General features: G+C 36.8%; 1 protein-coding gene across 2 annotated transcripts; it reads left to right on the plus strand.

The window, feature by feature from the left end:
• The first annotated feature begins 1,491 nt into the window (after nucleotides 1-1,491).
• On the plus strand, nucleotides 1,492-138,065 carry LOC133224842 (calcium-activated potassium channel subunit alpha-1-like). Of its 2 annotated transcripts, none has more exons than XM_061376667.1 (3): nucleotides 1,492-2,153; nucleotides 132,546-132,710; nucleotides 137,570-138,065. In XM_061376667.1, the coding sequence occupies exons 1-3, from the start codon at nucleotides 1,845-1,847 to the stop codon at nucleotides 137,573-137,575; spliced, it is 480 nt and encodes a 159-aa protein (XP_061232651.1). In that variant the 5' UTR covers nucleotides 1,492-1,844; the 3' UTR covers nucleotides 137,576-138,065. The 2 variants fall into 2 exon arrangements, with proteins under 2 accessions (XP_061232651.1, XP_061232650.1); XM_061376666.1 differs by lacking the exon at nucleotides 137,570-138,065 and adding an exon at nucleotides 132,885-133,150.
• The last annotated feature ends 64,232 nt before the right edge of the window (nucleotides 138,066-202,297 follow it).

Raw genomic sequence — 202,297 nt, forward strand, 5'->3', positions numbered from 1 at the left:
TTTTAACTTGCTATTTATATTTCTAAGGGTTAATTTCAGGAATGTTCTTCGGATGTGCAGCAGTTTGCTGTGCGTTTGTAGAGCGTTTTCAGCATTTCCCCGCGTCAATTAAAGACAAACCAAGAATGCCTGGAGCGGAAAGACCCACGCCACGGTTCTCCCATATTTATTTCACCCTTCCTCACTGTATTTCCAAACCAGGCTCTCCTCCCCATCCCTCCTCCCTCTTCCCTCCCCCCCCCCCCCCCCCCCCCCCCCCCCCGCATCCCCAGGCACCTGCTGCTGCAACTCAGCCGCCTCCTGCAAGCCCCGAGCGCGTTCCCCTTTCCTCTCTCCCTCCTTCCCATCTGCCCCCCATCTACGAGTCCCGGTCCAGCCCGGTCGCCCACGAAGGTGCCCCCACGGTCCCGGCGCCGGCACCCCCCCCCCGGTTCACATCCTCCCTATCCCGCGGTGTGGGTGACGGATAGGGAAGATGCGCACCGGGGGGGAAGCGCCGGGGCGGCGGGGGCCGGGGCCGTGACAGCGGCGTGCGTTAGCCGCTGCGTCATGACATCCGCCAAACCAGCCGCGCGTACGGCCGTGCACGGGGGGGTGGGGGAGACCGCTGCATCCTGCTCCCGCCCCACCGCGGCTGCGGGAGAGCGCTGCGCGGCTGCGATGGACCCGCCTGGGCCGGCGGGACTTGTTGGACCGACAGCTCCCCGGCGCGGCCGGGCACCGCCTCGCCGCCACCTGTGAAGCGCCTCGGCATCCCCCCTCCCCTTCACGTAATCCCCCTTGCCGACCATCCGGAGCCGTCGCTCGGTGCCTCGGCGGCACAGCGAGCGGAGTCGGGCGGCCGCGGGGCGGGGAAGCGCAGAGGCGCCGCACGGGGTTGCCCATGGGGGGCCGGGAGCCCGCCTGAGCCGGCGCCCCCCCACCCACAGCGGTGGCAGCGGCGTCCCGGGCCGGGCCAGCACCCCATCTCCGCGGAGCTCTTCAGTACCCCTGGCAAGGCCGAGACTGCGGGGCCGTGGCGTCTCCCGGTGGCAGATAGGGAGGGGCGGGAACCGGCGGCAGCGGCGCCTCTGCGCGTGTGGGAGCAACAGCCTGAGCGACAGCCTGGGCCCTGGAGGGAGCTCCCGAAGGATGGGCGAGGAGGCGGCGGCAGCGGCAGCGCACGCACAGATGGGGCAGCGGAGGATGAATTAGGAGCCACAGGAGGCTGCTGCCGGCATCGAGGGGGGAAGAAGAGAGGAAGAGGCTGGACTTGGAAGAGGAGGAGGAGGAGGGTGCGCGCGGGGGGGGGACACTGAGTATCGCTAATAACAAGTTAAAGACTAATAACAATAATAACAGATCACCTCCGGGAAGGTCCGCGGCGGAGGCTGAGAGATCCCCGCGGAGGCCAGCGGGGTTGCAGCGCTGGGTATCTTGGAGAGACGCTCCGAGGCATCATCAGTTTGTGGTGGTGGTGGATGATCTTTTTTAGGGGTGGGCGGGGTGGGGGCTGTGTATGCGGGAGAAGGAAGGGGTGGGAATCTGAGGAGGAGACTACCTTTTTATAATTAATTTTTTTAAACATTATTTTCGCCGTGCAAGGAGGACGCTCGGAATTCACCGGCCTGGCTGCTCCCGAGGGGGACCCGGGGGTTGTGCGGGCGCTTTTCTTCCTTTTTTGTTTGTTTGTTTGTTTGGTTTGTTTGTTTTGATTTGGGGCTTCTCATTTCTATTACAATTATTTTTCTTTTTCCGCTGAGCAGCGGCGGCAGCAGCAATATGGCTGGTGATGGGTTTTTTGGGGGGCGCTGGCGGCGGGAGGAGCTCTCGGAAGCCCCTGCGCGCCCGGCTCGCTGTTAGCTATGGCAAATGGCAGCGGCGGCGGCTCCTACCCGGGCGGCAGCGGCGGCGGCATTAGAATGAGTAACAATATCAACGCCAACAATCTCAACACAGACTCGTCCTCCTCCCCCGTCAATGTGCCCAAGATGGATGCGCTCATCATCCCGGTGACCATGGAGGTGCCCTGCGATAGCCGCGGACAGCGCATGTGGTGGGCTTTCCTCGCCTCATCCATGGTCACTTTCTTTGGGGGACTGTTTATCATCCTGCTCTGGAGGACCCTCAAGTACCTGTGGACTGTCTGCTGCCACTGCGGGGTCAAAAACAAGGTAAATCCCCCTTCAATTCCCCTCCTGCTGCCCGTGATGGTTTGGTGCGGTGATGGTGATGGTGGTGGAGTAGTTGAAGCCCAGGCTGGTAAACCAGGACACCTGGGAGAGGTAGCACTAGAAGAGACACTGTGAGCTCCTGTTGGGTGGTGGTGTGCTGTCTGCTGTTGTGGTAGGATCGCCATGGGCTGTTGGGAGCCGCAATTGGGGGAGCGTGGCTGGAGGAGTGAGGTGTTGGGTGCAGCCTTGAGACTGCCTCCCTGTCGTCGTCGCCCCCCCCCCCCCCCCCCGAGGGGACACACTCATTTTCATCTGGTGGCGTGAAAGTTACACCTAGTGTCGGCTTGCCCCGGCAGAGAGGCACATGCTGGCATGGTGGGAGAGTGTGGTTCAGAAGTTGATAGGTACCCCCAGGACTGTGGCTATTTGCTGATTGAAACTCTCAATTCTCTTGTGGAATGACAAACTTTGGCAAAATTGAGAAGCTAAACTTCTCCAGTAAATCTTTTTAAAGCTAGTTTAACTCCCTGAGAATCTCTGACACTTCTGTTTGATAAATTAAATGTAGAGACCTAGAAATATTCAGTGCATTGGAAAGTAGCACACTAGAGAATTCCTTTAACCTAAGTGCAAAATCTTTGTGTCAACCTCTTTGCCCCTTTGGTTTTTGTGTGTTGCCAGCTGGAAGAAAGTGTAGTATGTGAAATAAGGTCAGCTCTTGGTTTGAAGAGTCACTTTTCAAACCAAAGGTAAGAACTTGCCCAGGTCCAGACTTCATTTTTGTTTGAGACAAATGGGATAGAAAGTGTTAAGACTCTGTATTTATGAAAGTAGGTTTTGACAGACCCCAAAATAGACCAGCAGCTGGAGTTTCTCCCCTTCCCTTTTCACATTTTTTGGATTACAAATGGAATAATATCTGCTTCAGTTATTCCTGGCACACAGACACCCACAAAAACACACACACCTTTTAATATATGGTTGCTAGGTTGCTGGCTTGCTTTGACGTACAGTGAGCTGTCTTCCCCTTTCTCCTGTCCCCTCCCCCTAAACACACTTGATACAGCGCATAACCCAGCTGTATGAAGGGTCAAACACTTATAGAAAACCAGAAACAAAAGTTGGAGTATGAAAAGTTATGGTACTTGTTTGCTTGTGTATTTGGGTTCCGCAAGGTAGGCGTCCAGTTCGGACTGCCTGAATGAATCTCCACATTCCAGTTGGGAGTAGGACAGTTGCAGTGAACTTGGCCTATCTATGGAAGAAGTGATTGATAGAGGAATAAATAAAAGCTTTTAACTCAAACTTAAGCTTTAGGAAACCTGCCAGGCAGGATCACTTCTCTACAGGCACTTTTATTTTGTTCAAAACCCAAGCCTGAACTTTTCTAAAGAGATGTTAGGCAGGTATGGTGACAAAGCTCAAATTAATTTGTGATAATAAGCAAGCATGTCTTGTAAAGTACCATTTCCTACAACAGTAAAAGGCAATTTTCAAGAATGGGTGGATAGTTAAGACTTACCTTCAGTTTCTTCTGTGTGTATTTTGCATTTTCTTCTCTACACAATGAGACAAATCTGCAAGGGATCTTGATGAAAAAAGAAAATCCCACAGGTTAATCACCTCGTGCTTCTTTTTGAGAATGAAAAGTTAGAGACTTGCACACAGACTACATATGCATGCTGTCTTGGTGGCTATTGTTGGTTTGATAGTCCGTTATTGGAACATAGTTAAATCATTCATTTCTTAACTAATACAGAAAAGTCGATCCAAATTGTCTTTTAAACCTCTTTGGCTAAGTGTATGAGTCTGCTAAATAGCAGGTATCATTGAGGGGTTGCAACATTTCCAGTCTGAATGATTTGCCATACTGCAGCTATGTCGGATTGTAAGATACGAGTTTATTTCATGTTTGAGAGCTGAAGTAGCTGTGTCCATGAATCTGATTCCCTGGGGCAGGAGGATAAAGGCCTCTGCAGGTAGGGGGAGGTATACATCTTCTTTTAGGTTGTATTTGTTCCACTTGTAAGGCGTTTCAAGGCTCTGGTGAAGAACTTTCAAGGGCTGATCCTGTGTTCCTTACATGCTAAAACAGGGAATTTGAGGGAATTCTGTGTGTGTAAGGAGTAATTAGTTACTGTAAAACACTTGTCTAGAATTTAGGGTGTAAAGGCTAACTGAAGTAAGAACTGGAAATGTCTTAAACTTTGCTCTTAACCAAACACATGCTTTGAGCTGCATGGTAACTTGGGAAGGGTAGTCGAAGCTGCAGGTGGAAAATGTGAATGCATATATACGCTATGTTGACTATATTGGACCTCATAGCAAAAGCAATTTTACAAGAAGTAGATCCTCCTATTGTGGGACTGGTTAAGTTTTCCGCATGTTAGGATCCTTATGCTGCCTCTTCTGCTGCTCCACAGGTTGTAGCAGTTGTGTTATCCAATATTGTCTCACTATTTACATGTTTCATCACCCCCCCATGTCACTGAATTTAAGGTTTGAATTGGAAAACATGATATAAACAGTTTAACACTTCTAAAATGTCACTTTTTTTCTTTTTCTGTGGAGATAAGAAAGTCAAGATACTATAAGTCAAGAATATGAAAACTTCTGGTAACAGAATGATAAACATTGCTCCTTAAAATTCCATATCCAATTTATGTCACTGTATATGAATAGAACATGAGTTTGAATAATGTATCCGAAATGATTGCTGTAGTTTTAGGATTTTTATGCTCCATGCTTGCTTTGTGAGATGACATTTAAAAAAATCTGTCAAAAAGAAATACGTAAGTCTTGACCTGTGTTGTCAGTCTTTCATGTAACGTAAGAGTCATTACAATTGAAGCCCTTGTATTCCTTTATTTAATATGGTATGCAATTTTAGATGCACATCTTCCAAAATTAGCTACAGTCATATCGCAGAGACTTAACAAATGCTGTTTTTCTCTTCATTGTTTGCATCTACCTATTTAGGAATCGTTAAAGAACTTGTCTTCTCTTTGTTTTTCATTTGTCCCTTGACCAACTCATTTCTCTTGGTGCATGAAAAGTGGAATGTGAGACTGAAATTCAGTAGGCTGGACTCTGACACCATTAGTTGTTCTTCTTTCTGGAAATAACAGAAAAAATAGAACAAATATGCATGGTGAAGTACACAGTACACATAGTGGCCAAATGTATATTTTACAGTCTGCAATGCTTTTGTTTGTATGGATTTGCTGCTGCATTTTCTATGCTCCTAAAGGTAATTTTCTACAGATATTATCTGATACATGTTTTGGGTTTGAACTCTTAGACATAGAATGGTTTAGGTTTGAAGGGACCTTAAAGATCATCTAGTTCCAATGCCCTGCCGTGGGCAGCAGCACCTTCCACTAGACCAGGTTGTTCAAAGCCCCATCTAACCTGGCCTTGAAGCAGCAAAATGGGAGAGAGCAAGTCTGGGGCACAGCTGGCTGCTGAAGCTGGCTGGTGCCGAATGAAGTAAAATCAGTATGAAGAATGTGATACTACACCATATATCACTTCTTGGTTCCCAAACAGTAGTACCTCTGTGTACCTTATGCTTTCAGGGCTCTAGCAGGTAGAATGTGTCTTTATCACTGTGCTCCTGTTGGAATGTTTTAAGTGTTTTGAACAGCTCCCCACAACTCATATATGTATAAAATGAAATTACATTATGATTATAGATAGCAGTTGGCAGCATGAAATTACAAGCCATTACAAGTCTTTCTTTGATGTTGGACTGCGTATTTGGGAAGTTTAATAAATTATACGCTGCTAGATTTGGTCAGTGGAAACCAAGCAAAATTCCCATTTGTTTTTAATAGAATTATTATTATTTTTTTACTGGAAGGACAGCATTTGCAGACTCCTTCTTTCAAAAGTTAAGAATTGTCACTCAGATCTCAAAGTCCTGAGAAAATTTGTAAGTGGAAAAATTTAAATTTTCCCTAAAAGGAGCATTTCTACCAAACTGGCTCTTGCATAACTAGGTTTGTTGTTTTCCTAGCAATACCTGTGTAAACATCCTCTCCAAATAAAACTAAAGAAACAAAAGAAAGGCACCGCTTATTGAAAAAAAATCCAGAAGAGTACATTGGAAGGCATGCGTGGACACATAACACAGGAGACCCTTTCATTTAAATGTGTTATGTGACAACCTCACCTTGACTCTCTAGAAGATGTACCAAGCAGAAGCGTATGAACAACTGGAAAGCTCAAGGGATTAGCAGTGGACTGCAATGCATTTTGCTTGTTAGTCACATGTGCAGCCTGGCTCAAGGCACTGAATCGTTCCTGTCTCATGGCTATCAGGTGGTCTGTGCATAATTACTCCGTGAGCTTCCCACTGGAGAGGTTGCCAGTTGAGACATGGACAAGGTGGAGAGGTCAAGGACTGAAAGAAAAGGTCCTCGTAGCTCTTTGTGGATGGTGCTTCTGCAAGCAGAAAAAGGCATGGTGTGGAGAGGTGTGTGCTGCTGTTTCCCATGCTGTGAGAAGGAAGACACTTTCTGCTGTCTGGAGCTCATAATGGATTTCACATTTTATAAACACATGATGAAACTGGTTATGCATGCAGAAAAGAAAATATATGGACAAGGATTTAAGCTGTAAACCAAAATGTTATTTTGATACAGTATCATAGACGCTTTCAAGGCTTTGCAGCACATACATTTAAGGAGAAAATCTGCACTCAGAAAGAATTTGCAACTCTCACACGTTTGCAAACCTGTAAATGCTGGTTGGAAATCATTAGATTTCACAATATTTTGCAGTTTAACTCAACAGAAGAAATGTCTGTAATAGGGAACACAAGGCTTTTAAATAACAATGATAGATGTGCTCAGTTTTGATATGGTGGGATTTCTGAATAATTTACAGCCCCAGAGATTTGAAACACTGAAAATTTAGAGCATGCTAGTCCTAAATATAATCTCTGCAGGGACAGGATCTCATGATTATAATTAAAAAAGCAATGATGGTCAATTTCTATTCAATTATGGTCTTGTACTACTGCAAGAAAGTAGATTGCAAATCTTAGTCACTGAGCATCCTTCCTGGGACAAATGCTAAAAAGAAGCAGTAATCTCTCGTTAGCAGGCAAGTTACAGAGAAATGGTCAGTGTTTGTTCAGTGTTGACCCTACTATTCTATGGATTCCAACTCAGAATTACAAAAGTTTATGTGAATTTCAGGGTTGGCTGGTAATAATTGCTTGAAAAGATGAGGCTGTAGTTGAGCAGCAGTAAGGCATTCTGTAGTGTGAAATTGTAGGGCACCAGTTCCACAGAACCTGGTGAGACATAAACGTTAACTCCAGGTAAAATTAGGGGATGGGGTATCCTTTCAGTTCTCTTGAACATCCCTAGTCACATTGCATAAAATTATGTATTTTGCATGTATGAAAATTTGTGAATTATCGGAAGTCTGAGAAGGACACAGTGAATACACCTTATGGAGGTTTTCTAAGGGCAAGATTGCTGAAACATTATGTGTGGGTGTTAATGGTTAAGAAATATTTTTTTTTCCCCACATAGCATTTCAGTGACAAAAGGAAGGGGATTACATTTTAAAAAGCTGTCATAAAATGTGTGTTTCTTGTAATGAGTTCAAAGCTAATGGTTGAAGGCTTAGAAGCATGGAATCATAGACTGTCTCAAGTTGGGAGGGACCCATGAGAATCAACGCGTTCATCTACCTGCTCCTAGCAGGAGCCTGACTCTTCCCCTCAGCCTATGAAGTGAATGCAAAACTCTGTTGGATCACAAGGCTAGACTGGAGTTTATGCCACGTTAGACCTCTTGGTTTGTAAGTGTGAGCACTTTCTCTAAGGCAATTAGGTCACCTTAGATGGCAGTGGAAGGTGGAAATGCAGCAGAAGTTTATTAGCACTTCTATCAGTAATACAGCTGGATGAATAAATGTGAAAGGAAGATCTTCCATGCCTCTCAAAGATGCGTTGGTCAGAAAGGGCCCATTTTAAATCCTGATGGTATTTATAGCCTGAGAATACATCGGGTTTGCATCTTTCAGAGGAACACTTTATTCCCATATATAGTATGCGTGGTTCTGTTTAAATGAATGTGCTGCCACTTGAAATGTGTTGAGTTCAGTTTGCTTTGAGATGATATATTGCATGTATTTGTCTGTTTGAGAGTTACAGAAATGGAGAGCGTTATCCAGAGCCTGTTGAAATAGAGGGAAGCAGGTTTTGGACTCAGGCCTAGATATTCAGAGTGTTCTAGATGAATCAGATATTAAAAAAAAAAAGATTCTTATGTTAACATTTTGAGCTTTTAAAAGCTTTTTTTCTTTTATTATATTGACTTGGCTTGTGGCCATTATGTCTGGGATTTCAGCATTATAAGCATAATATTTAAAAACCACACAAGGTATGTTTCCATTCCAGTCAAGACTTGCACCTTCTGCCAGGCCCCCCTTGGAAATCAAAATCTTAGTGCTCGAAATGCTGATAATAAATACCCTATCATGGCATCTCTCCTGCAAGCTGATGTGTAGTGGTAAATATTGGCTCTTTTTATAGAACTGCAGTAAGTGCACATTTAGTGGAACTGGCAAAGGTCCCTTGCTACATGGATCACCTGCAGGACAGAGGCGCGTATGCAGCCCTAAGTCCTGGAAATCCTTTTTCATGTCCTTAGCTTCACTCACTGCCTAATTTAAATATTGTAACTGCTAACATCTAATGGAGAAAAAAACCCTAAATCTCATCACCAGACCGGAAGAGTATTGGGAAGTACTGTAACATCATCAACAACTGTAGCATAACACAACAGCGCCAGAATTTGAGTGGCTTGTCACTGTAACTCTTAGACACGGGTAATACTGTGTTGCATTTTTTTTTGCACTTTATATACCTACATTAATAATACAGTTTTGTTCCCTTTTGTCCAAGCAAATGTCGAGTAAATATTTGGCATTTTCTTTCTTGTTACATTTAATTCATTTTTCATTATATCTTTTACATTTTTATGTGATGGTTTAGCTCTTATTTGTTAGACTAAAAAGGTGACTCACTTTAAATTTGATGTTATTAATGAGATTGGCACTACTGGTGTTGGATTAATTTCCTATTTTAAGTATAGGGGAAACTTTTTTATTTTTTCTATTATTCCAGATAATGGCTTTTTAAAAAAGCTGTTTGCAAATGGTGACCTCAGTATTGCAAAAATAAAGTGAAATGTATTGGAGTGTTTCTTTGTTTAAGGATCTTACCATTTTTTCTAGTATAAGCTCTGTTAAACTCACTTTAGTTGTGATTATATATGGGTATTCTCCTGGGCAGAAATTATTTGAAAGAGGTTATTAGCTTCTTCAATCTATAATGGTCATAGCTGGTGTGTAGCACTTCACATGCTTTCAGATATAGTGAATCCTCTTGCTACAAGTGATTTGACATTACTTTTTTGAAAGTGAGTTTGCTGATCAAGAGGCACATGTTGGGTGATGTTTTTACAGTTTCTAGGTTATTGCACTGTAAATATTGTTTCCTAAGAAAGCTGATAAACCCTGCTTGGGTCTTAAGAACTGAAGGAAAACCCCCTCCTTTTTCCTTTTCCTTTTAGTTACAAGAGCAGCCTAGTTAGGACAAAATATCCCAGGGTCTGTCCCCTGAGGGTTTTTTTAAAATGCTTTGTTTATATATATACACTTCTTATAAATTGATTTTGTTATGTGGGAAGTTTTTCCAACTTTTTATGTTAGTTTTCTTCATTCCCGATACATTTATAGCCAAAGGCTGCTAATTGCTTTAGCATTAGAAACAGCGGACTGCTGTTTTTATGTTTGCATCATTTTCATATCACTTAAGGCTCTCAGCTATAATGCATACTCATTTCCTTGCATCCTTTACGGTAATGTTATTTTTCCGCTGTCTGCAGAATAAGTTTATCATCACCATTTGCTAATGTTGTGCTTTTTCTACAGAGACATGGATTACATGCTTAAGGAATGATGTCTTCTTTTGAGAGAGGGTCTGGTTTTTGGTTTAAAGCCATACAAAATTTTAGCTCACTAAAGGCTGGTTTTCCTCCTCTGGCCCTGTCTGATATGTGCAAGTTACAGTGTTGGCTTTTCATGAATCAGAAGAGGAGATCTGTTGTTCCTAAAAGAAAACGATACTAAAAACTTCACAGATTTGATATTTGCAAAAATAATTTTAGTTGCTTTGCTGGAATGTGTCCCACGTTTATAATAAAGTTTTAATGTACTAAAAGTGGAAAATGCTGTCCAAAGTGTGGAGCTTTGACTCTACCTGTAAGATTTAAGTGATAAAATTTTAATGTCAACTTAAATGTTATGTACTGTAGGAAAACCTTGGTATTCAGTTGCCAACTGAATGATAAGATGTGATTCCAGGAACGGAAGAAAAAACATCAGATTTTTTTTTTTTATTATTATTTCCAATTGATGGCATTATGTTTTTATGAAGTTATGCATAATATTTAAAGAAAACTCACATAGTTTAAGTTAATGAACAGTGAACAGCTAAAATCCAGAACCTATTACTCTTTTTTAATGTTGACCTTACACATCATACTCTGGACTTGAGTAGGGTTTACCTAATCCCCTGGCTTCTCTTCTCTGTGTATATAAACATAGGAGAAGGTACTTAAGTGTTTGGAAAATTACATACCATTTTAAAGGTCTTTAAAGCAGCAGTGTCTCTTGCAGTGAATATTCTAATTTTCCTTTACCTAAAAGATTGACCCCCCCCACCCCTCCAATCGAAGTATGTATTTCGAGCTGATTGCTCTTAGAAATAACTTTAATAAAAATAAATTCTTCATGCTCCCATATTAAAATTGTGGGGTAATCAGAATATGTTACAATTTCTACAGCTACAGTTGCTCTAATAAAGCTGTATATAAACTTTTGTTTCCATTGACTGTCCATGCGATTATTTGTCTGTATGTTCTTTAAAGTGAGAAGTGCTAATGGCTTACAGTTAATAAATCTTAATCTTGCTTCTATACCAGCTGTGTACAAAAGTAAAATGTATTCTTACAATTGATTACAGAGACTATATTTAGAAACTTTCCTGTCTTATTAAAGAGTGGTTGAATGGGAGAACAGATATTCATAATCTGTAGAGGGGGAAAATAGGTCAACTTCTAGAGTCAAATGTTAACTTACATTTTTGACTATTTCATAGGCTTGTCTGTTTGCTTTTTGTACACAAAAAAAACAGAATACTCAGTTTTGAAACAGCAGTGTTTCTGCCTGCAATGGCTCAAGGCTACTGCAGGGAAGACTTGACAGACTTGCATCGGGCACAGTAAGACAGTAAACCTGCTGTGTTACTAATTGTTAAAATCCTTCACTAATGATCAGCCAGGGTATGGCTTAGTTTCTTAAGGAGGTGGGTCACATCACACAGTGAGTTGACTTATGGGGTGTGGGTGGGTGTGTTGGAGGGGGTTGGTGTATAGAGCACAAAGCTCCAGGCTGCCATTCAGTACTTACGTAGCTGCACCTGTGTGCAGGGGAATACCGGTTTGGTTTAGAACATACCTGACTGCATGATTATGTCTGAGACAGTCTGAGCCACATTATGTGGTATTTATGTCTACTTTATGACTTGGTATGAAGTGAAGGTGATGTAAACCATACCTGATCTGACCAGATGCCTGTTGAAGCTAGTTTACATCACTTAACCACGTTTTAAAAATCAAGTTTTATCTATCAGAGCAAGTTAAGTGTTTTGAGGCAGCAGTAATTTTCCTTAGTCTTCAAAGGCTGGACATCACCCTGAGGTGATGGTTTGACAGTACTAATAAATCCAAACTTTGAAGTCTGAGAGGTGACTTACAATGAGGTTATCTGAGCTGTGTTGAGACAGCCTGTGACTGACAGGTGCTAGTCTTTTCAGACCATGAACCATTAGAAGTGTTTTTAAGCATTTTTACTGAGCAGAGAAGTTTTCAGAGGTAAAGGTTGAATACTGAAAAGTTTTTAAAATGAGTGTCTTTTGTTATGTCATTAGGTGAATACGGCTTTGTTCGCTTCATCGTTTTAGCTGGATGATGAATACACTGTTTAAAGTAAGCTCTAGCTTTTCCAGAGTGTTAAGTGGATTCCCTTCAGGTGTAACTATGTAGGAAGAGGAGCTCCAGGAGCACACCTGATCTACTCCACCAGTTAATGGGCATACAATTGCCACAGCTGGGCTAGATTAGTCTTGAGGGTATAAATGCGGAAGTACAGAACACTTGAAGCTTTTATGCCGTTGTATTGTATCTCACTCCTTGTAAATGTGAAGTTAACTATGTTTTCAGGGAGGAATCTTGGATGTTTTTTGGTAAGCTTCTGGCTTGTTTGTTTGTTTTTGCAGCCATTGTACAATGTATGTACAGCTTCCTGTAACTGCCCTTCCAGAGAGCTCTTTCTTTTATTGTGCTATAACTCTGACTTCAGTGTTAAGCTTGTGCTTGTAGGCTTTCTCTTTGTGCCCTTGGCAGGTTGCCTTGGGTGGGCTGGCTGGCCTGGCCTGGCTGGCTGGATGCTGAGGATGCATGGTGACCCAGCAGGCTGGCAAGGATGATGGTAGGGTTGTAACTGTGGATGACATCTTACTGCCTTAACATGTCACAGGTGTGGGGCTGTGATAGAAGTATTGATTAATTTCAGTGTAACCAATGCAAAATGATCTTTTTTTTTTATTATTTATTGATTTTCTGAGAATCTTGGCAAGTGTCTGAATGTTTATGTGGATAAAGGTATTATTACTTGTCTCAGTTGAAAGGGAGGAAAATGGGTTTAGGATAGGTTGTTTAAAAAGTTGTTTCCTATGTGATTTGGCCTGACTTAACAGGTGCCCAGGTTGTTTCCAGGGTGCTATCATAGAGAACTTGAGCTCTGGAGCTTTTTATTTTCAAAGCATTTATTAGAAGTAAGGACAAAAGTAATGATAACTTCAATTAAAGGCAAAAGTTCTAGAAAAACTTCTGGCAATAAAATAAAATTCTAAGGATTTCGTCATGGGTTGTTATATTCTCTTAGCTCGATAAAAAATGTTTATGATCAGGAAGCAGAGGAACCATTTTAAGTGGGAGCTTTTTTCATAACTGTGTTTCTCAGATTGAATTGTCTTTTTCTTGGGAAAAAGTTTTCATTGTGGAAGCGGGTTGTTTTTAACAGTACATGTAAGATTGTAGCTTCTGCTGGTTTGTAAAATACTCTTCAGGTTCTAAGTGGTATGTAAATGTAGGCTACTGTGTAACTCCAGTAGCAAAAATGTAAACCCTTTGACTTTTAAAATTGAGGCTTCAAACAGTTATAGGCAAATGCGCATGTGCTATGAGAGCTGAAGGGAATGATGGTTCACTTAATCTCAGAACAAATTATGTGTCTTAATACCATAGCAGTGTTTTGCCTGTTAATATCAGTGAAAGTAGAGTGCTCTGTAATTAAACTGGTATTGGCTCCTGGATATTTTTTTTTAACACAGTCAACTTAATTTGACTTAATTAGGCTTGTTTCTAACAATTTAAAAGAATAATCAGCAGAACTGAAGTATTAGATCATACTTTTCTTAAAGAAAAAAGATTTTAAATTAAAATACTGGTTTAAATCAGTGCAGACCTTGTAGAAGATGCTGCACTGATGTAAAGTTTTTTTTTAAAAAATAATTAGATTCTTCTGATCTTAATTAGAACTTAATTATAGGTTGCTTCTATTAGTCTTCTGGCTTCAGGTTTCTGACTGGGATACGTAGTCTTGAGCTGACACTTGTTAACTGTTTCACCAGACTTCTAAAGGCGAAAACCTGAGATTCTCGTGTACTTGAATGACACATGGAGCTAAAACTTTGAGAATGTTTTAATAGTAAGAGAAATGCTGTGTACCTGATATGGAAACAAGCTTTAGAGAGGTGGCAGCGCTCATTGTTAATCTGTTTTGTGTTTCATATTGATATGTTTAAAGTAAAATTCATTCCTGTACTGTGTCAGTGCTTCTGCACCATTTAAGTTCCATTTTGAGGGATGAAAGTCTTGTGGGCTTTGTAGTGTTTTCTGCAAGTAGGAGAATTCATTACTATGAATATATGTGATACTGTTTTAAAAGTGTTCTGCTGTATGCAGGGAGCATTGTGTATTCAAAATTGGACTTAGCAACTTAAAAGGTCTATCTGCACTATTTTTATTATTGTTGTATTCAGAGGCCAGACGGTTTTGCAGGCTTAGTTATGCCAGATCCTATTACCGGCTTTGACAAAGGGGTGATTCTCTGCCTCATGTCTTATGATCTGAAAGCAGATAATAAGGAAGAATCCAGGAGAGGGGAAGTGTTGTGAAAGAACTGGTTTGCCCCAGTCCGTATAAAGAAACCTAGTGATCAAGATAAGCAGGTGATTTCATTAATGTACATGCACTCACACCATTTGTTAAATTTATGAAGAGAACATGGTTTGTGAGTCCATTAGAGCAGTTACTATTTTTAAAGAACTACAGGTGGTTAAAACTTGTTGTGCCATACCAAGTTCCCTCCTTAAAGATTTATTTTTTTACACAAGCAGAAAATAGAAGGAACAACAAGAAAAATTTTAATTTTGGATGAAATGAAATATTAGTTGTAGTATGTTGAGGAATTTGTAAGAATAGAAAAATAGAGTGGTAGAAGGAATGAAGACTGATGACAAGGTCATCTATCTAGTTCAGTAGGCAGTGTACAGGATTTACTTCATATGCTTGCTCCGTTGCCATTTAAAAAAAAACACATCAGTTTGAATACACATATCCAAACTGGATTTAAAGAATATTGTTACTTTAATCTAGGAAAGTTACCAGTTAAATATATGCTTGTTGATTGTACTATTTTTAGCTTCTTTGAACAACACGTGTCTGCCCTAGATACTTATTTGTGAAAGTTGTATTCTGTTCTTAAAAGGAAAATCTCTCTGTGTCTAGATTCTTTTTCTGTATCCAAGAAAGGAAAGAATCAGGGTTCTCATCAGGGCTTTACTACTTTGAAATCCTAGGAGATGAGGGTATATTAATTAAACCTAAAATGGACCCATCTGGTAGTGCTAGCAGTGCCAGGGGAGAACAGGTGAAAGAACCTGAGCCAGAATAAACATATAGTGCGTTATATGGCATCTGGTGTACTTTGTAACACCTCAGAAGACTAATCCTGGAGTTAGGCTATTTACTATTTGTATAATGTTGTTTTTTAAGTCGGAAGGTTAATGGGGTAGTTTGAAATGCTTTTTCCTGGTGCACTCCTAAAAAGCTAAATTTATTTACTTTTTTTTTCCAGTGTTAACAAGACAAATGTGTTTAATCCATCCTTTAAACAATATAATTTCCTATATGGGTTTATTTGAGAATAAATGGGTTGACACTGGTGAAACAAAATGAAAACAAGTCACTATGAAAAATAGAATACCTGTTTAAAATTTGGAAAGCTATTATCCAAACTGTGATAGGTATGCTGCCAGGTCTATTTTTGCCCCCAAATTATGTTTGTGTAAGAGGAATATAAGATCTCTATGCAGGTTTTGTTTTTTTTTTTTTGTTGCCAGAATTGCCTCCTTCTTTTAAGTTTTCTGTAATACTTGCAATGTAGTCATGGCATCACTGGGAATAGGAATGTAAAAATTGACTGTAAAAATTGAATTGTATTACCTGATTTGGGAGGCATGCAGAAAGTAAACAATATAAATGCTGGGAAGAAGTGAATTAAATTAGAAAAGAAATGGCAATGAAGAGATTAAAAGACGGTGCCTGTGTGCAGTGCAGGGTTTATAGTTTGGCAGGGCCCCTTAGCACACATTCTCTTTTTATTATGGTAACAGACATGATTTCTGTGTCATTGTCTATGTTACAGAGCATTTGTCTGATAGAAGACTTCTAAAGCTCGATTTCTGGGGAAATATAGTTCATGACGGCAGGGCAGATGCCTGGACCTTTTGGCATGACTTTAAAATAAGTGTAGAAAGTAGGCCATAGAGCTTTTTGTGAATTTAGGAGCTTAGTAGTTAGATCTTTATTCAGCTTAAAAAAATAAAAAATAAAAATCAATCTCATTATCTTCCTTGAAGTCAAATTCCATTGTCATCTATCAGTGTTTTCATCATCCTCTGTGCTTTTACTTGTAGTTTAAAAAAAGGCCAACAAACCAAACAAACCATGACAAGAATATGTTATATAAAGATTGGAAGGAGCTACTCTCATGTCTCACTTGAATCTCCACATCTCAAGTGAAAGATTCTTGGTGATTTGTAAGATTGCATAAATGTTGTTTGAGGATTGAATTCTGTTTTTAATAAATAATTTTCAGGAAAATGTAGCTCTGCCAAAATTGGAATGCTAACAAAACTGTCAGTGTAACTGGGTTTTATTTACCTGGGGAAGTGATAACATGATTCTGAAACTTCCTTTATTTTTCTTTTTTTGACAGGAAATCAAATGCTTGAATTTAGTCTCATATTTTATTTCATATTGTAAAGTCAAAACCAAAGGCGGTTAATAGCTTGACTCATATTCTTTCAGGAATATTATTTTAACAAGTCTTTATAGTTTTTGGGAGTTCTCCATATTAGAACTTAATTTGTTGATCTTAAATTTCTGTGCATCAATTCTCAGCTCTGCCCAGCTGTATTCTCTGAATGTTTCTGGTCCTAGGGTATGGCTATATAAATATGTACGTGTAAAATATATGTTTTTATACATACAAATGTGACCAAATCTTTTATGAACAATTACATGAAAGTTAGATGTTTTTAAAATGTGTTGTTCTTTTAGACTATGTGTGTTATGCTCCTTTTAATGCCGTAATAGGTGGTGGAAAGTGTGCAGGAATAGGCAATTAAACATGTTCCTATTTGGTAGGGATAGGATAAATTCTACAAACCACCTCAAATCAATGTATTAGATGACAATAGGGAAGGATTTAGCACCTCAGGGACTATAAATGCTGTGGTCAGCCATCTAATATGTTGCATTGGCTTTTAATAATTCTTCTGTTTTCAAATAACTGTAGATCTGTTAAGAATTTTATGTGGTTTACTTGTATATTGTGGATTAGTTAAGAATTTTATGTGGCTTACTTGTTGAAATAGCTATTATAGCAGAGATGCATAAGTACATTCTAACAAGCATACTTACTGAATGATGAGCCTCTGGGAAATATAGCAGAGGATTTTGAGACTGGAATGAAAGAAAGTGTCAAGGTGGGAGCAATATACATCACAGAAGTAGCTGGTCTGTAAGAAGACAGTGAAAATAAAATGTTGAATATTACATAGGGGTGGGCTTTTTTTTTGTTTTCTTCTTTTTTTCTCCTTTTTTCCCCCCTCCTTTTTTTTCCTTCCCAACTGCTTGGTGCATTCATGTTTTTCTAGGCCACTCCTACACTTGCCTTCAGTGCATTGTTTTTGGACTTAGATGAAAGAAAACAGCATTAAAGAAGCTGATTTCTATTCCGTCAACACAGAATGAGGTATACATGGCAGTAAATTACATGAGACTATCCTTGCATGTTTGGAAATTCCTATATTTTTTTTTTCCCCAAAGGTGAACGTTAGAACGTGAAAGTGTGTTGCTATATTGAGTGTAATTTGTAGTTCCTGGTTAGTGGCAGAATCTTGTCAAGACGGAGTGCCAGAAGTCAGAGAAGGTTTGATGCTGTTTCTGTATGCTTACATGAGAGATAAATTGATGATATCCCAGGCTATTCTACTTTGCAAAGAGAGCTCTTAAGTAGTTATTTGCAATATCTATGGCAGGGTAATGGTTAATGTTACTCAAAACTTTGCTACTCCATGGTGTTGGTCAGTTGATTTGGAAAAGGCATGGTACATGAAGTTGTGCTATGATGTAGCAGTCTTATTTTAACGATAGGTGCCTTCAGGTTTTGTGTCCACAAAAAATGGGAAATATCTCACTTTCTTCCTTTGTTGCCTTCTTTATAAGCCTCATGAGTACTTCACAGAAGTAGGTCTGAGCTAGACTAGAAATGGATTTAGGCCAAGAAGGAGGCTTCCAGGTTGGATCTGGTTGATCAGTGTAGCAGAAATTGGCAGTGCCCTGTGGTTTAAAGGAACTTGGAAGTCTCTGACTTCTAAGAGTGCTGAGATGCCTGCAGTCTGACTTCAGCTGGAGCTGTGAATGCTAGCTTTTAGTGAGAAATTACATCTTACCTGTTTTTTAGTTTATCCAGATGGCTTTCTGATTACCTTGGTGCTGTACGTGATCTTTTTATCCTGTTTGAAAGGTAGTGTAGAACTTAAGTAAACATTCATTGTATAGGTACTTAAAATATAGTTCAGGGACCGGATAATGGTTAAAACCAGAAGTTTTCTATATTAACCTTTTCTGGTAAAAAATTGAGGCTAACCAAGTTCCTAAAATAAATGTTACACACTGATAGTGACAGCAGGGGTTAAAAAACCCTAATGCTTTCTCTCTCAGTGCAGTTACTGGTAGAAATTGATTTTAAAAGTTATCAACTAATAGATTTTGGTGATTTGAAATAAAGCAGTAATATCATTTCTTAACTTTTCCATATGGTTGCATGGAAGAAAAAGCAGTGTACTATTTTATCACAACCCACTAATGATACTACTTAAAGAGGAACTGTGTAAGTGCTTCTTGGAAATGGCTGTTTCTGTCAATCCAGAGTGAAATTTAACGAAATACCTACATAGTCAAGTGCTGGTGACAAACACAACTTTTGATAGCATTACCTGGAATGACTTTTATTCTTGGGCACTTACTGAGATTTTAGTCCTCAGTGCCTAGTACTGTCTTAGTTGGGATCTTTGTGTGTGGCATTTGCACAAACATAACTGGAAAATTTACAGTCAAAACCATTCAGAGGGTTTTATTAATGCAGATCTAGCATTTGCTTTTAGTTTGCTTTTATCCTTCATCTAAATTACAGTACTGTGGTATAGTACAGTGAGATGCATGGTATAAAAAGCTGTGCTGTATTGATTGTGTTTGCCACTTCCTAGTATTTTTATTTTTCTGTTGCAGTGGCTAAACGCTTCTTTCTTTGTCTAAGTAATTTTCCAATGACATATTTATTTCATCATAGACTTAAAATCCCCACTACTTGTACAGCCAAATATCAATTTGGTTACCCACCCTTTTCCTCTCTTCACCCTCTGCTCTCTTCCTTTTGCAAATAAGAGCCATTCTGTGGCTTTGTACAATTCCCTTCTTCTAGTATGTTGTTTTTGGATTATACTGAATGATTATCACACAAAGCTGTGCATTCTTGAAGCTATATACTCTCCCTGGGGACATTCAGGGCCAAGTTGAATGTGGTTCTGAGCAACCTGGTCAAGTGAAAGGAACCCCCCTTCCTGTGGCAGTGGAGTTGGACTAGCTGACCTTTGAGGATCCCGTCCAAACCAAACTATTCTGTGATTCTGTAATATGCTGCTTAGTGCCAGCACGTGCTTGTGTACAAGTCCCTCTGGTATTCTTCTGATGGTGTTGGTATCCTATGGGTAAATGATAAGTTCCAGGTAATGCATGCAGTGTATAGGAATTGAAATAAAGGGATGTCTGCCTGCAGGACATAAGGGTTTGGCTATGGAGATCTATTTAGCCTTGGGTGCATCCTCCTTGGCAGCCTGTGTATTACTTTGTCTAGAGAGTTGTAGGGTTTCTAATTTTTTTTAATTTCTTCAATCATAACTTACTAATCTGACAGTTTGGTATGAAGTCTTATTGTAATGGTGACTTAAGTCTCATTACTGTAATAGTAACTTCCCCAACAGTTCTCAGGTGGAAGTTCATCTTTGTGTAGGCTTCAGTAGAGGAGTCTTGCAGAGACCCTCTATGTTGTGCTGACTGTCTGAAGGTCTTTCTTGGGAACGGGAGATGGTAAAGAGGTATCTTCCTTGTTCCTGAAGAGAAATAACTTCCTCTAGGTTTGGAAGTGCTATGTTCCCTTTTTTTTTTTTTTTTTTTTTACTGCATCGAACAAGTACTCTTAGTCAAATCAAACTGAAGCTGTACTGATTAGGACTGAAACACTTGCTCTGTGACGTTCTAATAACTTTCAGTTCATATTGAAGACACTGTCAGTTGAGGTTCTTAAATCAGTATGAAATTCTTAACTATGTAATTTATTACCGTTAGGGATACAAATAGGTCAGTGCCGAAGCCTGAAATCCAAATACAGGGTTTTAGAATCCAGTCCAAGTATTCAATGTAAATTCAGCAAATCCTTGGCCAGAAGTGGAAGCTTTCCAGCACTCAAATCCAAAGCCATTCATTGTCATTGGTGGCATTCCAGCATTTGAAAATGTTAGATGTTTAGATTTAAGTATTGAAAGTCCTCTGGTAACAGTTGTAAGGAGGTTAAAGAGCTTAAAGGCCCAAGAATGGCAGGGATTTTGTGATCTTCTGAGTAGACTGTTTCCAGAGATGAAATCTTCTCTTGATTTTAAAAGAGAATCTTGGGCAAATAGAAATTTTCCACAGAGATGGATAATGAAGGAAGGAAAAAAAAAAGCAAAAAAAAGAAAACAAACCCCAAAAACCAACCTCCAAACAAAATCGAAACCAAACCACAAACAGTAGTCCTAAATATGCCTTACAGGAACTGGCATTCTAGTAGTACCAGCAATACTGTAACTCAGTATTTTATTTTTAGCTACGTACAGATCCTGGAGGGTAACGAAGATGTATATGATGCTGGAATAATTGTTTGGTTGGGGGTGGGTGTGTGTGTGTTGTTTATTGATTTATTTTGTGGTGTTGTTGAGTTTGGGTTTTTTTTTTTTTTATCTCTAACTTTTTTTTTTTTTAACCCATTTTCCTTTAACAGTCTTAGTGAAACAGGAAAATGGGTCCCATAAGCTTAGGAGAGATTTCTCAAATTTTGAGTAGCTATATTTTTAGTCTTTTTTTTTTTTTTTTTTTTTTTCAGTTTGAGGGAGTCCCTACTAAATAATTTCAAACAGAACATGTTTAATTAGTTCTAGGATCACTATAAAATACAGATTTAAACCACCCACATGTAATGCAACAGCAGCTGCCAAAACTTCAGTGTGTTACATAGGAAGAGGAAGTTAGAGCTGGGCAACAATAGACTTGCTGTCAATTTTGTGTAAGAGGGTGAAATGTGTAAAAGGGTGAAAAACATCAGTCATCAGTTAAGTGGAGCATAGCAGCTGTCTAAGAACACATGAAGCCCTACAGGAAAGAAAGAACAGTAAGGAATATTATAGTTAACACAAATTTCGCTTCAGGTGTTCAAGGGTGTTTACCCAAAATGAAATTTGTCAAGAAGCTCAAAATTAAAATAATCTCATACATACATGCACACACTTTTAGAGTTGTAAATGAAACCTAGAAAGTAAGGCATTTTGGTATTTTGATGAGAAGTTGAGTTTGGATAGTAAACTGGAGAGAAATGTCAGGTCATGTAAGAGCCTACAAAACATTCTTTGCTTCTCCACCCTGTATCTATTTCTCACCCTCTTTGTATCCCATACACTCTGCCCCTTCAGCTTCTCTGGGGGCTTCCTTTGTCCATATTACACAAGTAAGATCACATTTCTTTACTCTTCCTGTGTCTGCTCTTCCGAATGTGCACAAGAGGAGCAAGAACAGCAAAAACTTGCTTACAGAAAACTGAGAACCAGGGGTTGCGCTTTAGCAGCAGGGTATGAAAGTCATCCAGGCAAATGTGCTCCTATCCAGCATCCGAGAAAATGGAGGAAAACAGCAGTTGTGTAGGGGGGTGGAGAATGCTGTAGCTTTGAAAGGGACAAGGAATGGCCTGAAAATATTCTTCAGGATTCAGTAAATGCAAAAATATCAGAAGTACTAGTCACAGGTCTGATTGATAGAAAGATAAACTGCAATATACAGAGAAATTCAGCATCTTTTTTTTTTTTTCCTGTGAGAATGACATCAAAACTTCAGTAGGAAAGTAGTGAAGAACAGCTATAAACCTTGATGGGGTGGAGTGTTTTCATTAAAGGAGTTTGTCCTAAAGGAAGAGGAGTGAAGAGGGGAAAAAACCTAGCAGGTACCACATCATTCAGGATGATTAATTGCATTAAAGAGGGTGGGAGTCTTGGATAGACTGTAGGAAACTTGTTGGTAGAAAAAAAGAACTCTTTTTAAATTTGCTCGGTCAGTGTCCAGTGCCCTGTTTTTATCCAGTGTAAATAGGAAAAGATTGTGGTATGACACTGTTGGTCTTGGTTTATCATCCAAACACTTCTTTCACTGACTTGAGTGGTAATTTTGCGTTCTATCCAAAGTCCAAATACTTTTCTCTGGTGTTAGAAAAACAGTTCCTTAAATAGATTGCCATTTATGTTTCCTTAGAGCATTTGAAGGCTAGCAGACTGCTGTGAAAGTTCCTCTTTTTAAGACAGGCCTGGAATACTAAAGGAAACAAGTATTATATGTAGTAAAATGAGGGTAATTCAAGACCACCAAAGGAACCAGAAGTTTACTTCATAAAAATGGAAGCTGAAATAATGTAATCATTGTATGTCCCTTGGAAACACAGCTTTTTAAATGACACTTTTATAGCCTTTGAAAGGCCAGCAGTACAAGGAGGATATTTTTTCAGTTTGTTTTCCAGGCTTTCTAAATACAAATGACCTATGTAAATTCAGGATAAAAGCATGAAGAAAATTGCTCATTTTTCTTCAAGCTTTAGGAAAGAATGTAAGAATATAGTATATAATGGAAAAAAGAGAAGCCTGTAGAATGCCAGTGTACATCGATGCTTCTACTTGCAGCTATCTCAACTTTAGTAGTTGATTTGAGTTCTGTTAGGAAAAGCTTGGCACAGCTGTGATTCCCCACTGAAATATAAGTATCACAGTATCTTTTTTCTTTATTAATCATAAATGTCAGTGCCTTACTTGCTTTTACTTTGAAGTAAGGTAATTAGGAAGTCTGGTGTGCCTTTTGATTCAAATATCGCATTTTCTGGCATTGGTATGTTGGAGAGCTGCATAAAAGACTATTCCATCTGAGATTTCCATCTTAGTCTGTGAGCTTACCACCAGTATCATTTAGACAAAATAAACCCAGAGTGAATGAAAATCAAGCCTTTGCTCCTATGTAGGCACAGGCCTTAAGTCTTTAAAGCATTGTGGTCTAAGAGATGAAAGGTAGATGATACAGTAAAATAAAGCAAATAAAACAACCCCAAACAAACAAAAACACACACAAAGAAATCCTTATTCACAAACAAACCTCACTCTGATGCCATGGGGAAATCTTAAGTAAAAGAGTGGCAATTACAAATCCTGCCTTACCATATGGAAGTTCTTGGGTCACAATGCCGAGGCAGGTGCTGCAGCTGTAGAAGGATGTAAGGTATACAGATGAGATTTACACTGTAATATAGAGCACTTTTTCCTGAGTGAATCACAGGTGGCAGAAGCACTCCCAGCTCCATGTAAGGCCTCGAGCATGGAAATTGAAGCTTTAACTGTAGATCCACAAGTGTCCTTAGCATTTAGGAACCAGGCTATTCAGTATACCTATGCAACCAAAACAGCTGACTAATGCAATTCCTCCCGTTTCTCATAGGAATACTTCTGGTGTGGTGGCATCTGCTGTTTTGTGGAGACGAAAAGATAAATTACTGGTGCTTCTATCATCTGTAGCCCCATGTAACAAAGTTTTTGTGTGTACAAAAGGACATGAAAATGTGTGCTCCCATGAAGATCTTTAACAGTGCTACATGTGTTCATGGATGAACAGTTACAGTTGTTGGCACTAGTTTTAGTGGGACAATAAAATGGCATTATTGTTTCATATATTGAGGTATTATCAGCTTTTAAGTTTATAGTTGTTATTTCTAATAGTTCATTTATTGAATCATACAAAGCCCACACCCAAGTCTGAGGCAGAGTTGTTGCACTTGTATGATTCAAGCTATATAGAAAATTTCAGATAGGGTTTTCTGCATTCAGTCAGGCTGAGATGATAGCGCAGTGCAAAACTAAAGTTGCTTAAGTGGGGGAAAAGTGCAGTCTTAATTAAAGAATGTGTAGGGTATTAGGTAGCTGCATATGATCAAATTGAGAAGTTGTTTTGAGACATTTGCCCATTCCCCCACACCTGTCTCCTGACTTAATGAGTGGACAAGGAGTTAATTTAAATGAGTGAAGCTCACACTCATACTGAGAAAACAAGAAATCTGAGGTCTGAGTACCTGGACTGGTCTTTAATTTGTTCAAAATTCAATTGTCTCAAATATGAGTTAGGCTCAGTATGGTAAGCACTGATTGACCACAATCTGCTACTGCGCAACATTCATCATTGCAGGAAATTTCCACTCTGCAAGAATATCTTAATAATAAAAAGCCTAAACGTAGAGGTAGGGGGGTGGTGGTGTTTTTTCACTCCCTCTGTAAATGCATTGTGTTGAGCAGCAGGTTCTGCCATAGCTGTGTCCAGCTCAGGGAGTTGTTCTGTAATGGTGCCTGTGTGACAGCTGGCACTGCCTAAATGAAATTTGATGACTACTGTAATGATCCCACATGGTCCAGCATGGGTGAAAGGAAAACAGCTTGGACCCATAGCTGGGCAAGTGTAGTCTTGGTGTTCAAGGTTTTCAGGATGTAGATGCAGCTATAATGCAGAAATTCTTGGATTATCTGGTTTATTTTGCACAAGGATGCTTGGGAATCTAAGTCATTGCCAAAATTTAAATCTACTTGGGACTGTATTTGATGATGTAAGATAAGCATGGATCTTATGGTTTACTGGTCATATTTTGAATTCTTTCTGGTTTTGAAATAGAATCCAAACAATGCTGATGTTAAAATTGCCATTGTGTTTATTTTGTCTTCTCTTAATTTTTTTTTTTAGTAATTTTCTAACTTCCTCAGAGTTTCTATTTCCTGAGGAAGGTGTCTAAAAGTTCTACAAAATTCCACAAAATATGTTAAACATTGTCATTTTATTTTGGTAAACTTGGCTATAAAGGAGAGCTTCTTTCTGGCTTTCAAAAGACATAGAAGTGTAACCTTTCACAAACATTAAAAAACAAGTTTTGCAGAGTATGATCTCTTACTGGTATTGTTGATTATTCCTTGCTTTATTTTTAATAGCAAATTAATTGGGCTTTTTGCCAGCTTTATGTAGGAATATAACAATTTATGACAGATAATGTTCAACACTGTCCCACACGACATCCTTGTCTCTAAATTGGAGAGACATCAATGTGATGGATGGACCACTCGGTGGATAAAGAACTGGCTGGATGGCCACACGCAAAGAGTTGTGGTCAATGGCTCAATGTCCAGCTGGAGACCAGTAACGAGTGGTGTCCCTAAGGGATCAGTGTTGGGACTGCTCTTTTTTAACATATTTGTTGCTGATGTGGACAGTGGGATTGAGTGTGCCCTCAGCAAGTTTGCTGCTGACACCAAGCTGTGTGGTTCGGTTGATACGCTGGAGGGAAGGATTGCCATCCAGAGGGACCTTGACACACTTGTGAGGTGGGCTGATGCCAACCTCATGAAGTTTAACCATGCCAAGTACAAGGTCCTACACCTGGGTCGGAGCAATCCCAGGCACAGCTACAGGCTGGGCAGAGAAGAGATTCAGAGCAGTCCTGCAGAGAAGGTCTTGCGGGTGCTGATCAATGAGAAAGTGAACATGAGCCGGCTTCAGTGTGCGCTTGCAGCCCAGAAAGCCAACCGTATCCTGGGCTGCATCAAAAGGAGCGTGACCAGCAGGTCGAAGGAGGTGATCCTGCCCCTTTATTCTGCTCTTGTGAGACCTCACCTGGAGTATTGTGTGCAGTTCTGGTGTCCTCAACATAAAAAGGACATGGATCTGTTGGAACAAGTCCAGAGGAGGGCCACGAGAATGATCAGGGGACTGGAGCACCTCCCATATGAAGACAGGCTGAGAAAGTTGGGGCTGTTCAGCCTGGAGAAGAGAAGGCTGCGTGGAGACCTCATAGCAGCCTTCCAGTATCTGAAGGGGGCCTATAGGGATGCTGGGGATGGACTCTTCATTAGGGACTGTAGTGACAGGACAAGGGGTAATGGGTTAAAACTTAAACAGGGGAAGTTTAGATTGGATATAAGGAGGAAATTCTTTCCTGTTAGGGTGGTGAGGCACTGGAATGGGTTGCCTAAGGAGGTTGTGAATGCTTCATCCCTGGCAGTGTTCAAGGCCAGGTTGGACAAGGCCTTGGGTGATACGGTTTAGAGCGAGGCGTCCCTGCCCATGGCAGGGGGTTGGAACTAGATGATCTTAAGGACCTTTCCAACCCTAAGTATTCTATGATTCTATGTCAGTAAATGAACGGTTTTGCTGGTGCTGTTTCTTAGCTTTTATAGTAGCAGAAACCCAAGCTGATAACTTCCCTGCAGAAACTTAGAAGGATGTTCTTTGGCTCTGAACCATGTGCACATTCTCTACTCGCCATAACTAGTAACAGGGATGAAGTGCAATTGGTGAATGTCAAGAGGGTATGTGAAAAGCTGGCTTGTTTGTGGTTTGCCATTTTGACATAATGGCTTGCATTGTGTTTTAAGTTCATACCAATTCCAGTATGAAACACTTGCAACCTGGAGGCTCATGACTTATATGTTCTATGCATACTTGTCTAATAAGTTTTACTTAGAGGGAAGTGAAAACTCAGCTTTACAGATTTTGTTGGCTAAATTTTCCAAGTCTTAAAGCTGCCTCTGCTGGCCTTTAGCAAATGAGTTATATTTTTTTGGAAGGTCTATCCAGCACTGGGACATAGCTCACAAAGTGTATGTTTACCAAGTTTTCTTGAAAAAACTTACTTTAAATGAGTAAAATACCCCCTTTCCATTTATTTTAATCTTATGTACTTGTATAGTGTCACTGTGAAGAGATGGCTTTGCTACTGTTCAGAGAGAAACTGCTGTTGTACATGTTGACTGCATAATTGACTGTGCTATGTGAACATTCTTCTTTAGTATTTTTTTCCATTTAAGGTTTTATCCTTTCACCCAGATGTTTTGTATGTTATTTAGTATTAATTAAGCAGATTGAAAGTGACTGTTACAGAGGTGTTTCAGAGAAATTAAAATTGACCAAGTACAACAGATGGGCAAGTTTAAGGATTACTGTAGTTCTCACTATCTCTTATGTTCAAGAAAGATGCTTATGACCATAGAGGCTCAGTCTTTAGGGCACGTGCACTAAATATTTATATTGCCTAGTAGGGCTGAAATTAGTTAATTGGTGCAATATAAAAGTAAATACTAAACTACGTTTTCTCTGGCATACAATACATCTTGAGGTTCCAACATATTTTTTTTTTTTTTAAGTTATTTTAGAGGAAAAAAATGTGTAATATGGCAAAAGAGTAACTCAAAGAATAAGAAAGATAAGTCTAATGGCATGGAAAGAAGAGAATCCATATATTTTTCTTGAGGAGAGTGCAATTCTTGCAGGCTAACACATTAAGTGTGCATGTTTCTTTTGGAAGAGAACCCTTTGTCCTTGCACTCTACGATGGTGTTGGATATACATGCATCCATGTAAAGATCTCAGTTTTCTAGGTAGCAAAGTGTATTGGACCACCTTTGAAAAATCTTAGGATAAACTCTTGGTTTTGCTTGGTTTTTGTCATAGCAGCAGGGAAAGGAGATCACGATTTTCACCTTTGGTTTGATTCCTTGCTGCCCTGCTCCTCAGGCAGCTGTTGAAACTGCGGAAGAGCACTGAGTCAGAGGTTTGCACTGACTAGTCTGCTGTCGATAAAATTTCACATTAACTTTGCAGAAGTGTCAGCTAAGAGAGAGTGGCATTTCCTGTTGGAGTGATCAGAAGAAGGGCAGGAGGCAGGATTTCAGCAGCTGCCTAATGAATGTTCTAAAACATTTTAAGTTATTTTAAACTGTGGCTCTGAAATTCCCCATTTAGCTTATGCACTTGAGGAAGTAAATATAACAGCCTGCAGTGCAGGTTAAACAATACTGAAAGCTGTGTCTCTCAGTTGAATTAGCATGTTACCCTCTGAGCCTCTGCCTAAAGGGAGTGGTTCCTGTCCTTACCCTGTCCCTTTTTTTAGTTACACATTGTTTTCTACTCTAAAACTCTTCCCATTTTATCTTTCACCTTTTGAAAAAAAAAAATTCTTTTGATAAATCCCAAACTCAGAAAAGATACTATCACTGGTTTCACTCTGTCATGAGAGGGTATATGTGATGTTGTTGCCAGTTCTTTTAATAACTCTTCATGACTTAAGCTACCCAACAGATAAGGGCAGTTGCAGGGGGAGCAACCTGTGTGAAGGCAATGTATGGATATATAATATGGGGAGTGTGATCAACCCCAGACTTCTGCCAGTGCAGGAAAAGACAGTTTTTGGTGACACAGGTTAGATTTGATGATGGAAGGCAGATCTGAGAAGTTTGGTAGCTGAAACAAGAATGATATTAAGGATGCAGACTAGCACTGGTAATACTGAAGAGGAAAGTGTTGGACGGATGTGAGCTTGGTTCTGAGGGAAGGGAGGAAAACATAAATAATAGTGCCACATATGGATCTTCAGAGTTTGCCAGTGTAGCAGGACATGTGTGAATGGATGTATGCAAAAGGCAAACAGGACTTTAATGCTAAGCAGGGGGAAGAGGGCTGAGTAATGGAGTGAGTTTGCAGCTGTCATAACAACAGATATGCTGGGTAAAGCTATGAAAACATAGTAATGGGTGATACAGGGCTGCCTTTATAGCCTTTTTCTACATGTACTAAGTGGTAAAGTCTCGTATGCTTCATGGAGGTTCTTGTGTAATTTAGACTAAGGAATTCTAGCCTAAAATATTTCCCTAGGTGCAAAATATGAAATAATTAGGTTGAATAAAAGTAATTTAGAAATATTTACGTTTTATTCAGGGGAAGGGACATTTACAGAGCATGTAAGTGCCCAAGCTTTTGTGATTATGTAGTTAGGAAAAAGGTCAAAATTGTCTAGAACCTTAATTTATATACACTAAACCATGAGTAATAGTATTTGTCTACATTTGATTATTAATGCATGAAAACAGTTAATATTTCCTTGAATATGTTCTTACTTGTATCTCATTTTTGCTTTCAGAATGTAATGTTATAAAAGTTACAGAAGCAAAGGTTTTCATACATGATGTATGACCGAAAGTTGAGTAATTGAGTAGAAGGTTTAAAAAGGCAAAGCATGCTGTATAACCTTGGACTTGTTGCTTTGTAGGATGTGTGTGCCACAGTATATAGTTATGTCTGTCTTAATTTTTTTCTGTGAGTATACACGTATTACAGGCAGAATTTTTTTTTTGTCTTTTTCTGTAGATATTTGGCAGTAGAACGTGTGCTGGTGAAGCACAGCTTACTTAGTCCCATCTAGGAAGAAATTCATGGTGTTTTAAGGGTGCTCTTGTTTTTCCGTTATGTTTTTGCATTTGATTATATGCTGTGTTACACATATTTTACTTACAGACCCCTAGATGTTTTGATGATCAGGTAGTGGTTGCATGCTGGAAATTGTAACCTGCAGCATCTAAAATGGTGCTAACATCCAGGGTTCAGGTGTGCTGTTGGTGTTACCACTGGGTTGTGAGTACTCACCCTTGTGTCAGAAGGCTCCACTCACTTGCTGTGGATTAAGTATGCCTGCTAGCTGCAGAAGGGTGGGAGTTCTTTCAAGAGGCTTGAAGGTAAAGCCACGCTGCTTCTAACTCTGTGTTACATTGTCACAAATGTTTTCTGTATTAATGCAGCCTCTTGAGTCTTACTCCTTGAGTCCAAATGGAAAAAAAAAATGTATTTGCATAGGACAGACTAAAAGCGTTGTGGGTTTTATTCATCTATGCAATGGGAAAACCACATCCAGTTTGGCATGAGTTTGGAGAGGCTGTGGGCTCACATCCGGGTGAGGTTTGAGTAATTGATCAAGAATTCATAGCCTGCTTCCTTATTACGCTTGAGGTGGGTACTGCTTTTATTCATGCTTTTCCATTAGATACCAGTTTGAGTCAGAGGGTGTGCACAGAATGCTGGCTATGATGATACTTTTTTTTTTTTATTGAGACACTGGGCTGCACAAATTCTTGATTGATTTCCTATGGACTATTTATTTTAGCATATTTTTCCAGTTGTAACCTGTGTAGCTTCCTATGTAGTTTTGTAGTTAGAGGGGTGTGTGAGGTGTTTCCCCCCACTCCAGTAGCTACACTGCTGACAACTCTTTTACTGCCTGCAGTCACTGATACATTTACCCTCCAAGGTGTAGTGGCTGGTTCTAGTGATTTGGAAGAGCAACTTGTTTACAGGGATGCAAGTCTCTAGATATAAGGCTTTATACACATTAGAAATTAGTATAATCACAACACACAAAACATGTAAGACCACACACACAGAAGCCCTCTCTTTCTATATGCCTATGCATTTCCCTGTTTCAAATTGACGTTCATTTGCAGAATACAGCATAATCATTTATGTTGCTATGGTTCTTTTTTTGCCTCCCTGACAGATCAGCAATCTTGAATATATAGGTGCAAACTTAATGAGAAAATAAATTACCAGTAATAGGAAAAGTGCAAACTACTCCTAAATAAATTACCTTTCCTGAAGTCAATAAAGTAACAGATACTGGAATTTTTTCAGGCAGCATGCATTTGTATCTGCTGTTGTAGGCTGGTCTACTTTTTGGAAACAAACTAAAAGTTTTTGAGAGTTGTAGCATTTCAGAGTTGTAGAGGAAATCTCTTTATACATATGTGTGTAGAAGTAATTGATAATCTAAGCTATGAGCAATTGGAAGATGATGGAAAAGACACAAGTATTAAGTTACTTAAATAGCACCGATTTCTCACTAAGGGACATAAGGAGGACCACAGCCAAGGTGATATGATACAACTATTATTTTTGATTTTTATTAAATTCATACCTGGGCATGAACAGCAGTAGAAGATGTGCTACCTGATTAGGCTGAATGAGCAAGGAGAGCACTGATGACTGATGAGGTTGAAATCTCAAGTATGGCAGAATTAAAATAGGGTGTTAAAGATTTGATCTGTAGTTTCACTTTTGCAACTGAGATTAAAAACAAGAGTATATCATAGATAATAATAAACAAAAGCATTTTTTAAAGACTTGCATAATTAATAGCTAAGTGTTTAACTTATTTATTTTATATAAAGGCCCTTTTTCATATTCTATATGCAACACAGGGCAAGGGGTAAGCTTGTGACAGGATACTGGGGGAAAGTGATCTCTGCTAATAATTTGGAGTCCAGAAAATCTTTCCTGTACATATAAAGAAATGGCTACCGGCCTATTTTTCCTTTCCTTTCTGGAGTATTCAGCACCTTTTATATCTTCAGTTGATTGGCTAAAATAAGAAATATTACAAATCTTCTATCTTGGGTTACAAAGTGGAGTAGTAAGGAACATCTGTAACAGCAGCAATATTGGCTACAAACAGCATAATTCTTGTTATATATATGATGTAGTTTATGGGCAGCACTTTCTGGATTTTAATGTTTTCAAGTGTTCTGTAGTTGTGTCCTTTGCTTCTGCCTCTTGAGTTACTCCTGGTTTTCTTCCAGGATGTTTTTCTGCATAACTTCTTAGGAGTTTTTTTGTCTGTGGAGTGTGTGTAGGTTGTGTTTGTGTGTGTGTGTGTGTGTGTGTGTGTGTGTGTGTGTTTGTGTGTGTGTGTGTTGGGGTATGGTTGTGTTTGGTTTTTTTCATTTGTTTGTTTTGATGGTGTGTTTGTTTTGTTGTTTGGGTGTGTTTTTTTGTTGTGTTTTGCTTTTTGTGTGTGTGTGTGTGTGTGTTTGTTTCTTTCAAAATTGTGGCCCATAAATCAAGTTTCTTTCCTATTGTATAACAGTAATTATTCCTGAATAGACAACTATGAATAATCTGTGCTAGGAATAAGTCTCTTGTCACAGAGTCCAAACTGTACTGCTGAACTTCTGCTTAGCATCATTAACTTTGTAATGTTATAGCTAAAATAATCTGTTCTGGGATTCAGCCTAATGGGCTGTCTAAAAGTGGCTTCACAGAACTCTTAAGTTTTCTGGTGTTCATTTTGTTAGTAGCCTGTATTTACCTGATGATATGGAAAGTGAGGAATTGAATACCAAGGAAAGGTGTTTCCTTGGCCCCCAGAAAATAGTAGGACAAGGCAAAACTAGGAAGGAATCAACTCATGGCAATAGTAATGGAACAGCTTTGTCTTCAGAGCTTTATATACTAGAGATACAAACTCGTGTGGAAGAGCACTTCCATTCAGCAAGCAGAAGTAAGCATATAGTCATCTGGCAAACTGCTTAAGATGGGCATTAATGAATCACCAACACTCCACCAAGGGACAATGATGATGGGGAAGAAAGTGAGTTGGAGGTGAGTCACAAGAGCCCCACCAGCAAGCATTTCTGAGTGGAAAGTGTGTATGTGGTGATGAATCACCAAGAACTCCACCAGAAGTCTGTGTGTGCCTGTCTGAATGTCTGTGGAATGATAAGTATTGGTAATGAAAACCTCAGCTAGTAAAAATAAACACCTCTATAGAAGAGACTGTGAGGTTCTGGGCCAGTGTTTGATACTTGAATAGCTTGTTCTGTCTGGCTGCAAGAAAATGTAAGAGGCAAAGTGGTTTGCTCTTTAATTCTTAAACTCTATTTTTTATTTTTTTTTTAAGAGATGTAGTAACTATCTGGCTAGGTTCCTGCCTATAGAAGGCTTTTCTGCAAGATGGATGATACTTGAAGTTTGTAAAGAATTTGAGATTTCTGGTGTGCAAGGTGCTGTGGAAATGTAAGAGGTTTAGTTAACTTTTTTTGAAGAGGAGACAAAAAAGAAGTGCCATGTTCTATGTTCTGTTTATTCAGTGGAGTAAATCAAAATGATATCTAGATTTTTGGTCTAGAGATTGTGAAAAATATATAAATGCTGATAAATATAAAGGGTGATGTAACACGCTTATGAATCTGTATCAAATTAAAAACCAGACTTGGGTACAAGAATTTCCTAAGCAAAGAGAGAATTGGTCAGATAAATACATGCCTCCAATGTCCTCATTTGTCCTTTCTACTTCATAGGGCAGCACTGTTGCTTCTCTAATAATGCTGTTTCTCTGTTGAGTGGGAATCTTTGTTCTTCACAAGGGCTGGATCTGTAGGAGGATTGCTTTCTGGCTCTGTACAATCTTGATACATGTTGTTTTCCAAATTCTTAATTTGTAGACATATCTAAAAACTATAGTGCCATTCACATGAGACACTTCTAGAAGAGCTGTCTGAAGAGTGTGTTGGACTTGCCTCTTAATGAGTGGCGATATTGATGGGTTTTTTTTCAGTTGTCCAATGAGCTTTCCTATAGCTTGTTAAATGGGATGCTGGTGGAAGTTAGCCCCTTTGGGTCAAAGAAACAGTGTTTTGTTTTTTCCTTATGGTGAGATAGAAGGTCTTGGATGTGTGAAATATCAACTATGTCTATTAATTATTGCTAAAATTCAGTAGGCCTTATTAAATTAAATTATATGATTAGGAATTATTACAAAAATTGTGCATGCTATACAATATTTGTTTCATGAAGAGGTACTGTCCTTAATATAAAGATTTTTTTCTTAACTAACAGACCTTTTCCAGCAAAACATGAATTCAAATAAAGTTATGCTTTATGTCTACTGTTCTTTAATTAAAAACAAAACCAACCAAAGAAGAAAAGGAACAGCTGCAACATGACCTGAATGAATCTCCTTTCAAGAGCAATGTGCTCATTATGGAAGATAATTTTTTTTTATCTTGGAAATTTTGGGGTTCTTGGAGCACAGTGGGGGATGCAAGGATTTATTAGTATCTAGAAAACCAAGAAGGAAGGATTATGAAGTAGAAGACTCACCAATGTGCATTTTAAGACATGTGACTCTGCTAGTGAGGATGCTGTTTTTACACAGAAGGGTTTCTGATAATCTTAGGGGTTTTGTAGTGTGATGTTTAGACAATTAGAGCTATGTCATGCCCTGTTCAAAGGGAAGTTCAGTGTGATGATCTTTGAGCTTTTCTGTGAAGGCTGTCATGAGTGCAGGCTGTTGAATTTTTAGGTGTGGGGAACTGAGAAGTTGCATTCACAAAGTGTGCTACATTTTAGCTAGACATGTAGCCTATGTTCTAATAAAAGTGATCTCAAAATCTAGCGGACAGTGGTGGTGTTTCTCTTGTGTGTGTGTGCAATGCGCCAAATACTGCTTTGCATCACTTGCATGGAAGCCTCCTTCATCTTAACAGTCACCTGTTTCAGAGACAGGTGGATAATGCTTCCAGCTCTGTCAGCGTCTATGAGCTTGTGTAAACTGATTCTGGTTTGAACATTTAGCCAAACTAATTAGTAGACAGTTTCTGGCTCTTCTCATGTTTGGCAAGTGGATTATAGTTTAGAACAAGTGGACCTGCTCTCCTGTCACAACAATTGTTTGTAGCAAAATGAGGGAATGGGAGATGAACAGAATTCTTTTACAGGACACCTCCTTAAGGTGATCCTGCAAATGTGGAACTTTTGTTTCAGCTGCTCTTAATATTTGAGTAATGATCCTTAGGTGTGTTTCTGAGCATGGGGATATGAGCATAGCTGCACCACCCCTCACCCCTCCCCCCCTCAACTTATATTCATGTATATATGCTGACTTTATATATATATATAAAATGCGTATGTGCAAGTTATATATATATATATATACTGTACTTATATAATGTGTGGGGTATTCATTTCTATAAAGATGAGCTAATCCTACTAGCTATCTTAGTTTCTTCTGAAGTGGGGCTTTGTGACACCATGCTTAAATGTCTTTGAAAGTTTTTGGGAAGAGGAAGCTGAAGAAAAAGATGTTTTCTATTTGCTTTTTTAAAGCATAACTGTACAGAGTAAAGACAATTTCTTTCTTTCTTTAAAAAGAGAAGTCAAACCGAACCCAACAAGCAAAAGAGCAAAGTGACAGAGACTTCTGTTTGATCCTGTTTTCCAATGATCACAGCTCAACTTTTTTTGAATTAAAAAAAAAAAAAAGGAAAAAATTTAAAAGATTGCTGCCTTTTTGAATGACTGGCATTGTACATTCCTGACTTTATGTACCAGGATGATTTATTTTCTGGAAATAGAAGAAAAAACAACATGGGGTGGTGTGAGTATGTGAGAGATCACCTTCTCTTTCTGTCACCTATACATACGTATTGTTGGAGAGGAAGTATTATTTCTAATTAAACTTTATTTGAGAACAGACAAGATAGAGTCAAATAATGGAGGTGATTTCTTTACACTTTCAATTGACACACAGAGCACTAAATTTCTAGTGATTTCCGTCCCCTCTACTTTGCAGTAAATTGTGAGTAAATAATAGTCTTCTAGTTTTTTTTTTTTCTGTGTCCAGGTAAGATAATAGGAAAGCTTTTTTGAAAGCTAGTGCAGGCGGAAACTCATCATGACCAACTGGTGAGTTCACATTTGCATTCTTATTAAATAAACTAGTTAAAACCCACAAACTATGACACACGTTTTTATATCTATGCACATGCATACAAAGCTTTCTTGGGCTTCAACACAGGTACTAGACCAGAGTACTGGAAGACAAAAGGTATCACCATTTCTGATGCATTTGCTTTGTGGATACATTTTCCTTTAAGACCACAATAGAACCACTGGTGTCTATCACAGGCTACTAAGTGGCAGATGCCAGATAATAATTTTCACTTGCTGTTACTAGATTTAAACTGATAGTTTAAAGTGATCACATTTAGGAAGTGCCAAATCACATTTTTATAGAGCATGAGTGCTCTTCCATTAGTGCTGCAGATCTGGAAAGAAGTGAGTGATAAAAGAGGTGGGAAGGATTTTATGAATTCAGAAGAATAAATTTACCTAACACTTTCAGGTAAAATGTAGAGTCTAATGTTGATTTGAAATTTATCTCAATCAGCAATTTTTATTTTTATCCTTTTAATAGTTTAGTTTTATTCAAAATGCAACTTAACTGATTATATTCCCTGTATCCTAACTGAAGATGCTAAAAATGTTTGAAACCAGTGCAAATACTATCTCTCTTTTTCACCCCATTAACTTAGTTCTTGAGGGTACAGTGTAAGTTGGGACACAGGAGCTTCTCTGTACTCACAGGTACTTTTTGTTTCCTGCCAGTGACAGATGGAATTGGTGATTCTAAAGTTATCCTTAAGTCTTAGTGAAAGCACTTTGCAAAAAAAAAAAAAAGCCCCTTTAAAAAGACACTGCTCTTAAATAGTTCAGCATGGAAGTCTGGAAGAGGTGAATAAACAGATGAGTTGCTCTAATTTCACTGGGTTTTTTTAGGTTATTCTGAGCCCATGTATCAGATCAAACTGGTTGCCCTCTGGATACTGCTTTGGTGTTAGAGAAGTCTGTGTAACGGGGCCCTTACTTTTTCACTTGTGATGCTGTTTTTCTTGGTACATCTTGGCACTGGACTGCAAGTCAAGAATCTAACTTCATTTACCAATGCTTCTGTGATATCTCTTCATCCTTAGCTGTAATGTACTTATTTCAACTACCTCAAGAATGCTTTTGGAGATATTTGTGAAGGTCACTGGTGTTAGTCCAGCTAACATTTCAGCATGAAGTCTAATAAAAACAGTGAAAAAAGAATGAAATAATGATTCAGAATGAGTAAACCCCTCACTAATCCAACAAAATAACCCCACAAAGTAAAGTTAATAGCCACACCGGCATGTGGCTCTGTTTAAGGAGGAGGAAATTGCACAGTGTAACAGTCATGCATATAATAGGTCCTTTAAAGATCTAAAGAATTAATAGATCTAAGAAGTTGTCTGGATTGAATGCACTTAAAACAATATAAAGAGCACAATGCAACAGGCTGTATCCCTGTTGTCAAGAGCATGTATTGTAGTAGACTTGTAATATTGTGAAGTAAAAAATACACAAACAATTGTACTTGTGGGATGCCTATGAAAAACCAGGTGTGAATGTGAGAAAAAGTAATGAGGATTTGTAAACCAGTCTTGATCAGGGTTTCACCACCTCAAAAAAAAAAAAAATTTTAATCAGAAATAAGCAGGTTACACCTTCAGAGAAAATGAAGTGCTGATGGTCCAATGGCTGTGCTGTCAAAGAACTGGTCATGGATGAGGGTAGTGCTGAATGCTTGTAGCCCTGCTCACTGTCAGCCTTTGAAAAGAGGGCTCTAAAACTTACTGGTTAATTTATTTCAACCTTTGGATTGGGTTTTGTTAATATTACTTGACTGACTTGTGGCAGGTTACCTTGGGAAGAAGCATAGTTTGGAAATGCTGACAGCTCCTTTTCCAAAATATGTTTTAGTTTTTTGGTTAATATTTCATGTGTTAAAGCCTTTTAGGCTTTTTTTCCTGAAGACATAAATATTGATTGATTTATTTAAACTAGAGATTCATGTAATCGTGACTTTTTAAGGAAGTTGAAGAAAATTTACCCAAGTATGACCAATGCAGCAAGGTGACATGGCCAGACTGGATGCTCTAGATCATTAAGCCTCTCTAGATTGTAATGCTTCAGTATAAAAAACAAAGCGCTGCCTCACAGCTTCTGACTTTCTCCAGTTACTGCAAAGTAGTATTAAGTCTCGTATCGCTAATGGAGGGGCTGTGGAAGTGAAGTTACTCTCTAGCATAGCGGCTATAGAAGAATCTTTGTGCTGTTCTGGTTGCCTTCAATTTGTTCTTAAGAATATAGCTTTTCTTTTATGATTACTCTGAAAGTGGATATCTCTGATCAGCAAAAGGCTAACTAGGTAGTTTCTGAAAGACTATGCCTTAGCAACAAACACGAGAGGTATATTGTGATCTTCTGAATTGTTATTGTGGGTTATTTGTAAAGCATTTCATTTTATCGAGAATAGGACAGGTGATCTCTCTGAAGCTTCTCTTCTGTATTACTGTTGATAGCAGACATATTTTGACAATGGATTTTGCCCAGCTCTTGCATTGATGAGAAGATCACAATTGATTAAAGAGCAGTAATTGATGCTTGCTCTGTGCTCAGTTCCCTCATATAGCTGTCTGCCAGCTGAAAGCTGCTTTGGCAGCCTTTGCTCTTTCCTGATCAGGCACCATTAAGCAATTAACCTAGCATTATCAATCCTGCATATAATGTATGACAGGACAGAAACACACAGGTAGTCTGAAATGATATTGTTACAGAAATGTACTTCATCAATAAAAAAGTGTTAGAGCAATACTCTGGGCTTGATTTTGGCTGATACATTGTAGTGGGAGTGTTTGAAATAACAAAGACTTGTCAAAAAAGTGGAGCCAGCTTTAGCATAAGCCTTTTATAGCAGCAGTGCCAGCCTTTACTGACAACCACCAGCAATCTCTAGCACGAGAACACTTAAATAAATGTTAATGCCTGAATATCAGGACACTATTAATGACATTAGAAAGAATAGTCTTCAAGATTATGTCCGTTGGCCTGTTCCTAATGCATTTTAGGAAGCATCAGCACTTTATCTCAAAGGTTAGATCATCTTTATGGGAAAATGGGAAAAGTTGGTCAGTGAATAAAGAAAAGAGCATAATTTAGAAAACCAAAATTGCTGCTATTCAGAAAATAGGCTTAAAAAAATTTCTACTTATATTGTCTCATTCCAGTTAAGGTAAAATAAATATGCATATATGTATACGAATACTTATATAAAATCTAGTAGCAGCAGCATTTTTGTGGGAATTATGAAGTGATAATCTAATCGGTGCACAAATCCTTCATGTTATATGTCAGTCTGTCTCAAGTGGTTTATAGACCAATTGGAATAGGCAAGCACAGAATAAAGGAAAAGATCAGAGGAATGGAGAATGGTATTGCAGGCAAGTGGTCTGTTACTGCCACTTTGAGTTTTGGGGCAAACTTTTTTAGAAGAGTATAATCTAAAGGGCAAGAAGAAAGAAAGAATAAAAGTAAAAGGTCTGAGACACCAGGCTGAGGAAGAGAGGCAATACCTGAATGCTGGCACTCTGATGTTGTGGTTGAGCTATCCCAGGGATGAAAGGCCAGAGATGGGCCAGGGCTTGGTGGTTTGAGCTGGGGACTAGGAGAGGAAAGAGGTGGAAAAGGTCCGTGAGAGTGGGCTAGCACTGCTGTTGCTGGCAGAAGAGCAGGGTTAAGCAGTGGCTCCTGTGTCTTGGCTCTTCTCAGCAATATCTGCTGTTCTCTGTACTTGAACCTCTGTCACAGTAACAGATGGCAGTAGCAGCCTGGTTTTACAGGGTCAAGCAGTCAGTCATGACTGTTTCCCTTTTGTGTGTGTGATGTTCAGTGCAGTTTGTCTGCATTGTCGCTGTCTAGAATTGACTCCCTGTTGGAGGAGGTTGATGCCCAAACTAACTTAGAGACTACCAGAAGCTCACTGATGATACAAGGTTGTGATCTGTTTGAAAGAGTAGTGACACTCTGTTTTTAGAAGCCGTAAACCAATAAAACTTGGAAATCTTTTGCTTGCAAAAACTGATGGCAATGTTCAGTGTGGCTGATGTGTAGTTGCTGCTGCTGGAATTTGAGCGTAGAGTGCTGATGACAGTGTGACTAAAAAGACATGAATATTTAAAAAGCATTAAGAAAGATTAAGAATGTGATTTGTAAGTGCAGATGTCTTGAAGTCAATGTCAAAGGTATTGTAAGAGGCAGAAATGGGATTGCTTGGATATCAAACTCTCTGATACTGTGCCACTTTCAGACATCCTTGACAAGCTAGAAAATTCTCTTGAGGCAACACTAGAATATCCAGGCTTGGTGAGTGAAAAGCAGTAATTTATTTCTTGCCATCTTAAGACCTGCTTTGTGATACTGAGTGTGACATAGTGAACTTGAGCTGAGAATGTGGTGACTGCACCTTCTTTTACTTGAATTTGTATGAGATTCTGGATAAGAGGTTGTATTGCATTTTCTGCTCCCGGTTTCTCAGCTGCATCACGTGTACCTGTTGAGGAAGAAGTGCCCTTGACTAAAAAGGTAAGAATGCACATTGTACTGCAAACTTACTGCAGTGATTACTTGATAATTTCTTGTGCACATCCATCTCTAAGGATTTAGTACCTTTATGTAGATCACCTGAAAAAAGAATATTGCCTTCTGGCAGGAGACCAGCTTAGCCAATGAAATGCATCACTGGATACTTACATAATGCTGCCCATGTAATAGCTAGGGGTTTCTTCTTCTTATCTGACCTAGCTTCTTGCATGGCATATAGATTAATTTTATCTGCACTGTGTGAAATTAAAAGTAACAAAACCTGAAATAAAAAGTAGCTTATCAGCTGCTGTTCTGCAGAGGCAGAAATAAAAACTGTGTAAATATTGGCTATGTTTCAACATCCCTTATTACAAGCCATGTATTACAAGTATGTACAGGGAAAATGAATAGGGGCTTATAGAAAAGGACTAAGTGAAGAGGCACGGCACTGCAAGAGTACCAGCTGGGAGGTGCAGCCATCCCCACTAGTGCAACATGGTGCCTGCTCTTCAGCGTGTACCATCTGTGCTGTATGGTTTTTATGCAGATTCCAAAGTTTCTATGATCAGTGGGTTCAGCTCTGTGTTTTCAGCAATAATTCTCCCCTCACTTTCTAAAAGTATTGTCATCCTCCTATAGAGAGTGTGATTATTTGCCATAAAGAAGCTTGTAAGGAGGACTTGTGCTTACGCATAGCTGTTGGATCAGAGATGAAATTACTGGTCAGTGAACTGGGAAGTTAGTATTTCAGCAGTGTCCTTGCCTCTTATTTGGTTGTTCTAATAGATTTTGCAGTGTTGGGGATACCATTTCTGAACAGTGCTAGTTGCTGTCTGGGTCTCTACAGTCCAGGTGTTGCAGTGGTAGAGAAAGTGGTGCCTTTGAACACATGGATCTAACCAGTTCTGTGCCACTATGTACTTGTTTGTGAAGTGATTGCTAGTGATCTTTATCCTGAAGATTCAGTGTAAATTTAGGATAACTCAAAATAAGGAAAGTCCTTTAATATCATTAACACCTGCAGAAAAGGCAGCCCTGGGATAGTTTTCCATTGTAGAAGGTAGACAGCTAGCTTCTTTTGACCCTTAGGAATGAACTGCCTCACCCTGCTTTCGAAAAATAAAATCTGTCATGATTTCTAATTACATGTCATTCTTGAGTATCTCCTCCATAATTTGGAAGTAAGTTTGAGTATAGATCTGTCCCTCTCTTCAGTTTGACTATCATTCTTCTGCTTGCAAGCTGAAGTTAGCCAATTTACTTACTCCCTGGGATCTCATCATGCCACACCACTTCTATTTATACGTGCACACCATCTTTAGAAATTCAGTAGGGTGTTTTTAAGGAAATGACTGCTGCTTTGGCAGCTGGGTGGAGAGGAAAGGAGGAACTGAGCTGTGTGTTTCTGTAGATCTTGTGAAAATTACTCCTTGTGGGAGACCTGTGTGTTTTGAGTAATTAGACTGCGTGTCACCACAGCAGCCATAGGTGGGACTGGAATTAGTGGGGACAGTGTTGCTAACTTTAAACCAGAAAGTCTGAGTAATAACAGTGTAGCTATGGCAACACAGCTCTGCTTGGATTAGCCACTTATTTTAGGCAAGTTTTGGGGCCCATGTTGAACTCCAGGCTGTCACAGTTATGTTCCCATCAGTAGTTGGCAGAGATGATTTTAAACTAACTAGTTGCATATCCACCTGAGGGGTAGCTAAAACCTGAGGCAGGGAGCGAGGGATGATCTTCATACATTTGGGAGCAATTACGCTTGCTCAGAGAGAGGATCTACTAAGATGTATGCCATTTGGTCCATCTTGTTTTGCTTTCAAGAAAAGCTGCCATTCTGTCTCAAAGGTTGGACTAATTTCAGATCTCATCCTACTGATCTTCACTTAAATATTTTCTTGTAATAGTAATGTCATCTGCAAGGTTGCTCTAGTATTACACAAGAAATGCAAAGGAGCAGCAATTTTTGAAATACTAATTTCCACTGTATACAGCAAAATGGGAAATCACTAGCTTATAACATTTTTTATTGTGTTGTCTCAAGGGGCATATGCATATTTTGTTTTACTTTTCCTAGCCAACTGGGAAAAGAAACTCTCATTACTTATTCAGTTAAATTAGTTTCTATACATTAATCAGGAATAATTGTGTTTTTGTGGGCCAAAACTTCCTCAAGAGGACATTAAATGGCAGGTGATTTAAAAGATATTTATTTAGAAATCAATGGTAGTGATTTGAAGCTACTCATTGAGATAAATGTGGATGGCAGTAGTGCAGCACTGTCAGATCTATTACAAAAGTTGCAATAAATCAAATGTTATTAATCTAGTTTAACAAAGAACAAGCAAATAACAAGAGTGGTAGGTCTAATAAACTACAGTATTGACTCTTGCTGAAACTAATGAAATACAGATATGATATTTGCATTAAAACATACATGAGTGGCTTGTTTGCCTTCTGGGACACAGAGCATGCAGTCCAAATTCAGATCACAGCTGGTGTCACAGGAATCCCAAACCCATACTTATATCTGGTTTCTGTGGCAGTTCCTAGTAGTGTAGTAGTCCTGTTAGATGAGTGTTTTTATGAAGGACCTAAAGCACACTTAAAGGAGTCAATTTTGTCGTATAACAATACGATAAATGCAGCTTAATGTCCTAGGTTCAGGGAATTGAGTTGTATCTGGTACCTTCTATTTTGCCTCTCCCTTTTACTGGACAAGTTGCTCTTGTTCCATCTGGCCCTCATGTGTTTCTCTCTTATCCCTGCTATTTTTGCTGTCTGTCAATCACTCACACTGTTCTGCCTGGGTCTGTCATTTTGACTAGTGGGCCTCTCCTTTTAATAAATTGGTGGTTCTACGCAGTAAGTAAAACTAAACTTAGCTGAAGCCAAGTGAATTGGGTTATATTACTTACCTTATTCTTATGTACAATAAATACATGTTTTAAATTATATCCAGCACAGAACAGAAAATATAAAATAAAAAGCAAGAAACTACATTCTAATTTTTTTTTATCCCAAATATATGTAGTCCTTTGACTTTACCAGAGGTGCATAAGATCAGTGAGCTGTGTATTGGGAATTTGTCTGTGTTCCATTTCTTTTGATTATTGCCAGTTCATTAGGCTTAAAACATGAATTAGAGCCAACTTCAGCTTTTGGATTCATTCACGTGGCTCACACTGAAGTCTGTGAGAGGCACATGCATATTCACAAATCCAGAATTTGGCTGTTTGCCTGAGATTTCAGTAGACCAGTGTTCAGTGAAGGCTCTGAGATAGTAGATCATTTGTTATTTACAGCAGACAATGAAACATTACTCTGATTTTATTTGAAGCTTTGTTACAAACAGTCTATAAGTTGGTAGAGGAAAAAATACTCTCCCAATAAATTAAAAAATAAGTAAAAAAACTTTGTCTACTTTGTAAAGAAATTAAGATTGATTGATTGATTTAAGAGATGTATTAACTGTAAAAACAGGATGAAAAAAATGCTTGGAGTTGCATTGGACTCTGGCTGTATCTGTGTCTCAGGTTTAGTTGCTTTCCTCGCAGCAGCTGGCTGTTCCAGAAATGCCACTTGGAACTGGAAACTTTGAAAATATTTCACAGCTTTCTTCTGGCAAGAAGTGCATCTCTCATCACATGAACTTTTCAGATCACTGGGCTGAAGGATCTGACAGGAGTTTTCCTGTAAGGTGAAGCTGCCCTTACTGATACTAGAAGCAGCACCTAGCTTGCGTGGAGTGAGTGGTTTTGAACCCTGCTGGTGTTACCTGTCCCCTGCATACCTTTAGCTGTCTTTTACCCAGGCAGGGGGCTGTACACACCCCCATGGGAGAACCAAAAAGTGCCTGTATGCATAAGAGGACGTGTGGTGGGAGGCCAAATATTTCTTTTTCAATAAAACTCATTTTAAGTGTTTGAATTTTTCCAATTGTACTGCATTTCAGCAACTTTTTGAAAGTACAGATGATTGCAGGGAGAGCAGTAAGTGTTGAGCTGGGGAGGGAGAAAAGAGTGTACATTTTGCTGCCCCAGTATAGAGCCCCTTAATGATTACTTTAGAAAGAATTTGTTGATCAGTGAATGAAATCTGAGCAATTGTTCTCCATGGGTCAGCTCCAGTTTAAAGGAGAATTGATCTCCCTCCTGCCAGGAATGTTTGTGCCAAGTATGTTTTGAGTAATCTTGAAGAGGTAGTGCAGTATTTCATCACTCGGTACTGTGGCCATGTTATCTAAATAGGTGCTGAATCATGAATAATTACAGTTCAGCTTTCAATAGACGCCGTGCAACTGCAGCAGTAAAATTACATCATGATGTTCCTGTGTCAAATATAGCCAGTTATTTTCATGTGATGGGGATGTTTGTAAAAGCAGATGATTACTTCCAACTCTTATGTGGCAATTGAGTTATTTTTCAACAAAATGTATCATCTCCTCCTTGCTACAACCAGAAATCATTTTAATGCTAAATGGCTTTAGTCTTCACTAGGTTTTCATTTAAGGAATTTCTCCCTCCTTGCCTGCACACTAGATAGAGCAATGCCCTAGAAATTAAAAATAGTAGTGTCCTGAAGGCAGTGTCTGTCTGCCAGCAGTATGTATGACTTGTTTGGTGGCAAGTGTTTTAGAATTGTGAGCATGAACTCAATTGGAAAAATGTAAAACTGATCTCTTCTCCTAGCTTCAACACTGTCCTTCTTCCTTTATTTTTCATTCTTGTATTCTGCTCTATGAATTTTAATGGCTTTAATTCACATCCTGTGATAAGTGCATCTCTGGAGCTTCCTACCCAAAGTCGGGTTTTCTGCGGCAGATGTTGACAGACTTAGTGTTTTGCCCCATGGAGATGTGCATCCTGCTATGAATTTACATTACAATCCAAAGCATCCTTTTAGGATACTATTAGTGCAGCTTTAAATACCAGTTGGTTGTCTTGAGATCTGTGAAAATGGGGAGATCCCTAGTTTCCCTGGCCCCACCAGCACTGCCTCTGAAAATGGAAACATTGACACAGGTAAAGCTTGTGACAGATGGAAGGTGACCTGGAATGTGTGGCTTTTATTTTTAGGATGTTTCTCTTGGGGGGGAGGGGTGGTGGGAGGTGGGGAGGAGTGGGAAGAGGGAAGAATAAGTTTGTTTTTGTGTATACTGTGTCTTGTATGAAACTTACTTTAACCAATTTTTTTTTCATTTTAATTATGATAAACTTAAAAAAAATTAATAAAAAAATACCCCCAGCCCCCCCAAAAACACCAACAAAACCAACCCGAACAAACAACAAACAAAACACAAGCCAACCCACCAACAAAAAAAACCCAAATAACTTGAACACAATGCCATTTTGGGGGTCATCTGACTTGATATGGATGGAAAGCCAATAATGCTGCCCTCCAGGTATATGACAACCTCTGCATCCCTCATTAGACTAATAGCTGAGTCCAAACATTTGTAGAAAGTTGACAGCTGCTGAGAAACAGTGCAAGGTGATGGAAATGCTAGATGTCTTCTGTCTTTCTTCAGAGTTCCGTTTCAGGTCATGGCTGGACAGGGTAGGGAGGGACCCAAACCAAACAACAACCCATGGCAGGACTTTTAACAGAACCAGGCATGACAATCTACACTTATTTACTAAATGAAAATTTCCAAAGTTACAATTTGAGTAATGACAAATAAGCTAAAATTTTTAAAGAGGCAATAATGCTAGGCCAGGAGGCAGATTAATGCAAAAGGTTTCTTAAATGCAGTTGGTACCTTGTACCAAAAAGCACAAGAACACCTATATTCTTCCCTTTCATGCCATTTTTGTGTTTTCTTTTAAAATTTAATTTGATTTGAGTGTTAAAATATTAAATTATACCATGTTGTTATTTAACCGAAAGCAAGAATCCCCCTAAAACCCAGCTTTTTAAAGGAAATGCTATTCACTGAAATGCTCAGAGGGAATTTATAACCTTGAAATGAATCTTTTCTTTTTCAGATGTAATGTTTGCATAGAACAGGAGCTGACAAATAATTTAAATTGAAAGGTAGCTTTAGTTCTGTTAGTGCAGCTGAAATAACGCTTTTTAAAATAAAAAATTTAAAACTAAGACTTGTAAGACTGCTCCCTGCCCCACCTTTCCTTTTCTTATCTTAGAGTAAATTGAGAAGATCAATTATCAATTACAATTCGGGCTGTCAGTAGCTAATGCATTGTGTGTACGCTTACACTTCCATCTCCCAAAGAAATCTTGTATTAAAGAGATTTGTTTATATAGGAGATATAGACAGATGTGTTGACTTTCTCTTTTAATAGTACAATTTAGTGATTTCTTTCCAGTGATGTCTGTACCAAATAGTGAGGACAGAACAAAAATCTGTCCTAGGTTTCTTTTTTTATTAAAGATTGTGATTTTATTTTTTTTTTTTACCCTCCAGGGGAAAAAATATAGAATTCCTGAGAAATTTAAAATAAATACATGGCAACATGTGTCCATAATTGATGTACATAAGTATGTTAAGTCGGACAAATGAATGATTGTAGTGCACTAACAGAATAAGCACAAGAAAGAATTATTTACATGAAACAAAATACTATATGCTTGATATTTTATAACCTGCTATATCAGTTCCCAGCACTCTTCTGTTCTTTTGTTGTAGGCATCATTATGATACCATTCCTTTTGTGTTTTTTTTCAGGGACTTTATTGAAAAATAAAATACTGCTTCTGCATATCGGTTTTCAAAATTTGAGGTCACTGGGAAAGGCTTCACTAGCCTGAGTTATATTTGGTTACCAGGGTTTCAAAGTTAAGCCTGCTGAAGTGATGCTTTAAAAATAAACTTTCAAAATTTACCTGTACAGTGATAAATGAAATAAAAAGAAATTTTAATCTGAAGTTGGAGGCACAGAAATTTGTATACAACATTGTGTATACGTTGTATACCTAACAAGTGCATGTAAAGTTGAAAGCTTGCAAATACATGAATCTCCATATATATATATATAAAAATAGTTTTGAAACGAAAACCTAGAACTTCACATAAGCTGTTATGTGTATTAGTGCACTTTCACAGTGAACCTCTTAGTTTCTAGTGGAAGACTGGAAAAAGTCCATCTTGATACAGATTTTTCCCAGGCATCATTAAAATCTGTATTTGCTACGTGTGAAAAATAGTGGTCTGCAAGGGAATAACTGACAAACTAGAGTGCTAAAATGCAGGGGGTTTTGTTTTATTTGTCTGAAATGTTTCCTTTGGGCAGATCTGAACCATGAAACAAAAGGGAAGGCTTAGAGAAGATGAGATCTTGGCTACAGTTGACTGGCAAACAGCCTGCACGTTCAACCCCTGTTTATGGATTATTGATTGGAGAGGAGATGAAGTGCAGCTCCTATTCCCAAGCCAGGCAGACTGCCTTACAGAGAATGCAGCTTAACTTTCTTAATTAGGTAGAATATGTAATGTGTGTGGAAAAAAGGAGGCCTTAAGATCTTATTAACAGATCAGAAGTTAGGTTAGCCTCTGTATTGCCTGTCCAAATGAAGGTAAAGTCAGTGAAATGAACCTAGATTGTTTTTGCTTAGGGAAATGTATGTCATGAACTCCACATGTATCTATAATGTGTATATGGATATATTTTTAGTGTAGTACCTCAGGTTTAAAAAATGAGGGGTTTATTGCAGAAGTCTAAATTTGCTTCAACAGATAAGTTCAAAGCACTGAAATACTGTAAACAGAGTGGGTTCTGCAGAGAACAGACATTAATATCTGGTTAAAATAACACAAACACGCACAAAAACCCCCAAATAAAGCACAACACCCCCTCTCCCCCTAGCAAAACATAACAGAAAGCAGCCAAATGAGGTCTAAAAGTGATACTTTTGAATTTTATGAAAAGTAAATGATGAAGGGTTCATCTTGGGCAACAGTTTGAAATCATAACTGTTAAGGCAGTGTATTAACTAAATAGTTTTCACAAAGGGGACTAGTGTGATGTCCCTTCAACCCTTAAACCTAGTCTTACTACCGTCAAGCAAGTGCATGTCTATTGTTGCAACTTGAATGTGTTATACTCTACATACTTTTTTTTCCCCTCCCTATAATAGCCTATGGGATTTGAAAGTACTTAAATCAAATTTTCATATATAGTTGGCAAAGAATTTGTGCAGAAATGAAATTAGAGGGCTCTGCTGGCTTCTGCCTGTCTGCTGTAGAGCAAGAGCAGATGAAGGCAAGATTGATGATATGAAGATGATATGAAATGGTGGGGTTCCCCTTCTCTGGTAATGCCAGAATAGTGGGGTCACCCTTCTGGACAAGTACTGATTAATTTTTTTTCCCCCCTGTCATCCTGTGGAAGTATTACGATTTTTGATATTTGTTATCATGTTAAAAAGGCCTCTTTAGTTATGATCATTAAGATTTCAGAACCCAGTAGTTATCAGGTCGTGCAGCTTATAGAAAAGCTTAATTCTTGTATTGCAGTAAGGAAATTTTTTGAGCATGAGAAATAACATAAATCACTGGCTAAAGTGCCAGCTGGCAAAGGAAGGAGATAGAACACAACACCTTATATTTCAGGTGAGAAATATATGAGGGTTTACTTAGCAATGGTGTATTAAAAAAAAAAAGAAGACAAATTTAATATGAAAACATTTTTTTTCTCACAAAGCTGCAACAAGAGGGGGAGGATGAGGTCAACATAGGACATGAAGTGTATCACAGTACCACAGTATCACAGTATGTTAGAGATTGGAAGGGACCTCAAAAGATCATCTAGTCCAATCCCCCTGCCGGAGCAGGAACACCTAGATAAGGTTACACAGGAACGTGTCCAGGAGGGTTTTGAATGTCTCCAGAGAAGGAGACTCCACAACCTCCCTGGGCAGCCTGTTCCAGTGTTCCGTCACCCTCACTGAGAAGAAGTTTCTTCTCAAGTTTAAGTGGAACCTCTTGTGCTCCAATTTGTACCCATTACCCCTTGTCCTTTCATTGTTTGCCACTGAGAAGAGCCTGGCTCCATCCTCGTGACACTCCCCCTTTATATATTTATATACACTAATAAGGTCACCCCTTAATCTCCTCTTCTCCAAACTATAGAGACCCAGCTCCCTCAGTCTTTCCTCATAAGGGAGATGCTCCACTCCCTTAATCATCTTAGTTGCCCTGCGCTGGACTCTCTCCAGCAGGTCCCTGTCCTTCTTAAACTGAGGGGCCCAGAACTGGACACAATATTCCAGATGAGGTCTCACCAGGGCAGAGTAGAGGGGAAGGAGGACCTCTCTCGACCTACTAACCACCCCCCTTCTAATACACCCCAGGATGCCATTGGCCTTCTTGGCCACAAGGGCACAGTGTCGGCTCATGGTCACCCTGTCGTCCACCAGGACCCCCAGGTCCCTCTCCCCTACACTGCTCTCTAACAGGTCGTTCCCCAGCCTATACTGGAACCTGGGGTTGTTCCTGCCCAGATGCAGGACTCTACACTTTCCCTTGTTATATTTCATCAAGTTATTCCCCGCCCAGCTCTCCAGCCTGTCCAGGTCCCTCTGGATGGCAGCACAGCCTTCTGGCGTGTCGGCCACCCCTCCCAGCTTAGTGTCATCAGCAAACTTGCTGATAGTACACTCAATTCCCTCATCTAAATCGTTGATGAATATATTAAATAATACTGGTCCCAGTACCGACCCTTGAGGCACTCCACTAGATACAGGCCTCCAACTAGACTCTGCCCCATAGACTACAACTCTCTGGCTTCTCTCCTTCAGCCAGTTCACAGTCCACCTCACTACCCGATCATCCAGACCACACTTCCTCAATTTAGCCGCAAGGATGCTGTGGGAGACCGTGTCAAACGCTTTGCTGAAGTCAAGGTAGACCACATCCACCGCTCTGCCATCATCCATCCACCGTGTTATTTCCTCATAAAAGGCTACAAGATTGGTCAAGCACGACTTCCCCTTGGTGAAGCCATGTTGACTGCCCCTCATAACCCTCTTATCCTTGATATGCCTTAAGATGGCACTAAGGATAAGGTGTTCCATCACTTTCCCAGGAATGGAGGTGAGGCTAACCAGTCTATAGTTACCCGGGTCCTCCTTCTTGCCCTTTTTGAAGACAGGAGTGACATTTGCTTTCCTCCAGTCCTCAGGCACCTCTCCCGTTTCCCAAGACTTGGTAAAGATGATGGAGAGCGGTCTAGCAATGACCTCAGCCAGTTCCCTCAGCACCCGTGGGTGCATCAGGAAGGGAAATATTAAAGTATATAAAATACACTTTATAATAAAATATATTTAAATTTATTTAAAATACCTATTACTGTTTGTCACAGAATAAAATCTTGGCTGACAAAGGAGAAAAAAACTATTGGTCTGAAAAGTAAGAAAATTCCAGGGAGTCATCTTGAATTTATGGAAATCATTAGAAAATATATTTGCTTTATTTTGCAGCATCATGTTTTTAAATTGGTTAGTAATAACTTAAAATGATTTGACATCTGCAGGCCACTGCTGTAGGAAAATTGGTGGAAAAGCTGTCAGGGAGGTTTATTTGGTGTTTGGCAGACTTGACAAGGGCAGATACTTGGTTCTGGTTTAAGCCTTATTTTAGTGTAAAGTCAGGGATAATTTGCTGAAGCTGACTGATCTAGAGGAATGTAGAAGCATGGTAAACCTTACTTACATTTTTACCAATCCCCTCCCTCAAAAAAATCCCAGGGGTGATGGTGACTCCAATAGGAGTAATTGTGGTCTTCATGTAATAAGCAGTGTTTCTGTCAACCGACTAGCATGCACCGATTTTTCTGACTGTCTTGTACTGATTGCTAAAAGTAAACTCACATGACTGGTATTTCTGGACCTGAATAATCTATGTGCTAGCCCTACCCTTTGCAATTAATATGGTAGTTGGTTCTTTTTAAGCTACTTCAGATAGATCTTAACTTGATCAGAGCTCATCAGGAGTGCTCCAATGAGATGTTTTGACACAAGGCACCATTTTGTCAAAACTGAAATGTCTGTCTTGGCCAGCGTCCCCTGAAAGACAGGATGACTTCAGAAAACACATACCTTCTTCCTTGTCAGATTGTCAGGGCTCTGAAGATTTTGAATTTTCTAGCACCTGCAGCTCTGGGCTGAGAGCTGCAGCTTTAGGAACCCCATAATATGGCTCTAAGGTATGCTTCAAGGTATGCTTTCTAGCTTTGCATTAGCTTCTAGCCCACACTTGATATAAACCACAATCTCATTAAAAACCAAAACAAACCCAAAACAAAACTGTATGTAGAACCTTCCACAGAATCCAGTCTGAGTTTCAGATTGCTGCATATAGTAAGTTTTTTGTTGATGCAGAGTATGTAGTTTTTGAGGGAATTGCAATACACCAAGAGGCTGTATGTTTTGAAGAGTGTGTTTATGCCTGCTTTGAAGAGTTGATATTTTAGTTTGAATATTTTGCATTTAGGAACAATTTAAACAAATGGTTACCTAATGTGATTTAGTTGCTACAAAGGCAATACGTAGACATGGGAAGGAAAGCAAATCAAAATGCATCAGGACAGTTGGACAGTTGTTCCCTCTAGTGCAAGCTTTTGATGTTCCTGTATTGCACTGGTTATATAGGCATAGGTTATACAAGCATCAAGAAAACACAGATTTTTCTGTGAACATCTTGAAGCATAATGGTATTGAGATGACACCATACTGCAATGGGAAAAGATTTCCTATTTTCCACACAGTGTGTGACTGTTGTTGTTTATGTTCAGTATGTTTCTGCATTAAAAAAAAAAAGGCACACAAGAAAATTGTTAAGATAATTTAGGATAGCAGCTCATAAGAAGAGATCAGTAATGCAGATAATACCATTTAAATATGGAGTTGTTTTAATGATAGAGCTAAAGAATATATAGGTATTGAATTATTAATTAGTCTAATAACCTTTATAGAAAATTGAGGCCTGGAAGGATGCATTTCTAGCTTATGGGATCAGTTTTGCCTATACACTGTGTGAGCCACAGTCACTTTGGTTTTACCACCTTTTATGAGTCTATAATCACAATCAGTATGTCTAGAGCTGTACTGTCTCTGCTTGATTAATGCTGTGATAGTCAGAATAATACATTGTTTTGAAATCTCTTTTGTATGATTAAACTGTATCACTGACAAGGATTGACAGCTGCTGAGAATACAATAATAAGGATTTTGCTCCCACTGTCTGTGCAAATTTGTCACTGAAGTTTGTTTTCCTCATTTACCTGTGAAAGCATTAACCTCTGATGCTGATCCCCTTGTGGTGTACAGCTCTTGTTACTTCTTTTATCAAAATAAAATCAGCTTGCATAGTTTATATTAATATAAAAACATACAGCTTGAGCAAGAAATCATGGTTATAAGGTAGAAAGGCAAGGAGGCAATCCTTAAAAATAATTAGGATCGTGTTGCCTGTTCTGCAGTGTTTTCCATAGGTTGTTGAGACCTATGGAATGTGGTTTTAAAAAACCTGCTGAGCTTTGTGTGCCACTTGTGATTCACCATGTCAGCAGCAGACTTTTTTTTTGTTTTTGTTTTCCCCTCTCACTAATACACATGTTGCAGGGGCACATCAGTAACAGGGGTTGATAAACAGGAGGATTGTTCAAGTCTAAATCGTTTGGCTGATGTATGTAGACCAACTTGTAGCACTTTGCTAGGAAGTATTCCAGATGCATGTGTCTAGACTTCCAGCAGTATGAGTATGAATTTACTCTGTTTCAAGTGGCTTATAATTATAAGCTTTATGGAACCTTTCAGAGGCTCACAGTGCTACAAAGGTACAAACATTCCGAAGGTCAGTGCTGGTTTTCTTGGGAGGCTGTCATCCATGTGTTTTCTCATTTCCAGGTTGTTACTGCCGCTGCTCCCTTGACTACACAGTAATGTGCAAAGCAAGGCTTCCTTTTGTCTTCATGTGGTTTGGGCTGTTAATTTTAATAAAGAAGTTGCAGTGTACAACAGAGAAAATAGCTATTATTTTGCTGGAGTCATCTATCTTAACATAAAGCTTTGGATAGTCTACTTCTTTAGCACATACTATGAGAAGACTTTCGTCTCTGCCTAGAATCCTACTAATGCTGTATATGGCATTACCTAAAAAATCCCATAGTGCTAGAAACATGTGTGACTTATAATTGTGGGAAGTAGAGCAGAAACCATAACAATATATGCAGAATTCTAGAAAGGAGGAGACGAGCACACAGAGTAGCAAAGCCTTATTTAGCCCATAGACTAATCCAGGTAAATGAGTCATAAGGAGGAAAGAAAAATAGGAATCATAGTCAAAGGAAATTAGTCGTGGAAAGGGACCTGGAGTCATCTTAACTCTTGCTGAGCTGGACTTGCTGATTGGGCTTTTGTTTGGTTGGTTTTTTTAACGTTGGCAACATCTTAGTTTTGTTTTACGTTGTCATGTCATGAGGAAAAACTTATTTTTATTTCCAGTTTTGATCCTTAAACAAAGGAAAAATCCAGGGAACTCACCCTTCCTCCCAAATAATTAAATGTTAAAGCTTGTTAATGAAAGCTTATATAGGAAAAGTCAATATATATAATGCATAAAGAAAGTGTAGCTATGTGGTACAGTTTTTCTGAATCTTATAGCTAAGTTCAAAAGCCTAGAAAGATTTCTTTTAATCATAAACTAGTAACCATGCTGTTAAAGTGTTTTTTTCCTATTCTTTAGTCTTGATGACCTAAGAGAGAACTCTTTAATATTTTTTATTACTTTTCCCTGTTTGTTTTCTTGAGTGTGAAATCTTAGCTTTTACTTATATCAATTATGTCAATTTAAGCTAGTTTAGGTTAACATATTTGTTAGAAAGTATTCCAAGGCCTACTCAAAATCCTTTAAGCCCTACCAAAAATCAGATGGCCTGATCTGGAACATCTTTCGTAAACCAGCATGACTCATTATTGCTATGACTGCCTTACTCTGAAGAGCAGTAAGTGGGGAGATTCTGTTTTTTTTCTGTTTGATTAAATTATGTGCTTTAGCGATAGATTTGTAGTGATGCTTGGTTCTTTAAAAGTCTTTGGTTTTAGGCTTGATTGGTATTTGAAAGGTAGATTGGTGGGAGTAATGGTGCTGTGAGGAAAATTAATGCTGACTTTTCAAAAGATATTTTGTCTTATAGAATACTGAAACTTAAATTTGATCTTGACTATTGCCTGAATAATATTTTTTTCTGATGCTACACAAAGTTAGTATTTATGAAAGCAATAACATTGGATCACTTTTGTCTTAAATGCTGACATATTCCACTTCTATAAACAGTCAGCTTCCAGTTTCTTCCTGGGAGCAAAAGAATCGTGTCTTTAAACATGGTAAATAATAAAAATGGTCTCTGTAAAAAAAACTGTGATGGGGAACCCCAACAAAAAAACACAACCAAAAAACCCCAACAAGTCAATAAAATAAAATTGCAACTAAACTCCCAGAATTTCATTTGGGATTGTATGGTGGTTTAAGCCCAGTTGTAACTCAGAACCATGCAGCCACTCTCTGACTCCCCCCCTTCCTTCCCCTGCTCCTGGAGGGATGGGGAGGAGAATTGAAAGAATGTAACTCCCATGACTTGAGATAAGAAAAGTCCAGTAACTAAGGTATAACACCACTACTGCTACCACCGGTAATAATAATGATAAGGGAAATAACAAAGGAAGAAAATACAACTGCTCACTACCTGCAGACCGATACCCAGCGTGACCGAGCAGTGGTCAAACCCTTCCGGGTAACTGCCCCCAGTTTATATAGTGGACATGATGTGCTGTGGTATGGAATACCTCTTTGGTTAGTTTGGGTCAGGTGTCCTGTCTCTGCTTCCTCCCGGCTTCCACTCCTCCCTGGCAGAGCATGAGAATCAGAAAGTCCTTGGTCAGAGTAAACATTACTGAGCAGGAGCTAAAAACATCAGTGTTATCAGCACTGTTCCTAGGCTGAAAGTCAAAAACACAGCACTGCACCAGCTACTAAGAAGAAGAAAAAAATGACTGCTACTGCTGAACCCAGGACAGATTGGTAAGACATACTTCAAGGTTTTGAATAAACAGTTTTGCAGATGTGCCTTTTTTCACTTTGTGTATATATTACATACAAATGTATAATATTGTCCACGTGGATGCTGATGCTGCTTTCTCTGCGAATCTCTGGTTGGCTTCCATGGCATTACTTCAGCTTTTCATACCTGTTTGCAGAATACCAAATAACTTGTCCGTAGTGAATAAAAGGAATATGATATCAAGTGGTGGAAAATCCTTTGCACCTTCCGCTTCACAGTTACGGTCATCACTTCTTTCCTCTTGAAGTCACACCTCTACCTAGTAAGCCATCTTACTGGAGTACTTTCTTTCCTTGAAAAGCGTAAAGTGACTTGTAGCAGATTTAGAAATGCCACACAAAAATAGCATAAAAAATATTAGAAATTTAATTTCATATTCTTAGTTTCACTGAATGATACTTTTAATGCTTGTTAAGCTCTCATTAAGTCAAATTATGTTAAATGAAACTGTTTAGGGATGAAATATTACTTAGCATGGCTAAAGGTGGTACAATCTAGCCCAAATGCCAGTTTCCAATTTGTATCAGCTGAAGAATAAAAATGAAATAGCTTAATTGGTACTTTTGGGATTCGATGAAAATATGCTACAGAGGGGTGGATTGAACTGTATTCAAAATAGTAAGACAAATATCTGTGCTGACATATTTAAATTTGTTATGGTTGGAGTTGAGGGACTGCTTTTCCCCTTCTTTTTCCCTCCTCCTCTTGGCTTCTCCCTCTGAAACTGTATTTGGGTTCCAGTGGGAAGTATGTACTTTATGATGGTAAATACTGTTTAGTGTGACTTGACATTTTTTTCAGGGAGATAATGTACCCAGGAGTGTCTCTTCCTGGCCCAATGACTCAGAAAGCTCTGAAAATATACCACAGTGTGGGAAACTTCAGGAGCATTGCAGGAGGAATTGCTGGTGACTAATTCAGTGACAAAACAGTGGGCATAAGATGCATTTTGTGCAAGTTCATCCACACTTTAACTTATTAGATACTAACAGTATATTTCTGATGGACATCAGTGTGATTTGGAATACCTGCTACCCCTCTGTTCGTAACATCAAAGTATATATCTGATATTTACCCAATATTCATAATCTTTCTTTCATAATCTCTGTAATATCCTGTTGTATGTTTTCAAGAATCATACTGAAACTAACTTTTCTCTAATGTAAAATATTTTTTGTTGTCTTTTTTTGTTTTCCCCTGAGATTAGCAATTCCTTATGTTAAATTAAATGGGAATAAAGACTCTGCTGTTTAAAGTTCAAGATCTTAGTTGAAAAGAGAAGCAGTACCTCCTTTAGCAGCATGATCCAGTTCCATTTCCACTGAAGACTATAATTCGTGAATGCGAACTGAGGTGTAGGTTTGTATGAAGGGATGTAAAAACCCTCATTTAATCATTTTGTATAATTTACAAACCTGAGAACTGGATAAACTGATACAGTGGTAAGATGAGATCATCTTGTGAATTATGGCCCTGCTGTTTTGAAATATAAGAGCTCCATCTATCTGGCCAAGTTAACCATTTATGGATATTATAGACAAATTGGTAAAGATGATAGTTCCATCCCAGGCCTTTTTTTTTTGGTGCTTGATGAAAACATTTGCTGTTACACAGTCAGAAACTGTGGGTTCGTTTTATGTTTACTTAAGTATTTCTAAGAAACTTAATATTAGTTGAATTTTCTTTGATTCCAACTGTTGAACAGACTCTGGGAAAGAAGGATCTTTTGGACAATTGAAAGTCAGTGTTGCACGCATGTAAAGAAGAAAGGAATAAATATAATAATAGTAGTAACTTGATTGAAATAATGTTAGGAATGCAGTTCTGGTGATCACCAGTGAAACAATATTAAGATGGATTTTGCAAAAATGTTTATGCTAGGAAAAAGGCTAGAAACCACGAACTAGGTCTTCATCTTGGAGTGAAAATTTTTAATGGGATCTAAACCCATCTTTGTCTTTCAGGAAACCAAAATCATAGCCTTAAGCAATATGTCTTACCCTCTGAAGGTGTTAACTAAAAGGCTACTGGAAATGCTTGAGTCGTGGCAAAATGAAGTTAAAATGGAAATTCTGAAAATATATCCAAGTAGGTGGTTAACTATCATCTACAGTAATAAACCATTACTTTAGCTGCATAAAATCACAATGGTTTTGTAATTAACTTCACTCTTTCTGTGCTGCTTTAAGCATCTTGACAAAAGCAGTCTCTGTTAAGAAGTGGACAGTGAGACATATATTTCATAAGAAAAAATTTGTCTTGGAGAAATAAAATTGCACAAATGCATGTCTGGGTCAAGCAGCAAATCTTTGACTGCAGAGCTTATTTATGTTCAAATTTTTAAATCTGCTAGAGCAGTCTCCTGAACGTGGATAATGTTTTCTCTGTTCGCAGTTGTTGATTTCTGGAAGAGGCCTGCAAAGCTGGAGGAATTTAGCCTTTTATTTTGTCTGAACAAGTTGGTTAAAAAAAAAAAAAAAAATTGCTGTGTTAGTCTAGTAGCAGATCCTTTTTAAAAGACAGCATTCCCTTAACTGTGGGGAGCAACACTTGGACCTGTACAGTGAGTTAGCTCAGGGTTAGTGCTCCTGTTTGACTCTTTCATTGAAAAGTATTATGGAAACGTAGTTGAAATGAGGTCGAAAAACAAGGGCTGTCTTTACTATCAGTGGTGGTGCCAGACAGACAAACATTTATGTACCTAATTAAAAATGAGTAAATGTCATCAAGGAAAACTTACAAGAGGCAAATAATGTCAACTAAAGAAAACAAAAACTCATTCTGTTATAAATAAAGTTGTTAGAACTGAAAACACACACATTTGGAATCAAGAGCAGACTGTACATCAGATCATACCTCAGAGGTGTCTTGATGTTGATAATACTGAGTTTTCACTGCTGTGGCGGTTAGAGACAAGACCCTTCAGTACATGTTCTGTACCAGACTCTGGGAGCATTCCTAAAGGCTGTAGGGAGTTCAGCCTCAGTTCACAGTAGCTTTAGTGTAACCCACTGCAAAATGATGAGGGTATATAGTGTATTGTTTTGTTTTTACTTCTGAGGTGCTTGGAAAATACTAGTATGGAATCGAAAAAGCAAATATAAGAGAGGAGACTGTAAAGTTCACAGTGTGTTGCCAGTACAAAACCAAGTGGTTTGGTAGCTGTATCTCAATACTGTTGATGGGAAGGGTATGACCTGTGCTATTATTTGATCAGTGTTGAGAATGCGTGTTACAACTGCCAGATAACTTGCTCTGTCATCACTAGAATTGCACTAATTTACTAAAAGGAGGAAGTAGCAGTAATATGTCAGGAGTATAGAGAAAATTTTTAAAATATGGAAATTATGAAAGGTAAAAAGTGAAGATGTTCAGTAGAACAAATGTCCATGTTGACATGTCAAATTCTACAGAATTGACCTTACGTGGTTTTTCCTGAATCAAAGGTAAAAGGCAATAGAACTGGGATGAAGCTGAATACCTTGAGAGTCCCACTTCTACAGAGATTTCATTTCAAGCATTTTATAATTGATATTCTTATTCATCTTTGTTCCCAATCCTGATTTTTACAGTCCCTGTTTAGCAGAAGTCACTGTCTTTGTGTGGCTGGGATCCCAAATGTGCAAAGGAAGAAGAAATCTGATTTACAATGAAATAATTTGTCCCTCTTAAAGTCCTCCCTTTTGTTCCCCTCATATAGGGGAGTTTGGAGGTTAGCTGTAGAGGGCAGAAACCTCCCCCGTGTTTCTGGTAGATAAAGTCCTGAAGTGGCAGTAAACACAGCTTTTGCTCTAGCTCTTTAGTACATGATAAGGTTTCGTAGGTTTTAGAATGTGTTTTATTTTTTTATTGAAAAGCTCTAAAACACTATCAGGGTTTCTGTAGTGTAATCACAGAACAGCTACATACAAATTTCAGTGCACACATCACAAAACTGTTAACCCTTCAAAGATGACTTTTTCCTCAGAGGCAACATCATTTTATTGCATGTAATAGGATGCTGGCAATAAATATATACTGTTTCTTTATTGCATGGTGATCATTAAAATACATTATGCCCATAAAGTTTGGAGTATTTGTGGGGTGGTTTATAATAAGTAACAGTAAGTAGAACAGATACTTTACTTTTCTGTGAGAAGCCAGTTTTTTCTTGGAGAGATGATGATTTACTTCATCATAAGCACTATATGCATTTGTTGTCCTCAACACATTTGACTGGTGTTTTAAATGACATTTATTGGCTTGAGGAAAGGGTCCCAGGATGAATGGAAAAACCCCATCAAACTCCAAAACAAACAAACAAAACCCACCCAGCCCCTGCCCCCCCCTCCCCCAGAAAAAAAACCACAACCCAGCAGTGGAAAAAACCCACAAAATAGTAGGGAGGAGAAATGTGTCTAAAGTTCTTGCTGACAACAGCTATTATTCAGACCTGATAAATGTCAGACTTGAGTTTTGGTTAGTTTTAACCCTATTTTTGTGCATGCACATATATGTAAAGAAACAGTAGCTTGTCTGTATAACAGAACAGAATTGTCTTTGAGGCTTCCACATCTAAACAGTATACTTTCAAGGTTGGCGTTTCTGTCTAGATACCATTATTTTGTTAAGCAGAGTGATTGAAATCCAAAAAATGCCAACAACAAAACCCACCATCTCCTCAATAAACAAACTTCCGTCCAGAAATGCTTTGAAATTTCCATTTGAAAACAAATCGGTCCTGGGTTCAGCTGAGCCCAGGACAAAATCTAATGCATCTTCTGATTAGTGTTATAAACTTATGAAAATTGAAGCATTTATTATGCAAATGGAATACTAGTTTGAGTTCCATAAAAACAGAAGTGAGACATAAAATAGTGATTGATTGGGGTAGGTTGGTAAAATATACTGAATGTCTGTAAAAGGAAAAGAAGTTACTTTTAAAAATGATTATTTATATGGGTATATATGGAAATAGAGGCTCCAAAAGGGTTAAATTTTCTCTCTAGGCTCCTCTGTTTGAACAACACATCCTACAACTCCTGGGAAGCAGCAACGTTTTTCATTGGAACCTATTAATGTTAAACTTTTCATATGAATTTTTTAAGCAGATACAGGGAAAATGTTAGAAGTGATTTAAGAAATAGGAGTTATGCCTCCTTATTTCATTCCAAAGTATTTCTGTGAGAACTGCTGTGAAACCTTTGTGTTTCATTGTATCTCTTGGCAAAATGGAGATAAGGTTGACCTATTTCACAGAGTCATCTCCAGGTACAGAAGCTTAATTCTTAAAAAGTGGGAGTTTAAAGAAAAAACCCAACCAAATGAGCAGAAAAGGAAAAAAACTTGGAGGAAAAAGATTCCAATGTAATGCAGAACAGTATGTGTGGATTACAAGAGAGCTACAAATAAAAATATCAGTAATTCAGAATTCGTCTGTTGCAACCATATCAGCAGTTACACGTTTTTAAGATCTTGACAGATGTTGCGGTGGCAACAGAAGCCTGCATACTATGTAACTAACATTAGAAACCACAGAATAGCTTTTGTTTAAAATATCTGGGAAGGAATCCTACTATAATTAAATGTCATTATTCATCAGTGTTGTCAAAGACCCAGTTAAACTCGAGATTCTTCTGTAAATGTTGATCTGACTTTGAAGCTTCAATTAAAATAGTAGCAATGATTGGTCATAAAATGAAATTAGTAATTGCAATGGAATGTCATGATTGTGTCAAGAACTATGCTATTAACCAATGAGAGACACAAATAACATGCTATTTGGCAGACACAAAATGTTAATTATGTGTTTTTGCAATTATGTCAAATTTTTTTTTTTTTGGTGAGAAGATACAAAAAATTTAAAAGTTACAGCTACTTGGATTGCTATTATGCCATCTTAATGTATCATTTTAATAAAAAAATACTTATTTTTAGCAAAGCATTGATTTTAAAAGTTTTCTTAAAAGACCCAAGACAACACTATTTTTCTCTAGCATAAAACCGGATCTTTCAGAGATTTTTGATTTCTGCATTAAAAATGACAAGAAAAAGTTGTTGATAAATTGTTGATAGGCTTGTACTTCCCTTTCAGTTGCTACTATTCGGAGCCTTCTTGGGAAACCTGTTTTTCAATTGCATTTTTATTGCTATGGAAAAAAGCTTGTTTAGTAAATGCCAGCGTGCATGTATGTTAATGTAGACTTATGAGGACGTTATTTTGCTTCCTTTCGTTCTATCTCCAGTTTCTTACTGGGTATGCGCAGTTTTGAACGGTGTATTTTCAGTAAGCTCCCAATTAATAAGCAAGAAATTATTTTGAACCCCCTGTTGCTTTTACTACAGGAAAAATAGTGCTTAAATTTATCCCCATTAAATACATTTTTCTCTCAAAAAAAAAAGAAAACCCTTCCACTGTATAAAGAGCTGCTGAGCAATAGCTGGTGGTGTTTCTCCACAGGATTTTATGAGCTACTTTATCTTTCATGTAGTACTCCATTTTGGTGCTGCAAGTTCTGTTAAATGCTGATAGACTGAGTTTATTTTGTCCCTTTTAAAGTCAATTTATTACTTTGCCAATGGACAAATTTTGGCAGTCTTGGAGACCTGACTCTCCAGGTCTATTAAGTTGTAATCTTTCTTCATGTTCATGCATGTCTTTAAGCTCTTCAAAGTTTGTATTTTAATGTTCTGAACAATTTATGTGGTTATTCAAACTTGGGATTCTCTGAAGATGGCATTAATAAATGTTTCCACTTGTGATTGTAGTTCCAGCAGTATTTCACTTAATGATTCGGGGCAAAAGCTAATTTTGAACTGCTTTTGTTACCTGGTCTGGATATGTACTGCCCAGTTTCAGGGAACTGATTCTGAATTGTTTCTAAATCTTTGAGATAGCTTCATTCCTTAGTAGTCAGCAGAACAGTTGTTTTTGTTTGTTTTGTGGTCTGCATTTCAGTTGTTATGCTATGGCACATCACTTTTCATCTTTGATGTAGGTTTTATCTGTGTTTTTTCAGTCATTACTAAAACTTCCTAGCTAACTAGAAAGTTATTAAGAAAGGTTTTGTAGACTGAGCAATTTTAGATATAAGGCAAGTAGAGAAAGCATAGCTGTCCAGTAATGCCATTTGGGGAATACGAATGGTTTTGTCCTTTCAAACCAACTGGACACTTAGCATGCTCCTTTAGTAAATTACAGGTTTGCCACAGAAAAATAAACTTTGTCTCAGTTTGGCTCTCCTGCCAGATGTCTTTGTGTAGTAATGGACTGCATCAGAATAAGTTGAGCGGTACAGAAAAGGTTGGTAAAGAGTAAGTAAATAGAAATTGTTGGAATCTTGGTAAACAGCACTCAAAGTGCTTGGTGGGGTAGGTGCCACAAAGAATCACGAATCTCTCCTGCGGTAGCTATTTAATGTCAATTAAAAAAAGAAAATAAAAAAAATCTAAAGACTATCAGATTGGGCTGAGCTACACTCTTTCTGACTTCTTGGTTGATGTATACAGGTGGTAGAGGATGGCCTATTTTTAAATGCTAGATGAGCACTATCATCAAACCCTAAAAAAACTTTTTTTTTTTTTTTTCACATTGTAGGTCATTCTCATGTTTTCCATGCAACTTGTGTGTCTGTGTAGTGAAATTGTGAGATCTCCTGTCAAATGCCTGAATTTAAATGAATTTTCTTTTAAATACAGCACCTAATTTATTTTTGGGTGTATAGGTTACTAGACAAATTCTTGCAGAATCAATTTTTGTTTTGCTAAGTCTTATTCAACAGGTTTTATTGTTATCTGTTGTGTACTTTAAGATGTATTGCAGATATCTGCATGAAATAATATTTTGTGTTCTTCCCCCTCCTTTTTCTTTGGTCATACAGCTCAGAGACCAGGTTTAAGCGGCAAGTTAAGCAGTTCTAGATGTGTGGGCTCTATGTTAGAGGCATAAGTACACCTTAGTCCTTAATTACAGTAAAAATCATAGTTGTGTTTCAGTGAAACGTGCCATACATTAAATTATCATACTAAAATGCAGTTTTGCTGAGCAGGAAGGTGAGAAGGAGGAAGGGAAGAGACTGAAAAATACAACTGCTGTGTTGATCCTCCAAAATGTAAATTACTGAAAGGGAAAGGGGAAGATGTAGAAAGAAAGAAGAAATAGGATGGGGTGAAGAAAGGGATGAAAGAAATTGTAGGCAGGCCAGAATAGGGTGAAGTAAAGGGAATATATACAGAAAGGTCCTTTTTACTTGATGGAAACCCCTCAGCAAATCTAGAGTTCTTTGTTTGGTTTCCTATATGTAGATAAAAGCCTGCATTAAAAACAGGGGAGGACTATTTCAGTGCAATAAAGTAACTTGAGCCCTGGTTACTTAAAGTCTCTCCTCACCTTGGGCTGTATGACCATTTGGAGAATTTTCTGCTCTTTTGAGTTGTAAAGAGCACAATTAAGAAAAATCTATTAATAGCAAAGCTTAATGAAAGTCTTTGTGTTTACAGAACCTTTGATTTGTTGGCTAAGAGAGGAACTTTGTATGTTAATGTATGACTGACCTTCTTTGTATCCAGCAGTAGAAACTAACATTGTGAGATTTCTTGCTTTGTACTGTGTATCTGTATAAGCTCAGATTAATTCACAGCAATTAGGATTTCCAGTGGTTTTTATGAAGTTCTTTATTAAACTAATACTGAAAATAAAGTTTCTAAGAACAAGGATGAAATCCTTTTTAGCTTTCATATTTGAAAAATATTTGTTTCTCAGCTTCTAACCATGATGAACATTTTAATATGTATAATTACCACACTATATAGTTTCCTACACAGTGTCTGGTCTATCGGCAGCAGCTCCATCAGCTATTAACTATTTCTTTTTCTGAGGAAGCATTTTGCTTAACATTTTCAAGAATTCTGTACCTTGCTTGTCAATGTCTTGATGGAAGAAAAGGTTTCTTAATATGGTAAGTATGTATTATTTAATCACTTTTAATTGGTAAGAAGAAAAATCTAACTTGAATTTGTATTGTGTCTGCACAGCTTTAGCTAGTGTCTGATATTTTCCTCCCTCTCCTATACCTCTGGCAACAAGAGATGGCTACAGAAGGTACTGCTGATAAGATGTGATGCATGTTTAATGTGTAACAAAAGTACTCTCCAAAACTAAAGGATTTAGAAAATGTTTAAAGATACACAGATTGTGTGAGGGACAGCACTCAAGATGTTGGTAACTGGAAGTCCAGCATGATTTAGTATAACGAGGGCAGGCAGAGATTAGCTCAAAATAAAAAGGGGGAAAGCCATAATTTTTTCTTTCAAATTAGGCACTCTGCCGAGTGTTCAGAGAAAGGTGGAGAAAGGGCGGTTACAGATTTTAGAGTTGGGAGTCAAACCAGCATGGTCTAACAAAACTGTCAGTGCTTCTTGTGCAGAGGTGACCAGGTTTGTGGCTTGTGCCTTGTGTGAACAATTCAGCAGGGTGGATTGAATGAGAACTAGTGTCTGAGCTTAGTGCTCAGTGCTCTCTTTTCACTCTCTCCCAACTCCTTCAATGAAACGAACCTTGAGAGGGCAGAGTGGAGTTAACCTCATAGTCAAATACAGTTAGGTTGTTACTAAGAGGAGTCTTCAGTCTTGCTTATAGCTGTATCTTAATGTATCAAACTGCTCTAACCTAGAGTATTCCTAAATTTCACAGCAGGTTTCACCAAAATGCATGATAGCTTAAAGGGTAGTTTCCTGCCAGTAATGTATTTTACCTTAAATACATCAAGGTGGCTTATACAGATTGCAGAATTTTGTGTATACCCAAGGCCAGGAGTTGTCTTTTTGCCTGCTCTTGTGTATAGTAAGTATAGTAATTTGCTGAAATGTTCAGTTCCTTGCTAGTGCTTATTCTTTTGTTATTGTTATCAACAAAAAACATTTGTCAAAACCTTAGTCATTGACTAAGCCATCGTTCCTCACTTGGGTAATTCTGCTGAATTTAACTGGAACAGGAAACTCATCAAAATGTTGTATTTTACAGCAAAGTCCAATTAAGAAATGCTGAGCCATGGATTATTCACATAAGAGAGAGAACAGGCTATGGGCTGCACAAACAGGCTTTCTCAGGTTCATATTAATTTTAGACTGTATTTTGTTCCATAAAGTATAGGTGTCAACATTTTAATTTCTGTTTTATTCTGTAGCATGCTCTGAAACCCCTTTAAGAAATGATGAAGTATCATCTCCCTTTGGGCAATTAAGAATGTCAGTTATATCAGCTCTTACTGTTGGCCTTTCATTTTCTCCTGTAAATGGTAATCTCTTTTTGTTTCCTATGTAGTTAGTTCTTAACAGTTAGGAGGAATCTTTCCCTGTCCCCTTGTATTAATATTTCTCTTAAAAATTGTAAATAGGGTTTTCAGACTAGTTTCTTCTGGCTTCGAGACAAAGCACACCAGGCAACTATTTTTCTTTTGCTGTTTCTTGAGAATGCTGCTTATTTCCAGTTGGAATAGCTGTAATAGGATTTCTCACAAGTTGGTTTATCATGCACTATTTAATCCTTTACTTTGAAAGAACTCCTTAAGATTCAAACCTCTCCACAGGGTATTTCACATGTCCAAATGAATGATGTGGACTGCTGGGCTGCATAACTTTCATGCTGCTCAGAGATGTAAATTCTACTCTGATTTTTGCCTTATCTATTTCATCTCAGTTATTCTTCAAAGTAGCTTGAATACTGAAGCGTGTATGAACTACTGGTTTTTTTTTGATTTTTTTTTTGGGTTGGGGGTTGGTTGGTTTTTTTTTTCACTTAACACTGTCAATGTGGACTGCGGCTGACAGGGTTTTTTCATGGCATCTACTGTTTTTTCCTATTTTGTGTTTGCATTCCTTTTTGTGATGCAACAAAACTCTAAAACACCTATTAAGAATTTGAAAGGTCTAGGATAAGAGCCTGATTTTGATTTAAGAAGTGCGAGAAGTTCTCTTTCTATTCTGTTGAAGGAGGGATTTTTTCCTGGCTTGCCCCTTTGATCAGATAGAAGTGTATGAGATACTTCATGTTTCATCCTTTCCCTTATTTTGTATTCCCGCAGTGCAAAATATTTAGGATTATGACATCAATAATAAATGCAAAATTCCCTCCAAATCCATTTGATATTGCTTTTTCACCAAGCATTCTGGCTGCTCAGTGTGTTGTACACACCAGCTCCTGCAGATGGTGGCATATTTCTGCCTCCAGCAGTGGTTTTGCTGGCTTTAGGGAGAGTAGCACGAAAAAGTACTTCTCAATCTAGATCGCAAAACAGGACAGAGTAAAGGAATAACCTGTGTGTCTAGTATCTTGAATAGGCATAGACCTTGCCTGAGGATTTATTGAAATATTTAGTCAAGGGAAGGAAATAAACAGGGAGAAAAAAGTTATAAACTATTTTATTATCCCAGGTTTTATGGAAAAAAGTTTAATAGTGAAAGCTCTTTAGTTGTTGACTTTTTAACTATCTCAAAATAACTTGGTGTTTGCTCTGTGGCTGAGAATAGATGCCAATTATAAGCTGTCTGTGAGCACTGCAAACAGTAGTCATGGACAGTCATAAGCTTGCTTCAGCAATGAATTTCACTGTCTTGTTTTTATGACACCATAGTGCATATCTCTTGATGTTGAGTTACTGCCTCCCTATGCTATTATTTCTCTGACCTTTCTTTTTCTGTCTCCTTGTGTACTGTAGAACAAACTCCTCGGGGGATGCAGTGGGTGCAATAATGTACACTGATGACTTTACCTCATTCAGTGTAGGTTGTGATTAAAGAGACTGGAAAGAAAAACAAGAGGTCACTTTTAGCTCATTCTTAAATTTTAGGCTTGATGATCTGCATGAGCAGTTTTATGCAATATGCACACTAGCTGGAAAAAAGAGGAGTTGCTCTAATTTTGATCCCACAATTTTGTTTGTGTGTAAATTATCTGACAGTTTCTCTGTGGGGCAAGGGAAGCCAGACAAAAATATTTACTTTATTCTAACTTTGTTTCAAAGTTTCTTTTATTTGTGGTTGCTGGCTTTCAAGGCAGAAAAACAACAAACTAGGTCCATGTAGAATTTATGAGTGAATTACAGTTTATAGCTTGGCTTTAGGGAAGGCAGTCATGGACATGATGCCTTCTGGTATGATACTGCATGTTGCACAGCAAGACACATGAAATTTCAGCTTGGGACTCCTGGTTGCAATAAGTAGTTTTTCTTCTTACTTAGAGTTAGTGATTTAATTTGCTTATAAATGCAAAATACAGAGTCATTATAATATAAACATGTAAAACTCTGTTTTACAAGTGATAAATGTGAGCACCCCGATCAAAATATCCTTTTTTAAAGAGCTTTTTGTGCAAATTCCTTTCTGAATGTAGCTCTATAATTTTATCTTGCTTTTTTGTTTTCTTTGGTGACAAAATAGTGCTCAGTGACAACGGCCAGTATTATTATTATTCAGAATTATTCAGAATAAAAAGCTACTGAAATTGAAAGTGAGTAATGAGGAAAAATAGGATCTCTGAGCATCAAACTCCTCAGAAAAGTATAAACAGAAGAGAGTTCTGCTTTTTTTTTTTTCTTCTGCTGTTCTGAGTATTTGCTTGTCTTTAATGTAGGCAATACATTTTTAGTTGTTTGGAGTTGCTTTTCAGATCATAAATGTTAAAACCAATGTCTGTTAGAATTATTGAAAAGATGAAAAATGGTTAGAAGCAGTAATGATGGCTGGTAGACAGACTTTCAAAAGATAGCAAGTTGGTGTCATATAGTTGGGTTTTTTCTACTTCTGCTGTTGACAAGATGATTCTTCCTTTTTTATATTTCTATATATAGAGATGGTTCTTGAAATGTTTAATTCTTATAAGTACAGAAGTGTAAGCGCATTTCTTGATAATGAAGACTCACAGAGTTCAAGTTGTTAGAACTATAGCATTTCTAATCTGCCATGACTTTTCTCTCTGAAGCTTAAAATACTTCATGATGAGGTGGAAAGAAGGTAAAGGTGAAGTAAGCATGACAGTTCATGGTATCTGTTAGAAACTCTGCAGTTTCTAACATAGGTAACATGTTCCAGATAACGGTGGATTACTGTTTCCAGTCATAAAGCAACTGTTCAGAGCAACTGAGTTTTCTTTGCTGTATTTGTGTGTATGTATACATATACATGCTATATTATGTGTGTATGCATATATCTCTGTCCTATGTATGAAGTGAAATTCAAAATTCAGACTCGCAACTTGGACAAAAATCAGAGAGTTCAGATACACAATTCAGCAAACCTTTTCCTGTCACTGCTGAACATCATAGCCATGTGACAGCATTGGCAGTTAAGGGATGGAGATGGGTAATAGTGGAGGGTGATTTTGTCCAGTTTCAAGGAAGGCAAGCAGAATTTGTGAGCAAACCCATTCTTTTCTCTGAACCCACTGCTTTTTCCTTGGAGAAACAAGTGTTATTTTTGTAGTGTTAAGTGATAACTGTAGGAGAACTGCTTTTGCATTTGTACTAAATTTAGTTTGTTCTGTGTGGATATGTACCAGCCCCTTGATAGCATTTAACACGGGTAAACAGTGGTTTTGCACAAGTGAAGAGAGGAGACACGCAGCCATAGCTTAGGTTATCCTGAATTTTTTGAGAACACTGGGAAATTTGGTAGTGCTCCTATTAATGTATATCAGTATTTTGACAAGATCCGCAAGATGAGATTTCTGTATGTTAGGTCACATCTATAACAAAAATGCTGTAGCCTTATAGGATGTTGGTATGTTTTGCTGGCAAAGCAATCACAAAGCAGGTACAGTTGTACTGCACAGTACTGTGCTGTGTTCTGTGCTGACCACTGGCTATGCTGCCAAAGCTGCTTTACTGCTGTGCCTCAGCAGCAGAGGCTTCCCTGACACATTATGGTAGGGACTCTGCTTTTTCACATTACTCATCAATGTTGATTTTAGCTGTCAGAGGTCTGTAATATAGATCTTGCTGTTGTCTCAGCAGTGCATCCCAGGCCTCTGTTACACTGAGCTAGTTAAGTACTTTGGTGTTTCTGACCTGTGTAGCCACTGCAGTAACCTAGTGTGTTCCTCTGCTCAGTGCAATGGGAGTATTTTTCCTGGTTACTGTTAAAGATACCTGGTGTTTCTAGTTGGCTAGGCTAATGCTTCTGACTTTCTTTGGAAATGTAGGGAGTTAATAATGAAAAGGAAGGAAGGACAACGTTTATTAAAATGGTGCCAGTGAGGACACCAATAAATTCTGTTTCTCCAGCATAATATAACTTCAAACTTTTGGGGGATACTAAAGTTTATAAGTAGCAATGGAACCATATGCTAATGGTATCAAGTGTGGTTAGTAGCTTCTGTTTCCATATTGTCAGATGGCTACTTGAAAAATGTAGAAAGTTAGGCTGAAATATTTCATTCTACCACTTCCAGAAAATTGAACTTCCAGTTCAGATTTGTATATAGCATTTTCTGTTTTCCACAAAGACACATCCTACAGAAATAGTTACGTGGTAGAAAACTTGAAGTTATACCAGGTTTGGAGCAGTATTAGAGTCATACTTTGTCCTTGATGTCTGCAGAGAGCTCTTCTATGACTGGCTTGAAGACTGAGACAGGGGATAAGTGGCTTAATATGCAGGTTTTAAGAAGTGCTGCAGTGTCAGCAACACGTGAAGGATTTTGTTTGCAGTGAATGCATCTTCTGACTAGAGGCAGACACAGGTAGGTAAGCTGACTGTCTGTGGCAAAAGAGATCTAGAGTAGAGCTGCTGATGAAGCTGCAGGAGGTGGATACGCTGCAGCCAGTGCATTTCCCTGCCTGCAGAATGACTAAAGATGAGAATGGATAGATCTCTGCTGGCACCATCTGGGATTCACAGCCATTTCATGGCATGCTTATTGCAATGTGGGAGTATGCACAAGCTGGCAATTTTGTATGTAAAAGGGACTGCAATATGAGGGCTAATGCAGAACTTTTAGCCGGTTCAACTGCGTAACAACAAATGGTAGATATAATTTCTAGTTCTATTAGAAGAGAGTGGCTTTTGCCTTGTTCTTTGACATCTTCAATGTTTTAAATTTTTTAAACCAGAATATATTAATTGCAACATTTTGTTAGTTAAGAATGTAGTTAAGGGATTTTTATTTCAAGGTATCCCTCTGGATTTAACCCAATTTCTTTCTGTATACTTTTTCTTCCAATTTTTGATCATTTAGTGCTCTTGGCATTGTGACAATCTCCAGGTAGAAGCTCTTTGAAGTCTTATAGAACACTGTGGTGGTGGCCAGCCTGCATCTGTGTTGTCATTTACTATCTTGAGTTTCCAGTGGTCCACAACATACTTGATAGGTTATTCACTGTTAGTAAGCCCTCTCAGCCTTATATGTACATTTATTTCTTCATGGCATTACTAACAATATAGCTTCATGTTACAAAAATGGACCATCATAATTCAGAAAAAGAGCATTCTTATTTTCTTCATTTTGTATCGACATGAAATAGAGCATAGAATGTAATGTAGATGGAGAATTCCCAGTGACATTCTGCAGTGTTTGCTAATTTTATTTACATATTTATTTTGAGGGATGCTCATTCACCTTGTTTATTCAATATTGACCTCTGTCACAACAGTTGTCCCAGTTTGACTGTGGGATGATCTGGGTGATGTTTGGAACTAAGAACCTTCTGCACTGCTGAGCCCTTGTCAGGGGCTCTGTCTTCCCAGAAACCAGGAACTAGTGACGCAAAGCCTATAATTTGCTCTTGCAGCTTGGCATGAGGCATATGCCTCCTGAATTCTTAAAACCCAGTTTGAATTGTTGGTGCCCCAAGGTATTGCCCAACACCACACTTCAAACGGTTTTGTTATCACTTGGAAACATTGGTAGTGTGCTTTATATGCTGGCTTCGCTTAAGCCGCTCTCAGACGTGGTTAAAGGTAAATATGCAATTCTGCTTTAGTAAAGCAAAAGATTTAATTTGCAAAGTTGCATGCAGGGTGTATGAAGTAGAAAGCGGGATTACAGTAAAATGCACCCTCATGCTGTAGCTTGTCTCTGACTGTTTTTGTAACTGTCTGTTAGGAATCTTGGAAACTGATGGAATGACATGACAGCAAAATGCTACTTCTGAGAAGTAAATCTTTTGAACTGGATCAGAAAGAAATATATTTAAATTCCTTTTTCTTTATAAGGCATTTAAAAATGTTTTTAGGTGATTGAAGTAGTTTTGTATCTTAGATGTAGCTGTACATTGTCTTGGGTTCAGCTGCAAGTTGTTTTTTCTTCTTCCCAGTAGCTGGTACAGAGTTGTGTTTTGGCTTTAGTCTGGCAACAATACTAATAGTGCACCAATGTTCTAGTTGTTGCAAAGTAATGCTTACCCTGGTCAAGCACTTTGATCTCTTATGCTCTGTCAGTGAGGAGGAGCACAAGAAGCTGGGAGGAAGCAGAGACAGGACACTGACCCAGACTAGCCAAAGAGGTATTCCATACCACAGCACATCATGCCCAGTATACAAACTGTGGGAAGTCCCCTGGAAAGCCCCCATTGCCGCTAGGGTCAGGCTGGGTGTGATCAGCAGGTGGTGAGCAATGGTATTGTGCATCACTTGTATTTATTTTTGTTCTTTTATTCCCTTCCTTTTTAGTTTTATAATCCCTCCCCTTGATATTTCCCTTATGATTATTAGTGGTAGCGGTAGAAATTTCATGTTATAGTTACTGGACTGTTCTTACCTCAACCTATGGGTTTTACATTCTTTAGATTCTCCTCCCACTCCTACAGGGAGCAGAGGGGAAGAAGGGAGAAAGTGAGAGGGCGACTGCATGTTTCTGAGTTACTGGCTGGGCTTAAACAGTTGTACTTTTTCCCTATTCGGCATACAGTTGCTTTATCTTGAGTTATTCACAGAGACTGTACACAGCTCATTAATACCCCTAAGTTTATTACTTAGAGCACTTCATTGAAACTACTCCCTGCTTACTGATATATAGCTTCATAGAATCACATCTGGACAAATTACCGTCCTGTTCAGCTAGCCAGCAAACAGATAATTCTGCCTTCAATGGAAAATCTGTGAAGGACTTCTGAGTTCTTGAAGTGTGCGAAATGTACAAGTGGTCTTTGACTATATGGAAGAGAGTAGTTTATAACTTCTCTGAATGCTTTAGTGCCTGATAACAGGTATCAAAACCTACTAGATCACAGTTACAGAACTAGTCTTGACAATTTCGTAGACTTTTTATGGTATATGCTTAAAATGAATATGAAAGGATTGAACTGATAAGCTATGAAACATTTTGATCATTTTCTGCTGACTATTTAAGAATAATTTCCTTTTTATTCAATATGAGATATGCTAGTACAAAAAAAGTGATGAAGCTATACAACCCACACCGAAGCTGGATGATTTTGAATAAAGTATCTGGCAGAGATAATGGCCTTGACTTTAGTGGGGGGCTGCTTCCCCTAGATAGTAATTCAGACAGTTATTTCTGTCACTGCTAGCTGAATGGCAATATAATTTTCAGTGAAACTATTGTAATTCAAACAAGCTGTGTGTATTGAAGAATTCAAAATCAAAAATGTGTTATCTTTTTTTTTTTTTGATGTAAGGTCAAGTAAAAGATGGCAGAAACATGAGAAGAAGGGAATACTTCAGAAGACGTTAGGTGTTATAGAAAATGTAGTGAGCTGAGATGGTTTTAATTTTTCAGCTTCATGTAAGCACTAACTGCTGTGTTAAAGGAAGTAGGTAGTTTTCCCTAAAAACTATTAACAGATGATTTGAAGTAAAGTTGTCTATCTCTCTTGAGAATGTGTAGTTCTGTTTCTTCGAATTGAAAGTTCTATTCAAAAAGTGCTTCAAAAGTATTTTTCAATATCTTTCTCTATGCCTCAATTTTACTAACAAGCAGCTAATATTCCTCTTTCATACATTCCAGTCAATGGAAACACCCGGCCTGTGTTAAAGAGTTAGCCCAATTTCTTGAAATGGATTTAATGGAGGCATTGCTTGTCTTTTTGCTATATTTCCCATTACATTTACATCTCTTCATTCTTTACAGAGCATCTGTAGCATTTGTCTTATTTATTACCTTGCTTTGGGAAAGTGAACTCCTGTAAAATTAATTTTTGTTCCTTTCCTCATGTCTGTGGTCTGTATATTTCACAGCGAGTCAGGTCAGGATTTATTTTTATCCAAATTTCTGAACTAGTTCGCGTGTCTCGATTTATCCTTATATTGGCAGTGTTCTTTTCCCAGTTACCCAAATAGATTTGTGAATACTTAATTGCCTTTGACCCTAATATATAGCAGCCCTTTGAGAAATATGTAAGCATACTGTATGAAGCTAAGCATGTTCTATAACCTACAGTAAAATGAAGAAAAGGGGAAAAAAAATAAATGTTTCTCTCAAATCTTATGTAACTCCAGTAAGTGAAACTTAAATACAATAAGCAGCCAAGCTCTGGCCAGGATAAATACCAGGAAACAAAGTGTGTGCATAAAATAATTCACCAAACCTGTAGGCATGTAAACGTGGCCTGACTTTTGAGAGCATCACCTTCCTTGAAGTATGAGTGTCCATTATAGTGATGAACTCATCATGATGGCAGAGGAGTTAAACCTGTAAGTATTTCTCTGATTACCTATAAAGGCCTTATTGGGCAGAAAAGAGTGAGAGAAGAAAAAGAGAAGACTATGCTTACTGGGATATCAGGGATTTTTTATTTTTTTTTTCTGGAGCACTCCATTCAGTTGTAGGAATGCAAGAATATGGCCTGACTTAAAAATGTTAGTATCATTGTCATGGTTACCCTTGCTATTACACATGTAATTAGCAGGCCGCTGACATCAAGCTTCCTCTTATTTTTGAGGCATCTTTTTAGAAGCCAGTTGGGAAATATGATTTTTAATGCTGCAGTGATTGGTACGTATATTAGACTGGCAAAGTTTTCCATGTGGTTGAGTAACATAGAAGACTCTTAATGGTGTCCTTCTTTCTCTACCTTTATTTCTATGGTGATGGTAATATAGGCACATTATGTGCATAGTGAATTTTAAGCAGTGCCTGAATGTGAAAGATTTGGAAATGAAACATTTTGGGACAGGAGCACACATTACTGTTCCCTTGCAAGTGTTCTTGGAATAGCTGTCAAGGACAAAGCACAGCTCCTTCTGGTGTCTGGCTTCTGTGGGGAAAATTCAATTTCAAGCATTCAAGAGCATGCTGCTTTAGTGAACAGTTTGGATTTTTACTGATGGCATTATCATTTGGTATGCATAAGTGGGATGTTTTAAGTGGGATCACTGTTAAGTTTCCTTGCTGGCTCATGACCGGTTGTTGCTAAGAGATGTTCACACGTATTTGCTGTGTGAGGGAGTTCATCTCTGTTATGTAGATTTTGATAGCACGATCCAGAAAATATGAATATGCTAATGATTGAGCAGTACAGAGTGGGGAAAAAACATGAGGCTAAGAGCTCTGGGTTTTTTTAATAGATAATTTTATATTGTAATTGCAGCCATCTTCTTGAATGTTTCTTTGGTCTTCTGAAAGAGACCTTTCCAGACAACAGGTGAGGTGACACCGACAGATCGGAAATTATTTCTGTATGAGAAGGTGGCATCCAGAATGGCTGGTGCTGTGAGCCTTCAGCACTGGTGTGAACTGTACCTTCACAGCAAATAATAGTTCCGGAAACTATTAAGGTAGAATTGGAAGAAATTGTTGAGTAGTTGCAGTGACGGTAAGGTTTCTGTTATCTAGGGCACAGTGTTTATCAGTGGTAAAATCCATGTGAAACCCCCACAGCTTCAGTGACTGTAGCTTACTGAATTCTGTGTTACTGCATTACTTATCAGTGGGTAGCATTGGAAGGTGGTAGTATCTAACAAGGAAAATTAAGAAGTGCTGGAAAAAGCATAAACCTTAAATAGTGGCTGTTTAGTGTTATTTGAAATGGAAAGTGGATAAATAAGAGGGTGCATTTTTTTCCATACTTTTCACCTTAAAATACTGAAAAAAAAGTAAAGCTGTAATGGCTTTTCAAAAGGGTAAAATTTGTTTACTTTTCTAACTTGAGACCTGAATGTCATGCCACTGTCAAGAATTTCAACAGGGCTTTCTGTATTCCCATTCCATTTTCCTCAGCTCAAAGATGAGTTGAAATGGTTTATTTGAATTGGAACTAGCCTTCCTCAAACAAATGTTAATTGTGGCAATAATGGCAATACTTCATAGTAATTTTATCATAATGGATAATAATTTTAGTTCTGATTGTTGAGGTATGTAAATATTGCTGTCCAGGGGGTTAAAAAGAAGGTTGTCCAGCATTGACCTTGTCCAATTTATGCGTACCATTTCTTCTAGCATCTTTTCCTGAGTCATCAAAATATCTTCTCACTTCTGCTTTTCACTTAGAAATGCTTTCATGCTGGTTTTATCAATATAAATTCATTCAATTCCAGCAGTCAAGAAAAACACTATATTTTGTCTGTAGTTTCAGGTAGGGAGAACAACTTTTATTATTGGAGAAGCAGTTTTTTGTTTCAAGGTTGCAAGAAGCCATCACAAACTGTACAGATATTGTTCTAATTAGGAAAAATTACTTCAGCTGTGTCCTTAATTATTCTCAGAATGTCAGATAGGTAATGAACAATGCAATACAGGCACAAAAATAACTTTTTACATTTCAGTGGTTTGACTTTGAAATAATCCTGAAGTGCTTTGATTCTGGAAATCTTTTAAGTAAGAAAGGTCACTGTGGAGCTAGCCAATGAATAATATAGGATAACTTCAGAAGTAACAGGAAAAAGATGATGATTTACTTAGATAGGAAAGCATTCCAGTATAATTTAAGAGTTGGGTATGGTTTTTTTTTGTTTCCTTTTCTTTTTTTTGGGGGGGAGGGTGGGGGGGTGGGGTGTTAAAATTAGCTCTTTCTGTGCAGGTCCTGCTGAAATTCCAAAAAGATTTAGTGCAATTGTCTTATTTTCTTGTGAAATTCTGTTAGACTAGAATAGATTATGCCTGCTAAGTGGACAATAGACTCATCAGTTCTGTATCATTTAGATGTTGCTTACTCATGGGGATTATCCAGTAGGACTTTGACTTTAGTTTCAATAAAACTAACTGTAACAGTGATACAAAAAAAACACCTGAAGTGCTAGTTTTGTTTCCATTGAACTAAGGGATTTAAACATCAGTTTGAGTTTTGTTCTGAAAGATGGCTGTCTTACGCAGCTGAGGCATATGTTGGGCAATATACAGTTGCTATGGTTTTAAATCTAGGGTGATTATAGGGCATTTGGCTTTTACATTTTTACATTTTTCACCTAATAAGTACACAAATCCTTGTGAGCAGAGTTGGAGCAGGGCATGTGTGAATTTCAGTCCTGCAATCCTGTGGAAATAACCATGACATATTCACTTAAAGTGATTGTAATGTAATAGTGCACAGAGAAAGAGGGAGCATTTGATCTACTTCAGTCAATCATATTGATCCTAATCTTGTGGAAGATCTTCTAAACATCTGCTGTAGTTCTGGCTTAATTTTAATTTCAAGCAATTTAAGGACACAACTTAGCCTGAACAGTTGCCTTGGTTCCCCTGATATCTCAAGCTTCCGTTCTGTCCCCTGTGATACATAATTTGTGTTTGTAAGTGTCTACGCAAACTAATGTCCACCATTTATTCAGTTGCATGCATCAGAAATAGTGGTGCTTCAAACAGCATTCCTGAGATATGATGTGGTTTATTTGATAAATCAGTAAGCAGTACAGAGAACTGGGTCCTTGGGCTCCAGAATCTTGTCAGTGATGCAAGGTATCGTGTGAGTAGTGAACAGATATTTGAGAGCAGTTAAAGGCCCAAATTCAGAAGCTGTCAAAAGTTCTTCAATCTAGATTGCTAGTAGAAAATTTCCAGCATTCATCTTGGTGCATGTAGTAAGTTTTGAATGATGATCAGCATGGAATATCACATTAGACTGGATCAGAAGGTAGCATTCTTGTTCAGTAATTGAGGTCTGCCCAGGTCTACCAGCACAACAGAATGTTCCTCATACATGTGATTAAAGATGATATTAAAAAAAAAGTTGCCTTATTTTTTCCCTCCAAAGGTCTAAAGAAAAACCTGTTCTGTGAACCTTAAAAATATTTATTCAATGTTTTAATCTTCCAGTGATACCCTAAGAAGGGAGAAGCTATCAATGCAGTTCTGTTCTGACATGCAAAGTGTGCAATACTAGCTCCTCCAGTAGATTCCTAAGGCTGGAGTCTCCTTATTGTTTAGAAAATGATAAGCACAAGATGGCTTTATTCCTAATCTTAAATAAACTCTTACGGGTATTACTGTTTGATATTTTGCCAAGATTAACCACATATATCTAGATATTAGAAAAATAACAGTACAACTGAGAATGTTATTTAAGGCAGTTCAACATAAATGTGATAATTCAAGCAAATGCCTTTCCAAGGGCAACTTCATCTATGCTTAATACTACATTTGGAAGCTCAGTAACATTATGGTAAAAAAATCAATTTATGTCAATATGGAAAGATCTTACATTGAAAGGTCTGTGGACCAGCATTGTTTTTGTTTGTGCTTTTGAGGTGCCTTGCTGTACAGCCTTGTGTTTGTAGCCATTTTATTATCGTATTTGGTTGCCTTGTATAATTTCCCCGCCACCTCTCACTTTTTAGCTACACTATCACGAACAACTGTCAAAACTTGGTCCAGGGCTGTAACAATCCATCACCAAGAGGAAATTATGCACTTGATAAGATCAACTCCAAATCACCAGTGTGTGTATCTTCCTTAAAGCTAATCTTGAGTTTTCATATCTTTGCCACTGAATGTTACAAATGTCCCCTTCAAAGACTTACATCAAATATACCTCCTGATTTACTGTGTCACCAAGACTTCTTGTTTTCCTTCATAATAATTTATTTTCTTGTGTGTGTGTGTGTGTGTGTGTTTTTTCCTTACCTTCTTTCCTTTAAACAGATTGGAGGCATTAAAAGCAGCTTATGGCATTGTATGCATTTAAGCTGCTTTAACGCCTTGGATAATTTTACATTTGTCTTACCTCTTGTCCTGCAAAATTAAACATTGCCCTGACCCCAAAACCAAGAGCGCAGTTCGAAAGTGAAACACAAGCGTGAATGCTAATGGATACAGATACTGAGATGAGGTTCTTTCAGGGCTTTTTCAGAGTATTATTCTTTTTGTGAAGAACGCTCGCCTTGGTATTCTATTTAATTGTCCTGTGTTTATTTGCAACTTAAGATAGCATGGAAAAAATATAAGGAGTTCATTCATATTAGCAAACAAGTACTTTAATTGCTTTTTAAGAAACAGCTTAAAGCATCATAAGGCAGCTTTCTCTTGCACAAAGTTGGTGTTAAAAATGAAATCATTTAATGGTATTATGTGAGGGGAATCAACAAGTATGTACACTGGGAAAGTAGTTTGTACTTGCCTGATATATTGTTGAATGTAATCTCTGCCTTGTTTTGGAAGGAACTTGAAGGAAATTTCAACTTCAGGACTTGGGGAACAATCTTGGACTCTCTTGAGTTTTTGCCAATAGTGGAAAGCTTCTGTGTGGATCTGCATATCTAACAGAGTCAAATTAGATAGAAAGTGCAGAAATAAAGAAGAAAAGCCCAAGGACCTACTAAAGTCAGAGAAAGGGGTGTTGGGGTGAGAAGAAACTCAGCTAGAAAAGATGTAAAATTTCAGACTCTCCTAAGCTTTGCTGTATGAACAGCCATTACTGTGGGACTTTGGAAACAGTGAGAAGTGACTGCAGGCACAGCTCCACAAACCTTTTGAGAATCCTCTATAGTCTCACATGACAGTTAAGAAATAGCAAGAACTATTTATAGTATTCTGAGGTCTAGAAATAATATTTAGGTTCTGCTGAACTAAAGATACAAATCCTATTAGATCAAAATTGTGTCAGCAATTAACTTCATACTCTTTCACCAGGAGGAAGAAAGAATAGGTATGTGAGGGACAAACTAGAAATAGCTAATAGCTTAATTTCCTTGCCATATCCTTGAGGATGTCCAAAAATAAAAAAGGTGGAATGTGAGGCATTATGGATTGTGACTCTTATGCAGTTTTACATCACTTGAACATCCTTACAAAGAAAGCTATTTCTCAGTCGTGTTAAAGCTATACTCTGAGGACATGTTACCATTTCTTTCTTCAAAGCGTCATGTGAATAGAGAATTTGTGCTTGCTCATCAGAGATTTATGAACTTTTAGTTCAACAGGGTCAATCTTTGTTAAAAAAAAACCAAGAAAACAAGCAAACAACAGCAACACCTCCCCCCCCCAAAAAAAAAAACAACCCAAACCCCCAAAAGTGTTTTGTCTTTTAAAGTATAGAAGTTTACTAAAGGGCACCATGTCAGCCTCAAATGGAATTGAGAAATTCTTCATGTGTGGTTGCATGTTCATTTCTCTCTTCCATGTCGAATGAGAGACTGATGTCAAATAGCGGTATTTGTATTTTATTGTCCATGACTAAGAGGGTTTTCAGACCTCCTTACAGTATGGTTCTTAACCAAAGTGTCATTAGGATTTCAATCTGTTCTTGCATCTATGACTGGCATTCTAATTAGAGGTTTCAAAACTAAGGTGAAATTGCACACAGAATTTATAATTTGCTCATCACTAGAAAGCAATAGATGGAACATTTAAGTGCTGAAAAAATAAGGTAATCTGCTTGAGGCAAAAATATAATTCTAGTATTTCCAGAATGCTGTTCAACACATCTCAGCCTTCTGTGTGGCTGTCTTGTTGTATTTTAGGGTACATGTAAGATTGTTTATGTGGTAAGTTGATCAAATATGTAGAGACTGCCGCTTTCAAGTTTTCATATTAATACAGACAAAAACATTTTTGTAAGATACTGTATACAGCTGCTGGATCTTCTTAATCTTTGATAAGACAACTTCTAGTTCCAGTTTTATATTTGCTAATTTTTATAACCCATTAAGTAAATCAAAGTGGTTTTCTATTGAATAACAGCAAAGTCATTACTGTCATTTTGTGATATTAGGAATGCTTCTGTTAACATGTTCTTGTTTTTACTGTTTTCTGGAAGTTGAGGGCATTGTAAAATACAGCCGTATTCCTGTTGCAATGTAAGCTGATATGCTGCAGTTGAGCAACTGTTGTTGAGACATTTATTATGAATGAATGAATAAAAGACAGTGCGCTAAAGATAATTGCTTCAAAAAATTTGTTAAGGAAGATTACTGTGTAAAGCCCACAAGAATCAGGGCCAATAACTGAGTGGTGAAATCAGTCACTAAACTCTCAGTAAGTGGCCTAAATTTCTAATAGTTGCTATTCAGTTGAGCAGACCAATGGCAACTCTTAACTTGAAGGCTCAGTAAACTGTTATCCTCAATACATTATCCTCAATATGTTCAGCAGGACTGTTTCCAACCTTTTGTGGTTCAGATATATAAATATTCTGATTTTGAAATCCACCTTATGTCACAGGCATATAACTGAAAGTGATCCACAGGAAACTAACACTGTGAATTAGTTTTATCTGATCAGAATTGAAAGCAGTAGCAGTTTCTAAGGAAGCATTTGCACAGTCATGTTTATGTCTCTGATCTCTTTAACATATATGGACCCAAGTGAAATTTGGAACTTTGTCCATCTTGCCTGTCTACTCTACTCTTTGTGTGCTAGATCCATAAGCAAAGCTACTGTAATAATACCTAGCTTGTATCTTTTAAATGTTGGTATAATAATGAATACCAGGCCACTAAGTACTGATATTATGAAACTCTGGCTTTCATTTGTAATTGTGACAAGAACAGAACTGCCGCCATAAATTACTAGATTTCTTGGCTAGTGGTTCACTTTGTCTTCTGTGGTCATTTTTGACCTGAGAGTGTCTGCAGCGTTTTCCATTTCTGTGTGCTTTGGCACTGCCAGGGAGTACAGATGGATTTCTCTGGCACCTGTTGTTACACATTCTGCCTCAGCAGCGTCCAAAAGGACTGATGTAACCTACTTGAAAAACAGTAATGGGCTGTGTTTTTCATCACATCTATGCTACCCTTTCATTGCGACCCAAATGGGACTAAAGCTGTGGTACCAGTGTAACAGTGCCAGTGCAGGGAAGAGCCTTTCAGAGAAGGATGAACTTCCTCATGGTTGGGCAAACATACTCCTTAGTATGTAATGGAAGATTTCAAACTGTAGTTAGTACTAGGCACAAATACTGACTCAGAAAGGGATCTTTCATCTCAACCCCACATGCTATTTTGTCCTTCTGCTTTAAGCATTTCAGTAATAAATCCACTATATAATCATGATAGGCCTGAAGTTTTTCATATTTTCCCTGGATCAAAGAGACAGGAGCTGCATTGTTGCTGTCTGATCACATCATTTCAGTGCTAAATTTTTCTGTTATCTTCAGAAACATATAAGACTTTGCAGGCCCTGTTTGATACTGTATTATGGAAGAGGTTTTAATTCTTACAGTGATCTAGACTATAATAAATAACTCATTTACTACTCTTTTCTGTAGAGTAGTATTTTTTTTTTTTTCTGTCTTCTTCCTTTTCCTCACTTTTTCCATGGCAATTACTTGGTATCTGGCAACTTGCTCAGCACATTGCTGACTTGAGAGCCTGTATAGTGCTCCCTCTTGTCATTTTAATGTCATGAACATCAAAAACAATTACAGGCTTCTGTCTGTAAAGGATACCCTTTAACTCCAATTTCCTTATTCCCTTTCTCAGTTTCAAGTAAGATCCCACTTCTAGTGCATTTCCAGCCTAGCTATCCAGGATTCCTTCTCTAAGATACAGATGTCCTGCAAATAGAGGTTTGTTTTAGTGAGAGAAGTACCAGTGGTCTTTTTAAATAGCTGTTTGTATGAAAGTCATCAGTGTGATTTCTGAGTTTATTAGAGGATATTTGTGGTCAATCTTCACACTAGCACTGGACATAAAACCCATCCTGAATGAGTTTGCTGTCCTTCAGCTGTCTTTTATTTCAGAGACTTCTATCACATGCAGGACAGTAAAAATAACATAGTGGTTAATAGCCATCTCAAAATAACAGCCAGCAAAGTGTTTCGAAAAAAGGAAATGAGAACTAAAATTATATTTCTGCAAAGTGTCACTTAATTACTGATTCATTTTAACTTCTGGAATGATTTCTGCTTGGCTGCTTAAATTTGCTGTGTGTTAACCTACCTCTCTTTTAGCCTGAGGCAGTACATCTAAGACTGAGCATACATTTATCAGTTATATCTAGCTGACAGCAGAGAACCATAGCCTTACAAAATGTTGATCATGTTCTAGTTGTGACATCAGGCACTATTTTTCAGTGCGTAATATGCTTTTAGATTCCATTTAGAATATTTCTTCCATGCTGCTGTCATCTTTTTTTTATATATTTTTTATTTTTTTTTATTATTGTATGTCTGCAAATCATGGGAAAATTGAGGATTTAGTATGAGGCAACATTGTTCTGTGTGGTAAGAGAATGGTAAAACAACAACCCAGTTAAAAATCCAGTCTCCAGAGTTTGAATGGTGTGTAGTTCTAGCATGCTTTTCTTTAGAACATGTTGTTGCTTGAAAGGACCAACTGAAAAAAAAACCAATTTATAAATAGTAAAGACAGGCAATTTACCTGCAGCTGAAGAAGCTTCCATGAGAAAACAAGCTTTCCCTTCATTTGTAATTCTAACTATACTCTGAATCCCTAGGTTTTTGATGAGGTATCTTGCACAGGGCTCATGTTCTTTCATTTACTAACTGCCCTATAGTTTTTGGAGCTTCATCTGCTTTTTCACTTTGGAAAAAGTGGAAAAGTTTGGGTAAAGGAGAGAGTATTCTTAACTTGTTAAAACTCAAACTTTTTTCAAGAAGTCAGTAGTAGGGAGACTGGTGGAATACATGTGTCTTCAAAACGTGTATTGACTTTAATTGTATTTCATGGTTTTTAATGCATTGTATTTCAGCAAGCACTAAAGTTTTAAGACCTAAGGATTAATGTTGAGGTTATGGAGTTTTGTCATATGGTAAAACTTCCTCTTTTTGGATTTATTTTATCTCAAGGAGTAAAAATAGCTCTAGCATGTAAAGGTTTAAGCATGGTATTGTTACATATGGAGTCGTTAGAAGGATTATTTGATAGCCCTAATGCTGCTTTGATGTTTCTGTCAGTGGATCAAAGACAGGTAAGTTATAGTTGTCCCGTGTTCTGAGCCATATGTTTTGTTTTTAGTGTCCTTTTAATGAACCTTAAAGGAATTTAATCTGTTTCGGTTCTTGACTTTTAAACTGGTCAGTCTTTGTAGGGGGCAAAACCAGATAACTTCTCTCTGCCTTGAAAACAGGTCTCTGCAAAAGCACAAAATGATACACATTTAATGGTAACAATGCCCATTAATACGTGCTCTGATTTAAATAATTCTAATCCTAAATGGGGTTGCAGTGGATTAAAATCGCTACTGATATTTTCTCTGCAAGTAACACAGTAATATAATCAGAAAAATATTTCAGCCATCTGTGTGATTTCTCAGTCTTACAATTCTAAGCCCTTTTGCTGTATTCAGTTGATATTAAGTTCTGTGCAAAACACTAGCATTTATACTATGAAGTATTGGTAAGGGTTTTTAAAAAATAAGGATTTCTCAGCGGTATCTCTGCTAAGTCTCTCAAGGACTCATTACTGTCAATGGTCATCTGTCTTGCTGCATAGACTTTAATTTAAAAGTCACTCCTTGTACACATCACTTTTTCAGATTTGGTCATTTAATTAAAGAGGGTACATATTTAATTGAAATTAAGTGAAATGTGTTAAAATAGTGGAAGCTTTCATCATTTCGATTAATATTTCTAACTTAACTAGAAGAATGATAATCACGTACTGTTTTACTGAGTTTTTACTTCAGTGTATATCTAAGAAATTTTTGAGATCTGTGATGTTTAAAGACCTGTCTTGATTTAGTAAGAAACCCATCAAAATATAAGATTAAAACAAGTGAATTATTGAATTTGGTAAACCTGGATGGCTTTCAAATTTGGCAAATAGACCTGTTACTTTACCAGAAGAAGAATAAAGGTAATGTGGATGCTTGAATCGTTACCTACTTTCTAGTAATGGAAAGCATTTTAATGGAAATTTGCTTGTAACCTGATTGAGAATAGTTGCCTTTTTTTTTTTTTTTTTTTGAGAAATGTTTTTGTACAACAAACTTAGGAGCTTGCACACAGCCGGTGTGAAGGCAGATTATTACCTGTTTACTCAGTTTTCTTTTGGAGAAGAACATCTGAATATTGTGATCCAAAATCACTCTGAGAATCACCTAGGATACTGATCTCCAGAATTCTTAGATTATGCACCCCTATCAGTAGAAATCTTCTAATCATGCATCCCAAATACATACATACTGAGTTGATAAATTATATACATGTACTATTGAAGTGCTAATATTTTTCTTCCTACACTCCAGTGGATTGTCTTAGACACTCCACTTTGGAGACCACTGAGCCTACAGCATTTACTGTTGGATGTCCAACCTTCCTTCATGCAAGTTGCAAAAGACAGGTTCTTCACACTTTGAGTGAATGACCAGAGAAATGCTTTGTTTTGAGTTAAGAGTTTCAGAAGATTTTTTTGACTTGTTTTCCAGCAATTACTAATATTATGAAAAAAAAATAGTTTCATGTTTAGGAGTTCTGTTTATGCATGGGCATATCTGAAAATAAATTGGTATCTCTGTATCGCTATAGATCATAACCTGAGTAAGAATCAGAGAAGCATGAAATTCCTTAAACCCAATGCTGTTGGAGAAGCTGAATCAAAGATGTATATCAAAACTAGACATAGATTGTATGTGCTAAGATGTTGGTATGACGCACCACTCATTACGCAGTTCTTTTCCAGTAATCCATCTTTTACTTATTTGTTGTTCAAAATACACTGGCACTGCTCAGGGCTTTCAGAAACAGGATAGCGTAGTATGGCCCAGATTTGCCCAGCTTAAATGCCACCTAATTCTACCTAAGTCCTTTTGTCTAGTGTTTCCGACTGGCTACATGCCTTTGGAAGCCCAGAGCCAACCAATAAGAACCAACAGGCATGGCGCCTATTGTGGAATTATATGGGATTAAAACTGTGTAAATCTGAGCCACTGCTATGATCTGTTTTTTTTTTTTTTTTTATTCTGGATGTACCGGTCAGTATCAGCCTTATCTGGCACTGATATGTAAACCGCAGACTGTATCACTCCAGTGGAAATTCTACCAAGTTTTACTGTGTAATTTCAACCACAGTGCCAAGGCTTAACTGCTCCATCAGCACCTGAGGATGCTTTTTTAGTCCTACCTTGAGAGTATGGGGAAAGATTTGCTAGGATACTTTCAACGGATGCAGGCAGCATTAAGAAGGATGTTGTTTATATGTACACCTAGCTGTTGAAATATGCAAAAATACTGTGTATAGCAAATAGTAAGATTCCTTTACAGGATATCTTAAAAAAAACCAAACCACAACACCAAACAAGACCAAAATGAAGAAAAACCACCACCACCACCACCAAAAAAAAACCTGTTACAAGACATGTCTTCCTTCCTACTTTGTTGGGCAATGCAAGAATTTGCAGAAATAGCTGACCTGTGGCTGGTTTTGGTTTACAGCTAATGGAAATTAATTCCGCTATGTGTAAATATTGCCTTTTTGAAAGTTTGCACAAAAATGCATGAGATGCGTACTTGTATAATACAAGATAGGCTGAATCTTTTCTGAGAATGCTAGTTTCATGTGTAGTATTTTGCTGGTGATACTGAGGAACTAGCAATGCAGAAGTCACTCTTTAGTTGTCTATAGTAAAGATTTAATTTTATGTCTATTGAGTGTAGTCTGTCTATATTCAGATACAAATAATGCTCCAGTATGGCAGGCCTTATGTGTTGGGAACCAGCATGGTATGTCTCTATGGTACGGGGAAACTTGATGCAGTCCTGCATTGTTCAGATTCAGACATGTAAAATTCTTTGGTTCTTTTCCTTTAGTTTTATTATGGACTAAAAAAATAGAAAAACTAATTGCTAGTTTAATGAGGAGATTATGAGGAGGCTACATTTTAAATTCTGTTGACATCACAAGCCAATGAAATTCTGTTTTTCTTATCAAATACTAAAATGAATCCAGAGGTGTATGAACTGGAGATGTAAGTGGATACTCTTATTAGCTTTATGATTAATTGAAACAGTGTTCAGTTGTCTACTTCATAAAGCAGTCAGCACCTACTGCATAGTCTACTGCATAGTCTGCTGCATATTCTGATGAGTTTCTGGAGAAACAGAGAGGGAGCACCATCCAAGGATTCAGTATTTTCCTTGTTTAGAGTGGAAATTAGGAGGAGGTGACCTTCTGAAATGCCTGCCAGCCTGAATGATTCTGTGAAAGGTTTTGGAAGAGCTGGGACTTCAAAGATGCTTTTGGTGCATCATTAACACAGTGTTTAGTTTAAAACAATATAAAATGCAAATCTCTGCTATGTGAATTAAAAAAAAAAAAAGAACAAAAACCCAAAATGAACAAAAAAACCCAAACCCCAACAAACAAACAAGCAAAACCACGAAACCTCTCCCCCTAAAAACAAACAAACAAAACCCCCAAACCCCAAGCCAAAGAAAACAAAAAAAAAACCCAAAACCAAACAACCACAAACACCCCCCAAAAACAACTTTTTTATCATTTGGGCAAATTAATTAGATAAATGCTGAATGGAGACTAGTGAAACTGGAAGCTTGTCAGAAAAATCTGACACTTTTACCTCTGCTTCCTCTTCCTGACACCAAATAGGAAGTCTATTTTGGGAGTAGCTGCAGTAAATACCATATGGAAGAAAAGAAATTTGACTGAGTTGAGAGACTGCTTTTTATTTTTTTTTAGTTTTTATCAATATACAGTCCATCAGTAAAATTGCATTTTTGCATACCATATTAACTAACTTGTAATAAGTTAAAGCAGATTTGACTTTGTAGATGGTAGAGATTTGGTTGATAGGGCTACTGTGAGTCACAAACCTTGTAGCAGGTCCTTGTAGTAGGACCTCTTAGTTCTAATGCGGTTTGTGTGACCAAGGGTGTCTTAGGAGCAGACTCCGCAACTTTTTCAGGAGGTAAACAGCTGAAACAGTGAAATGCAAAGGTTAGATGTTTGTGTTGTGTCAAGTTCAGTAAATCCAAAGTAGTTTTTGTAAATGTTTAATCTTGATGGACTAAGCATTTCATGCAAAAATGTCTGACCGAAAATGTCTGTAAAAAGGTGTTCTTGTGATCTTCTGGGACTGTTTCTGGTAGGACTCTAGGTAAGAGATTAATTTTTTTGCATCTGGAATATATGAGAAATTTCAACCCTCAAAATTAAATCTGGATATACTGTTAAGAAGGTTTGATTCCTGGATTCCATTTTGTGGTTCTAATAAGAATACAGAATATGCCAGCAGACTACTTTGTAAGTACTTATGCTCAATCTGAAGTTTTGCCAATGTCCTGATATTCAGTATTATAAAGTAGCTGGTATTTCTTTTTTGCCACTGTTTAGGCCCTTCAGTCTGGCTCATGGCATGGAAACGGGGAAGACATAGGACAAGCAAGTGAAAGAGCTATTATACTGCAGGTCACTATGTTATGAAAAATTTAACTATAGCTTATCAAAAATTTAATTCAATCTGATGAATGAACTGTGAATATAAAATGAATTCTTTGCTTAGATTAAATAAAGTGGAGGGACTTAAGAATTCATTCCAGTACTGTGGAATTAAGTGCTTTTGGACTGTCATAACCTCAGAGCTCTCAATCTTTCTGTTGTAAGTGTACTGGGGACATGCGTGTTCTTCTCATTCTTAGATCAGATCCATCTGAAGTAGAGCTGAAATATTCTTGTTTTCAGTACTGTATTAAAAGGCAAAATGAAAAATGTTTACATTACTTGGGGAAAGTTATTGTAATTTAGGAGTATTTTAGTTTTGGAATGTATCCTGTTAAATTATTCAATACTTTGAAATCCTAGGTCCCATGATGTAGTTGTTTCTTAGACTGCTGCATGTGTATTTACTATTTCGTTAGCAAGCCACTGATTTAAGGGGAGGTCATTTCGTGACAGTGGTGCACTAATAGCTGTATCAAGTGCATAGTGAAGCCTTTAAAACTTTAAAGTGCCATGGAAAGATAAAGCTGATTATATGTACACTTTAAAAGGATAATTGCTTTATAATGAATTTAAACAGCTAAAAGTAAGTATTTTTAAAGTGTCGTTTTAAATGATTTCATTGTTAATTTTAATCTATCAGATATACCTTCAAAGAATATGTAACCTATCACGTGTTTTTGATATGACTGGTATGGAATGATTTGGTGCTGTCCAGTTGAGTTCATAGCGTATGAACTTCCACATTACAGCCAACAGAAGCACAACAACCCATTTTTTGTGTTCTCCCCAAAAGGTCACTAAAATGGGGTGAAGTAGAAGTTATTTTTTCTCTCTCCTTCTGTGTGTATTTTTCATATGCTAAGGTACATTGGAAAATTGCTGACCTAGGTTACCCATAGGCTTATTAGATAACTGTTCTGGAGATAATACTAAGAAAATAGACTAAAAGTTAGTGCTGGCTTTTTGGTATCAACATAAATTGGAACAAGATTATTACCATGTTGTCTGGCATGTTTTATCACTGAAGTTTCCTGCATCACAGAAGGGGTAAGAAGTAAAGGCTTAAGAGATCAAGGTAACATATACAATTGCTTTAAAAAGAGACAGCAGATGGTACTGAGATAGTAATGTTTTAGGGACAGGTGACACAGACCGTTGAAAGAACATGAAACGGGGGTCTTTGAAGCAGCCCGCTGTACCTTTTTCTACTGTCTGAAATTGTCATATACGTCTAGTTGTCAGTTCCTTCCACTTAACAGTTAAGTGAAATTATGATTGTTCCTGGGTTTTGGTTGGTGGTTTTCTAGGGTTTTGTTGTTGTTGTTTTTTGGCTTTTTTTTGTTGTTGTTGTTTTTTTGGGTTTTTATTTTTGTTTTGGTTGGTTTGTTCGTTTTTTTAGCCTTTTTTGATAAAGATCACAAAGAAACATACAAGTCCCCGGCTGTATTACCATCTCTGTCCATTCTGTTTTTCCTTTTCTAAATCTGAGAATTTCTGAATGCTTATTGCTTCTATTGAAACAAAAAGGAAGGAAAACATTCTTGTAGGACTATGTTGCCTTTCCATGCTGAACTGCAAAGCAGACTCTTAGAAGGATGATAGCTATTAATTGTCAATTTACTGTGTTTCACTCCACTTGAAACCAACAAGTTCAGTATTCTAGATTATCCCATTTTTGTCCTGCTATTAGCAGAACATTTTTTTCTTGTTTTGTCTTTTTTTGTGTGTTTTTTTCCTTTTTCTTTGTTTTTTGTCAATGGTAGCAAATAAGTTTCCCCACATTGCTGATGCGAACCCTGACATCCTAAAGTGATCTCTGGATTAGTAATATGCTACTGTGTTCAGGGGACAAAAGTAATTTTGTCAATAAATCACAGTAGATAACAGTAATGCTGGACCAAAAATGTATATCAGCACTTGCAATGGAATGGCAAGCAGGGCTTACAGAAGAAAAGCTTACTCCTGTGAAATAGCAGTGTCTGGGGAATGAAATGGAATCAACAAAATGTGAATCAGATGATTTCAGCAGTCTGGAGGCAAGGGTTTAGTATTATGGAGCAGACAAGCATTAGAAATCTAATGAGAAGTGTTTGCTGGATAGGAAATGCTGATGCCAACAGCTGAGTTTTAAAAATAGTAGTCAAATTACTTCTCTTTGTATTCATAATATGCATAATTTTTTCTACATATTGCTGTAACTTTTGATATGCGATTAAATGTGTAATTAAAAAAAGTTTTGATGTCAACTTCTGTGGACTGCAGTAAATACAGTGTACATGTCTAGTCTGCAAGGTCTGAGTGACATAAAACAGCTTTTCTGCGGAATATTGCTGGCAATAAGCTCTTGGTGTACCTTCAATACCTTTGATGTACTTCCAAGAGACCTTTCTGTAGAATGCAAAGTGTATTTATCCTGTAAGACTAACCTGTTGAGGAGCCTGCATGGCAGAAGAAGGATTTTGAACTAAATATCTGTGTTTAGAAAGACCAAGTCCAAGGTACTTTGGAAGCCCATTGTTTGATCTTGACCTGCCACTCTAAACAACAGTTCTGCTGTTGGTGATGCAAATTAAGAACTTGGAAACAATGAAGATAATTTTCTTAGGGTTTAGTCTTTTCTCTTTTGTTCCTGCCTGCATTCCTTTCTCACCTCTAAAACGCAATGCATTTTACATAGACCAGTGTGAAAGTTTGTCTTAATATGCTTGTTCTGGATACTTTGACAGCCCATAGGATCTGCATAAATTTCTCAGAGGTGGGAGACTCCAGATGTATAGCAATATTTAAACATAGGAAAAATGCAACCATAAGAACCTTGTAGGATTTAGTGTATACTGGATAGATATTTATTAAAAAATGAATAAATAAAAAATGTAAGATTTTTCAAAGTTTGTATAAGACAACTTATGACATACTGCCAAGTGCCATTTGACAACTACTTCAGTAGTTTGACTGTATCATGCTTTGCAATTTGCATGTGTCCACATACACAGAAGTTATTTGAATTCTGATTTTAGTAGAATCATTCCAGTTGTATCCCTTGCCAGAGACAAATTACTCCAACATGAGATGAGTTATTGTGCTTGCCAGCAGCTCACTTTGCCCCATACCTAAAGACATAATTTAAGACTTCTGATCCAAATTGAATTCTTAATAGCTTGTCAAGTTGCTATAAATATATTTCCTTAAAGGCCAGTGAATATAATTATTTTAATTAGCAAATAGTTTTAGTGTGATTGCACTCCCTTGTTCTATTAATTGCTTATCACTGGCAGAACTGACTCCATTTTTCCATAGTCCCTAATACTGTTATTTTCCTGCTTTTCTCTTCCCCCTCCATCTACATCAGCTACCTTCTCAGATGTTGCAGGCAAATGGAAATGATGCTTCTTGCCATGTTGCCTGCAGAGGTGAAGCAAACTTTCTCCTGTTGCCCCAGACCTGTATGTTACTTTGCTTCAGATAGTCCTGTCTTTTCCTTTGTAATTCTTGGTCATCCCAGGAGATCTGTAGGATGTGCTGCTATTCACTTTCTGCTTCAACAGCTGTGCCTAAAACCTAACAGCTTGTTTTCACAGTATCTTTTGTTCACTGTATACTATTGCCCTGTGTACTGTCAAACTATGCCCAAACAAAATATATCATCTAAATGTGTGGCGTGCTGCCTGGAATGTTTGTTGGTGTTTTAGAAGTGGCAACTGTGTAGTTATTACAGGTTGAGGAGGCAATGCTAGTTATTAGGCTGTGTCTTTCTGGGCTGAACAGCTACACTGCTGGTGTTCACCCTTGTTATAATATATGCACTTCAAGACAAGGACCATTTCAAAATCTACATCTACACAGGTAATTTATGCTGTTTTGTATACATGAAGTGTCACATTTCTGATGGAGATTGGGGTGCAGAATGGACCAAAAGAAAATTCCCTCCCATGGAAGTTAATGACAGTTGATATTGAAGCTTATTTTTGTCAAAGTTTATCAATAAAGAAGTTAGCAAGAAAGTAGTGAATATAGATAACAGTCAGCATTGTATTTTCCATCGTGGAAGTCCATATGGGTTTCTGTTTACTATTTAAGAAGAAAAGGCTTTTTCATTTTCTCCTCTGCTAGATTCTGATCCCCTGGATGTTTCCAGAAGCAGTCCTTTTCCTGGAATACATTTCCTCTTGCTCTGCTTATTTGAATTTTAAATTAAGGCAGTTAATTCTAATAAATGATGTATTTGGTGGGGGGGTGGGGAGGATGGGGGAGAGGAAGGTAGGGTGGGAAGTGAAGGTGACCCAGTTCTGGGTAGGGAGAATCTGCAAATAACCTTAAGGCTTTCAGAAGGAAAAGTTTAATCAGTTTTTATAATGAATGAATGTTCATGATGCTGCAGTATTTCCCATGGGGTACTAACAGTTCAGATTTCGGAGCTCTGTTTGCATCTTGTATGAGGGTGGTATGCTTGCTGTGTATTTTGTTTAATGACTATGAAAAAAAAACTTCAACACATTAAAAGATGTAGAAATATTTGGTGTGTGCTTGTATATATATGTTTGTATATAAATATATGTTTGTATATAAATATATGTAGAAGGTTGAAGGACAGAACGCAATTGGGTTCTGGATTGTATTTGGAAGAAGTTATTATCCTCAAACCCCTTGTGCTATGTAGTTTCTGCAGAGAAGTGCTAATAGAGCTCATTCATGGAACTCTCTGTTCTAGGGTTTCTCCTTGTAAGTGAATAATTGAGTAAAATTAGTAAAATTAATAAAAATACAGGAGGATGAAAGCTTAATTTATTGTTGTATTAGAAAAAAAATGCTGAAGACCTGCCCATAGGGATCTTAAAGGGTGAGGATGAGAGGTTTACCTGCAGGGAACTGAATTTTCAGAACAGCTTACTGCTGGTTGAGCTCAAAATGATGTCAGAAATAAAGCAGACATTAAATTCTGTATTTACTGAGTTAAACTAATTTCAAGTAGTTCTAGAATACTTATCCTGAATTACTTAAAAACCTTTGAGGCCATTGAGCAAAGAGGTAGAAATCAATGGAACAGCAGAATGAGGAAATTGAGTTATACTGATCAGCTTTTTCCCTGGAAAAAAGTCAGTGTCTGTATGCAACCTGCATATGGTTTGCCTGAAACATGACTACAGTATTTTCTGCTTGTTTTTTCCTACTTGCTAGACCTTGCAGAGTGGGCACACTTTAATAGTCTATGCAGTTTGAGAGGGAATTGTTTGAAATAGTCCCTGTTGCTTAATATCTCTGGAGTACAAAAGTATTCTTTTTACATAATCATCATATATCTCTATTACTTACACAGTTTAAGTGTTTATTCCTCATTTAGTATTTTTTAATTTTGTTCTTATTGAAAGCAAAATATGAAAGATGAGGGAAACCTCATACTTAGTGTAGTGTTGGACATGGGAGCCCTCAGAATCTCTGTTATGTCACAGGCTTCTGATTGATGCTGGGGAAATCTGTATGGGTCAGTGACTCATTTGCAATTGAGTGATACTATGATCTTCTTGCAGTTTTGTAAAAAAACATTGGTGAAGAACTGTAGAGTCGTACCATAATGGTGGCCTTCCTAATGCCCCAAGTGAGTAGGATTTGTATCAGATATTTGGACAAGTAATTGATAGTGGAAACATTGCTTCCAATTTGCTCCTGCAAATAGTTATCTGATAACAGCTCCTTAGAACAAGTTAATTTGCATATACTGTAGACTGCATGAATGGCATGTGTGCAGGAGAATTTTGATATCCTTGATGTGAAATGTAAACTTGAATAAAACTCTTTATCTACTTGTAACAGTAGGCTGTCCTCTGGAAATCTGTATGGAATGATTTTGGTAAGCTTACAAGATGTTAATTATCACCAAAAGGCCCCTTGAAGTAGACTTACCTCCCTGTGTGGTTTGTTTAGGTGGTTAGGTGTTTTTTCTTTCCTAGGTTCTTGTGTGTGTGTGCACGCACATGTAAAAGTTAAGTCACTGATAAGCCTTATCTAGGTTTCTCAAAGCCATGCTTTATCCCTATGCTTTCCTTGACAGGCAAGATTGATGGGAAAGATACCGATTGGCTGGCAGTAAGCATGTTATGATTGCTTTGGTTTTCAGAAGACAGAACTGAGGAAGGAACACAATTCACTCAGTGATTCACTGTGGCCAAACCTGGACAGAACTAAATGGACTTAAAAAAAAAATATAATAAAAAATTAGGGTGTATTTTGTTCCTAAGGAGCCTGAAAATAATGAAAATATTGTAAATAATATGTAGATTAAAGTTAGTTTATTTTCCTTGCATATTTTAATTCCTTTGCTGTAATCAAAACCAAGTATGATGAGTGTTTCTTAAATCCTCAAACGCAGAGAAGTTTCTGAAAACTTAGAGCCATGCTAGTAGGGGATAAATATTGATAATTTCATAGACAACAGAAATGAATAAAAAAATCTTAGGTTTGACATAAGAATTGAACCCCCAATTCTTATTTTATTCCTGGTAAATATGTCTGTCTTTACTAAAATACATAGACAGTGATAGTGTTTTTTTTCTATTACATAACCTGATTTTTTTGTTATCACACAGTTTTAATTAAGTGGTCCACAAGAGAACAAGTCCCTTACAAGAGGAATTGTCCCTCTTGTCCACAAGTGGACAAGTCCCACTTTATCCTCACTTATTTTGGGATGAAGTGACCCAATACCTAAAAGGTATCCCCAGATATCCCTCTGGACATTTTTTACATGAAAAACAGTGTTTAATGGGACATGGGCCAGTAGGAAAGATAAGCTGAACATGGCAATTTAAGGTTGCCACTGTAAGGCATTCTCGGTGCTTATCCTTCAAAACTTTTGATATGACTGAACTTTTTGAACAAGATTATTTACTTCCCTGTGCTTTTCATTTTGGTAATGGAAGTGGTTTCTGAACTCTTAAAGTAACCTTGGTTCCATTTACTTTGTATGATTTTTCTTCCTGCAATTCAAAATTGCCATTTAAGTTTATTTGGAGTTATTAAGCATCACTAGTCTTTAAGTGCAATTGTCTGAAAATATTGATTGTTGCTGGAGAACACTTTACCTTTCTTCTGGCCATAAATGACTCAACAGGAAAGATCTGAACATATACGTAATTAGAGGGGTTTGGATCTCTCTTGGAAGTTGTTTTAGAAACATGAGCTATAATGAGTAGTGTAACATTTCAGTTCCTGCTTGGAGATGCCATAAAATAAATCTCGTTTTAGATGCAAAGTGAGAGTGCTGTGGCAATGTAAATGACAATTATGAATGTAACAGTACTTATTTACAGTAGAATTAATTTCAAATAATGTTCCACTTAGAGAGACTCAGCATGGAGCTCATCCTGTTCCTATAGATACTTTATTTTGTTATTCTAGTTTATAACTTTCATTGCTTTCTTCAGTGCTCATAAAATGTACACTTATATGTTACCTCTGTGCTCACTGACTTAAAAAGTAATTTTTCAAAATTAATGCATAATTATTACTTTTCTGATTAGGTACAGCTGATCTGCATAAGTAAATGATGCAGATCATGCTAGCATTAATAGGACATGACATGAGAACCTGTTAAGCCTATTACTGTGAGTTTAATGCTTGCATTTGCCCCTTTCTCTAGTAATAAATTATTCCTACTACTAATTTAGTCAGATTTAGCAAGTATTTCTCAGTTCCATCTGAATTTTATTGAGTTGAAGAAATCAAAACACCTGTTCTCTTGTATGTAACCAATGCAATCATTCTAATGTTAAAAGTCTCCAAAAATATAACAGGCAAAGACAAGGTTTTTATGATTCCACAGGCAGCCATAGCACAGACAAGTAGTTCTGAAATATCCATAGAGTTATTCCCCTCATCACAAAGTAGTGCTTCCCAGTGTTCTGTATTTATCTACCTGTGCTTGCAACACAAGAAATGCCGGGGGGGGGAAGTCAAGTATGCATGATCCTAACCACCTTTCTAAGGCACAGAAAACTTTGGGCCTCATAGAAATCTGAAGGTTCTCAAGGGTCCATAGGACCTGGTGAGATGCACCTGAGAGTGCTGAGGGAAGTGATGGATATAGTTGCTAAGCCATTATCTATCATACTTGCAAAGTTTTGGCAGTCTGGTGAAGTTCCTGCTGACTGGAAAAGAAGGAACATAACCCCCATTTTAAAAAATGGAAACAAGAAAGACCAGGGAAACTACAGGCCAGTCGCTCATCTCAGTGCCCAGCATAATCATGGAGCAGATCCTCCTGGAAGCTGTGCACGTGATCAGTAAAGGGGTGATTAGTCAGCATGACTTCACTAAGGGCAAATCATGCTGGGTAAATTTGGCGGATGTCTACAATAGGGCCTTCTGGGTAAGGGAAGAGCAACAGGCATCATCTACCTGGATTTGTGCAAGGCATTTGACACTGGCCTGCATAGTATCCTTGTCTCTAAGTTGGAGAGGCATGGATTTGATGGATGGACCACTTGGTGGCTAAGGAATTGGATGGATGGTCACACTCGGAGAGTTGCAGTCAGTGGCTTGATGTCCAACTGGCAACCAGTGATAAGTATAATTCTGGGGTTGGTACTGGGACCAGTGCTGTTCAGTATCTTTGTTGGTGACATGGACAATGGATTGGGTGCACCCTCAGCAAGTCTGATGATGACACCAGCTGTGATTAGCAAGTGAAGCTAATTGTTATGCAGCCAGAAAATATACCACAGAAGCAGTCCATATTTGGCTAAGAATTACCTACAAATAGAACACCTGACTTGCTAATAAACTAAGGAACACAGAAAATGGATATAGTCCATGGGTATGTCTACATGGTATGCTCTGTGGAAAGCCAGTATTTCACATGGCTTTCCTTTCTTGTTTCTATGCAAGAAAGACAGGAGTCTTGCAAAAATATTTTTTCATTTAATTCCTAGATTAGGTGTTTAGGCTAAGGGGGCAGGGAAGGAGACAACACTCGGATTTTGAGCATTTGCCATTGGAGGTATTCAACATCTGAGTCTCTAAAAATTCACATTTCTGTCCTGTGCCCTAATTTGTCACTGCTGGATGTTTCCCAGTTTGGGTTTGATTCTCTAGAGCTTGCCAGTCATATCACCAGGTGTCTCTAATTGGATTAGATGATTCCACTCCTAGCCTTTTTCAGAGGAAGAGTTATTATTGCTGTCGTTTCAGAATATGATTTTGAACTGTTTTTATATTTAGTTAGGATGAAAGCTATGAGATACCTGAAAAATGGAAGGAGCTTTAATCCTGTCTCAATTGAAATATTTATGTGAAAGAAAAAATGTTTTTTAGAGCCTCTGAATCACAGAAGCCAAGATCTCAGTGGGATGCCAATTAAATCTGTCCTGACTGGCTTTCCTGTTTGCCATTTGCCCTTGTTTATATGGACAATACAGATACACATGCTGCTTGGTGAATAAGTGCTGTTATTTTATTTATTGTGGAACATATATAATTCATTCTGTAGTTAAAAGTATCAGAGTATGGAGACCAGAAATTAACTTTAATGCAATTTGTGATTGCATATACATTCTTACTGTTTCTAATAATTTCTTCTGTGACTTTTAATATATGAAATTAACCTACAATTCTGGGTTAATGCCCATGCTTAGAAATTCAGCTGTGCATTTCATTTATTATGATATAGGCTTGATAAAATTTTAGAAAGCTCAAGTACATTTCTAGCTATTTACCAGGTATAACAGGCACATTTATTCTGCAGCCTTGGATTTTCTTCTTTGTGCCATAGCCAAGAATAAGGTTTTCCATCTTCATCATCCTGCAAAAATGTACAAAGTTTCTTTCTGTATTTTGATTTTAACTTTTTTAACATTCTGTTGGGCTAGTTTTAAAAGACTAATTGCCACTCCATCACCAAGTGTATCACACTGTCACAAAGTCTGCCACAGTAGCTAGATGGCTATGCTGTCATTATTACTTTTGCCTTGTTACTTCTGTTTAGATAAGCAGCAGTCTTAAGATACTTGAGGCACCTACCTTGATCCGTCTTTAGTTAATCAACTACTAATACAAATATGCAGTTTTTAAATCTTGCTTCTTAAATAATTTTTAAGTATTTTTTTCCACCAATTGATGGTTTTGAATTTTTTTTTCCGAAGGTACTTTCTCTTTTGTCCCAGTGTAGGAAACACTCAAGAGAGGCAAAACATCTGAAACCTAAAAAGAAAAAGATGGAAAAGGCAGGCTTAAAAATAATTAACAGTTTTAAGATGCTTGACTCCTCTCTACCTTCCCCCAAAAGGTATATGCTTAGCTATTTCCATTTCTGAAAAACAAGGCCATTTAAAACATTACAGATTAAAACGTCAACTTTAGTGTACCGCTAATGGTTAGTACTTTGAAAATCGCAGCTAATAGTGGGGTTTGTTTTTTTGTGGGTTTTTGTTTGCTTTTTTTTCCCCATTGTAGGAGCAGAACTCTGTAAGTGTCCAAGTCTATCATCTTTGAAATAAGTCAGAGTTAGTTCTGCTATCCCCAAGTTTTAGCTGATAATAAGGTAATATTACTGAGCTAAAGAAAATGAAGTTTTACTTTCTTTTGAAAGTGACAAAGCACTAATGACACTGATTGTAATACACTTGACTGTATTTCATCCAGTGTTAGTACTGAGATTCTTGTAAGTTACATTAATGATTTACAAAGTGTCAGTTCTACTTGGCAGTAAAATAATTACACCTTTGAAGATCACTCTTCAATGCTATTCTGGAGAAAGTGGCTGTGAAATAGCCTACACCAGCTCCTTTTGTTGCAGCAATAAGTGTTGATTAGAAACTAGAAGACTCCTTAGACATAGTTTTGTTGTGAAAAAAGATGTATTCTTGACTTGTGTAAGCTGATGTGTTAACACATGTAGAGTGAAATTCTAATGAAGATAGTGCAGTTGATTGAATTTAATTGTGTTATAAGTTTAATGCCAAAGATTATGTTCAAGCTTTTCTTGGTAATTAATTGTAAAACTACAGAAGACATTGTTTGAGGAGGTTCTATTGATTATTAGAAATCTTGACGGAAGGATTTCTTTTTCATTCACTGGAGAAAATGTCTATGTTAGAAAAAATCAGAAGGAGGGGGGGGGGGGAACCCCATACCAAACCCAAAAGACTAATAAATAATGACCTCATGAAAGAATTGCTATAATACTCCATGTCTGTAATATTCTACAGTTTGCACTGGACTTCTGATCCAAAATGGAAAGTCTTCTACTAATTGTTTCTTGAAGTATTAAGAAAAACACGTGTCATGTTGATCATTTTGAGGAGGACAGTTGTTAAAATCAAAGGTATTCTAAATAAAATACTAGTCTGAGAGAACACGTAGTGGAAGCTGGGTGTGAGTGGTTTGTTTGTTAGGTTGGTGGTTTTTTTTGGTCAGTCTAGCATCAGCATTCAAACAGCTTTTAGAGGATTTTGTTTAGAAATCATTTCAGACAGCATCTTTTAAGCTACCAAATTTAAAAGCAATGAAATCTTCAATGCAGCTTTTATTTTTGTGGTGGAGGACCTATATAACATTGTGTGGTTTGTCTCTAGTTGTACTGTTTATTTGAGGATGAAATAAATATTAATTAGTTAAGCCTTGTGAAACAAGAGATTTGCATGCTACATTTCTGGATTGAGTGGTATTTAAATCTGTTTGAACTATGATTAAAAATGTTTTAGTTTCTGCTGTGTTCTGTAAAATAAGCTGCAGTTGCAGTGCTATGGACATAATAGTTTACATTTATTTCAGGATCTTTATTTGGTCAGTAGACAGAAATAATAGAAATAGAAGAACATGGGCAAAATAACTGTAAAAGATGATGCTGTGTTGTAACTCACCATTTTAGCAAAGTTTAGTAAATAAACAATAAGCACCAGTGTCTTTAGAAGTCAAGTGGAAAGTGTAGAGTCCTGCATATGGGCAGGAACAACCCCAAGTTCCAGTATAGATTGGGGAACGACCTGTTAGAGAGCAGTGTAGGGGAGAGGGACCTGGGGGTCCTGGTGGAGACGACATGGTGACCATGAGCCGACACTGTGCCCTTGTGGCCAAGAAGGCCAATCGCATCCTGGGTTGTATTAGAAGGGGGGTGGTTAGTAGGTCGAGAGAGGTCCTCCTTCCCCTCTACTCAGCCTCGGTGAGACCTCATCTGGAATATTGTGTCCAGTTCTGGGCCCCTCAGTTTAAGAAGGACAGGGACCTGCTGGAGAGAGTCCAGCGCAGGGCAACTAAGATGATTAAGGGAGTGGAGCATCTCCCTTATGAGGAAAGACTGAGGGAGCTGGGTCTCTATAGTTTGGAGAAGAGGAGACTGAGGGGTGACCTTATTAGTGTATATAAATATATAAAGGGGGAGTGTCACGAGGATGGAGCCAGGCTCTTCTCAGTGGCAAACAATGATAGGACAAGGGGAAATGGGTACAAACTGGAACACAAGAGGTTCCACTTAAACTTGAGAAGAAACTTCTTTCAGTGAGGGTGACAGAACACTGGAACAGGCTGCCCAGGGAGGTTGTGGAGTCTCCTTCTCTGGAGACATTCAAAACCCGCCTGGACACGTTCCTGTGTAACCTTATCTAGGTGTTCCTGCTCCGGCAGGGGGATTGGACTAGATGATCTTTTGAGGTCCCTTCCAATCTCTAACATACTGTGATACTGTGATAAGTTCCAACAAGTCTATAAATCTTCTGGCCTCAGTAATCTTAATTAAAAAAGTTAATCTCATAGTATCAATGATAAGGAGTAACTGCATCAGTTGTTGGGGGGTTGTGTTTGGTGGTTTCTAGTTGTTTGCTTGTTTGTTTCTTTGCTCTTTGCTTGTTTTACTCCTATTTTCTGATTTAGAATACTGTCCATTCCAGTCTAGCTAGGCAATAAAATGATAATTCTGCACTGTAATGTCAAAGAGTGTAAAGTCCCTGACATTAGTGCTGATATAGTCATATGTCATTCTTAAATCTGGCTATAAAAAGAACACAGATGTTCTTCAGTGAACTAACAGAGGACTATTTGATAAATCATGTCTTAAAAGTTAAAGCTTCAACATATAATAAACTGAGCAACATTATTTGAGTATTTAGTTTGATATCTTTAATAGAAAAAGAAAACAACAAATAACAAACAAGAAGAACATCTACACTCTACTGTAGTTTTTAAAAAAGCTGATACCTCAGTCATTCAAGCCTGTACAGTCCATGAAAACTAGGTCAGGCCATGTAATTTCATTCATGTAATTCTGTTTTTCTCTTTCCATTCAGTTTTCATTCTTTTGTGGCATCAGCCCAAGGAAACTTCAGGGAAGAAATCAGAATGATGCAGTCTGATATTTCTTTTTAAGTCTCTATGATTGGCTTGAGTACAAGCCAACTTAAGCTCAGCAGACACAAATTGTAGTAAATAGGGGTTTCTGAATGAGAATAAGAATAAAAATACAAGGTTCTACTTAGCATTCTCCCCATGGAAAAAGAAAGGAAGGATTCTAAGAGAGACTAGAGTACATGTCTCACCACTGTGCAGCTAACATTACAACAGCAGGGGCAAATTGCCACATCTTCATAGTCAAAACTTTTCATCAGGAGAACTTAGAATAAGATCTGTCGATAAGAGTTTTAGGATTTGCTCACTAATATGCCTTCAGTTTAGGGAAGAAAATCAAATACTGCCTCCTATATAGCATAGGGAATCTGTCTTGCATTTGTCAGATGAAATTCTAATTAGAATTTATTTGTCTATGTTTGTTTTGGCTCCTTGTCATAGTCTCTGAATTGTATTTCTATGTTTTTTTTTTTTAACGGGTGATATGTTACCTTAATACCCTTTATTTTAGAGAATGCTGTGTTAATATTTAGGAAAAGTACTGCTAGCACTGACCCACCACATTTGAGGACAAAAAAAAACTTTAAAAGAATCAAATTACAATCTCATTATTTGCTTCTATGTAGATTCATTGATTTTTCTAAGGAATTTTAATTTATTTCCCAGAGAATGACTGAACACAGAACGTGGTTCTTAGTTCTTCAGTGGTGTTTTCTATCAAACAGCATTTTCCTTTAACTGCCATAGAAGGAACTAAAATTCAGAAAGGATCAGCTGATAAAACCTATCTAGCCTTAATCTATTTCTGAGCTAAGCAAATTTACAGACTTTTATAGTATTTAAAATAGAAAAGTTCTGGAATTGGTCAGTTTTTATGTCATGCATACTTTGTACATGTTATAGTTAAGAAACAATTGCATCTGCCTTCTGATTTATCTACGAATATATGGAAATTACTTTCCAAGAAAAAGGAAAGTAATTATCCTTTTCCCTTTTACTTTTTACAAAAAGTTGTGAAATTAGTATTAGCCAACTTCTGATTTGATTTTGTGCAGTCTTCTAACCACCTACATTTTTGAAATGTAGCGTATCTTAAAGCTGTTAGATAGTTTCCAGTCCTGGAATCCAACAGCTAAAACTCAGTTACCTGAGATTGTGTCATTGGGAAGTGTCTGAACATTCCTGTGTTCCAGTTTCTTTGTTTTGAAAACAGGAATAATGCTTACCTGAGAGGAACCTCTGAATTTTGATTGTGTTCGTTTTCCTATTCGTAGCTGAAAACAGTATAGAAGATGGTTGTACACTGTAACCAAAGCATATTGTTTCATTGGGGAAGTGGTGAACTTGCCAGGAGAATGCTTTGCTGTAAGTTTCTGTATATTTCTTGCCTCTATGTATTTTTTGTGGAAAATCATTGGTAAAGGCTGTATTTTGGTTCATCTATCAGGGATTTCAGTCTTGTGCATTTTCAGGCTATTATAATGTCAACAGCTCTTACTGTTTATCATCATGAGAATTGCCATAGAGACATCTTTTTACCTTCTGGTGCTATGTGGATGCATCAGAATTTCATCTTTCATTTAAATATGTGTTCCTAGTAATTTTGATTCTGATTTAAAAAAAAAACACAAAACAACAACAAGAAAACAACCACGAGAACTGTTAAATCACTCCTGAGTTGATATGTGCAAGGAGATATGGAAGATTATCTTCAAGATACCACAAGCAATTTGAATATGCAGGACCAAGTTTTTAAATACATATCTCTCTTATCTTCCTTATATACTTGCAGGGATGTTATTCTCTTGTATCTAGTCTTTTCTTGTTGACAGAACCAGGTTTGGTTTGATAAAGCAATATATATGTTTTTTGGCTTTGAACTCCAATCTGCTCTTCCATCATGGTTGTGTTATAATTCTTGTTAAGGGAATTTCAGTTTCAGGTAACTGTGCAAAATCTCAGGATACTAGCATTCATTAATTTCTTCTAGCGAATTTTGTAATTAAAATGCAATACAAAAGTTTATAATGTGCAGTAAAATGTCTTTTATGTCCCAAACTGTACTGTTATGACTTAGCCCTTAAAATAAAAAAAGTTATGCTACACACCATAACAGCTTTAGCTGCACAGACCTCTTGTTATTGCATCAGAACCTACAGAAGGTTCTTAAAATAGGGAACATAAATTGCAGTAAACCATACCCATACATGGAATGAGAGGAGTGTTTGCTGAATAGTGTCCTTTTTTGTCACTTAGAATTTTCCTCAGACTTGCAGTTTATATGCTGAAATTTTCCTAACTTGGCTATGTGAAGGAATGATTTTTGGTTTTGAAAAGTTCGAATGTCAGGAGTATGGGAGGGACAAATGGGAGAAGATGAGATTTAAGAGATCTCCCCCATTCCCAAATCTCAGTAAAGACAGCTGAAATGTTGAATTATTATGGTTTGACATAAAAATAGCTCTGGTTGCTAGGCAATGATGATTTGCTCTATAGGAAACCAGATTTGTGTTGCCCAAGATCTAAAATTATCTGCCTTTTGTGTGTGTTTACTTTTATGTATGTAAATGCATATGTGTATTTATACATTTGATAAATCCACAAATAAGGGTAAACTTGAAAGTCTGCATAAACTAGGGCATTTTTTGCATTTCTTGGGTTTGATATGTGAGTATACCAAAGACTGACTTATTCCATGTCCTGTCATTCTTGACGTGTCTGGAGTACCTCAGTTCTAACTTTGTTCCTCATTTTCCATCTCTACCTCTTGTTTAACAAAATAAAAATTAAAGGGGAGGGGGTGCGGAGCAGAGTCATTGCACTTAAATTTAGGAATGCAGCAGTTATGAGTTCTTTCACAGCTAAAATATTATAGGTTATTACTGGTATATCTGTGGTGGGAGAACATATGACCTTGCTGTAGTGTCTCAGTTGAAATAAATATGTATTTGAGTTGGACCAGCAATATCTGTAGATATTCTTTTTTATTTTGTCCCATTTATTTTTGATTTCACAACCATTCATTTTTATTATCATTCTCATATGATCCCCTAGTGTGTAATTATCTTGGATTAGATAGATTTCAGTACTCTTCGTCTCCTTTTGGTTTTTTGAAAGGTGAGATTAGAAATGTTGCTCTCACTTCATGGTGTTCAGATAATTCTGGGACCAACCAAGCTTTATTTTTTTTCAGCCATCATCTTAGGCAGTTCTACAATACTATATCTTCATCTCAGTCCTTAGAGCCAGGTATGTCTGAATTAACTACAGTAGCAATACTTGCTGTTCCTAGACGGAATCTGAACATCTGTTTACTGGTGCACATGAAAAAGTATGATTTCTTAAGTGTTTATTTGTCCATCTGCAGAGAAATGTGCTGCTGTTCTTCCCTTGATTTTTTTTTTTTGTTTTTTTAAATGTACAGCAGTGTGTACCCCCACCTCAAACCTAAATCCCCTACAGACACAACTAATAAGAGGATTTCTATAAACAGGAAAATTAGAATTCCCTTTTGCTTACTGAATAAGCCAGGATGATACATAAATTTGGTTCAACAATGGCAAGAATAAGAGCTAAAATAGAGGACTTGTTTAGACTTCATAAAAGGGAAGCATAACAATAGGTGAGGAGTGTGTCAAACATTGCAAAGGGATGGAATACATATTTATCAGCCTATTTGAACGGGGTACTAGAGCTTCAATTTCATCTGCTGCTATAAAGAAGCAGTATCCAAGCATGAAATTAGCAGTCAAGTAATACATATGCTATAGCCAAAAGCAAAACAATTAGCTGCATGGAGCCACAGAGTTTATCTACTGATTCTATTGCATTTTCAGCTCCAGACTTGATGGTTTTTCACACACTGAGCAGTAAAGGCAGTAAACAACATTCATGTGCTGAAAAATAAGCACTATTCTAGCCTGCAGCAGCAACTCAGCCTTGTAAATTTAGTGGGCAATATGATGCATATAGCATCTGTAGTGAACGGTAAACATGTGGTGTTTGTATATTACAGACTGAAATACATTAACTCCTGTTAAAATCGGTTGGAACTTGTACTCCAACATGGATCTTCATTTGTGACTGTGTTAGAGAAAACCATTCAGAAATTTGGGTCTGTGTTTGAAACTAAAGCTCATGAGCGCTGTCTTGTGGTCTTCAGTTCCTTGGTGTGAACTGCATTTAGGTCAGGGTTGAATTTGCTCCTTTTTTAGATGTAGCGAAAGTATAGTGTATGATCATTTACACTGTGAACTATAAATATACTCTTCTTAAGCACTGTAGGATTTTATAAAGTATCAAAATATGTTAAAAGACCAGGTTTGATTCCATTCTCCTTCCTATGCCTCCTGCTAAAATTAAAGCAGTATAAAATTGCAGTGATGGGTAAAGAAAATGCTTACTTTTGATTGTAGAAACACTGCTATACAGTAATACTTGTGAAAAATAAATATATGATGGCCAGTGACATAAAAACTTCCTAAGAAATCATCCTATTGCTGCAATCTTATATATAAAGTAAGAAAATCCTAAGGCTTTTGGCGTTTTTCCAGTCATACTCATTTTGCTAGACTGTAATAAGGTGCACAGCATGCACTGTATCTCAGTTAACAACCATTTATGAAGATGTTCCCTGTAGCCATGTTTTTGTTATGTTTGTTTGCTCTTCTGGGCAGTTATACATTAACATCCACCATTGTGTGGGAACAGGCACATACGGAACACAAGTCTTAAGCTCGGGCTTTCAAATCCGCATGAATGGGGTTTTAATTCTGGGAATTTAACCTATAATCAGGGGTAGCAATATATTCCAAAGGAAAAGATCTTCATTTGGTATATGTTTATTACAGCAACAGCCAGCTGTCCCTCAATTACGGGATGACACTTTCTATTTCAGCCTTTCTGAAACAGAGTTAATTCGCATGTTTCCCCTAGTGTTTGTCTAAGGACAATTTTAAAAAGGAGCCTATGAAGAATGGCAAATAAACCAAGGCACCGGATTCAATGGAAATGTTTCACGTATTTCTTTTTTAAAGTAATCAGGCATAGATATTTCCATTCTGTAACTTTTATCCCAGGATGAACAACAAAGCGAATGTTAAGATAATGAAAACACAAATGTGTACATGCTAGATTTTGTTCATAGGCTTTAAGCCACTGGATTTCTTCAACATTTTGTCTGTCATCTTTTCTTTAGCTCTTTTGCTTCTACATGTAAGCTAGATAGCGAAATGAGCATATTCTTTGGCACACCCATGTGTATAACTTGCAGTTTTTGACACAATCCTTGTATGCGTGTTTTGTGGCGGTGACTGTAATCCTTTTAGCTTTGCTGATTCCTAGCCTTTAACTTCTTTATGGGGGTTTGTTCACCTTGCTTTCTTCGTTTAAAATTTAGCTAAACCAAACCAAAACATTTTTAGCTATCTAAGTAACTCCCTTTTATTGATTAAGAACATAACAAAAAGGTTTGTATCAAAGATCCACATAGCCAAATATTCTTTTTCAAATAATAACCAAAACTGGATGTCTACACAAGAAATTTACACAAGACTGGTAATCATTCCTTCTATTCCTCTCCAAGACTTCAGTTGTTTGCAACTTTAGTGATTTTTCTGAGTCTAATGAAGTTGCTGTACATTAAACAACTCATGGTTGATATATCTTCTATAAGTTTATTCAGTTTCTTATTGAATCTAAATAAATTCATAGCAACTACAGCATCAAGTTTCATTTTTATTTATTTTTTTTAATTGAATGGATTGCTGTGACCAAAAATACCTCCTGTGTGTAACTGATCTACTATGTTGGTGCAAAGTTTGATACAATTAAAAAAAAAAAATCAGGGCAAAGATAACTGGTATTAACATTCATGAACACAAAGTTTAAATGTTGAGAATTTAAGGTGGTTTAAACAAAATACATGTAATTTGTAGGTGATTAATAGACACTTGGATTTCCATGTGTGAGAGGAGATATTTTTGATTTTCTCTTTTTCAGGGTGCGGAGATGCATGAGATTTATCAGTGGTATGCAACTGTTTAAGACTTTAAGATCAGTATTTTCTTTACTACACAAACCAAATCCCCAAGGGTGCAATCAGACTAAGTAGGAAATTACTTTCTTCCTGCCCTTTTCTACACATGTATCTCTATGTAGTTATTACAGAACATCTGTTATCTACGCAAATTAAAACTGGATGGGCTGGTATTGCTTGATCAATAAAATCCAACTGCTCTAGTTTTGGGGGTTTTGCTCATCCTGTATGAAGAACTGTTTCAATATTTTCTTTATGTAAACCCAAATAAAATGAAATATGTTTCTTCCAGTAAATAGATACGTGTCAATGGATTTATCATGTCACTGTAGTATACTTTTCACTTAAAATTTCTATTTGTCAAGTGAAGCTTCCCATGACCATTAGCTTATCTTCCTTTTGATATGAATTCTGAGCATGCTTTGTTAGTAAAAATTAGAATTGCTCTGGTAAATTTTTAAGCACTTAGGTAAGTGATATCTTGACAACTATAACTACACTGTATTATATAGTAATCTGTCACAGTTGTTGGGAAAATTAAAAACTGTTAACAGAAATTTTATATGTACATATTTTTCCCTACAAATGTTCCTTGATGTGGAAATATATTCAGAAAGAAGGCAAGGTACAGCTAATTATAGACAAGGGAACTTTCAAGAATAGATGCACTTGGGTGGGGTTTATTTTGTTTGTTTCATAATAGGTCCCTGAGTTGCTCATCAGAGAGAAAATGAACTAGAATCACTGTCAGTGTTCTATCTACTTCATAGATTCCAAATAGGATTTTATTTTATTTTGTTTTATTTTATATTTTATATTTTATTTTATTTATTTTAAAATAAGGAAAAAAGAAGGGTAAAGGGTTAATATTCTATGATTTTTATGATCTAAGCCACATATTGTTGCCTTTATGGCTAATGAATACAGATGAATAGAAGTGTGTTTTGAAAATGCTAAAAGAACATAAATCTAGGAGAGTTCTCTATGCTTCGGAAGCCCGTAGCATTTCAAACATGTGTTTTGATTTCTATTAAAAAAAATGCATTGAAATGGCTCCTCAGTATTTTTCCCTATTAAGACATTCTTTATTGACTTCTCACAGACCCTAGTTTGTTTGTTTGTTTGTTTGTTTAGTTTTTACAAAGTAGCTATCATTAAGTGGAGCATCAATGGTAGCTGCTGGGGGGGGATGACAGACGGGGGGAACAAGCAACAAGCCCAACAATAAACTCACCCCAAATAAAATCCTTTTGTTCATTAACTTTCTACATGTTGAGTGCTGTTTGAGTTCAGTGAACCATATCTCAGCATCTGTGATTCAATCTGATGTAGATGCACTGTATTCCTGTATGCAGGAGTTTCTTAAGCATGAACATAAAGTAGCAGTTCTGTTTTTTTGGCTGAGAATACTTTTAGATACACTTATCCCCAGAATATATTACTTATGTGAAAATAGATCTTCTCGTAGCAAAGACAACTTTTTCTTGGGCTTACCAGTCTAGGATTAGTGTGTGTCATGGCTTTGAGCAGTTTTTGCTGTATCTGGGAGTTGTCCATCTGCTCTAATTTTATTATATTCAAAGATTGAAATGCTGTTAGCAGACACAAGAAATTAATCAAAGAATTAAATTGGTAATATGTTTTCTAAATGGCAAGTTTGCTGCAGGGATTCTTATGATGAGACAGTGTCTTACAAAAACACTGCCAAAACTTGGCTAGGAGTAGCTTGAATTTTATGATTTTATGACCTGTTCTCTTTAAGGAGGGGGGAGAAATGAGGACATGGGCTAAATTTACAGCCCAGGGAAGTACTATGTTTTCTAGCCGAGGGGAAACTAATTAGAATAGGAAATTGTCAAAGGACCCAAGCTATGAGAAATGCATTTTATGAATATATGAAGTAACATGAGGTTATTTAAAAAAGGTAGCCTCAAGGACACGAAAGATTTCTCAGAAGTAAGTTCAAGTTTATATATGGTTTATTTAGCAAAGAAAAGGATTCTGCTTACACATAACGTGTGAAAGACAAAGGTTAGTCCATTCATTAGTGCTCTAACTTAAAACACAGCACCTGATTTCAGATCTGTATTTTCTTACAGGCTTCTTGCATGTCTTTCAATTTCTCTGTACCTGCTTTCTTAAATTGGAAAGCTGGGTCAAATAGCATTTCCCTGCTTTTTTTTTTAAATAATCTGAAGGCAAATATTTCAAGGCTGTCAGTGTTCTGAGTAAATCCTGAAGTCTGTGAAGTCGACTAGCGTTAGTTTCAAGGTGGTGTGGTTAGTAACATTAAGGTACTTCTTTACTAAAAGTAATATGATGACATACATAGTAGCAAGAGTAAGAGATGTTTTTAAAAATCTAACACTATTGTTTCTTATATAATGCTATATTTTTGCTTTGTATGTACAAAGAAATTGTCAGTTTTATTTTTATTTATCTGTTAGTTTCAGTACTGTTTTCTGCTTTACAACATGATGTTATAATTTGGGGTTTTGTGCGTGTCAAGGAAATACTTACAATACATTTTTTTATTCCTGTGTAAGGGTGAAGTTGAATATATATGTTTTTATTTACCGAGAAAATAAAACCAGGCTCCAAAGTATTTTTCATGTTATCTTTTCTTGATTTTCCTTTATAGGATAAAAATATCTAAATTGTAGTGATACTTATTTTGTACAGCTATGTGACCTGTGATGGATTAACAAACCTCAGTAGTTTGACTTGATCTCCTGACAGAGACTGAATTCAACTTCCCACATGCAAAACCTAAATATTTAGTTGAAATGCAAGAGTATGTCTTTAAGCTTATTTTGTCTCCAGATATGTCTTGTCTTCTATTTTTAGAAAAGTGAGATTGAGTGCATACAAAGCTAGGCAGCTCAGAACAGAATAAACTGTCTTAAGAGGTTGAGGAAAGTAATCTGCACATTAGTTAAGATGTATTTTTTTCTGGATCCCAAGGCTACTTTCCCATTCCTGTTACCAAAATTACAGAATCCTCAGAATCCTGTGTTTTCTCATCCATTCTGCACAACAGATCATATTGCTTAGGCTGATGTGAGTTTGTTGTAACTGTTTCAAAAGTGTCAGTTTCTTGACAGCTTTTTACCCTGGACATAAAATCCTTCCCCGAATATTGATCATACATTAGCCGATGACACCAATTGTGGTTGGGTGAATGGTACTGTAACAGTGTATAGTATTGATCCACTGTTAGCATTTTCAAGTGTCTGTTGATGCTACCAGGAGAAAGCTGTGTTCTGAAAGAATAAGCTCTTTCCCATATTCCAAAATCTAACAAAAGATTAGGTCGTCACAATGAAGTGTCCAGTTGTTCTGGTTACCTGTTCCTGGCAAGTGAAGTGAGTTATACATAATACAGAGTGAACTGAAAGACTGCTAAAAACTAGAAAGGTTTCCCTTATTCTTAAATAGGTTTTAACTTCTGACCTTTCTTTAAAACCAGAAATACAAGGTATTATGTTGTAAAACTTTTATTATGAAAGAAAAAAATTCCCCATTGCATCTATCATGCTAAAGACTTCTGTGTTCTGATGCAGTTTTTTAAAGCTCTTCCTTTGCATCTTGAACAAAACAAACTCAAATCCCACTCAATCAACCACACAGAATTCATGTAAGAGTTTCTGTGAATTTTTTAGGTCACAGTAAGTTATCATTGACTTTTCCTTGTTTTATTTTTTTTTCTTATTTTAAGCATGACCAGTTTGGGGGGGGGGGGAGGGGGGGAAAGGTTCCTGATCTGTTTTTGAGTATTTTTGTGCATTTTGGTTGGCTAGGTATTTTTTGATGATTTTGTGCTTATGATATGCTATGTGTACTGGTATGGTATATGGTAGCAATCTTAAGAGAATATTCAGAAAATCTATGATGAATAATGCTTTTGGATGAACGTCTGGTAGCTAGTTAACTTTATTAACTCCCTTTAACTCAGACATGTAAGTGAAAATGTGATAATTATTTTTTTTTTTTACATATCTGCATACCAATAGCAGGAGAGGTTTTACAGCTGTCCAAGCCCAGAGATGCGTGATTCAATATTTTTAAATCATTGTTATCTGTAAACTTTGCTACTGGATGATTTGTTTGCTCTGTTCGTGACTACTTGAATGAAACTTAAGTCTTACACTGTTATTTGTTTTGAGATCACCGTCGTTTCTCTTCTGAAATAATTTGTTCACCATTTGTTTAAATACAAACCAGCTGTACTTCCATGCAAGAAACAAATATAAATAGGCAAATCTATTGTTATTTTCCCAGTGTTCTCAAAAAAAAAAAAAAGAGTAAAACTAGTTATCCTATTTACAGCCCTGATAATGTCCTATTGTCAGTAGTAACTTGTTGATAAAACAAGTAAATCTTGTTAATAATAGACCATTACTAAATAGAAGACTATGGGACCATTTGGGATATGGTGTTTTTGCATGTTAAAAATGTCTGTAAGGTTCTGGAGTGTGCATTAGCAATACTTTTGATATAATGAATGAACCATAGCTTGTAGTTTTAGATTACTGGCAAATGGAGAAGAAGTTACAGCACAGTAATCAAGATACAAGAGGAGTCATAGGGACTGGAGCTGAGAGGTGAAGAGAACTACCCAAGCTAAGGAAGTTTCCTTTTACTCTGCTATAGAGAAGAAGGAGAGGTACCCATTCTTAAATGATCTTTCGTTTAACTCCTAAGGATGCAGATATTCTTTTTTTTCCAGTTTGTTTGTACCTAGAAAGTATTCTCTACAATAAAACTTTTTATCCTTTCACTGTATTTTACTGATTTTAAAAAACACTAACCAACAAACCAAGCAACAAGAAGAACAACAAAAAACAGCTCCAAAGCAAAAACCAAACTGTTAGTGAAAAATCCAGAGAATAGCAATTAAACATTATTGGCATACGTACTACAATATTTTTAACTTGCACCCAGCAACAAATATAGTGTATTGATAACGGTGAAAATTATTGGTGTTATCCATAGTACTCACATTCAAAACGATTGTGTTAGAGATGACATAAAGGGGATGTTACTTCTTAAAATGTGCAAAAAACACTTGTTAGTATTTTGAATCAGAAAATAACCTCCAATTTATACTATTATTTCAGTGCACAGACTTCTGCAATCCCAGGAGCAGTAGATATTTCTCTAAGTATATTTAGACTCTCAAAAATCTACTAGAGAAGGCAATATTTTACTTAAAAGAATAGCCCAAGTGACTTGAAGCCTACAAGAGAAGACATCAACGCATTTATATTTGTAAGACACAATAGCTCTAGAGAATAGGCAACTTACTTTATTGTTGAGTGGAATTTAATAGGGAAAATAAAATTTCCTGCATTTGAATTTGAACATGGTAGTGTGCTTGACTTCCTTGCACTTGGAAAACTATTTTTTTTTTTTTTTTTTTTTCAATATTTACAAGTAGCTGAATTTTGCCTGGTTATATGCCATCTAAGAGTTCTGTTAGAAGGCACTTTCAAACTTTAGTAACACTTTAAACAGGTAGTGCTACCTACGTAAGTGAATGTTTCCTTCCACATGCTTAACTTGAACTTATGCAAACCCAAAAAACCCTGACTGCAGGAGAGATCTTGATACTTGATGAAGCTGTTATAAAGATTGCCTGAAATCTAGATTTGCTATGTAAAAGAGTAATACTGACTTCAAGAACAACTTTTGGTTCACTTGAGCATAGATATTATACAAGAAGTAATGTTCACTTACTCCATGTCACAAGGAATTCTGGGAGATTCAAGTCATTGTTTATAAAGGTTTGCTATTACTTTTAGGCTCTCTTTTAGTACTTAAATGATGAATTAACATTCTTATGGAATAAAGCTCTTGGTTTATTCCCAGAAAAAGCAATACCACACTGAAGAAGTTATTTTTCCTGGCTTTCCCTGTTAATGTGTTTGAAGACTGACATAGGCAGCAAATTTCATGGGCCAGAAAACCAGACAACTTTCTTTCAGTTTACTCCATTATTTTTCTTGATGGTGAAGTAGCGATGAACACCCAAGGGAAAATGAAGTCATGCAACTAACTCAGAAATTACACGGGGAAATTATGAGTACACCAGTTTTTAGCCCTTACCCTCTCACAAAGTGTTCAATTGGTTCCTAAGACTGTTATGGCTATTATCAAATGAATAAATTTGACTGAAAGTCAAGCTTAAATGAATTTTAATGTTGTAATTTCCAGCTTTAAGACAAATCGACTTTACCTGAAGGAAGTCCAGTTCAGAACACGATCTTCAAGTTAAATCTCATGCACGTGTTTCTTTGTCATTTTGACAGAGCAAAGAAATACTGTACTCAACAACTTATCCTATTTCTATATTTTAGAACATTCTTAAAATTTAGAACATTAGGTGTCCTGGGTTCAGCAGTAGCAGTCATTTTTCTCCTTCTTAGTAGCTAGTGCAGTGCTGTGTTTTTGACTTTCAGCCTGGGAACAGCACTGGTAACACCGATGTTTTTAGTTACTGCTCAGTAGTGCTTACTCTGACCAAGGACTTTCTGATTCTCATGCTCTGCCAGGGCGGAGGGGAAGCCGGGAGGAAGCAGAGATAGGACACCTGACCCAAACTAGCCAAAGAAGTATTTCATACTGCAGCATGTCATGCCTAGGATGTAACAGAGTTACCTAGAAGGGCGAGTTCACTGCTGAGTGGGGCGAGTTATCGGTTGACGGGTGGTGAGGTATATTCTCTTCCCTTGTTATTTCCCTTGTCATTATTATTATTGGTGGTAGCAGTAGTGGTTTGTGTTATACCTTAGTTACTGGGCTGTTCTTATCTCAAGTCATGGGAGTTACATTCTTTTGATTGTCCTCCCCATCCCTCTGGGAGCAGGGGAAGGGCAAGAAGGTTGGTGGGGTGGGGTTGGGGGGATTGGTGAGAGAGACTGGGTGGCTGACTGGGTTTAAACCACGACATTAGGCAACAAGAGTGTTTATACAAAGTAGTGTGTCATAAAGGCTACACTTTCCAAGTAGCTTGCATTCTGTGAAACTGGAAATACCTTTCTTCAATTACATATGTTTAAACATTTTCAGGTGTTTTCTTTTGGTTGTTTCACTAGGTACAGGTGGTAACTAGTGTTGGACTTGCTATAGCTTTATTTGTGATCTATGTAAAGACATTTATTTAAAGTAAAATCCCTCCCAAGACCATCCTAAGAAAGCACAGCAACTCTTCCCTCCAAGTGTTAACTCAATTATCTATTCCTGTTTCCACTGATAGCAATCTGTCAGCTCTTGAGTTGAGAAACAATGAAGCTGCCAAGTTATGCTTAATGAAAATTGGTCAGGAGACTTGAGAATGTCTTCCAAACAGTTGTAGTAAAATTATTACCTAAGTATTTTAAATAGGTGCTGTGTGTAATAAGTAGCTGATTCTGTCTTTAGTAATCTTTCTCTTTCTTCTGGAACTGAAATCTCTGGATTTAGTCACAGAACTTTTGAATACATGTATACAAAACCAAAGACACTTCATTTACTTTAGTCCTACAGAAGTAACATAGGCTTGTGGTCATTGCATAGCATTAGTTAACAGAACTACAGGGATTACTTTTGTAATTAGTATATACATTTCTGTTTCCAGACTGAATCCATAGAACTAAGTGAGCTTAATGTTGATCTGTGTCTATAAACTGGTGGGCACTTACTAATTTCAATTATTTTAGTTCTGAAAACACCAGAGAAAGAATATGGCAACTCTTTTGTGAAGTATTAAAACTAAAAAAATTGAAACAATGTGAACTTTCTGTATGATTTTATGACAGTTGCTTTTGTCCCATAAAAAGAGCGAAGCAGTCATCAAATAGTTCTGAGTTGCAGTGGAAGAAGTCAAAATGAAACCATGTATATAATGTTTTCTGTGCAAAAAAGCAAGTAAATAGAATGCTTCTGATTTTCCTGTGGTAGAGATTGGGTGTATGTTTTGCCCTTAGTATATCTGTGTTGGCTCAAACACAATGTAGATAAAGAAAATACAATTTATAAAGTTTTATGCTAGTTGTATGGAGTCATTTGTTGAGCCCTACCCTTTGTCCTGTCTGGGGGGAATGTGCCTTTTTACACCCTGGCCAAGATGTTCTAGTATCTAGTCTGTAAGTAAATCTATGCTGGAATCTCTTTTCATCCTTGAGAATATCATGGTATTTTTATGGGGCTGTTTTTTTAGAATAAGCACTCTTTGCAAGACTTGGTTCAATAGGAATACCTTCTCAAAATCAGTCACTTCACTTTTGTTTAGTCATCAGTTACCAAATACAGAACTGGTGTTTTACTAACTTCAGGCTCTATAGAAGTCAGAAGCCAATTTTTGAAGTAATGTTTCACTTTAGTAATTTTCTATTATGGTCTGTACAACTGGCAATAGCACCACTAGGTTCTCTTTTGTCAGTTTTGTGCTCTGTATCTGTGGTTAGCAGTAAAGGTGATTGCATTTCAGTGAATGAGAATGTTATCAAAAGTAGTTCATGTATCAGGATTTTTAAAAATACCTGGAGAGTGCGTGTATGTGAGAATGAGTTAATTGTAAGAAAACTGACACAACCACAAACTCACACTGAAAAAATGAGGGAGAGAGTGGTTGAAGTGACTTGGGACTTGCATACGAGTTGTACATAGTTCTAGCCTTACATTTTCCTGTGAAGTAGTCAGTTTATGTTTTTTCCACTATTCAGCATCTCATGAACAGCTTACCTAACAACAGTTTGAATCTGGCTTTCAACCAGGTGGACACTGTCATAATTAATATGATTATATTGATGAAAAATTTGCCCCACTTGATTCTAGCAGAACTTGCTGATTACAAAGAGTGCAGAGCACAGCAGAAAATCATGCATTTTTAAAAATGTGGGTTTTTTTGGTCACTGATGATGATTTTACTAAATATCACTGTTGCTAGGTTTCTGAGTAATGAAGGCATTCTTTTGAGCTTCAGAGCCCTGGAGCACAGCAAGCCAGTCATGCCACCATCATTGGGATGCTGGGTGTCCAAGACATCAGGAAGCATACTCAAAAGCTGTAGTCTAATAACCTAGAATTAACTGTTACCAGGTCTGTAAACTTTTTGCGAGAAATTGGCCCTTAATTTATGTAAGTTAGTTGTTAGTATGGGCTGTGGCCTAAGTTAGTAACCAGGAAGAAAATTCGTATTCACACTTCTTATACTCTTCCTACAAAGTGAATTAATTGTGTAATGTAGATAGGAGTCTCAGTTGTGTTAGGAAGCTCACGCTACTTCTAAGATAAGTTTGTGGGACTGATTATTCTATTGCCCTCAATTCTTCTAGCCATTTTTGAGCCTGTCTTAAAGCTTTTTTAAAGTATCTTTGGAAATAAAGTTCAAGCTGAACTGAATAGACAGTTTGGAAAGCACCATATGAAAATGAAGTCTGTATGTAACTTAAAAAAACCCCACAAAACAAACCCAAAACAAACATAGATATGCTACAGTTCGCTTTTAGAATAATACTGATTATCTGTTAAAAAATTGCTAGCATAGGAGTCTTTGTGGCTTGAAAAAATGGCAGTGTATGAGTCTTTCCTCAATTTATCCCTTAGAATCACTAAGAAAATGTTTATTTTCAATAACATTGAAAATAGGGGCTATATTGAGTGTATGTAAAAGATTACAGTTTAAAGTTTAATTTCTTCCTGAAATTGTCATTATTTCAAAATATATTTAAAAAATCAAGTTCAGTGCTGACATTAAATGTGTCTTAAGAAAAACCCAACTTCACCACATGAACTAAAACCATGTGCCTAGTAAACTGGGAGGATCCCTTTAGTGTTCAAGTCTCCTATTATGACAGAATTTGAATGCTGGACTCACTAACTGAGAAGAAATCTTGCCTAACAAATTAGGCCTGAGTTTGCTATGAAATTCTTATATTTTAAGTCTAAATTTACTAAGCAAAACATTTTTTTTTTCAGAAGTAAAAATTAAGCAGACTTCAAATCTTATAAATTTGAATTTATTTAAATTTGATTTTACATAATTTTCAGAAGTTCAGTTTTCTCCCTAATTGCTGTTAGTTCTACATCAGCACACTGTGTCTGAGTATTTGTTTCAGGAATTCCCATACGTTTGCCTTTCCAGTTAAACAGTCAAAAACAATGCAACTTTCATCATCATTCAGGAGTCTGGTTACTGTATCTGGTAGCTTTTACTATTCCAGTGTCCCAGTTGCAGTACCCTTGCCAAACACACCACTGGGTTTTAGACTGTTTCTAGTCATATTTCTTTATATTACAATTATTTTTTTCTTTTTCCTACTAAAAGAAAAGGTAAAGAAATCTTTTCATCAAGCTGAAAAGCTGTGTAACCTTTTTGGTAATTTGACATGTATCCTCCCATGAAAGCCTTATTTAGATAAGTGGTGATTTTAGTGCCCATTGGACCATAATATTATTCCTGCTGTCATTCTTGCTTTCAGCTTTTTTCTCCTTCCCTGTGTATTCGTTCCTACAAGGTAGGAGAAATAACAAAAACACCTTCTGTCACCCCTAGAGGCAGGTGAAATTTCATCCAGGAACATGTGTGCTGCTGTTGATCGTATTTTCAGTACCCAGTGCCACCACAATGAATGGCAATAATAGAAGATGCTCAAAAAGCAAGTGGAGGCTCTGAGCCAAACACCAAATGACAAACTGTTATGTATGTATTGAAGGTGGACTGGGGGGACAGAAAACCTCAGAAAAAAACCCCACCCCCAAATAAGCAAATAGAAGGTACAGGATTAAGGGTGATATCTTCCCATCTCCTGAATAAATGACTTAGATGAAAAATGTGTCTCAGCATTTTTTTTTTTTTTTTTGTTGCAAGACACCTTCTACTGAACTAATGGGAAGCTGAGAGGCTTCTTTCTCAATCACTACTCTGTTAAGATAAACATCTTTAAGATACTCTGTTAAGATAAACAACAGGGTGAGAGGTCCTGGGTATATAAGGAGAGCAGGATTAGAAAGGTGTATGAAATGTTTGGTTTAGAAAAAGGCCGGTTTAGACTGAAGATTACATTAGTAATTGAATCATAGACTCCTAGAAAATCTGAAATTGGAAGTTACCCATAAGGATCATTGAATCCAACTTCCCTGCTCCTCACAGGAATCAGCTGCTCCTTATAAAACCTGCCCTTGAGAGCTTTCACCCTTTTGGTCACCTTCCTCTGAACACACTCTGATAGTTGATGTCCTTGTACTGAGGTACCCAAAAACTGCACACCGTATTTGAGTTGGGGCTGTGCCAGTGCAGTGTAGAGTGGGACAATTGCTTCCCTTGGCCAGCTAGCAATGCTGTGCTTGATGCATTGCTGCATATTGGTTGGCCCTTTGGCTGCAAAGGCACACTGTTGATTCACATTCAACTTGACATTAGTCCAAATCCTGTGCTTCCATAGTTCATGAAAATGTGGTACCACTGTGAATTTCATTTCGCTTGGAGCTTTACCACACTTACAATCTCTTTTTTGAGGCTATAAACCTTTGAGCTGGTAGTATTCAGAGAGGGGGCTAGTAGTGAAATTAATGCTCTTCTTCTTTCCCCCCCCCCCCCCCCACTTCTGGCTGGTGCTGTGCTTAAAAAAGACATTGCAGACTTCACAGGGTTTGCTTTCATATGCTGTCAGGCGCTATAGCTGATTATTATAGGAAACAGACCCAAGACCTTTCTGGTGAGAGTAAGGCTGTGGGAGGTGGGAGTGTGAGGGTCCAGTTATTCTCTCTCCCTTTTCTCTTTGAATAGGATCTGTTTTCAGAAAGTTGTTTAGTGGCAAGAGGGAAACTGCATTTAGCACCATTACTGCACAGATGGTGGTGGAGATCATAGAGCAGGAGGCTTAATGAGGTGTTGTGTACTTTAAATAGCTGCTCACAAAGATCACTTTCTGACCTGGAGAGGCACTATAGATTTATAGGTTTGTTGGTGCATGTGATGGACAAAGCTAATAGCTTTAGGAAAATATCTGATAAAAAGGAAGATATCTCAATTACAGATTTGCTGCATGTTTTTTTTTTGTATTAACACTAGTTTCTGGTTTGGGTAGTTGCTTGGAACTTCATGTAAAATATTTTTTGCTTTATAAAAATGGAGGTAGCGTTTGGAAAGCTTGTTTTTTGTATAGCTTTGTTTCCTGTGGTTATCTGCATGAGCAGAAATCAGTACAGAAAAAGATTTATGTGTAACTGAGTGATTCAGGTTTAAATTCATACAGCAATAGTGGTAGGGTTTTAAAGGAAATAGAGTTGTTTTACTGTTTGTGAATCCTGAGGGGAAAAAAAAAACCACCCTCAATTAAAGTAACGTATTTTTTCATTTGAATTTTTATAGCTCTTTCTGTTGATCCAATCTGTAATAAGGAGACTTTGTTTCTACAGAGTATGCTTTAAAATAGATTTGAAATCAAATTTTATTAAAACACCACAATACAAAAATATGATATATGACTTGGTTTTAGGTAAAAGCTTCCTTCTTCAAGGGAAATTAATTTTATTGAATGGAAGTGTTTTGCAACCTGTGGTGAGGACTACTAGATGCTTTTAGCTAGTAAAACAAGGCAGTAATGGGTGGCAGCATGGGCATCAATAGTAATCAAAAGCAAGACTACTTAAGTATTACACATCACTTTTAGCATATTGAACACCTTACAGGCGTTAATAAAATCAAGCACAAGGATTGTTCACAGTGCATTCCATTATGACGGGATTTAGAAAGTGACCAGGAAGAAAAATATCCCTGAATACTCTTCTTAGAGCTGTGTATCTGCAGAAAAACTGGGAATCATGTTTCATATGACTTCTGACTTTTTAACCTGTAGATCCCATTTTCCTTGGTAGACTAGTCTATGGAAATAAAACTCATACTTTTAACCAAAAAGATAAAGCTGATCTTACAGTTTGTGCTTTTTTTTTTTTCTTCTGATTTCCATAAGCTGAATCTGAAATACAGAGATATATTTATTTCTCAAATGCATCCTCTAAGTATATTTATTACTTCAATGTCTTGTTACTGAATAAACTAGAGTCAGATATTTAGAAGATGTCAGTTAGTGGTATATGAATCATTCCTTGTTTTTTCTTTACTAGGGCTTAATCAAGCCCTCTTTTCTTCTAAGAAATAGTAAAGGTAAAATTTTTAGCTTCATGTAATACTTGGATGTGTTTGTCAATGAATCTCATTCACATTTAAATTATGGGAGACACCTGCATCTTTGGAAGCTGCATGAGATAATTACTTGCACTGAAATGAAGAAAGACTAAAGCTTCAAGCTGATGAGTAGGTTCTGTAAAACACAGCTTGTGAATAGTGTAAAGTGTGACAACCTGCTTTGATGAGCTGTTTGATCTTTATGCTGCTTCAAACTCTTAAATGGCATAATTTATGTAAAATTTAGAAGAAAAAAATGGAGTTCTAGGCCCTCAAATGAAGTTACCAGATTATTATAAAGTTGCAAGATATAAGCAAAAGGCATGGTTGGTTTCCACCTCTTTTTGAGATTGAAATTTCCATATTAACATTAACTTTATTACTGATCATTGCCAACTTCTGCTCCCTTGAAAGTTAGGCAAAATAAAACTCAGTACTCTGTGATGATTTTAACAATTGTTATCCTTTAATTTGCTTCTTACTATTATTTAATTTTAGAAAAAGAGCTAAAAAGTTTAATTGACCTATCCTTTCACTTCTATTCTTTATCTGTCCTGATCAGTGGACAGTAACTGCTTGCTATATCATGCATAAATTATAGAGTGACTGTTCATAGGTAGCATATTTGTGTGACATATGCAGTATTTCCTGGTTGGATAAATCTTGAATCCCCAAACCAGCAAATTCCTGAGATGGAACAGTGTCTGCCTTTTAAGCACTTCACCTGTGCAACTAGTGCAACTCTGCAAGGCCTTCTAATAATTCAGGCCTCTGAGGAAACGAGGAGCTGCTCTCATTTAGGAAATGACCTTGTCAGAGTAGGAGCTTCCTCTGTAAGTTTTGGTACAGGCAGACTCAATCCTGTCAGGAGCATAAAGACTTAGATATAATTCTTTGTGTTATGAGAGCCAAGAATGGATGCAATGTATCTTTATTTCCTAATAGTCCAACTTCTGATTGCTCATAAAGGTTATGTTCAATGTCATAGTCATGCCTCAGTTCCTAGCAGTGCATCACTGGTACTCACAGAAAAGGAGGTGATGATCTCTATGACAATTATTCCTGTTGCATAAAATGATGAGGTTAAGTCAAAGAGAATTCACTGGTCCTGTTCTCATTCTCTATGGCCTAAAAAAACCCAACAAACCATTAATGAAACTTTAGTATGAAAGTCAAACAAAAATTTAGCTTTCCTCTCTTCTGTGCCTTAGATTTCAGTCCTTATCTATAAATTTGCAGGAACTGGGTATGTTTCTTTGTATCAAAAATGTATCAGCTGCTGTATCTGTAGTCTACAAGTACTGGTTTTGGATTATTTGGATGCCAGTATTTAGTGTCTGAGAAGTGACACAAAAGTATGTTACCTAAAATTAAATTATCTACAAGGAATTTTTCTTCTTTTAGGTTAGAAACTTTTCAGTGTTTAACCAATTATGCAAGGAAGTAATGAGATTCAGATTACACACAATTTTTCCATAGGAGTAAGTAATGAATGAGGTTTTAGCGACTTGATTAAATACTAGCACACATTTCTTACAGTGTGACATGACTGGTCCTTTAGGGGAAAATGTTTAGTTTAATAGAATTATTTCAAAGTATTCACTAAAACTGTTATTTTGCAGTTAAATCTGCATTTTCAATATTTTTTAAAATTAGAGCTGTATATATTTCCTCCAGATTCCTGCACATTTTTGTGCTCTCTGAGTCTCTCCCCCTGCAAAGTTCTTCCAGCCTGAAAGCTGCATTACACTCTGAAATCTCTGTGGTGAGAAGTGTTGTATGTTATTAAGTATTTTTAATTACTTATTGGCTGACCTGCTGTTCTTCAAATATTTATCTGCTGCAGACTAGAATTTAATTTCCTACGTCAGAAAAGGCTTAGATGTGACTCACAGAGAGCCGCCATTAACTCATTGTGATTTCCTTTATAATTTTAATACTATAACAATAAACAATACTACCCTTAAATCAGAAAAGGACTTTGAGGTGACTCGTTTGTCCAGTTTGACAGGTAACAGAATGATTCTCTAGCATTCTTCAAATCGTGACTGATCCATGTGTTTTGTGATATTATAAATAGTTATATTTGTAAATAGCTCAGTTATTTTTGTTCTGCTGTCTCCCTCCTTCATCTTTTATCCTGTTAACTATAAAGCCTTCTAAAAAATCATTAATCTCTTTATAAAGATATAATTGCAAATAAATTCTATTTGGCAGGCTCAGTGTTGAGGAAGGTTAGCAATTTCTACACGATATTAATAATATGCTATTTAGTGTAAAATAGAAACCACAACTGCTTAAGTCTGTTCCTCCCGTGTGAAAATATTTGATTTTAATCAAATCTGAAATTCCTGTCACCAAGTTTCTAAGGAGTTCTGCACTTCAAGGAGGTGAGTAGTTAATTCCTTTATGCAAGGACCTAGATCCCAGTTTTGGAGTAGTTATGGTACCTTGTGCTTAGAGTCTCTGTCCCTTAAGCTGTACAATGCCTTTCCTAATCCATGGAGGTTTTTTTGTGATCTTGGGGCATCAGAGAGGTGATTTTGAGCAGCAGTTTTATTCACTGATGCTAGCTGAATTGCTATCCTGTAATAAACAGAAGAAGGGAAGAATTTCTTTTCAACAATCCAGTCAGCATTTCTTTCGGATACCTCTGATACTAACAAGCAAGAACATATCATGGAGCTAGTATAATGAAAGACAGTGTACTGTTTGCTAGGAGAGGAAAGCCTTCTGTTATAGTTGAGCAGGATGGAGTAAAGTATGCCACTGAAAAGATTTTTCAAAATTGTAATTTTGTTGACAAAGCAGTTTGATACCTTTTTTTTTTATAAATTCTATTTGTATATATGTTATAGTGAAATAAGCCTTATACTTTGGAACCTTTGAATGATGTTGAATATTCCTGGCAAAGAATAGTCTTTGCTGTAGTTTTCTTATTTGAGATTTTACCATGTAATTATTTTGCAAAGCTACTCACATAGTTTAAATCATATAGATCATAAAATATTTGCTGATGATTCTTCTTTTAAAATTGGGCACAATCAAGTGCATTATTTTTCAATGTATTTTTCATTCTTTCACAGCAGTAAAATTAGTCCCAAGAGGTGATGATTGAAAAACTTGAATTGGAGTTGGGTTTTACTTAATGTAACAACAACAAAATTATAAGCAATCAGCTAAAGTACTTCCTGTAATCAAAATAAATAAGTTAAGTAATTTCCCCACTGTTGACTTTTTTTTTTCTTTTTCCTCTTAAATTTAAGGCCTTTTTCTCACATTAATGATGCACTTTGAGCCTTTTGGATTGTAATGAATCACATAACATCACAAAAATGAGTGAAGTATGAAGACAGTAGGTGAAATATTGTTTTTATTTCAAGTTTTTTATTGAATGTATATATATTTAAAATGCTTTGTCATCTTTGACAGCAATTTCTCCTGGATTAATCAGTCAATAGGTTGTAGGTAATATGGCAGTGTTCATTTCATGATAATGTCAATTTTATTTTCAATTATATGCTTTCTTTTATTTATCTTCTATTCAGTGGGAAGAAACAAAATTCATGCATCTTTCTACCTTTCTCTGTCCTTTTCCATTAAGGATCCCTTCCCTTTCTATAGTTTTGATAATTCATATGCTTTGGGGTTGGATTATTTTTTTTTTAGAGGTTTAGTTTCTATTATATTTAAAATTAATGACCTTGTATGGCTACTCTAAACTTCTTTTAAAAATATGTATTGAAAGAATTCACTAAAATACTTGAACCACAGAGAAGACAGGTAAAGAATATTCTGTCTTACATACAAATTGTCTAATCGTAAAATCATAGAATAGTTAGGGTTGGAAAGGACATTGAGATCATCTAGCTCCACCCACCCACCCTCCCTTCCATGGACAGGGAGACCTCACACTAAACCATGTCACCCAAGACTCCATGCAGCCTGGCCTTGAACACTGCCAGGGATGGAGCCTTCACAGCTTCCTTGGGCAACCTGCTACAGTGCCTCACCACCCTCACAGTAATGAACTTCATTATATCTAACCTAAACTTTCCCTGTTTAATCCCATTGCCCCTTGTCCTATCACTGCATCCCTCATGAAGAGTCCCTCTCCAGCATCCTTGCAGGCCCCTTTCAGATACTGGATCTGCCTGGCATACCTATTTCTACATTATGTAGGGATCACTGGATAATGACATGTCTGTTTTGATTTAAACTTAGTGTCACCATTAATAAAATGAAGTCATACAATCATAGAATAGTTAGGGTTAGGATCATCTAGTTCCAACACCCCTGCCATGGGCAGGGACATCTCACACTAGACCATGTCACTCAAGGCTCTGTCCACCCTGGCCTTGAACACTGCCAGGGGACAGAGCTTTCACAGCTTCCTTCAGCAGCCTATGCCAGTACCTCGCCACCTTGTTTGCCATTTTATCTGCTACCGTATAATTGAACAAGTTATTCAGGGACTATTTAAATGTGATAATTTGTTCTTTGTATAGGAAATTAATAAATAATGCTCTGACTGTAGAAAAGGAAAATAAATTTATGGATAGATATTAGTTGGACAATTTGTGAAATATTTTCAGTGAGTACTGTACATCACTGATTTGCCCTGTTTTAGTTTTTTATGTATTGCAGACAGTGAGTTAACTTGCTGGATATTTTTATGACAAGTTCACTGGTTATTTCTATAAATGTGGTCTGATATAAAATAGGAAGTAAGAAAGGAAAACAGAAATATTTATTTCTGTGAATAAATGTAAATGAAATTATTCATAAAAACTTCTGATCATGTAGTCAAATCCTATGTAACTATTTCTGTAAACTGTTGTTAACCTGAATGAGGAATCATAAGTTACTGGAAAAAACACCTTGTTTGTCCACTTGAACGTATTCATGCTTGTAATGACTTTTTATTATCTGTTTTTACTTGTCTGGTATCATTATTAAGACTAAGCTTTTTCATTCCACTTTGATGCTTGGAGTTCCTCATTGCTTCCCTTTTACGCTTCCGTCATATGTTTAGTTATTTTGTATAACTAGTCTAACAGTCTTTACCAGTATGTTGTCTTGCTTTATGATTCCTTACACTATGCCTGCATCATCTGCCATTTGTGTAATACTGAAACACTTAAGATCCTAAATGTATTTAGTTTTATAAGGTCCCTATGCAACAGAATCAACTGTTCTTCTGTAGCTGTGGGGTGAAAACATGAAGAGAGTAGCCAGTGTGTCTGAGGACTTTAAAAATTTGGTGGCAGAATAGGGGCTTTAGCATGTCCCCCAGTTCTAGCATGGAAATCACTCAGCCAGCTTTCCAGTTACTCAGAAATTGCTTTACGTCAGTGGAGGTTTTACAGTGTAATACCTCCATTAGCATGTATACATTTTTAAACTTTGTACTGAGTCATCTTATTTAGATTTTGGATAATGTGGGTATCTCTGTTCTGTATTCTTAAGTGAGAGCCATACCCAGGAATGCTTCCTTAATTTTACATATTTTATGTTGTTTGTGGGATCATGGCTGGAACACAGTATTTTACTAATCTAGTTTCCCTTGGCTCTCAGGTCAAGGTTTTAGAATTAATTCCTCCTTTGCAGCAGTTTTTGTCAGTCAAACAATAACATGAAAAAGAGATTTTATACACGTGACCCATACCAGAAATGCGAAGGGCACAGGGGAAAAAAAGTATCTGTCAGGATTACTGGAGCTCTGCACAAATGCCATAGAGAAGCTGGTCACTGCTAAAAAAAAGGGACTGTAAAAGGGAATGTAAAAAGGGAAGTCTTGGAACCTGGACTCTTCACAGTGAAGTATTTGTTTTTTTTTCCGATCAGCACAGAAAGTAAGGTTCTGCTTGTAAGGACTGGCAAGGAGCTTCTCAGAATTCCTGCAGGAATGCAGAAAACAGGAATAGTTGTCTCGTAAGAGTTTACCATCTCAGTCTTAAGCTAATAAGAAAACTTTTGTAATCTATTTTGGGCTTACTTTGTCTTAACCTACCAAATTTGCAAACACTAAATTACGTAAGTTGTGAATATTTTATGAAAGCAAAATGCTTGGCTACCTCATCAGCCATGTTTTCCACAGATCATTCTGTTTCCTTTTATTTAGTGAGAGGAATAGTGTTTTTCTGGGTATCAATAATTAACGCTTTGAACTAGCCAAACCGTAGCTACAGTGTAATAGTTGATGTCAATGTAACCTAATATTGACTAAGACCTAATATTCAAAGAACTGTTGTGTATAGGCCTGTTTAGAGGGAGTAGTTCCTAGTTCACATTTAGTTCTCTTAGCCTTTGCTTTCTCTTTCCTGTAAGACTGACTCTTTTCAAAGAGGTTTGTAAATCTCCATACAGCTGTTTATTTCTCACATTCTCATCTGTTTTGTTTACTATTATTCTAGTCAAATCCTGTGTTTTCTACAGTGTGGTAGAACAGGTGAACTGCTTCAGGTTTCTTTGTTTTGCTTGTTTTTAACACCGGATGAACTGGTACTTACTAATTATTAAGAGGAAGGCTACAGATGTTAACTTTACCCGTTGGAGTGGAGAACATCTGCTCTGGCAATGTATTCAGTTACCTGCTCTCTTGACATACACTGTACATTGTCAAGCTGCTAAGAATGCAGCACAGTATTATGGTTTTATACAAATTTAAGACTGCTGTTCAGAGTTATCAGAATGGTGATAGAATGTATCATGAGCATGTCACTGAATTACTGGTAGAAGTCTAACAATTTTAAACTCGATGTTTTAGTCTTAACAGAAACATATGCAAAACTATTCCTCTTCACATCATCTGTTGGTGGCTTTGGGGAAGCAGATGGATGAAAAGGAAAGGAACATAACCAGAGATTTCAGTGTATCAGACTGGCCAGTATGAAAATGTTACTGATCTGAAAAAAAAAAATAATCTTAAAATGCAGGGTCTAGGAATGCAATGCTATTAATTGAGGGGCAGTTAACAGATAAAATTTCAAGTTGCTGGCATCATCATCTAAAGTAGTTCTTCCCTAACTTCCACAAGTTATGTTTTATTACTATATTATTACTGCTTCAGAACAGGTGCAACTGCTGTTCTGGTAAGCCCTTATATCATCTCATGTTCTCTAGGCTTGTACTGGGCTTGCTCCATTGGTATTACTGTTTTTAAAAATCTGCTTAAATCAAGCACACTGCTTCCTCTTGTATGATGTGGGTATGACTGATGCTCTGTTATTATAGTTGATACTTCATGATTTTCAGCTATTCTTAACTACCTAAAGTTTAGCTCAGCAGGAATATAAGTCATTTTCTTTGTTTCACAAGATGTTAACTCGGTTCTTTTCGCCCACATTAACTACTTGTTTCTTATGTTTTCTAACATGTCTTAACCAGAGACCAATTGTTTTTTAGTACCATGTTTAGAGAGTGCTTGCCAGGTTGTCTTCATACTGTCCTTTTTTATTTTATATATATATATATATATATATATATATATATTTAGGGCTTATAAAAAGGCAAATTATCCTCAGATGTTTTAAGTTTTCATAATAATTACCTGATTTTAGTTTGTTCTGGCCCATGTTGAACAGAGTACCTGTGCATTAGTTCTGTGTTTGCACAGATATTCTAGAAAGAGATTAAGTGAAGCAGGCAGGACTACATTTTCAAAAAATGAACTTCTTTTGGGCTGTCTTTTCCCTTTTTGAAATCTGCGTTCCTAAGGTAACTGTGTTTAAGCATCCCAGCACTTGTGTAATCTAAATCAATAATTATTGTTGAAAATATAAGTCGCAACACTGAAGTTTCTGGTCCAGGTCCCATATCAACCCATTCATAGAACAGTGAGCTCCTGATTCCTATGCTTCTTATTCCTTCTCTTCCATTTTGTCATTAAGTTTAAGAAATGTATATTTCATAAAATACACTGCTTCTCACTTCATAATACCTGAATGTTCCTGTCATCAAGTAATTAAAATAACAAACACTTTGTGAAACAACAGGTAGGCAGAGTGGATAGAAATAGTATTACCTTACTTGTAGCAGCGAAGCCTGTAAATAATTAAACAATTACTGTCACTGTCAGGTTATTTTTTCAAGGTTGTGGTGTTGGTTGGTCAGTGCTTTGAGGTGAAGAAATAGCAATGGAATGGGACTACAGAGCTAATAACAGGACTGATTTGTACACAGTGTGAATGAAAACAGCCTTTTTGAATCTCCTTTAGTGATACCTGCACAATTGCATAATGACTTGGGAATAAACTTTTCTTAATGTTTAACTGCCTATTAAGTAAGCTCAGAAGCTAGCTGTATAGATGAAAAATATAAAATATCCCAACTGAATACAAATATTATATAACAGCAACTAATCTGCATATTAATTAGAGGTAGAGAAATGGCAGAGTTAGGCTTGAAATGTAGTCGATGATGTGAGTCTGCTCCAAATGATACTTGGCAGGGGATGATTGTTCTAGTTATGTTTTAATTAAGAAATAATATGGGTGAAAGATTTTAGTGGAGTTAAATAAGTGATATAAATGCAGAAATACAACTGTACAATTGTATTACAGACTTTAATACCTTCAGCGAATCAAATATTGAATAGATCTGTTACATCTTACTGCTCTATTCTATTGACAACCAAAAGTCAATATAGCAAAAAGAACTCTGTGGTATTTGTATTTTGAAAATACAAAAGCTAGTTTTCAACCAAGTGAATTGTCTACTAGGAAATTTTATTCATATAATTATGAATAATCATGTAATTAAAATTCAGTTTGTTATCTTGACAAAAGGTTGGGGGCTAAGTAAGGAGTATGTAAACAGCAGCAGAATTTCCCAACTTTGATACTTAAAAGTTCACTACCATAAAACAAAGTTTTGCATTCAGCTCTTTGTTTAATGATCATTAGTTCTGTGACTTCCTATACCAAAATCTATGACTATGAATGTTTTTAGCAAGGTGTGCATCCCTGACATTTTAAATAGGGGTTCTGGGTGCAAAAATCAAGGGCTGTAGTTTCATCCTTGCTCTGGCAATGACTTCTCTGATGACTGAGTCACTTAATCACCATCTCAGTTTCTTATCTGAGGGGAAGAAATAATTGCATTTCCTTTACTATGAAAACCACATCAATAGCATCTTAGAATGGTTTCGGTTGGAAGGGACCTTAAAGATCATCTAGTTCCAAGCTCCTTGCACAAGCAGGGACATGTCCCACTACACCAAGGTGCTCAAGGCCCATTCAACCTGGTTTTGAACACTTCCAGGGATGGGGCAGCCACAGCTCCTCTGGGCAACCTGTTCCAGTGTCTCACAACTCTCACAGTAAAGAATTTCTTCCTTATATCTAACCTGAACTTCCTCTGTTTAAACCCATTTCCCCTTGTCCTGTTGCTACAGTCCCTGATGAAGAGTCCCTATCTGGCATCCCTATAGCCCACTTTCAGATACTGGAAGGCTGCTATGAGGTCTTCATGCAGGCTTCTCTTCGCCAGGCCTTGTATGAAAGCCCTCTGTGTTATGCTAAGGACCTTGCAATAAAATCTGGCATGTAGAGTTTACAATATGAAAGACAAGCTCTAACAGTTACAAAAGGCAGACAGAATGGTGGGAAGAGAGAAACAAATGCCATGTCAGTAGCTGTCAGGGCATTGTGGAGCGTAGGTGCTCTCTGCAGGCTGGGGATGGTGAGGCTGGCTGGGAGCCTTGTCCCACTGCCCCAGCTAAGGGGATAAGGACAAGAGTCAGGCCCAGTCAGGGGAACCAGCCACATGTTGGCTGAGCTTCTGGGTCCCAGCTCTGCAGGACCTGTGGCTGGTAGGACAGGGCTGTGGGGAGCTGGTGGCCCTGGGCTTAGCTTAAATGGCATCCTGGGCAACAGGCAGGGTATGGGGAGACTGGTGAGAGCAGTGAGCGTCAGTGAGGCCTGTAGGTGCCCTCAGGGCCTTAGAGATGTGTCTAGGAAAAATCTAGGTTAGTTTTCTCCTTCCTTGTTTATATTTGAAACACTGATGATGGTCAAGGAAATTTTTTGGGGCTGATCTGAATAGCCCCATGAAATGGGTCACAAATTATCCCTATTTAAGCATTACTCTCCTGGAAACATCACTGTTCTAAGTATTGAGCTCGTTTCTTTAAGTGTGCCATGCAGTACTCATCTTTCGATGCTGAGTGAAAAACATCTGATTCACTGTAGCTAAATTTGCCAGGGAATGAGGTCCAGTTATGCAAATACAAAGTAGCTGTTATCTTCTGTCTGGTTATTTGCTTAGGAAGTACTGAATTACTGTTGCAACTCTGAATAATTTGTTGCTGTTGATATAGCCACATCATGCGCTGTGCTGTAATTGCTAGAGCCCACATAGAGTCTATCAGAGAATAATCTGATAAGCTAATTGAGTTGCAGTACTGAGATTCTCTAAAAACAACTGTTGGTCTCCATGTTACATCTTTAGTGCTACTCTGCTATCTCTTGCTGACAGATTCAGTGTGACTGCTGTATTAGTTCAATACTGCTCTTGGGAAATGCCCTTACGTTTATGTCCATCTGCGTCCTCTAGACAGTCTCGCAGCTATGTGTTTTGACCTTGATGTTAGTAACAGTCACTGAACCTGTGTTAAACATCCATCGCTTGTATAATGGATATCTCAAAGGGAATTAATGGCAATTAATTTCCTGCTTAGTGGCTTATAGGCAAATAATCTATAAACAAGATGTTTCAAGCTGTTGGTCCACAGAGTGCTTGAAGCACTAATGTAAATCTGTGGGTGCAGTTCAAGTGCTTAGTATTTGCCTCAGCACCAAATTTTGCTGCCTCCCCTATGCTTGTTTAGCATAACTCATCAAGTATTCAGGAAGTCATTACTGTTATGCTGTTACTGAAGGCATGGTTATGGCACAGTCCGATACTTATGATACGTTTTAAACACTGTACAATCTGGGCTGGCTTTTCCTATCAGTTCCAGTGACTTTTTTTGTGCAGCATCCATGACTGTAGGACATGGCAGGCAGTTAGAGAGCACAACATCCTTGCTGCAGCGTCCGTGCGAGACTGATGTGAATTCCAGTGCATGTGACTCATCAGTTAGCTTAGTGCAGCTGAGGTTCCTTTTTAATTTCCAGCTCTCCATTCTACAAGAGTCACTTACTGACAGAAGAATTCCTGTGATATATTAAGCACTTTCATTGAAACATTGGCTCACGGATAGTGTGGAAGCTCCCTGCAGATTCTCTATGATGTATTTTGTTCCCTTTACACTCGATAATTATTGTCTTGTTACATCGTACTTCTCAGTGAAGGTTTGCTCAGATAATTAATTCTAGTGATAGTAAATTAAAGTTGTACATAGATTATGTTGATACCTAGTATGACTTGGTTTGAACTAACACATTAAAAGGTCCTTTAGTGTATGTGTGAAAAACTCATTTATATGTAGCTCTAAAATTGCATACATAGCTCTTGCATACATAGGGACTGTATACACAGGGATTGCATACATAGGGACTATAGTGATAAGACAAGGGATAACAGGTTCAAATTTAAACAGGGAAAGTTTAGGTTAGATATAATGAAGAAGTTCATTACTGTGAGGGTGGTGAGGCACTGTAACAGATTGCCCAAGGAAGCTGTGCATGCTCCATACCTGGCAGTGTTCAAGGCCAAGTTAGACAGAGCCTTGGGTGACATGGTTTAGTGTGAGGTGTCCCTGCCCATGGCAGGGGGGTTGGAACACGTTGACCTTAAGGTCCTTTCCAACCCTAACTATTCTATGATTCTGTGATTCTCTTAGCAAATATGCTCCTTATATGGAGGAAGAGTATAGCATATTTGATGCAAATATGTATTTTTAAGATATAATGTTAAGAAGAGTATTATTATCTAGTAGTCAGTATGGAACCTGATAGAACATTTCTGTTTCTGTGATTTCTAAAGAAATGTGGCTAAGTAGGTGCTTAATTTCACCTAGCAGTAATCCAGGAAGTCTGATTTGCTTTTTTTCAGAGTATTTGATAACCACAGCTGTACACTGACTTTCACTGTCAAATTGCTTAAAATTAACTAACCCAAATACTTACTTTGCAGGAGGCGCAGAAGATCAATGGTGGTGGAGATACACAGGCAGATGGAACCTGCAAACCAACAGATGAAAAAGAGGAGAATGTGGCAGCAGAAGTGGGTTGGATGACTTCCGTGAAGGATTGGGCAGGAGTCATGATATCTGCCCAGACATTAACTGGCAGAGTACTTGTAAGTTTTCTATGATTTTTTTCTACATTCTTATTTTAAAGAACTTCTTTTTAACAAACATTATATCCAGCAGATACGGATTGGTTTGATTTTTGATTGCTTTGTTGCCTCAGTGCTAGGTCAATCCCAATTTTCTCTTTTGAAAGTAAAATAGCAGATTAATTCTCACTGCAGGAGAGAAGCAGAGACAGCAAGTAAGAAAAACTGACTTTCAGCCCAATCCCCAAACTATTTCAGTATTCTGGCACCATGATTTTGAGCTGTGCTACAAACACTGAGTTTAGTAATTTCATATCATGTCGCAAAAGCATAGGCCTATTTTGTCCAGAAGCAAAATTGTGCTAGCAAAAATGGAAGCCAACTTGGAAAATAGGCACAGTGTTTGGAATGTAGGTAGGTGTTAGAACTGTAAAATGAAGACAAGCTAGAATTGGCTATGCAGTGGGATTTGTGGTACTTTCAATAGATTAGTAATGATTTTATGTTCTCTTTATTTTTTCATAAATAACTTAGGTAGTCCTTCAAACATGTGAACAGTTATGTAGTAAATAGAGTCAGAAATTGCATATTGATAATATGTGGTTTAAATTTCCACTGAAAAAACTTTATAGTTTTCACTTAATTTGAATATGAATATTTTATAGCATTGTCAAATCATACTTAATTGTCAAGTGTTTTCTCTGGAGTTCACTGCATTAAATGGTACCTCCTGTGTGGTTTTGATTAGTTTCCTTGTTAGAATGCATGTACTTACAAACTAACAGCTAAAGTGATTTAAATCCAATTTAAAACGCCTAAGAATCCCAGTCGGACTTTGAAACTAGTTTGAGTTAAACTGAAAGCAGAATTTTTGTCCTTGATTGTTTGCTTTGGTGAGGAGATGTTTTAGTGTTAGTCATTTCTGGTCTATGCAGTAATTACTTGGGCAGGGGGAGGCAAAGGAGGGAAAACAAAACAATATGCACCTCCCAGTCTAGTCTTTTACAGTGAAAAGTTGAGGTGAACAATTGTTACTGTCTAGTTTAATTCTGTGAGTATATTATTTTGATAATTTTTTTTTCTAAAAATACCTTTTGCCCATTTCCTAATGTTAAATGTTGTTTTATCAATAGCTTGAAAGCGTGCTCCATTGTTACAACTGTATGACTTCTAAGTGAAACTGACATATTCATCTTATGAAAAGCAACATACTGATCTTTTGCCTGTTTTCCTGACATCTTCAGCACTAAAATGACAAATCTTAAAGCCACACTTCTTATTCCAATTTAAGGTATGAAGGCTAGAAATCACCCAAACCCATAGTCCTATGCTACCAGCTTTACAATCAGAAATTGGCCTGTGTTGTTTTTACTAAGTTGTATGTGAGCCCAAATGCAAACAATCAAGCTCAAATCCCAAAATATTGAAGACATTTTACTGTGTATGGTACTGGGAGAACATACACAATTCCATTTGATGATCTGGTTGTTACTTTTGGGTGTGTTTTTTGTTGTTTAGGTTCGTTGGTTGGTTGGTTTTTGTTGTGTTTTTTTTTTTTTTTCCTTACAATTTACACTTGCATCTTATAAGGGACTATTTTTTTCCAGAGTTTTTGTAGAGATCTGGCCAACATCATCTGTCAGATTATTTCTGAGAGTATATTTATATTTTTTTCAAGGTATAATAGCAGGTATTGTACACATCTAGGCTCATTAGATCTGAGAAATAAGTAGTGTATGCAGTCAGTTAATTTTATTCAGTTTAGAAAAGGAGGTGCATTTATTTTAATATAGCACTCATCAGTTTCAGGGTTTGAATTGATAGGGTGTAATTTTTGGAGGACCATTTCCACTGTGAAGCTTGACTGTTCATGTTAATTTTATTTATGGTTATATTTGCTAAAGGATAACTGCTTCAATCAATATTTGGCTACAGCAAATATTCACATAATTTGAAGATATAAAATGTAGCTAAGTAATATTTTTGTCAAAATATGTTTTTTGAAAATACTATGACTTACTCATGAATTCCTACTAATGTAACACAGCTATTCCTGCCAGCTATTAGATTTCTGAATCAATGTTGAGATTTTATTATTATTTTTTTTTTCCTTTCCATGAAGAAGAATGAACTGGTGGCTTTAGAGTGTGAGATACCTGCAGCTAAAGAAATGATAGTTATTTACACTCTGAGAATTTAAAATAAAATCGATCTTATACATCCAATGTTTACAAAAGAAGTTTTAAAAGTGGTGCACTGAAAATGGTGAACTCTTGGGAAAAGAGTTGTAATTGACCTTCATTTCAGCATAGTTACCTGAAGGCTTTTGTGTAACTGCTGCCTGGGTTTATTTGACAAGTGCAAGAGACAAATTACCTAAGTGTTGAGCAGATACCAGTGTAAAGGAGAATTTTATTTGTGTTTTCTGCTCATTGAAAAAACCTCTCATTATTTCTACCTGGACAGTAATTTGCTCCAAAGAGAATATTAGTGGAATGTCAATTGTTGTTTGTGGAACTGAAATGGAATATTTTTTTTTAGACCCCTCTCTACTGAAGTCTATCACCATATCTTTGACATGTTTGGTAAAGCCTTTATTTCTTCCCCAGTAACCTTACAAACCAAGTTCCTAATTTATCAGATCAGTTTTTCCAGATGCTTTGTGAGTGTTGGAACAGATATTTTATAAAGTTGCTGCTCCTCTGGTTACCTCTTTAGTGTTTAAACTTCATGGCTACCCACAGGTAAAGAAATTAAAAGCCAACAGTATGGAAAATACAGGACAAAATTTACAGGTCATGGTTCACATCTGTGTAGTTGTAGAACAAAATTGGACTTTTCCATTAACATAGGACCATTTGCCTGATTCTATTGTGAAATCAAACATTTTTTCTTTAGACAATAGAAGCAAATCAGTAGGCAGCCTTTAAAATGCAGACTGGAAGGCCATCTTCAACACTGTAGCTGTAGAACTAATTAAAAATGTAAAAAAAAATTTTTGTTTGTTTTTTTTGTACTTCGAGAATAATTTTGGAAAAGATATTTTTCAAATCATGTGTTTCGTTGCGTCTGCTGGAAAGAAAGGGATGTCGCTTATTATTGAAGATCTGATCATTCAACTCACTACGGATAGTGAAATTATTAAACCCATTCCCAAGAACAATAGAGGCTCTGAAATCTTTGAAACAGATGATTCCCACACTAGTTTCCTTAAAAACATTTAATTCATTGGTGGTTGTAGGGGAGGGAAGAGTTCTGTAACTGACGTAATCATCTCAGTCTCCTCTCCCATTCCATTGATAAAAGAGAAAGAATTAAGTTTAAAGTCCAAAGAGAGGAGAAATTAAAACTTTCTCAAACCTTGAAATATTTTGCTTTTGACTTCAATTAAATGTTCCCTTTCAAATAAAAATGAATCAACCAATTTAAGTCTCTGAAGCTTTCTGTAAAACTTGTGAATGATGTCTGAGCATGCCAACAGTATTTCCTGTGAGCTGTGGAAAAGAACTCCAGGCTTGTCATTTAAATTTTGGCAGTAATTTTTACATGCACATGTTAGAGCTAACTAGGTGAAGCTAGCGGTAAGGGTATTGTGCAAATTAATCCCTGTATATCGAAAAAAGTCTCACACATTTTCTATGGAAGTGATTCTGAACACTGGAACACTGGAAGAATCACCTGTCTCTGGTGGTCTTCTGTAAAACTCAACGCTTGTTTGCACCTACTCTTTCTATTATTTTTTTTTTTTTTTTAACACAGAAAAGTTAGTGCTGCCAGTTTCGGCTCCTTAGAGTATTTCTGTATTAGTTCTAACAGAGAACTCTTAGGAAGCAGATTTCCTTTTTTTTTTTTTTTTTTTTTTTTCAGTCGCTAGGAGTAATTTTAATTTGTTTCTGGGGAAGGAGCATCATGAGAAACAAGAATGGGAAATTTACTTGCTAAATAATGAAACTATTTTGAAACCAATTTTGGAAATTTTTTCAAAACATTTGACCATCACTTATTTTATCATGATGTCAGCTGAGTGTCTCATAGCATGTAATTCTTGTCTGTTAATGGCAGCACGATGAGATTGAATAGATGTTAAAGTGTCATGCACATGAAATTGTGCTAATATTGCATTCTTACTGCTTTAGGAGCTAAATCCTACACTTGCACAAAGGAATAGTCATACTAAGTTCTGTCTGAAGGGCAGGCTTTGGAGGAAGATGTTTGCAGTGTGATCCAGAATGTCATTCAGTTAGAAACCCTTTTGGTTTACTGAAGTAGGGCCAAAAAATGAGCTGGCTAGACATGGTACATACAGTTTTGTAGTCAGAATATCCTTTTCTCCATGTTCTTTAAGTTTTAAAGCACGACTGGAACTTTATGCTGTTGGTGGCACAGCATCTGAAAATGTGACATTTGCTTTTAAAGAACGTAGATGAAGATTTTACATAGTTTTAAAAAATCTGTCCATATTAAATTGCATAAGCACGATTTAAGAACATGCTAATTGAACTTACGCAGTTCTGTTTGCAGCTGATGTTGAGTAGCATAAATATGATAACAATAAAAGGAAGCACTGTACTTCAAAGTAAATCTGTATTTCCCTGAAATTAGGGAAATTAGTGGCTGTAGTACATTAATTTCTTATTATGTTATTTAATTAGAAGAGTATTTAGATTCCTTTCTTAATGTTCTTAACACTAACTACATTGAAAAAATCTGAAGATGAGGAAGGTTCTTTCTTAAACTAAGAAGTTACTGTATGTTTCCCAGTATACATCAAAAATGATGTAGAAATTTTCTGTAAGATCATTTGGTTGGAATGTATAATTGTTGCTATATTATCTTAATTTATCAAAAAAATACAGCAGTTATTATTTTTTTTTTCACAGTTCTGACTGTCCACATGTTCAAAGGCTGAAAAATGCAAGTCTTACAAATGTTTTGTCAAGATAGAACAGAGTTTTGAAGTTCGTAATAAAACCTGGAGCTAGCCTGGGACTTGTGTCCCTGCTTGACAGTTGATCTTATTTTCCAGGGTCTACACATTACAGGTTCTGAGAAATTGGTGTCAGAACTTTAGAACCATCCAGTGAATAGAGAGTGTATTAAATGTTTACTGTTGAAAGAGCTAGAGCCTTGACTTCTGAGCAACTGTTGAAAATGTTAGAAGGCCTCACTGCTCATTCAGGGAAAGATAAGAGTGACAACTTTTGTGACTCTATGAAAATATAAGCCTTGAGGTTTTCTAATCTGCCTAAAATGATCACAGTTTAAGTCCATGTGGTACTGAAAGGCAACTAATTTGTAGAAGTCTTGTTCAAACATTCTTAAGTGCAAGTCAATTATTTTTACTTAGATGAGACAGGACTTGTCCGTAAGTATGTCATAAAGAGGAGATTCATTAAAAACCTGATCAATTAAGAGTACCTTACAGGGAAAACAAATATGCATGACACAATTGTATTAAAAGTACTAGTTATTGGATATTCTTTTGCATGGCTTTGCTCATTTGTTTGGGTTTTTTTAAAAATTTGCATTAAAGTGAATTGCTTGAGAGCTGATGGAGTGTTTTGGAAAAATACAAGTAAGAAAAACAATTGGAGTTTTAAATATATAAGTAATTATAGGAGATCTTGTGAAAAAAGCAAGTGTGCTATATATACTGTGTGGTGGGATTTTTTGGGGGGGGTTTGGTTTTGATTTAATTTTTTTTCATGAAGGAGAGGATTCACATTCTTGTAATACAGAAGGGAGGAAAAAAAAACCTCCACCACCTCTTGCAAAAAGTTACAGTTGCTTAGCAGCCAAAGTGAAATTTAGCAGCACAGGAATTATGTGGGGTTTCTCCCTGCTTCCAAAGGCAGTTCTCTTATGACTTTAATGAGAGTAGGTGCTCAAAGGATAATTTGGTACACTTGACAGATATGAATTTGGAGAGGACAGGTACATTTGTTATACATACAGATTTTTTTCAGCAGTGCTCTTGACAATATCAGTTATTCTACTAGATTTGCAAATCGTCAGCAACCTTGAGTATGCAACATCTGTGAATTTGAATATGGAGTTTAACAAGCTTTCTCAAGGATAAACAGAGCTCATAAATTCTCTTTTTCTTTCCCTTGTGGGACCCTGTCATCCTGGTGATGTCTTGCAACCAAACCTCTTGTGGAATCAACCTACCTATTTCTGTTCTTAGGATGCAGTTAATCTGAATAAGACTTTATTTAGACTAAAATGTATTAATTGACAATAGAAATGGAGTGTTTTCTTCAGTCATTTAGTCTTTCATACTCAAAATATCCCAAGTCTTTTACAAATTAAACCTGGTATTGTTTTTTCAGCAGTAAAGCATGTGCATTATTGGAGAAGAGGTAGAGTACTGGTTATGACATAATTTTTCTTTTATATTTAAGGAAAGTTTAGTGTGGCCTATAAAGTTCTCTAGTGAGGCAAAAATAACTACTGCTGTATTTTCCCTTGCATTGTTCTCTAGGTTTCTGAACTAGAGAAGGGAGGCTTTCTCAGCCTCCAGGTCTGACTGCACAGGCAGGAACCACACGGGTGTTCCACGTCCTCAGTGATTTGGGTTATGTGTTTGAAAATTTTACTACTTAAATCTGTATATACCCACATCTTAAGTACTGTGTGAAGTCCTTATTTTTATAACTTGAGTGAAATAATAAAGGGCAAAAAAATGCAACAAAAGCAATAAGGATGCAAAACAGCTGCCTTAAGTGAAAAATTGCCAGAGTTCTCATTTTGGAAAAAAGGCTGGTGTGGGATATGGTCAGCATTCACACAAGAAGTTGGTGGATAATCTGTGCTGAACTTATTAGCCAGATGCAAAAAATAAGGGTGACTTATGAAAGCTGTTGGAGATCAACTTATGGGAGGTTTTGTCTTCTTTTTTTTAAGAGGATTTTTTTTTTTTTTTTACATGAGGATCAGTCAGTATCTGGATGCTTTAAATAATTTAATTTAATTTTTATACAGAGAGACTGTGTAGACCATGTCAACAGGTAAACTGCATTGGTCAAATGTGCAACAGATACCAAACAGCTGTTACGGAGTATGGAAAGGGGTAGTCTCCCAAAATACCTATTCCAAAGACTGTATGAGTAGAGTGGGCTGCAGAAAGTTACCATTCTTTCCTGTTATTCCTAAAAAGCATCTCTTATTAACATGGTCAGGGGCTTGCCTCTGTGCTAGACAGACAAACTGACTCTGAAGGTCATTTTTAATGGCTTGCAGTCATACCTTCTAATTGCTAAATCAAAAGTTGATTAGATTAATAGAGAAAGGAGACATCTGTCTAGTCTGAAGGGAGTAATGGGAAGCATCTTACCTTTAATACATAGTCTCCTCATGAATCTTATTTACCAGTATATGCATTTTCAAATCTATGTGTAACACATTGTTTTTGGTGTTTTCTTTTTTTTTCTTCCTTCCCCCCCCAATTATATATCTATGCATTTTGGATTATATATTATTACATCTGTATATAAGTTCGCCTTTCCTCACCCTGGTTAACAAAGAAGAGAAACGTAAAGACTAAGTGGCATAGTCTTCTCAAGTTAGGACATTTATATAAGACATAAAGCTGTTGACAATGTACCTTTCAGTGTGTTAATGTAACTGTTCAGACCCATTCATTGCAATTTTTCAAAGATTATAAACTGTTTGCTATTTTTTTTTATTTGCATATTGTTCATGGGGGATAGTTTGGATTTCTCTCTTCTCTATTGAGAAATGGACTCTTTAAAGTAGTTTTTAATCTTTCATAGGCCTTGGTGGCACATAAATGAATCCAAGAGATGTGTTCTAGATTGCTTTAATCTCTTGTGACAGTGATGTGGGCTATTTCCAGGGTTTCCATAGGAATGAGAACAATGCTTCTCCCTTTGAGTTCATGAGATAATGATAATGGAATAGAGTAGGAAGTGTTGGGTAAATCTTGCTGGTTTCTATGGTAACTGCAGTTAGTTTAAGTTCCATTTATGCATTTTCTTTTTCAGAATATTTATTCAGAATATCTACTATTGACAATAGCAAGGATTGTTTTGCAGAGTGGGAAGTGCCTAAAGTCCTGTGAAAAGTTCTTTTAGCGTACATGTTTCTTTAGCACTGATCTATTCAGTTCTGTGATGTAGCTGTAGCCTTTTTGGTCGTCACTACACCTTTAAGATAGCCACCTTGTGTTTGGTGAAACTGCTGTAATTTCAGTAAACCTTAAAGGAAAAAAAAGGCATAGTGGTTAAGATAATACTAATAAAAAAAGATCATTCTAATTTCTCAGTATAAGGCAATATCTAAGACCAAGAAATTACTTTATTATCAGCTATGAGATTGAGCCATTTCAAGAAAGGTGGCATCAACTTCCTTTTAGTGTTAATATATAATAATTATAGAATCATAGAATAGTTAGGGTTGGAAAGGACCTTAAGATCATCAAGTTCCAACCCCCCTGCCATGGGCAGGGGCACCTCGCCCTAAACCATATTACCCAAGGCCTCGTCCAACCTAGCCTTGAACATTGACAGGGATTGCCTGTTTGGTCTTCCATGAAGTATATGTTTAATCAAACATTAACAGTATTTTTTCTCTTCAATTTTACCAGTTTTAAATACTGCTAAGTGGAAATGTGTTGAGTGAGCATAAGATAGATGTACATGCTAAAATAAAGCCAAGAAAATGATAAAAAGTATATTTCATAAAAGAATGATACGAACTATACTTAGAATTGGACTTAATTTGACTTAATTAGCTCAGGAAGTGGTGAGACAAAAAGTTAAGTGTATTCATCACGCATACAAGTAATGCATATTTAACCTTAGTTAAATTGCTATTTTTTAAAAGCCTCCTTTTTGTAAATCGGATCTCAGTGTAGTCTAATGTATGCAGTTTATGTCGTGTTTCACTGATTTTATAGCAGCTATTGTGGGAGTTTCCTACTGTAAAGATATCTTCAGAAATTGTGCTGCAGTGACTTCTGTGAGCTCCAGGTAGATGGCCATGCACGTAGAGTACATTCTGATAGTATAACAAAGCATGCAACTTTTTCTACAGTGAGAATAAACATATACTGCTAACGTCTTTAACATCTACCACTTTCTTTTTTCTTTTTTTCTTTTTTCTTTTTTTTAAATTAAGATATCTGTGGCATTCTATCATTAAAATGAAGAATAACAAACACATTTAAAATTCCTGTTGTTTCAATCTTTGAATGTTATGATTATTTGGAGGAAGTCAAGAGCATGGTTAGTATCCAGACAGTTACAGCAAAACTTGCTTAGGGAAACTGCTATTGGAGGGGGTGACTTATGTTATGCAAGTCTTTTTGTTAAAAAATATTTGTAAGACTGTATTGCTATATTACTGTAAAACATAAGTTAGGAAAAGTCCTTACTACTTCTTTATTAGATACAGATGGAAGGAAAATATTTGAACACAGGAGCATTCTTTCTAATAATGCTATGTTGCATCCTCATAATGAGAGTGTGGTGCAGAGGAAGTTTGCCTTCCACCTAGGCTTCTGACAATAGTCAGATATCAAACAAAAAATGTGGACGCAACTGTTGCAAATAGTGCGTATTTGCAAAACTCACCAGAGACAGATGGTTTCCCCTTAAGGCATTTAGTTTGTTCCCATGTAAAGGGCTGTTCTGATGATGCAGTTGATAATACTGTTTGATATTTTTTTTCTCATTGCATTTAGAGTATTTGTGCTCATAGTCAAATCACTGATATGATAATGAATGTTTTTGAAGATAAGTCTGAACAGCTCTTTGTGCTCCTTTGCAATTAATGATTTGTCCATGCCTTCTAATGAGCTGTAGAACTACTGACTATGGACACAGAGAGAGAGGCTCACAAAACTTACTTAATTGAGGCAGTGTAGGTATAGAATGGAAGAGGAAACATAATCTTAATCTTTCTCTATTTCTAGGCAAAACTTCAAGAAAATATCATTTCAAACAGTGTATTTTTTACTGCTTAGAATGGGAATGCCGCATTAGGATCTAAGGTGAAAAGTGGAACCTTATCCTGCCTTGCATAGGCAGATACTCTTCACTGCGTGGAAACTAAGCCTTCCAGTTCTGTCAGATGCCCACAGTCCTCTCATTGAAAAACATGCAACTCCTACGTACTGTTAAAAAACCAATTTATGCCTGTCAGGGTAAAATCTAGCAAAAATTACTTCTGTAGAGATGAGTAGATTTAGTAAGGCATCTGATCATTGTGATACACAAAATGTTATACTGTCATAAGCCTGCTGCAGAGGATAGCATAATGCTAAGCTTTTGCATGGAAATGCATTGTTTTCTTTGTTATAGTCAGCCATTATATTTCATCCGATAACATGCATTCTGAAGGCACTGGGAAAGTATAGACCAGTATCTTGGTAACAAGCTTAAATATATTGTCCATTCCTGTGTAAATGCAAAATGCTTGTGTAATCTTTTTGAGCTTTCAAATTTTATAATTTGTCCTTTTAAATCTGTTCTTCAGGGAAAGGAATGAATTATGACCTTGTGGCTTTGGTTACCTCGGTTTTGATTTTTAAATCTATACTACCCAAATAATGTAAGGTTGAAGGTTGCATAGAGAATTTTGAACTGAAAGAATCAACAGAGCCTACCAGGTGATCTCTATGTGTTTTGGATGTCATTAGACTGGGCAGTGTTGCAAGCTACCATTTTTACTTCATGCTACAGTTTAGCAACCATGCATATGTAAACAGAGTGAGTAGTTTGATCATTTTCAGTTTTCTGTTGTAGAAGGCTGTGAAAAGCAACTAAGAAAACCAACCTAGAAGTTCATAGGTTTACAGTGCATATTTAGTGTTTGTAACTACACCAGAAATTTTTTACAGGTCTCCAGAATGGAAAAGGTTGTCAGCCACTGACTTAATCCATTGGAGGAGTGAGTTAGGCAGAAAACTCTCTTCTTTATGAAGACATCAGCTAGAGGATGTACAATAGATGGTACAGTCCCCAGTAGTAGCTCTTAATTTTCTAAGCATTTTTTGTCACCATGAAAAAATAATGTGAGAAATGTGATTCAATAAATTGAGCACAGGACTGGAAGTTTGACATGGTTTCTGTTGTCAGGTATAACAGCAACTTCGGTGATTTTGGACATAACTAAACTTGCTATTCTCACTTTGTTTCTGTGCAAACTATGGTTGAAAATAATTACCCATGCTTGAATATACTATTGAAATCAGCTTTTAGAAAGTTCTGAAATCAAGAATTTATTTAGCTAAATTTTCTTCTTTCAGTGCACTTTTTCTGCTCCAGAGTGCATTTCTGTCCTACATGGATAAATCCATCTAGTATTATGAAAAATATATTATGTCCTATTTATATAAATATATATATCCATACACAGATATTTGTATGTATATATATATGAATTATTTTTACTTCTGTATTTTGCAATGCAAGGTGGCATATCTATCAAAATACTTTTTTTACTATACAGGCTGTTTTCCTTAGTGGTTTTATTACTCACTTCTGCTTTTTTCTGTCTTGGGCCTGAGAGGTGCAGACATAATGTGAATTTTTCCTTGCCATTCGGTTCATTAGAATCATTATGTATTCTCTTGGAAAAAGCCTTAGGCATCAACACTAGTTGCTCGTGGTCTCTTTATAGCTGATGGCTCTTGATAGGAAAGACCTATTTTTTAATGATGCACTTCTGTTCCATATACAAAACTACTGTTTTTCTTCTACAAAGGAAAAGCCTGCCTATGTGAGATCTTTTCTTATTTCTTTTAAGAGAATGTATCTTGTGGTTAAAAAAAAAATAAAAAAAAACTTGAATCTGGTTTATAAAACTTAAGTTTTATTACTAGTTAAGGATTAATCACAAGACTTAACTCACTGATATGGAATTACTGGGATAAACAGAAACTGAAGTCTAAAAGCTTTTGATTTGCCACAAATTAAGCATTGGATTGTGACAGACTTCAGCTTGGTTAGTTAAGAATATTGACATTAGATGCTTGCACATATAAGGGAATTCTCTATTGTCTTTTTTATTATTTGGACAATGAGAATTTGTGACAAGTTTAGAATATAAATATTCATTTTTTTTGCACTTTTGAATTTGCATGCTAATTATAACCAGCTTTATTACTTGCTGTTAGATCTAATTTACAGGTACAGTGATGAGTGTATAGGAATTCTTCCCATTTTTTTTAAATAACAGATTTAAATAAAGATTTCAATAATTTTTTAAATTTTAAAGATTTTTTAAATAAAGATTACAGCAAGATCTGACTCAGCATGAATATTGGCATTTCAGTGCTATTTAGGTATTTATAAATTTACCTTTATAGAAGGTAAAAATATAATACAACTAGTATAAAGTGTGTTCACTGCAAATTAGGCATCACAATTTGATGTGGTTTACAAGGTTAGGATATCAAGAATAGCAGGCTTTTTAAAAACAATTATGGTATTATGGTCAGGAAGTTCCACTGGTTTAATCAGTAACAGAGAAAGCATAGAAAAAACAGTTTAAGACATTGATGAAATACATATTTGTTTGACCAATAGAATTTTGAAACCATTGAGAGTTTTCAACACTTTCCATTGTGTTATGTACTACAGTGGAAGGCTCCTTAACACTGCCTTGCTCTCCCAGAAGAAAAATAGAGGGGAAGTATTTCAAAAATATATACTGTAGTCTGTTCCAAGTGGTGTGTGTTTTGTTTGTTATTGTTTGGGGTTTTGTTTGTTTGATTGATTTTTTTGTTTGTTTGGTGCTTTTGTGGTTTTTTGTTTTGTTTTGGTTTGTTTGTTTGTGGGGTTGGGAGGAAGTGTGAGTTGTGGTGGTGGTGTTAGTAATCTCTTTAAACTGGGCATTGCAATTTGATATTGTTGAATTCAGACTCCAAAATTCCCAAGCTTTCTTCAGCAAATAATGGTAGGTTGATGGTTTAATATGTAATTGCCACCAAAATAACCTACAAGAGAATTTTGTTAGCCATATAGAAAGGCCTGTGTTTACCATATGGGAGGTTGGTATTGACATTATATTTCTCTAGACTTGTGCATTACTCTTAACGAGTATTTTAACCAGTTTGCTTGTGTTAGGTTAACTACTTCACTTTTATTATAAAATTGGCCTTTTAACTTACTAGTTTTTCTTATCTGAATTTTGTAATGGATGAGTAAATTATCAGCAGGGGTTGTTGGTTTAAACACTACTCCATAAAAGCATGATTCCTATAAATGTTGGCCTATCTCTGCTTTAGGAGAGCTGGTTGAGAGATGAGAAAGGGAGCTGCTTGTGAAGGGAAACTTTTTTGTAGGGGATTCTAATCCACTAAAGTAGATAATCAAAGTTGTTTCTAACTTTTCTAACTCCAGGCAATAGCTGGATAGTGACTATTTTACTGTTTTCAAGCCTTCAGTTGTGTTGGACGCTGGGAAAGAAGTAAACCGGTTGTCTTGCATATTATCTTAAACACTGGCAGACTCCAGGTAAGGACAACAAAAGGTATTACTAGCCTTGAAGATGCAGTTAATTTATGAGATTTATTAAGAAACCATCAATAAAAACTTGTAGAAACTGTGACTTGCTATCATCTCTTGGGTTAGAAAGAAAGTGGTGCACCTTTGCTTGTCTTGCACCTTCAGAAAAAATATGTGCATGCCTGTTATTTCTACAGATTTATTCTTGTGGATGATAAAAAATCCCTCAATTTGTCTAAGCAAGTACAAAGTCCAAGAGTTCTGGTTTAGACATTAAAAGAAGTGATAACAAAGGAAGACAGTTAAGTGCCTTCTGATCTTCTTTTATTGGTCTTGGATGCTGGATTAGTTTCAGCCTGAGAGGTGTGAAAAGATGGTTTAACATTGCATAAACCTGAATATCTGACTAGAAAGAATGCAGCTAAAACATCAGTTTCACTTGGGAAGCCTTCATTAAACATGAAGGTATATACTTAGTAGTTCTGCTTTATCTTTCATCCTGTACTATTAGCAATGTATTATTGACTGTTTATTTTCTGTCTTTTGGGATGTTTCTACTTCTTAGACTAGAGAAATAGGAGAAAGGCTATTTTGCTCAATGTAAACAAAAAACTTATTTTTTGGTGCATCTTCCCCCCCCCCCCTTATTTCAAAGTAACCAGTTATAATTTAAACTCTTCATGTAGAAAAAGGTGACAGGAGTATGTCTGCTATGACAAGCAGTTAGTTTTCAAAATGCCATCGAAACACAGTCAGGTATTGTACAAACAAAATTCAAATCTCTGTTTTCTAGCAAAAAAACCCCAAAACCCAAAACAACCAAAGAAAGATACCCAAACCCCAAACAGTAAAGCCAAAGCATAATTTTAACATAATTTAGCTTACAGAATTGATGACAGATATATTATTTGAATTACCTTTCCTTACCAGTGCTTACTGGTTTGGGTTAAAGAATTCATAGAGTGGCTCATTATGGAAATATCAAAAACTACATCAGAAGGAAAAAGAAAATAATTTAAGGACCTGTAAGACTGAAAGCATTTTAAAACACAAAGTTAAATTTATTTCTAGCTTCTGGGTCAAATTTTGTTATCATCCATAATTTAACTGAACTTAATGCAGTCAGTGCACATTTATAGTGATTTAATTGAGGACAGATGTAGCCTGCTGTTTTCAAGGATGGAGGTAACATACTTGGAAGACCCTGTCCTGTCAGGGCGCCAAATGAAACTGTTAGAACTAGCGACACCTGCCTTATTACAAGAAATTTAAAGACTAATATATGTGCAGGCATGTTGTTCATGTAAAACTAATTACGGGTTCTTTCTTAAAGGAAGATGAATAGGCTTTAGAATGAAAACAAAACAAAGCAAGAAAGCTTGCTTTCCACAATCCTCTGGAGAATTTTCTGGGCTCAAGGTCAGATGCTATTGAATAGAAATGAAACAGTGTCAAAACTTCTTGTCAAGACTTACCCTTGGAAAGACCAGATCTGCAGAGACAATTTATATGTAATAGTAGCAACAGTTATAGGTTGTGCAAAAATTTGGCTGAAGAAACTTATGTGTTTGGAGATGTGGTTTTTATATGGTTCTCTATTGCACTTCCAGTTCTCTGGACACCTTTTCAGTTTTGGAATGCCATGCTTTTTATTTGCAGACTGAGTCTGTATGAGTTTCAAGATAAGAAACTGATGCTGGAAACTTCAGTAAGAATTTTCAGACTTATCAGTGAGTTCTTTTCTCATGCGTGTCACTACAGAATTGTATTTTCATTCCCAAGCTTTAATTGTATTTCATTCTGGAAGTCCTGCCATATCCCCCCCCCCCCCCCAAAGTAATGAAATAAATAATGAAGTGTTCCTTTTCCCACTTTTGTGGAAAGGTAATGTGAACCAAGAAGTTTCGGAAAAATACTATTTCTCATACAGTTATCTAATAGTGTGCTTTCTGCCTAGAGGCTGCTGAACTGAAGGTCCATTAAATGTACAAATCTGCTTATATGGTAGGTATTCCCAAGGGCACAAGTATATATGCACGTAGTACTTCAGTAAGTCTATTATCAAAATATAGCAAAGGAAACACAAATTCCTGTATGTCGTCTATGATGCTATGATTCTTAATTTTCATGGGAGCAGGGTTTAGACATAATAATATCTGAACTGTATGTGTACATTTTAAAGTACAAGGATTCAGTTTGGTTAGTGTTCTGAAATGGTACTTGCTCATTTACGTTGAGACAAAGATACCTGCTTTTAATGCAGAATCCGATAATTTGTTTTTTGACTTCTTGCACATTGCTAGGTTTCTTCATTTTCCAGTTATATATGTATAATGCAGAGATTATGATACTTATGTGTTTCTGTAATGCACTTATTAGTTTGATCATAAAATACCCAACAGCAAATTTACTTGGATGAATAAAGTTACTTTGAATTTCCTCCATTTTAGAAAACTTTGTAGCTAATAATTGATTTTTAAAGTAATTCTTTCTCTATTTTTGAATAATAGGTTGAAGGCAGGGTGTTACTTTTCATTTACAGCTGTTAAAGGCATTGACATGAAATCACAGGAAAGAAGTGCTTTTGGAATGGCTTTAGTGATTTACATCTTGCACATAATTTTTATGTTGCATATCCTGTAAGAGTTGATATAGGACAGTAAGGATTTTTTTCCTTTATGGCCGTACCGGTTACCATTAAACTGTCATGGATGAATGAATATTAGATAATAAATGAACAAAGATGTGTTTTTGTTTTGCAGTTTAAATGACAAAAACATATTAGGTCTAATATCCCATGAGAACATGCATTTTTAAAAAAATGCAATTTTTGTATGAAGTATTGCCTACTTTCCTACTAGGGCACATTGTATTATCTATTGGTCTATAGATAAGATTTTTCCAGGAAACTTTTTGACACAGCCATTTAGAGAATTCAGTGCTACTGCCTAATAAATCAATGTCAAAGGAAGTTGTAATGCAAAGGTTAATGCTTGTTTTTTGTCCTTTCCTCAAAATACTTTATTTTTGTAGTTATACAAAACACTGCTTTTAATGTGACTGCTTCAGCAATGAAGTCTCATAGTACTTCACTGGATAGAGGCATCCATTAGAAGTAAAAACACTTTCTTGTGTGGGAGGCATGTTTTGGCTTTATTAATGGTAGTTGGAAAAGAAAAATTAAAATGATGTTTTGTTTCCCATTCTTTTGTGCTATGTGGGTCCCCCAGACTTAACCAGGTTAAACCAATCTCCTGGAAAAGGTAATACACTTTATAAGGAAAGCATTATATTAGTATCAATGTTTTCTTTTCAAATCAAGAGAACTGGTAATGTATTAATTAACTTAGTAAATTACAAAACATTTCTTTTGAGAAGTATTTTGAAATACTTCTCATGAAAAGACTATCAATTCGTTGTTAATATTACGAAATATCTTGACAACATAATGATTCCGATTAACTGTGATTGGAAATTTAACTTGCACTGATGTAAAATGCTACAGAAGAAAAGTGGCATACCTTAGTATTTTGACAATTATGCAACACTCCTTTGAGTTTGTGTACGTAAGACACAACCTGGGAAATTGTTTCTAGATGGAGACAGCAACATTTGTCTTCTTAAGTTTTCTTGCATTCTTCATTTTGACACATGCTCACGTTAGATTTTAGTTTGGAGGAGTGTAGAATGTTCAACAAAAGCAAAAAGTCCTTCTTCTTTTTCCTGAACACAACGCTAGTATCAGAATCATCATATACAGGCTGAAAGTTCATATAAGAAGCAGAAATATTTATCAGCAGAAGAAAGAAAGAAAAAGAAACCCAACAGCTAATGGTTTGCAATAAAATAATTTCTTCCCCCATAGAGCTTCCTTTTAAGTATGTGCTCACAATGTAAAGGCTTCATTTCTTATCTATATTTTTTCTGCATATTTTTTAATTTATGTATTATATAGCTACTCATTTGTCGTATCAGTCTTAACAAACATTGAACTGTTTCTGTTCTAATGCAACAGAAATTTTTAAGCTCTTAATGGTTCACTAATGACCCATGAGCAAAAAAGGCCAGGAAAAGAAACTTTATCTAGGCTTAGGAAACACATGTATAAAAAATTTATAAGGTCTTCATGATATCTTATAAATCAGAGCTATGCTTTGTTAAGTACTGCAAAGACACATGCACATAAACAGATGCTTTCCTAGAGAGCTTTTTGTTCAATTAAGATGGAAAGAGGATGTGAGACCCAGACTCAAATTCTATGCTGAAAGCTTACCCAGTAAGTTAATATCAGCATTCAGAAGTGAATATTTATTAACTACTCTACCTGATAGTTTAAAAAAGTTAAATTTCCCCTTTTAATGATCTTTTACTGCCCCTGTTTCAGGAGCTCATAACTATGTATTTAGTTATTTAGCCCCTACTAAGGGACAGAATCAGCTGGTAAAACTACTTAGCCATATTGTGCTGATCGGAGGAAACATCACCTTTTGGTTGTTTTGTAATACTAAGGAAAAAGGAGTTATAAGTTCCTTTAATTTTGAAGGAGACTTTGCAGGGAAAAATAAAATCTGTGATACCCCCTTTCCAGCTTTGTGTGGCAGCAGTAGAATGTGAGAATAATTACTGTTCTCTCAATTCAGATCTCAGGTGGCTACTTTATGATTGACTTGGTGTGAAAATGACTTGGATAGGGGGAAATAGGATCTCAGGAAATAGATCTTAGGATCTGTAGCTGAGGCATAACATCATAAAGGGTTTTTTTTCCTAGCCCTTTCAGAAAAGGTAACCTGCTTTCAAACAGAATTATGTCTAAATAGTATGCCTGGCAAGGTCTGCCAGATTGTATCAAGAAACTCTTGTTCAACCTTTGTTTGGAAAAGTGATATTATTGCATAAGAGGAGACATGGTTCCTTTCTTGTGTGCATGAAAAAAAAAACCTAACAAGGTTAGAATAAATGAAAAATATTGTTATTCCAACTGCTTAAGTAATTTCTTAGGCTTTAAAATATAAAAATGAATTCTGCCCTAAAATGTTGTCAAATAAAAAAAACCCACCCCAAAACAAAATCAAAGGAAAAAAAACAACCAATCCAGCAACCACCAAAATTCCCGTACCAAACCCAAAACTTTCAAAAAACTTTGGAATATGGGCCATTTAAGTGAATCTGTAAGTGTACTTTCATAGCTGACCTTTCTGCTTTAAGAATTTTATTCTCTTTCTATGCCTTCATTCTTGAGATGTTGAAATGAATTTAGCGCTGCTTGTAAATAATGTAGCACTTTAGTAAAGGGTTTTAAGCAGTAGTTGTTATGACCATGAAGTGTAGAAATTCCAAGATTGTCTGCCAGGTTTTTGTACCAGCTGCACAACTGATTTTATGCTGTGTTGTGGAAAAGCAATGATAAGGTGGGGAGTGTACAATTAGTTTGAGTGGGATGATGGGAGAATGGGAACTTTGTAACATTTGCTTTGCAATACTCTTCAGGTTGGTTTTGTACTCCTAGTTTTTGTTATGGTAGCAGTCCCGTATTTATCTTACTGGATGCTTCTTTCTAGCAGATCGTATTTTAACGCTGAATTAAACACAGTGGAAGTGGAGAGAAATAACTGTCACCTTCTGTGTTGTATGTATGTTATGGGGAGGCTGTGATCCTGACCCTGGTCTTGCCTAGAATTCCAGAACAGGAAACTTTAGGTCTTCAGGTTCTGGATTTCATGTTCCAATCTAGTTTTAATGTGAGATTTTCTTTTGATAAATTAGCACTCTTCAATAGCTACAAATTATTTTACTCAATTAAAATGCCCCTTTACTAGCAAGCTTGCAAGGCGTGTTTTGAAGAAGGGTGAAAACAGTGTTATTTGACTTCTGCTCTCTGTAGTTATAAGGAAAACTGAATCAAAGATCTAGGGATGTTTCTTCTCTTGATCTGGTAAAGAAGAGAACTTAAGACTTTCTGCTGGTGTTTCTATTCTTATTTAGCTGACATACTGTGATCGAAGACATGAAATACTGTGATTGAAGATAATGACAGAAATATTAGTGGTCTTTTCTGTCTGTTGGAACCATTTACTAACTTCAATAAGGACTTGTCTGAAAATGTTTTTTCTGTGAACTCTACATCTGAACAAGGAGTTACTAGGTAGCTTTTTATATCTTTTCATATATAAAGTTACTTTGTTTAGACATCTCTAAATACTTAGGGCAACAACAGGTAATTCCTGAAAAGCGTGGATATAACTTTCATTTCCTTGTGAGAAATCCTGGCCATCTTGAAAAAGTTTCATGATAATTTTTGAAGTAGATTTCTTCAGTTAGTCTCTTCTTTCTACAGAAGAATCTTTTTTACTGATCTCGTCATTAAACAAAGTGATCTATTTCTGCAATCTAGTGTTTAGCATTGTAACAGAACTCTGTTGTTCAGGTTTAATTATTCATTTGTACCTTGGCAGGGTTTTGACTTAATTCAGGTATTCAGTTTCTTGCCATTTATTGCAGGAGGATTGTATGGTTGGTTTTTTTTGTTTGTCTGTTTTTGTTGTTGTTGTTTGGGGGATGTTTTTTGTTTGTTTTTTCCCCTTCACATATGAAAGTTTAAGTTGAAGAACTGTTAAGTGACTTTATCATAAAAAGGTACTTTTAATGTCTTTTTTTACCTTTTACATCCTGTTTTGGAATGCTACACAGATTATACCATATTTAGTACTGGACACAGTTCAAATAGTGCAGCATGTAAAATGAAACAAAAAATCTCTACAAGACAGAGATTGTTTAGGGCACTTAACTCATTTATTTGCCTCTTTCGTATAGATATACAGCATGACACTCTGTGCTGTCATATGCTCTATACTGACACTGGCTTGTTGAGTCCAGTTTAAATTACCCAGTTCATGTCCGTATTTCTTTAGATGTAATTCCTTAATTTAATAGTCTCTAGGAGAAGGATGGCCTTGTAATCCTCAGAATCTAAATTTTATCTGCTAGCTAAGAAATGCATAAGTTACCTGTAACTTTTAATTAAAAAACTTTGTGGGTTTGTATCTTTTCATCTTTGCATTTCTTCTATCATGTTTAACAGTGACAAGAACTGAAGCATTGACTGCATCTCAAATTATATGTGAGCAAAAATATCCTGAAAGTCTTTGTATTGTTGTAACTTCTGATAACACTTTTTGAGATAAAAGTAACTTTGAATCTTTTAAAAATCTGGTGACACTGACAGTTTGAACTGAGTTTTTCTGTGCAGAACATCTGCTGTGTTTACTACCCAGCTTTAAAGTTTTAGCAACAGATGAAGCATGAATGCAGTCTTTAGAATGACTTTCATTACATAGTCACAGTGGAGTAGCAGCATGCTATTTATCTCCTGAACTCAAAGAGAATTCAGAAAAGTTAATATCTAATTTTCTAATCAAGTAAAATATTTTAATGCATAAGTGCAAAAAAGACAAAAGATGTAAATCCAATAATATAATAGTAAATATTATGGACCACTAGATTTATGTGTTGGTTTAATTTTTTTTTTTACTGTGTTTAATGTTCAACTGATGTTCAACAATAGCTCCATTATCATTCTGTGTGGCAGGATGATAATTTGTTCAATTTGCAGAAATCTTTGACAAGGTGTCTATTCTAAATAACAGAAATTTCCAAAAACCTTGGCAACTTGTCACTTTAATTTTTCAGCAGTCTAATATTATCTGTGAAGGATATCCCATCTGCATAGTCTGAAACATTGACAAAGCAACTAGGAGGAATCCCCTAGTTTTATAAGGAGGGGCCAAGTCAAGGTATTTTTTAATATCAGTAGCTTTATTTTGCAGAGTTTATCAGAGGTGCCTCTGGGTAATCTCTGCCTAGAGTGGTGAGGCAAAGTGACTAGTGCTCAGAAATTGAATATGGGTGCCTAATGTACTCTCATACATTGAGAACAAAAAAGCTTCCTACCACATTTCAGTGACTAAAAATTATAATGAAATATATTTCAAGCTTATAATTTACATGCAAATACTAAACGTTGCATAGTCTTCAATGACAAGAAATTTGAAAGAATCAATTTTAACTGTAGTATTTGCATTCCAGTTAAGTAATTAAATAATTTTGGCAGTATATTTAGGACAACCCCTAATTAGAAAAAAAACTGCCTACACTAATGTTTATTTGATTTGAGTTCTGTTATTTTCGGTTGTACAGAATTAATTTTGGTTAACAGGACATAAAGAACATAATTTTAAAGTTCTTTTTATAATAAAGCTAGATATTTCATAACCCCTTATGTCCTTACATCTTTTTTCAACATTTGATTTAGTTGGTAGTCCATTGAGGTAGCAGAAATGAGGCGAATCCCTCTATTGTTAAGTCCTATACATTAAGGACGTTAATGATGGCACCTGGTATTGTGATAATACTATTTGCTTATTTCCTTAACCATATATTCAAATACTTCATTGTATATAGAGAGTTATACTAGAATGTCTACAAGCAAAATGATCTAAACTTTGACAGAAATTATGGAAGTATTGCTGAGCTGTGCTCAAAACAAGTTCTTGAGTCATCAAGTCCTACTGCCTTCCATTAGTACTGTTATTCCCTCTTTACTAATCTAAGTACCTGTTAAATATGTAATGACAGTAATCCTTGGGCATACTTTCCAAGTTTTTCAGCACCTCCTTTACTTTGCTGCAATAATTCTAACATTTACGTCTTTTGTTTTCAACAGTTATAATTTCCATTACATTTTACTGTAAGGTGGGTCATCATCTTTGTTATATTTCATCTTCTTTGGTGTTATGTTTAAGCTGCATAACACAGTTTTTAAGTCGTTTCTCTTTTCTGACTGATATATTTTTATAGTTTTTCCCTTAAAACTTCTCTTGTGGTGTTTTGGTTTTTTTTTAATTGCTTGTAGAAGCTTCTGGATTAAAATGTGCTAAAAAGTGCTAGCTCTGAAGCTGGATGACTTGAAGACTTCTTGTCCAATGTTTAGACTGAAAAAGAAGGCTTAAAGTTTGATTACTTTTAAACATTTGAGATCCTATTCTTTGTCTTGAGTGGGTATGGACGTGGGGAAAATGTCATGAAGAAAAGTGGTGGTTTGGTATTGCCAGAGTGGCAATACTTCATTATTTAGTAAAGAATAATAAGTAGTGGTTCTAGGAGGAAAAGCCTAACCTTATTTCTCTGGTCTTGATCATGTGCCTCTTCATTGTGCTCTGCTGACAGAGCCACCAGCCACATCACTGAGCTGCACTGACCCTGAGAGACCTTTGCAATGCTTGTGGCCAGTTACACAATAAAGCTTGTCATGTTTGGCACCTATTGCTTTTTGAAACCATCCACTTCTCAAAGGTAAGGAAAAGGGGATTGATCTCCCACCTGAAAAGAATTCATTAAGAAATACAAATGTAATCTCTTTTATAATTCCATTATGATTTCTTTGGACTGCATGTAGGTGATACGGAAAGCATGTAATACATACATGCATTTCTTCCTGTTTGGGACAATTTAGGGAAGCTTGTGCAATTTCTAGAATACACTGCTTTATTTCATTTCTAGGAAATTCTATCCTAGGAAGTTCTATCAGTTCCAGCTCCCGTATTTCATCTTTCTTCTAGCTTGAAAAAATCTTAAACATTTTCAGCCTGTAATATTAGAGGAGGAAGGCAGAATTAGAATTAAGTCCTTAATAAGATTCTTAAAATTAAAGGTTATGGTGTCACATTGTGTTTTCAATTCCTGATTTAACATTAAAAATTATTATGTCTCTGAGTTGGCAGAAAGTTTTCCCATTATGCTGTCTGGATCTTGCTACTTGCTCTGGTGAAACTAAATTGGGCTTGATTGTTTCGATTATCAAAGCTGACGTAACTGCATGAAGATGGAAATGCAAGTAATAGGTACTGTTCTGAAATTCTTGAGTAGGAAATGACAACATCAAGAAAGGATGTGTTAGAGGATCGCTGAGTGCATCTGAATGCATGTGTTTATGTATGTAAACATATTAGAATATCCGTGTATATGTAGATATTACATATACAGAGTAAATATCTGTCCTAAGGCTACAAACTGGGATTGACTGCCACTGGTGTGCTATGCAAAGTCAAAGTCTGATCTTGCTTGGCGTTAGTTTCCCCTTTGTAAGTAGAAATTATTGCTGACTTCCGCCTTCACCTTTGTTTTCTTGCTTCTCTACACTGTAAAATATTTAGGAGGAAAGGTTGAAATAATGTGGGACCTAGAACAGTATGCCTTTCGCATGGTTTATGTAATACAGCATATGCTAAGAAACTCCCAGCCAAAAAAAGAAGGGTATCCGCTGCTGTAGGTAGAAGTGGATAGCTGAACTTACTTGAATAGGAATAAAAACTAAGCATCTCCCATTTAAAAGATGATATTTAGTGTCTGAAAGTCTGTTTTACTGTTTGCACATGATGTCACATAGGAACTGGATAGTTTCGTATTTCCTCTTAAACAAGTTCAACCTAGAAGAATTTATTATTGTGCCTAAAAATATCTCTAAAATCTTTGAAGATGATGTGCCTTGAAGTACAGACAGTCATGGCAAAGCCCATTTGCATCTGTAGTCATGTCTGAACATACCTAAATGTTCAGAAGAATCTCAGCTTGTCAAAATTATATAAATAATTTTAGAGTTTTTTCTATAAATCAGAAGGAACACCACCTAATTTCACTCCAAACAAAATGTAAAATGTGATGATGTGAAGAGAATAGACTTTAGTTTTTGATGTAACTGCTTATATCCCTTATCTTTAGATTTCAGTATGTAATGTTCATGTTAAATATCATTTATCATGTTAGAGTGACTCCAACTAAACTGTAGTTTAGCTCAGTTTTTTTAACCATTTCAGGTTTAGCTGGCAAATGAAGAAAGAGAAAGAAACCCAAGAAGTTTTCCTGTTCAATGATAATCTATTTTTGTCCATTTTATGAAAAAATGTTACAAGGAAGACGCTATTCTTTGTCATCCTTGTCAGTTGAAACAAAGATGCATGGGCAACTATAGCCAGCCATGCAAATTGTACTGTGGTTTCTACAGGAGCCCTATTAAAATTAATTTTGACTTTAGTGTGACTAGACTTTTTTTTATATTTCTAATGCCACATTCACTGCTTTGCTTTCCACAAAACATTATGAATGATATGAAAAACAAATAAATTTTAATTGTTTATATCCCTGGATCAAGTAAGTTCATTTAACTTACTTGATATTTAGTTTAATTTAATTTGGGGAAGTCTGTCATGGTAATGATCAGGGAGTGTACATGGTTGCCTCATTATCTTGCTGTGATAGTATGTGGCTGCTGTATTATTTCTGTTTGCTCATTTTCTTGATGCTTGTTTATTCCTGGCCCTCAGGGAAAATGGTATTAAATAATTCTGCAATGATTTTTCCAGAAGGAAGAAATATCTTAATGTTTTCTTGTCAATGCTGACAGAAGCCAGTGAAATTAAGCTACTTTATAGTATGACTTCAGCATAGCTGGGATATATTGTTTTGGATTTGAGTTGGAAATACCACCTTGAATTCTTCAGAAATATGGATTTCTAGGAATAACATCCTGGAATTTGCCATTTTCATGTAATGTATAAAACAGAATTTGAACTTTTTTTGGAAGTCATTAAAACCTGGTGCTTTAAAGTTCCATGGGGAAGCTGCAGCACTGTGCAGCAGCCACTTGTGGGTGGCATGATGTGGGAACAGAAAGCTGTAGCTAATGAAAAAGCTAATGCTGCATTAGTCCCCATATGAGAAATCTGTGCTTGTGTGCCTCTTGAAGTGGCTGGTAGCCTAGTGTAACTGCTGCATTCCTATAATTTCTGTTGGTTTGTGACACAGAACAAAACCTTTCAATATTTGGAAGATGTTGCCTGGTCTTTCAGGGTGATTCATAAACTGATTAAACAGAGACAGAGAGAGATGTTCTACTGATACAATAATTTGGGTTTCCAGTTATTGCTGGTAAAATTTACAAAAGTCTTTCATGAGGTAAATGACAAGGGTTATTAAAAAATCCTCTGGTTTTCAAGCAAGTAGTAGTGCAACATCATTATAGAAGATTTAAAGGCATTCAGACCTCAGTGTTTGCTACAGACATGTACCACACAGACTTTTTTTACTGTATTAAGATGGATATTTTTAATTTCATGATCCTTTCAAGAGCTGAGGGTAAGCTTTTCTTCACATCTTGTGGTACTATAAATCTGACTTAATTTAATTGATTTTGGTTCCAGTTATTTAAAACCAGGTCAATATTAGAATATGACTGTGATAACAAAATAAGACCTGTATGTATAGAGAAATGCAATATATGCAGCACATGTGAATGAAGAGTTTATAGCTTTTGAATTCACATGTGAAATTTAGAAAACTGAGGATGTTTAGCAGTTTGGTTTGGAGGAACTGAAGCTGCTTACTTTGCCAACCAGAATGGCACTTCATTTGCTTTAGCTCTTTCTTGAATATATTTAACTGGGCTTGATCTAGAGTAGACATCTCATGTGAGATTTAGAGTCAGACCAAGAAATTTGGAAGCTAAAACTGAAAGCTTACACAAAATTGATAGTGTTGTGTTTTTATTTAATGTTTTTTATAATAATTAAGAAATCTAATGGTGCAGCTAGAGACCAGTTTGGAATTTTAGTGCTGATGATTGAACATCTGTCACAGGTAGTCATGTATAGATATCATGGTGTCAGTAACTGCTTTTGTAGTCCTAAGATACATAATCGCAATTACAATTGGCCAGTATATAGGGGGATAGGTGGTAGAAAACAAACAAACAAACAAAAAAAAGAAACCATTACAAATAGGTGAGACCAAACTTTACAGCAAATCAGGATGTGATTGTGGACTGTGTCAGAAAATTAATATTGTCTTCCAGACACTTTTGGTGGGTTTTAGGGGTTTTAGAGGGGTTTGCTTGTCTTTTAGTAAGAACGCATTTCTTCTGCTATGGTTTACTACAATGTTTGTAGGAAAACAGAACAGGTTTTTTCATATACATTTCCCAAATATGAATTTCCATTTCATATGACTCTCCTTCCTATACTCCCTCCCCCAAAAGGAAACCAACCAAACCAACAAATAACCCTAAGCCAAACAAACACACCAGAATGCAAACAACTTCTCATTTTACATTTATATTGAGCATTAAGCTGTGGAATGTTTAAAAAGACAGGAAATCCTAGATCTTGCCTGATTTCTTTCATGGTGATCTAAAATGGACTACATTCCAGAAGAATGTGTGTAAGCATGATAGCCAAAGAATGCATTTTTGCGGGCCTTTTGTGGTCTTTAAAGGCACTGCATCCTGTCTGTTTCTGGAAGCTGGGAGTTCAGGAAATTAAAGGGTTTCATAATTCTCTTGTTTTCAACAGCAATAAGTTGATATTCAATGAGAAGATCCTGTAACTACAATTATTTTTGCAACTTCTAGTTTCATCCCTAGAGTGGAAAAAAAAAACAAAAGTTTGAAAGTTCTGAATACCCTGAATATGATAGCTTTTTTTTTTTTTGCGTATGTCATTGTAAGCTCTCAATTATCTTAAGAACAACAGCTGATACTGCAAAGGGTAACTAGATAGGACATGTACAGTAACTACACTTTATTCTTACTAGCTCTTTTCAGTCTTGTATTAGTATCATGAGGAAAATGCATTGCCTGCGCATTATCTAAGATTACAAAAATATGTATCTATTTTTCAAAAATCTGAAATTTTAAACTATTTTACCTTCTAGAAATCAGACTAGAAATCAATCTAGTTTGCGTAGTTGTCTTTTTATATATCTTCTAATATTAAGTGCTAGAATTTCAGTTCTTTTAAGAGCAAGAATTACATCTCTATATTCTGCTAAACATTTTTATTTATTTTCAGAAGCTTCAAGAGCCTCTTTATAGGTTATTTCAGAGATGCAAAATCCATTGCTTCTGTAAATACAGCTTCAAAGCAATCTTTCTTTAGAGAGAATGCCAGATAACTAATGTAGACATATAGCATGGTGGGTAACAAAACAGAAGTAAATGACAAGATTAAGATCTAAGAGCCTTAAACTTTTGAGTTATGTGCCCCTACCACCACTTTCTAATCCTCACAATATTTTGTGATTTATACATCAGAGCCATGGTGCTGGTATTTAGTAAATCTCTAAGCTTGAAAATGCCTTGATATATAGTATAACTGTATGCTGTTGACATACCTGTGTAATTTTTGTAAGACTGTAATACATGTTTGAAGACACTGAAAGGGGAGAAAACCTGTATAACCAATCTTGACAAAGAAAATTAATAGTTTTGCTACTAAAAATTATAGTTTTGCTACTAAAAGGAATATTGTTTCTAGTATGTCGTCCTCACAGACAGAATTTGATCATATCATGCCCAGAGTAGTGCCCAGAGATACTCACTCGTGTCTACAGAATAGTCTTTTTTTTTATTTTATTCTCAATTGCCAAGCATCTGATTCTATTCACCATGTGTAAATGTATAAACTTAGAAAAGGAAAAATTAGAAGCAAATAAAATGTCTTGAAAAGGGAGTGGATTTTCAATTAAAGAAAAAAAAAAGAAACATGTAAATTAGCACCATTTTGCAAAGCCTCAATTACATCATAGTTCAGTTCAGGAATCTTTCTTCCCAACTCCCCCAGCCCCACCTCTTCTTCTTCGGCCTTTTATGTCTTACTTAAGAACTGTGTTTTTTTTCTAATGCCTGTCATGTCAGTAACAGAAATTACAGAAGCATTTATCTTTTCCTTACTTCAACATTAGCGTTATGATTCTCTACTTCTATTAAGGTATTGCAAAGGTCTTTAGCGGCAACTTTTGCCTGAGTTAAGGCATACACAGCATGTTTTAGCCCTGTTTTTATAGGAAGTAAAAACTTTCTATGTTTTCTGATGGATTTGAGTATAGGAATATCGGCTGTGACTTCTCTCAGTCAGTACTTACATTGTTGATAAATTCAGTGTGGGATCACATGTATGCAAAGTCATACACTGTCAGCAGTCTGCTTGGTTTATGTGTACACAGGTAAGGGTTCTTGTAAGGGATGAGTAAAAGTATTCATTATTATGCTTAAGCACCTAAATTTTGAATGCATGAACATAAGTTGAGTCATGTACAAAACTTAGATGAAGGGACTGTAATAGATAATTTTTATCTATCCCACATTCATACTTGAAAAATGAAAACAGACTGAAATATTAAGGGACACATAACGATTCATTGGCTCCATCCTTGGCCACCTCTTAAAGAAAAATTAAAAATCTTCAGGGTGAATAGTGCTCTTTTTTACTTGTGTGTGTTCTAATAGACTTTTCTATTCATAGTGTAACTTTTGCCTTGGCATGCCCATGACTAGAAGAGCATATGATAGCCTCTGACTGAGAGGGGTATTTTGACAGATGTCTCATCTAAAATTGTGTTTTTAAATGAAAACCAGAAAAAAGCCCACCAATTAAAGTTTTAAAGCCACCAGTGGTCAGCAGTGTAAATCACTACTGTTGTAGGACTTCATGTTTTTGGGGGGTGAAAGATTAGTTGTTTGTAAAACCTGTTCAGAGTGATTCAAACCAGATTTGGGGGACTGGTCAATAGTGTTGCTAAGTCTGTGTATTTTTTGTATTTTAAACCAGGTAGCGTGTAGCTGTAATAGCTAGTTGAAAATATCTAACTCCTAAGACTCAGTGCTGGAAATTGCTGTTTTGCAACTTGTGCAAGCTTTCCTAAGAGCACAAAAGCTGCTCTGTTTTCATTTTCAGATTGCTTACAAAATAAGTAATTTCTTATGATTTAAAGTTTTTTTTTTGTTTATATGATGAAGTACTGTTGATTGTTTGTTTTGTTTTGATAATTTAAAGCACCAGCACTTTGAAGATCTCTCAAAATAAATCTATTGGTTCTATATGATCTGAAAATGGCCCTCATTGCTTGTCAAATTGTGAGGATATCTTCTAATATCATCCCACCAGGAGCATATTAGAGAGCTTATACTAGTCCATAGGGTAATATGCCAAATATGGCAGTAAAATCTCACCGCATAAATGGTAATTTGAAGCAGTATTCATCCTTCTTTAGCTCTATGTCAGTATGTTAGGACAAGATCAGTTGTTATTGAATGAGTGACACTATTTAGTTCCTGCCTTCTTAGTCCTTGGTTACTGTCACTGGTCACAAGTAATTTTATTTAATCCAGCATTACGGCTATATTATTTCTAAGGGAAGAGCGTTCCACTCTTGACACACTGCTATACATTGCACGCATATATATGTGTGCAAATTATCAGACATAACAGTTAACATGGGGAAGGCTAGGCAGTGCTAATACTGCTATTCTTTCTGAAGATCTTCAGCAGGGGAAGAAAATTTTAATTGATGAGAAGTCTTGTTAGGAGAGAATGGTTTGGAACTGTGCTGGACAGCATTGAACCTACTGGTAGGACAAGATTCATCAAAAACTCTGTGATACTAAAGCAGGCATCCTGAAATATTCTGTCTTTCCCTTCTATCTTCTTCATTGATTTAAAGAAGAGTGGCATTCCTTGCAGAGAGACGTATAAGCCAAGTACCTTCATTATGCTGCATGCTAACATGCCTCTTGGTATTATGTAACATAGTAATGAATTATTACCTAGATGCAGGGCAGCAGTTCCTTACCCGTGATATTAATATTGTAGTCTGTTGAGGCAATGTCCTGTTAATCAGAGCTGGAATTTTAGATAAGACCCCTTGTGAAGCATAAATGTCAAAAAAATAAAATAAGTAGTGACACATACAGCTTAGAACCACCTTTGATAAGAAGGCTTTTGTGTATGAAAGTTCTCAGAAACTGGGTTGGGTTTCAAACTCCTGTCTCTAATCGCATGAAGATTAGAGCCCATGGAGTGAATTTTGTTTTGAATATGTAACCTCTTCTACACTGTTTTCAATGTAGAAGGCATTAAGCAGTTTAAAATACAGCAATTGCATCAAGAAGCCTTCAAAAATCTTTCCTGTGTATGAAGTAAGTGAGATCTGCTTCCAAAGGTTAGTTAAATTTATCAGACTGGAACCTATATCTATATCAGTGGTGTGCCCTTAGTATACTATGAATAGTTCTGATTGCACTACCTGGAAAAAAGATTTAGCAGAAATTTAAAGCATGTAGAAACAAAAACCATACATAGAAAACAAGTGCCAGCAGCTTGAGGAAAAAAAATATTTACAGGTTAGTTATTCCTCTGTTGTTTGTAGAATTTCTCCTGAAGGCTTTGATGTTGTCAGACATAAAATAACAACTAGGTGAGATATGAAACTGACCACTAACCTAATCTGATTAATGACATTTTCCTTTCCTTATGTAAAATATATGATTTTACGTGCTAGTTAAACCACTGTAATAGTAGATTTGGATTGTGTGAAGCAAATGTAAAGTTACTATAATTTAATAATAATAAAAGCATCGGCAAAAAGGTAACTTTGCCAGTGCACTGCTATAAATTCAAATGAACAAAAATTTTTACTGAATAGAGAGACAGTCATTTTGACTAGAAGGTCATCATCTATTAATAGGTAACTAATAGGTTTTCCAAATGAATGATTCTTATTTTCAGTTTCAGGAGAGGTGAGAGTATGAGGTGATCGAACTGAGGTTGAATTAAGAGTTTAATCTATGTATCCAGAACCTTTGTCACTGAAAAGATAGGGAATAGGTGAATTAATTTACAAACTGTAATGAATTCTTATTAAGAATTAATTATCTTGGACTTAGTTCTTAAACTGGACACATATTTGACCTTTGAAATCAATCTTTTTCCCCTCATACCACCATAAACTAGATAAATCTTCATAAGTTCAAAGTAATGAAACTTACAGGGGGGTGTTATTTTTTATTTTTTTAGCATATTGTAATTTAATTGTGGATGTCCTTCTTACTTTTTAGTTTTAGTACATGTATCTGAATTCTGATTGAAGTTCTCCCTGAATATCTGGAGTGGATATTCCTGACTTAATTAAGTGAATATATATGATGGTTTATACTTACTGAGAAGTGGAAAGCTTTGTTGAACCCTAATGTGGTTGAACAGCTGAAGATGTAAAGGTAAAAGCCATGGATGATCTCAGAAGTTAAGCTAGAGAACAACACTGAAAGGATAAAAGCCTCAGATATTGTCAGGAAGGGGAAGAAAATTGTGTTGAGAACCAGCGTCAGTCATGGAGAGAGAGATTCAGAATAACAGATTAATTGGCCATGGAGACTATCACTTTTGTGCATTTAGTTTCAAAAACATACGAATACAAGATAACTTTGTTGAGCATCACATACATTATATAAACAGAGAAGATCTTTTAGTGTCCATTTTACCTCTATCTTTTAATTTCTAATTCTGCATTTAAGATACATTATGGAATAAATCTGACCTTCTCTAGAAGGTTTTGAAAGGTGGAGTTACTGCTTTCTGAAAGATGTTGCTTACATGGAAGAAGAAGCATTGGTTATGACATTTTTGACAAGTTCCATTTTTTTGTAGGAATAAGGTTGTTTTAGATTGTGCTTTATCGTAATGTCTTTTTATATTACTGGCTACTGAGCAACTGCAATGCAGCACACAACAGGGTGGCAAAACTGGAAAAAAACTTCAGGAAAGAAGTACCTCTAGGTGACCTGTCAGCATGTTCATCATAGGAAGAGTAAATTGTAAATTTCAGTATCCTTGTAGGAGGAAGTTGCTGACATGATTTTAGCTATTTAATTATAAACTTACTGCTTGAGCCACACTTCTCAGAATAAATTCTTAAAACGTGAGATTTTTAGTCAACCTACAAAAACTAATGAACTTTTCACTAGCATTTTTTCCTGAACGGCTAAGTGTATACTATTTTAAACTAGTTCATTGGATCATCTAAATTGTGAATAAAAAAAAAAAAAAAAAGGACTTTTTAAACAGGAGACATCTGAGCTAGTCATACTAATACTGTTTATCTTGTTTCCCTCTACATATGCTTTACTTAAGATACACTGTGGTAGCTTCTGACAGAGAAGCAGTTAAAGATGCTTTGCTGAGGTATAATATTTCTGCTAGAAGATGCCTATAAGCATAATTGGATAAAAAATAATGAGGTTCTTTTACCAGAGAAAAGTGATTTTTAACTGTAGACAGAAGGAAAAGTGATGGCTTTTATTTCTTTTGGAGATGTCAGTTTGATGGAGAGATCTTTTCCATAGACAGAACTAAACAGAATGAAGTAATAGCATGCAATCTTGGGAGGTCATTACTCTTGAAAATTGGGAATCTCTGGGCTTACAAAGCAACAGGAAAAAGTGAGAAAACAGTTACATATGTATGCATTTTTATTTAGGAGTGGAGAAGCCATCAACATAAGAGCGTTGATAATGTGATGTATTATGTATGAAATCTGCTGAAGGATTGGAAGGCTCTGCAGAGGGATCTGGACAGGCTGTATCAATGGGCAGTGGCCGATGGTATGAGGTCCAGTAAGGCAAAGTGCTGGGTCATGCACTTGGGTCACAACAACCCCATGCAGTGCTACAGGCTTGAGGAGGAGTGGTTGTAAAGCAGCTCAGCTGAAAAGGACCTGGGGGTGCTGACTGATGGCTGCTGAACATGAGCTTGTGCCCAGGCAGCCAAGAGGTTCAACGACATCCTGGCCCTTATCAGAAACAGTGTGGACGGCAGGGCTAGGGCAGCGATCGTCCCCCTGTACTCAGCACTGGTGAGGTTGCATGTTGAATCCTGTGCTCAGTTCTGGGGTCCTCACTACAAGAAAGACATTGAGGTGCTGGAGTGGGTCCAAAGAAGGGCAACAAAGCTGGTGAAGGGCCTGGAGATTAAGTCTTACAGGGAACAGCTGAGGGAACTGGGATTGTTTATCCTGGAGAAGAGAAGGCTCAGAGGGGACCTTATTGCTCTCTACAGCTACCTGAAAGGAGGTTGTAGTGAGGTGGGGGTTGGCCTCTTTCTCCCAAGTAACAAGTGGTAGGGCAAGAGGTAATGGTCTCAAGTTGTGCCGGGGAGGTTTAGATTGGATATTAAGAAAAATTTCTTCACCTAGAGGGTAATCAAGCATTGGAACAGGCTGCCTGGGGAAGGGGTGGAATCACCGTCCCTGGAAGTGTTCAGAAACTATGTGGATAAGGCCTTAGTGGTTTAGCTGTGGTCTTGGCAGTCCCGGGGTAATGGTTGGACTTGATGATCTTAAAGGTCTTTTCCAACATAGTTTATTCTATGATTCTAAATATTTTTTAATATTTTGTGAAATCTAGAAAGAGAGGGTGACAGAAAAATAAGAAAACAAACAAATGAAAAAATCCACCAAAAAAACCCCAACAAAACCAAAACCAGATATAATTTTAGGTATTTAGCTTGTCACTTTAAAAGAGCTTAAAAATTTACAGAGAAGGCATTAGCAAATCAAAGGATACCGCTGAGCCTTCGCAATTTTGATAGCCAATGTAATAATACACTTTGGTGGAGAATCGAATCAATGTTTTTAGATTTTTATTGCACCCCCCCAATTCAGTTCTGGGTTGACAAGACAGCACTAAACCTTCAAATAGACGTGTGAAATAGAGGATTTTGTTATGTGAATTCTGAGGCAAACTGAGCTCTTGCATCAAATTATTATTAGAAAACAAGTAGTATTTATAAGGGATAAATTTTGGGCTTTGAGAGACAATTTATTTCCTGCCTGCCAGTTCACATCCTTGCTTCCTCTTTTCTCTCTTGTGGTACTACTGTTTTGAAGGGAAATTATAGCTGAAATTGCTGTTAATTCTATATAATCTCTTAAATGCTTTAAAATTGGTTAAGCTTAAAAAGTCAGCCCTCCAAAATTTAGGGGTTTTTTTTATTATTATTAAAATACAATTCTAAATGTATCTTATACATAGATTTTTTAATAGTTCAATTTTCACTGAGAGTTGTGGGTTGTGCTCACAGAAATTCAATTTAAATGTCAGGTGGGACTGATTTTTGGTATTGATTGCAAGCATTCTTCATAAGTAACTGTGAGATATAATACTTCAGGTTTTTCCCCAAGATTCTATAGAAAGTTGAGCAAAATTTGGATATTTATGCAAACTTGGCTGTTTATGTTTTTGTTTGGTTTTAAAGATGCAATATTGAAGAAATTATTTATTTTGGCTTGTATGTAAACATCCAATTTTCAGAGCATTTTCAGAGCGTTCTTTGAACAGATAGCTTAGACTTCACAACCAGTAAGAATGTCACCTTATCCTATCTGCCAAATTCATGAAATGCATTTCCAAAATATGCAGTAGATTTAGGAGCTACAAGTGTTCAGTTTTTAAAATGGGTTCAATTGCATGATTGTCTACTCAGACTATATAACCTAGCAAACTTGCAGTGGCAGTTCTTCACATCCTGAATTTCAGTTTTTTCCTGAGTCACCAATTTGATGTATGTCCTCTGTCCTGATTGTTCTGAAGTTCATATAGAATAAATTTAGTAGTTTTGATCCTGTTTTCAAATATGAAAGCAAACTACCATTAAAAATAGCAGAAATAATTAGTCTCATTACAGTGGGTAGTGTTTGAAAACATGAAAGCCTTGACTATTGTTCCATTCCTCTTAGTAATATCCAGATTAAGAAAATCTTTCAGAGTTTGCATATTCTGTGCTGAAATGTTTGTTCAAATGTGAACAACTTTAATCTAACTGTGAACGAACAGGAAGTTATGTGGTTGCCTGCCCAAGTTTTGTGACAAGTGGTGCTGGTGATAATCTGCAAACACTACAGCTGCCTAAAAAAAAAAACAAAAACAAAAAGGGCAAGTCAGTCTGTCTACAAAAAAACCTAACAAGCTGAACTGCTAAAAAGGTCAGTATTTTACCAGTGTGTGTCAGTGACCATGACTAAACTGAAAACTGTGGTATTTTTAAAATATTTTTTTAGTGTGGTGTTTGTTTGTTTTTTAAATAGTATCTGAATAGCCATTAAACTAAATGTGAAAAACAGGCTATGGGATAATTAGCAAGGAAAAAAATGTTGAGTATATTTCGATTTTCACATGGTTGAGATTACAGTAATTTAAAACAAAAACCCCAGCCAAATACCTCAACCAAACCAAAACCTGCAAAAACAAACGAAAAGTGGGACTAAAGAAAATACAGATGTTGGTTCATACAAATGATAAATCACTTGGAGAACTCTTCAAGAAACAGACCCTTCCTAATGGAAGGACCAAACTTGTCTAACATTGTTGTAAGATTTTTTAAGGGTAGAAATTACAGGCATAAAAAAGTGGCATACTGTTGATACATGAGATAGAGCTGGTCAGAACATTTTGTATGATGCATAAGTACTTGTGGACACATACTTGCTTTGGGAAAAGTTTTGTCTGGTGACCAGCAGGTCAAAGGAGGTGATCCTCCCCCTTTATTCTGCTCTCGTGAGACCTTACTTGGAGTATTGTGTACAGTTCTGGTGTCCTCAACATAAAAAGGACATGGAACTGTTGGAACAAGTCCAGAGGAGGGCCACGAGAATGATCAGGGGACTGGAGCACCTCCCATATGAAGATAGGCTGAGAAAGTTGGGGCTGTTCAGCCTGGAGAAGAGAAGGCTGCGTGAAGACTTCATAGCAGCCTTCCAGTACCTGAAGGGGGCCTATAGGGATGCTGGGGAGGGCCTCTTCATTAGGGACTGTAGTGATAGGACAAGGGGTAATGGGCTAAAACTTAAACAGGGGAAGTTTAGATTGGATATAAGGAGGAAATTCTTTCCTGTTAGGGTGGTGAGGCACTGGAATGGGTTGCCCAAGGAGGTTGTGAATGCTCCATCCCTGGCAGTGTTAAAGGCCAGGTTGGATGAGGCCTTGGGTGATACGGTTTAGAGCGAGGTGTCCCTGCCCATGGCAGGGGGATTGGAACTTGATGATCTTAAGGTCCTTTCCAACCCTAACTATTCTATGATTCTATAAGGTAGAGACTGTATTTTTCTTACAGTGTGGTGATTGGAGCATTGGTTTAGGATGTGGAAGACAGTGCTTAATTGGAATTATACATTGTCATTGATTTTGTAGAAGGGAATACAGTTCATGCAGATGCTGAAATTTGCTGTTTGGAAAACTAAATCTATTTAGATTACGATTTTTCAAACTTCCTAGAATGGCTCACTTTTGAATAGGTTATCCATCTAATCTCTTACAAATGACTGTGGAACTTCTTCCATTAGCTATCCATGATATATCCAACAAATATTAAAAGGAAAGATTGTATTTTAGTATTACTCTGTTTTACAATGCAGCTTAGCAGTTAGAATTGAGGAATGACCTGTGACTGCTGAACCCTATGCAGAATGTTATAAGAAGTTACTCTGTAGATACTAGAACTCAAATGGAGTATAGAAATGGCTGATCTTGCAGGCATTTCCTTTAGTGAAGTTCAGGTAACAAAACCAGTTAACTGAGCACAGATCACTTATTTCAGTGCTCATGTACTGAAATCTGTCCAACAGAATGAGCAAAACTTCTTAATGGAGTCTTTCTTCCACCTTTACACATTGGTTCGAATGAAAGAATGTGTTAGTGCTTTTTTTTTAATAATTTGGTCCTAACTTCAGTTTCACTTTGCTTTTGCAGTGTGTTGTTTCTCAATGGTCCCTGTAGAGCACTGTGCATTAATTGTTAAATCCTATTTACTGTCTTTATTGACCCTCATTATCCCAGTCTTACATTTAGGGTTTCAGTTTTGCAAATGTCTGTGTAAATATTTACAAAAGTGTTTTAGGTGGTGTTACTTGCAGTTGGGCAGTCAAAGAAAAAGAAATTTATGATTTAGAGGCAATAATGAGGGTGCTTCTCCAGAGCCCAGCAGCTGACTTGAAGGTAATAGTGCCATAAACAGCAAATACTGCCACAGTGTTCTACTAAGCAGATACATTCAGTTTCTTCCAAGTTAGCAGTTAATAAGATATTTAAGGTAAATTCTAGGTGTGCTTTATGTAGACATTTTTTTTTTCTTTTAAGCATCGTTGTAGTTGCATGAATTGGATGAAAGGCCTACAAGGACTGATGCCTAGTGACTCACTGTCAACGAAACTCCTCTTGAAGAAGTTGTCAGTGACAGTAGCAGAGCAGTAGTTGTCATCTCTAGAACTGTATCTGAATATGCAAGAAGGCCAACTTCTGTCACTCAGTTGGGATTCAACTGATTCATTTTCATTTAGACAGTTCTAACTTCAATTATGTTTATATTGTTAACATGGAGTAGAGCCACTTCTATTATACAGGATTTCGTGTTCGCTGAGGTCTTTTTTTGAGAGGAAAAGAAAACTTCATTTGCACCTTAATTTTGTGAACAAGGACAACAGTTGGAAAGGAGACAGTATGCAGGAATTCCAAATAAATAATAACTCCACAATCTCTAAATTATTAACTTAAAATTTTTGTAGTCATGCCTTATCTGTTTTGATGTACTTATGTGTTTATATCTAATGGGAAGAAAAAAATCTCCACTTGAGCTTCTTGATCCTTTAATCAGGGGTAATGATTAAAGGAGAAGAATCTAAATCAAAAAGTCCCAATCTGTTTTGAAAGATACGAGTCCATTTTCAACTATTAAAAGCAATCTCAGAAGGAAGTGTGTGATTATTTTTTTTTGAACATTGGTAGTTAACTTCCAGTGTTAGCATTTCTGCACATCAGATCAAAAAGAAAACTACTTTAGATGGCAGCCAGTTGTAAGTGCAATGTGTTTTCTGATATTTATTTATAAAATTTGGGGAGGTTTTGGTTTTGCAGGTGTCAAATAATGTGTTTTAAAGCACTTATCCAAAAATCACTAGAATAAGCTTCTATTTCAGAACTTGCATCTGCACAGAATATTGAAACCTCCTCAACAGTAACAGGAGAATATTGAAAGTGTAATGCAACAAACTAAGTATTTGCTGGGTTGTGTTAGGAGGCAGCAGCATAATCAGGAGTTGAACCTGTAAATTGTCTCATGATCTAACAGTAATTTGTCTGTACTTTTTGTAAAGGTAATATTTTATGTAATTTTAAAATTATATTAAAACCTTTTCAGAGGATCAGAGCAGAGGTTGAGTTGTCCAGGAGCAGATATTTGGTTTTCCTTGTGCACAGTCTATGTAACCTTATTGTGTCCTTAGGTCTCTTGCAGCTGTGAAACGTGCTTTCCACCCCTCCTGCTAGTTATAAAACTGACCATCACAACTGGTGGTTGAAGAAAAGAATTAAGATGTTCTCCCATTCACTGTGTCACTGGAATTATTGATTAATTTCAGTTAATGTGAATATATTTATTACCAGTGTTCCAAAATAGGTTTGGTAATCCTTGGTAATTGACATGATAGCTAAACAACTTTCCCAAAGTAGATGTTGAAAGCAAGATAATCTAGCTGCCTTGGGGATCCTGCCTGTTATGATGTCCATGCCTCATACTACTTTATCCTTTAAACTACTTTCTCAGTGGTCTGTTAAAAACTGTTGCACTGTGTTTTGAAATTTGCTTTTGCCAACCTGAAAGAAAGTTTCAGTTGAGAGGAGCAGAAGCTGAATTCAAAGAGGATGAGCATTGGAGCAGTAAATCCTTTGCAGTTTAATAAACATCTCTAGCAGAGATCACTTTATTATAGCAACATCTGTTCAAAGCCAAGTCTTTAGATTAGGGATAACAAACATTTGCAGCCAAATGAATGCTTAAAAATAAAAGCATTGGCTTTTTTTTTTTTTATTATATTGGCGCTAAGGCCGGCATCAATAAACTGTGGCCTGCACTCTGTTGCCAAAGGAATTGAGAAAAACGCATTGGCAATATCAATCGTGGCATACCACTTGGCTGCCTTTGACTCCAGTTCATACTGAAGTTCTAGCATGTCTGGTACGGCAGCACTCAAGGGTGGTGTGACTTCATTCAGGCCACGATAGTCTATTGTTAGTCTCCACTCTCCGTTAGACTTTCGCACTGGCCATATGGGGCTATTAAAGGGCGAGCGGGTCCTGCTGCTGGAGTTCGCCCGTATTACAAGTCATTGCCATAAAGTACAGTGAGACAGGAACCTTAGCCCAAGCCCCACACTTGATAAATACTAACACAGCAAATACCGGCTCTAAGTAAGTTACAACATTCTGAAGCTCTGAGATCCAATAAATCATCATTGTGACGGTCAGATCTGTCGTTATCTCAACCCCTCGTGCCCCACGTTGGGCGCCAAAAAGAACTGTCGTGGTTTAACCCACAGCCAGACAGCTTGTTACCCACTCCCCCCCTTCTTGCCCTCCCCCTACTCCTGGGGGAACGGAGAGGAGAATCAAAAAGAAATGCAACTCCCACGGGTTGAGATAAGAACAGTTTACTAACTAAGGTATAACACAAATCACTACTGCTGCCACCAATAATAGTAACGATAAAGGAAATAACAAGGGAAGAGAATACAACACCCCATCACCAGGTGACCGATAACTTGCTCCCCCCAGCCCGACCAAGCACCGACCGATACCTCCTCCAACCCTGCAGTCCACTCTCTCTAGCCCCCTTCCGGGTCACTCTCCCAGTTACATCCAGGGCATGACGTGCTGTGGTATGGAATACCTCTTTGGTCAGTTTGGGTCAGGTGTCCTGTCTCTGCTTCCTCCCAGCTTCCCTCCTCCCTGGCAGAGCATGAGGCCCACAAAGTCCTTGGCCAAACCAAAACATCATTGTTATCAGCTTTGTTCCCAGCCCGAAAGTCAAAACACAGCACTGCACCAGCTACCAAGAAGGAGAAAAAATGACTGCTGCTGCTAAACCCAGGACATTATGTAATTTTGAAAAGGATTAATGCTTTATTAGCCTGCTATTTTTTGTTAAGATTTAGACTAGCACTTTCTGTGGATATTTTATATGAATGCTCTTTATGTTTCTTGAAGAGTGTGATCTGCATCATCAATTTTTTCAGCTTACCTTTTAAGTTTGATTAGTCTTTTGTCTGCTCTATGTCAAAAGAAATCATGCAGGTCAGGAATATGATGGCAATATTTTTTCCATCAGGGAAGCACTTAAAAAACTATCAGCTGGGTGGCAAGAGGGGTTGTGTTTGTTCGGATACTTCTACCAGATCTACTGTCATTGGAACATCTATATCCAAACACATCATGTTTTTATTCAAGATACCTGTGCTATTCCTATTTGTGGCTATTATCCTCCCTTTAATAAATTTAATTACAGATGGTTTGGTTATTTCCCAGTTTACTTCATTTTGCTTCCCATTCACACCATTTCAAGCTGGTAGGACATAGCAGTTGACTCCAGTGGCAACATCTGCCTACTGAACAGAGCAAACATTATTTTGTTTCTATCTGCTCCAGCATCTACTCCTTTAGCTGTTTTTTATTCCTTTTGCCTAGTCAAAAGAGGTCCATGTCTCAAAGCGTCACTCATATGCATAGATTTTGTAAGTGCTGGGGGTAACTTTTACCTGAGGAAAAAGAAAAAAATTCTGATCAGTGCATATCAATAAATACCATGTATCAAATATGAGCAGAGAAACCTAATGGTTTGTATTCCTGGTCATATTGGATCAATTCAGTGTGCTGGTTCATTTGATGATAAATAGGTATTTTGAAGGCAAATCACTGGCACATTTAAGTAACTCACTGATGTGTTACAATTAACTCCTGCATTGACGCTATGTTCCTGCTCAAAAGCCACACTAGAGAGTGGTGCCAGGTAGAAGCTTCAGAAAAATATAATAATAAAGAACTATCTCTGCTCTGAAATGCCTTTAAATATACAAAGCAGTTGAATGTTTGAAAGAAATAGAAATGCAGAAAGCTGCAATGCTGTGCTGGTAAGAGTATCTTGCAGCAAATTCAGGCAAAACAGTAATTCAGGTATTTCTGACATTTTTCCCAAACCATTGAAAGATGTCTGTGTTGATCTGGTATGAGATGTTTCCTCTTTCACTGTTCCTTCATTTGTAAGCCGTGAGGCAGAAATCTTCCCTGTGTGAGCCAAGCTATGTTATTGGCTGATGAGAAACAACATGAGCCAGCAGTGTGCGCTTGCAGCCCAGAAAGCCAACCTTATCCTGGGTTGCATCAAAATGATCGTCACCAGCAGGTCAAAGGTGGTGATCCTGCTCCAATACTCTGCTCTTGTGAGACCCCACTTGGAGGATTGTCTACAGTTCTGGTGTTCTCAACATAAAAAGGGCATGGATCTGTTAGAATAAGTCCAGAGGAGGGCCATGAGGATGATCAGGGGGATGGAGCACCTCCTGTATGAAGACAGGCTGAGAAAGTTGGGACTGTTCAGCCTGGAGAAGAGAAAGCTGCGTGGAGACCTCATAGCAGCCTTCCAGTATCTGAAGGGAGCCTGCAAGGATGCTGGGGAGGGACTCCTCACTAGGGACTGTAGTGATAGGACAAGGGGTAATGGGTTAAAACTTAAACAGGGGAAGTTTAGATTGGATATAAGGAAGAAGTTCTTTCCTGTTAGGGTGGTGAGGCACTGGAATGGGTTACCCAAGGAAGCTATGAATGCTCCATCCCTGGCAGTGTTCAAGGTCAGGTTGTAGGGAATCTTGAGTGATATGGTTTAGTGTGAGGTGTCCCTGCCCATGGCAGGGGGATTGGAACTTGATGATCTTAAGGTCCTTTCCAACCCTATTCTATGATTCTATGATTGCTCAAAAAAATCTGCCAAATAGCTTTCCCTGCACTTTTCTTTTTTTTTTTTTTTTTTTTTAAACTACTGAATGTGGCGTTAGTGTGGGGCTTTGGATATATTTTTTTCTAATTAGTTTCTTCCATACACTTGCAGGTTAAATGTCTGAACTTCAAGCATCATCTCAGTGTTCTGTTTGAGGAATATGTTCCATTTGGAGAATTGTCAAGGAAGACATGATATAAATATTTTGCTATATCATCTCTGATCAGCCTTTGAGACTCTACACTTTTCTTGACTGATAGCATCCTGATAGCCTGTGTACAAAAATCTGAGCAGTATCTGTATGTAGACCTTCCGCCTTAAACTGGTACTGTTTAGTATAATAATGTTATACACACTTAATACAACAATGTGAAATTTGTGAGGCACATTTATTTTCTTCCTTTTCAGTGAACTTTGTAAATGACCTTGGGCAAGACACTTAACCGCTCTGTGTCTTTTCCCTCTTCCCAAATGTGTGTTATGGCATTTCCTTACCTTGTGGAACCTGCTGTTTCACATAACTGGTGCTTAGATACTATGGTAACAGGGGCTATATAAAGTAAGTAGGATACTTAAATTTAATGTGGGATTGCTGGTGCAAAAGCAAAGATGTAGGACTGAAAAGAAGATGTGTCAGAAGAGGCTATAGATGATTCCTGGGGTGCTCTCTCCCTCCCTTACCTAACCATTTTATTATTTTTTTCCCTTGATAAGCTCCTCCTGTTGATTACGTGACATTTTCCCACAGGCTTTATTATTTCCCTGGTAATCCAAGTCTAGAGTGCAACTTAATATCTGCCCTGAAATATTTCTCTCTGGTTTTCATGCTATTTTGCTCAGGTTTCTGCTCTATTTTTACTTTGTCCTTCCAGGTGCTTCAAATACTTTCTGTAAAGTGATAATCTTAACTGTAGAAGAAACTTAAAAACTAAATATACTTCTTCATTCAAAGATATACTTCACTAGACATACATGCCCCAACCCCACCTCCTTAACATCACTGTGAGAGTGTTGAAAAAATGGGTTTTTCAGTTTTAGGTTTATAACAGCGTCATGCCTCTAATATAGTTAATATCCATACTACCCCAAAATTAAGGCCTTTTTTCTTAACTCCTTTTGTCCAAGACACAAGAGGAGTGATGCCTTCATAAGATTTTTTTTATAGTCACCTGAATGCATTTTGCTTAATTGCTCATACAGAGCAGAAATGCTGCAGAGACTGAGGAGTCTTAATAACAGATGAGACCACAGAGTGTTTGAAGCTAAAGAACACAAATGTTGTAGCTTAAGTGTTTAAGGCATTCATTGTAGATGTATCTATATCCTATACAGGATTATTCCTGTAGTGCATATCACTCGTCTAACTACAAGTTATGGAACTCTGCTCAGTGAAGGAATGTATGATGGATGAGGCTTGCATGGATTATACTGATACTTTTGGATTTAGAGCACACATACTTGACTAAACAATTCTGAATTGGATATAGGAACTGTTTTAACAATTTTGCACACATGGTTCTACTGGAAAGCATAGGTAAGGGTAAAAAGTGATATTAATGAGAGGACTGTATTTATGTTTGGAGAGAGATATTTTCTTGTGGTGGTTAAGATCTAGCCATTGGCTCCACTCCTAGGAAATGTATGTATTAATGCCTCAATTCCAAAGAGAATTTGGCATAATACCTTCTATGTGACAGCAGAACAAAAATACTTGCATCTTCTCATTTCAGAGTGAAGGAGTTGAGTTAAACAAAATCTATAGAATTTTAATCTATAGCATCTACTATTGTATCAATTTATTTTTGGGAAAACCCCCTTCCAGCCCAGTTAGGCTATACTAACATATTAATTGATATCCTTTGATATGATAGTAAGTGGTGATAACATGAAACTCTTTTAACTCAGTCATTATGTCAATCAAGGAATTAGTACCAAGAAACTGCTAATGGTTTCTCAGTTAAGTCTTAAAAAGAAAATTCTTAAGTTGACCTACAGATTTTTATATTTTTTGCATAATATAATCGTGTTAATAAAACCATCCTCATCTGGTGACTGTACCTAAAAGTCTCAAAATAAATTTACATATATTTTATAGTAATATTTTGTATTTATAAAATACTACAGACTTCCTGGCATTCTTTGTTTATTGAGAACAGCAGCTTCTCTAGGGAAAAGTGTTATGCATCACATTTATGTAAGGCACAGGATTTGACTGTGAAAAGCTGTATAGTTTTATGAGCAATATAAATGAATGTTAATTCTGTCACGTCATAGAAACACTTGTCTTACCTGGGGGGAAGGAACATTCTTGTTGGATTTCTACTTTTGCCCTTGGGAAATTTAGATGCAAGACTAAGCTTACCTTACTTTATAAAGTGTACTGTTCTTTAAAGACAGGAAATGGTAATGCAGTCAGGAAGAATGATAGACTTCTGATTTCTAGAATTTTGCTTCATTAGGTATTTCAGTGTTTGTCATTACTTAAAACCCTTAGGCAAATACATACTCTTGAAGAAATATCATGTGAACTATTCCACTGTTTAGAAGATTTCAGTCCATGTAGTCTTCTATGTTAGTTTGGTAGCTTGTCATCAAAATGTGTAGCTATTCCTAGAACATAAGCAATCATAAATATTATTAAATAATTGCATAATTCTCATTCTCTAAAACCAGTTTTAGTTCCAACATAGTAACTTTTATCCTGTGACCAACATAAGCACGAACTATGAAATCTACAAAGAAGTGTTTTGAATGCAGGTTGTTCTAGTGATCAGTGATAACAGGGAAAATTAATGAATTCATTGTTACAGTCTGTTGGCAAAGATATAAGCATTAAACTATATTATGATTCATTTTAGTCTACATTAAAGGTTCTTTAGTTTATAAATTCTTTTATGTTTCAAAGAGGAGTAAGTCAAAGGCTTGAGATGGCTTAAAAAAATTGAAACAACATAAGGATATAAGGGTTGCATTGGATGTACTCTTGTAGAGTTAATATTGCTATCCTACAGGCTATTAAGCTACAACCTTGTAATCCAGTGAAAGCCCAAGATAACAGCTTCATGTCCTCAGAACCAACTCTCAGTTGCCTAGTCATGTACTGAAGTTTTAGTATGGTCACTAGACGCTTCTACAAGATACTTTTCCTGAACAAGCTACTTCCTTGAAGTACACACTGTTTTGAAAATTGCAGGTGAAATCAAACATTAGCTAACGTCATTGATGTAATGAACATTTTGTAGTTAAAAATCTATAATTTTACAAAAAAATGCATATTACTAGCTCCCTTTTTTGTAATTTGTACTTTCTATATTATGAAAATCTGCTTTTTTCAGAATTTTGTAATTGACAAGTTTATATCTTGATTTTTTTTCTGGATCCTGTATTACAGTTTCTGCTACTTTTGTAAATCATAAAATTTTTATTTTTCTTCTTCTGATTAATGTTTTAGCTCTGCTGCAGCAGAACAAGATTGTATATGAAGTTAACATCGTTATATGTGCCTAGAATTCAAAGAAAGTATAAGCATCCACCCATTGTGAATTACTTTGATCCTCATCTCCGAGATGGCTTCTCTTAGCAGTTTTTGGTTGTTTTGTACTGCCTGGAGAGCACTACTGAGTTGTGCAATTACCTCAGCACACCATTAAGAACTGGAAAGAGGGCAAGCAGCAATCTGTGAGTGTGTGTGTGCAGCTGGTGCTAGGTCCAAAAAGTCATATAATGAACTTTAAATTTAAGTATAAACCATCAAGTGAGTTTAAAGGTTCTGACAAGGACTTTTTGAAACTGTATAATCTCAGTTCTGACTGACTGACTACCATATCCTGACAGGAAAAAAAAAAGAAAAAAGTTGTAGGAAGAGCACCTTGTTCATCCAGAGCAAGAACTGGGAAGCTAAAAACAGTGGTGTTGAAGCCTGATACAGAGGGGAGTTTGGCAGCTGGACTGAGCGTTTTAGCCTTTCTCTCAACCCCAGATCCTTTTTGAAGATGTAAATACAGAAGCTGAGTTGCACTGTAGGTTGGAGTTGTACAAGGAATTGTACAATTGAATGGTTAAGGAAATAACAATAACTGGGCCCTTTTGCAGCTGAATTCTTTCTCTGTGATAGTTTAGATGCATCCCCTCAGTATCTCATGCTTGTTAATAGCCGAATAGTGGGCTGAATAGTGAGTTGATCTAAATTATACTGAAGGGAAGCCCCAGAAGAGAATTTGGCTTAACACCTTCCAAAATTGACAAGGGAACAGTATGGAATATATAGCTTATGTAACAATAAATCTTTTAATTATACACTTGTTTCAGCAGATGGATGTTCTATTTTGAGACTGAATAACAACTGAACATTCACTCTAGTAACTTGGTTCATGGAAGAAAAGCATTTTCAGTGGTGGCAATCTGAACAAATGTGCTGCAGCTTCAAGAAGCTAATGCAGCTGGTGGAGGCAGAGCTGTCTGCAGGCTGACAGCCTGCTGTGTTCCAAGCCCACACCTTTTTGTGTGACTCACTTTTTATTCCTGCTCATGCTCAAAGCCCAGGGCAAATCATTGATCTGATCATGTAGTAGGAGTGGACAGAGTAGGTGCTTTCTGTTTTATCTGCACATCTAAAATACCAGACAAATGATCAAATACAAGAACATCCACCCATGTGTAAATGTTGGGTGGAAAACTTACAGACACTTAGGAATACTTGCTTGTATGATAAACCTGGCTGGAATGACTTTGTACGGTTTCAGTGAAATCTGTCCTTGGTCTTACTCAATTTTACTGGCGAAAACCAGCAATACCCTTTTGAAATTGTCTGTAAATTACAATGACATTTGCAGTCTAAAATATCCAGCTAATTTTTATCTAATCTGCACACTGATATCTTACTAGTCTAGGTTTTTAATTAAGTGAAATCTAAATATCTTTGAGTATGCTGAATTGTGTTATCAAATTTGGCTTTGGGGAAGGAAGGTATCTAGTTCAATTAAGTTTTGTATTATAAACTTGTCATTTACCTTTCTTTTTAAACCATGGGCCTCACTTACATTTTCTTACATATTTTCAGTAGCATGTGCTAGTTAAATTCAAGTCAATTTTGCAAGCAGCACTAAATAAAATCAAGATAATAAAAATTTGCCCCCGTAAAGCAGTTAAGTGAATTCACTAGACTGAAAGGTATTAGGTCACTTCCTACATGTATGTTTTTGTTTCAGTCTAACCTGAAGAGTCATATAATGGTGGTCCTATTGCTTATTTGATTCTTCAGTTGGTTTGGAATTTTACATGACTGAGTGACTTCTAAACAATAATTAACCTAGCATGCTGGAATGACTCTCTCAAAAAATGACAGCCATGTTTGTAGAACGTAGCTTTATCTCTGTTGGGGTGGGGGGAGTTCTTCCAAAAATAGATATTAACTGGAAGTTAACTAGGATGATATTGCAAAGATGTAATTTGTAGTGTTTTAATTTATCTGTGATCATTAATAATCACTTTATAATGAAAAAATATCTTGGTGTCTCAGTTTCGTGAATATTACAATATTTGCATGTACAGAATCCCCTTAATGTTCAGATTGTCAGTGATTTGCAGCTACTAAGTCCACAAGGCAATACTAAGTGTCTGTCAAAGATGGGAAGAGAGAATACAGTTAGTTACACTGAAAATTTCTCAGGACATCCATGTCAACACGTTGATTTGCATGAAAATGGCAATAGCATTTTCATGACAACAAGCAGTCAGGGTTGTGTTCAATTCAAAACAAAAAGCTCTTCAGTAGAGATTTCAATATAATAATACTACCCACACTGGGGGGAACTGGTTGAGTTTAGATTTGCAAGTGTGTGCCCTCCATCACAAACACAAACAGGTTCACTGTTGAGTTAATTTTTTGTACATATTATTGTGATTTAGTGTTCCAGTTAGCAGACAGTTTTTGAATAATTTTCTAATAAATCAACATATTTTATACAGTATTTTGCATAAAGAAAGGACCTACCTTCAAAGTTTAGCAGAATGAAGGATTTTTTCTTTCTAATGGGGAAGGGCTATTTGTACTTTAGTGGCAAATCCAATGAACAATTCTGGAAACAATTTAAAAATTTCCTATAATAGAAGTAAATCTGCCTCTCTAGAAAACACAGGGGAAAAAGAGAATAATAATATTTTTGAAAAGGTAGTTTTGCTTTGAATTATTTAAAGTTTTTTTAAGCCCATTTACTAATCATGATGGAGTGGCTGCATACAATGAATCTGCTGGATTGGGCAGCTTTTAAAAATATATTCACTTTTTATAGAATTATGTAATTAGCTGTGCATTCTATGTTATTTTACTATTTTCAGGTGTATCATATATTTTGTGGGTATAATGTAATAATTTTGATAAAGAAACCGTTTTCCCTAAAAGTGGGAATGTGGGTAATCTGCAATCTCAATATACCCCAGTTGGTGAGAGACTCTGCTTGACAACATTTTCTTTCTGTCAACTACATATCAATGTGATATATGTTATTGATGTATTAAATGACTTTTCCAGTTAATTTGGTGGTTATCTGTACCAACATATATGAATTTTAGTAGAGTTTGGTTTTCAAATTCTGGGTGTAGAAAGAATCCAGAGCATGTCCTAATGGGCTATCAATGCCATCTTGATATGGAAAAAATGATTGTTTTTTTCACTTTTCCCTTCATAAAATTTTAGACAACAGGACCGTTTTCCGCAAAGTGCATCAGAAATTCATAAATTCAGTTCCCTGATTAGTCTTACAAATTTTATATCTACAACTGGAAGGGATGCAGTCTTGTAAGCACTAAGAGCAGTTCATCAGCCTACATCTTTTAGTACTTCTCTGTAAGAGATTGGGAAGTGCCCTGATTTCTGCAGTCTTACTGGATCTTGGTATTAGGAAATAATTTCAGACAGCTAATTAGCTAAAGTTTAATTTTCCTCATTTTTTTTTACTGTTATTTTCTCTCATTGTGTAGACCCTGTAAGATATGGGTAGTTCCTTTGCTGTTGTTCTTATGTTCTGTAATCGTTAAAAAATATTATCTGTTCATATAAGTAAAAAAGCTTAGAATTATACTGGATTTGATAGGTAACAAAATTAAATAAAAACTCTTTTTAAATTTAGGCTTCTGTTTCATTTTAGGTTTTCAGTAGTGGCATTTAAGTATGTTTGAAAAGCACTCCTTAAAGATTTTTATTGTTTGCTTAAAGTCTTAATTTTAAGTCAGAGATGTATTTCAGAATTGTTAAATTCCTCAGGGTTTCTCTTTTCCGTCTATGTTTCAAAACTTTTTCATGATAGCATGTGTAGGTTTTAGAAATTAAAATCTGTTTATCATCACTTGTTTTGCAAGTGTTACACAGTCATGCCTTTGAAACGTGTCTTTTATGCAGTTACTTTCACTCTTTGCTGGGTTTTGATCTGTAATGATTCACACACAAATGAGTTGTCTATTTTTTTACTCTTTAATCTATATTTTACTCTTGGTTTGCTTGCATTGAAAAGTAGAGTTAATTTGCTGAGAAACAAAATGAGAGTGTAAAAAGAAAATGCATTTCACCTTTCTATTTATTGAATACTATATGAGAAGTACTTTAAATGTTTAATACATCAAATTATTTTGACATTATCTTCTCTTGGATCTCCTTGCAGGTGGATTTTGCTAATGTGTTTAACTTGCTCTGTAATTAGAGCAGTGGTCTCAAGCTTGTTCCCTACTCAGAGGTGATATTTATTTCGGTGGGGAAATGAAAACTGTCATTAACTTGTGGTTCATGATTTGCTTTCCATATTCTTAGAAAAAACTTTAAGAGTGCCTTTATAGGCTCTGTCTTGTTACTCTGTTTGGAGAGTAATATCATAGCTTGAAATGTGGAAGAAGTGTGTGTGGAGGTGATTTTATTTATTAAATTTGACATTGATTTTCGAAGTAGATTTTTTTGGATTTTAGTAAACCTTTTGGTACTGTCCTTCACAATATTCTTCAGCACAAAATGTCCAGCATGCAGCTAGACAAGTCCATAATACATTGGGTGAAGAATTAGCTGATGGGTCATGCTCAGAGTGTTTATAGTAAACATGGTTACATCAGGCTGCAGGCAGTCACCAGTGGCTTGGTTCCTCTGGGCTCAGTTTTAGGGCCAGTGTTCTTTAATGTTTTCCTACATTATCTGGACACAGGAACTGAATGTACATTATGTAAGTTTGCCAATGATACAAAACTGGGAGGAGCTGTGAACTCCCTCTAGGGTGGAAAGGCCTTACAGGGTGTTATATGGGTAGATTAGAGACCAGGGTGATCACGAACCATATGAAATTTCACAAAAGCAAGTGCTGGATTCTCCACCTGGGACAGTGTAATCCTGGTTATACATACAAACTGAGGGCTGGAGAGCAGCCCCCACAAAAGACATCTGAGGGTTTGGGTTGGTGGCAAGTTGAATATGAAACAACAGTGTGCTTTTGCAGCCATGTCCTGCAATGCATCAGGCACAGCATTTCTAGCTGGTCTGGGGAGGTGATTGTCCTGGTTTATGCTCCAGTGGTGTGTCGTCACCTTGAGTACGATGTGCAATTCTGAACACCTTAATACAGGGACATCAACTACTAGAGTGTGTCCAGAGAAAGGTGACAAAAAGGGTGAAAGCTCTCAAGGGCAGGACTTAGAAGGAGTGGTTGGGGTCACCTGGTTTGTTCAGCTTGGAGAAAAGAAGGCTTGAAAGGTGAGCTCATGGCAGTCTACAACTTCCTTGAGGGGAGCAACAGAAGAGGATGTGCTGTTCTCCTCTCTGTCATGACCAGCGACAGGGCATGAGGAGATGGAATGAAGCTGTCAGAGAATGTTCAGATTAGACATTAGGAAAAGGTTCTTCACTGAGAAGGTGGTTGGTCACAGAAACAGGGTTTCCAGGGAAGTGGTCACAGCACCAAGCCTATCAGAGCACAAGAAGCATCTGGACAACACTCTTAAATCATGTCATGTAGTCCTGTGAGCAGCAGGGAGTTGGACTAGATGATCTTTATGAGTCCCTTCCAAATTGATTCTGTGATGTCCTGGTAATTCCATGTTTAATATATTCCCATATTAAATGCACTAAAGATTTTTCCAAATAGCCTATTCTGACAATTTGCATTTACAAAACCTCACTGTCAAAATCAAGTCATATTCTTTGTCATTAGTATGTGGTTTTGGCTTGTGAAGAATATTCTCACAGCCTTTCCAAGCAAATATAGTCTCTTTCTTTTCTGCAATATGCTTTCAGTCTTTTTTTTTTTTCCAGATTTTTCCAGTTTTTAGAATTACTTAGGACTTTAGATATTTTTATGGTCACTTTTCTTTCCCCAAAACTTTTTTGTTTTTCTTTAATGAAGCTTCTATTCTACTGGGAGCTAGTGTCACTCTACGCTTATTCTTAACCACCAGGTGTATGATTGTACCTGGAAATATAGTTGAGTGCCTAAGCAAGCTCTCTCTACAGATATTGATTAATGTGAAGTCTAATCTTTGGACTAATGTTTCTTAATAAATTAAACATAACTATCTGCAACAGGTATTTCTAGAATTTACAAATGAGTAAGTGAATAGGAATTCGTCCACAGGACGAGTATGTCTGTCTTTGTTTTTCAGCTTGAATATTTGGCATCAACACTTGTTACAATAAATCTAAGTTATTTTCATCTTGTCACAACACTGAAAGGGAAGGCAACATTACAGTGCCACCTATCCATCTGTCAGACAAATTTGTTTTCTTAGAAGTCAGTTACACAGAGATGTCATGATTTTCCTCTATACATTGAAAGCTGGCTAGCTATGCATTTTACATTGCTTATATTAGGTATTTTTCAAATACATCATTTTCAATAGAGCTTGCTTAAATGCTTAATTATTTTTACTTAAATAGTGGATGAGAAATTGAAAATTATGGTATTTTAATGATTTTTGAAAGGGAGATGAACTCCTAGCTTTTTGGTAAGTAAGAGTGGTCAGATATATTGAAAGTGCTTTACAAGCATTAAGCGTGCTGAAGAGAAGCTGATAGGACTGTTCCTGTCAGAAACTTTCCCCCAAGACTTTAACTTTTACTGCTTGAGAGGAACTTTCAGTACCTAACTGGAAACTATAAGAAATGTGAATTAAACGAAGTACAGTTAGCTATAGTCTATTTTGTGGTATATAAACCATGTAAAAGACTGAAAGCATCTGATAACATCAGTTTTCCTTTACTCAGCTTGATCTGAGATGCTTAATTTCCCAAGGATCCATAGCTCCCAAACAACACTGACCCTCTTGTTCTGATTACAGTTGCAATATAAGTTACAATTTTTCTTTGTTAGATGTTAGTAAAGCAGAGCACCAACAGTAGCCCATTGACAAACCTGTTTTCTCCATACAGAAATACATAATTTAAATGTTAGAGTGATTTCTAAATCTCCTTATGATTATTCAGATTGTGTTATGTTTGCAAGAGAAAAAAATGCATCCATTTCCATGTTTATACTGCAGTACAACCAATATCTAAGAATAATAAAACCAGAAATAGAGTTCTGACTGATAGAGACCAATTGCAGGGAATATTTTTACAGAATAGTAATTGTCCATCCTAATGGATCTAGTTCTGAAATTCTTATTTAGAAAAATACCCTTAATATGATTTCATTAGTTTCTTGGTCTGTAAAAACGAATAAGGACTGGGATTGCAATGCATACAATAAAATAACCCCCAAAATATGTATGACTGTAAAATATCTGTTTATCCAAAAATCTCAAAACACTTGCTAGGATAGCAAATACTAAAAAATGTTATGTCAGTCTTTATCATATGTGAATAACCTTATGTTCAGAGGCTAAGAATTCAGTTGAAGATGCAAGTCTTTATTTGTGCCATTTTTGCCATTTTTTTGCATTTGATTCTTTTGAATCTGGAGGGCAGTCTACCTTTCCTTCTATTTCTGCTGGATTCAGGTCAGCCAGGTTTATGAATGCTTGTAAAATCACACATCTGAATACCAGCCTCAGAGAAATCTTGATTTCCATGTACTTGAGCCAAACTAAGATGGCAAGTGGATTTTGTGAAGTCTAGAGATATGTCACAAGCAGCATTATTTTTTCTGGTTCAGAATAGGTTTGTTTGCAGTACTAAATATATAGTTTTTCTTGTATGATGTATATTAATTTGATTTGCATGAGATCGGCAAGCTTTTGATAAGCAGATTTGTATGCTAAGAACAAATGTGCAGCTACATTTCAGGTGGATTGGTCAGCAGTTTCACTGATGTTGAGGAGGCAGAGACTGCTTGTGTTTGGTTTTACTAAATAGCAATTGGTGTGATGGTGCCAATTCCAATCAGAAACAGTAACACTTAGGTAATTCCATTACTATGTGGCTTCACTTTGATGTAAAGGAATGGTAAGGGGAACTTGTTTGAAATGACTGATGAAGATGTGGATCTGGAACTGAAGTAAGCTCATGGAGTCTCCATGTATGAACAGCATAGTGGAGAAAAAATTTCTGTGAAAGATGCAAAAGAAGTTGACAGGGCTTCCTTCACAGGGCAAGCTTCATTTCCTGGTTTGACAGCAATGTCCCTAGGCTCCCACTGAAACAGCAAAACCTCCCAATATAGTAAGCCCTGTCAATTTAAATACAGCATCAGGATGTTTTGCATCCTTTTACAGCATCCAGACACAGCAGCTGACATTGTGCATTTCATTATATAGGTCTGATGTTCTTTGTATGATGTGAAAAGAGGCACTTGGCATTCAAAACACATGAATAAGTCTGGGCTTCTTGTTCTGCTCTGCACATGGACAGTATGGAGTTTTAATTTCAGTGTGTGACAGAGGAAATCTTCACAGATATCTACTTTGACTAACAGTGTTGCATTGACAAAGATCTTTAGTGACGTATATAATTAAGTACGTATTTGATGTGAGGAAGCTAGATGCAGACATCATACTATTTTGCATCATTTTTCTTCATTCTTAAGTGAATGTTCTTGTAGAGCATGAGATTGACAACTGAGAAGAATGAAGGCCTCATATCACAATACAAATGTAATAAGGACATTGACAGTATATGCTGCTCAGTAACTGCTCCCAGCCAGCTCTGGCTAATTTTCATGATTTGTGACGATACTAGTAAAAAGATAGAGCACTAATACTTAATCAAAGATTACATGCAGACGGGCATTGTGTTTTACCAGAAAAGCTTAATTTGTTGTCATTTGTTTCCTTCATTCTTAAGAACTGAGTGAATACTGGGTGGGAAGTTTCCCAAATTTTTCTTTTAAATTTGTTCTATACTGCCTCAGCTTTTTAGCTGGATATTTGGAATGATCAATGACTTTAAACACTGGATCAATGAACTTTTTGCATTGATTCTGTTTCTCTGTCTTAATTTTGTTTCTCAGATATTATTACACTTGAGGATTGAATATCTCTGTAATGTTATAGCTTTTTTTTTTTTTGTTAATTAAATCCAAGTTGTTGATGCTTGAAAAAACATCTTAATATAATGGGAAACCTAAAATATTTGATGATATGCCACAGTGGTAAGGAGATGAATGTAATGAGCCACAAAATTAATTCTACTGCCTAGTATGAAGTGGCAAAAACTTGGTGTAAATAAACTTTGTAGTTGGATATGTGGACTAATATCAGATTAGAATTTTAAGGTGATGTTTAAGGGATTAGGCATCCATTGAATGCAAGTAATTTGAATTACCCATGGACAGCTCTTAAAACCCCCACTAAGTCATTAGCATGTCAGAGCTTGTGGTGCCTGGAATCATGAGATGCATGAGCCAGCACTATAAAGTAGATTCTTCGTGTTGTTATAATATAATGAAAGTGAAGAAACATTTCTCATTGTAATTCCTCTGTTCTCCTTCCTCCTTCATTTCATTCTGCTGGAAACTGGCAATAGGTTTCTTGGATTTTTGAATCCAGATTATAGAATAAAGATAAGTCCAGTGTAATACTAATATTTTTACAATATGCTCCAAAGGGTAAAGCACTGCCTCAAGTTAAGGTAGAAATATGAGTTTACTCAATGAGATTTAATGTAATTTGCTTTTTCTCCATATACAATGGATATTTACAATTTAATTGCAATTTAGATTGCTTTCATGTATGAATAATGACTAGTGAAGAAGGTAAGGTTTATACTAGATTTTCAGTGACCACATATGGGCAGAGCAGGTGGTTGCTAGAGGCAATGAAATGTTTATCAGACTTTTTATTGTGTGAATGATTTTTAGGCTGTGTTAGGCAGACATATTTCAGCTTGCCTTGAGCTTTAAAAATCCTTGAGCAGGGAGCAGTGGTGTTACCACCTTCGGCAAGGCCAGCCTTCTTATAAGTACTAGAAAAAAAATCTAAGGAATTTTAAAACATTTGAACCTGAAAATACTAATTAGGGAGTCTTTATTCTAAGTTGCTGAAATACTGAATTTCTTTGTTAAACAAGTATGTATGTGGTTAGAATTTGCAGCTCTCTCCCTCCCTTTTTAATGAAGAGAATCATCAAGCAATTTCTGTAGAACTTAGTACTTTGGGACTCAGCCTTGTTCTTTGGTTTTCCTGTAATTTTTTTTTTACTGTGAGTCTCAGTACATGTTGGGGATAATGTAATTATAAATGTCATTCTCCTTGGACTTTAAAAACCTCTATTTTGTGTAGTTTTGGGCACTTTTATTTTGAGAAAATAGATTGTCATTAAATACATGCCCTGCAGAGAAGGACTTGGGAGTGTTGGCTGATGAAAAACTTAACATGAGCCAGCAGTGTGCGCTTGCAGCCCAGAAAGCCAACCGTATCCTGGGCTGCATCAAAAGGAGCGTGACCAGCAGGTCGAAGGAGGTGATCCTGCCCCTCTACTCTGCTCTCGTGAGACCTCCCTTGGAGTATTGTGCGCAGTTCTGGTGTCCTCAACATAAAAAGGACATGGAACTGTTGTAACAAGTCCAGAGGAGGGCCACGAGGATGATCAGGGGACTGGAGCACTTCCCGTATGAAGACAGGCTGAGAAAGCTGGGGCTGTTCAGCCTGGAGAAGAGAAGGCTGCGTGGAGACCTCATAGCAGCCTTCCAGTATCAGAAGGGGGCCTATAGGGATGCTGGGGATGGACTCTTCATTAGGGACTGTAGTGACAGGACAAGGGGTAACAGGCTCAAACTTAAACAGGGGAAGTTTAGATTGGATATAAGGAAGAAGTTGTTTCCTGTTAGGGTGGTGAGGCACTGGAATGGGTTGCCCAAGGAGGTTGTGAATGCTCCATCCCTGGTGGTGTACAAGGCCAGGTTGGACGAAGCCTTGGATGATACGGTTTAGTGTGAGGTTTCCCTGCCCATGGCAGGGGGGTTGAAACTAGATGATCTTAAGTCCCTGTCCAGCCCTAACTATTCTATGATTCTATATATTTTCCTGCATTGCTCATTATAGCAGCCTATATCAGTCCTACTCCATGGAGCCTGCAAGACACAACTTTACTGGAAGGAGAATCCACCTTGGGCTTGTGCTAGATGTTAAAATGAAATCTAGCCACAATTATTTACTTTTTTTTTTTTTAAGATTAGAGAGCTCATTGGTCTGTAATCAATATTCTTAATAAAGTAAATATGTATGTCCTTTCTGAAGATATACATTATTCAGTATAATAGCTTCCCCCAAATAAGACTTTTCATTACTGTACTCACAGTATAAGCATCAGGCATAGGGGGTGATTTTTTCATTGTTTTGTGATTGAATTGTTTGTTGACTGATTTACTTTGCAGTGATGCCCCACAAATCTTCCTGAAAGACCTAAATGTTTTTTCTTTTTGCTTTAAAGTAGCTTCACTACTTTCATAACAAATTGAATATTTAGTCACACAGTCACTCAAAAGAAGTATCGGGAGGTTATTGCTGTATCTCTAGTATATGGAAAAACCGATAGCTGCCGCTGTGTTAGAGTCCAATTGCATACTTAAGTCTTTGAAATCTGAAAGTATTCTGATAATCATAGAATAGTGGGGCAGCTTGGGTTGGAAGGGACCTTAAAGATGGTCTGGTTTCAGCCCCTCTGCCATGGGCAGGAACACCTTCAGCTAGACCAGGTTGCTCAAAGTCCCATGCAACCTGGGTTGAACACTTCTAGGGGTGAGACATCCACAAGTACTCTGGGCCACGTATTCCAGTCTGTCACTACCCTCAATAATAACTATATTCTTATCACCTCTAAGGCAAATAGAAATAGAAACATTATCTGAAAATACCTGAATTATAGTACACTTTTAAAAGAATCAGGAGCTTTCTTCCCCCATTCTTATTAGATTTTTAGCTGGTAATATTTGCCACTCAGCATTAGCTTAGCCACCAGACATAATGAACTTCCTAACACATGTCACGGTATATAGTGAACTGAACAGATGCATTGAAGGAAGAAATGGTAAGTTAGTAGAATAGCATCTGCAGGAGGCCAGATATTTTAGTTCATTAAAGCCTGAAGCTCTTCTGAGCATTTCTTTTCCACAAGCAGTGTTTTTTTTTCCACTGTGCAGTTATGTTTCACTCTAACCTATGTAGCAGGATTTATTTCTGGACCATTTAAAGAGTCTTGGAAGGACCAATGCTGGTCTTCCAGTTTTTTGAAATAGAAACAGATCTGCAGTCTGCCTCACACCCAGTTTTAATTGCTTGTGATTTGTTCAAACCTCCAGTATCACCAAGTTCCATTTTTGTGGAACAGATTTTAGAAACTTTTTAGATGTTATCACTACTGTTAAAGGCATGATGTAATTTCTGTTCCCAGTTAAAATATACTTTCAAGTTACCTTTATTTTTGAGGGTCAGTTGGAGTGCAGTTCCCAAGTTCTCTGAAGTACTTTGTTGCTGTTGCTTTGTTCTTGAGCACCCAGATAAACGGGGTGTGATAGGGAAAAACTAAACCACCATATAAAGATAAGGGCAAAAGCATAAAGGAAGGAAATTCTTTAGAGGAAATGAAATAAAATTAAAGAATTCACCCTTTTCTGTTTCAGGATTTCCATATAAATAACACCTATGCATTATAAAACTTGACATTTATGACTAGGTTTTAAGAGATGTTTCAAATGGGTAAGGGATATTGCAAACTGTCTCATTCTAGACTTGGAATTATGAATGGAGTTCAAAACTGTTAATTCCAAACCGTAAATTGCAACTGAAGAGCCAAAAATTATCTCACTGCTGCTAGCTGACTAAACCAAGATGTAGCACTAACTGGAATGTACTTAAAAATTAATATATACACATTTGAATATTTCTTTTGGCTATCAGGGTTTGTTAATGTGACTGTTTGAAAAGTCAGTCTGTTTTCTGTGTCAGGTAGTATGGCACCATACCAGAGTTGTAGTGGTTGGCAGAGGAAAAAGCAAGGAATGAGAACAAGTATTGACCTCTGTTGGTTTAGGATCTGATCCATGGCCAAATGACATCAGTGGAAAGACTTCTGTTGAGGTCATTGGGCTCTTAAGTCTTTAAGTTTTAAATGTAAACAGTGTGTTAGCCAATTCAGGTGTTGTATGGTGCAAGGAGAACCTTATGGGGAGGGAAGAATGTACTTTACACTGTATTTTCAGGCTTGTAAAAGTTTTTGCTATCTTTTGAACGCATTGTACCTCAGAACTTCCAAGGTAGATCAGTAAGATATGTAAGAGGGGTGGTACATATGCTGCATCGATGAAAGAATTTTGAGAGGAAGTAAGAATTTCATGGCACTAAGGTTGCTTGAAAAGAAAAAAAAAAAAAAAGGCATGATAAGACAGATCAGCTCTGAGAAAAACAGAATTATGTTTCTGGCAACCACATCACTTTCAATAGTTCAAATTCTGGTTGTATATCAAAGAAATATGAACAGAGAAGGATTGTATATCAGCAAGGGTTTTACCTTGCTGTTTCCTTTTGCAGGTGCATATACATATACATGGTTTAGTTGTAAAAATGGTTGCTATTTGCTTCTAGACCACTATCAGAGAATAAAATCAAAAGACTTCAATGTATTTAAAATACTATCTTAAAATAAATAGTATGTTTATCATTAAGGGACCTCTATTAATATTATTTTGTATGTAGACTATACTGTTAGTTCTGTGTAATTCTGTATCAGTGGTTTATATATGAAGTTATTTGGTAATGAAGAGCAGCTAAATGACTGAAATAACAGCCCAACAGTTTTACATTTTTATTAAAACCAGTCATATGCACCTGTTTACTTGAGCTTATGTTTAATATATGGATATTCCGTTTATTGCCAGTGATAGGCTTTTGAATTTTCTGCTTCTGTTTCGTTTATGAGAGTTACCTTGAGAGGGAACTGTTTTAAACTCTTTCATTATGTTTTGGTCTTCTCCTTAAATTTGAGTTTTCTTCAGCTGATTTTTCTCAAATGTGAAAATATATCCATGTATGCATAGAAAAAGCATTATCTCCATATGTATGGAACACTAACTGTTCCAGTGTAACATGTTTTGGTTTAGTTTATTTAAGATAGAGGGCTGGAATTTGAAAGCATCAATGGCTATTAATTCCAAAAGTACAAAAAAATAACAGATAAAGATGCTCTCGAAGCCAATTTATAATAGCAGGTATGATTCAAAAGATGTCAAAGTCCCAGTAGGGCAACCTGTTCTTGTGTGCCGTGAGGAATCTGTGAAATGTGATGTTAAGTACAGTATCAAGACATATTTCTGCAACTATCCCAATTTATTTTTTTAAATAGGATGATAAGCAAAAATGTCTACATCTGTGCTATTAAATAATATTAAAGCTAAAAAAATAAAAAGAAATAGTTAACTGATAGCATACTAGGATGGAGATTTCCATCCTAGATTATTAAAAGCACAGGCCTAGCTTCCAGGTTACAATTGCCTCTCAAGATCACCTATTTGTTTTCTGTGAAACTCGCATGTTGAATCCACCTAGTTTTCTGTTTGCTTTCTCAGTCCTGAAGGAGATGTAGCTTGAAACCCCTTTCATAGATCTCTGTATACTTACAGTTTGGGAATAGCAGAACTAAAGTTTTCTTCCTCTTTGGTTCCCCCCACAAAAATTTTGTCATTAGCACTGACTTTGCTCTAGAAAGAGCTCCCAACTCCTTTCATCTATCTAATTAACCAGCACACCTGTGAGACCTCAGTGTGTCACCGAATGATGAGCTTCTCAGAGTTTTTATGTGTGCATTGCAAGGGTTCTTGTTATTCATTCAAAGTGCTATTTCATTATTATTCATTGTGCAACTAATGGATGTAACGAAACATGTTTGCTATGGTGCATCTGTAATACCCTTCTCACTGCAGTATCCTCTGGACATCCCTGCTTCCCTTTTGACCCCAAACTTACACTCAATTTTTAGCATATCAGCGAAACTATCCCAGAAGTTATCTCTTCTGTATATTACCTATTCCATATAATAGTCGCAGTGCTATACCATCCTTCTTTCCCCCCATGTCCCAAAATCTTTCTCAAATTTGTTTCATTCAGTTGTATAGCCTGTCAAGATGATCATAGATGACATATATTGCGATGGTCTGGAATTAGACGTATGCTAATGGCCTAATTAGTTACTGCCTATTGCCCTATGAACAAAAGCAGCTAAAAGGCCAGCTTTCTGCTGTTTCCTCAGAAGGAGCACTTACAGGTTTTCTACTGTCTCTCTAGATGCTGAATATCAAGAATACAAGGCATTAATAATTTTGAGATCTTAACTGTTTTGTCAAATTTGGTTGAACCTTGAAATGCAAGAAGATTTCGAAGCATGTAGGCTGATGCTACTATAGTCAGCATAATGTCTTATTTAACTGATAATGGGACTAAAAATAAGATTGGGAAGGAATGTAAGCTTGGGTTATGCTTATTATCCAGAATTTCCAAAAAAATGAATAAGACTATAGTCCTAATGAATACTTAATATATTTTGATGGGATTTTTAAAGGGCATAGGTAAATCCTAAAAAAAAACCTTCAGGGAGACAGGTAAACTGTTCCTTTTAATACTGTAACATTTGAGAGGGTATAAGAAGAAAAAGAGAAAGCAAGAGTGTTTCTCACTACAGCAGTCATTAAAGAGTCAGATCCTGGTTTATATGTCCTGATTTGTGCCAAGAAACCTTAAAAATGTAAACCTTACATGAAAGCATTTGAAAAAACATAAATATATTGCTAACTTTAGCAAAAGAGGTTCCTAAGTTCAAAGTTTTGAAACCTTTAGTTCACAGTGAAAGCGGCATAAAGTGCTTACCCTTTGGCCACAATCAAATGGGATATAATGTCTTAGTAGAGACAGAAATGTGTTTGGTCTATATAGGATTTTTTAATGCTTTTTTTCCTAGTTCAGAACATTGAAATATGCCAGTAACTTGAACATTGAACTTAGCCAGTAAGTCAAATGATAAAAACAAAACAAAACAGTTTTAGTAAAATTAATGTATGTTGCAGATAATTACATTTTTCCTTCAAAATAGTGAGCTAGCCATATGCTATGCCTCTCAAGAACAACATAGCCCATAATGGTGAAGCAATCTGAATGTCAAAATCTGTTGAAAGTCCAGTTATTCCTGTTTAATTATCAGTGACCTCTACTGAGCATTAAAGTACAGTTAGTAAGTTTTGCTATTGAGCTACTTACCTTTTTACTGTACTTTTTCTGTACTTTTGCATTCTGCCTTCTGTGACTACGTATGCACTGTGCAAACTTCTCAAAATAGTCTTCAACGTTCAGTGATTTTTTTCACTTCAGTAGATGCAGTAATGTAGGTTGACTTTTCTTGTTTATCTACTGGGATATGCAAGGTAGTTGCTGGTGGTGTGACAGAAGTGGGAAACAGCCTGAGACAGAAGCAATGAACTTGTTTTTACTCCTGAGTGTCTCATTTCATACCAACATTTTGAGTATGCATCGTGCTTCATCATCTTTTAAAATTAGACAACATGTATCCTAAGTTTCCTCACAGTAGAAAATTGCCAGTTAGCTGTTTAATGATTTTTCTGGTCACAGCCTCATTCTCCTGGGAAGGAAAAAACAAATGAACAGTGAAACCCCAAGCATCTGTGTGAGCTCTGAGTGGACAGTTGTGAATGTTTGGCACTATTTTAGCACTATTCAAAGTACATGTTTATGTTTATTTTGTTTTGGGTTTTGAATTGTGTAACTTCAGCATGCTTTAGATATATTTCACTGTTATTGATGTAGACAGGTTGACAGATCTAGACAAGTACTGTCATACTTCAGTTCTAATATGAAGTAGTCTGTTCCACAAGAGTGTTTATTTTTGATTCTTTCTTGCTGATACATTAGCCACTAGAAATTCTCATTACACTTCATTCTCCTCATTAATCAGGCTGGTGTCTGGGACCTTGCATCTGTTTCTTTTGCATAGTCATGTCACAGTGTTGACAAATCACCTTATGAATGTTATAGCAGAAGTAGTGAATGGATTGTAATGAGCCTATATTCACTGGGGGAAAGGAAGCATCAGCAATTGAAAAAAAGTAAGGTAGTATTTCATGACAAATAGGTAGTGCAGTGGAAGATACCTTGCCAGAAGCCCAAACGCTTTGTAAGGCAGGAATGTTATGGGGAGAAAATTTACACATCACTGCAAGTCTTTGACTGTCCCTATTCTTTATTATGTAAAATACAGTAATAGTTTATGCTTCGCACATTTTGCATAAGACAATTTATAAGCATACCATAAAAAAATTGGACCTTTATCTGCAGAGCTTGTGATTTCTTATTGCAACTAAAAAGATTAGATGAGTGAATAGACACCATCACAAGAACCCTTTCTTTCAGACTAGATATTGAGATTTCAAACAGTCGTATAGATACTTGTGAAATAACTGAATAGCTTCCAGGTAATTAGAATGATCTACTGAAAAAAAAGAAATGAAATCTCTTTCTGTCTATATTCCATAGTAATTTATTTTTCTACACTCAAAACTACATTTCCCTTTAAATATTTTGTCTACAGTCTTACAATTTGCAGTGTTAGGAGCATGACACTTGGGCTAGCTGGTTGCATTTTGTTTTGGGATGATTTTTTTACAAACCATAGGTGGTAAGTTACACAATCAAACTGAGCTGATGAATTTGTAAATTCTGTTTCAAAATAAAATAATATTATAAAATATACCATTTAAAATGGAAGACACATGCATTGGGTTTGGCTGAGATGGAGTTAATTTGCCCCATAGCAGCCATCGTATTACTGTGCTTTGTATTGGTAATCAGAGAAGTGTCGATTAAACAGCAGTGTTTTGGCTACTGCTGATCAGTGCTCTCACAGCATCAAGGCTCTCTCTCCAGCACTCCCCCTTCACCATTAGGCTACAGGTGCACAAGACCTTAGGAGGGACACAGGCAGGACAGAAGACCCAAACTGACCAAAGGGATATTCCACACCATGACTTCTTATCAATAAAAGTTAAGAGAATGGAGGAGCAAGGAAGAGGGGAATTCATTATTTTGTCTTTTGTGTGCTGAAGCCCTACTTTCTGGGAAGTGGCTGGATGTTGGCTGCTGGTGGGGAATAGAGGATAAACCTTTCTTTTTCCTTTGCCTCCATCTGCAGCCTTTGCATTTGCTTTATTAAACTGCCTTTACCTTGACCCACAAGGGTGTTTTCCATCTTATTTATTCCTTGCATCTCTTGCTGAGGAGGGGAGTTATGGAGTGGCTTAGTTGAGCCGCCGGCATCCAGGCCAGGTCAACCCACTGCAAAACATCACATTTTTCCAATAGTTTACTGCTGAAAAATATTACAAAAATAATGTGTTAAGGGTTTTGTTGACAACTGGCAGCAAAAATACAGATTATTCAATATTTGTTATTAACTAATAATAAAATTCCTCTGCTATTTGTCTCCTCTGTTGGCTCTTAAAATTGAATGTGTCAGTTCATCCATCTTTACTGGCCTCTAATGATCTCCCTGTATTTTAGAGCTTTACATGTCATCCTTAAGTCATCTTTGATCACAGTCAAGAATTGTATTCACCTTTCAAAACCTGGGTTTTAAGGATATATGAATGATGGATAGTTTTAATCTCAGAATGCACCTTGGGTGATACGGTTTAGTGTGAGGTGTCCCTGCCCATGGCAGGGGGTTGGAACGTGATGATCTTATGGTCCTTTCCAACCCTAACTATTCTATGATTCTATGCTTCACTAAAGAAGTCTTTACTTAAATATGTATTTGTGGAAAAGCCATCCACAACTGTTTTACAAATATGACAATTTTATCATGTGCCTATAAATATTTTTTTTTTCTTTTCAAGACATTAAAGTGAATTTAAGGTATATTAAAGAATCTCAGGGTCAAGCCTAGAAACATGATCTTTAGGTAATTCACCAGAAGGTAACTAAAAGGAACAGTGAATTAGATTTTAAAACAAGGTCTTTTAGTTACAGATTAATTGATTTTAATTATAGACTTGGGAGGCTAGTACATTTGGGAAAGGTAATCTTAAAATGCTCAATATTGTTTGCCATACACAACATTTGTAAAATGAATAAGTTTTTAATGCTGTCCGTGTCACGTGATCATGTGATAAACTTATAGGCTGGCTTGTGACATTTTAAAAGTCGAAATACATTTTCAGTAACTCAAAGGTAAGAGAAAATACAAAAGGAAAAGGATATCTGTGCCCAGAGGGCTGTGTTCTGAAGAAGAAGAATTTTGTACTGTGTAAAATGCAGGTTTTTTTGTTAAAAGTTTTTAGTTATATTTGTTTATCTTGAGTAATTACTATGATTAGACTTGCTTAAAAAGTTTTCATCATATGGCTGTAAAGTAACTGTTGTTGTTTCTATATTCACTCACATAAAAGAGAGCAAAAAGGACTGAGGAGGCAAACTAGAGTCTTCACTGTGCTCTGTGCAAATGGCATGAATGCTTACATGTACACCCAGTGACATCACTGATAGAAATGCTTCCTTTTAAAAAAAAAAAAATAGAATAATTTGAAGGCACATGTGTCATGACTCTTTTTGCAGATTAGAATCATAACTATTGATCAAGACAAAGTTTTCAGTGATATGCCTTACAGATAGGAAGGAACAAATACCTTCATACAGCCAGTTTTCCTGATCACTGAAGTTGTGAACCATAGATATGACCTTCTAGAGTGTTGTAAGTCTCTCATGTTCAGTTAGGTTTTTAGCTATCAGAATCATAGTTGGGCTGTGGATTATTAGAGGTAGATCTCACTTATTTTTATTTTTTTTCCCTGTATCTGCCTGTGAAGTGGAGAACTTTTGCCTTCCATTTTGTCTGTTACACCTCAACAGCTTGTGTCAGGGAGCAATAGGTCTGGTTGCCCCTTAGAGAAAGTGAGCTGGGGGTGACAGGCAGGCAGGGCCATGGTGTCACCAACTGGGGCATCATCCTACAGTACCCCAAGAACAACAGAATAGGTTTGGCAACCATAACCATGTTCAGCCAAGAGTTCATATTCCCAAACCAAGCTGTGAAAGAGGTCTCAGCTGAAGCTGGGAAAAGTCAGGTCTGCAAGGTCAGGATGAGGGTCTGGGTCCATGAGGTGTACGTAGCCAGGCACAGGCTCAGCTGCAGTGGGCTGTAGGAAGAGACCACAGTAGGACATGTCCATTTGATATGAAAAGAATTATGGAAAGTGCAGTACACTCTTAATTATTTGCTCTCCTAAACCTGATAGGCTGATAATACTGTCTTTAACAGCTTAGGTGTCTAACCTGTGAGTAGAGCTTCTGGACACCACAATAAAAATTAGCCTGATTTTTTGGGAAAAAAGTAAAGTTCACTCTATTAGAAAACAGTGGTGATGCTTCTGGTTTTAGTTTGTTTGTTTGTTTTTTCCTCTCTTGTTGTTGTGGTGGTGGTGGTGTGGTTTTTTTTGCTTGTCATTTTCTTTTTGGGGGTTGTTCTTTCGTTTGTTTTTTTAATGACCAAGTAATCCAACTCCCCCAGATTGATTTTGTCATTTTAATAGAATTAGGCATTACTTTGCATTTATCTTTTTCCTCAAGCCAATTATAATAATTGGCGCTTTTTACTTAATGAATATGTTCCAAAACAACCATTGTTCTGAGATTAATGGTATGAGTTTTCTGTTTTGCTCAAGACTAAGATTCTCTGAGTCTTCACAAAAAAAAAAAAAAATTGAGATGAAGGAGGTATGTGTCAGCTGTCCATGCAATGTTGCCATGTTGCTTTAAATTCCATTCCTGAAGCAGGACTGAGAATTAACTGCTATTTGTAACAACTGATTGAGAAAGCTCTCACACCAAGCTGGTTTTCTAAACTTTTGTGAGTCTATATGTGATATTTTAGACTAAGTAAAATAATAAAATAAAATAATAGCAAAAAATAAAAAAGTAAAATAATTACATCATACATATACTATTAAAATATATATATTGTAACAAAAATATATGTTAATACAAAGAAAAGATTTTTCACAATATTCTAAATTCAGGCAATTTGTAGAACTTTTGGCAGGAAGACCACCTGTCAAAGCAAGAAACTGGCTGAAGGTGCTGATGTATATGTGATACATGGAGTACGTTCTTTCTCAGAGTACCTTTACTGTACTTCTTGGAGTTCTGAGGAGAAGCTAAATGATTAGGTGTAGCATTTCTTGCTATTCAAATATTAGACTCTGCTGGTCCTCTATCAAAATATTGTAAGAGCTTTTCATTACAGCTGATCCCTAAAGATGAAAGTAGGCATGGTGTAACTGGTGTTAATGGTGTTAATGCTCTCGATTTTGCATGTATTCCCCTTTAGTTAGGTTATTTTCCATGACCACGGGACACTAGTAAAATCTTTAAGAAGCCCAGAGTGTATTATAAGTGTAGAGAGGTGGTTGAACAGAACTTGAGTCAGAAAAGGCTATTGAATAATTACACATTTTTCTTTTCACCTTTATGAAAATGTTGAGATCTCAAATGTTTTCTATGATCTTATAATATGCAAATTGCAACTGTGATTATTTAAGAAAGTGAATTTGCTTGTTGCTCCTAATTAATCTGTTTGTTGTTTTTTTTTGTTTTTGTTTTTTTTTACTGTGATATAGTCTTTCTCCGTAATGCTTGTTATAATAAAAATGTATATAGGAAAATAGTTCTGCAGTATCTCAGCTCTACTCGTCATCCTGCCATTCCTCAGTTCTTGCAGTGCTATCCTTGATCTCCACTTAGAACAAAGGGAGAAGGGAAGGGAGTTTATAGTAATGTTCTGTTACTTCACTTTCTGTCTCTTTTTGCTTAAGTGACCACATTATTTGCTAAGCAACTAAATTTATTATTCTAGATAAATTATTCTTCTGGCTCTCATCTCTGTTACTGTGTCTTGTTGACAACCTCCTCCTGACCTCTAAGAGCTAATGCCAGAAGTATGAACTGGTGTGTGATTATCAGCAAGTTAGAGTAGGATGAAATAGAGAGGAGAAACAGAAAAAAAAAATTAATAAATTGATGGACTTGGCTTCATCATAATCTGAGTTATTGATTTCTAATAATACAAAAAATATACATAGTCTCATATTTACAGAATAAAAGTGTTTACAAGCTCATAAATAGTTTTGGCAGCTTGTGTTTCTCCAAGCTATTGATTCATGTTCGCAGTGACAGATAATCCTGTACTAATACACCTTTCTGGAGTAAATGGCAATGATAGTTAAACAAATCAAAGCTCAGATTTTTGGATCCTGTTGTTCAGCAACAAATGGTGATGCTAGTTAGCCAGGAAATGCTCAGGCCCTAGTTAGAGTTGATAAATTTGCAAGTATTTTCAATGCTGTGTTCTCATTAATAAAAAGTAGAATGGCCTACAAGTAAACAAATAGGTTTAACAGTCTGTATTTAAAGATGTCCTCATCAGCCTTATTTTGAAAATTTCATTTTCAAAGTGATTTCATAGTAGTAGTAGCTTTACTTTCTGTAATGCAGCTGGAGCTCATGTAGCCTAGCTAAAGCTTAGTAATTCCTCAGCATGTTATTTTCTCCTCTTCCTTTATATTTTACCAGTGTTTTGCATTATATGTTGTTTACCCCTGTGCCCTATTTAACTTCTTATCCATGAAAGGATTTCTTTGTTTTCTGCACATATTCATGACAAATTAACATGCTTTGAAGCAAGGTGATTATATTGCTTCTCTTCTGTGTCTGTTTCCAGCAGATTGATGCTCTAAAATGATGCAGTTAATCCGTGGAGAAATAATGTGGCACTTTTCTGACTCTGTTTACCATGATACAGTAGGCAACAAAGGGGGGGGGATATTAATAAATTTAAATAAATATTATTAAATTTAATTCTGTTTTCTGAATTCTTTAGATTAAATTACATTTGACATTCTCCAAATTCTAAATAAAAAGTGGTGCTTGGAAGATGAACAAAAATCTAATAATATGGAGATAAGGCAATTACTTTCTTTTCTGTGGGCTTTAGTTGGTGCTGCACACTAAAGCACAAGTACTATTGCAATCATTAAGTTGAATAAGAAGTGTTGAATAGAACTAATGAGTGTAATTAAGCTTCATTAACAGTGACAGAAGTTACATATGCATTAAGGGGAGAATAAAGTTCTGTATATTTCTGTACATTTTGTCTAACTCCCTTGTACAAGCCCCTGTACACAACAGGCCACATTAGTTTCAGGGCTCCCCCCCGCCTCCCGGCATGTCTTCACAGGGGCAGGCACTTCCCTCCGCACCGTTCCCAGATCCAACAGCAGGCAAAGGGGGACCACACAGCTGCACAGGGCCGCACAGGAGGATCCGAACGAAAAGCCTCGTGCACAATCACATGGCCAAAATGATCCCAATCTCCTTTCTGGCAAGTTAAAGCCATTCCCCTTGTCCTGTCCCTTCAGGCCCTTGTCCAAAGTCCCTCTCCATGTTTCTTGTAGCCCCTTTAGGCACTGGAGCTGCTCTAAGGTCTCCCTAGAGTCTTACTTACACATGTTCACTTCCACTGTTCACCAACCTCTTCTAAAGAGCAGACAACATTTCCCCCCAGAGCATCCTTCCACTTCTCTTATTCCCCTTCTCTCCCCATAGATGACAGCTCCCTGGGGTGGCTGAGGGGGGCTTTGGGACTCCCCCAGCGCAGCAGCAGGGACCTGGAGCAGCTTTCCCCATCTCATGTTCACCCCACAGCTCCACACAGAGCTTTGTCCTCGGTGACCACTGCAGCAAATGCAAAGATGGGCCAAACAGTTTGCATTAGGCAGGGAAATCCACCAGAATGAGCCAAGTATGGAGACTTGTACTGGTTTAGGGCTTGGTTGGTTGAGGGTGCTGAGGCGCTGGCACAGGGTGCCCAGGGAAGCTGTGGCTGCCCCATCCCTGGCAGTGTTCAAGGCCAGGTTGGACACAGGGGCCTGGAGCAAGCTGCTCTAGTGGAAGGGGTCCCTGCCCGTGGCAGGGCTTGGAACTGGAGGAGCTT

This window comes from Neopsephotus bourkii, unplaced genomic scaffold, assembly GCF_033783945.1.
Source record: "Neopsephotus bourkii isolate Nb327-2 ecotype Australia unplaced genomic scaffold, CSIRO-AGI_Nbou_v1 NB_1728, whole genome shotgun sequence".
Lineage (NCBI taxonomy): Eukaryota > Metazoa > Chordata > Aves > Psittaciformes > Psittacidae > Neopsephotus > Neopsephotus bourkii.

Coding starts and splice junctions, on each gene's coding strand:
- LOC133224842 (XM_061376666.1), top strand. CDS start 1,845: ATGGCAAATGGCAGCGGCGGCGGCTCCTACCCGGGCGGCAGCGGCGGC. Junction 2,154..132,545: donor ACTGCGGGGTCAAAAACAAG/GTAAATCCCCCT, acceptor CTTACTTTGCAG/GAGGCGCAGAAGATCAATGG. Junction 132,711..132,884: donor CATTAACTGGCAGAGTACTT/GTAAGTTTTCTA, acceptor TTCTCACTGCAG/GAGAGAAGCAGAGACAGCAA.